Below are 288,358 nucleotides of genomic sequence, written 5' to 3'. Positions count from 1 at the left end.
AGTCACAAACTGGGGTCTGATATTACTCCCTCCTTTGTGAGGTTTTGAATAATTAAATGAAATAGTGTGTGCAAAGCACATAAAATAGAACTGGTACTCCATTACTCATTAAACATTAGCATTGTTATTATATCCTCAAGAAGGTAAGCCTTTGGGAAGTAGGGACTCTGTGGGTTTCACTTATAACTGTGTCCTCAGTGGAACCTCACACATGGTTTGCGCCCATTCACCTTTTGGAGTAAAGAACAACACACCCTCTCAGGGTTGTTATGGGGTGTTATGTTGTCTGAACCTGTAAAACTCCTGACACTGAGTAGCCACTCCATAAAAATTGATTACAACCTCTCTTCCCTGATCTCACAGGGCAATCCATGGGTCCCTACTTTCTAAGAGTTCTCTCTCCTTTGGGAAAACCATACATCTTTCTCCTTAGGTACATGACTGGGTAGCATTTTCACTGTTATACACTGAGCAGGGTCCTCTTTAGACTGAGAGAAACTAGTTATTTGGTTTTCATTGGCTGCAGGGATTATCTGTTCCAGTACTCATAAGTGAAGCACTTCTCCGCTGGGGCTTCTACCAGAGCTGCCCTGGGAACAGCACTGCCCATGTGGGGCTCTGGAGAGCATGGGAAAGGAAGGGGTACCATGCTGATTTCATCACCAAGTTGTCAATCATGCATGAATACTAGACAGGCGCTTCAGAATTGCTGCTTCATCAGAGATCCAAATATGACTTCTCCTTGGCTTTGTGGACATAAATGTTACATTCTCCACCACAGAGGAGGCCAAAAAACAAAACAAAAGTCCTTTCATCCAATAATTCCCTTCCATAAATGCAAACAAACCAAAGCAAAAACCACTTCCTGTCTCTCTTCAGCCTGGGATGCTATAACGAAACATCATAGGGTGGGTGGCTTATACAACAAACATTTATCACTCACAGTTCTGGAGAATGGTAAGTCTAAGCTCGAGGTGCTGGCAGATTTGGTGCCTGGTGGGAACCACTTCCTGGTTTGTTGGCAATGTCTTCTTTCCGTGTTCTTTACAAAATGAGAAAGAGCAAGAAAGGTCTCATCTCTCCTTCTTAGAAGGACACGAATCCTACCGTGGGGACTCTACCCTCATGACCTCATCTAAACCGAATTACCCTCTAAAGGCCCCAACTCCAAATACCATTGCATTGGGGAATAGGGCTTCAACATATGAATTTGGGGGAAACACAAACATTGAGTCTATAACTGTCATCCCCTTTCTGAATCTTCAACAGAAATTATCTTATGGCCTCAAGAGCATTAGAATATTAAAATCTTAATATGGAAGAAACTCAACTGTCGGAGGATTCAGGAGATGTTGAGGGTGCTGGAATAAGGTCAGGATGACTTTGGACTGGGGTCAGGAGTCTCTGAACCCTGCCATTGACGAGCTATCTCTCCTGTGAGGTCTCTACGGGCAATCAACCCAGTGCTGTAACCCTCATACAGTACTGGTAGATGCCAACCTACCAGTTGTCTTGTGGGACTTGTCTTGTGGAAACAAGAATTAGAAAGGATTAGACCATAGCATTAGAGAAATGACGAGAGCTTCTCTCAGGAAGAGTCATCCAAGAACTCTCTCCATCCAGCTTCATGGAGAGAAGAAACAGAAGGGCTCTTCCCACTGCATCTAGCCTTGAACACCCACCAACAGTAGCTGGTAAATGTCCCTACCCTTCCTTGAGCACCACTTATCCTTGGTCATGGAGAGGAATGAAATGCTATGGCCTAACCCTGGGGAGGACTGAGAAAGAGGCCACGGTTTAGAAACCTCCCAGGCATGCCTAAGCCTGGATGATAAAGGACAAAGAGTTTAGAGCCAGAGAGACCTTGATGCATTCTGGGTCTTCCACTCCCTAACTGTGTGCCCTTGTAAAAATCACTTCACTTCTTTAAGCCTGAGGTTCTGCATCTACAAAATAGATAACTCCTATCACATAGAATTGTTATGAAAAGTAAATGAGATAACATTTGTAAAGCTCTCTGGCAGACTGTCTGGAGCAGGGTTGAGAGCTAAAGACATGGTAGCTATTGTTATCGTTATATAAAATGCAGGGGTCACTTCTGCAGCATCCCTGACAAATTAATATCTAATTTCTGTTTGAATATCTCTGGAGACAAGGTGCTCGTTGCCTCACAAGAAAACCTATTCTATTACAGGGTAGCTGCAGAAAATTGTTTTTGGTTATTTGAGACAGGTATCTTGTGCTCCCGCCTCTTTCCCTCAAGTAATATGAAAGAAGTACACTGTCTTCCATATGACAGTCTTTTACATACTTGAATGCAGCTGCCATGCTCCCCTAAGTTTTCTCCAGCATCAATAGCCCTTAGTATTCTTAGTCATTTTATGTGAATTAGTTTCTCTGCTTTTCACCATCCTGAATGCTGCCCATCATCCCAAAGAGATAATACAAAACTCTCTAATCATTGGTTTTCATTTTGTTGTCACATAAAGGTGTCTCTCTAAGACATCCACACTGATATTCCATCACAAATACTGACTAATCATGGGAAGAAAGTCATGCTGTCCACAGCAAAGTGAGTTATTAATAAAACTGCCTAGACCTGTTAATTTGCCCATCCAACTAACGTTCAGTGATCATCTTGTATAGTGTCAGGCACCTGGTTAGATATTTGAGACACACAGATGAACAAGAAAGACACTGGCTTGGCCCCCAGAGATCCCACAGTTCAGCATGAGAGACCAAGGGCCAGTACACAGGCAATTATACTGACTCCGAGATTGAACGTGCTGAGAAGGCAGACCATGAGCCCTGTGAGGGCAGGGACCTATCTCTCACTCATTCTGCATTCTTAATACTCCATACAATGCTATTCTCATACTGCAATGGACTGAATGTTTATGTCCCCCAAATTCACACATTGAAAGCTAATCCCCAACGTGATGGCATTTGGAGATAGGGGCTCTACGGAAAATGATTAGGTCATGAGACAGGGACCTCATGCATAGGATTAGTATCCTCATAAAAGGGACCTCAGAGAGCTCCTTTGCCCTTTCCCCCATATGAGGACACAATAAGAACTGTCTATGAACCAGGAAGCAGGTTCTCACCAGGCACCAAATTTGCAAGCACCTTTATCTTGGACTTCCCAGTCTCCAGAAATGTGTGAAATAAATGTTTGTTGCTTAAGCCGTTCAGTTTATTGTGTTTTGTTATAGCAGCTGAAACAAAGACACATATCATGCATTTCCCCCCTAGCTGCCAGAGTCATATTTTTAAAAATATAAATCATATCATGTCATTTCCCTGCTTAAAAATCCCCAGGGGCTTAGATTTCCATGGCATATTATCAAGCGAAAAAGGCAAGGTGCAGAATGATATCTAGAGTAACATGTCATGTATGCAACAGCAAACAAAGCAATGTATTTTCTACGGTGATAGATAGACAGATAGATAGAGATAGATCAGATACATAATTTTGAAAAAGAAAAATCTCCAGTGGCTTTCTAATGCACTTGGAAAAATCAAGCATCTTACACTCACCTATGAGGCCCCAAATATCTTCCTCCACCGACTCAGCCTTTTCTATACCTCTCTCTCCCTCACTAAGCTTCAACTACAAGAACTGGCATTTTCCTCCAACATGCAACATTCATTCCTGATATAGGGCCTTTACAGGAACTATTCCCCTGTATGGAATTCTCTTCTCCCTGATCTTCATAGGATTTACTCTTCTTATTCAGAGTCAGATCTCAGCACACAGGTTACCTCCTCTAGGAAGACTTCCCTACCATCCAAAGTAAAATAGTTGCCATGTTATAATTATTTACCTTATTTTAAATTCTCTGTTTGGCACTTTTCTACATCTCAAATATCTCCTGAATGTAGGATCCTCGTCTGCCTTGTTTGCCAAGGATCAGAACATTGCTTGGCGCATAACTGGTGTTCAAGAAATAAGTGCTAAATGATTTAATAAACTGTTGTTGGCCCAATACCTAGCAGAGAGCCTGGTGCCTGGGAGGGGCTCTTTAGACACTCTCTGAGAGAGTGAGTGAGTTGGGATGGAAGAGAGAGCAGCAAAAGTTCACCCAGTCACTGGAAGGTGGAAACAAGACTTCCCTCAGAGCATGGTTTTGTTGTGTGTTCATCTGCCACCATTCAACTGTCACTCATTTCATTCTCACACATGTGGGAGTAAATTTATTATGGACCTTATTAAGGTCTTCTAACCTGCTCTGGTGTCATGGCCATGCCGATGGGAGCCAGATAATCAAAGGAGTAACCTCAAGGTTACATCAGCTATAGGTCAGGGCTCCCTCCTAGCCCAGAGATACCACTGGTTGCCTAGCTACTGCCTCATGTGGGCTGGCGCACTCTGCTGAGACCTCACCCCACCTGTCTGCATAGTCTGCCTCCAGCTATCCCACTGCCCACAGCTAGGACAACCCCCACCACACGCCCAGTCACCAGCACTTCCTCCACCACTAGGATACCCTAAAACTCAAAACTTTGGGGAAAGAGACACCTTTTTTCTCTTTTTTTCCCCTCTAAAAGTAATAGTTAATTATTACTAAGACAATGTTCCTGTTTGAATAATAAATTATCATGAAAGAATCAACCTTTCATCAATTCATAGAGGAACTCTTTGGACAAACATGAAAGACAAAAATTTAACTATTTAAAAATGGAAATATCTATTCTCTATCATTGAACAATGAAGGCCTGATGTTTTGGAATACTGAAAACGTTGAGTGCATTTTTAAAAGGTGATAATTTTCTATGTCACTTCTGAATATTCATTGAATGTCAGAAATATGCAACACACGATAAAAAAAAAAGATGTTTTAATTGCACGTATATTCCAGTACAACCTGCTTCTCTTTACTAACAAGAACCTGTTAACTTATTGATCATTACACTTTCAGCATGTGTTTCCATATGGCTTAGCAGCAACCTCCCATGACCACGGTGAACAGCAGGGAGGGTTTCATTCTGCTAAATCAACCTATCAACCGTCAAGTCTGCAAATGACCCTCCACGCCCATCCTTACAGCTCATTTTGGTCCACTGTCCTCCCTACCCCACATCCCAACCACCCTGCTCTTCATTTGCTATCTCCAGTGCACCCTGCTTTCTCTCCTCTCCAAGACTTTGGCTTTGCGGCCACCTTCTGACTAGAACACTCGTCCCTTCCTTCCTTGCCTTGCTAAACTCTACACACCCTTCAGGTTTCAGCTTAGATAAACTCCTCCAGGGAGGCCACATGCTCACCCCTCTGCTGTTACTCCCATAGTACCATTCCCCTCTTGTGTCAAATCTCTTTACATACTAACTGAATGTTTTGTCCTCATGTTTAGTCTATAAGCCCTGGGAGGACAGGGACAGTGCAGGTTTATATGTCACTGTCTTCTTGGCACATAATAGATGTTCAATAAATAACTGTCCAATGAATTAGGATATTAAGAACTGAGTGAATGAATGAATGAATGAGTGAATGAATGAATGAATGAGTGAATGACCTGGAGCATTAGGATACAGATTAGAACTTTCTGCGGCCCATTTACAGCAGGAACTGGTACTTTCATTGTATTTCATCTCGAGTCAAGCTTAATTTTTACTAATGTAAATAACTACTTTCCCATGACAAACGGAAGCAATAGAATTTATCACCTTTGGAAACAGTCCAGTGGAATTAGTCAGAGTATGAACCTGTCCATGTGTGGCAGACCGAAAGCTAGGACAGTCATTTTCATAAGTTATGATGAGATCCTAGAAGATTCCTCTCACATTTGAGAAGTTTGATGGGAGAGGATAAAAAGTGCTGGTGGAACCGGTGATTGGTAATTTGATGGCACAGTCAAGGAAAGATGCTCATTGATAAGGAAGTCCTGATCATGCTTATAAAGTAGCCTTTCTCACTCCTCTTTGACCACAGATGCCTTTTTGGGCAGGCTGAAGAGTGACGTGGTTGAGAACATGAGCTTAGGTCTGGGCTCAATCCTGGATTTTCCATTTCTAGTCATATGACTGGTTCCCGTGGTCAGAGCTCAGTTCCATTTCCTCATCAGTGAATGGGACTAGAGCCTTCCTAGTATGCCTGCCTGTATATTACTGAGGCCAGAAAAGCCAAAACCTGCACCTGCATGTCCACGGTTTCCTTCTAGCAAGGATTTCTAATGTAATTTAGGTTCTACCAATCTGACGCATTTGGTTACATGGTCAGTTCTGTGTTGTTTTCCGGGAGGCATTCCTGAAGGACTAGCTTAGAGCCTGCTTCTCTAACCCTCTCAATGATTCTTTAAGCGTCTAATTCCCTGTTTTAAATCTGTTCCTACTTAGAATAGTGAGGGTGGTTTATGTAACCTGCAAGTAAAGCTTAACTGATACCCCAACCACGCAAATTTCTGTGAAAACTACATTAGATAATGTGAGTAACATTCATGTTACGGGGCTTAGCAAATAATAAGCATTTAGCTAAAGATACCAATGTGTTTCCACTGGACATTGCCTGGATAGTTTTTTTCTCCAGAACACTTGAGCTTTTAGCTATGGTGAGAAAGAGACTTGTCTTTTTTTCTGACCCAACAGGGTCAAAAAGATTGATGCAGAGATGGTGTCCTTTTGAGGAAAGAAGAAGGTAGACAAGGGTACTTGTTTTAAATGGTTTTGATCTGTGCTCAGACACTGAGCATGAGAATTTTCAAATTATAATAGCGTTGTGTGCGAGGTAATTGTTGCAATAAGAATGGCAACTCCATTGATGGGGGCATAACTCATGACCAGTTGTTAAGACTCCAGATGGAGAAGATTTTCCACTATGTTCCCTAGTATCATGCAAGAACATGGCCTTGTCAAACAACAGACAGTGAGCAAACATTTTAAGCATGGCAGGTCTGGCCATCAAGGATAGGGCCAAATAGGAAGCTGGGTGGCCTCAGCCTGGATGGCTGCCTGTCAGGGCCCCTCCTGTTGTTCTGATTCTGGGCACCTGCTTCCTCAACTCTTCCAAAGCAATTGGGGGGCTCTGCCTGTGGACTCCTTGGCGTGTACCTTGGCTCACAGATGGTATCCCTCTGCCTTCATCTAATTCCAACTTTTTTGACTTAGCCTGACGTGGCCTGACTCTGAATGCATGGCCTATATCCCCTCAGGTCTACCCAGTAATGGCATACAAGCAAGGCTCAGGAGACCCAAGCCCCTGTGCTCCCTGGCCGAGGCACATCTGTGACTGAGGTAGGCAGAAACAAATGGTGTCCTCATTGCCATTTCGCCTGCAGCACTGATGGCAGCTGCAGACGGATGGGCCTGGTAGGGAAAGCTACTTCCCGATTGAGGTTGAATTTTTCCCCAGGTGGCATGGGACTTAATTCTGTGAGGTCCTGTCTTATTTTCTATGCTTCCAAACTTAACTATGTCAGGTCAGTTTTTTAAAAGTGACCTCAAATTTCCAGTCAGAACAAAGTCATTATGGCAGCTGTTTAAATATACCTACTGTTTAAATATTACTGTTTAAATATACCTAAATCTTTTCATAAAACGAAACAAAACAGATAGGTAGACTAGAACAGCAAGATTTAAAAATAAAAAGGATAGCATCTTGAACAAAATGAGATGACAAGGCGTTCCCTGAAACCCCGGAGCATAAAGTGGTTAATGCCAGACCACAACCCACGACAGAACCCCCTTAGGACATGTGTGGAACCAGCACTCATGGAGGCGGTGGACAGGACAGAAAAGAGAGTTCTGATGGTCTCAAGAGACTTGAAACACTGGAATTGCATCAAATGCTCATTCCCAACGAGAAATGAGCTCCTTCTCAGTGGAATCCTGGGCAAGCCAACCTGGAAACAACCAATTGGTAAAAATCGGGGAGATACCCACAGCTGTAGTGTGTAGGTGAGAGCAAACAAGATACACTGACACCTGTGAGAAAATCTCAAGGTCCCGGGCAGCCTAATCCCCCAAGGGCCTCAGGAGTAGCCGGAAGCTTTCCTTCTGGGAAGATACAGACTCAGAGAAAAATTGTTATGCGTACAGAAAAAAAAAAAAAAGAGCAGTGTAGAAACAACGGTGAAAAACCGAGAGAAGAATTCAACTCCTACGCGGAAAAGGGGGTCCAGAGGAAGTAGGACCATTGAGCTGAAAAGCTGCATTTTTTAAAATATAATTTATTGTCAAGTTTGCTAACATGCAGTGTATACGGTGTGCTCTTGGCTTCAGGAGTAGATTCCTGTGATTCATTGCTTCCATACAACAGCCAGCGCTCATCCCATCAAGTGCCCTCCTCTATGCCCATCATCCATTACCCTCCTCCCCAACCCCCATCAACCCTGTTTGTTCTCTGTATTTAAGAGTCTCTTATGGTTTGCCTCCCTCTCGGTTTGAAACTATTTTTCCCCTTCCCTTCCCTCATGGTCTTCTGTTACGTTTCTCAAGTTCCACATATGAGTAAAAACATATGATATCTGTCTTTCTCTGACTGACTTATTTCACTTAGCATAATACTCTCCAGTTCCATCCACGTTGTTGCAAATGGCAGGATTTCATTATTTCTCGTTGCCAAGTAGTATTCCATTGTGTATATAAACCACATCTTCTTTATAATACTTCAAGGCAACAACATGGGGTGGGGGGAGCCTTAGAACCACTTCCCCAGGAAACTACCATGACCTTTCTCCAGAGGAATCTCCTTCTCAAAGGATAAGGGGCAAAAAGGGGGGGGGGGGCATCTCAAATAAACAAGATAACATGAAAAAGCCCCATATAAGGATGGTGTATGAAAAAAAAAGAGAGAAAGTAATCATTGATGAATACATACCAGAAAACCATGACCATGAGGCTGATGAAAACCACAGTGTAATATTACAAAAGGGTTACGGTAAAGGTAAGAATGGTATGGAAACTATGAAAATTTAGCATAGCTTACAAGTAGAAAATACCAGAAATGAGACAGCATGAAAGCCAGCAGGATATGTCAGAGTTTAGGAAAAAAATTATGAAAAAAAAAGGGAAAAAAACTCACTTCAGAATGAAGTCTGAAACTAAAGGAAACATAAGAGACTTGGTAAAAGAGAGAGTGGACAGTAAGAAAAATGGAAGGCAGAAAGAAGAGAATGCAGAAATCAAAGAAAAATAAGAAGGTACAAAAGAAAACAATAGATATAGAAAATGGATAAGAAAAATTCAATATGTATGATTAGAATCATCCAAGACAAATCCAGACACAGAACTATCCCTATAAACTATAAAACAAGATAGTTTTCCTGAAATAAGAGAAGACTTAGGCTGACATATTGAAAGCGCACACCATGTATTTATTTCAGAAAATTGACCCAGAGAGCCATACCAAGACATAGTCTCGTGAAACTACGGAAATTTAAAGGTAAGGGAAACATCTTTTGGGCACCTGATAAAACCAGATTAAGTCACTTGTTTATTTTTTAAAGATTTTATTTTTAAGTAATCTCTACACCCAAGGTGGGGCTCGAACTCCCAACCCTGAGATGAAGAGTCATCTGTTCTACAAACTGACTCAGACTAAGTCATGTGTAAGTAGAATGTCATATAACTTATCTGAACAAGGATACTTTTAAGTGGTACCATTGGCAGTGCTGGGTGAATAGATGTAAACCTAGACTGTCTCTAGCCAACTTAGGTGTGAGTTCACCCAATCAGATGGAAAATAAACAACAGACACCTAATTTTTAAGGGAAATAAAGCCTAGAAAACAATGACAGCCCATTAGAGGGAGGATCTCTAGCACCCATGTAGCAGTCTTTCAATATCATTTCCTACTAAGAAAACAGGATTTTCTGGGAGAAACAGATGATTCCAGATGCAGGGCAGGAAATGCATAAGATGAACCTGAGGTATTTTGCCCTACCAGGAAGGAAGAAAGCTACCAAAGGACACAGGAGCCTACCCTGCAGTCCCTACATGATACTGGTAGATAAAATGCAGATTTTTGACAACATAAGGTGCCTCTGTCTGAAATGCTTATAATGCAACCAAGAGTTCTCTCTTAGAAACAGTGATTCTTCAAAACAAAGGCACATAAATTTCTAACAAAAACAATTAACACTTTCTCTACCTTTTCTTTTCCAAAAGGTACAGAGAAAATGCACCTTGTGCCTCTGTGTCTCCCAGCTCTTTCGTGCTATTACAGAATAGATAATCCATTCTACTACTACACAAAAGTGTTAGGAACACCATTGGGATAGGAAATTTACTACAGAGAGTAAAAGTGAATCCTCAAAGATGTGACAAGTTTCTGTGATCAAATGGGAGTAAAACCCTTTGATGCATTCTTTTATTTTTTAACTTCTGACCCTACTTCCTTCTTCCATGCCACAAAAATACACAGAGAACCAAAGTGTGGCAGAAAACCAAATAATTGTATTAGCAAAAGTAATGTATATTTTTCTCAGTTTTCCTGTTTTATTATCAACAATTTGATAATTTTATATTTTGAAGTTCACTAGTAAACTTTTACTGTTTCATGTTGATATAAAACACAATGTCAATCAGTGTTTTATATTTGCAATATTATAGCTTATAATACATTAATGGCCCTCAAAAACCATTTTCTGTTTAGTAGATCAATCATCGCAAAAATCACAAAGACATCTGTAGGGATTGAATGGGTAGCCTTCGAAAACATATGTCCACATTCTAATCCTTGGAAATTTTGAATGCGATATTAATTGGAAAAAGAGAGTTTGCCGAAGTAATTAATTTAAAAAACTCATGATGGCCCAGGTGGGCCCTAAATCCAATGACAAGTATCCATATGACAATAGAAACACAGAGACACATACAGAAGGGAAGGCATTGTCAAGACAGAATTGAAGATTAGCGTGATGCATTTACAAGCCCAAGGACGCCAACAGCCACTGGACACTGGAGAAGACAAGGAAGGGAATCTTCCCAAGAGCCTCTAGAGATAATGTGGTAGTGTCTACATATGTTGACTTCTGTACTTCAGAACTATAAGAAAATTAATTTCTGTTGTTTTAAGCCATACACACACACACATACACACACACAGTGCCCATTTGCCCAAAATGGGACAAGAAACACAAAGAATGATGTTTGCAATAGGGTGACATGCTATATGTGTGTGTTTATTTTAAATTTATGGATTTGTCTATATATTTTATATATATATAATAGAAATATTTATTTTAAAATTTCAAAATAATGCTTTTTTAAAAAGCTCATGATTGTAACTGGAGATCAGTAGGGCACTAAGTTAAAATTGGTAGAGAGAAGAATGAAGTGTTTATCTTGCATTTCCAACACAGACTATATTTCAGGGTTACCAAATAGCTAATAAGGTCAAGAAAGTTGTTACGGAAGAATGCTAGCTAATAAATGCAGAAAGAATTATGGAATTAAAATGTCACTATTATCCAGAGTCATGAAATAATGGTTCTAGGAAATAATCATCAATGGATGTTGTAAAGCAGAAGGCATACATTTAATGGGAAATTTACTAATGGAGACACAGAGCTGATGGTGAATGAACCCACCAATCGCCTTGGCATCACTAAAAGTGAGAGTCAGAAACATCATTCTCCTCATGATATGATGGAACAGGAAGCATATAGTCCCAACTTTGATTCATTATTTCTTAAAAGTTTGAACTTGAATCTAATCAAGCCTCAAGTTCTAACAGTTTAAAGGAAACAGAGAGAAACACATTGAAGTTTACTACAGGAAAGTAAGTAGTCAAATCTTTTGTCTACAGGACAAAAGAACTCGTCTCCCCCCAAAATCAGTAGCATTTATCCAAAAGGAGAGAGAAGAGATTATAGAATAGACATAGCTACTAAATGCTGCTTAATGTGTGGATCTTTTTAGGATCTTCATTTGAACAAACCATCTTTGAATATGACTGTGTCTAGATAATTTCCATTTGCTTTTCCAGAACCACTCTATACCCTACTTGACTTCCTTTGCCCCAGGTTACTAGTCTTTATGAACTAAAATCGATCAGCTAACTTCGACCTGTGGGCCAAATCTAGCCAGTGACCTGTCTATGTAAAGCCTGTAAGCTAAAAATATAAATGTGGGGGTGCCTTGGGTGGCTCAGTTGGTTCTGTGGCCAATTCCTGATTTTGGCTCAGGTCATGATCTGATGGTTGGTGAGATCAAGCCCAGGTTAGGCTCTGCACTGACAGTGTGGAGCCTGCTTGGGATTCTCTCCTTCTCCCTCTCTCTCTGCCCCTGTCATTCTCTATCCCTGTCTCTCTCAAAAGAAATAAACAATTTTATAAATAAACAAATAAATGTCTTACAATTTTCTTTGTCAATTTTACCTCGGTTAAGCTGGGAAAGGGGTGGTTATACAGGGGGAAAAAAACAGAAAAAAAAAAAAGAATATGGGAGAGAAAGAGTGCATGTGACACACACAGCTGAAGATTTTAACTGTCTGGCCCTCTGCAGAACAAAGACTTGCCAACCCCTGTACTAATGACTTGGAATCCCTTGTCCTCTGAATTCAGATTGAGTGTGGCCAGTGGGAGACACCAAGAAGAGCTGTAAGGGTGAAAGGAAAGAGATTAAATGATTTATTCTTGTATCTCTTTCCCTCAGGCCGGCTTCTCTCCAGCTTCCAGGAACCCGCCACCCCTGGCTTCTTTGGCCCTTCGGGGGATACAGCATTTCAGGACTGCTAGCCTTCAGGCCCCGCAGCATCCCTTGCTGATTTTCTTTAACCCTGGCCACAGCTTTGTAAATAGTCCTTTTATTTAAATCTCTTCAATTATCTCTTTTGGATAAGCCGTCTGCTTCCCACCAGGACCCTGACTACCAGGACCACAGACTATGTGCTTAGATCACAACTTTGTTTGGCATGATAACGGCATGGTGGCTATGTTGGAAAATGTCTCCAGATAGAGATACGTACTGAACTATTCATGGGTGGCATGACACAATGGCTGTAGTGTGCCCTTAAATACTCCTGAAAAAGAAGTGAAGAGATAAATTAAACCGAAGACATTTATGTATACAGAGGATCACATACCATTGGGTGTATATGGGGATCCAGTATACTATTTCCTCTAGTTTTATGTATATATTTTAAAACTCGTAATATAAAGGACAATTGTACCTTAATCCTACATTTGCTATTGAATTAACTAAAGGAAAGAATAATCACATTGAATGATTGTTGTTTTTAAAGAGCCAACAAAGATTACAATAGGTCTTATGGTTAAGAACAAGAACTTTGGTAATAAAGACCTGGGTTTAAATCTCACTTTGGACACTGATTGAGTAAGTGTAAAAGCTCTCTACATGCTTCTCCGTCTCATTTTCTCATCCATAAAACACAGATAATATCATCGGACTATTGTTAAAACAACCAAATAAGAAAATGCATGCAATATGGGTGATACGTAGGAGATGCTTAGTAAATTATAGTTGATGCCGCTATTAATATTGATTATAATAGCTCATATTCAGAGGATAGAATGGAATTGAATTTGGGATCAGAAAGAGAAAAACAGTAAAGATGGAAGTTACCAAGAATAGTTTAATAGATATCTGTGTCCTCTGATATAGATGGGATTTTTTGTGAGATTTCTTTTCACTAGAGACCCTAAATTCTTTTACAGGCTAATTGAACTGTATCATTTGAGGTAAGTGCAGTCAAAGCTATTTAAATAGCATGTAGCAATTAGGAAACTAGCTTAATAGAGAAAATCTCAAAGGGAACCGATTTTTTCCCCCTATTTGATAGAATGAATGTTTTAACACCTTAATAGGGACGCGGCATTGGTTCAAACCTTTTAATTGGGATGGTTTTCATTGTAATTGCATGGAAAGTTAAAATCCCATTATAATGAGAACATGAAGAAGCACAGATGTTTTGTAATTTCACTTTATGCCTGTCCCTCTGAATGGCTTAAAAGAAAGATCTAGTGATGTGTTATGGCACACATTTGTTTTAATATTTGGCTAGAGGTTCCTGATAAATTATTAACTGATCAACACGATGTCGTGTGAAAGGGCCATAAAACAAAATTATGTCTCCACTGAGATAAGGGAGAGGCAAAGATGTGCTTATTAGCGGTGTCTACACATGAACGAAGAATGACAAATTGAAACAATTCTGCTGGTAACCTCAAGTCCAAAAATCACTCTAACCTGATATATTCACTTGATTGAGGAAGAATTGCTTGAGGCTTTAAAATTTCTAAATGATTGCTCTTATTTCCCCCCTCACATTAGTGCAGCCGTGTCTGCAAGCACAGATGGTCTGCCCTTTGTTTTACCTCAAGTGATCTGGCTCTTGAAGCTTCCCATTTAACTGGGACCAAACAGGCTCCCTCGGGAGTCTTGGCTCTCTATCCAGAGGCCTTCTCTTAAGTGGCACCACTGGGTTGTCCCCAGTACCCCACTGCTCTCCACCTTTCTAGACACAAGTCACCAATCCCATTTTCCATGACACACTCAGGTTGTTAAAGACTAATACATTTAAATTTGTAACTTTTCGGGGTGCCTGGGTGGCTCAGTCGGTTGAGCGTCCGACTTCAGCTCAGGTCATGATCTCGCGGTCTGTGAGTTTGAGCCCTGTGTCGGGCTCTGTGCTGACAGCTCGGAGCCTCGAGCCTGCTTCCAGTTCTGTGTCTCCCTTTCTCTCTACCCCTCTCCCACTCATGCTCTGTCTCTTTCTCTCAAAAATAAATAAACGTTAAAAAAAAATTTTTTTTAATAAATAAATAAATTTGTAACTTTTCCAGGGAGGTCAGAATCTCAACAGGAGCCCAGATCTTACGTGTTAAAAGTATGGAGCTCTAATAGGTACAGTGTGGGGCTCAGCTTCTGTTGGGGACGGTGGTGAGAGAAAGTGGATCATCACAGGGGAGTTCAGGCTTGGGGACACTTGGTGCAGTCATCAGAAGGCAGCCTCAAGCCAGCCCACATCTACCCACGACACAGAGCCTCTAACGGAACCAGGCCTCTCCACTCGGTCACTGAAGTGGAACTTGAACACCACACAAAACAAACAAAACCTGGATTCACTCTAAAGACAGAAATTCTGCATGTGACTTTCTCATTTAACATCTAGAGGACATTTATCTCTGTGGTACCAAAATGTTTTAGTGCACGGTGCTATCTGATTTTCTGACAGACAGCCATTTGTTCGCTTGGCCTCTGTGATTTTTATAAGAGAGGGAGGAAGCTAAGGAGATATTAAGTATAGCTATAAATGTCACGTGACACAAGAAGCTTGCTGTTCACATGTTTCAGTCTCCTTAGAAGAGAGATGTGTGATAAGCTATTCCTTCAGGACATTTCCCTTGGCAGTTCAACAGCTTCTCTCAGGAGCTAACCTTGGTAATATCCTAGTGGAGAAAAAAGGCTTACTGGTTCCCGTGTCCCAGGTTATATGTTTATATTCAACAGAGATCTTTCGGAAATAATGTTTTAACCCAAAGTGGTGATCTTCAGAACACTGTTCCCAGGTACGTCGATAAGTATGCCTGGAAAAAGGACCCATGGGTCAAAGAGTTTAGTGAATTCTGAAATCAGTGCCTCCTTCGTAGCGATTCAAAATGCATGTCAGCAGTTAAGGCTCTGAGAAGTCCTGCAGTAAAGAAAACTATTTGACTCCATATAACCCAACTTTCACCAATTTTTTGTTTGCATGTTTATTTTGCAAACAATGTTTTTGCAACATTGTTCCAGAGAACACATGTTTATAAAATCCTGGTTAACTCAGTGGCCCCATTCCATGGGCCATAAATCTTGGTGATAAAGCACGGGGTATGGGCTCCCCAGTGGGAGAGTAGGGAGTAAAAATGAGGACCTACCATGAATCCATATGTTTACAAAGCATTATCTCTAAACCTGATAAATGATGGGCTCATAGATACATGGGTGAGTATTTTTCCTGATATTAAGGTGTTATTATAATTTATTACATATGAATCCATGTAAAAGCACCACTGAGATTTTGGTAGTTTGTTTTGCATCTTTTTTCAATCATCAGAAACTGAAAATATAGCTATTAATAATGTGGAATATCTGTAATATTTTTTGATGTTAAAAAGGGTTCTTTGTACTACAGAAAAAAGAAAAGGTCGGGAACCATTGCCTTCACCCGAAGGAATGACTCTAATGGTTGGAAATTCAGGCAAAATGCCAACAGATGGGGAGATTCTGAGGACACCAGTGCTGGTTTCTCCAAAATCATAACACACAGCGTCACCTGGTCGACCCAGGAGCAGCCTGGGTGTGTAGAATCCAGCGCTGTGGACAGAGCCCTTCCTTCACATCTCCTTGAGGCCAGGGTTCTGTGGGGTGCTCAGCACAGCATGCACAGTGAAACTGATGTTTCTGGATCCCAGCTGTATAAATTGCTGCAATGGCCAGATGTGACCGTCCTGACCCCGTTTGTGTGCAGCATGCGCATGCAACCTCCATGACCCCCAGGGACCTGGCTGGCTCTGGGAGTCTATGACAGCAGAATTCTGCAAGTTGTGCATCAGAAAGTAAGACAGACTCCCATGTAAGAGGATAATCGTATTCACAGATGCCGCTCTCCAAAGAGAGGGCAAACGCAGGTCTATCCAATGAGAGCAAGCTCTACAAGGCCCTTAATCATGAGGATGATCACTCGGTCAGCCCAAGAGTATGGCCAGCAGGGTACAACCTCATTACTCTGCAACCACTGCAACCCCGATGCTGAGGTGACCATGGTGATTACCATAGCAGGTAGTTATGCTAATAGCGTATTAGGTGGCTTTGGATCTCTTGTTTCCGCTAGGCCAGCTGATAGACAACATTTAATTTTGCTCCTGGTGTAGGAAAATCATCACGGCTCTGCGGTTCAGGCTTTCACAAACCCTCTGGAGGAACTGAACTTTAAGAGAATGCCCACATTTAAATCATAGCCCCTCACTCTGAGGTCGAAAATGCAAGCTGACCAGGAACACAACCGGACGCAGCCAGATTCTGCTTTTGCTCTTCGGAGCTGGTGTCCGCGCCCTGCGGAGGTGGGTGAGTCAGCGCTGTTGGCAAGGGCAGTGCGCGAACTCCATCTGGGGAAGGGAGGCCTGTCACAGGCAATCAGGAACTCTTGGACTCTAGTTTTTCCTAACGACTCAGTAGTTGTTGACCTGGAAAGAATCCAATGCAGAGGACAACTTTTTTATTTAACTCCTCATTTTATCCTTAGCTGCAAGCTTTTGACCTTTTCATCTGTGACTCTGGATCCAAAATCTTTGATACCTTACTTTGCCAGGTTACTTCTCCCCTCGATGGTTTCAAATTGCTCTTGTCATATGGGGTCTACAGTTTCTGGTGATTTTTCTATGAGGCATCTTCCAAACCGTGGTTCTAAAGTTTTCATTTTTGAATCTTGTTTCAGGGTCTCTTGGAAAAAACCCGACATTATAGCTTTAAATGGATAACAGTGAAAAGACTAAGGAGACAGAAATTCAGCAAACTTCCATGGATTTTAGCCTCAGATTTCTTTCAAGAGGAACATGATTTCTTCCTGGTTCTGCCTAGTTCCCATTTTATCCATTTGCAGATAAAAAAAATAATTAACATTTATAGCTAAAGGTCTCAGCATAGAGCCAACTAACAATAATAAGATTGTCAACATAATAGAAAGCACCAGACCAGAACGATATGCACTGGAGGTACAGAACAGAAAGGAATGAATTAGTCAATGATTGAAAATTCCTGGCTATAGCAATACAATGCCAGGGATTTGCAAGAAAACTGAACATCCCAATTAGAACTTAAGGGGTTTTCAAATATTTGGATTGATTGTAAGCAAGATGTTTTGTTTGCGTTTTTTTATTTTTTTATTTTTTGGTTTTGTTTTGTTTTTAGTTTTATGTGCTAGGGATTAAGGAGACAACAGTCTTTCATGAAAAAGTTTTCATTTACAATCTTGGGATTTACTAATTCTTTACTCGTTGGACCATTTACCCAGCAGTGACATCATTTTAGATTTTGATCATGTGTGCAGGATAGTAAGCACTTTCTGAAGGACCGATTCATTTGGCTTTGTCATTATGTGGGGTCTCATGAACATGTCTGCTCGGGCACAGAGTTCTGCTGGGCTGACTAAAGGTTTTCAGATGAAAACATGATGTTTGACTCTCTGGGGATCTGGACAAACCAGTTCAGCTTCGATGAATCCAGGCCTTATTTTGTTATTTGTTTAAAAAATGTGGGAAAATTATCCCTTTCAGGAAGCCGGATTAACGTATTGCCAAGAGGGAGAGACCCTGAGTGAATGAATAAGGAATGGCTGGAGAAGATAATAGTCTTATGTGTGTCCTGTTTAATTATTTACCTAATTAATTAATTATTTAAATTTTTTTAAAGGAGGCTCCATGCCCAACATGGGGTCTAATACAGAGCTTGAACTCACAACTCTGAGATCAAGACCTGAGCTGAGACCAAGAGTCAGCTGCTTAGCTGACTGAGCCACCCAGGCGCCCCATATGTATTTTTTAAAAGGCACTTCAGAGGCATCTGGACACTGAGCGAAGACCACAGGGGTGCCGTACCCTTGGGCGTTCAACGTTGATTGGGAAGCAGGCTGACAGAGTGCAATGTCGCTCACCCTGTGCTCCACGGACCATGTTCCTCTGAGTGTTAATAGATGTGTGAAGGAAAAAGTGTACCATGCTCAAGGAAGCCTGGAAACTGCTGGGTTGCACAGAACTAAGCAGGCTTCTTTATTGCAAAACTTATCAGAGCCTTACGTGTACTTGTGCATCGTGAATTTCCAAAGAGAAGAATACAATATCAAATTGCCAAAGGGAAATTCCTTAATGACAGGACAATCTTTTAGAGACATGCCTCTTAATATCTCCTCATGAGATGTTTCTAGAAACCCATTTTAGCAAGTTTTCATGTGGTGCAAACTCTTAGCTTTATAGCAACAGATCAGAGTGCAAATCCCAGCTCTGTCTCCTACTAGCTGTGTGATCTTAGGCAGACTGCCTCCTAGTATGAGTCTCAGGCCTGTCGGTGTAAAATGTAGATTTTGATCAGTACAGTACAGAATTTTCATAAGAACAGCAAAAAATGGAAATTGACATTATAAACAGTAAAATACAAAATAAATCTTAATTCATATTATCATTATTTCAGGTGATGCATTATGAACATTATCATCACATATTTACATGGACAAATTTTTCATCTAGAAGTATTAGTTTTGTTTTAATTAAGAACATTGCCAATAAAGCTGATATTTAACTGAAGAGGTGCGTTCTTACATTTGACAATGTTCTGCAAAGCAGCTCGTTTCTGAGTACCCCCAAACAGTTAGCAAAGTAGCCCCAAAGGAGTACCTTACTTTTTATTGAAAAAATAGCTGGGAAAAATCGGCCCAATTCTACCCACAAAAACATTGCAACCAAGTCCCTGAGTGTTTGGAAGGGACACAGCTAGTTTAGGATTTATGTCTGCTCTTTAAAGTCTGAAATAAGCTGAATTGTGTAAACATTTTGGCACAGTATGCAGGGAGTTAAATACATTACTCTTGGCATTATTAACAGGTGGTATGGGAATAAGTTGCTATGGAGAGTTCATGCTGCAGTGTCAGCAGAAGAAAATGTATTTTATAGGCTTATAGGGACAGAGGAAGGGGGCAACAGAGGTTCCGTAAGGTCTGATGCATGAAGATGACTGCAAAATACTTTCCAGCTGTCACAACTGCACATGGGGTTGGATGATTTCTTGTCGTGTTATGAATGTAAACGCTATTCAATTAACTGTTTCAAAAGCAAAAAGGTTGTTTCTAAAAGAGAGCAATTTCTAGGCACCTGAAAAGCCTGCAAACTGCTGTTATTTTCCAAGTTGCTCAGTCTCTTGAGAGAGATCACCTCCCTTGCAACAAAGGCTTCCTAGTGCTCTGAGGATATAAAAATAGACATACAGGGAATATAGTCTCTTTAATAAGCAGGGCGGCTGTCAACTTCTACAAAGCTCAGCTTGGGTCAGGATTCGGTAAACTCACAAAGAACCTCCATTTCCACCAGCCGCCCCACTGCCCAACAATAATGCAAGAAAGACAAGAAGGAAAGAGCTTAAACCACAGGAGGACAAACTTAGGTTGGGATTCGGAAAGAGTGTTGATCATAGCATGGAAGACAAGGAAAATGATGGAATCTCCTTTTCTGAAGCATATAAGGCAAAAGGGCCCAATCTAGGGTGATTGAACGGTCTCTGCAAGATCTCTTTGTACTTTTTGAGAATGAGCAAAAGGAAACCATTTGTTGCCAGACGGGGAGAACCAAATATTCTCTACTGTGGTCTAGGTGCGAATAGAACCCAACACTGTGCCTGACAAGAGGAAAAACAGTGCTGGGAAGGAAAATACATCCGTACAGCCCTGGTCATCCTGAGCACAGAGAGCAGTAGGCCTGTACAGAGAGCAGCACTGGACACAGGTTCAGAATTGTTCTATGTGCCTTGTTCAAGGCCAAAACACCTGGGGTTTCCTCTGGCTAACTCTGTAGGGATTTTTGCCAAGCAGGTGATGAGTTCTCATAGTCCATATTATTTCATTATCCCCGTGTGAGGGATGAAAGGTAATCTTTTTATTAAGCTAACCCTGTGACTACAGCTCTCTCACTCAGGAAGCCACATGGCCCCTCTCCAAATATCTATCTTCCAGTGCTGCAGAATTCCCAAAAGCCTCGGAGTTATTGGCCATCTTCGCTTTTATGACATGACACAGTCACTGGCAATGGGCTAAGGACATTTTAGTCTAGGGGTTGAGAATGTTGGCTTTGAGGGGCACCTGGGTGGCTCAGTTAGTTAGGTGTCAGACTTCGGCTCAGGTCGTGATCTCATGGTTCATGAGTTGGAGCCCCGTGCTGGGCTCTGTGCTGACAGCTTGGAGCCTAGAGCCTGCTTTAGATTCTGTGTCTCCCTCTTTCTCGGCCCCTCCCCCGCTCATTCTCTGTGTGTCTGTCTTTCTCTCTCTCTCTCAATAAATAAACACTGAAATTTTTTTTAAAAAGAATGCTGGCTTTGGAATCTACGAAAAGCCTGAGTTTAGGCTCAAATCCCTGCTCTGCCACTTAAGTGCCCATGTCGTGCTGGGCAAGGTACTTAATGTCTCTTCACCTTTGCTTCCTCATCTGCAGTATGGTGACAACCACAGCCTCTCCTTCCAGGGTTGTTGTTTTTTTGTTTTGTTTTGTTTTGTTTTCAGGATTACATGAGATAAACTATGTAAAGTTCAGTGACTGATACTTAGCAAGTACTCAATACATTGGAAGCCAGAAGTTCCTTGCTCTCTGCAAAGAAAGGATTGCTTTGGATGCTTGCCATGGTTTTGTGAAGACACCAGGCCCCATCCCACGGTGGAAGTTACCCAACGTCTCTCTTTATTAGAGAGAGGAGACGTGAAGAAGCACTGACACGTATGCCCAGCTCCCTGGACCTGCATTCCTATAACTCTCCTCTCACCTGCCTCTGGGATTAGGATCCAAGGCCCAGGCCAAGCACTCTGATCTCGTTAGCATGTGTGACAGCTGAGCTGGGTGAGGACTCGTGCTTTCATCCGGTAATTTAAATAACTATATTTGAGTTTCTCACAGTATGTTTGGGATAGCACAGGACCTGCCAACATACATCTGTGTTTTTCAGATGAGAATTATTCAGTTGGCAGAAAATCCACCCAAGCCATTTTAACCAGGAAATATGATTACAGCGTTGAAAACTGTCATTTAATTTGTTTTAGTATTCAATCTGTCCTTCTGCATCCAGAAATTCTACACCCAAGCAGTGATCAAATGAGGTCAATTTATATTTATTGCAGTGGCAGTGGATGTATAATATACCTACTGTGGTTCCACTGGGCATGGAGATTGCCCAGGAAAAGCCTGAACATGAAGGCTTTAACCACAAACACAAATTCGAGGCCTCCCCAGGTTCCAGCTTCTCACCACACGGAAGGATGTTCCCTAACCTCTGGCTCATTTCAGTTCAGACCTTCTTGATCACTTGTTTTGTGTGAGCATTGCATAAGGGCCAGGGTCCATGACAATAGGCTGATAGGTTTGGTTTAGGGAGAAACTACTCTTCTGGAACCACATGCCCGATGGGGAAGTAGGAAACCAAAACTGGCTGAGTGCCTACTGGCAACAGGCACTTCATACGCATCATGTGGCTGAGTCTTCCCAATAACCCTGTGAGGATGTGCATGTTGTTATACTTCTGGAAAAGAGAAAACCTGCTAAGAGGAGTTCAACAGTTTCTCCAAAGTCGCAGAGTGAAAGTGGAAGAACAGCCATTCGCACCCATACCTTCCAGAATCGAAAGTCTAACCGCTGTCCACCTCAAGACGAAAGAATCACCATCATCCTAGTCTCCAAGGTGAGACTGTACCCTCGCTTTAAACCTCTCAACTCGCTTGCTACACCAACATGGCTTCAGCTGCCAGCCACAGAAAATCCTGACTCCAGTGAGCTTCCGCAGTAAGGAACTGTGTTATCACACATGACAAGAAACGAAAAGATTCATCTTCAAGGCTCCATCGTCACATCTCCAACTTCTCTTGGCTCTGCCACCCTCTAGGCTTTGCCTGATACCAAGATGGCGGTGCACAGATTCAGACATCACATCCAGACATGTCAACATTCACAGGCAGAAAGTGGGACATGTGTAATGGTGCATTCCTCTTACAAGTAAATGAGACATTTTCCCAAGCCCCGGGACAGCTTACCTCACATCACCCTGGTTAGAACTGGATGCATGCCCACCTCTAAACCAATCCCTGGCAAATAATTATAGGCTAAGCAGGATCTACTCACTGGTGCCTGGGATGGATGGAGTCAGCTTCCTTCCCCATGTTGAGAATGCCAGGATTATGTGAAGGAGAGGTACATTCCAAACTGGGAATTCACTGGGAAGAAATAAAACAGAAAGTAAATGCTGGGTTTGCTTCACTCATTCCATATCTCCAAGTTCTGCCTCTTCTGTTTCTTAATATTTCACATGTTTTTTTTTTTTTCTTATTCCCTCTGCTCCAATTGAAGCCCTTTTAATCTTTTCTCTAGGGTATTCTGAAAGCACCCTAGCTAGGCTCTCCACCTCCAATTCCCCCTTGGGTCCATGGCACATCAAGCTTCCCAAGGTGTACTATGATCAATTGTCCCTTTTCTCCAGGACCCACAATGACTCTCAAGAAGGCATTGAAGACCTTCTAAGATTCAGATTGAATTTCTCTTTCCAGCTTTATCTCACACGAATTCTCACTCACGAATCAAAAGCATGTACAACTCAATTACTTTGAACAGGTAAGAAGATAACTGTTTCAAAGGGACAAGGTGAGGGTGAAGGGAGCTCAGGGGTACATTACCTTTCATGTTAATTATAAGCCATGTGTTAGGAAACTGGCCCAGCATGGAGAGATGAGGGTAAGCCCCATCCAGTACTATTCTAATGATATGCCTCTTTGTGACATCTTCAGAAACAATTTCCACCATAAAATTACAAGATGATCCTGACATCCTTTCAGACCGCTGTGGGTCCAGATCCACCCAGATCCATGCTGCCACCCATCAGAGACACCTATTGTTTTACCGATGCAAGTTCACCAGTGACTCTCCTGAGGGGCAAGACTTGGAGAGAGACATTTCAGCGGTCTTGGCCTTTGTTCTTGAATTATTCCCAATATTGGCATAAAAAATGATCTATTACAGAGGTAAATTAGGATACCGTGATTGGCTGAAATTCTCTTCAAATCCATTCATCTGCTGTCATAGGAATGTGTGTCCTCCATGTCTCTCTCCCCTACACACACACACACACACACACACACACACACACACACACAAGCTGGGACAGTTGTGACGTGAAATTATGGAATAATACATTGAATATAGACACCAACCTGGCAAAAAGAATCTTCAGAAATTTTACTCATCTCATGATTCCCACCAATAATTCAGAGGACACACGATGCAGTATCTCTAGCCCGGGTATTTAAGAATTATTCTCCTATTCACTTTCCATAGCCCATCTTGGTTTAGCCCCACCATTGCCCTACTTCAGAATCTCTAAAGTAACCCACTTCCAATGGAAAGCAGCTGAGGGATGTCAGGGGACATAAAATGATTGAGTTTCTACATGTAACTATTACCACAGATTAGAATAGTTCATCTTGGGGCAGGGGGGAGGAGAGGGCTGTTTTCAGAGGCCTCTTTTGATTGTGGCAATAATAAGTCATCCCCTACTAGGGTCAAGGCACTCCAGTTTCTTAAAATGAGGGGACATCATTCAGAATCACAGACCCCTCCCTGAGGTCCAGAATCATTAGATAAAACCTACATCACAAATATGAGAGGTAAAGAGCTGCAGGACTATTACAATAAATGTTCTGAGGAAAAAGGGCACACAGGTTTGCCAGTCCCAATGATTTCTTTCTTCTTCAAGGAGTTCCTCACATCCAGACAAAGCTAAGAGTTAACGACTGAATGAATTTTCAAAATGATTGACACCTAGGACATCTACCAACCCCCATGTGCTCCGCCTATCCACACCCCCATCACACCCAAATACCTATAGTAGCAGGTCTGTTATAGGTCTGTTATAGGTACTGAGAAAGAGGTACTGAGAAAAAGGTACTGAGGGTGAAACTACATGAAGCTTGAAAGAATCTGCTTCTTAGTACCAGGGATTTAAATTCAAACATAAACCTGAAAAGTTCATATCATCTGCCCACTGCTTCAGCTAATTCTTTAGCGTTTGCCTGATAGAATGCTATGGCTCTTGAGAGGTCTGGCTTTCAAACTAACCAGTGCTGCCTGCTTCTGGCTGGTCCATTTTTACGTTCTGGTCTAAACTGAATCTAGAGTTAAACAAAAAACAAATACCTGTAAACTAGGAGCTTCTGTCTAAATCTTCAGAAGATTTGGAGTTGAAATTGAGTCACCCATGGAATGGGACCCTCCACTGTTGGTTGCATGTGAGCTGAGGTGTGACAGAAACAGTATAGTGCAGACATTAAGGTCGAGGTTTGGGGGAGCCACCCAGGCCTGGGTTGATTCGTGGCTTTGGCACTTAGTAGTTATGTGGCCTTGGGCGAGTCATTTATTCTTAGTCCCTCCATCCATAAATTGGTCTATGCTAGTATCCCACATAGACAAATGAGATCATGCCTGCAGGGCACTGTTCCAAACAGAGTGAGGTCTCCATAAACAAAGCTGCTCTCAATCACTATATTGTAATTATCAATCAGTTATCCCAATTATCATACAGTTTAATTATCATATAGTTGTAAAAAATTCACTCGACTTAACATCAGGCCAAATACACTTTAGCCATAGTCTCCTCTGTCTCTCATGTTTTCCCTTGAATAAAATAGGTTTTCTGTGCATAGTTCTTCTTACACAAGTATTTTGCTGCATTTTAAATTTTAATAATTATAACATTAAATAATACCAAAAGTGAAGCCTAAGAAGAATGGGGGGAAATAAAGAAGAGGGAAGACTATCAAGAATTTATTTAAAAATCCATTTGAGGGGCGCCTGGGTGGCTCAGTCGGTTAGGCGGCCAATTTCGGCTCAGGTCATGATCTCACGGTCTATGAGTTCTAGCTCCGCATCGGGCTCTGTGCTGACAGCTCAGAGCCTGGAGCCTGCTTCATATTCTGTGTCTCCCTCTCTCTGACCCTCCCCTGTTCATGCTCTGTCTCTCCCTGTCTCAAAAATAAATAAACGTTAAAAAAAATTTTTTTTTAAATAAAAAAAAATCCATTTGAAACAAGGACACTTTTAGTGAGTTAACAAAAATCCCCCTCAAAGAAAGTAAAAGCCCAGATGGTTTGACCAGTTAGTTATACCGTAATGGTATGACCTCAGTACCTAACTTGACAATGATGTATAGGAAGAAGGAAAATTACAGACCAGTCTGTCTCATGAATACAAGTATAAAAATCCTAAACAAAATATTAACAAGCAGAATGCAGAAAAACATATAAAGGATGACACATCAAGATGAAAGTGGTTTCTCCCAGGAATGCAAGGTTGATTTCATAATAAAAAATATAATTTCAGTAATTTTCAGTTAATGTAATTCACTTCATTAACAAATGAAAGAAGAGCAAAAAATAAAATTATCCCAACAGATACAGCAAAAGCAGTTCCAACATTAACACCCAATCATGACTTTTTTTAACTCTTAAAAAATGAAGCATTATTGGGGTGCCTGGGTGGCTCAGTTGGTTGAGAGTCTGACTTCGGCTCAGGTCATAATTTCATAGTTTGTGGGTTTGAGCCCCGTGTTGGGCTCTGTGCTGACAGCTCAGAGCCTGGAGCCTGCTTCTGATTCTGTGTCTCCCTCTCTCTCTGCCCCTTCTCCTCTCTCTCTCTCTTTCTCTCTCTCTCTCAAAAATAAATAAACATTAAATTTAAAAAAAAACACTAAGCATTATCAACAACAACAAAACCAAGCTCATGAATACAGAGAACAGGTTGGTGGCTGCCAGAGGCAGGGGATGGGGGGCAGGTGAAATAGATGAAGGAGATAAAAAGCTACAAATTTCCAGTTATAAAATAAATAAGTCATGGGGATATAAAAAAGAACAACAGAAAAAAATCAAAGCTAGGCATAGTAGGAAATCTGTTAAAAGAGTTTCTACCAAAAACAACAACAACAACAACAAAAAAAAACTTCAAGAAGCATCATACATACTTAATGATGAAAAGTAAAAAGCTTTGTCTTTGAGATTGGAAGAAGACAATGATGGCTGCTACTATTAGTATTAGAAATTAGTATCTATTAGTATTAGAAATTCTAGCCAGAGCAGTTAGGCAAGAAAACAAAATAATAGGTATGGAAATAAAAAGAAACAAAGTGTTATTACTCACAAATTATTTGATCCAGTTCATGGAAATACTAAATAAACTACAGACAACTTATTAAAATTAATAAGAGAATTTAGCAAAGTTGCTGAATAAAAATCAGCATACTGAAATTAACTGTATTTCATATGCCAGGAACAAACAGAAAATTAAATGTTGTAACCATTTACAATGTTGTCAAACATATGAAGTATCTAGGAATACCTATAACAAGACAGTTATAGAGAAAATTACAAAAGTTGACAGAGAGATGGTTTGGTGTTCACAACTATGTTTGGTTTTCTTCCATCCTATATACTTCCCTGCTCCTGGTGTTATCAACATGACTTGCTTTGAGTGAAGGAAGATGAGTGGAAGCTTTAAGCACCAGTGTGCTATTGAGCTATCTTTCCTTCCTACCACCCCTGAAACCAGCAATGGTCCAGATGCTGATGCTTCATCGGCTCAGGCTGCCGAGTGAGGATGACACAGAGGGGATCCCCAGCTGACCTACAACGGACAGGTGGCAGAGGCAAGAAATAAACCTCGCGCTAAGTCACTGAGGTTTTGAGGTGGGCAGTAACCACAACATAACCTGGCCTATCCTGTCCATTACAGACATTACAGACTCCTCAAAAAAATAAAAAGATGATCAAATTCAAGGATTAGATCACAAAACTTAACTCAATAATCAAAAACACATCAATTCTTGTAAAGCAATTTAAATAGAACTTGATAATCTGATTCTAATAATTAAAAAGGTCAAGAAAGGTAAATCACTCAAAGACGAACAAAGGTGAGGAAACTGTCTTTCATGATGTATTATAAAGTTACAGTGATTAACACAGTGTTGAATTGGCACAGGAAAAGAAAAAGACTGATGGGACACAGCCAAGAGCCCAGAATCAGACCCACACATTAATGTACACTTAACCTATGGTGGAAATCAAAGTAATGAGGACAGGATAGACTTTTCAACTTTTCCAAGAGAGATACTGAGGCAACTGTTTATCCACAGAAGAAAAAATGAAATTTGGCACTCAAAAGAAGTGAAACTCACATTGTCAATAAATTCTTGAAAAGACGCTCAGTTTTGTTAATAACCAGATGAATATATGTTTGAACAAAAATAAGACATCATTACGCATGCAGCAGATAGAGAAAAAAAAACAAGCCACAATATCAAGTGTTGCTGAGGCTATAGAACAATGGAGTGGAAACTCTCATCTGGTATGGGTGGGAGAGTAAACTGGTATAACTCTTCGAATTTCTGTTTGGTATCACCTGGTAAAGTTGAATGTGTGTATATGTTATGATCCACTACTTGCACTCTTCACTAAATACACTAGAGAAAATGCTGTCTGTGTGCATTCAAAAACGTGTACAAGAATATTTAAAGCACCATTGTGAACAATGGGAACAGCCCAAATGTTAAGCATAAATAGACTGGATGGGATAGTTATACAATAGGAATACCATACAGCAGTGAAAATTAGTAAAATACTCTTAGTTCACAATCTGGCCCCTGTTCAAAGAGGGCAAGGAGAGACCAAAGAAAGAAGTGAACCACTCCAGTTCAGCAGGCAGAAGGTTTAACAGGCAAAGGAATTCACATATGAGACTTGTCTTGAGCAGCTGTGAGACAAGTAGATCTCCACACCTTCCCACCAGAATTTTAAAAGTTGATGTAGAGGCCTTACTGAGATTCAGACAGGTATACCATACAGATGGTTCCAATGACACCTTACTCTCAAGAATGCATCCTTGAAATGGGTATGCTGGGGGAATGGTGGGACATGTTCCCTTAATAACCTAACCAATTATATCAATAAAATGGATAAATCTTAGGAATAAAAAAATCCTAGAAGAGTTCACACAATGCAGAATTATTCCATTTATATAAACTAATGAACATGCAAAATTATTTAGAGATACAAACATTTTTGGTAAATCAGTAAAGAAAAAAAATATGGTAAACATTAAAAGTCAAAAAGGTGGTACATCTGGGGAAGAGACAAGGGTATACAACTGGTAAGGGGTACTTTGGGGATGCCTAGGTGGCTCAGTTGGTTAAGCATCCAACTCTTGATTTGGCTCAGGTCATAATCTCATGGTTTGTGGGTTCGAGCCCCACACTGGGCTCTGCACTGAGTGCACGGAACCTGCTTGAGATTCTCTCTCTCTCTCTCTATCTCTCTGCCCCTCACCCTGCTCCTTCTGTCTCTCAAAATAAATAAATTAACTTAAAAAGAAAGGGGAACATGGCACCATGGGTGGTGGGCTTCCAATGCACTGGAGATGTTATTATTTTTTTTAATCAGGGGGGCAGGCACATGTGTATTAACTTTAAGCCACACATTTTCCTTTAATATACTCTTTTATGTGTGTATTTCATGGTTTTCAAAAAATCATTTTGAAATGATTATAGATTCAGAGGAAGTTGCAAAGAGAGTATAGAGAGGTCCCTGCATTTCACAACTTTGAAAAATGCCTCTCCCTCTGCCCCCTAAAATAAAAACTCAACATTAAAAAAAGATAGAGAGGAAATGAGATTTGTAGAATGTGAATTTTGAGGAGCAACAGGCATGGGGAAAAGCTGGTAAACTACAGAGTGATTTTTTTTTTACTTGTCCTGTTTTTCACCTTGGAGATGAAAGTGTCAGGGAGCTATGGCCAACATTATCCAGGTAAAAAGAAATGAAACAGGACTAAAGAGATTGTAATAGAATGTGACATGTAAGTAGTTGAGAAGTGATATGATTCTAATGTGACCTAAGTCAATTTAAAAGTTCAGCAGTGCTGATCGTTAGGGGCACAGGTACCCCCAATGTTTATAGCAGGACTTTCAACAATAGCCAAATTATGGACAGAGCCCAAATGTCCATCAACAGATGAATGGATATAGAAGATGTGGTTTCTATATACAATGGAATACTACTTGGTGATGCGAAAGAATGAAAGCCTGCCATTTGCAACAACGTGGATGGAAAGGGAGGGTATTATGCTAAGTGAAATAGTCAGAGAAAGACAGATATCGTATGTTTTCACTCATGTGGAACTTGAGAAACTTAGCAGAAGCCTATGGGGGAAGGGAAGGGGAAAAACAGTGTCAAACAGAGAGGGAGGCAAATCATAAGAGACTCTTAAATACAGAGAGCAAACTGCAGGTTGATGGGGGAGGAGGAAAATGGGTGATGGGCATTGAGGAGGGCACCTGTTGGGATGAGCACTGGGTGTTGTATGTGAGTGATGACTCATGGGAATCTACCACCAAAACCAACAGCACACTGTATATACACTGTATGTTAGTTAACTTGACAATAAATTATATATAAAAAAAATAACAAATAAAAATAAATAAACAAAAAAATAAAAGTTCTCACTTTTAGAAAGGCAGCAGAACTTTTTTTTTTTTTTTGAAGCTATCCTGGAACTATTTCTTCTGAAAGCAAAAGATGACATTAAGTTAGAAAGAAATACTCAGAGTACCCCCAACATATCCTTATGTGGTCTTGGAAACATCAAGTCCATTTGGATTTTAGTTATAGAAAACTAGGTTGGTCTTGAGATAAAGCTCCCTATTCCTCTGTCAGTTCGCTAGCAGTTGAAGACATTACTAAAATTAGCTTGCTCTTAGGCAGAAACATGTACTTGACTCAAGAGCAGCAAGCACTCGAACACTTACGGTGCAGCCTGGGAGGAAATATCATTGGTATCCTCCACAAGAGACGGTCTAACGACCTGTAGTGAAACCCTGGCGTGGCCACTTATTAGCTGTGTGACTTTGGTTAACTTCTCTTGAGCCTCTGTTTTGTCATAGGCGCAATGTGAATAAGAAGACCCACCTCAAAAAAGTCATTGTGCCTATTCTGACATTTAGAGAGCCTAGTACCTAGCGTTCAAAGTGTTATCTGCCACTGTAACTCTTGCTGAGAGCTTACTTTGTACACCCATGAGCCTGCCTATTAAGATGTATGTTCTCACTAGCAGGTCATGATCAATGGAATCTTTGTCCTTAGTGTCTCATCTCTGGGCCTTCCAAAGACTTGAACATTCTTTGTGTGTGTGAGGGGGAGGTGTAAGTCTGAATCATTTTATGTTTGCTAATCCATTAGCATGCATTGCCTTATAGCAATAACTAGGGCTCTGTGGGAATGAGTCTCAAGGCAGTCACATTTCACTGGAGAGAAGAGAGAGAGTCAAGAACAAGTCAAAGCTCAGGATATCAGGGGTGCCTGGGTGGCTCAGACAGTTAAGTGTCTGACTTTGGTTCAGCGTGATTTCACGATTTGTGAGTTCGAGCCCCACGTGGGGCTCTGTGCTGACAGCTCAGAGCCTGAAGCCTGCTTCAGATTCTGTGTCTCCCTCTCTCTCTGACCCACCCCCGCTTGCACTCTGTCTCTCTCTCAAAAATGAATAAATGTTTAAAAAAAATTTTTTTTTAATTGAGACAACAAATGCTGGTGAGGATGTGCACTGTTGGTAGGAATATAAATTGGTATAGGCACTATGGAAAACAGTACAGTGGTTCCTCAAAAAATTAAAAATAGGGGCACCTGGGTAGCTCAGTCACTTGAGTGTCCGACTTCGGCTCAGGTCATGATCTCATGACTCATGAGTTTGAGACCCACGTGGGGCCCTGTGTTGAACAGCTCAGAGCCTAGAATCTGCTTCGGATTCTGTGTCTCCCTCTCTCTCTGCCCCCCCCCCCCCCGTTCATGCTGTGTGTGTGTCTCTCTCTCTCAAAAATAAACTAAAAAAATTTTTTTTAATTAAAAATATAAATACCATAGGATCCAGCAATTTCACTTATGCATATATATTTGAATGGAATAATCACTACCCCAAAGAGATGTCTGCATCTCCATGATCGTGGCAGCATTATTTTCAATAGTCAAAGCATGGAAACCACTTAAGTGCCCACCAACAGATGAATGGGTAAATAAAATGGGAGATACATATACATCTCAGCCATAAAAAAAGGAAGGAAATATTGCCATTTGCAACAACATGGATGGACCCTGAAAGCATTATGCTAATTGAAATAAGACGGGGAAAGAAAAATACCGTGCAATCTCACTTATACACGAAATCTATATGAAACAAAACAAAATAAAATGAAGTCATAAATACAGAGCAGATAGGTGGTTTCCAGAGGTGGGGTTGGTGGGTGGGCAGAATGGGTGAAGGTGGTCAAAGGGTAGACATTTCCAGTTATAAGAGAAAGAAGTTCTAGGATGTAATGTACAACATGGGGACTACAGTCATCATACTGTATCGCATATGTGAAGGTTGCTAAGAGAGTACATCTTAAAAGTTCTCTTCGTAAATTTAAAAACAACTTGTAAGTATGTTAACTGGATGCACTAGGACGATCATTTTGCAATATACACATATATCAAATCATTACATATGTACGTTTTATGTCACATTGACACATTACCGTGTTATGTCAATCATATCTCAGTGAAACTTGGCTGGGGGTGGGGGGAGGATGTGTCCAACCCTTGAGGGTCAGCGCCTAACCCGAAGGTGCAGAACAGGCTGTCCTCTTGCCAACAGGGCATCTCTCTACTGCCTACCTCCAGATCCTGGGGTTGCCAGCCTTTGCCCTGGGTTGAGCAGTTCTTCCCTGCTTTTGCTAACTACTTTCTCAGACCTGCTTAAGCAGGAAGAGGTCAGGCTTGAGTGAGGACTTGCAACTGGGTCACCAAAGTGCTGGAGGGTAGAGATTACAGCGGGCAGAGAGGAATTCAAAAGCTCCTGTATTCTATGAACGTGCTATTTTGGGACTCTTCTTACTTTCTGGACAAGCCTCCTGGGTGACTTGGTGATGGAGTCTCAGGGTCTAATGTGCCCTGAAGAAAGATGCCTACACCTTTTGCTAGCCAAAGTCAAAAGCACCTGGTCACTAAGAGCCCCAGACAGTAATACTTAGCCTTCCCGGTCCTGCAGTGTCCTCTGCATGTCTCACTTTCTGGGGTAGAGTTGGGGATGAGACAGTATTTGAGCACATTTCAGACTCCAGACCCTGGCAGTACTCACCATGACTGCCATTTACCCTCTTGACCTTGGCTGTGCCCACCAGACTTCTTCCAGCCCACTTTCTTCTGTCTTCCCAGCTGACATTCCCCCCTCTCCACCCTGAGCTGGTCTGTCCAGTCCCACGGACAGAAAAAGCCTAACGTTTGACTCTGCTAGCCCAAAGGAAATCCCTTGGCCACAAGATGCTACCCTCTATGATTTCACATCAAATGCATAGGTGTGCCATTATTGTTACTAATAAAAATATCTATCATTTCGAGAAATGTTCGTGTGTGTCAGAAGCTGTTCTAGCAAAGTAAGGGCTTTATTTTCACAGATCTTATATTTTGGGAAGAGATACAGATAATTTAAGCTTAATCCATTTTCTGGTAAAGGCAAGATAATTACATGAAAGGCAATTTGACAATATCTATTCAGATTTAAAATTCTTATTCTCCTCGGCCCAGAAATTCTGTTATTCTTTCTCCTCTAGACTGTTTTTTGGCACATGCACAGATAGATATATGTGTACATGGATGTTCAGTGCAGTGTTGTTGGTAAAAGCAAAAAAGAATAAATAGCTCAGTATCCATCAGTAAGGGAATGGTTTAAACAAATTATGATATAGCTAAATAATATGATTAAGATGTCAAAAAAATTACATAGGTCCACATGTACAGATAAACTAGACAGTAAAAAAAAAGGCAGAAACAATATTACAGCATAATTACATTTGGGTTAAATAAAACACTGTGTGTCTGTGTGTGAATGTTTTTATGTGTGTCTGGAAATACAGATACAAAACTGTTAATGCTGGTTATTGCTGGGCAGTAAAGAGGGCTTGAATGTTTCAGTTCTTGTACTTCTGTATTATTTTCGTATTTACAGGCATAGGAACATTTGTAGTTTTCAAAGAAGCACTAAAAATAAATGCAACTTCAACAAAGTGTGACAAAAAATAAAATAAAATAAAATAAAATAATAGATTTAAATAAGTAACTACAAGATAATTACAGATGATGATAAATGCTGTGGGAAAAAAATTTTACAGGTGCTATGTGATATATAAAGGCCAATATGTGGGCTTTTTCTTATAGAGTGACCGTGGTGGGTGTTCAAGGAGACATGAAGAATGAAATGGAACTATCCAGGGAAGAACCACACGGGCAGTATCCCAGACACAGGAACAACTAATGCAGAGGCTTTCGAGCCAGAGCAAGTTTGTGTGTTCCTGGAAGAGAAGGGAAGACTCTGGAGGGCTGGAGGGGAGTCAAAAATGAAGCAAAGCCCAGAAAGGGATGGGTCAGCTCATGCTGGGCTTTGTAGTATTTCACCCTAGAACTCATGAAAAGAAAGTCTGATCTGATTTACGTTTCAGGAAAGTGCACTTTGGCTGCTGAGTGAAGAACAGATTACAAGAAGTAAAAGTCAGGAGGCTATTCAGAAACCACACAGGGGATTACAGTGGTTTAGATTAGAAAGGGCGGTGGCAGTGGTGGTGGGTAAAGTGTAATGATCCTTGCAGTTTATAGCAAAGAAAACCGAGGCTCAGCAGATGTCAGGGGACTGACAAGACTGCACAGCCAGCGAGTTGCACACAGAGCCGGGATGCAAACTTCTATCTGTCCGACACCCAAGGATGTGTTCCTTCCTCTGCATTGCTTTTGAGTGTGTGCTTTCTCATCTGTAAAATAATGGTTTGTATTAGATTATCTCTAAGATGTCTTCTGATTCTAACATACTAAAACTTTCCAGCGAATTCCTCAAAATGTCAATCAAAAGCAAACTCCCCCTGCTTAGAAATGTGTGGCGGTGTTGGATGTGATCTCATATGAGCCTCCTCAGTTCAGTTTCTATGTTGCACGGTGAGGAAACATCCACGTCATACACAACACCCACGTGGTCTTCAGTTTTTAGGAACCGTCAAGATAAGGGTGAGAAAGAGACCACATCTAGTCACTGCATCAGCAGGGGAGTCTCAGGTCATCTGCAGAAGGCAGTCCAGACAGTGAGAAACAGTAGGTGGGGAGGGACAGCCAAAGGGGAACAAGATCGTCAGATAATCACTGGGAATAAATAACAAGACATAGATAAAATGAACAGTCAAACCCATCACCAGTAAAATCCTTTAAAAATTGTTTCTTCGTGGGGCACCTGGGTGGTTTAGTCGGTTAGGTGTCTGACTTCGACTCAGTTCATGATCTAACGGTTCGTGGGTTCGAGCCCCGCATCGGGCTCTGTGCTGACAGCTCAGAGCCTGGAGCCTGCTTTGGATTCTGTGTCTCCCTCTCTCTCTGTCCCTCTCCCACTTGTGCCCTGTCTCTCTCTGTCTCTCAAAAACAAATAAATGTAAAATAAAATAAAATAAAATAAAATAAATAAATAAATAAATAAATGCTAAAAAAAATTTTTTAAGGCAAGGATTTCAGTAGTGTGACAATACGTTCCAGATAGTCTAGGAGAGGCACCGTGTCAAATATTTTGGTGGTAGAGCAGAGAGAGAAGGAATGACATTCAGAAGCAACTTCAGATACTGATGGCTGGCTCAGGTTCTGGAGCCAGACTGAGCCCCCTGAAATCCTGGCTCTACCATTTACTGGCTGTCAGAGCTCAGAAAAATTCTGGAATCCACCGAGTCTCTGGGTCCTCATCCATAAAACGGGTTCAAGAATCTCATGCCATAGAGGAGCTATGAAAGCTAAAAGAATTAGTATATATAATTTACATAAATATAAATACGTGCCCGGTTTTGCAGTTTCAGAAAGCACGTCACTCAAGCATCGGGACTCACTTTTAGCTTTCCTTTTCCTTTGAGAATTTCCCGCTACATGTGAGGCATTCTGGGGGAAATGAGTAAAACATGCTGCACAAATAAGAAAAAAATCATTTCAAATCAATCAGTGTTTGAAGGCAGAAAAGAGTTTCTAGGTAAATAAGTCTACTCATGTAAGCAAATATACTTATTTGAATTAAAATAAAATTTTTAATTTGCTCTAGCATCAGACTGGTTAAACTCAATCTCACACGCTCTTTGAAAGAGTTTAAGTTTTCATTTCTTTTTTTTTTTTTTAATGTTCCTGTAGCTCTGGTAAGTTAGGCGAAAAGGACCACTAATTAAAGCACAAGAAGAGTGATTAAAAATGTAAGACGAGAAGAAACGCGCCCTATGGCATCTCCTCCTGCTAAAATTCTTGTATGCAGCTCTTTGACGCTCACTTTCTCCTTTGTTGTGGCAAAAGCGCTACAGGTTAAGGGCCACCAGCGGAATGCCCTTGTCCCAAGTCAAGACCAGAGTTTGGCCAAGCCGTTTGGTTACCCGAAATCCTTTTCTTTCATCAGAGGTTAAACGTGGATGAGTCCTTATCGAGGTTTATCAAAGCAACTTCTTGGGAGTGTTCTTGCTTCCAGGCACCTCCAGAGGGCTCCAGATCCTTCTACGGTGAGGTTGGGCCTTGGCATGCAGTCCACATGCTCCTGGAGTCTAGAGGGTGGTCTTTTCTTATAATTGAAGCTCCCCTTCAGTAAAAAGAAAACTTGGGGTTGAGGAACACTAGGGCTCCTGAGATAAGGTCCTATGTCAGCTGTCAAAATGCATAACCAAATGACACAGAATAATCACCCCTTCAATGATCCGATGGGAGTTCTTTCCAATCATACCATTCCAGTGAAGTGACATCCCCTGAGGTTCACTATGCAGGATCATATATAGTTCAAAGAAGGTTAAAAAAAAAAAATTGGCAGTGGGATCCTGCCAATGCCATCAAATCAAACGTCGGGAAGTGCAATCCACCCTGGTTCATTCCCATGCTTCAAGACGGAAATGGTTAGTTTAAGGGAAAGTCCTTCTTAGAGAGGAAAAGAACTTTCAGAAACTCAGAATGAAAGGGCAAGTCAGGACTCTTACTGTTTTTATGACACTCAATTGCTTCTTCACGGTCTTCCCATTTTTGCTCCGTAAACTCTGTTTCTTATTCTTAATGGTCTTTGGAGACCCTTTCCTTCTTTCTACTGGTGAGGAAAGGACACCCTGAAAAATCAGGTTGCTTGCTCTTCCTCTTCCAGAATGGCCAGAGGGAACATGTAAACAACCAGATCTCTGCTGATGTTCACTCTTCCATCCAGGTCCCTGTGGATGTTAAGGAGCTAGGGCTTTGGCTCCCATATTCAGCACCTCTCAAAAGCAAAGTATGACATAACACCTAACAGTCTGGGCTCTGGAGGGGACACACACAGATTTGACCCCACCACTTGGGAGCTTTGTGACTTTGTGGGTAACAACTGAGCTCTGTTAAGCTCCAGTGTCCTCATCTACAAAAGGAGGACATGACAGCATTTACTTTGTAGAGCAAGTAAGATAACGCATTTAAGAGAACCAGACTTAGTGACGTTAGCTAGTTTTCTTAGGCTCTGTGTCCTGACAATAACAAGCAGAGCAAACTGCACTCCTTCAGGTTTGCTCTGCTCCAGCCACAACAGCCCTCTCTTCTGTCCTCCAACAAGGTGGCCATTCTTGCTCTGACACCCTTCGAAAGGAGGAAGAGGCATCAGAGTGTGGTGTACATGAGTGTGCACAGACTTGTGTTGCACAGACGCCCTGGTTACCTGGAAATGACCAAGTGGTGATTTTTTTTCTTTTTCTTTTTTCTTTATTTTTTGGTGTGACTGGTGACTCTTGCAGGAATCGGGAAACCATAGAGCTGGCCCTTGATCTGTCACTAACTTCTGCCGGAACGTTCTCCTCCTGCCCATGGCTGGATCCTTCTCAACATTCCACCTCGAGTGCAATGTCATCCCCACAGACAGGCTTTCCCTGACCTTCCCAGCCTAATCATTCTCTATACTATTTTCCTGTCCTTAGAGCAGTTGCCCACTATCTGGAATTATCTTCTTTTTTTTTTTTTTTTTATTTTTTTTTCAACGTTTATTATTTATTTTTGGGACAGAGAGAGACAGAGCATGAATGGGGGAGGGGCAGAGAGAGAGGGAGACACAGAATCGGAAACAGGCTCCAGGCTCTGAGCCATCAGCCCAGAGCCTGACGCGGGGCTCGAACTCACGGACTGCGAGACCGTGACCTGGCTGAAGTCGGCCGCTTAACCGACTGCGCCACCCAGGCGCCCCTGGAATTATCTTCTTTATCTCCATGCTTGTTTGTTGTCTGTCTCTCCACATGATAATGTAAACTCTATGAGGACAGTGCTCTTGTCTATCTTGTACATGCTATATCCTCAATGTCTGGCACAGAGTACACACCCAATAAATCCTTGTTGACTAAACAAATGAATCAATAATTCTTGTGTATTCCATGGAATTCCATGGATTCTTCAAGGCCATGGCCATGGCAGGTCTGAGGGGTCCTCCACATGATATTGGAGGACATTGGCATTGACAACCTAACTTTCCTGTCCCCAAGCCTCCCATTCCAAGGTCTTAGAGGGTCTTTTCCTGTCCTGTTTCAGTGCATGTCCAAAGAGTCAACAAGCCAAGTATGTGTTCTGTTCCCATGTCACAAGATCTGCTATTTATGATGTGGAAATGGACTTCGAAATTATGCATGAGGGATGTCCCTGCACTTCAGATGATCTCTCAGGGAACCATGTAAAGATGCTGAGTGGTTCTGGGGTGCCCGGGTGGCTCAGCTGGTGGAGCAGCCGACTTCGGCTCAGGATCATGATCTCGCAGCTCGCAAGTTGGAGCCCTGCGTCGGGCTCTGTGCTGACAGCTCAGAGCCAGGAGCCTGCTTCGGATTCTGTCTCCCTCTCTCTCTGCCCCTCCCCCACTCATTCTCTCTCCCTCTCTCTCTCTCTCTCTCTCTCTCTCTCTCCCTCTCACTCTCAAAACTGAATAAACATTAAAAATTTTTTAAAGAAAAAGATGCTGATGGTTCTGAGTGAGGAGAAAAATGTCCTTTGGCTAGCAGTGCAATGCATGTTGCAACTCCCAACCTCCAGCCTCATGAAGAGGGCAGACAGAGAAGGACTAAGAAGATAAATGCCCATGTGAGTTGGCCATGGGCTTCTTGCACAGGCCTTTGGAAAGTGTATAAATGGAAATTAATTGAGAAAAACCTAAGAAATGCTGAGGGAATGGTCCCAAATTTGATGGCAAAGTTAACAAGAGGCTTCAGTGTGGGGTTTACTTTGCATTGTTGCTGCACAGTGAGAATCTCCTCGTGAATGGCAAGTTTCGCAGGATTTCGGCATCTGTTGATATCAGGCATGTTAATTGTTTTTCTTTCATAACGCTTACTTCATTGCACTGCAGCAAAAGAAATCAGCTGCTCGATTTGGGATGGAAAAGTTGTGTCCACCACACATTTGTACCTGCAATAATTCAAAGAGTAAATGCTCTATCTGGAAAGAAGAGAGCATCTGGAAGGGGCGGGGGGGAACTAAGACTAGGTTCTGATGAAGGGCTACAAGAAACCATGGCACTTCAGAGTGAGTCTCTGTCCTGTCCCAAAGTCACATTGTTTCTTCAGTACATTTCCCCCTGCCCCCACCCCGAGCACCTATTATAAACCAGGTCTTGTTCTAGATATTTGGAAACACCAGGATGTAGGAGGAAGAAGCAGATACAGCCATCCTGGAGCTGACAGCCTGATCGGGGAGACAGACAAGTCAACAAGTGCAGTGTCATGTGACTACTGTCACTAAGGGATATGGAAATACAGCAAGGAGAGCGGCGAACCCAATTTATCAGGGACAATTCACAGAAGAGGTGTTGGAGAAATGATAATCTGTCATCTGGGGAAGGCAGCAAACTTGTGAACCTGTTTTTCTTGCCAAACAAATCAGGCAACATGAGAACGTTAAATTATTTAAGGGGATGTGTGCCAACAACCCTCCTCTCCATCTTTACACACATCCTCCCCCCTTCCCCGGGCTCCAAACGCCCCGCCCATCCACTAACCCCTCCTCCCTTCTGCTCTCAACTGAGATGTCACTTTCTTGGAGGAAGCCCTCCCTGACACCCACATGACAAGGGGCTCTGCCTCCTCGCGTGTGTTTCCATGACACCCATTTGTATCTCCATCAGACTAACATCTACATGCTCACTATGTGCCAGGCCATGTTCTGAGTGTTTCATGTGCATTAACTCATCCATTGTCTTCACCAGCTTATATGAAGTATTATTACTATCCCCACTTCACAGACGAGGCAACTGAGGTCCAAAGAGGTTGAGAAATTTACCTTTTAAAAGTGATAGAGTCCCAGATGCAAGACCAGGAATGTAGCTTCGGGGTCTGCTTTTTGATTTCCTGCGCTGTACCTCCTCTTAGGGTAAGCAAATCTCCCTCTAATATCCTGTTCTGTGTTTCCCCTGCTCCAGACTACAAGCTTCTCAAATGCCTTACAGTTATATTCCCAGAGTGTAGCCCGGGGCCTGGTGCATAGTAGGCATTCAATGATGCTTACTGCATTTTTTTTTTTTTAAAGAATACCACACTGCCTACACTGTTCACAAAGGAGCCACTGCCTCTGCCAATACTGTAATGGGTGCTATGCGAGCCAAGTGACGGGTCCTCTAATAATCACTCTATTAATCAGGTCCTTAGGTTTTGTAAGACTAGGGACCTAACTCAACTGAAGGGCATCCAGACCTCTGGAATATGAAATCCAAAGAAATATCTGGGATCTTTTCGCCGCAGGTTCCTCCGTGTGAAATCCTGCCTAGGATAACTCAGCTCCAGAAGGTTTCTTTTTCATTAACTCTCTTTTGCTTAAGGCAGTTCTACAGCTCAAAGTGTTACCCGCCCACCTCCACCCAGGAACGGGGGTTTTGTTTTTGTCTTTTGTTTGTGCTTGTGGGTCTGATATGACACTTGCTTTCTTTCAGTAACTGCGGTCTGCACAGCAGCTTCCAGCAGTTAGGGTGCGACGCCCCATGGCGCCCCCGCTGAGGCCTTCTCTCTACCACATGTCATGCATCATTTTGCTTAGCTGCCTTCTCTTTGCTGCTTGATCTATTCATGCCTGGCCTCACCGGCAGTTCAGATGATATATCCCCATCTGGATCTAGGCATGCTCAGTGTCTCTGGGGAACCTTTCAGGAATAGGCTGCATAGATGAGATGTCTCCTGATTTTTTATTTTTCTGATATGTCAGAGGTGATCACATTTCAAAGGTACGCAGAAAGTCAGGGTCAGAACATGTGGCAAAGGTAACAACAGCAATAGTAAAAGAACCTTTTGGTGTCACACAAAGCATTTTTTTTGTCTGGGGGTCTGAGAGAGATGTTGCACTTGAAAAAAGAAATCAGCCAAGATTCGTTGGCCATGACTTAGAATTCAAAGATGATCTACGTAAAAAGGCAAAATGGGAAGAGCTTTTAAAAGTACTATTGTAAAATAACAATAAGCAGGCACCTATGATCTAGCCTGGAAAGTAAATGATGTCACTTAGTAGGTAGTTCTCATTAACTGTATGTCCCTAATTGAATGATACCATATGGATTATTAATTCTCAAAAAATTAAATGAATTCTATTATCTTAGTCCCCAAACCAGGCATCATTTATTGCTTAAAGTTTAGAAGTCAATTAACTAATGTTGCTTAATCAATCTTTAATACAGCAGATACTCCAGCGAATTAAAAGAAAAAAAAAAAAAGAAGCATCATTTTTCACTGTGTGAGGCTTGAACGCAGACAGGACAGGACACTGCCCAGATCTGGTCCTGTTTGCTCTGACTTTGCTCATACACAGCTAGCCCCCAATAAAAATGAGTCCTGGATGCCCTATTCTCAACTCGCTTCAAGCTTCTATCCTCTCCAGGCCCTCATGTAGCCCCTGAACCCTTGCCCTGCTCTCCGCTTTCAGACTGAATGCCGCGAATGGCTCTCCTGACTGTAAATCCTCCACTCTTCTCTTCAGCAGACTTTCACATGAGCTTCCACTTGGATCTACTCCTGGCTGACCAGTGTCCTTAAAACCAATCGTGGTCTCAGGGATGCCCCCTGATCCAGTCCCCTACAAGGGAGAATCAGACTCACTGCCTCCGCACCCCCCCTCCCCGACTCCAGATACACCTTCGAAGTTGCCATTTTTCCAATGTGCTTAACAGTAAGAACACAACAACATTGGTGTCTTGGTTATGAATTCAGAAGACCAGGAATTTTCAAGAGAAGGTAAAGAAGAAAGAAGAAAGGCTTCTGTTCACGGATGGGTCAATACTGAGAAGTCTTAATAGAAGAGGTTTGGACAGATGCAGATTTGTTACAGAGCATTGCTATTCAATCACAGGAATATTTGAGGCTCTCTAAAGGTAAATTATTGCAGGGGGAAATGGATTAAATCCCATCAGGCATTATCTTTGGCTTGTGAGAGGGAGACTGAGGAGGTGTAAATGACAGACAGTTTCTTAGCTCTCCCCTGGAAGTAAGAAATATGCCCAGAAACTGCAGTGGTTCCAAACCACAAAACACCTTCCTAGAGACATTCAGTGGAATGTGCTTGGGACTTTTTTTTTTTTCCACGCGAATGATAAACTGCCAAGCCGCTGGTTCCAGCTCTTACTAGGCACTATGTTAGCACTTCCTGTCCATGAACAGAGCGGCCCTGAGTGTTCAGGGGCATTCTTCTCCAGACGCTTAAAGGACGGTTTCGCCTTCATTTTGGTCCCTCAGCTCAGGTGTTCCTCAAAGGTTTCAGCTCTCCTTGCAGGGCCATTTAGTTCCCAAGCCTGTTTATTTTACGACGAAACACGTCCAAGTAAGTAGCTTGTGAAGCCACCTTTCCCAAATGACAGGACGGCCACTTCCCTCCCCCAGTAGCATGGTCTGGCCTCCTCTCTGTGCCCCACGTCCCCTGCACTGTTTTGATAGGCTTCTTCCCTAAGACACTTGGGGTGACTTCTCTTTCCTGTTTGCCCAAGGGATTGAAGGAAGCAGTCTTTACGCTCTTGAGTTTCAGGAGTCCTTGAGGAGGTCACAAAATGGCGCTCTTCATGGTCCAAATTGTTCCAACAAACCTCCCCTCCCTGAGGACAATGGCTTTTCGTGGATTTTCCTCTGGGGTTTTTGTAAACATGATTTACTCTGTGTATTATCATATACTTGGTGGCTAAGAACGACAGAAATGCATTGCCTCACAGTTGCGAAGGCCAGAAGTGTAAAAGCAAAGAGCTGGTGGTGTTGCACACCTCTGGGGCTCTGGAGAGAATCTGTCCTAGGCTTTTCTAGCTTTTAGTGGCTGTTGACACCCTTTAGTCTCCATCTTTAGCCTATGTGCCTTCTCTGTATGTGTCTATTCTCCTCCCCTGTCTCTTAAAGGGACACTCATCAGTGGACTCAGGTCCCACCCAGGTAATGTACGAGGATCTTACCTCAAGATCCTTAATATAATTCTATCTGCAAATATTCTTTTTCCAAATAAGGTAACAGGCACAGTGTCTGGGTATTAGGACACGGACACAGCTCTTGGGGGGCCACCGTTCAACTCACTACATCCCACATTCTGATGACAAATCTCCACACACAACTGACACTCCCCCTCACGTGTTCACCATAGACATCACATGGCCATTTTGAACCCAAGGCAGACCTGGTACCAAATTGCCATAGTTGGCTCTGCACACTCACGGAGAAAGGTGTGTGTGGTCTTTGCAGATAAAATCAGCTAGAGATGCTGGTGGCTCTAAAACTGGGACAGGTTAGCTAAGAGGTCTCTATGGGCAGCAACAGAGTCTCCCTAATGGATCCAGCTGGTTTCAAAGTTTGGGTGAAGGCTAAGACTTCTCCACAGCCACGTTTAGTTTTACCCCAGGCCAAGTCAACATACAGAGGCCTCTTCCTTTCTGTCACTTCCTCCACTATCGAAGTTCAAAACAGATCTCTGCGATACTTTCTTTCTTGGAAATCATGAGAACAAATAGATTAACAATCAGTACGGCTACAAAACATGTGAACAAAATAGATTTGGAACAGCAAACTCCCTATTCGGGCCTCTACTGACTATGTGTAACACATGCTGGCGTTCGATTACTCTGAATCCTTACTAAGTGGATGCCCTGCTTCCTACGCGTCTGGAGAGCTGACCCTGAGAAATACATGGAAAATGATCTTTTCCATCCATTCGTCCAACAGATCAATATGAAATGGCTCACTTATTAAGCACTTACTACATCATGGAGGATTAAAAGATGAGTCATAATAGCACCGAATCCTGTACAGAGACGTACAAAGTGCTTTCCTGCATACAGTCTCATGGGATCCTCAAAACAAACATGCAAGATTACTTGTGTAGTTGCCTTTTTGGAAATTATGAAATGGGAGCAAAGAAAGGGGAAGGGAATGACCAGTATTCTACAGGGAGTAAAAGGCAGGGCTGGACCGCAACGCAAAACACCTGCTCCCTGGCCCTTCCCGTGCTGTGCAAACAGTGCCTTCAAGATGAGTATCAGGTAAAGGAGTCCATCAGTCAGGGTCCCAGGAGGAAACACAACTCACTCTAGATGGTGCATATGAAAAGATTTTGATGAAAAGACCACATACAGAGGTGTGAGTGTGTTACAGGAATTAACAAGGGCTTTTGAGGCATCCACACGGCAGCAACAAATGGTAAGCCACTTGTACTAATTCTACAGCTGAATGAACAAAGGGAGGAAGGAGTGTAACCGGAGCCTGATGACAGGTGAGGAGTAAAAGGGCCACTTGGCAGAAGCTGCAATGTTGGAGGGAGGCAGCTAGTGGCACAGATGCAGTGCTAATGCAGGGAGAGAGAAGGAAGGTCACTCCTCCCCAACCTTGATCTTCCTAATGGTACCTCTCACGAACTGAAGTCAAGTGGAAGCTGGCCAACAAGGGAACCAGCTGACAAAGTGTTTGAGGATCAGTATCCCAGAGCATGAAACAAGGTAGAGAAAGGCACAGAGTGCATCTGGGTGAAGGCTGGGGTGGTGCAAACAGACAACCGGCCCCGAAAGATAAAACATGTACATAAATAACAGAATCCAGATGGAGGAGAGAATTTCCAATGGACAGGTGAGTAGGTAGGTTAGTGTGAGCCTGGGAATCAGGGAAGCCTTCATCAAGAAGTGCTGTGGGCGGGTCTTGAAGAAAAGGTAGAAATCTAGAGATACAGAGATAGGAAAAGTGGTATTTTCAGGGAGAATGAACAGTACAACAAAGGCACGCACACATGATATGTATGGGGTTGGGAGCGCCTGTGTGGCGAATAAAAATCATTCTTCTGCTTGGAATATGACTAAAGGAAGGGGGAATGAGGCTGGAAGGTAGGTTGAGCCCTGGAAGCACGGAGCCTAAAATGCTCTGTGAAGGAATTTGACTTTTATTCCGGGGGCAATGGAGTCCCAGTGGCCGTTCTGTCAGGGGGAATATTTAGAGAGGTTAATCCTCTAAAGCAGAGAGCATAGACCATATAGAGGAAGGAGAGTGTTGTTTTATGGAAGAAGCGTGGCTGAAAGGCTGGCTTCGTCTTTTGCTTGAACTGAAATAAGTCACCCCAGGAAGATCTTTACGAGATCCTTTGTCCCATTTGCCTTTGTTCCTAGTCTTTAAAAATCAAGTTCAGGCTCAGTTAAATATTCAGTTGACTGGTCAGTTAGTTGAGTCTACTTGTGCCAAAATTTAAGAGGCATCATTGAGAAAACAGTAAATTCCATGAGAAACCTAGACAGGAATAGATTTCCTAATACCACAGCCCAAACACCCAAGAGCGGTCCGGCTCCACTGCTATGGTGTGGTGGGAAGGTGCAGGGGTCACCTTCTCTTTTCTTGGAGTAAGGTACTTTTATTTGTCTGCTGTTTTCTCTTTTTAGCTACTGTTTAACTACTGGTCTAATATTTTTTTGGTAGCCACTTATCTCCTTAAGGAATCAAGAGAATCAACCCTCTATTCCAAGATTGTTTGTTTTGTCTTGTCCTAATAGAAGTTTGGAATGTGTAACATTAAAAAAAATATTTTAATGTTTATTTAGTTTTGAGAGAGAGAGAGAGAGAGACAGAGCACGGGTGGGGGAGGAGCAGAGAGAGGGGGAGACACAGAATCCGAAGCAGACTCCAGGCTCTGAGCTGTGAGCACAGATCCCGATGCGGGGCTCGAACCCACAAACCATGAGACCATGACCTGAGCTGAAGTTGGATGTTTAACCAACAGAGCCACCCAGGTGCCCCAAGGAATGTGTGACTTTTATACAGCCATGTTGTCTACATTCCAGGAAGCAGGGCTCTTCCAGATACTTTTACAAAAGTCCAAACCTCTTTCAATCTGGTTCCAGTTGCTGCAGAATTCCAAACGGAAGGAAATGGTAAAGAGAGTAGACAGGCTGCAATGTGCCAAGTCCTAGGATGTTGCCAGACAGACACTCATGAGTGAAGAATTATTGCAGAGCCACAGAACCCCACAGAAACGTCTATGCTCACAGTTGATCGACTTCAGAAAAACTCGTTGGTTTTCTGATCCCCAGACTTTTGGAAGGAAGCATACCATATAAGACACTGACTGAATTGTTTTTCCCTTATCTCATTTTGGGCATTATGCAGATAAGAACACTGAGTCTGCAGATGATCCTGATTTAAGCACCCACTAGCTGTGTAATCTAAGACCAGCCACTTAATCTTTTTGAGCCTCAGATTCCTCATTTGTAAGATGAGCAGGATGATGTTCATGCCACAGTATTAAGACCAAATGGTAAAGTCTGTTGTCCTGCTTTTTAAAACACTGTAGCAACTTGTACAAGTGGTAGCTTGTTATGATTGCTATAATTTCTTGGGAATATATCTGTTTTAATTCATCTGGTTAGAAAGGGTGACAATGGGGCTTAGGAATCTACTGGCTATCTCTCTGTACCTTGGACATTGGTCTTTAGAGAAGTGGAAAAGGATGCTATGTAATTCATTCTTCAAAAATTGTCTGATTCCCTGGTGACGTGCTGTGGGACACACAGTGATGAGTAAACACAGTCCCTCTGCTTTGGGGGCTTACAGTACAGTGGATAAATGGATGGATAGATGGATAGATAGATAGACAGACAGATAGATAGATGTGGAGATCGACAGAGATAGATTGTCGATGTGGGTATGGAAGCAAATGTAGGTGGAGCTGTAGATATAGATGTAGATGTAGATACCGAATGCCCTGTCCCACATTAATTTTGCTGATGAGTGGCCTTTGCAAATAAAGCTTTGGTCTCCACTGCTTTGATGACAATGGACATGGCTATGAGATTGGAAAATGAGGGTTTCAGCCAGAAAAACAGGTCTATCGACAGTCATGCTTGACTAAGTACTTGCTAGGTAATTTCCTTCATAGACATTTGGCATAAGAGTTCTTCAAACTTTACTGAAAGCAGATAAAAGGTAGTTCCCTCACTACGCATATAGGAATCTGTCCCACTTTTGTCCTGGTTAGTGAGCGCAGTATCATAGAATCTTGGATGTAAAAAGGAAAATCATTTAAAAGACTAGAGAACAAAATCTAACATTTTTACCTTATGAGTTTTTCCTAGGGTACTTGAAAAAAATAACAACGATGTGGCCTCCCGTCTGCTCTGCTTTCCCTTGCCTTTGAAGAGAACAGTCACCACAGTCATGGCAGGGATTTTGCGCTCAATAGCTCAATAGTTCAGAGGCCCCCAGACGGACTCCAAACTGTAACAAAAGGTGTGGAGTCTCTCATTTGTACGGACCGGATTCGTCACAAATTTACCAAGAATTCCAGATCAAGTATTTCAGCCTTCACCTGCAGATCATGAAAACTATGGTGGGGATCCACAGCGCCCTCATAAACTATGTATTGTTACCAGAATAAAGAGTACAAAGAGACATCCATATTGGGGAAAAGACATAATAAAGATGCTTGGATTAGAAAAAGCACATACTCCTCAAGTTCACAAGGATATCCCTTCAGGGAGTGCAAGACTGAAAGTGGTTAAACATTTGGTAAGAATCAATTCCCTGAAGGTGCCACAAAGACTTCCAACAGAGGCGGACATGTCTGACATGTGCGTCCAGAGCACTGGGGGATTAGTGGTGTGGTGGCATCTAATAAATCCTGTGGATCAGGAAGCAGTTAAGTCCTAATGCCAGAGCAGTTTCATATGTAGAAATGTAAATCATTTTTTTCTTTAAAAAATTTTTTTGTAATGTTTATTTATTTTTGATAGAGAGAACACAATCAGGGGACGAGAAGAGGGAGAGGGAGACATAGAACCTGAAGCAGGATCCAGGCTCTGAGCTGTCAGCACAGAGCTCAACACGGGGCTCAAACTCACGGACTGTGAGATCATGACCTGAGCCGAAGTTGGACGCCCAACCGACTGAGCCACCCACGCGCCCCTAAAAATGTAAATCATTTTTATTTAAAGATAGAAAGTGTTCGCATTAAAATATATTTTAAATACTAATCACTTGCTAAAACAACAACAACAACAACAAGATTAATTCTTATTTTTTTAGTTAGTGGTGTCATTTGGCACTATGTATCTGAAGGCACCCTTTGGAAACACAGACCTGGCTTTACAGACCCTAAAAAATGATCCATTTCTTTAACAGACTGTATTCACATTAAAAGAAATAAACTTCAACAGAATAAAGACTGGTTGAGGCACCAAGGATAAAATAATCTGCATTTGTTAAAACATCTTAAGGTATTTTTATGGCAAAAAAAAAAAAAAAATGGAGAGAGAGAGAGAGAGAAAGAAAGAAAAAGTCAGGAAAGATAAGATTTAGATTTCTGCCCTTCAGCAAGACCCAGCACTTTGATTAACTCCACCTGGAGAAGAGAAGGCTTATGAGGATCCTGAGTTATCCCCAGCGAGACACTGTGTACAAGATGTGATTTTTGGGATCTGTAGACAAAGTTTCTGTGAATTGGCTCCCACGTGTGCTAACTAGCTTGCCAAATGGTGAAGAAAAAAATCCGCAACATTTACCTTTGATTTGGGGATCTTTGGGATGTTTTCTCTGAACGAAATAATATCCCATCTGGGCATTCTGGATACTACAGAATAAAATCAACCATTTAAAAAAGTAAGTGGGGAGAGATATCATGAAGAAAAATATGCGATAAAGTTGGGAGTAGGGTGAGTGAAAAAGGAAAGTGTGCACATGTGTGGACACAAAAAACAGCCACCTGTAAGCACATAGGTGTGTGTCTCCCCTTCCCACCCCAGCCCCACAGACAGATCAGGGATTGCCCTCTTCGAGAAGAGCACTGAAATAATTACACAAAATGTCATCACTGAGGGGAAGTTTAGAGATCATCTGGTCAAAGGTTTCTAAGCTCTGTTGTTGTTTTTTTTAAAGTGATGGACACTTTTCTTCGAATGAAATCTTACATGGAAGCCCCACGTGTACATGAAATTGATCAAAGTAGAACTTCTCTAGTTGAAGCAGGGACTCAGAGCCCCACTCAGATTATCCTCACCTCTGCAGAAAGCAGGACACCATGACATAGTTTGAAAACCACACATCTCCTCATTTTATTCATGTGAGAGCATGACAGTTAGAGCCCAGAGGGGTGATGGGATGTGCCCAAGACCATACAGCAAGTTTGCAGCAAAAATAAGACCACTGCCCCACCTTCCCAGTTCCTCGTTGTGATTTCTTCCCACTGCATCAGTCTGTGTCAGTCTGATCATTATGATGAGGTTTATTTAAACTTTCTGGTGGAAATATTTCATATGTTCCACATAAATTTTAACCAAGTATTGAGTACCTGAGCCATATATTTTTTTAACTGTATCTTTCCTTTGAAGGCTCACTCAAGGCTCTCTCCTCAAGCTCTTTTTGGATATACAAAATTACCAGGTGCCATTTTTAACAAACTTGCTGACAGGCATGCCTCCTAAATTGTGACAACAAAGGAGTGAGAACCGATGTTTTGAGGTGGGGCATATCCCATTCTTTCCCCCCCAGTAAAAGGCACCAAAAAACCCAGGTATAATCTCTGAACCCAGTCTTACCGCCATCAAACCAGAAGGAAGGAGAGCAGTAACATGAACCACCCCAACTTTCATTCTTTTCCAGGACCGTCTTCCAGTTGAGTTGTGAACTAGCACTAAAATCACTGACAGGCAGGTGAGCAGCTGGAGATATTGGTATTAAAGAGCCTAACTAATTGGCAAACTAGCCAACCAGACCCAGGATTGTCAAGAATTTAAAATTGCTTTGAAGAACTATTTCTTGGTCATCTGCTCTGCACTGTTATTTTCTCCAAGAAAAGATGAGAGAGGGCAGGGGTGATATGATTATCAGGTAACACGTGACACCCCCCACCGTTTTCACCATCCGAGTTACAGGAGAGAAGCACCCACTCAGTGCAATGAGGGAGGGTCCCAATGTGAGAGAAGCATGAGGTCGCAATGCGCAATTCCAGACAATGACTTTGTCAGGATATCCATTTTGTCTTTTGGCGTGACCTGAATTTTGGGACCAGGATAAAGCACGACAAGAGGCATGTAACAACGAGGGTTCTCCAGAGAAACGAAACCAATAGGAGATATTTATTTACAGTCAACCCTTGGATTGCGAGTAACTTGTTCTGCGAGTGTTCTGAAAGACGAGCAAACATTTCTAACAAATTTTAACTTGATAAATAAGTTATGTCATGCAACACGAGTAGTATGTGACACCAAATGTGACACGATCACAACTGAGCCAATGGTTCTTGAAATTCGTTTTGATATACAGCGCTTTGGATTACAAGCATGTTTCTGGAACAAATTATGCTCGCAGACCAAGGTTTTACTTACTTATTTATTTTAAGGAATTGGTTCACATGATTATAGAGGCTGAGAATTCCTAAGATCTTCAGTCCGAAGGCCTGAGAACAGGGAGGGCTGATACTATAAGTCCCGGGTTGAGTCTGAGTCCACAGTCAGTAGATGACTGGTGTCCCACCTTGAAGATGTTCAAGCGGAGAAAGTGAATTCTCTCTCACGCAGCCTTTTTGTCCTATTGGTGCCTTCAGTGGACCTCAACCCACATAGAGGACAACAATCTGTTACTCAGACCACTGATTCAAATGTTAATCTCATCCAGAAACAGTCTTGCAGATACACTCCAGAAAAATGTTTAACCAGGCATCTAGGTGCCCCCTGACCAAGTCAAGTTGACACACACAGTTAACCATCACAAGGCCTGAGGAAGCAGGAAGGTTCTCAGCAGGTGTGCCCCTGAAAGCATGTCACTACAGACACAAACTGGAGTCTATCTCAGTAGGTGTCCAGAGCCCATTCCGGAGCCCAACATGACTGAGGATGAGGCCACTCCGACAAGCCCTAGACTTGACTTTAACATTCCTCTTGAATGAAGCCATTGTCCATATGGGAAGAAATATAGAAAGGATTTAAAAAAAAGTGTTCTGGAGCATTTTTAGGTTCTTCGGTTAATAAATGTGGGGAGATGTGGAGAGGCAAACTTGGAAACAAGTCTCACAATGATTTGGCAGGACAAACAGCAGGCTGTTGACAGCTTCTTGACTTGGCTTCAATGGCATAATAAGGGGACACCAGTTTCAGACATTCATCTGCAAATAAGGTCCCAGGGCATGGAGAAGACTGAAAGGCTGACTTTTCTTTAGAACAAGTTGATTATTTGATGTTAATGGATATTCTAACCATTTCTCATTAGAAGCTGCTTCCGAATAAAAGAGCCTAAAGGAGTCTATCCCCTTGCAAGATCTGGCAAGCGATGTAAGGCAGGGGTCCTTCAATGATCATTTCTTTAAAGGATTTTTGCTGTCCTGGTTTGTCTGAATTGGCCTCTTAGGCACAAGATTTGGCAAAGATCCATAATTCACTCATTTTCCTAACTTGCTTCAAGCAATCATAATTTTCCATTGACCTAGAATTCCTCCAGCTCGGGACAGACCTCAGCCCAACAGAGAACCAGCAGAGAGCCTGAATGCCCACTGAACTGAAAGATTGTTGATGCTTGCACAACACGGATTTGAACTGGGCAGGCCGGCTTACACACGGGTTTTTATTTTTATTTTTTGATAAATGCAGTACAGTAATGTGAATGTATTTTTTCTTCCTTACGATTTTCTTTTTTTTTTTTTAATGTTTATTTATTTTTGAGACAGAGAGAGACAGAGCATGAACGGGGGAGGGGCAGAGAGAGAGGGAGACACAGAATTGGAAACAGGCTCCAGGCTCTGAGCCATCAGCCCAGAGCCTGACGCAGGGCTCGAACTCATGGACCGCAAGATTGTGACCTGGCTGAAGTCGGACGCTTAACCGACTGCGCCACCGAGGCGCCCCTCCTTACGATTTTCTTGATAACATCTTTTCTCTAGCTGACCTTACTGTAAGAAAACAGTATGTATACATATAACATAACGATATATGTGTTAATCAACCGATTATGTTGTCGGTAAGGCTTCTGGTCCACAGTAGGCTATTAGTTAAGTTTTGGGGGGAATTAAAAGTTATGTGCAGACTTTTGACTGCACGGGGTGGGGGATGACATGTCTAAGCCCCGCGTTGTTCAGGGGGCCACTGTACTATCCCTTTAATGCTGCATGACCAGGTATATTTACACAAGGATTCCCTCTACTTAGTAAACATCAGGTTTTTGACATAACTCATCCCTAAGCCACTTGTCAAGAACCTGCGGCAGGCAAATTTATCTCATAACCAGCTTAAATTGACAATATAAAACAGAAACCATCAAGTCTGTGAAAAAGCCAGACTTAACGGGGGAAAGACAGACAGGTCTTTGGTTCTAAACCTGGATATAAGTGAAAAATCAGAATATTAATCGTCTGAAAGGACTACCCTGCCTCCCTCCCCCATTTTCCTGACCCCTCCAGGATACTCAGGAAATGGCATGTTTCTGCTGGGTTGGGTGATTGAGGGGAACAAATCTGAATTATAAAGTGTTACAGGCTCTTGGAAGAAGGAAGGTGCTGTCAGAATAAAAGATGCTGTACTTCACTCTCTCTGTGGCATTTGTATATAAGTCCACAGTTTGTGACCTGTTTTATAGTTGGCTGACTGCTCTCTCCTCCCTGCTCTTATTAAACAAAAGACTTGCAGGTTCTGGAAAGTACTGGCTACGATGCAGCCACGCCCCGTCATCCCAGCCGTGCTGTGATGTGCCGAAAAGAGCCCCAGGTTGGAGGCAGAGAGCAGCTCTGGCCACTGTGGGGTGCCTGCAACGGGCTCTGGACAAGGGTGGCCCAGGGTAGCAAGGGAGGCTGCTGGGGGAGGAATGTGTGGCAGTTACGTCACAGAGGCTTCATCAACTTCTCTTCCCCCCCCCGCCTCCCCCCCCCCCCCCCGCTGAGACTCGGACCCTCCACTTTCTGTCACCTACGTCTCTCTTCCATCTACGACCAACTTGTCTCTATTTTATCACTTCAGATTCATTCAATACACATTTATTAGGCACCTGCCACTGCTCTTCAGCGCGCCTCAGTCTACCCTTCATCCTCACTGCCCTCACTGCTCTGGACAAGGGCACCTGTCTGTTGTTCCCAGCGCTCTCTCTGTGGCATCTGAGAGCACTGATCTTGGCACGTTTCATAAAATTTGCTCACCCTTTGCCTTCCTTAATAACCCTCTCCCTTGGTGTTGCTCCTTCCTCCGATGCCTCCCTCTGGGCCTCCTTCTCGTGCCTTGTCCTTTTTCAGCATTTAGTGTGGATACGTCCCAGAGCGACATTCCGAAGCCTCTTCTACTTCTACACACTGCCCTGGCTCGCCCCATGACTTCCCAGGGTGTCCCCCATCATCTACAATGCAGAAAACCTGGGGGGCCACATCGCTAGCCCAAACGTCTCTTCTGAACTGCAGACATGTTTCGTCAGCTGCTTGCACAACACAACCATCTGTCCCAGTGAGCAAGGCTGCGTGACAAGTCACCCCCAAACCGAGCGGCATAAAACAACCATGGACTGGGTCAGGAGCTCAGGGCACAGGAAAGGCACTTGTTTCTGCTGTATGACGTGTGGAGCTTCACCTGGGAGAAGTGAAAGGCTGGAGTGATTTAACAGCTGAACAACGGAATAACCTGGAAGCACCTCCACTCATATGTCTAGTGGTTGGTGTCTGTGATGATGTCACGTGTCTGTTGGCTGCAATCTCACCTGGGACTCTCAGTCACAACACCTACACATGGCTTCTCCATGGGCCCAGGCTTCCTTACGGCATGGCAACCTCACGGTCCCTGGACTTCCTACCAGGCAGCTCAGGGCTCCAAGGGTGGGTGTCCTAGCTAACAATGAAGAAGCTGCACCACCTTTTGTGACCTAGTCACAGAAAGCACTTAATGTACTCCCGTCACTTGATACCAGTACAAGGCGTCACAAGCCGCCATATTCGGGGGGGAGGGGATGAGACCCCATCTGGTGATGGGGGCTGTGGAAAAGCTGTAGAAGAGCGTGCAGGGCAGAAGATGTGACATCACTCCTGCGTCCCCAGCCTCATAACGGTGCTCCATCCGTACAGATGCATCACAGTGCCACATACACTCTCTTTCCTCCATGCTTTTACACGTATGTAAAAAGCTTTTCTCTCTCTCTGCCCTTTGTCCTTCAAAGGACATCTCATCTCAGATGCCACTCCCTTCAGATCCAAGTTTGTCCTTATAAGAGACGCAGGGTCCACCTCATCCTGCTTTCCTCCCTCCTCCCATTGGTCTCCCTTACTCACTCGACAACTGGATGTGGAGGGACATCCCATGCCTGAGCTCTGAGTCACCTCACCTGAGCTCAAAGTCTGGTTGTGCCACTTGCTGATCCTGTGAACCTGAGCGATTTGCTTAACTTCATAAAACTTTCGTTCCCGCCTCTATAAAGTGAGAAAACGATTCTACCGCCTTTTGGGGCTGAGGGATAAATGGGATGGGGTAAAGATATCAGCCCATAATTGCTAGCTATTAACACGATCCTCAGAACAGTTGTATGGGTCAAAGATTCATTTGAAGAACCGGTGTTTACAGTGCAAACATTGCCCCTCTAGTGCTGAGAAGCTAGATTGCTCAAAAAAGTAAACTTCTTAAGCTATATTTAATGCACAGGCACCTACTAACTCTATTTTCTTTTTTTTTTTAATTTTTTTTTAATGTTTATTTCTGAGACAGAGAGAGACAGAGTGTGACTGGGGAAGGGCAGAGAGAGAGGAAGACACAGAATCCGAAGCAGGCTCCAGGCTCTGAGCCGTCAGCCCAGAGCCTGATGCGGGGCTTGATCTCACGGACCGTTAGATCATGAACTGAGTCCAAGTCAGACACCTAACCAACTGAGCCACCCAGGCGCCCCCTATTGTCTCTATTTCTATACTTTCTTGTTTTAATGGTTACACTTAATGTGCATTTGGTATTTAGACAGCCATTCTTAAGTATGAGCATTTGTATAGTATGTCCTATATTTGGCACAGCTAATTATTTCTCACCAAACATGCTTTTACTTCCTACTGACGTTAGAGAGAATCTTCTGCTTTTAAAAAGACACTTGCCCTAGTTCTTTCTCCTAGGAAGGGTACCTCTCTTTCTGCTTGCACCATGACCCCAGGAGGGCAGCCAGTTCAGCATAATTACTACCCACATGTGACCTTTCTTTCTCTCTTTGGTTCCACTAACCACTGTGTTTGGTGCTCACCATGCATGGTTTCGATCTGCTCTGGGCATTGAACATAGGGCTCCCTAAGATTGTCGCTGTCGTTGGGCAGAAAGCAGGCCCTGTTAACATATGTGCAGTGAAAAGGCACGTTCTTCTGGTGATTTTGAGGTGGTATTTTTGGTTTTGTGGTGATTTTTGTTTTTTTCTGTTTTTGTTTTGCTTCTTTTCATTGCACTTTTCTAGCATGCCAGGCAGTTACTGTTTGCGCAACTTGTGTGGACGGACTGTTTGTTTTAGGCATGACCATGCCAGGGAAGAGAAGACTTCAGTGTTGTTCAAACGCCACGCATAAAATGACCCAAGTTTGAGCAGAATACAGGGAATACACAGGAGCAATGGAGAAAGCAATATAGGGACACAGATATCAGTTAAGCACAGGGACAGAGCCACTGGCAGAATGGAATGAGTCACTTGCCTTAGAGGCGATGAGCTTTCTATATTGGCTTATTGAAGTACTGGTTCGTCAGCAAATTGTAAGGAAAATTTAAAAATCAGTGAAAGTTGGATTAAGATACCTTATTCTTCCAAGATTTCATAACAAAATGCCACGAAGATTCACCACAATTGCTGGACAGCAGCTCTAGGCTGCATTGCCCAGGCCCTGGAGGAGAATAGATCTAGAAGAGCTGTATCTGCAGATGAAGAATTTAGTGTCCTCCAGTTACTGTGATGGTGAATACTGTGTGATCAGCACCCCCCCCCACACACACACACACAAAGGGAGTCCAGAAAAGTGACATATTCGACAGCTGCTTGAATCTTCACCAGTACATGGAGACTGTCCACTAGAATTCTCTGAACCTATTCTTTCAAATTCAGAATGATGTTTGTCTCCATCTCCAAAAGTGTGCATTTGGTCCCCCGTCATATCCTCTCAGTATTCAAACTAGAGATGTGGTGATGGGTTAACAGAAGAGGCAAGGCAGGGCAATAAGAATGAATACAGAGGAAATTAGAAAAACTGACCGAACAAGTACAGATACATCACGACCTCGTGTCTTTAAAATCCTTAAGACATTCTTGCTGGGAACAGTGTTGGGTGATCTCGGCCTGGAACTGGTGTGCCTCTCGTTACAGAGTCGTCTGTGGTACAAGAAGTTGGCTTCAGAGCTTAAAGCCACAGCCCACCGCTGTGCCCAGAGATTGGCATAAGAATTTAAACAGTGTTTAAAGGGGGAATATGGTCCCAGGATTTCAAAGCCAAAGAGGAAATAGCAAAATATTTAATTCAATCATTCTACTTTGTAATTTTCAGTTTAAATGTCACTTTCTCAAATAAACTTCTTCTAGGTTTCTGGACTGGATTAAGTTTCTAGTTGTATGCTCTATGACACAATGTACTTTATAGTACTTACTTTATAGTACTTAATACGATTAGAATTAAAAAGTAGATGATGTAATAAATGGTGCAGTGTCTTTCCCCAACAATCTTTATGTTCCCAGAGGGAAGCAATTGTCTCTCTTCGCTATGTATTCCCATATTTCACTGGAGTACCTGACATTTAAGTAGGTTTTGGATAATATTGGTTTAATAAGTTAGATGAAAGTTAAGCTCAGATAAATTAGCAGTGAAAAATTAAGTGAATGTTACAGCCCAACGCACACCTCATTTCCAGCTCCTAGCTGTAGTTTGCGTACAGAGAGATAAAAGGAAGGAGAATCAACTGGGGCGCCTGGGTGGCTCGGTTGAGCGTCCAGCTTTGGCTCAGGTCATGATCTCACAGTTCATGCGCCAGGCTCTGTGCTGACAGCTTAGAGCCTGGAGCTTCCTTTGGATTCTGTCTCTCCTTCTCTCTCTGCCCCTTCCCTGCTCACACTCTGCATCTCTGTCTCTCAAAAATGAATAAACATTAATTTTTTTTAAAAAAGGGGGTGCCTGGGTGGCTCAGTCGGCAAAGCATCCAACTTCGGCTCAGGTAATGATCTCACGCTTTCTGGGTTCCAGTCCCACATCGGGCTTTGTGCTGACAGCTTGGAGCCTGGAGCCTACTTTGGATTCTGTGTCTCCCTCTCTGTCTCTCCCAAGCTCATGCTCTGTCTGTCTCTCAATAATAAATAAATGTTAAAAAATTTTTTTAATTAAAAAAAAAAGGAAAGTGAATCAAGGAAGGTTTTCTGCTACCTTGGATTTCCCAAGAATCTAAGAAATACCAAAGTATGTACATTTCATCTCATCTCGGATAGTTGCCATAGTTTCTACCTCACTCATTCAATAAATATTTCTCCAGTGCCTACTAGAGTCAGACAATGAGTTAAATGCTGGAGATACAAACTAAGAAAATGTTTCATTTCACTCTGTTTCCCTGTATCCAGTCTGCAGGAGCAGTTTGTAATTTACAAAATCTCTTCACAAGTTAAAGCTTTCAAGCTTCCATGTCTAGAAGTTCATAGAAAAAATGTTCAGGAAGCATGTAACAAATGGATCCTCTGACATGATCCCAATAGCCAAAGTAATAATCGTTAGCAGGATTCAGGCCAGATATCCTCTATCATAGGTTGGGTTACCCCAGAAGCAGAGTCTGAGATGAGAACATGAGGGCCAGGGATGTAGGAAATGGGACAGAAATGGCGTATTATCAAGCAAGATTCTTCTGTGGGCAACTGGGGCTCAATCCTGCTGGGGAATTCTGGAAAACCAGATACAACACATCTGAGTTCTCCCACGTGAAGGACAAGAAAATTTGAATATTCATCTTGAAATTCCCATCCAGTCATTGGCAGAGGGCTGCTTAATGGCAAATGTCTCCCTGGCCTGCCTTCAGTCACGGGAAGTCCATGAAGCTCTTGGAATGCACAGGGTGGTGCGGGCGAAGGGCCTCCGGACAAGGTGCTGACGGTGTCGACTGTATTTTCACCTCTAGTCAAGGGAAGTCTCAACATATGAAAATTGAGTTTTGGTCTTCCCTCTTCACTGTCTCTGTTTCCATTCTTCTCTCATCACCCCTGCAGTCCTGGAAAGCTGGCTGGAAATTCATGCCTGGTATGAGAAGAAAGACAAGCCTCTGTCTGGGCCAGGGCCTGTGCTCAACGAATGACAACGACTGGGCAAGGGAAGGTGTGAGAACAACATGGGTACGATCCATTATCTTCATACCCACTCTGTACGGCAGCACATGGATGGAGAACGCCTTTAAAATGTAGATTCCGGGGCGCCCGGGTGGCTCAGTCGGTTAAGTGTCCGACTTCGGCTCAGGTCATGATCTCACAATCCGTGAGTTCGAGCCCCGCGTCGGGCTCTGTGTGGACAGCTCGGCGCCTGGAGCCCATTTCAGATTCTGTGTCTCCCTCTCTCTGCCCCTCCCCTGTTCATGCTCTGTCTTTCTCTGTCTCAAAAATAAATAAACGTTAAAAAAAATTTTTTTTTAATGTAGATTCCAATCACACCACTCTAGGAATAAATCCTTCCCTTATTCCACAAGGCCCTCCAGGACTTGGCTCCAGCCAACCTCTCTGACTTCATCTCCTGTCACTTTGTCCTCACTCACTCTGCACCAGCCTCACTGGCCTTCTTTCTCCTGCTCGAGCATGCCAAACTTGTTCCTGCCATAGACTTATGCACTTGTGGTTCCTCTGTCTAGAACGCTGCCTCCCGCTTGTCACAAGGCCACAGGGGCTTCATTTACATCGTGGCTCAAGTGTCACTTCTCCAAATAAGATGCCCTTAACTGCCTCCACATCATTACTTATTCATCAACCCCACTGCATGTTTTCTGTAGGACTTAACACTTCCCGAGTTTTCCTTATAGTTTATTTCTCACACAACACATATGCCCAAACTAGACTGTAAGCTCCATGAGAGCAGGGACTTTGATGTCTTGTTCCCTAAACCTTCACTGCCTAGATTAGCATGTGTTCACCCATGAATATTTGATGAATATGATTATGGCCTAGGTCACTGCCCCTGCTGGAGCACACAGGGAGGGGAAAAGCAATGTGAGTCTAAGAACAGCCCTACAGAAATCCCTCTGTCTGGCTTTTATCAGCTTCAATATTCTCCTTTGAAATCAGTTTGCTATATATTGCTATTTCCTTTGACACAGGATAATTGTGTTATTCAGTAACAAGGATGGCTGCTTTCAGCACTCTCATTCAACACAGCACTGGAAGTTCGAGACAGAGCCGTTAGGCAATAAATAAATATATGGTGTCCCACGTGGAAGAAACAAAATGATCTCTGTTTGCAAATGACATTATTTCATCTGTAGAAAACCTAAAAGATTCCACAGAAATGCTATTATAACTAATAAACCAAGCAAAGTTGCAAGACACAAAATCAACACACACAAAAAAGTTGTATTTCTATACACTAACAATGAACAATCCAAAAAGAAAACAATTCCATTTATAATAGCACACATACACACAAATATCTAGAAATCAATTTAACCCAGGAGGCAAAAGACTGATACACTGAAAACTACAAAAATTGCTGTAAGAAATTAAAGACAGAGACGCGGAAAGACAATCCATTTTTATGGACTGGAAGACTATTGTGAAGATGTCAATATTACCCAAAGCAGTCTACATATTTAATGCAATCTCTATCAAAATCCCAACAGCATTTTTGCAGAAATAGAAAAAATCCATCCTAGAATTTAGGTTGAATCTCAAGGGACTCTGAAGAGACAGGAACGATCTTGAAAAAAGAAGAGCAAAGTTGGAGGCCTCACATTCCCTGATTTCAAAACTTACTATGAAAGTACAGCAATTAAAACAGTACGGTACTGGCCTAAGATGTATATATAGACCAACAGGATAGAACAGACAGCCTAGAGATAAATACTTGTATATATGGTCAAATGACTTCCCTTTTTTTTTTTTAATGTTTATTTTTGAGGGAGAGAGAGACAGAGCATGAGTGGGAGTGGGACAGAGAGAGAGGGAGATACAGAATCCGAAGCAGGAGTGCAGGCTCTGAGCCAGCAGCACAGAGCCTGATGCGGGGCTTGAACCCACAAACTGTGAAAACATGACTTGAGCTGAAGTCGGACGCTTAACCAACTGAGCGACCCAGGTGCCCCGGGCAAATGACTTTACGCGAGGGTCCCACGACCATTCAAAGGAGAGAGGGCAGTCTCAACAAATGGTTTTAGAAAAACTGGGAGATCCACATGCAAAAGAGTAAATGTAGATCCTTACCTTCTACCCTATACAACAATTAACTCAAAATTATTGAAAGACATAAACCTAAGAGCTAAAACTATAAAGCTCCTAGAAGGAAACCAAAGAAAATCTTCATGACATTGGATTTGACAATGATTTCTTAGATGGGACACCAAAAGCACAGGCAACGAAAGAAAAAAAATAGATAAAATGGATCACACGAAAAATGAAAACTTCTGCGCATCAAAGGACACAATCAGCAGAGTGAAAGGGCAACCCACAGAATGGGAGAAATATTTGCAAATCATATGTCTGAGAAAGGATTAATATCCAGAGTACATAAAAAACTCCTACGAGTCAACATCAACAAAAATAAATAATGAGATTTTAAAACAAGCAGAAGACTGTAGTTGATGTTTCTCTAGGTGTGATATACAGATGGCCAGTAAGCATATGAGGAGATGGTCAACACCACTAGTCATTAATGAAATACAATAGGAATTACAGTGAGATACCACATGTTCATTCGGATGACTACTTGCAAAAAAAAACAAAAACAAAAACAAAAAACAAAAAAACAGAAAATACTTGTTGGTGAGCATGTGGAGAAATTGAAACCCTGGCACCGAGGGTGGGAATATAAGTGGTACAGTCACTATGGAAAACAGCCTATCAGTTCCTCAAAAATATAAAATAGAGAGTTAATTATGACCCAGCAATTCCTCTCCTTGAGTATACACCCAAAGGAATTGAAAGCAGGGTCTTGAAGAGATAGTCATACATCCATATTCATAGAAGCCATAATTCACAATAGTCAAGAGGTAGAGGTAACCCAAGTGTCCATCAACAGAGGAATGGAGAAACAAGATGTGGTATACACAGACAATGGAATCTTACTCAGTTTTAGGAAGGGAATTCCGTCACATGCTATACCATATAAGAACCGTAAAGACATTAAGCTGAGTCAAATAAGCTAGTCACAAAAAGACAAATACTGTATGATTCCACTTACATGATGTACCTGGAGTAGTCAAAGTCACGGAGACAGAAGTGGAAAGGTGATTGCCAGGGGGTGGGGGGTAGGGAGAAATGGGGAGTTGCTATTTAATGGGTATGGAGTTTCAGGTTTGCAATATGAAAACATTCTGGATATTGGCTGCATAATAACGTGAATATAATTGGCACTATTGAATTGTATACTTGAAATGGTTAATTTCATGTTACGTGTATTTTACTACAATTAGAATTTTTGAATTGAAAAAAAAATACTAGCTTCTCAATTCATGCAGGAGAAAGAAAGTCTACAACGCAAATAATTTAGAAATTCTATTAATTCAAGCTTATAGAAGATATGAAGTCATTCTTTAAAATGTCATGGCCTCGGGGCACCTGGGTGGCTCAGTCAGTTGAGCACCTGATTCTTTTTTTTTTTTTTTTAACGTTTATTTATTTTTGAGACAGAGAGAGACAGAGCATGAACAGGGAGGGGCAGAGAGAGAGGGAGACACAGAATCCAAAACAGGCTCCAGGCTCTGAGCTGTCAGCACAGAGCCCGACGCGGGGCTCGAACTCAAGGACCGTGAAATCATGACCTTAGCCGAAGTCAGACACCCAACGGACCAAGCCACCCAGGCACTCCGAGCACCTGATTCTTGATTTCGGCTCTGGTTGTGACCCCCGGGTCCTGGTGTCTCCCCGCGTTGGGCTCTACACTGAGCATACAGGCTGCCTTGGAATCTCTCTCTCTCTCTCTCTCTCTCTCCCTCCCTCTGCCCCTCTCCCACACTCATACTCTCTCACTCTCTCTCTCTAAAATAAAAAAGGAAAAACAAATAGAAAAAAAAATAAAATGTCATTGCCTCCTTCAGCTGAAAAGCACTACTAGGGAGAAACTTAGCATATTTTCCACTTACACTTTGAGCTCCCCAGCTCTGTCGCAGCTCCAAAACTTTTGGACTTTTCTTCAAGCAAACCTCTAAATCTGTGATGATTTTCAGAAAGGGGAATACACAGAGACTTACGAGACAGAGGTGTCCATAGTTTTCTGCCGGAGGCAGTGTTAAACTGAAGAACCGCATGTGACAGGAGACAAATAAGGGAACAAGTCCAAGCTCAAAAAACACACTGTGTTCCAACATACATTTAGTGGAACATATGTGGTGGCTAGAACACTGTTCTGAGAGTCAGAGGACTTGAGTTTTAGTCCCAACTCTGCCACCAAAGAGCTTCCTAAGCTTAGACAAGCATCTCATTGTGTTCTTTCTAAAATAAGCAAGAGGGAGAGATCATTTAGGACCCTGCCCACTCCTCCTCAACACACAGGAAAACAAGTTAAGAATCTGTTTAAAGCAGAAATTAATCACCTTGCTTGTGTATTCTCAAACTTGTAAAAAGGTAGCAAAGACAATTCAGTGTCCTGAAGTCTTCAAAGAATCGCTAGAGAAATCTGGCAAAATCCCACCTGCTCTGTATCACCTTCGCTGCTATTACAAACTCACTTCAGGGGGTGCCTGGGTGGTTCAGTTGGTTAAGCGTCCGACTTGGGCTCAGGTCATGATCTTGCCATTTGTGGGTTCAAGCCCCACGTCAGGCTCTGTGCTGAGAGCTCAGAGCCTGGAGCCTGCTTCAGATTCTGTGTCTCCCTCTCTCTGCCCCTCCCCTGCTTGGGCCCTCTTGCTCTCTCTCTCTCTCCCCTTCTCTCTCTCTCTCCCTCAGAGAATAAATAAACATTTATAAACATTTTTAAAATGAACAACATTTTTAAAAATAAAAAAAAAAAAACAATTTCACTTCAAGCTGTGTGGCGGTAAACCGGAACCTGGTGTCACAAAATGCAATTACTTACCCTCCCCATAGCATCTCCCTACTGGGCGCAATTGGGTCTGCACACTGGGACATGGAGGCTTCTTCAACTATGGAGTGAACCACTGGTGGGGTCATGTTCTCAGGGAAACTAACTTTCCCTTCGGCAGGTCTACCCCACGGAAACCGTGCCCAGCATCAGCGGACGTGAACGCTGCGACAGGACTGTACTCAGGCCCAACCTCGGTGCACCCGTCCGATCTGAGATGGTCCAAATAAAGCTCAGCGTCTCCCTTCCCACCCCCTCCTCCTCCCACCACATCCTCCTACCCTCCTACAACACGCCATGGAAAGGACTGAAGAAGACAATGTGTATTTCTTTTTCTTCCTGACAAAAATAAACATTCATATCATGTTTTAAAGTCTTCAGAGTTTTCATATGCTTGTCTCATTTAATCCCCACACGGATGAGATAAGTGGTATTTTTACCCCTTTGCATAGACAGAGAAATTCAGACTTGGAGGATTGTGTAGCTTGTCGTATATGACAGAGCCCGCAAATGGGGCATCCTGACGAGCAGTCACTGATGGCGCTAAGATGTGTCAAGTTCTCTTGCTGCTGGGTCCAAACAACAGTGTTTACTGAATGCCTAGCAGGTTTTATAGTAGATGGTCACAAACTGCTTTTAATATAAGCAAGAACAGAGTTTGAATACCAGCTCCGTCCCTTGCTAATCTTATAACATGGGTTGCATTACTCTTTTCTTTATTCATTCAGCAATAGTTACTAGGTGCCCTCTGTGCCAAGTGCTGTCCTAGGCTCTGGGAACACAGCAGCAGACAAAATGGGCAGGGGCATCATTCTTGGGGGCTTTACAGTGAGAGGGGAGAAAGCAAACTAGATGTACTACCAAAATAGTTGCAGGGAGATAAATGCCATGAAGAAAATGATACAGAGGAAGATGACAGAGAGCAATTCAGGGGAAGAAAATGCTAATTTAAACAGAATAGTCAGGGAAGGCCTCTTTCAAGATATGGGATTTGACCTGCAATCTGATTAACAAAAACAATCTAGGCATTTGAGGAATCCGGGGCCAAGGGTAAAGAAAGTCCAGAGGCTCTAAGGCAAGATTAATTTGGGGTTTCACACAAAAAGAAGGCCCTTGAGACTAGAGCATAGAGAAAGAAGCATAGAGAAAGGCCCAGATATAAGTTGGGCCATATTATAGAGAGCATAGAGGCCAAAGTAAGGAGGCTGGATTATTCTAATCACAACAGGAAGCCACTAAATTTTTTAAGCATAAGAGTAACATTATCTGATTTATATTAACCGCTCATAATACAACTTTCCTAAGCCTGAATTTCCTCATCTGCAAAATTCTTTTTTTTAGGTTTGTTTGTTTGTTTGTTTGTTTGTTTACTTATATAAAATGTAAAAGTTTTTTTAATGTTTATTTTTGAGAGAGTGAGAGACAAAGTGCAAGTGGAGGAGAGGCAGAGAGAGAGACAGACAGACAAAGAATCTGAAGCAGGCTCCAGGCTCCCAGCTATCAGCATAGAGCACAACGCAAGGCTCGAACCCAAGAGCTGCGGCCTCATGACCTGAGCTGAAGTCAGACACTTAACCAACTGAGCCATCCAGGTGCCTCTAAGTTTATTTACTTTTGAGAGAGAGACAGAGACAGAGAGAGAGCGTTCATGAGCAGGGGAGGGGCGGAGAGAGAGGGGGGACAGAGGACCAGAAGTTGGCTCTGCGCTGACAGCAGTGAACCCAAAGTGGGGCTCAAATTCACAAACCATGAGATCATGACCTGAAAAGAAGTTGGACGCTTAACCAACTGAGCCACCAGGCGCACCCATCTGCAAAATTTTTATAATAATAGTAGCTACTTGATTGTTTTGTTGAGAAAACTCAATTTGGCCAATGACAGTTCAGTATCTAATAGCTCCTTTTCTTCTTCTTCTTCTCCTCCTCCTCCTCCTCTTCCCCCTCCCCCTTCTCTCCCCCTCCCCTTCTCCTTTCCCTCTCCCTCCTCCCTCTCCTCCTCCTCCTCTCCCTCTTCCCCCTCCACCTCCTCCTCTCCCTCCTCCCCCTCCTCCTCCTTCTTCTTCTGGTTATGGTTATGGTTATGGTTATGGTTATGGTTATGGTTATGGTTTAGGGATGGGTGACATTTGAACTCCTAACAAGGAGCATAATAATCAGAATACACCATGTAATACTCATAGCATACACTAAAGGTATAAATTGCATATAGACACACAGGTTTCTAGACGACTTCAGGCTGCAAATTCTGGAGGCATTTGCTGCTTTGTGACTCGGCCTTATTCCCTGGGAGAGGAAGTGGGGAACATAAACTGTTTCAGCAGAGGGTATCCTGTTCTCTTCCCTCCAGCCTTTTCTTCTCTCAGGTGGGTCTCCAGAAGCCTCTCTGGCTTAGTTCTCCATTCCCCATTCATGGTTGTGGCAAAAACTGTTTGCTATCCACCAGCTATTTCCTCTCTTCCTGGCATCACAAATGGGTGGGTTGCCTTTCCCAGCCACCGTTGGCCACTTAGCAGTAAGCCCGGACACTGAATGTGACCAGAGGTGATTTGTATCACTTCCCAGTCAGCCTAGCCTGTAAAATCCTCTTATGTAATATCCCCTATGCTCTTTCCCCTTACCCTGGCCAGATATGTATGCCCGGGACAATGATGGAAAGTATGTATTAAAGGGGGTGGAACCTCCATCAACCTTGGCCCCTAAGTCATTTGCAGAGCACAGTCCTCGGACCCACCTGGAACCATCTGGGCTTCGCTACATGCTGTAGCAGACTGAAGAACAAGTCTGAGGTAACACAGTCCTGCATTCCATTTCTACCATCTTGTTATATTAAAAATTGCCAGTGTTTGTGGCCTAGTTTCTGAAAATACATGGTTCTTGACAGAAAGCTTTCCATGGGCACTCATAAGACCCTGAAGGGTCTTCTCTGGTTTGATGGCATATTTTTCACTTTCCAGCCACATCTATCCATCAGCTTCTCTCTTAGATAGCAGCATAAAAGTTGCTATAGATTTATATCTAGTTCAGTGATGAGTATCCAGAAAGGGGACATAGAACCTCTATTTAGGGACCTTCAGCCACAAATTTAACTCCTCCATGGAATTATTTTAGGTTCAGCCTACTCTGTTCTCAGTGCACTGTGCTTCCCTCAGCAGGGCTGTATTTTTGGTGTGTCTGTCTCCTCCCCACGGCTCCCGAGGGTACATTCAACGTCTAGTGCAGCTTTGTGTCCTCAATACCTACCCTGCGACTGGTCCCGAGGAGGTGCTTAGGGATTGCATTAATGGTGGGGGGAGGGTGTTGTGGTTTTTCTAAACTTACTGATTCGACACAGACATTAGACTCTATTGCACTAGCAGGTATCATTAACCAACATCTAACAAGTAACTACAAGCAGTGTCTTAAACTCACTTCGGGAATGTTCCCAAGGCAACAGTTCTCAGTCACCAGGGCACCCACCGAAGCTTCAGAGCAGTGCTATGATATCTACATCCTGTCCACAGTGCTTTCCTCTGAATCACGAGTGGTACGTGGAGGCAAGGACAGTGGCAGCTTATGATAAACACTCGTGCACTTCCTGGCCTGCCTTCAGAGCTAACAAGGGAGGTGTGTGGTTCCCATCTTCCCCTGGGTACAGAGCTAGGCTCCCGACATGTTACAAGATCAATTAAAATCCAGAACTGGCCTTGTTCACATTTTTAAAGACTTTTTGGCTCTCCAGCAGTCTTGTTAGATTTGGGCAAAGGGAGAAGAAATCACCATGATTCTGTTCACTGCGATTTTGTTGTTGTTTCAAATTTGAAAATGTCAGAAGGAAGTGGTAGGGACCTTGAGAAAAAGTGATCCAGTGGATAAGGGCAAAGGCTTGGGAGTTTGAGAGATCCAGATTGGAATTCAGATGCAACTCTTGCTAGCTTTTGAACCTCAGTACCTTGTTTAAACTGTCCGAGCCTCAGTTTTTCATCTGCAATTGGAAAGTGAAAATAGTACCCACTTCAAAGGATTGCTGATAAGAAAGTGAGATCATGTATATACTTAGCACCGTGCCTATCATGGAGTAAGTAATCTATACACATATTAACTATTAACAGAGAACTATAACATAGAACTATTAACATATTAACTATAACATATTAACTATATTGGGTTTTTTTGTAATTATCTTGTCCCTTACTTTTATAATTGAGTAAACTGAGTCCTGGAGAGATTAAATAATTTAAGCAACTAATTAGGAGCAGAGCAACTGCAATAAAACAGATTATTCTGAGCCTCACTCTGGGGGTCTGCCTATTACAGCACTGGATTTATTCTCGTGCCCCAGGATCTCAATGAAATGCTCCCCTGATTTGGAATACAATTTCCATTTGCTTGCAAGACTTTCAAACCAATTGTCAGGAGAGAGAGTCTTCCTGCCTTCAAGGAGGTCATAACGTAAGCACAATCTGAAACCTTTCCAGGTAGATGGAAATAGAAGATACTCAGATCACATACTGAGTTGGAAAAACAGATGTTCTAACATTGTTTCCAAGATAATGTCCTTAGGAAGAGGCTGCAGATAATTTGGAATCTTTCTAATAAATCTTGAAGATGAAGAAAGTAGACACTCAAGGCAAGTGAAAAAAAATCAAGGGATGCTAAGATCAGAGCTCGGCTCCACCCTCTGGGAGGAGTGTGGAGGAAAGCCCGAGGAGGGATAATACCCCTTACAGGTGAGAAAACCAAGAGGTGGGGTATTCACACACCACAGAAGTCTCAGAATGAATTCACACCCAATGTGTCCTTATATGAATAGGACCCAGTTCCTCACCCAGTTCCTCACCATGCTTCAACCTGTTCCTTCTGTCCTTGACTCTGTAGGTGGTCTTTCCAGTCTCCTGTCCCCCAAGCTAGAAATCTTGGCTTCACCCTCCACTCTTCCTTCTCCTTCGCACCAAGCCATCGACAAATTCTGTCTTCCAACCAAACAAACGCAATCCAGATTTGGAAACTGGCCCCACCTCTTATCTCCACTGCCACTGCCCTATCAGAACATGGGCTTTACCTGTTGGAGATACTCCAGCAGCCTCCTGTCTCACTCTCCTCTCTTCTAGAAGACATCAGAGTATAGCAACTGATACAGAAAGTCAGCCATCCTTCAGTCTGGTCATGCATTTGCTTCAGTACTTCTGTTTCAAATGGAAAAAAAAAAAGAGACATAAATAGGGCAATTAGCACCATAGAGTGTGAGATCTGTCAGCCACTAAATCAGTGAGAAAGTTTTGTTTTGTTTTTGAGTAATAAACATCTATATCTGATTATGGAAGAGAAGCTGAGGTTTATTTTTTAATCTGCAGGAATAACTAAACATTTTGAGATTAAGAATTCTCTAGCTCCTTCTACACTTTATCTCCTAGTACAATAATGAAGACATTTTAGGGTTTTCATGTGGAATGAGAATGAATTAACTGGATAATAAGCCTGAAAGAAAGATGAAACATCTCTCTTTCAAGTGTTTACTTAGCGCCTCCTACATACTGAACTCTCTCACAGTCAGGTACTATAACTGTGGCAAAAGAATTTTAAGACCTGGTCCCTGCTCTGAAGGACAACATAATCTCGTCCTGTGATAAAATGAAAACACATGATACCACTAGAGAATAACACAAGTTACCATTTGGTAGTATTAAGTGCAAAAAAATAAATAGATAGATAAAGTCCCAGAACAGGACATGAAACGAATCCGCGAACAACTTGTTCTAGCCTCATAATGCTGCATGTTTCCAGAACATTAAAATTTGGTTCAGTCTATTTTTAAATGCTTTGTCAAGTTTCAAGGTCGTTTCAGGTGAGCACTGTTACCCGTTATTTCAAAATGTTGCACATCATCATCCCCCAAATATGTAGAATTTCCTAGAATTTAGCTCGTATTGTTTTCAAACCATCTGTTCTAGTGCAGTCAGATATTGGAAGAAATATACATCTTCAGAGTCATGACTATTGGCTATAAGGCCACCAGAGGTGCTTTAGTAAACTGAATTTTTTTTCAAAATCAATTTTCTTTTCCTTTTCTTATTAGTAAAGTAACCCATTTTGTGTAGATGTTTCTGCTACCCGTTGTTTGTTTTTCCTGCCAATCTCTCATAATTTCCATACATTTGCCTTTTCACACCAATGAAAACTCTCCTCCATGCACTGATGATAGTAAGAACATTTAATGGCTTCCCTTTGAGAGGCTTCTAAGTACGAACCCCAGGCTAAGTGCTTTGTATGCCATATCCGTGCCTAATCCTTACAACACTCTGCAGGATAGGTGTTAACTAGCATAATTTTACTGATGAAGAAACTGAGGCTTAAAGAGGAAAGAGGCTTCAAGTAGAGGAAACTAGGACTGAACCAGAGCCTGTCTTTAACTGCTTCCTATCACCTCCATCTATTTACTCTCTGTAGCAAATGGTATAGATGCCAAAAGGACCGAATGACAAGGATGTGAGAGCAGGGTGACCAGCATCCCTAGGCACTGTCATCCTCCAGCCCGAGGGCCATGAGCCTCTCCTCACGGAGGACAGCAACTCTGTCCTTGGGTCCTGTTTGACTGGGTCCCAGGTAGAAGATCCATCCAGGGTCTGTCTTCGGATCCACGATGATGACGAGCCACAGAGCACAGCATGTGCTGTGATTACTTCTTGCTTTTAAAATGGCATCATTCATTTCAGAAAGGCTGGATTATACAATATGTTGGAAATTCATAACATTTCCTTCTGGAGTTGACACTGACCATTGGCTCAGATTTCTATAATCAGGTTCTGGCATGGGGCCATGTTTTTAGAAGAAAAACAAATTCCTGTGAAAGCATTCAAAGTGGGATGATCACAGCAACCCTATGGCAATCACAGAACAGAAGGATGGAGCTTCTAAAATAGGTTGAAATGTATAAAATACACTGAAACTTCTAAAAGAGCCTGAAAGGCTTTGGAAGAAAAGTTCTGCATAAAATAAAAAATAAACATACGGCCAAAAGACTGTAATATGTATATACATAACTATTTATGTTAACACATGAATGAAATACAGGGTACTGAGAATATATTTAATAGAAGCAAAAAACATGTACATAGACATCACCTTGGGCCCCTCGCACTTTCTTGGGAGATCCTGAGCGACGTAACAGGAGCCCAAATCCACAGCCTGGAGAGGCTCCAATGCCTCCTCTACATTTTCTATGACTTCTGGGGCGTCCTTCATCAGGCCTTTCTCTACCCCTCCCTTTGTACTGCCTATATCCTGTCCACCCAGACTACAAAGTCCAGCCCCTGCAACATGTTCCCTGGACCTCCCACCCATACAAATCCACCTGTACCCAAGCATTGAAGATTTAATGACTTTATTGATGATGTAGGGATTATGAGGTTGAATTAATTTCAGCATCTCATGACCTCCAACATCACCCCTTCCTCCTCTCTTCTTCCTCCTTCCTCTCCTACTGGATTAATAAGGGGATTCTTTTCTCTCACATGTAAAGAAATTCAACTTCTATCTCTCTATCTCAGTTCTCTCCTTCTCAAATAAATGCTGTGTGCTTCCTAAGAGGAACTAGAAAATACAATTGTCTCCATCTCTGTATGTACGTCCACTTACATTCACAATGCACGGAACCCATTCCTCTTCACAACAACTCTCTTACATATTTATGGGTCAGGACTCTGGTCTGCAAGGGGCAGAAACCAAGCTCACACTGGCAGAAGCATACAAAGGAATCTAAGGGCTCATGAAATTAAAAAGTCTAAGGGTGCTAACCACGGATGAAACTTGAAACAGGGACTCAACTGAGCCATCGGGGTCTCCCTACATCACACAGGTCTGCTTTCTTTCTAAGGCAGGTCCTCAACAGGTGGTGGTCCTGGAGATTCCGGTCTTAAGAAAAGTTCTACCCTACTGCTAGATCATTATGAAGCCAATCACATAATGTTTATTCTTGCTTGGTGCCTAGTACACTGCCTGGAACATAATGAGAACCCAATAAATGTTAGTTGAATTCAATTATTTGTTTAAAATTTATTCAGGGCCTATGTGTGTCCACCTTGAGAATGCAGCAGCACACCAGAGTCTCTGCTGTCATCTGGCTTTACGATTCTGCTGAAGGAGACAGGTAATAAACAAATCAGATAATTTCACACAGCAAAAAAGGGCTATGAATAAATTAAACAAGGCAATATGATAGATGGTGACGAAGGTGTGACGAAGGGCTCCCTTAGACAGGGTTAGGGAAGGATTGCTTTGAAGAGGAAATATTTGACCCTACATCTGGATGGTGAGGAGCCAACTGTGTGGAAATAGAAAAGAATGTTCCAAGCAAAGACAGAAGCAGAGCAAAAGCCTTATGGCGGGAAGGAGTTTAGCAGGTCTGATCTATGAGACAGATGATCAGTGACACTGGCACATTCCATGTAAAGACAGTGCTATTACATGAGGTCATGGAGGTAGGCAGTTCACAAATCAGTGGGGCCTGTAGTTCAAAAGGGGTCATTTGGATTTTATTCTGGTGCAGTGAGGAGCTACTAGAAGATTCTATGCGAGAATGCTGTGATCTGACTTACTTTTTTATGGTAACATACATATAACACAAAATGTACCATTTGCCATCTTAATTTTTAAGTGTACAATTGTTGTGCAACCAATCTGCAGAACTTTTCCATATCACAAAACTGAAACTATACCCACTAAAAAAACAAAAAACTCCTCCTGCCTCCCTCCCTCAGCCCCTGTGAACCACCACTGCACTTTCTGGCTCTATGAATGGGACTACTTTTGATACCTAATCTCATATAAATAGAATATTACAATATTTATCCTTTTGTGACTTATTTCACTTAGCACAATGTCTTCAAGGCTCATCCTTGTTGTACCATGAGTCTGAATCAGAATCTCCCTCATCCTAATGAACGTAAGCTGGGGTCTCATTGTGGTTTTCCTTTGCTTTTCCCTAATGGTTAATGAGATCGAGCAGCTTTTCATGTGTTTGTTGGCCTTTTGCATATCATCCCTGAAGATGTATCTTTTCAAATCCTTTGCCCATTTTTCAATTCGGTTGTTTGGTTTTCAGTTGTTGACTTGTAGGAGCTCTTCATATATATTCTGGATATTAACTCCTTATCAGATATATCATTTGCAAATATTTTCTCTCATTCTTGTAATTGCCTTTTACTCAGTTATGCCCTTTGATGCACAGGTTTTTAGTTTTAATATAGTCCAACTTATCTGTTTTTTTTTCTTTTGTTGTCTATGCTTTTGTCATACATATCCAAGAAATCACTGCCAAATCCAACGTCATGAGCTTAAACACTATTTTTTCTTCTAGGAATGTTATAGCTTTAGCCTTACATTTGGTTCAACTTGCATTTTTAAAAGATCACTTTGACCCCCAGTGGGAAATGGACTGTAGAAAGGGAAGAATGGAGGCGGGAGTGATCAGTTAGGACACTCTTACCGTAGCAAGAGATGATGGCGACCTGGACCAGAATGGAAGAGTGATGGCTTAATCCAACTGTACAAACACTTATCGAGAGTCTTCTGCAAGGTAATAGCAACTGTTGAGGGTAGCAGAGGCTGCTGGCTGCTTGCACAATATCCTCGGTCCTTCTCTTTACTATGAGACCCTCAATCCTGCTTATGATCTCAAAATGGGTAGATTGAAATATCTGCCCTCTCAGATTCCCTTACAGTCACGGGAGGCCATGAGAAAAGTTCTGGCCTGTGACATCTAAATAGAAGTCTCGTACAGATTTCTGGGCGAGTTTTGGCTTTCCCGATACAGGCATTACCCTTTCCTTTTTCTTTCCTTCTTCCTGAATAGAACATGAGGCTGGAGGCGGAGTGGCCATCTTGTTACCATGACTTAACAAGCATAAAAAAGGAAGCCATATGCTAAGGAAGGCAGAGACGAAAGTTCACAGGATTCTGGGACACTGGAACTATCCTAGTCTCTACACCAGCCCTGCACTGCTTCCCCAGGGACTTCCTAATTCACAAGGAAAACAAACCCCGACTTGGTTAAGCCATGAGAGTTGGAGCTCTAAGAGCCAAACACAAGTCTAACTCCCACACAGACTCAGTGCTAAGCACCTACACACCATATTTTTGGGGATCGTCAAAACAACTATATGAAGTAGGTACTAGTTGTTCCCATTTTATAGATGATAACACTGACACTTATACACAAAACTCTGTTCCATACATGAGACACTGGGTGAACAATAAGAAAACACAGAAAAATCTAATTCATGAGCAACGGCATTAGAAGATCCAGACATCTCATGAATTATATACAAGTAGAAAAAAAAATCATAATTCAAAAGGAAAATGGACAACAATGATTGTCTTACTTGTCCGGCCAACTCCTACTCATCTTTAAGACCCAATGGAAATGCCCACTCCTCAGTGAGATCTTCTCAGAATCCCCCAGGTCTAAGTGTCAATGCCGTAGTCCTCCCTCCCCACAGAGCTCCCCCTGTAGTAATATTTGTTGTGTGTTCTTGTAATTGATGTGCTCACACGTCTGTCTCAAGCACCAGCCTGTGAGCTCTTGAAAGGGAGGAACCAGGTCCCAGCCATTCAGATCTTTCTGAATGTGGCACAAAATGTGGCACAATGGGTGGAGTGCATGGTTTTGAACTTAACGGAACTAATGAACTCTTCATTAACAACATCTAAAGGTGATGCTTTCTGATTTTCAGACTGAGATCTCGGCAAACAATGAGGTGCTGTGAAGCAGCTTTGATAACGGGCAACAAATTACAAATGTAGGAAATTAATTATTAGGAGGAATCATGAGAGAGATAAATTGCAGTAAATGGAAAATTGCAACAATGCAAATCAGGGGCTTCCCTGAACTTATGTGGAATGACAACGTCTGCAGAAGTTACAGCAAAGGGAGCAGCGTCTGTCTCAGTTTGCTTTGGTTGTTAAATACCCGAGAACGTTTTTTTTAGCAGTTGCTAAAACTAAGACCAGAGTCATGAATGCCTTTTTGCTGTTCCTTTTCTTTTTCTTCTTTTCTTTTCTTTTCTTTTCTTTTTCTTTTCTTCTTTTCTTTTCTTTCTTTTTTCTTTTCTTTTCTCCTTTTCTTTCTTTCTTTCTTTCTTTCTTTCTTTCTTTCTTTCTTTCTTTTTCTTTCTTTCTTTCTTTCTCTTTCTTCCTTCCTTCCTCCCTCCTTCCATTTCTTTTTCTTGGTTGCTTGCTTGCTTGTTTGCTTGCTTTCTGGGCAAGGTTTACAAAAAGAAATATCTGAAAAACTTTATGACAGGCATTAAAGTTTAGATAAGGGCTCACACTAATCTTGTAGGAACATATTTGTACTGTTTACTGGTAGATTATCAAAGCACAAACAACAAGATCCTAATAAAGCAATAACATCCCAGACATAAGGCAAGTGGGGTCCTGTCTTCAGCTCCATACCTTAGAGGCTACGTTCAGGCCTCTGCTATCGGCTCCTCCGCGCGAGGCAAAAAGTCCACAGAGCCTGTGTCCCTACTTCCAGGTTCTTGGAACTCTAGAATTTCCTAAACCAATGGCCTCAATCCCACTTCTGGGGCCAGTTGCAGCCTTTCTTGGGTCAGTTCTCCTGAGGGCAGACTGGGCTAGGCCCAAAGGACTGCCACCAAGTGGCTACTAGTGGCGTGTGGGAGGTGAACAAGGCTTAAACATGCAGGAGGGATGTCCCCTTGCGTGCCCCCAAGGTCGCTCAACTAGTGCCTGAGGCAGGAAGAGGGGCCACAGACCTGTGCTATCTCTCTAAACAGTACAGAAAACCCCAAGCTGAGTAACTATGGTTAACTCAAACCTGGCCTCCCAAGTGCTGAGGGGGTACTTTTGTCCAAGTAGGAAGATAGAATGTCTTTTATCTAACAGTTTGTTATCCTGACTGTAACTTAAAACATTAAGAGGTGTGCAGTGACGAGTGCCTAGACCCCTATTTTATGCTCTCGCCCCAGGTACTAATGTGAGCTATCAGTGAAGACAGAGACAGCAAATAAAATTGAGAGGGGAAATCACACACAAAAGACTAACAGTTTTAAAGCCTTTTGCTATAAATTCACAATCAATGTGAGCTCTGGGATGGGAAGGACTTCAGAGCCTGCCTAAGAGCCCATGACGCAAAATAGATGCTCATTAAACATTTGTGGAGTGAATTAACAAGGAACAAACGTGTTCACTGCATGTTCTGTTTGACAACCAACACTAGAGGTAAAGTCACTGTGACCAGCACCACCTTCCCCTTACCATTCCCCCTGCCCAGGGTGCTAGGCTCCACTGCACCTCCCCATGCCGTTAATGGCATTTCCATTCTCTTAACGTCCAAGCCTGACACTTCGGCAGTATCCCTGAGCCCTCCCTTCATTCTACCTCACCCTTAGCCAATCAGCAGCCTCCACCACTCATTACCAGTCCCTGCTCATCCCCAAAATTAATGTAGCCATCTCCACTTAGCTCCCTCCCTTAGAGGGAAACCCATTATATGTGACAACAACGTACTATTTGGGCTTTCCCACAGCACCCAGCACAGGGCCTCACACCCAAGTGGCACCGAGGAAAGTGTGTTGACTATTCACAGAATGAATCTGGGATGCCGCGGAACCTTTTCAAAACAGTTTTGTGTTCCTGAGGTCCACACCAATACTCTGTGAAGAGTGTGGGCTCTGGAGATGGGCTGCCTGGGTTCGTATCCCTGCTCTGCTGCTCCCTGCCTGTGCCATCTTGCACAAATCCAACTCAGCCTCCTCTGGAAAATGGAAACGATAATACCTACCCCATAGGGTCAGGCTGGGAATTGAGTGAGTTCATACGTGTAATGGGAAAAGCCCTCAGAACTGTGCCGGCCAGGCACAGAGTAAGCATTAGATACAGGGTAACTCATATTTTTTATTTTCTTTTAACTTCTCAACAACCTTACTTGGTAGGTACTGTCGCCCCATTTTATAGCTAGGGAAACCAGTTCCTGGTGGACTCCAGTGAAGTGTCGGGCGTCACAGAGCTGGTGTGGTGTGGCAGGATCAAAATATGAACCAAAGTCAACCCACCCTAGCCCTACGGCGACCGACGCCCCCACCTACACTGTTGCAGCCCACAAGGCGGTCACTAACGCCCAGTGACTCAGGGTGACAGTAACAATGGTACAGACACCACGCAGGTGCAAACGCATCAGCCCAACTGTCCTGTGGTTTGACGCTCTGGGAATAAGGACGCACGGCTGGGGTAATTCCTCAAATCACACAGCCCTTTTGAGTCAGGCCTGGGAATAAATGTGCACTGAATATTTGCTTCCATGATCCTTCAGGTCTGCCCTATCACTTCCAATGGTACCAGGAACACAATGCCTGGAGTGCCGGATTCTGTTGCACAACACGCCCCTCAGGCTATATAAAGAGCCACACGGCAGCTGTAGGAAAAGAAATTGGAGGTTTTGCAACGTGTACCATGACAGTTTAGCACTTAATGGTTTTAGCAGCATGAGGCTGGCTAAGAATCCAGCAGGCACTCAATAAATACCTGGGAGCTTGCCTGCTTGATAGAACATTCCCACCCTGGACAACTAGCCACATCATTGCTTGTGAAAACCACCTCTGTTCCACCCCTCCGTCACCTCCCCACCCATGACAAATTAAGCCTTTAATCAAAGAGCCAAAGAAAGTGGAAGAAGCTGTTTTTTGTCCATATATGAGGTTTTAAGCTCTGCAAATCTCAAGGCTCTGACATACTGGGTTTGTGTTAAAAAAAACTCTTTTGAAAAACATATGCACTGCATACCCCGTAACAGGGAATCGGACCAGGATACCACAGTAATGATTCCTGATGCCAGGAAAAAGCAAAACTGAGTAGACCACAAAAGAAAGGACTCTAGAATGTATTCAGGTCATTCATTGGCTTGATGGGGCGTTCTTTCTTAGATTCTTTTTAAATCTTAATTTCATGTCAGGTGCTTCAAGGTTATTTTACTGTAATCTTACAATTTCTTATTTTCAAAAATTTTCATTAACCATTGAATCCTCTCCATTTTGGATACTTTGGTAAGTCAAATTTAGCAATTTCTTTAAGGTCAAATCTTCAGGAATAGGCTGTCACTGAAGTAATAGTAACCAAAAGCTAAATTAATCCAAATTGAAATCGTAGTATTAAACAAGAAATTTGGTTCAGTTTTTCTAAAGAGAAAGGAAATAACTAGAAAAGCTTTATCCTCCTGAGTACTATGCTTAGGTGAATTATGCAAATGACAACGAAACAGGCCAACATAAGAGAATTGTTTTTCAAAACAGAGAATTTCAAGCTATACATCATAGTTCAATGACAGGTCATGAAATCAATTTAGTAGGTCACAGATAGCATTCTTTTCAAAAAGGAAATAGAATAGATTAGTGTAAAAATAATACAGCATTGCAGCTGGTAAGTACAGGTTTGCAAAAGCTTTCTTTCAACTATTTATATGGGTGTGTGTGTGTGTGTGTGTGTGTGTGTGTGTGTGTGTGTGTTGGTAAATGGTTTGCAATATAAAATGTATCTTTTTACTGGGGGTTGCTATAAAAGGGGTTGAAGACTCCTCGAGCATATCTTGGAGTCAACACATCTGCCCAGTCCTCTTTACCGTGTACATCTATAGCTCAGTACACTCAACAAATGTTTCTTGAATGTCTTGTGTAAGAATTAACAGCCCTGCTCATGACCCCGCACCATTCACCATCCTCCAGTAAATTTCAACATGGATCAAAATGGAAAGGGTATCAGAGTTAATTCCCAAGTAAACAAAAAAATTAAATTAACTAGAAAACACCATTGTTCAAACACACTGGTTGTTATTTATAATCACCCTTTGGAAACTTGAAACTGAAAACTACTTCCTTAGCTTTTTTTTTTTTTTCCCCATCCTGTGCACACACTGATAAGTTATTGCAGGGCAAGGAGTGTTTGGGGAGGATATGAGTTAGCATAGCATTTTTCATTCAAGGGGGAAAAATGTTTGTTTTGAGAAGAAATGTCATGTAAAAAAATTATTCAGTTTCAAAACTTTTAAGCAGTGTATGGTTTCTGAAGCTTGATGGTGTCTCTTTTGGCATAATTTCCCAGTCTATTTAAATACTATGAACTTTAATCATTACTTAAAAATTTGCTTTCAAGAAAAATTCCATCTCAATTACGTCAATTCACGGTCATGAACTTTTTAGAAAGAATTTCTTTGGTCTGTAGCTTAGAACAATACCCAAACTCATTGATCCTAGAAGATTCTGCATTTGTGGGGGCTTTGCTCAAAAAGTTAGTAGTATAACTCGGATGGTTGTTAAACTTTTAAGTATCACTTCAATGTTTAAAATTTTATATCATTTTGGGTACCTTAAGTACTTTAGAGAAATATCTCACACAGGATAAGCTCTGAATAAACGTTGATTAAATAAATGCACAGCAATCAAGTAATTGCATAAAAAAATTGCTAAAACATACAGAGCCTCTGCTGTGTGCCAGGAACTGGGTTAAGCACTCTACATGTGTTATCCCATTTAATCCTCACAAAGTGTGGAAGTAGATATAACGGAGCATTATGCCCATTATAGAGACGAAATACACTTTCTCAAGGTCTCACAGCTGGTAAGTGGCAGAATGGGATCTGGGATTTGAGATGGAAAATGAAATTCAACTGTAGGCTCAAATTTCAACAATCTTAAGAGAAATCCTTTGAAATGCTTTGCCCTTACGAGCCTTTCCACCCCACCCCCAAGACCAGAACTCTTTGCTACTCCTTTTTGGAGTCTCTGAGAAACTGGATATATATATACACCTCATATATATATGAGAGAGAAAATCTTGTTCATAATAAAGGTAAAATGATGAGGGGGTTGTGCAACTATGAGAGCACAGGAGGCCTCTGAGGCTAAGCCACTGATCTGCTCAAGGCAATTTCCCTCCCTCATACTCACACACCTGACACTTAGGTGTTCGGGATCTGTCAGTCAAGTTTCTCTTCTGCTGGGAACCTGCAGACCTGCCCCTGCCAAGGGAGGCAGAGCTGGGCTGTTCTCGGCAAAGCACTGGCTGCCAGTCGAATCAATGGTAGGTGAAGTGGACGAGAAACCCACTAGGTGCATTAATTCAAAGAGCCTCACCCAACAAAGGTAGTAACGGTGAGCCAAGCTAGCCGAGCTAAGTTCCTCCGGGATTTGACCTGGAAAGAATGAGAAGGGAATGGAGAAGAATGTGCAAAGAAACTAAGACAAGAGGGAAACTATATAATAGGCCACAAGAGAGAAACAAGGAGATGAAAAAGACTCTAGAACTGGTTTTCTGTTCTGGCTCAAATCCATGCATAGTCATATATTTAATTTTTTTAAAAATTATAAATGACTCTTTTTTCCTTAAGGTACTCACTAAGTTTCTTCTCCTAACCAACCCATTTAAACTCTCACTGTGGATATGAAACACAGAATTAAAACCATAGATACTACTCCATGAGCATCTATTAACAATGATCTCATATTAACTGTGTCACCCAGATTTTGTCAAAGGTTGAGAAAGGTCTGTGCTTTTTCCAGTGCGTTCCTGGTATATGTAAAAATGTCAAAACACCTTTAGGCAAGTCATAGAAAAGTTAAAGCTTCCCAGTGGGCCTTTTATTCTTCGGTCCTGTCAGTGGATCTCTCTGTGACCAAATAAACCTCATCCAAAGATCAGAACAAAACTCAGGCCTTGAGGCTCTACATGAACATGAAGCCAAATAGTCCTTTTTTCTCCTGCCACTCTGCTAAACCTTGGAACTGTTTCAGGAAGGAGAGGGCAGAGCCCAAACAGAAGGGAAGGGGACACAGGACGGACGTGCAGGGCACAGGGATGTTTGGTCCCAGTTCATCTCCGCAGCCTCTGAGCAAGAGTGATGAGAGCCCATGAGAAAGACAAGGTTAGGGAGGAAGAAAGAACACATAATAAACATCGGGGGAGCGGCAAGAAGAGGGCAAAATTAAACTGCTCACTTCACATTTTTGCCTAGGGTCTAGTTCTGATCACACAAACACTTTTGCCTTGGGTTTCAGTCTCGTGACACTAAACCTCAAAACACAAATCTCATAACATCAACGTCATGCTTTATAGTTTACCAAGACTTTCACTCACCATGCTTAATTCTTATAACCATCAAAGTGGGACAATGTTGTTAATAACTCTGTTATTTTACAGATAAAACAGAGGCCAATGCTATAAATTTTGGACAACACAGGGAGAAGCCAATTCCAAATCCAGGAATCTTTTCCAATATGCCACTCTGGACACAGGTGGATGAAAAGCTTCCCCCAGGCATCACCTCTGTCTTTGCCCGTCCATTGAGACCGAGATAGAAGGAAAATGAAAATACTAATTTTCTAGAATATAGAACCTTGATTCAATATAAATGGATGTTTCTGCTACAGTTATTTTATATCCAGGATGCTGTAAGGATTTACCTTCAGATGACTCCATCCCTTCTTAGTGCCCAACTATATATAGCCCTTGTTATTTTGACACAAGAATGAATATTTCATTTACGCAAGCTGATTGAAAAGGGTAACACCCTATATGGGCTGCCCTACTTAAAAAGAGATTCTTTATGCTTTCTTGAGGTTAAAAATAGCTTGATTTTGCAGCAAAAGCCTAATACCACACATCCAACATAGAAAGTGTATCTGATTATGTCCCAGAACTGGTCTTTCTCACTCTCTCTAGTCTGTTATTTTCTTTCAGGCTCCCTACCAAACCTCACAAATCCTTGATACAAAACAAATAATTTTATGTTTTATTCATTTTTGGTTGAATCTCTGTAAAAATGTGTGGAATTTTTACCAAACGGAATGACTGCTAGCATATATTCATGAATGCGTGGTTCATAAAATGTTTGTGTAAGCACCACATAACTAATAACACCCAGAAATTACTATTATTCCCTTTGTATAAATGTTGCTACTCAGAATCAGAAAAGTTTAGTAACTTTCCCAAAAGTTTCACAGTGGTTAGCGGCAGATCTAGAATCAGAACCCAGAATAGTGTGCTCAGTCTCTTTTCAACATTCTGCACTGATTTCTGTATCAATAGGAAATCCAGACAGGACAATTCACTTAACAAACAAGCAATAAAACCCTATTCATCCATTCACTCATTTATTCATTCATTCAACAAATATTTTCTGAGCCCTTCCTATATGCACTTTTTTAGGTACTGAGGCTATGGCATTGAAAAAATAGAATCTTACATTCCAGTCAAGGATCCAGGTAATAATTAAGACACATGTGTGTGTGTGCATGTGCATGCGTGTGCACGCGCACAATACAAGCTAATGATAAATATTAAGGAGAAAAATTAAGCATGCATGAAAGGGGAAACAACTTCTTATTCACGTACATCAGGAAAATATAAGACTGCTCATTGATGCTTTGATTTTGTAGTTTTAATATAAAACCACTGCAAACAACCCAAATGTTCATTTTCATGAAAATGGATAAATGATGTGTGGCATATTCATAGAATATAACATTATGCAATAGCAAAACTGTAAGCTACAACATGAATAGTATAATTAATATATAACATTGTAATGTATATGTAATTTATATACTAATTAAAATTTAAAATATATCACTAATTATATGTTATAAATATATGTATTATTTATATACTATTTCTAATAAATTATATTAATATAGTAATAATTTTGTTAATACAATTATATGTAAACATAACATAAATTATATAAATCTCTAAGTTATAGAACTAGTACATAGTAATATACAAATTATATGTATTTAATCTAATAATATTAATATTATAATGTTAATACACTAACATTATAATTTTAATAATCAAAATATAACGTTAAGTGGGAAAAACCAGGCAGTCTCAAGAGCCTATATATAGTATGGTGTCATTTTTATAAACTCAAAAACAAGCAAAACTGTTGACCAATATACAGTTTAGGGATATATACATATATGGTAAAACTATTTTAAAAAATTAAGAACACAAACTCTAAAGGGAAAGCAGAGTTAAATCAGAGAAAAGCATGAAGGGTTTTTTCAAGGACATCAAGAATGTTCTAGTACCTAGAATGGTTGGTGGGTTTGTAGATGCTCATTTAATTATTATGCTTCAAAATTTAAACATATGTTACATATGTATTATTGTATATTATCATAATTTATCAAAATTCATGAATTTCATAAATTCATAAATGTATCAGAATTTATATAATAATTAATTTACAAAACGAGTACAGGAAGAATTGTGAAAACTGTCATCCTTGATAGCTCCAGATTGTTTATATCAGAAAATAACATTTTACATTTGAGTAGCAGAGGTCCAAGGATTGTACAGTATACTGAAGTTTTCAAAGGTCTTTCTCGTAAATTGTCTTTTTAAAATATTTCACGGTATTTATTATTATCCCTACCTTACAAGTGAGTAAACCAAGGGAGAGCTCAAGTGATTTATTCAATTTCACCTAGCTAGTCAATGGCAGAGACGTCTTAATTGTATAAAATTAATCCTCTTATAATCATTAAGAAGCATGGGGCTTTCTTACTGAACAACAGACCAAATGAATCCTAGAATGTTAGAGCTGGAAGAAGCCTGAAATCAGACTTTTAATCTCCCCATTTCACAGACGGAGAAACTAAAACCCACATACAATAAGGATTTGCCCAGCATCACACAGCTAGTTTAAATGAAAGAAAGGATAATTGACTCACAACTTCTGACTCCAAGTCAAGTTGTTTTTCAATTTGCCAGATTACCTTTCAAGTAGATAGACATCATTATTTTGTAGCCAGTGGCTAAAAGGGAACCCAAAACTTGAATTGTAAGGCATCTATGTGTATCCATTGTTCTGATGAATGTTAGAAAACTGTAATATACAATAAAAAAAAAAGCTGTAGTATGGAGCCTTGTTTATAACAAAATTAACCAATATATTAAATAATGGGAGCATTTTAATTAATGGACATCAGTTTGATCTTTGAAAGAAATGCCTATAATGTAAGATAAAGAAGGGCCAAACAACTGCTTTCTGAAGAAAGGAAAGGTCTGAGCCTTAGTTTAATACTCTGTAAGGTGATGATGATAATAAGTGCCTTAGAGAATTATGGGAAATGCACGGGAAAGGTCTTGGTAAACTGCAATATACAATACAAATACCCTTAGAGCTTTCGTGCAAAATCCTGTGATTCAGTCATTTGGTCATTCAGTCAGCCACTCAGTAAACATATACTGAGCACCTATTCAGTGAATGGATGACACTGTTCTACATCCATGCCCTGGAGCATCCAGAGACACAAAAGATCTAGTCTGTGCCCTTCAGGAACAGTTTTCTTTCTTTTTTTTTTTTTTAAGGTACATAAATAATTACAATGTGAACCTTCATGTGATAACTCCAATAGGATTAGTACTGGTGGGGTGGAGGGGAGGGAAATGATGTAGGACTCCAAGTTTGAGAGAGACCGGTTCTGACTAGAATGTAAGGAAGGGCTTCCTAAAGGGGCCAGATTCTTTTTTTTTTTTTTTTTAATTTTTTTTTCAACGTTTTTATTTATTTTTGGGACAGAGAGAGACAGAGCATGAACGGGGGAGGGGCAGAGAGAGAGGGTGACACAGACTCGGAAACAGGCTCCAGGCTCCAAGCCATCAGCCCAGAGCCTGACGCGGGGCTCGAACTCACGGACCGTGAGATCGTGACCTGGCTGAAGTCGGACGCTTAACCGACTGCGCCACCCAGGCGCCCCAAGGGGCCAGATTCTAATGAAGGTACAGAATTTCCAAAGGACAAAGATGGCATTCCATAAGGTTGGACGGGGGAAGCATGAGTGAGGACGGAGAAGCAGAAAAGCACACCTTTCGACATTATACCTGGGTCTTTGGCATTTGACTCCTATTTTGGCACCTGTTTCCATTCACCAGTGTTCTCTGTAAGTCCACTCACCTCAAACAGACCATGAGTTCTTTGAGCACCAGGATCTCACAGAGATCTCACGGGGCCCAAGGCAGTACACAGCCCGTGATGGGTCCACAATGGGGGTTCAGTAAATGAGCTGCTGGTATATTTTTAAGGAAGGCTTACGTACACTTTCCATATGAGAGGGTAAGAAATAGAAAAATACCGTCACAGAAAACTGCTTTAAAACCAGTATGTTTCCCACTAACTTTCCTATTTTTTCCATAAGCTCTATGTTTTCTGACTTGGAAAACAAATCAGACAAAGAAAAAAAAAAGCTGGGAAATAAGGTTTTTCTTGGGGTTTTAAGGATTCTTTCTTTTTCAGAGCAAACCTTTTAACCTGAATTCATAGACATTCAGGGCAACAAGCCTAATACCAATATGATAGATGTTGAATTCTATGGCAACATCTTTCTCTTGGCTTTGATTCTTCTTTTCATAATTACATTATAGTATTATTAGAGGGATCCTTGATCTGTTCCCTGTCCCTCAAGCAAGATAGTTGAGAGTGAATCCTAATATCAAATCCAAAACACTTGGTTTGAATTAGAAGCTGTAGTAAGATTCATCCTCAATGTAAAGTCATCTGTAGGAAAAATATTCCAAGACACTGTAATGTGTAAATTACTAGCATATGCATTCTCAGTGAATCTTTTTTTCTCACTCTTTTGGTCCTGTGAGACAGCAGGAAAAAATATATTGCCAATAGAAATATTTGCAAAACTTTATTTCTATTCACTTCGACATAGAAGAGTACAAGTTTTTGAGATGATCCCCCAGCAAAAAGAGGCTATGTTTATCAATACGTTAACAATTACTCTATGGTTTGACTTTGCACAAAATAAGATGAAAACCCATACACTGGAAAGTTGGTATTGATATTTTTGTAAAGAAATAAATGCCAAGCAATCATACAGTATTGCTCTAGGGAAGTTTTCTGGCCTAAAGGTTTAAAAAAATATTTTTATTTATATAAAAGTATGAAGTAAGATCAATTTTGTTTCCTTTTCATTAAATAGCAGTAGATAGTTTGTCTGCATTGCATGTGAGAGACACTGGTCTTCTTGCTTTTGGCAACATATGAAATTGTCTTGAAGACAGCAAAGGATAGGAAAAGAGACATCTCTTCATATTGGCATCATATTTTGGATTCTAGGAAGAGTTGCTCTTGAAAACTGCTCCACTTTGATTTTTGACTTTTTAAAAAGCACTCATGAGTGCCAGAACAGAGTGGAGAACTGAACAATGTATCCAGTGATTTGAACTCTAAATGGCTTGCTTGGATAATTCAAGGGCAAAACACCTCCTAATCTCACTCCTCCATTCATTCACCCAACAAATGCTCTTCCCTGACACTCCGTGGTACCAGGCCCGTGTTCGGCCCTGGACAGACAGTGGGGAACAAGATGGGCAGAGCCCCACCCTCTGCCTATTAAATGACCTTCTCAGGACTCTCACTCTTCCCAGTTATAAGAAAATCATCTTCTGTCCAAGAATAGAGAGAATGCAAGCAAGAAAGCCTCCAGAAATAATGTTAATAATAATAATTCTGTAAGGACTGCTTGTGCTTTACATTATAAAATCACTTCTGTCATTACGTTAGTCAAAAGATGTGCCTGAAAGCTCACTGCTTCTAAGTTGAGAGGCTTCAAGGTCAGTAAAGTTGATTGTTAAATGTACCGTACTATGAACACTGGCCATTAGTGTGAGCCCAAGTTTTCAAGGACAGTCTTCTAGAATTATTTTCCCGTAAACAGAATCCTTCTTATTGGGAGAGCTGTTTGCAGGGCAAGGAGTGGGAAGCTGAACAGAGCATCTAACCCACTTTTTCCTATTGATAATATATATAATTTAAGGAAGACTGTTATGGATAACAAGATCGAAGGAACCCATTAACACGGGGTTTCTTTTTATCACTAAGCCTTAGTTTATGATAAACTGTAGTTATCTCTGTTCAGTTCAATTCTGATCTTCCCTACTTCACTTCTAAGAGCAAACACTGGCCTTAACTTTCCCTTATGAAGTCAATAGATCCCATTTTGCACCCCCTCCCCAGAGACTAGAATCAGAGGGATGCTGGTCCCATTCCTCAGGCTGGCTCTGACCGCCCAAACAAAAGCCACTTAATAGTGTCTGCTGATCCCAGAAAGGCCCTAATCATGCTGTCCTCCATCCTGATAACTAGCCTGTGTCTTTCTGGTTCCACCAGAAGAAATACAAAAATAAAATTTCCACATGCCTCGAAGGCCTCACTTAGAAAACGGGATCAATGATGATTCCTAACCACATCATGCAAGGCCCTCCCAAACGCAGGGAGAACTGATGAGCTTAGAAAACTCATGATGCTTAGAAGAAATGATTTTCTAACATGAGGCTTCCACCTCTCCAATAACTTTTCTTGCAGGGATATTTGATGTCTAATGGCCGAGATGTACTAAACATATATGACTACATTTTAAATGATACTATCAATGGTGGGTTTTCCTAGTATGGCATTAGCACTAATAAGATAGCAAATGTGATTATTATGAAGTATTACACAGATTTAGGAGTGGGAGAAGAAAAACATTTGGTTAACGCACGTATCATATTGATGTCGGGGATATAGTACCTGTGGACACCTGTCCTAAAGTCACACGTTGCTGTAGAGCAGCGGTGATCCAAACAGAACAGGATGACTTCAGTTCAAGCCTGACAAATGTATGTAAAAGCAAGATGTATAGACCCTCGCTGTTGGCTTCTTTGTTTTAAATAACAGTAGTAGTAGTAATAACTCTATCACATTAATTACATTCCATTAACTATATTATATTAGCTAATGTTTGTGAGCAGAAAATATGGACCTCACTCCTTAGGCATGAGATCATGTAATCAGCACAGCAGCCCTACTGAGGTAAGTACTGTCATTATCTTCATTTTACATATAAGGAAACTGAGGCACAGACACATTAATTTGCCCAAAGTTATGCTGCTAGTAAGTAATAAACTCAGGACTCAAACCCAGGCAGTCTACTTTCATTACACAACAGGACTAATGCCTGGATAACTAGAACAAAAAGTTCTGGCACTTGGCATTTGCTATAATGGAAAAAGGCAGGGTGAAACCTAAAGAAAAGAAGGCTTACAGTCCCTGGGAGCAGGAAAGGAAGTAAATACAGCATCTTTCAAACATTCCTTTACAGGAGATTCTTCATAGGAGAAACTCAAAACAGTTCTATGATTAAATAGGTTTATGAAATACTGGATTAAGCCAAGTGAGACAGAGTTTCTTGCTGGAGTGTGTCTGAGAGTCTTAATACACAGATATGCACCCCAAATCTCTGAAATGGCGAGGTGGAAAGGAGGTCTTTAATGGAGAACACTTTTCTTTTTATGGGGCATGTCTGAAGAGATAAACTGAGGTCTTCCAACATGGGGTTGAGAGAAACCAATCTAATGGACAAACTGGAGAAGCAGAGTCTGGGCAAGGAGAGCAGAGTCTGGGGGAGGGGAAGGGCACCCAATGCCAAGAAGGTAGCTTCTCTGGGGGTCTGAGCAAGCTCGGTCAGTCATTTGTGGATAGACTAAGTCACCTCATAATAGGTATTAGTGAAACATATTACATAGCAAAACATACTTAAAAAATTTTTTAACAATTTTTTTAATGATTATTTAGTTTTGAGAGATAGAGAGAGACAGAGTGTGAGTGGGGGAGGGGCAAAGAGAGAGGGAGACACAGAATCCAAACCAGGCTCCAGGCTCTGAGCTGTCACAGCACAGAGCCCAACACAGGGCTTGAACCCACAAACCATGAGATCATGACCTGAGCTGGAGTTGGATGCTTAACCAACTGAGCCACCTAGATGCCCCTACTTTAAAAAATTTTTAACGTTTATTTATTTTTATGGGGGGGTAGGGGCAGAGAGAAAAAGAGAGAGAAAATCCCAAGTAGGCTCCACACTGTCAGCACAGAGCCCAACATGGGGCTTGATATCACAAACCGTGAGATCAGGACCTGAGCCAAAATCAAGAGTCAGATGCTCAACTGACTGAGCTACCCAGGCACCCCAAATATACTTTTATGACTGAAAGTTCTGCAGGAATCCAGGAGGTCAAAGAATCACGCTTTTGGCAGTTTCTTCTCCAAGGAGGAGGAAGTGAGGCTATTTGCCCCCTTGACCATGAGCATGGCTGGAAGCCACCAACTGACAGCCTGAGAGGCAGCAGGCCTGGCACATCCCATGCTGAAGGGGACAGAGCAGCCACGGAGAGGACTGCAGAGTCTGGGCCACTATCCAGTTGGCTTGCCATTTTGGAGGATCCATGGGACCAAACTCAGAGGAGGAGAGGTGGCCATGGAGGATACAAGTGGCAGCTTTGATGACCAATTCTGACGGATACGACAGGCACAAACTGGAATGTCAAAGGACTCTATAAGTGAATATATACACAATTCTCTTAAGGGCTTCCTGAATTAGGTGAGAGGAAATTGAGTGTAGCTGAAGACTCCTCAGTTCCCCAGGTGGAAGCTGAGCCAGAAAAAGAGTAACAATGGCAGCTACCATTGCTTGAGCCCTTACCTGGGTGCTAGGCACTATGTTAATGATTTTGTACTGTGCAATCCCAAAACCATCCTATGACGTAGACATTCTTCTCATTTTACAGTTAGAAACCAAGGATAGTTCCATTTACTTGTACAATGCAAACAACTAGGAGATCAGAAACGAATAGCAGTCAAGGTTAGTTGTAAAATGTAGCTCCTATAAGCCCTACACCTCTTATGTAAGCCCTCCCATGATACTTCATCCAGCTCAAGCCAAACTCTTTTTCCTGGCTCAAGGACAAAGTAGCTCTGTCTCTACTACTCCAAAACTTAGTGGCTTAAAACTGAGGAGATAAAATTATAACTCATAATTTTGTGTGTTAGGATTTCAGGCAAGGCTTTGCTGGATGGTTCTTTTGTTTCATGATGCATTTATGGGAGTCACTCGGTGTATTCAGCTGAGAGCTAAGCTGGTCCAAGATCACTTGTCTGGTACCTTAGCAAAGACAATTGCTGGACTCAGCTGGGTCTCATCCTTTTTATGTATTCTCAGGGCCTTTCCCTGTGGTCTCTTCAGTGGGTGATCAGCCTCCTTACCTGTCAGTTTAGGACCACAGAGGACCAAGGAAGAAGTGCTAGTCATCTTAAAGCCTAGGCTCAGAACTTGCACAGCATCACTTCTGTCACACTCTGGTGGTCAAAACAGTCAGAGGCCAGCCCAGATCCAAGAGGAAGAGAAACAGACCCACCTCTCTACAGGAGGCATCTCAAAGAATGGGCGGCCATGTTGGTTTATCTGCCAAACTGTCCAACCTCCCCTGGTCCTACTGTTCCCTCATTCACAGTGCTCTAGCCACACGGGCTTTCTTTCTGTTCTTTAAATAGGACAAGGTTATTCCTCTGTCAGAACTTTACGTGTGCCTATGCCAGAAGTGATCTTAACTCCTGGACCTTTCTTGACATTCAGGTTTCACCTTAATTTCACTTCTGTAGAAGCCCCCCTCCTCACCATCATGTGGAGACTTTCTCTGGTCACCCAATCTACCTCCCTAATTTATTTTCATGACATTATTGCCATCACTCTGAGATCATCTCTATTTTTGTTTCTGTTTTTCACTATTTCCTCCAATTAGAACAGAAAACCAGGGGAATGGGGCCCTTGTCTATCCTGTTGGCTCCCATATTCTCAGCACTTACAACTGTGCCTGGCACAGAATAAATCCTTAGTAAATATTTGTCAAGTGAAAGTATGAAGTAGTGAGTTGGGATTCAAAACTAGATCTGACTGACTTCAGAACTAAAACCAAACTGTCCTTGTATGTATTCCAGGCAGATACGGGCAGCCTAGGCTCTAGGGCAAAGATACTGCATAAAGAAGACAGCTTGTGCAGCAAGGAAGCTGCAGCCAGACCAAACTACATTGACAATTCGAAGAGAACAGTCCATTCCCGCAAAGCCCCCAAACATTTCTTTGACTTCATTTCAGCCATTCTTGTGTTGACTCTTGGAGATGAAAGATCTCCAAGGTGTGGAGCTGCCTCAAGGCCACGTGTAGCTCAGGCCTGGTCTCTGGCTGGACCCCTCCAATGCTCAGCTTTGCTGGGGCCACACTGCTGAGTGTTGCCCTGGCCAATCTGGAATTGGGCCACAGCCATGTTTGTGCTGAGGCTTTAGGGAAACACGATTTATAAACGCGTGTTTCCTCTGAGTCACGGCACAGACTTGTCCCTTCAGTACAAACATTCCATTTGGTTTTATAACTGGGGAAAGAGGGGGTGGGGGCCAAGGCTAACTGGACCGGGTTTGAAAGGAAAGGGGAAGTGAGAAAATTTAAATAGAGTTTTCTATATTAGTGAGAGTCACAAAGGAACCCTTATCTGGGGTTCAGAGGCAGGCACAAAGTTTCATCTTTATTTATTTATTTGCCTCAGAAAAAAAAAAAAAGTTCACAGAGTAACTTTTTCCCTTCAAGCTTCCATAAAAATACTGGAAATGTGGCAAAAGTTTTCTGAAAACAATTTAAGAACAATTAGCACACATATAACCATTTTTTGAAGTTATATTAAATGCCCTTTACTAAATAAAAAGGAGTTTTGTTTCTCATTTCCTGGCATTGTTGACTATATTATTCTTTAACTAACCACCTATTAACTTTTAGCATTACTCTAAGTTTTCTGCAAATTATGCATTCCAGATCAAAAGAATTAATTCTTTCTTTTCTGCTATTTATATAGATCATTCTACCCCATAACTTAATGCCAGGTTTCTTATCTGTAGAATTTGGCTGATGATAACAATATTTCCTCGTAAGTAACTCATACAGTTACTATGAGACTCAAATATAATTAAATAATGAATATAAAAATATGATTCCTAATTCATTCAATAACCACCTGACTTCGTGTAAATTATCATCATAACTATTGAGCTCAGACAGTTAGGAGTTCCATTAGGTGTGGAATCCAAAGCCTGGCATGGAGAATTACGAGATAAGCGTCACAATTCCTCATCTCGGGACGTCTGGGTGGCTCAGTCAGTTAAGCACCCAACTTCGGCTCAGGTCATGATCTCACCGTTCGTGGGTTCGACCCCTCCATTGGGCTCTTTGCTGACAGCTCAGAGCCTGGAGCCTGCTTCAGATTCTGTGTTTGCCTCCCTCTCTGTCCCTCCCCTGCTCACGCTCTGTCTCTCTTTCTCTCAAAAATAAACAAACATAAAAAAAAAGGTTAGAGAGGGAGGAAGCCAAAACAGAAGAGACTCTTAAAAACTGAGAACAAACTGAGGATTGATGGGGGGTGGGAGGGAGAGGAGGGTGATAGGTATTGAGGAGGGCACCTGTTGGGATGAGCCCAGGGTGTTGTATGGAAACCAATTTGACAATAAATTTCATATTTAAAAAAAATTTTTAAAGGAAACAATCTCTCATCCCAAGAGGACTGTATTTCAGGACAAAACTAGATATGACCCCTACTGAGCCGTGGGTCCTTCATCAGTGATTTAGAGTGCTGTACGTGAAAATACTGAATACTGTGCCTGACAGAGAATGCAAGTACCTCAAATAAATTCCATAGCAGAATCTGTCAGTATCCTGCCTGGCCTACTCCCCACAACCTCTAACAAGAATCTGCTCCCAATTACAATGTGGAGGTGTTCCCCTCACCCCCAAGCAATTCTCAGACTCCAGCTGGGTGACAGTTCAGCTCAAATCTGACACTATCTACCTGGAGACAGTGTCAGATCCCACAGGTGAGGATTCAGTACCGCAAGACTGTCCCCACCACCCAACCCCCTGCACTTCGGATGCTGGTCGTAAGTCCAGGTTGTCAACTGTGCCTTTGATTCACCGACTATAGATAGATCAAAGGTTCCAACAATCCCTTCCTTGGGTTCAACTAATTTGCTAGAGCCACTCACAGCACAGAGAGACATTTTACTTACTAGATCACTGGTTCATTATGAAAGGATATAACTCAAGAACAGTCCTCCAAACCCTGTCCTTTTGGGTTTTTATGGAGACTTCATTCCATAGTCATGATTAAAACATTGGCCATTGGTGATTGAATCAACCTCCAGCCTCACCTCCTCCCCAGAAAGGGTTAGAGGATGGGACTAAAAATTCTCCCCAATCATGTGGTTGGATCCACTAGTGACCAGTCCCCATCCTCTGGTTACTTAGGTAGGATCCAAAAGTCACCTAATTAACATAACAAAAGACACCTTAATCACTCTCAGTACTTACGAAATTCCAATCCATTTAAGAGTTCTGTGCCAGAAACAGGGAAGAAGACCAAATACATATTTCTTATTATAAATTACAATATTGCCACCCATGATGGACTTTTCCAGAAGGCTGCACTGGTAGCCACACACCTTACCCTCTCACCCACACAGAAACAGGCTGGAAGTACACCCCCACCCAACTCCTCACAGTCTTCAAGCAATGAGCGATAGGGATGAGTGCATAAAATCCCCAGTTCCCTCAACTCTCAAGTGGGATAATTCTGAGGCATGTGTTTTATACTTTTCCTAGAGTTTTCCCGTGAGAATAAGCTTCAGTCACCCGCTTTGGTAGCTGGCTTAATAACACATCCGTTCTTCACTGCCTTCTCTTTCCTGTATCACTTCCTTTTTTCCCCTGCTGGTGTCTCATGGGATCTTCTCCCTCATACAGCATTTGCACTTGAACCCTTGTCTTAGGGATTACTTCCACAGAAAAATCCACACTGAGAGTTTTCCTGTATACTATACAAGTTAGGGTTCAATGCCCAGATGAGCCAGCTAGCTTTGCACAAAATAAAAACTCCATTTTATTACCACAGGTAGCTATCTTATTAATCTTGGTTATTGTTATTACCTTGTGAATATCTAAAAATATAGTAAGCAAATTTATATTCAAGTTCTTCAATATACATGGCATCACTTAATCTTCACCAACAGCTCCAAGAGATAGAGAAAACTGACACTGGAGGAGAGGTCAACTGACTTGCCAAAAGTTATAGGGTCAGTGAGTAAGGGAACTGGACCTCAGGCCAAAGTCTTGTAACACCAGGTCCTTTTCTCCTTACCCCCAGACTTCTGGGTGAGACAATGTATGGAGCTGAGACCAGACTTCCTGGAGAGGTGACTCTAAGTACATATTCTCCTGTTAAGGTCAGGAGTACCATCTTTATTTATAAATGTGAACTTTCCAAGCTATACTTTTTATATGAGAGAATGGTCATCACTTAATACCTCTGGAAAGGGCTTTAAACGGCAGTATGTTCTGAGGAAAGACAATAAGTGAACACGGCCTAAGTAGTCTGATCTTAACTGTTCCATGACACTCTCGACTATGAAGATCTAAAGTACCTTGATAGGTGACCTCTAAGGACCTTAAGTCAGAGGCATTGAAAGGTTTGGAAGTATGGATGAGCTTGGCGGCAACAGGGTACCAGGAAGCAGAGCGTGGATCCTGATGGCTCTAGCGTTCTTTCTCTGCTCAGGAAAGCTTAGTTTCTCTTCTGCAGAGTGAAACTCATATCATCAATCTCTATTACCAGTATTTCTTGTTATAGGAAAAGATTGGAGAGTGCATGTTCTTTATTCTTAGCACTACTGAGGATGTGCTTCATTGCAGTCATAATTGTGAGCTCAGATGAAAGGCATACAAGGAACCAAGTCACACAGGTCAAGGAGAAAGGTGGGAAATGGAAACCAGGACTGAGGCCTGAGTTTGCTGTCTCAACGCCAGTGTTCAAAAATGCAGGATACTATAGAACCAAAGCAGTGGATGGGCCCAGTGGCAGGGGAATCCAGCTAGAGGTCCTATTACATTCAATTGGGTAGAAGCAAACCAGCTCTGTCAATTCAGAATCCCATTCAGAAGTTGGGTGATGTGGAGAACTGAGGCCAGCCTGGCCATGGATTATGCACTAGGCTTCAGGAAGGAGATTCTGTCCCAGTGGGAAAATGGACTATTGAGCAGGAAACCAAAGCACAAGGGAGACTCCTGATGTGACCCACGTAGTACGCCTTCAGGGAAGATTATGGCTAAATGGGCAAGTGCCCAGAGCTCCCTCCAGGCAGGTCATTCACGTGTCAATGTAGCACAATAAATTCTAGAATACAAAACCTGGTTGAGATGGGATATAGGAGAGTGGGGTAGGAAGTCTCCTAATGCACCCTTTACCTTGGCCTGGACTGTCTCAGGAACCTCCACAGAGATGGGCTTCTTCATTGGTTACAGTGACTAAGGAAGGGGAAGGAAAGGGCTCTGGGACAACAGAGGGATGTGTGCTCTGGTCCCTGCCCTCAAGGAGCTAATAATCCTGTTAGGGAGCCAAGCCATGCACCCATTAAAGAGTCATGAACAGCATGGAAAAGCTTTATAATTGAAGGACAAAACAGAAAACCAGAAGCCAGTGATGGATTGATTATTTAGGGCAGCAGTAAACTAAAGGTAGTTTTATGGAGAAACTAGCCCTTGAGGTTGAGTAGCCTTGAAAGCAATAGCTACAAAGGAAATGATTGCTACCCTAAATTTCCTGATTTGCAAGGCTTATGGACATGAAGACCTTTGGAAGAGTAACCGATTTGGCTCACTAACGCTTCCTATAAATATGAAGAACCACAGTTGTTCCCACCCACAGTTTCCTAAGGATTTTGAAATAGGCACATATGGTAATGCAGAGTGTCATTTAACATTGACTCTGTGTCTCTACCATCTTTTCTTCGGAGACCTAAGGAGAACTGCCACAGGATATGGGCTCTGAAGCTTTCTAGACTTGGCCTCCAACCACTATTTTTGGGTGTTTTGTTGATTGCCCAGGAAAAACTCACAGAACACATGATTGCCCAGGAAAAACTCACAGAACACACTCTGGAACAGCTCTTAGAGGAGGGAGGGGGCAAGAATGCTGTTGCCCTCACTGGTGAGAAGACATGGTACTTGCAATATGCCAAGAGTGTCTTTCTGGGTTACTGTGGAGACCCAGATCACACACATCAGAGTTCCCCTAACCTTTATCATACAAATACAATGCATTGTCATCTGAGCCATTCCAAGACCTCCGAGGCAGCATAAGGAAACGGAAACCCTAGGGGAAAGTGGAAATGACAGAGGTTCTAAAGTTGAAGAGACCAGGAATCAAATTTCTGCTCAGCTGGGTGCCCTTAGGCCAATATTATAATATCTCTACAAAATGAGAAAATTATTTACATCTCAAGTTAGTTAAGTAAAATTAACTGAGATAACTCAAGTAGACCTTATTAAGCAGCTCTTATGTTCCAGATTTGTAATTAGATACCGAGGACATAAAGATGAATCCATTCATTCATTCACTCACTCATTCATTCTGAAAATGCATACTGAGTACCTACTGTTAGCCTCATGAATAAAATAGAACAGTTTATGTTCTGTTGAAGGATATAGGTGAAAAAACACACGACCCAACACATATGTCCAATGTGTTTATAGCACAATTAATCCATGCTATAAAGAAAAACAGAGCTAAGGGGGCAGAGACTGAGTGGGGAGGTGTAGGCCTTCTCTAAATAGAGTGGCCAGGGAAGATCTCTCTGAGGAGAGGACATGTAAGCAGAAACTGGAATAAGCAGAAATAAATGAGCAAGCCGAGTAGCTATCTCATGGAAGAGCATCCCAGCACAGAAGAGAGGAGATGTGTGCCTTATTGTGGGAGCATGCTTGCCATGTTCAAGCAAAAGCTTGGCTGCCCCTGCAGCTGAAGGGAAGTGGGCAAGGGTGAGTGTGGCAGGGTCTTAGAAACACCAGAATAAGTTCTGAGAGTTGTGAGAAGCCACCAGAGGGTCTTGACCAGGAGAATGACAAGATAGGGATTTATATCGCCAAGGGATCACTATGGAGTTGCATGGAGAATAGACTTGAAGGGAGCAGATGAGAACAGAGGCAGGTGAAGCTAGGACAGGTTAGGAGAGAGGACAAGGACTAGGACTAGGGAGCAGTGACAGATGTGTTGAGAAGTGACAAGACCTGAGGTAGATTTTGAAGATAAAACTAATAGAATTTTCTGATGTATTGGATACAGGTGTGAGAGGACTACAGTCAGAGCAAGTGGATGAACATTAGCATGACTCACTGTGATTGGTAAGGGGAAGGAAATCAACAGTTCTGTTTTGTACAGGTTAGGCTGAAGACACCAAACAGAGCTATCCAGTAGGCATCTGGGTATGTGCACATGGACTTGTGGGGAGAGATGAGAGCTGCTGATATAAATGTGGGAGCCTTCAGGATAGGGATGGCATGTAAAGCCAAGAGAGGCTTGAGGCCATGAGATCACCCACGAGTTAGCACACATAAAGAAAAGAAATACATAGAACAAGCCCAATAGAACACCACTGTTTAGAATTTGGGACATGAGAAGGAATCGATGGAAGTAAGTAAGTCTCACCCTCAAGGAGCTCACTACTACGTACAGTAACTAGCACCAGATCTGGGATGTATCAGATGATCAATAATCATTGCTTTTCCTTTCTTCACCCTTGATAGAGTCACTGGACTTTAAGGAGAGGCAGGTGACCACGCGAATTAAAATAGCGATAATATCTATTTCTCACCAGGCACATCTGTGCAGTGGGGGAGGAAGCCTCGGTGCCCTGTTAATAAGCATACTCCTTGTCTCCAGTAGTTGAAAGCTGTTGCAAGATTCTGCATGACCATCTCACTGGAACATCTGTTCACTGAAGGGCAGGAGAACAAGATAAGGTAAAGGTGGGAAGTGGACTGAATATCAAAATTATGTTGATCCATTCATTGAAAGTATTACATTTTGATGCATGCTTCTTCTTAATTAGCTACAAAGGTATGTAGAAAACCCGGGACATGTTCTATATCCTTCTTGTGTTTGTTTCCTAGGGACATTGGTACTGGGAAACAAAAAGTCAAAAGAGAGGATGAAACAGAGCACTAGACTAGTTTTGAAGCCACAAAGATTAGATTTGGTAAGCTTCTTCGAGTCTCTAAAGCTCACTTTCCTTCTCTATAAAATTGGGGTAATAATAATAACACCTTATTTACAAAGCATTTGTGAGGTTTAATTGAGATAGTGTATATAAAATTACATCATGACTTGCAAAATGTCATATATATTTATTGATAATTGCTTAAGCTATCATGTTTTTAAGGCGTGATGCAGTAGTCTTAAAATATGTCCAAAAATTCTTTAACACTCTTCTTCCAAAAGGTGGAATCCAATCCTCCACCCCTTGAATGCAGGCCAGACTTAGTGAATCACTACTAATTAAGTCAAATACAATGGAAGTCATGCTAGACAAATTCTGAGTCTACACTATAAAATGGAAGGCTTTTACCTGTTGCTCTCTCTTGGATTTCATGATCTAGGAGAAGCTTGCCACCATGTTATGAGGATACTCGAGCAGACTCTGGAAAGAACAGAGGCCTTACACCAACAGCCAGTACTAACTTCAACATCGAAGTGCATAGTCCAGCCCCATTCAACGCTCAGATGACTGCAAACCCAGCCAACACCCCAACTACAACGTGGGAGACTATGAGCCAGACACAATCGGTCAGGCCACCTCTGAGATCCTGACTGACGGGATGGTGAGAACAAATAAACGTGTTTTGAGTCACTAGGTTTTGAGGTAATGTGTTACACAGCAAAAGATAACTACTTTACACGGTCACATTAGCTCAAATCCAGTTAAAGAATGGAAGGTGAAACTTTTCACCAATGGTGGCTCAGGTGAAGAAGAGAGAGAGAATGCTGGCAAGGGCTGAAGCAACCTGGGCTCTGCTCCCAGAACGGTCATGGGGGAGCTGCACTGTAGGCTAACTTCACACACTTTGTCTCTGCTGTCTCCATCTCTACAGTAAAGAGCCCTATCTGGGAAGCTTGTGGCTCCTGGATTTCTCATTCTCTGAGGGCTAATTTGACTCCTGGGGTTAAGATGAGTGTTTTCCAGATCTGAACATCATGTGTACACTTGAATACTTTCTGCCCTGGACACTTCACTAGGACTCATTTGTCATGGGGCCAACTAGCCTCATAACCTCTCGATGTATCAGCCAAAGCCTACCCCCTCCAACTAGCTTACAGATAATTGAAATTCCACAATTAAGAATTGATTCCTGGGGCGCCTGGGTGTCTCAGCTGGTTAAGTGTCCGACTTCAGCTCAGGTCATGAGCTTGCAGTTTGTGAGCTCAGGCCCTGCATCGGGCTCTGTGCTGACAGCTCAGAGCCTGGAGCCTGCTTCGGAGTCTGGATCTCCCTCTCTCTCTGCCCTCCTCCACTCACACTCTGTCTCTGTCTCTCTCAGAAATAAACATTAAAGAATTGATTCCTTGCTTTGCCTAATATTAAAATGTACATTCCAGCAAAATCCCCTGTATCAATTTCCTTCTGCTACCATAAGGAATTACCACAAACATAGAGGCTTAAAACCACACAACTCTACTATCTTACAGTACTTGAGGTCTCAAGTGCAAAATTACTCTCTGTATATTAAAATCAAGATGTCAGCCAATCTGAATTCCTTCTGGAGACTCTAGGGGAGAATCCATCTCCTTGTCTTTTGCAGCTTCTAGAAGATTCCTGCTTTCCTTGGCTCCTGGCTCCACATTACCCCAACTTTTACTTCTGTCATCATATCTCCTTCTCTGACCCTCACTCTCCTCCCCCCCCTTATAAGGATTCTTGTAATTATATTGGATGCACTGATAATCCAGTGTGGGGATAATCTCCCCATCTCAAGATCCTTAACATCACATCTGTCAAGGCTCTTTTTCCACGTAAGATAACATATTCATAGGTTCTGGGGATTACGATGTAAACGTCTTTGGGGGAGGGCATTATTCAGCCTACTGTACTTACAAACTCTAACTTTGAAGTTATTTATCTGTCAATCTCAATCATGCAAGCTTTAGCAGAGAACTGGAAATCAGTCAAAAAATAAGGCACCAAAATATATTCATAAAGTCCATACAATTTAATCATAAGAGAGCTCCCTCAGGCTTTCACTCAATTAAGTTCAATGAATAAACATAAAGCATTTACTATATATAATATTACTAGATGCTCTAAGGAATACCAAGAAGCCTAAAAATTAGTTCCTGCCTTTTACAAGACTCACTCTCTAAGAAATAAAAGACAAGGGCATAAATAAATGAAGTACAAAGCAAAATGTGGTCTAGCTAACCCAACTGTACAACATTTAGTAGAAAGGAGAATTTAAGGTAGATTACTATCAGGTGAAGATTTTAAGGAAAATGTCAGGGGAAATGAGAGGAAGGAAACAAAGACAGCTGTAGGTATTCAAGCCCAGGTAACTAAGTAAAAATGAAGGCGTTGCCATCAATACAATCATGGAAATTAGAATGGCCATGGGGGGGTGGGCAGGGGCAGGCGGGCTGTCTCAGGAATGTCATGGGTGCAGTTTGAGACTTATCCTAGAATACCTAGGTCAGGATACCAGCAGATAGTTGGAAAGGAGAATGCATTCAGAGTCAAAAAGTGAAGCTCAGGTTGGAGATATAAATGAAAGTCAGTTCTACGGAGAAGCAGGTGAAATCACAAAAAGTACAATTTAAGAGGGTCGAAGAAAGAACTTCTAAAAGACAGGAAGATAGAGAGGAACAAGCAAAGGAAAGAAGAATAGTAAAAGAGGGACATCGACACAGTGAATATCACAAAAGCTAAGGAGGAGTTTCAAAAGAGAAGAGGAGGTCAGAGCTATGGTCAATTTTAAGTTACCAGTGTGAATGTAGAGTTGGAAGAGAAGCTCACCATTATAGAATATTTCCACTCAGAGGCAATAGATAAATAACCTCAATAGCATATGTAATAGTAAACTACTATTATATAGCATATATAATAGTAAACTACTATTATATAGCATATATAATAGTAAACTACTATTATATAGCATATATAATAGTAAACTACTATAGCATATATAATAGTAAACTACTATTATATAGTATATATAATAGTAAACTACTGTAGGAGCACCTGGGTGACTCACTTGGTTAAACGTCCGACTCTTGACTTCGGCTCCAGTCATGATCTCGTGGCCCATGAGATCAAGCCCTCTGGGCTCTGTGCTGACAGTGCATAGTCTGCTTAAGATTCTCTCTCCCTCCCTCTCTGCCCCTACCCCCACTTGTGTGGGCGCGCACGCTATCTCAAAATAAATAAATAACCATTAAAAAATAGTAAAATACTGTAAAATAATGAAAAAGTTTCAGTTTTGACAATTTCTTTTGTTGTAATATAATGCATTTAGTTGTAAATTTATATACTTTAACTTTTAGTAACTGTTGTGTTTAACAAGTTCACATAATTCCTGAAAATGTAATGATTGGTAACCACAAGCCAGAAAGAGCCTGCTGCAGCAGCATATCGGTGATCAAACTTAAAAATTCCCACATCCATGCAATCATTCGTTCACATTGATTTCATCTCTGCACTTTGCTAGGCACTGAGCTAGTTACTGAGGAGACAATGATAAATAAGACATAGGCTTTCCACCCGAGGATCTCAGGTTAATGGGATGTACATACTTGCAAACAAACACCACAAACAAGCAGAAAAGGGTATATAGGTCTGACATGAGCACACAAGAGGGAGTAACCAGTCCAGCTCCATGAAAAATAAAAAGCCATACTCTTTTAGCATAAGTATAAAGACCTCTGTGAGCCGGTCTCTCCTTACCTCATCTCCCATAATGCTCTCCTTTGCATCCAGCTGAGAGTGAAACATGATGATTAGAGACACTGGCTGTCTCGTCAGGTGGATGTGGGTTCAAATACACATTCCACCGCTTATCAGTATTCAGTGACTAAGTAATCTTTCTCTGCAAAAAGGGGGCTAATAATACCTACATCACAGGTTGTTGTGAAGACTGATGGAGATGATGTCTATGAAACATTTAGCGAGTACTCGATACCTAGCTTGCGATAAATTGTAGCAGGTGTTCTTATTTTATTCGTCCCCCACTAAGTTCAAATGAAAATGAAGTGCTTGCAGTTTTCTGAGCACAACATGCTTCTCGGGGACCTGTGCCTTTGCCTGGTGAATTGCTTCTCGCTCTTCAAAATTTAATGCAAACATCTGGTCTCCTCTGTCAAGAGTTAGTCATTCTCTCTGTCACCAGAAACCAAGAAAATACCTCACTGTGGCACCAATCACAGAATCACTTTGAACTGAGGATCCCTTGAGGCTAGGGACCATGTGTTATTCCTCTTGGTCTTGCCAGCACCCGACACAAAGTAGACACAAGATAAATGCTCGATTAGTGAGCGTATTTAATAGGAAAAGGCAAAAATTGAAATGAAGAAGGAAAGATTTCAGATTATAGAGACTTCATGTTTTTTAAATGCTCTTGCCATTTGATCAGCAATTCTAACTCTAGGAATTAATTAGGAAATAATCCTAATAAGAGAAAATGTATACGTATAAAAGGGTTTTTTTTGCACCATTACTTACAATTTCACAAACCATAATAAAGGAAAGAAATTGAATATATAATAATAGAATTACGATGAACATTGAAAATATTTGTGATTATAACCACTTGACAAAATATTGCTAAATCATTAAATATGATGGCTGTAAAAGGTATACAATGACAAGAGAACATGCTAATGATATACACATATGTGAAAAAAGAAGAATGCAGGATTAAAAGTGTTACCTAAATGCACACAAGCACGCATGGGTGTGTACATACACGCATAGAGAAAGGACTGGAAGGGGGAAAAAAACTGGCAAACAGAGCTCGTTTTCGAGAACAGGATCATAGGTGGTTAGTGATTTCTTTCCTTTATTGGGAAAGAGACCATTTCAAAATTTATCTTTCACATGTCTATAAATAATATATTACTTTTACAAAGTTTTAAAATTTTGATGTGCCGTTCAACGTGTTTTCCGAAATTTCTCTGGGAACGTTCAGCAGCCTAAGGGCAGGATCAGAGGAACCTCATCACTGGACTTGCCCAGAAGTGAAGAGAGGTGGGGATCCTAATGAGAGTGTCATAGGCTTGGCTCACAATGAGATCCAGTCTGCATAAGGAAGTATATAAAAACCAGAATAGGGTCGTGGTCTCAAAAAATGTGGTGAGAGAGGAGAATTTCAAAGCTCTCAGTCTTGCAAATAAAATCACTCTGAAAGCCAAGCTGACAAAAATGGATAGATTGTTTGCTCTTACTTGAAGACACTTTTCTAATAGGCTAATCATCTGGCGTCCCAGCCCACAAGAGGTTAGAAGCAGTTACTTGAAGGGGGACGAGTAAGCCAGGTTGGATGGCTCCAACTGCTAGATACAGCTTCTCCAGCAATGAGAAATAGGAGGTGTCTCTGCAGAGGTGGGAGACACAAAGACCCAGAAAGCATTGCAAACAAATGAGGACCTTAACAAGAGGCAACTGATGCTGACCCATGAATGGGCATGAAATACATCATCATATCACAGTGTGGTATAAATTATACTATAGTAACTTGTACTTGAAACAATGATCCCCACACTATGAACATGAGCCCAATGTCTTCCTTTAAAAACTGTCAAAATCAATGAGGAAATGTATGTGAAAGCACTGTGTAATGTGTAAAATGCGGCACAATTGGTCAATTATTATTTCTAATATCCTCAGCATATGAAGACGGGGATACACACAATGCATTTTTAAATGCTTCTATCCAAGCCAATGAATTCTTTTAATTGGCACTTAACACATATAATTTTCATTTATCTGGAAATTTTATTTATGTATATATTTTATTGATGACTCATTTTCTAATACTGCTGAATAATAAGGACATTATTGTCCTACTGGGATGATGTTTCATAACTTAGAATGAATGAGTTATTCAGATTCTTTCCAGAGAAAATTTTGAGAGAGAGAGAGAGAACACAATAGTTCAGGGTGTCTGGGGGAAGGGAAGCCGCAGATGTGGAACGAAGGAGAAAGAGGCAGTAGGGTTGTCTAAAATAAACTTTCCTTATTCTCCACTTTTGCTAAGTGTTGGCTAGTGACTCGCTGCCAGGCTGCATGCCAAATTCCAAAGGACAAGTAAATAAACAGTTAATGTGAGTTATTCTGCAAATTTGCACATGCCCACCCACACAAGCACTAAATTAAACTTTCTCCAGCTGAAGCCAGTACACCAATTGCAAGCGAATAAGAATTGTTACCTATTCTTTCCTCCTTAGGTATCCTTTAGGGGACTCTGGCTATGGGGAACATTTTGGTTATCAAGCAAGCACATAGTTAATTTGAACCCTTTTTCGTAAGTCAGATCCCTCCCTGAATAGGCAACTTTACTTGTTGTCCTCGAGGAGAAGCTACAGACAGTGGTGTGGTCAGATTTATGCTTGTAGAAAAAACAAACCCAAATTCCCTGAAATGTCTTCACGTTGACCAGCTCAAACTGGATTTTATTGCTGTTTGATTTCCAGAGGGCCATGTGCCTGGCCGCCCGGGGGAATAGACAGTGCTCAGAATGAATATTGAAATACCGAGTCATTATTTGCTCTGGGGGACTGCCAGCGCTGCCTGCTGCCTGGGTTTTAGGGGAGCCGAATAAAGGGTTCCTATTTTAAAGACCCAGAGTAAAAGAATTCTCTGTAATCCTTTCCAGAAAGAACAAAATGAAGCCACTGCAAACAGTATGAATCAGAATAATATGTATGATGAGAAAGAGCATTTTTTTTATTGTGACCAAAAAGCCAATGGTAGGTCCTGGGACGGGAACCATTCTAACTGGTGCTGCTACCCAGCACTTGTGTGCAGACGCAAGTGGTGAAAAATTAATGTCAAGGACAGATTTGAAAGGGGGCAGGGAATACGTTAGTGGTCCTACCAATGACTTTCAACTTCCTGTGTGAGCGGGTTGAGCAGAGGGGCGAAGGGGGAAGCTGATTGCGGATGCGTAAAGTATATGCCTCTCTTAAGGCTCACAGGATGTTAGCTGGTGCCTCTGAGTGCCTCATTTATCACAGGCAGAGGCAGTTAGGCAACGGGTCAGGGGAATGGGCTGAGGCTTCCCCAGGCACTTTCCTGAAGACTGGCAGCTCCAAAGGTCATCCCGCCAACATGGGAAGTAATTTCACAGGCGGCTGGTGATTCTGCCTTGGGTAGTGGTAGACAAAGTCGAGACCAATCATGATACTTGGGATCCCCCACTATATAGGGATGAAGGAGAGTGATTCTGTTGAATTCTGATTAGTTTGGGGGAGGAATGCAAAGAACACCTTTTCCCTTTAGAGGGAATGTGCTCATTGGAGGTAAATGGCCCTTACCTGAGGCAGGTCCCAAGCTCCTATTAGGAGTAAATATCCTGCTTTCCTTTCAGGGAGTGGTAGCATTTTTAATTATAAAAGCACCCCATAAAGCATTAAAAAGTAATAATAAGGATGCCTCACCCAAACGCCTGCCCTTGTATGCTACAGCACACAGGGATGTGGGCCCCCGTTTGGATGGGACCAGACTGGAATGCTGGATCAGAGTTCCACATTCACCCTGGATAAAAGATGGGACCCTTGATTTGAGTGTAAGCCAACTCTGGAGTTTCCTGTAACCATGGCAACCAGATCAGAAGCACATATTAATGATAAGCAAAAACAACTGGCAGCTTGCCTCGGCATCATTTAGAAGCATTAGCTTCCCAAGGTGAGTGTTGCAAATAAAGAGTCTGCAGAACGATGGTTCTGGAACAGTCACAGTTCAGCAGTATGCCTTTGTTCCTGAGAAAAATCACTTCCCAGGCTGCCGCTGTGCTGGGGGTTTCCCCAGGGGTTGCGGATACAGAAGCGCTGTGTAAGAGCAGGAAGTGGAGACCACTCCTGGGCTGATTTCTGGGATTCTCTTCCTCTTTCTCATCAGGTATGTTCCAATTATGGATACATATTTCCCTCACATAGCCTTTGGTAATCCACCTGTACTAGTCCACTGAGATGTTACACTGCTCACCATAACATGAGGGTAGGCCCTGACCCATCTACGGACAGGGTATTGGCTCCCCATGGAATATGTGGGGGCCCAGGAGTCCTACAGGGGAGTTTCAGGTCCCTAATCACATTACGATAATCAGCGAAACATGTTGAAGAGAATACAAGCATTAGCTTCTGGAGACCTGAGTTCTTTTTTTAAATTTTTTTTTTCAACGTTTATTTATTTTTGGGACAGAGAGACAGAGCATGAACGGGGGAGGGGCAGAGAGAGAGGGAGACACAGAATCAGAAACAGGCTCCAGGCTCTGAACCATCAGCCCAGAGCCCGACGCGGGGCTCGAACTCAGGACCGCGAGATAGTGACCTGGCTGAAGTCGGACGCTTAACCGACTGCGCCACCCAGGCGCCCCTGGAGACCTGAGTTCTAATCTAAGTTTGCTGTCTTATTTCCTGCATAACTTTGGGCAACTGGCCTCAGGTTCAGTTACTTATTCCATCTCTCAAATGAAGATAATCAGTTTCCACATTAAGGATTTCACAGGATTAAATGAGATATTGTATTCCAGGGCATTTGTCTTCGCCATAAAAAATGACCACTTTCTTCTGTGCGCTCATAGCTCGTTTTATTTAATATGTCTCCTATTAGACACCCCGCAGTCTAGCCCTGATAGTTTTATGTAAGTCTATCTCATTAAATGGTGAGCTCCTTGAAGGCAGGAATACCTTTGATTAATTTCTTTGAGTCTCTAACCCTGAACCTAGTTCATTTGTACAGATTAGCACATTCATGTAATTCATATTATAAGGAGCTCAATAAATATATGTTGAACTAAATTTAACTGCCCTATTTGCCCCTCAACTACCACCTCCCACTCAGATTATCTGGATTGAGAACAGCTGGGCAGTTTGGGCAAGTGGGAATCTGAACCGGATTCCAATCAAGAGTTTGGATGGAGTTGAAGCAGCAAACCATAGGATTGGAGGAGTTGTATCTGCCATGACCTTCTGTACAGGCTGAGGGTGTATAGGCAAATTAAAACATTTGAGCCAGGTTTCTCCTGTCACTACTCCTCTTCTTACCTAGATGACTGCAGAGATGACCCTTTCACTAATCCCATTTGCCCAAATTTGTTTCTCTACTTCTAGACTCAGGGTGCTATCTCTTTAAGAAAAACTGTAGGAGGAGAAAGATTGGAAATGACTTTGGAGGTAATAAGTGCATTTGTATCTTCCCCTTAATACTTACTTTAATGTTATGAACTTTTAATGAAGATATCTGGCCTTTATTCCTCACAGGTGAGTAGCTTGAGCAGCAAGGCTAAGGGGGTAGCTCATTAGAGAATGTATTGGAAAGACTATTTGCAAACTTCAAAAGACTACACCAAGTTAAACTGTTGTGATAAGAATAAAAATGAAGCATGGCTTCAGTTGCCTCTGCTCGATCTCTTTTAATTTAAAATATTTCTGAACTTGGATTCACATCCTGCAGACAGCTCCTAAGTCCAGCTGTCAGGAACATCACAGCTGAGTCAGGGTGTTCTGTGGGACATGCTCCCGTCCCCAGGATCTCCTCTCCCTGCACTGGGCCACCCATTAGTTGGACCTTTGCCTGTGTCATGCCAGTTATGCTCTCGAGCGTAGGACAAATAGAAACCAAGTTTCTTTGGGTGTTTCTGGGGGCTAGACATTCTTGACTTTGCAATCATACGGTACTTCATTATCTTCTACGAGCATTGCTTTTTGTAGCCAGCGTTGCTCTAGGAAGTACCAAATGCCCTGGCTGAAAGCGAGTCCTGGAGTCTTCCAGTACTAGCAGGGAAAATGATGCTTTAGTAGTAGCTGGCATTCCAAACTTACAAGACAAGAAATTCAATCTTTCACAAACAGGGATCACAATAATAACAAACACTTCCACAGTACTAGATATGTGTCAGGCACCATCCTAAATTATTTCTGGTTACACATACTTAGTTAATTCATACTAAAGCACTATGAAGTTGGTATTTTTATTAAACCCATTTTTATATATGATGAGGTTGGGGCACAGAGAAATCAATGCCCTGCCCAAGGTCGTACAGCTATGCAATAGTGGTGCTAGCATTTGAATCCAAATAGTACGGTTTCGTCCTCTTAATTGCTAGGCTCTTCATTCACAGAAACACAGAAATGGGACATGGGAAAGCAAAAGACTCAAGTTCCAAAATCTCATGATGACAGTAATTTCAACCATTTCCCCCTCATTACGACTCTTTCCAGATGCAGTTTTGTCACTGAAGTGTTTTCTCCTACCATCTTTATGGTGATGATGAGCAAGCAAATGGACAAAAGGAAAAAAAGAATCCTTCCTCTCCACTTTTCCTCTTTCCTTCCTTCCCATATTTATATAGTGAATTCTATGATTTACTAGGAACTAACTTCAGAGTGGAATATGAACACAAATAATGTCAGAGTGGAATATGAACACAAAAAATAGATCACAAGCTACAGGTGGCAACAGACACATAAGTGGTAGGTCAAAGTATTAGGGTCGAAATATAAAGAGCATTGCTTTTTGCAGGAGCACTGTGGGGTTCCAGAAAGGCAGAAAAAGAAAGAAAGGAAACAAGGATTTGGGAAAAGTCCAGAAGTAGGCACTAACCCCAATAACGGAAAGTTCTTTTAATTCAGTAGTTGCTTCTACAGAATCTACTATAAATGTAGCATTCTTTTTGCGGGCAAAAGAATATTAAAGATCATATGACCAGGCCCTTACCTCAAGATGTATACAGTCTTACTGAGGGGGTAAGTTATACCCACAAAATTATTAGAAGTCCATTATAAAGTGCCAAATGCACCATGTAGACAAATGCACTAGAAGGTGAAAGAAAGGGGCTATAAATATAGTCAGGGAGTCACAAAGAATTTCACGGAGATGCGACCTCACTATAAGTGTTTTGTGTACTAACCTTATCATGGCTTCAACTTATTTATCTACCCTTATTTTCTCTTAGTTGGAATTTCTGCTTTTTTTTTTTTCATTTTGTTACATTTATTTTTATAAGCCCATTTAAATCTTTTTGATCAAAGGGTAAGCAAAATGAGGGAAGAAAAGAGGAGGGAAAAAGGAAGAAGGGAAGGACGAGAATCCCCATTAACCCTTGGACCGTATGCTCTAAGCTGTGCAGTCCAATCGCATATTATTATGTAGACACTACAGTAAAGCAGAAAGGTTAAGAACCGAACCTTAAGAGCTAAACTTCAGGGACTCAACTCTCGGTTCTGCCACTCACAGGCATGTGACCTTGGACAAGTTTCTTGTGTCTTGAAAAAGCCCTGAAAAGAGAAGTTTGAAACTATTTTCTATGTTGAGATTTTGAAAGTTTTTGTGTATTTTGCTTCTCTGGGCTCCCTATTTCATAAACCACTTTTGAGGCCTCATCTATGAAGTGAAAATAATAATACTTCCTTCAATAGGTACATTGGGAGGATAAAATGAGGTAATTACATTAAAATGTTTAGGGCAGTCTCTACACATAATTATTATTCATTAGTCATTCAACAGTTATTTCCTCAACATTCAGTATATTCCAAGAACCGAGCTAAATCCTGGGAATATGTAAATAAACAATTTACAATCCCTAAATTTAAATATTTCACAATCTAGCAGAAGAAACACTAAACAAATAATTAGCAGTATGTACAACCATATTTTCATGGTATACTTTTCTAGTGTAGCATACAACTGTATTAACTTTTTACAAGCCATACAATCACTGGCTAAAATTGAGCTTGTGGTCAACTAAACCTACTGGATTTTGTCATAGGAATCATTGCTTATTCAAGACTTCTCCTTCCTATACTATGCAATCAAATTTTTATGTGTTTTTTTTCTTCTGCATAATATTTCATCTGCTTTAAGTATATTATTCCAACTCTTTTGGATGGGTTTAAAGCTAAGTATCATTGCATGCCCTCACTCTCCCTCCCATTTTTGTCTTTGGTAGATTCAATGAGCATACCTTCCATATCTTCACTAGATTTATTGAAGAGGACAAAGTCATGTACAGAGCCCCATGGCACCATGAAAGATATCCTTCCATGTTAATACCTAGTTATTAATCACCCTTTTGAAATGCAACCAATTATAAGTTTTACCTCACTGTGGGATCATTCAGTCCATGTTTTCCAGTTTTGCTCACCAGAATATGTTACTGAGGTGCCATATTGGGTAACAAACTATGGTGTTTTGTTAACTTTATTTAACGTTTGTTTATTATTTTTGAGAGAGAGAGAGAGAAACAGAGCAGGGAAGGGACACAGAGAGAGGGAGACACAGAATTCAAAGCAGGCTCCAGGCTCTGAGCTGTCAGCACAGAGCCCTATGCGGGGCTCACAAACCACAAGACCATGACCTGAGCTAAAGTTGGCCATTCAACCAAATGAGCCGCCCAGGTGCCCCTAGAGTGTTTTGTTAAAGTCAAGAGACATTTACTCCCTGTATAGTACTCCCTGCTCTACTAGTTCAATAACACTATCAGAGAAGGAAAATAAATCCTTTTTCATGGTTCATTCTGACTCCTGACAATCACCTCTTTTCTAGTATTAAAATGCCTAGTAGGGGGTGCCTGGGTGGCTCAGTCAGTTAAGCATCCAACTCTTGATTTTGGCTTAGGTCATGATCTCCCAGTCATGAGATGGAGCCCCGTGTCGGGCTCCAGGCTCAGTGTTCAGCCTGCTTAAGATTCTCTTCCTCTCACTCTGCCCCTCCCCAGCTCATTCTCTCTCTCTCTCTGTCTCTCAAAAAATAAAAAATGAAATGAAATGAAATGAAATGAAATGAAATGAAATGAAATAAAATGCCTAATGATTATCCCATCTCTCCAAATCCCCATTTAACCCACCCTTCTCACCTCCTAAATTTTGAGCTCTCCTAGGTCAGAACCATATAACTTTTTGTCCATAGTGCCTAGCATAATTCCTGACATATAACAGACGATCAATAAATAGCTGTTGAATAAATGAATGAAACCATCTGTCCTACTTGGTTTTGGTTCAAGTTTTATCCAGGATATTTCTTTGCTAAATTGCAACAACTATTCCCTGCCAAGTATGTGATCACACTTTGGAATTTATTAAGTTATGGGTTATTAATAATAATAATAATAATAATAATTCCAGGCATTAACTTAAGAATGACGGTGTAATGTTAATGGATAACAAAAAAATATATAGAGCATGATTTCTGTTTTACTTTTGCCTTTTCAGGGAAAATTATCTCCATTTGAAAAGGATAGAATAAAATGGGTGAGGTAGATACAGAGATTGTAGGAAATAATGTGCCTACTCCCAGTGAGTTCAAGTTCCCTAGTGGATTAAAACCAGGGAAGTCAGAAATTTTGCAGGCAAAATCACTGCCCATACTAGTGAACTCTAAAGTAGAGAAGGAGTTTTAGCAGCTATAAGAAGTAAAGGTAAATAGCACTCTAATTTTCTAAAGGGGAAATAAAGTGGATTAGTGTTTTATTTATTTACTTATAGGCATTTAATTTAATTTTATTTATTCTTTGTCTAGATTTGGTTATTACTGTTATAAAGGTTATGTAATATTTTTAAAACTTTTTTTAATGTTCATTTATTTTTGAGAGACAGAGAGAGAGAGACAGAGCACAAGTGGGGGAGGGCCAGAGAGAGAGGGAGACACAGAATCTGAAGCAGGCTCCAGGCTCTGAGCTGTCAGCACACAGCCTGATGCAGGGCTTGAACTCCTGAACCATGAGATCATGAACTGAGCCAACATCAGACACTTAACCTACTGAGCCACCCAGGTGCCCTGGTTATGTAATATTTTTTTACAGGTTATTTAATATTATAAAATGAGTTGGAAATTTTTTTCCTATTGTTTATTTTTCCCATTGTTTTGAAGACTTTGTGTAAGACTAAAATAATCTGTTCCTTAGAGTTTGATGGAACTCTCATAAAATCATTACAAAATGTTTTTATCCTAGGAAGGCTGTTGATTACTGATGGAATTTTTTTTAAGTTTATTTATTTATTTTGAGAGAGAGAGAGAGAGAGAGAGAGAGCGCAAACATGAATGGGGAAGGGGCAGAGAGTAAAGGAGAGAAAATCCCAAGTATGCCCCACACTGTCAGGGTGGAGCTCTACCCAGGGCTCAAACCCACAAACCTGTGCGATCATGACCTGAGAAGAAACCAAGAATCAGACGCTTAACCAACTGAGCTACCCAGGAGTCCCCTGATGGATTTTTTTTAAATTATAGGACTATTTAGGTTTTCTATTTCTCCTTAAGGAGTATATCCATTTTGTATGTTTAAACTTTATGGGCAAAATGTAAATATATTATTCTCTACCTAAGTCTGTTGTATTGTATTATGAGCACTTTTCATTCCTAAGAGTTTGTATTACCTTTTTCATGATCACTTTCACCAAAGTTGTGCCTATTAATTTTTGGCTATATTGATCTAAATGATGGTATATTTATTTTCTGTTTTTAAGTTTCTGCTTTTGTTATCTCATTGCTTTTATTTTATTTAGATTAATTCTGTTGTTCCTTTTCTAACTTAAATTTTATCCTTAGCTCATTAAATTTCACTTTCTTCTTTTTTTGATAAAAGCATTTAAAACTATAAAATTCTCTATACCCACTTTTTTACCTATATCCCCCACATTTTGAATCATATTATTTTCATTACTATTTAGTTCTAAGTATTTTCTAAGTTTTTTGGGGGAAAGGTTAGCTTATACTTTAATTATACTGTAGACACATAATATAATTGGTGAACATGATCCCTTGATAGTTGAGGTTTGTGTTTGGTTTTTGGTGCCTTTTTTTTTTTTTTTTTTGCCTGGAACGTACTCAATATTTGTAAATTCTTGTGTGCTTAAGAAAAACATAGTTGATCTTAATTATTTGTAGATTTCATATTTGTGAATTCACCTACTCACTAAAATTTTATTTGGAATGCCAAATTCAATACTTACGGTGCTTTTGCATTCATTTATGGATACTCACATAGCAGTGAAAAATGGGAATTTCCCAATGTGCATGTTCTCAATTGAGATCGAACAAGGTGACACCCTGCCTTTTTGTTTCAGCTCGCATACTCTCAAGAAGTGTCCTTTTCACAATCTATTTAGTGTCACATTTTTGTATTTTTGTGCGTTTTGAGGGTGATCCTTCTCTCTAACATGGCCTCTGACCATAGTGCCAAAGTACTGTGTGGAGTCTCTAAGTACAAGAAAGCTGTCATGTGCCTTATGGAGAAAACACATGCATGAGACAAGCTTCACTCAGGTATGAGTTAGAGTGCTTTTGGCATTGAGCTTAGTGTTAATGAGTCAACAGTTTACATTAAATAAGGTGTCTTTAAAAAGAATACACATAAAATAAGGTTATGTATTGTTGATCATTGTAAGCCTCTGATCACGATAAAAATGTCAGATCAGAGGCTTACAGGAACTTATCCTTGTATTTCTCTCTGGACCAATGACTCCAGTATTCACTAATTAAGTGTTGTTGAGGGTAGGTGGGTAGGGGCAAAATAGATACAGGGTTTTCATAGGTAAAAACTTCCAGTTATAACATAAATAAGTCATAGAGATGAAAAGTACAGCATAGGGAATATAATCAATAACATTTTATGGTGACAGATGGTGACAACACTTTCGTGGTGATCAGTGAGTAATGTATAAAATTGTCAAATCAATATGTTGCATACTGAAACCTAATATAATATTGTATGTCAATTTTATTTCGATCTATATTTTTTAAATGGAAAAAAAGAGCTGTTGGGACATTATAGACCATAACTACCACCGGTAACAAGAATCAACCATATATACTCACTAATTATTGGGTAAATATTTCTAAATATACCTATTAAATTTTTTAAAGGAATATGTAGCCATAGTGTCAAAAATATGGCAAATCTGGACAATAGCAGGCTATTTTACAAGGTCTCTTATAACTTGAGGAATAAGATTAAGGAAGCCCATAAGGAACCATTTAAATAATCATATTCAGAGAGGACTTATTAAGGGGCCAGCATCTTACTTACAGGGAGATTTCCAGTAGCTGGCTCGAGGGCAAAGGCCCTGACTGTCCCTTCAACACATTTAGCGTGGTAGAGGATATGTTCTTGGCAACCTCTTGAATCCTACCAGTTTTATATATTTTTTCATCTTCTTGACCTACCAAGTTAAATTCTACCACCATTCACTTTCTCCATGACGCCCTTCTTCATTCAAGACTGGTGACAGAGTAGGGGTGCCTGCATGGCTCAGTCATCGAGCTCTTGATTTTGAATCAGGTCATGATCTCATGGTTTGTGGGATCAAGCCCCAAGTCGAGCTCAAGGATCACCCTGCCTGGGATTCTCTTTCTGCCCCTTGCCTGCTCTCTCTCTCTCTGTCAAAATAATTAAATAAACATTAAAAAAAGACTGGACACAGAGTAAAATGCAGTTTCACTGTTCTTTTGTTATTTCTAGGGACTAGTACACAAATCCTCTTGTTTTAAGAGTTTTGAGTATTATTGCTATAAGGAAATACAAGATAAATTTGAGAAAGTTAACATGCTTTTCCAAAGAGCTAATAGTTACAGTCCCTAGTCTGTATTTAATTCATTTTGACTTAAAGATCATGATTCTGAACATCAAGCATAGGCCAGGCACTGTGCAAAGTGCCTCCAGGGACATGAAGAGAATAAAATTATTACACTGCCTTCAAGCAAGCTGTGGCTTCTTCTTTCACTGGAGCTGGTGATACCAGCCTGGGAGGCCAGCAGTCCTGGGGGCATTCCCCCAAGCCAATTTAGGAGTGTTGGCCTTTGTGAGTGCTTCAAGCTTCTGTGATTCTCATTACAAAGGATCTCAGCACAGTGAGAGAGCCGGCCCTGGGGCATTTCTTCAGCCCTATTTACCAACATATCCATGACCCAATACACCACACCACCACCACCATTACCACCAACAATAACAGTTTGTAGGTGATTTGAATCTAGAAGAAAACACAACTATATAAAATGAGAGTTAGGATCCAATCCCCAAATCCAAATGAAACAAAGTAATGTAGCCAGATGTCGACAGGGCAAGGGTAAAAATGGACAGTTTTGGTTATTTGATTGTGTCACCTTTGTACTAGTTTATCTTGTTTATTCTTAGAAATAATTGAAAACTATACTGGAGGCTGAAGAAGGAAGGAATGGGGAGTTACTATTTAATGGGTATAGAGTCTCAGTTTTGCAAGTTGAAAGAGTTCTGGAGATGGATGGGGATGATGTTTGCTCAGCAATATAAATAAATGCACTTAATACCATTAAACTGTACACTTAAAAACGGTTAAGTTGGTAAATTTTATGGTATATGTATTTTACCATAAAAAAAATTTAAAGGAAGAAAACTATACCAGATGTTGAGGACAAGGCAAATACATAATTTTCAAATTTCATTTCCACTGCATAGGATTCTGTCCTCCACTTCCTAATCCTCTCTATGTACACTCTCTAGGTGGTCCCGTCTAGTCCCAAATGCTTTAAGATGAAGACTTTGACATTTCTAGCCCGAGTTCAGGAATTCTTAAACTTTGGTGCCTTGAACCTCTTTGATGAAGCCTAGGAACGCCTTCACAGGATAACATTTTTAAATGTATAAAATAAAAATACAGAGTATTACAAAAAAATAACTTTTACTGAAACCCAGTTAGCAGATATAAAAAATACCTATGATATTTTAATAAAAGGTACTGTTTTTTTAACTGAGTAATATGATATAGCAGAGGGCCTAGTAACCACCATCTTTTCGGTGCCATAGTGAGTGTAAACAATATTCAAGATATGATTAACAGTAATAAGATATGAAAATATCTCATTTTTACTGATGAATATGTCACAAGTATTGTTAATATTACTATGGTTTATTGCCTACAATCATAACTGGGGAAATACTAAATTTCAATTAAAAATATTCAATAAGACATAAGATAAATCATGACATAGTGCAATTTGCCCCAGGGAAACAAGACTGGTTTACTGTTGAAAGAAGCAGTAAGTATAATTTACCACATAAAAGATAAAGGAGGAAATTATGTGATCATCTCAAAAGATGAAAAAAAGAAAAACCAAGCATTTGACAAAATTTAATACCTATTCATGACTTTAAAACCTTTTTCAAACTAGAAATAGAAAGAAATTTTCTCAATGTGATAAGGGGCATCTATGAAACAATCTACAAATAACATCAGAAAAAATGATGAAATTTCAAACCCTTTCTTCCCATGTTCAGGGTGAAATAAAGGATGTTTGGTTTCACCACTTTTCATTCAACCTTCTTTTAGAGATCCTAGCCAGTGAAATAGGCAATAAAATAAATAAAAGGCATAAATGTTAAAAATGAAGGCATATAACTTAATTCGTAGGTGACTGAGCATACAGACAATCCAAAGAAATCCTAAAACTAGCCACCAAAACTGATGACTAAATTCGGCAATGTCACAGTATGCAAGGTCAAAACACAAAAACCAATTGCATTTCTATATAGTAGCAGCCATTAATTTAAAAGAGATTTAAAAAAAATTATACCACTTACAATCGCACAAGAAATGAAATGCTTAGAAATAAATTTAACAAAATATTATAAGACTTGAAGAATAAAAACTGTAACATAAAAACCACATGTTGTAGAAGGAAGCTGGGAGGACGGCAGAGTAGGAGACGAGACGCTAAGCTCACCTCCTCCCTTGGCTACAACTAGATAACACTCACATCAGCATAAATACAACCCAGAAACCAACCCAAAGACTGGCAGAACAAACTCTACAACTAAAGGTAGAAAAGAGGCCACATCCAAGAGGGTCCGAAGGGCAAAGACACAGCAGGGGAGCTAAAAGGGCCCCAGCTGTCTGTGGCCAGGAGACAGCCTGGGGGCACGGAGAGGAGAGATAAACAGACAATTACTCAGGGTGCCCAAACCTGTGCACCGGAACATACATCACCAAAACACTTGGCTTTGAATGCAAAAGGGGGCAAATGTCACCATTTCTTATGACCAGTGAGTCCTAAAGCTTGGAATTTAAAAAATCAGAGGGCTGCTCTGGGAGAGCCCAGGGGGCATTTGGAAGCTGAGCCCCCAGGCTTAAAGAGACAGCATGACAAACAGCCCATGGAGACCCAGCAAAAAAGTAGAAGTTTGAAAAGTGCCTGGGGTGTACAGCAGACACAGGTATTTACTCATCTCAGAGCATGTTCCCAGAGGCGGGTATCCCAGGGACACCCTCCAGAAACACAGGAGCTAGCAGGTGCCACTTCCTCGCCACCCGCCTCAGCATAAACAGCCAGCCACCTGCGGAACCAGCACAGTGCAGACACTACCTAATTTGCTTACACCACACTCCATCCCGCTTCAGCAGATCTGCCCTTTGCAATCACCCTTGCCTCAGTCCCAGAGCAGCACATCCCCTCCCCCCAGAAGACCCGCCTAGACATGGCCAAAACTGTGTCCCCTCCGGCCTGCATTTTGTGGGGCATTGGTCGGTCCGGGCGCAGCAGAGGCTGCTGAGGCACCCCTTGTTAAAAGCGCACACCTGGCCCGTGTAGCCCCAGGCCTGGCTGCAGTAGCAGGTCTCATGTCACAAGCAGACCAGCACGCCCTTTGGTAAAGCTGCACACACCACCCTGGCCAGGGACCAAATGCTGCCCACAACAGGCAAGAAGAGCCACTGCAGACTACTAGACTGAAGAGAAAAGCGGCCAGGACACACTAGCAGGGCACGTGCAACACACATAGCAGACACCCCCTGAAGTGCCAGGTCCCGCAGGGGACACAAAACAAAGGGCACTACAAGACCTCTTCTTCATAGGGCCATTACCTTCAAGAGCGGGAGACAGAGCTGACTTTCCTACCTACCTACAGAGATACAGACGGTTAGACAAATTGAGGAGACAGGGGAATACGTCCAAAATGAAAGAACAGGACAAAACCACAGCAAGAGATCTAAACAAAACAGATGTAAGTAATATGACTGATAGAGAATTTAAAGTAATGATCACAAAAATACTGAACTTGAGAAAAGAGTGGAAAACATCAGTGAGACCCTTAACAAAGAGATAAAAAAGAACCAATAAGAGATGAAGAACACAATAAATGAAATTAATAATACACTCGATTAGGGGCGCCTGGGTAGCTCAGTTGGTTAAGCGACCAACTTCAGCTCAGGTCATGATCCCATGGTTTGTGAGTTTGAGCCCTGCATTGGGCTCTGCACTGATAGCTCAGAGCCTGGAGCCCGTTTTGGATTGTGTTTCCCTCTCTCTCTGCCCCTCCCCCCACTCATGCTCTGTCTCTTTCCTTCAAAAATAAATAAACATTAACAAAAATTAAAAACAAAAATAAATATACACTCGATAGAAAAAAGAGCAGGCTACAGGAAGCAGAGGAACAAATTAATCACTTAGAAGACAGAGTAATAGAAAGTAATCAAGCTGAACAAAAGAGAGAAAAAAGAATTATGCAAAATGAGAATAATTTAGGGAACTCAGTGATCCCATCGAGTGTAGTAACATTCGCATTACAGAAGAAGAGCGAGAAACGGGGGCAGAAGAAATTCTTTGAAGAAATAATAGCTGCAGACTTTCCTAATCTGGGGAAGGGAACAGATATCCACATCTAGGAGGCACAGATATCCACATCTAGGAGGCACAGAGATCCTCCAACAAAATCAACCCAAAGAGGTCCACACCAAGACACATAGTAATTAAAATGGCAAAAAGTAGTGATACAGAAAAAACATTAAAAGCAGAAAGAGAAGAAAACAATTACATACAAGGGGAAACCCCTAAGGCTATCAGCAGATTTTTCATCAGAAATTTTGCATGCCAGATGGGAGTGGAAATGATATATTTAAAGTGCTGAAACAGAAAAATCTGCAGCCCAGAATACTCTTCTAACAAGGCTATCATTCAGAATAGAAGTAGAGATAAAGTGTTTCTTAAACAAATAAAAACTAAAGGAGTTCATATGACTAAACTAAATCTACAAGAAATGTTAGAATTCCTTTGGTGGAAAGGAAAGATGATAAATAAGAGTATAAAAAGTAGTAAACACAGAAGCAGTAAAAATAAGTATATGTGTAAATAAGTCAAGGGATTCACAAAATAAAAAGATAAAATGTAACACCATACACTTAAAATGTGGGGAGGAGAGGAGTAAAGAATGAGTTCAAACTTAAGTGACATCAACTTCATATAGACTGCTATATACAGAAGGTGTTATATACAAACCAAACGGTAACCACAAATCAAAAACCAGTAATAGACATGCAAAGAATAAAGAGAAAGGAATCCAAGTATATCACTAAAGAAAGCCAGCAAACCATGAAAGAGAGAAAGAGAAAAAAGTATAAGAGAAAAACTACAAAAACAACCATAAAACAAGTAACAAAATGGCAATAAATGCGTATCTTTCAATAGTGACTATGAATGTCGCTGGACTATATGTTCCAATTAAAAGACATGGGGTGACAGAATGGATTAAAAAAAAACCAAAACCCATCTATATGCTGCCTGCAAGAGATGCATCTCAGACCAAAAGACACCTGCAGATCAAAAGTGGGGGGGTGGAGAAACTTGGTCATGTAAATTGATGTCAAAAGAGAGCCAGGATACCAGTACTTATACCAGACAAAGTAAACTTTAAAACAAATACTGTAACAAGAGACAATGAATGACACTTATAATAGTAAAGGGGACAATCCAAAAAGAAGATGTAACAACTGTAAATATTTATGCACCCAACACAGAACACCAAAATACAAAAAATAGATAAAAACAAACATAAAGGAACAAATCACTAATAATATAATAATAATAGGGGACCTTAACATCCCACTTACATCAACAGGTAGATCATCTAGGCAAAAAATTGACAAGGAAAAAGTGGCCATGAATGATACACTGGACCAGACAGATTTAACAGATGTAGTCAGAACATCCCACCCTAAAGAATGTGGAATACACATTCTTTTCAAGAGCACATGGAAAATTCTCCAGAACAGATCACATAGTAGGCCACAAAATAAGTGTCAACAAAGTGAAAAAGATCAAAGTTATGCCATGCATCTTTTCTGTACATGATGCCATGAAACTAGACATTAACCACAAGAAAAAAATCTGGAAAGAGCATAAATACATGGAGGTTAAATAACATGCTACTAAACAATGAATAGGTCAACCAAGAAATCAAAAAAGGAATAAAAAATTACATGGAAACAAATGAAAATGAAAACACAGCAGTCCAAAATCTTTGGGATGCAGCAAAAGTGATTCTAAGAGGGAAGTTTAGAGTAATACAGTCCTACCTCAAGAAGGAACAAAAATCTCAAATAAAGAGTCTAACATTACATCTAATGGAGGTAGAAAAAACAGCAACGAACAAAACCCAAACCTAGCAAAAGGAAGGAAATAATAAAGAGTAGAGCAGAAATAAATGATACAGAAACAAACAAACAAAAAACAATAGAACAGGTCAATGAAACCATGAGCTGGTTCTTTGAAAAGATCAGCAGAATTGATAAACTTCTATCCAGACTCATAAAAAAAAAAAGACAGGACTCAAGTAAACAAAATTACTAACAAGAGAGTACTAATAGTAGCCAACACCACAGAAATATAAATAATTGTAAGAGGATATTGTGAAAAACTATAAGCCAACAAATGAGACAACCTAGAAGAAATGGATGAATTCCTAGAAACATATGACCTACCAAAACTGAAGCAGAAAGAAATAGAAAATTTGAACAGAATGATAACCAGCAAAGAAGTGAATCGGTTAAAAAAAAAAAAAACCCTCAACAAACAAAAGTCCAGGACTAGATGGCTTCACAGGTGAATTCTACCAAACATTCAAAGAAGAGCTAGTACCTATTCTTCTCCAACTATTTAAAAAAATAGAAAAGGAAGAAAAACTTCCAAATTCATTCTATGAGTGCAGTACAACCCTGATACCAAAACCAGGTAAAGACACCACTACAAAAGAGAACTACAGGTCAATACTCCTGACGATCATAGATGCAAAAATCCTCAACAAAATCCTAGCAAAACAAATCCAATAATACATTTAAATAATCATCCACCACGCTTAAGTGGGATTTATTCCTACAAGTGTGGTTCAATATTTGTATATCAATCAACGTGATACATCATATCAATAAGAGAAAAGATAAGAACAATATGATCATTTCAATAAAAGCCAAAAAAACATTTGACAAAGTACAACATTCATTCACAATGAAAATCCTCAACAAAGTAGGCTTATAGGGAACATACCTCAACATAATAAAGGCCATATATGAAAAACCCATAACTAACATAATCCTTAGAGGGGGAAAAACTGAGGGCTTTTCCCCCAATGTCAGAAAGAAGACACAGATGTCCACTCTCACCACTTTTACTCCATATAGTACTGGAAGTCCTAGCCATAACAATCAGACAACAAAAAGAAATAAAAAGCATCTAACTTGGTAAGGAAGAAGTAAAACTTTCACTATTGCAGATGGCATGATACTCTGTATAGAAAACCTAAAAGACTCCACCAAAAAACTGCTAGAACCAATATATGAATTCAGTAAGTCGCAGGATACAAAATCAATGTAGAGAAATCTGTTTCATTTGTATACACCAATAATGAAGCAGCAGAAAGAGAAATTAAGAAAACATTTACAATTATACCAAAAATAAGAAGATACCTAGGAATAAACCTAACCAAAGAGATGAAAGACCTATACTCTGAAAACTAATAAAACACTGATGAATGATACTGAAGACAACACAAAGAAATGGAAAGACATTCCATGTTCATGGATTGGAAGAACAAATATTGTTGTAATGTCTGTACTACCCAAAGCAATCTACACATTGCATGCAATCCTTGTCAAAATACCAACAGCATTTTTCACAAAACTAGAACAAACAATCCTAAAAGTTGTATGGAACCACAAAAGACACTGAGTAGCCAAAGCAATCTTGAAAAAGAAGAACAAAACTGGAGTTATCACAATTTCATATTTCAAGATCTATTACAAAGCTGTAGTAATCAAAACAGTATGGTACTGGCACAAAAATAGACACATAGATCAGGAGAACAAAATAGAAAATCCAGAAATAAAACCACAATTATATGGTCAATTAATCCTTCCACAAGGGAGAAAAGAATATGCAATGGGAAAAACAAAGTCTCCTCAAGAAATGGTGCTTAGAAAACTGGACAGCAAGTTATAAAAGAATAAAACTGGACCACTTTCTTATACCATGAATGGAAATAAACTCAAAATGGATGAAGAAATTAAGGAACCAAATGTGAGACATGAAAACATAAAAACCCTAGAAGAGATCACAGGCAAATAATTTCTCTGACACCAGCTGTAGCAACATTTTTCGTATGTTTCCTGAAGCAAGGGAAACAAAAGCAAAAATATTGGGACTACATCAAAATAAAAAGCTTCTGCACAGAAAAGGAAGCAATCAAAAAAACTAAAAGGCAACCTATGGAATGGAAGAAGATATTTGCAAATGATATACTAATAAAGGGTTAGTATCCAAAGTATATAAAGAAATTGTGCAATTCAACACCAAAAAAAAAACCCAAATAATCCAATTAAAAAATGGTCAGAAGACATGAGCAGCCATTTCTCCAAAGATGACATCCAAATGACCAACAGACACACGAAAAGACGTTCAAAATCACTCATCATCAGAAAATGCAAATCAAAACTACAGTGAGGTATCACCTCACACCTGTCAGAATGACTAAAAAACACAAGAAACAACAAGTGCTTCCCAGGATGTGGAGAAAAAGGAACACTTTAGCACTGTTGGTGGGAATGCAAACTGGTATAGCCACTCTGGAAAACAGTATGGAGGTTACTCAAAAGTTAAAAACAGAACTACCTAGTAATCACACTACTATTTACCCAAAAAGTATAAAAACTCTAATCTAAAGAGATACATGCACCCTGATGTTTATAGCAGCATTATCAACAATAGCCAAATTATGGAAAGAGCCCCAATGCCCGTTGACTAATGAATAGGATAAAGAAGATGCAGTATATATATTATATAAGTAATATTATTCGGCCTAAAAAAGAATGAAATATTGCCATTTGCAACAACATGGATGAAGCCAGAGAGCATAATGCTAAGTGAAATAAATCAGAGAAATACAAATACCATATGATTTCACTTATATGTGGAATTTAAGAAACAAAACAAAGGTTAGAAAAAATAAAAGAAGGGAGAGAGAGTAATTAACCAAGAAACACTCTTTTTAAAAAAAAAATTTTTTTAACATTTATTTATTTTTGAGACAGAGAGAGACAGAGCATGAGCAGGGGAGGGTCAGAGAGAGAGGGAGACACAGAATCCGAAACAGGCTCCAGGCTCTGAGCTGTCAGCCCAAAGCCCGATGCGGGCTTGAACTCACAGACCTCGAGATCATGACCTGAGCTGAAGTCGGAAGCCCAACCGACTGAGCCACCCAGGCGCCCCAAGAAACAGACTCTTGACCATAGAGAACAAACTGATGGTTACCAGAGGGGAGGGGAGGGGGGATGGGTGAAATAGGTGAAGGGGATTTAAGAGCACACTTATCATGATGTACACTGAGTAATGTATAGAATTGTTGAAACACTATATTGTGCACCTGAAAATAATATAACACTGTTTGTTAACTATACTGAAATTGAAAAAAATAAATAAATAAACAACTACATGTTCTGGGAAAAAATTAAATAAGACCAAAATAAAGGTAAAGAAACACCATGTTCATGGATTGCAAGAATTGAGATTATTAAAAGATTAATTACAGTCTCCTTAAGTGATCTATAGGTCCAATGCAACTGGAATTAAAATCCAGGCAGGGTTTGTTTATTTGTTAGAAAATGAAAATCTAGGGGTGCCTGGTTGCCTCAGTCAGTTGAGCATCCGACTTTGGCTCAGGTCACGATCTGACGGTTTGTGGATTCAAGCCCTGCGTCGGGCTCTGTGCTGACAGCTCAGAGCCTGGAGCCTGTTTTGGATTCTGTGTCTCCCTCTCTCTCTGTCCCTCCCCTGCTCACACTCTTGTCTCTCTCTCTCTCAAAACAAATAAACATAAAAAAAAGAAAATGAAAATCTAATTCTTAAATTTTGTGGAAATTCAATGGACTTAGTATAGTCAAAGAAATCTGGAAAATAATCAACATTGAAAGGTTTATCTATAAGATTTCAAGACTTACTATAAAGACATGGTAGTCAATACAGTGTTCTACTGGCATAAAGATAGAGAAATAGATCAATGTAACAAATTAAAGAATCCAGAAATAGGCCCACATATATATAATAATTGCTTTTTAGCAAAAATATTAGTGCAGTTTAAATGGGGAAAATCTTCCATACGATCAGATAACCATATATTAAAAAACAAATACGGGGGAACCTGGGTAGCTCAGTCAGTTGAACGACTAACTTCAGCTCAGATCATGATCTCACGGTTCATGAGTTCAAGCCCCCCATGTGGCTCACTGCTGTCAGTGCAGAGCCCACTTCGGATCCTCTGTCCCCCCTCTCTACCCCTCCCCAACTTGTGTTCTCTCAAAAATAAACATTAAAAAAAATACAACCCCAATTCCTCTACCTTACACTACATACAGAATTAATTGGAGCTAGATCATACACCTAAATCTAAAAGCTAAAACTACAAAGCTTCCAGAAGAAAACATAGGAGATTATTTTTTCAACTTGATGCAAACAGATTTCTCTTTTTTTAATTAATTTATTTATTCTTGAGAAAGGGAGAGAGAGCAGAGGAGGGGCAGAGAGAGAGAGAGAATCTCAAACAGGCTGCATGCTGTCAGCATAGAGCCCAACTCTGGGCTCGAACTCATGAACCATGAGATCATGACCTGAGCCAAAAGCAAGAATCAGATGCTCAACCAACTGAGCCACCCAGGCACCCTGATATAAACAGATTTCTTAAACAGATTTCTTAGTTAATGCAAAAGCACTAACTATAACAAAACTTAAAAAAAAAAACTTCGTGAAAATACAAAACTTTTGCTCTAAAGAAACATCATTAGATTATTTTAAAATGAGCATATACTTCAGCTGATATATATTATAACATTATATATATATGTGTGTGTGTGTGTGTGTGTGTGTGTGTGTGTGTGTGTGTGTATAAGACTTTTATCCAGAGCATGTAAAAACTGGTACAAATCAATAACAAAAGATAACCCAAATTTAAAACATACAAAAAATTTGACTAGATGCCATGTCACAAAAGAAGGTTTATAAGTGATCTTTAATTTCATGTGTCCACTTGACTGGGCCATGGGATGCCCAAATATTTGGTTGAACATTATTCTAGACATTTCTGTGAAGGTGGTTTTGGATGAGAATAACATCGAAACGTATAGTCTATGTAAAGGAAGTTGCCCTCCCTGATGTAGGTACACCTCCTTCAATCCATACAGATATCTCATATGGAGGAGATAGAGATTTGCATTCACTTTTGGCAACTGATAAACAGGTGGTACAACTGAGAGAAAGAAGGGGAACAGTATGATGGGGAAGAGGAAGAGTCCCACTTAAATGTGTTGTATTTGAGCTTTTGCCTCAAGGAAATATAGTTACAATAATATATTTAATGGAAAACATCTAAATTGAGTGGGCAGAGTCAGCCCTTCAGTGATCCTCGTTCATAGATTTTTCTTACACAAGTCCTATTAAGTCACAAAGAATGAGTTTCACCAGACTACAAATGGAAGGATAATAGAATGTCAGAGTTCCTTCTCTTCATCGTTCCCACTCCAGATTTGAGGCCTGTTAGCAGGAATGCTCTGAGAGATGATCAATCATTATAACATTTTCTGTTCTTTCCAGAAGTCAAGTGGGCTGGTACTATTTGTACAATCTACCAGGTAGAGAGACTTAGAAAATGAGCAAGAAAATCTTTACCATACTAGACCATTGCTTCAAAGGATTCTTAAAAAAAAGTATTTCTCTGGGGGCTCCTGCGTGGCTCAGTCAGTTAAGCGTCCAACTCTTGATTTCAGCTCAGATCACGGTCAGTCAGGAGATCAAGCCCCATGTCGGGCTCTGTGCTAAAGCATGGAGTCTGTTTGGGATTCTCTCTCTCTCTCTCTCTCTCTCTCTCTCTCTCTCTCAAAAAAAATTTTTTTTCTGAAGTCAAAGTAGAATATCTTTATTTGGCAGAGAAAAAAAAATAGACTTTTCAATAGTATACAGCTATCAGAGGCATCCAAACCAGATCAGTCTATGTGAAAATGACTCCATAAGACAATTCAATCAAGTCAGTGTATTCTGGTATGAATTACTTTCCTCATTCCACCCACAGTTTGGGAATTAAATTTCAAAAAAGTTAATTTAATTTAAAAAAAATAAATAAAATTTTAAAAAATTTAATTATGCTGAGCCCCTCTCTCATATGTTCTTTTAGGACATTAAGCTATTTATCTGCAATAGATTTCCTTCCTTAGGAAAGGTGCACAGTAGTTACAAAAGTTATTCTAATCAATTTGCACAACAGACTGTATAGGTGGTATAAGAACTTGGGTGAGTTTCTTCTCCACCATAAGGTATTTCTATCGAATGCAGTGAAAGGCCTTATGTTTTTCTACCTCCCAGTCCTAGGTAAGTCCTTCACATACTTCTTAGAGATTTGGTAAATCTAAATTTTTTGCATACAATTTATCGTTTTTTCTTTTCCTTTCCTTCCCTTCTCTTCTTTCCTTTCTTCCTCCTTCCCTCCTCTTTTCTCTCTCTCTCTCTCTCTCTCTCGCTCTCTCTCTCGCTCTCTCTCTCGCTCTCTCTCTCTCCCTCCCTCCCTCCCTCCTTCAACCCCCCTCTCTCTCCCTGTCTTTCCCAAACACAGATCTGGATGTTTGAAGGTCAGCAAGTTGACTATGACAGTTAATGCAATGTGATTGTGTGGGCCGGGGAGACACTTGTCTCCAATTCTGCGTCTGTGCCTGCGTAAATAAGACACAACACAAATGTGTAAAAGCATCAGCCAATAAAATGCTTAAATTCAGAATTCCCCCAATTTCTCTAGTTGTATTTCATTAGCATTTGGGAAGAGTATTAATATTTTGTTAAGCTAAGCCCTGCTGCTATTCTTGCCAAGATAACATAAAAATGCAGTATCAGCTGTAATTTTATCTTGTCCCCCCTTGATATCCCCCTACAGAGCAACAGTACGCCTTGAGCAACACAGTCTGTGATATACTGGAGAGATCTTTACTTGGTGTTTTCCTTCTAGAAAGCATCATATTCTCACCTTGTCCTTGGATCCAGTGTAGTTGGTGCCTCATGTTTCCTCTTAACCAAAAGACTTAGAAAGATGTATCACACGCTCCTCAGAGAACCAATATGTATTTCTCTCTCTTCCCTGCCACACACAGTGTGCAAACAAAAGACTGATCGCCTGACCTGATGGGGCTAGCCCTTAAGCAATGCCACATGCTTAAAGCACATTTCTGCAAACTTTAATTGCCTAAAAACCCCATTAAACATTTATGTGCACTTTATTCCCTTCCATTCCTTGCTGATTACTAAAGCATTTCTGTGTGTCAACATAAGCATATTCTTTTCTCTTCACTCTCCTCTTCCTGCTCCGTTCTGAGTTATGGCATCATTCAGTAATTTAAGATCGAAATATTTTATCACGGAAACTATGAAAACAGCTTTCAGTGCCTTAATGATCAGCTCACACAGAAAAGAAAACTCTTCTCAAATTGAATTTACAGGGCACTGAATTCCTATTGTTTCACTCTTATTTGCATAGTCTCTGGTTTATAAGGCCTTTTTTGCATGGCTTGGGAAAGATGAATGGAAAGACCATTTCTCCCCTCCCTTCTTCTCTGTCCTCTCAGGAAAGGTCAGTGCCTGTCACAAGGTTTAGAGAGTCAGGAAATTCCAGAATTAACCCAAGGCTCCCACCTTAGAGCAAAGGTTCAGGGAATCTCATGTCTGAACTAAACTGAAGAGAACAATAGATACCACTTCCGTGGTGCTTTACATGGTTCGACATGCTTTTACCTACATCTCATACATGCCAAGCCAGAAAACCCTTGAGTAAGTGTTAAATGTATCTAAATTGAAGTTCAGAGTTCGCTCATATTTACACAGTTGGGAAGTGGAGCCAGGAAACAAACTTAGATCCCTGGCTCCAGATGGAATTTCTCCGCTTAATTCCATACTTTGTGTTAATGGTTCTTAAAGGAAGTACCAGAAGCAAATTCATACATTTAGGTAAGGTTTTTTAATTGACATATAATTGACATATAAAATTAGTGTCAAGTGTACAACATAAGGATTCTATATGTGTGTGTATTGCAAAACGGTCACCACAATAAGTGTAGTTAATATCCATCACCACACAATTATAATTTTTTTTCTTGTGATGAGCATTGTCAGGACCTATGGCAGTCTTAGCAACTTTCAAATATACATTATAGTATTATTAACTGTAATCACCATGCATTACGGCCCCAGGATTTAATATTTTACAACTGGAAATTTGTACTTTTTGGCCATCTTCACCCATCTTAGATGTTTCTTTACTTTCTATTTTTAAGAATAAATTAGTTTCCACTTTAAATACAATGCTAGGTAGTCGAGTTATGGGATGTTCACATTGTGCATGAAAATGTACAATGTTCCAGGTGCCAGGAGGAGCACCTGGGTGGTTCAGTGGGTTGAGCATACGACTTCGGCTCAGGTCATGATCTCGTGGTTCATGGGTTCAAACCCTGAGTGGGGTTCTCTGCTGTCTGCACAGAGCCTGGAGCCTGCTTCGGATCCTCTGTCCCCTTCACTCTCTGTCCCTCCCCCACTTGCTCGCTCTCTCTCTCTCTCTCTTAAAAAATAAGTAAACATTTTTTAAAAATGCCAGAAACATAAAGTGAGAACAAAAGATAATGTAAATATGCTTGGGAGATTAAAATATTTTTATGGAGCAGCTACTTGCTCTTCCCTGGATAAATATTGCAGGTCTTCTTGATTCTCTTGGAATAAAACAGCTTTTAGGATTCATACTTTAAATAATCCACTATAAAAGGTTCCTTCAAATAGCCATTCCATAAAATGATTTGTTAACCCAACCTAGGAATAAAAGGAACGAAGAGAACAGATTCAGGATTAAGTGCTATTTAAGTGTTCCTTACCCAGAGACAGATACATTTGCAAAGCTATAATCCTAGACCAGTGGCCTCCCTGAATCAACCAGTCAACATTTACTATTCTAGGAAATTAGTTCAATTGTAACATTACCCTAAATATGGTACAGTTAACATACACACAAAAGACCCCTCTAATATTACCAAACCCAGTGAACACATTCTTAAACTAATTATAAATTACTTTTTGCCTCATTTGTGGTTTGTGATTATCTACATTTTGGATCTGTTACTTGATAATCTAAAACGTACTATTTTGCTTGAAGAACTTTTTTAAAAGGGTGTCTTGTGTTTGTAAATTTTCAGAGGAGCATCTATGGATTTTTTTTCATCCACGATTCCATGATTCTTACAGGGCATACCATTCCAAGAAACCTAAAGCTCAGTTCAAAGCATGATAGAAGCTTCTGTCCACAGCCTACTACCTCAGAATGTGAGTTCATAACACAGTAGAATAAAATCAGGGCATAAATTACTAACTGACAGTGTGGTCTATTACACAAAAATAAAACCTATATTAATTGAGTTGCTCGTCCCTGAAGTGTTACATACTTCTGTACACATATCAAATACTTCTTTTCACATAACCCATGCCAAAGCAATTGCTCCTTGAAGGTTTTCTGTTTTCTAATTCATGAACACCAGTACTTGGCGATTGCTTCATAGAATCATATTGTAAAACATCTCCACATGTGACCATCTCACAGTAACTCCATAACTGGTAACTTTCATTCTAAAGCAATATATATATATCCTTAGAAAAAAAAAAAAGAAGAAAAAAAAACAAAGAAAAGAAAGGACAAGTAAGGAACTATCTGAACAGGCAGAGAAACTAGAGCTTATAGACTTGTTTTTGTTTTCCTCAGGAAAACTTTGTTTCCAGGCGAAGGAATTCAGTAGAACAATAGTATTTAGTTATATTGTGAGAATCTCACCACTCTCTGCCCTGCTCTAATTTCTTTGTCTTCTGAAGCACATCTGGAACATAAGCTCTGTAGCCACAAAGTTCAGTTCTGATCTTGAATTAAAAATCGCCTGGGGCGCCAGGGTGGCGCAGTCGGTTAAGCGTCCGACTTCAGCCAGGTCACGATCTCGCGGTCCATGAGTTCGAGCCCCGCGTCGGGCTCTGGGCTGATGGCTCAGAGCCTGGAGCCTGTTTCCGATTCTGTGTCTCCCTCTGTCTCTGCCCCTCACCCGTTCATGCTCTGTCTCTCTCTGTCCCAAAAATAAATAAACGTTGAAAAAAAAAATTTCAAAAAAATCGCCAAGGGCATGTTTACTAGATCATAAAATCGAGTTAAGTGAGTCATAGGAATCAGGACTTCTCTATACAGCATGTTTTCCAAGAAAAGGTGAAGAGGAGATGGGAGTGGGTAGACTCAGATGAAATTAATAATTAAGTCCACACACAAACACACACATGAACATACACACAAAATTCTAAAGGTTGGCACACTGGAAAGCCCATGACTGGTGGAATTATATAGGCCTGAATTGAAGCCCTATCAGGTGTTTGGGGAAATTATTTCACCTTTTAATACTTAAGTTTTGTCTTGTTTTGTCTTTAATCTGAGCAGGGGGGAAAATCATCCAGAGAATTATGATGAGAATTAAATGAGAGAATTACTATAAAGGCATATGAAGTCAGAATGCCTGGATTCTGGGCTCACAGAATCGTGGCAAGTGATTTTATGTCGCAGAACTTCAGACTCCTCATTTTTAAAAACAGGAATAATTATAGTACTTCTGTCATAGGTTCATTGTTAAGACTAAATGAGATAGGGATGCCTGAGTGGCTCAGTCGGTTAAGCGTCTGACTACAGCTCAGGTCATGATCTCGTGGTTTGTGAATCTGAGCCCCCTGTTGGGCTCTGTGCTGAAAGCTTAGAGCTTGGAGCCTGCTTCCGATTCTGTGTCTCCCTCTCTCTCTGCTCCTCCTCTGCTCATGCTCCGTCTCTGTCTCTCAAAAATGAATAAACGTTAAAAAAAATTTTTTTTAAATAAAAAAGACTAAATGAGATAATGTGCAAAGGACTTGGTCCAGTGCCATTTTGGCTGGGTAAAACTCTTGAGTCACTTTTCCTCTTACAACTTTGCAGTTATTAGTGTGTTTTCTTCTAGCTATGGAGAAGCCTAAAGCCAGTCTCAACTCTTTTCCCTTGTAGGTAATTTGTTTTTGTTTCTTTTAAGGTTTTATTTTTTTTAGAGCAATTTTAAGTTTACAGTAAAATTGCGAGGAAGGTACAGAGATTTTCCACATACTCTCCGCCCCCCATATATATAGCCTTCCCCATGATCAACGTCATTCACTAGAATAGTACATTTTTACTAAAGATGAACCCATATTGACATGTTATAATCACACAAAGTCCAAAGTTTACCTAAGGGTTCACTCTTGATGTTGTACATTCAGTGGGTTTGGACAAATGAATAATGACATATACCCATCTTTATAATATCAGGCAGGGTGTTTTCACTGCCCTAAAAATCCTCTTTGCTCTGTCTAGTCATCTTCCCTCACCCAACCCCTCTGCCAATCACGAATCTTTTTATTGTTTCTGTACTTTTGTATTTTTCAGAGTGTCATAGAGTTGGATCATACAGTATGCAGCCTTCTCAGACTGGCTCCTTCCACTTAGTACTCTGCACTTAAGTTCTTCCACGTCTTGGTCCTCCATGTATCATAGTTTATTTGTCCAGTCAAGATGCAGGGCATCTTCGTTGCTTTCAAGGTTTGGCAATTAATGAATAAAGTTGCTGTAAATGTCAGCACGCATGTTTTTATGTGGACATATGGTATCAGCTCCTTTAAGTAAATATTAAGGAGCACAATTACTGGATCCTATGGTAAATATATTTAATTTTGTAAGAAAGCACCAAACTGTCTTCCAAAATGGCTGTACCATTTTGCATTCCCATTCGGCAATGCTTGAGAGTTCTTGTGGTTCTACATCCTCATCAGCATTTGGTTTTGTCACTGATTTGAATTTTGACCATTCTAATAGGTATGTGTTGGCGTCTCATTGTTTTCATTTGCATTTTCCTGATGACATATGGTGCGAAGCATCTTTTCTTATGCTTATTTTCTATCTGTATATCTTCTTTGGTGAGGGGTCTTTAAGGTTGTTGGCCCATATTTTAACCAGTGTGTTTTCTTATTGTTGAGTTTTAAGAGTTCTTTGTACATTTTGGATAACTATCTTTTATCAGATGTGTCTTTTGCAAATATTTTCTCCAATCTGTGTATTCTCTTCTAATTCTCTTGATAATGTTTTTTGCAGAGCAAAAGTTTTAAATTTATTAATTTTTTATTTTATGGGTAATTTCTTTGGTGTTGCATCTAAAAATGCATCACCATAACCAAAGTCACCCAGGTTTTCTCCTATGTCAATGTTCTAGGAGTTTCATAGTTTTGCATTCCACATTTAGGTCTATAATCCATCTTGAGTTAATTTTTGTGATGGGTTTAAGGTCTGTGTCTAGATTCATTTTTTTGGTAGAAGGAGGGAAGAGGGCATACAGATGTCCAGTTGTTCCAGCACCATTTGTTGAAGAAATTATCTTTACTCCATTGTATTGCCTTTGCACTTTGATCAAAGATCAGCTGACTGCATTTATTGAGGGTCTATTTCTGGGCTCTGTATTCTGTTACATTAATCTATATGACTGCTTTTCACCAATATCACACTCTTGATTACTGTATCTTTACAGTAAGTCTTGAAATCAGGTAGCATCAGTCCTCCAAATTTATTCTTCACTTTTGATATTGTGTTGGGTATTTTGGGTCTTTTGCCTCTCCATATAAATTTTAGAATCAGTTTATCAATATTCATAAAATAATTTATTAGGATTTGATTGGGATTGCATTGAATCCATAGGTCAAGTTGGGGATAATAGATACCATGTCAACATTAAGTCTTCCTATCAATTAACATAGAATATCTTTTCATTTATTTAGTTCCTCTTTAATATCATTTGTCAAAATTTTACAGTTTTCATCATATGGATCTTTTGTACATTTTGATATATCTAAGTATTTTATTTTTTTGGATGGTAATGGAAATGTTATTGCGTTTTTAGTTTCAGATTCTGCTTCTTCATTGTTGGCACATAGGAAAGCAACTGACTTTTGTATACTAACTTTGTATACTGCATCCTTGCTATAATCACTTATTGGGTCCAGGAGTTATTTGATTTTTTTCAATGTTCTACATAGATGACTGTGTCATTTAGGAGAAAAAAAATGAGGAAAAGGAAAAAATGAAAAAGAAAAAAAAATAAAAAAGACTTTTATGTTTTCCTTCTAATTTGTATACCATTTCTTTTTTCTTTTTTTTAAGTAGGCTTCACCCCCAACGTGGGACTTGAACTCACAATCCTGAGATCAAAACTGGCACTAAGATCAAGAGTTGGATGCTTAACAACCTGAGCCACCCATGTGCACCTACCTTTTATTTTCTTTTCTTGCCTTATTGCATTAGCAAAGACTTCCAGTATGATGTTGAAAAGAAGTGATGCAAAGGAACATCCTTGTCTTGTACCTGATCTTAGTGGGAAAGCTTGGAGTTTCTCACCATTAAGTATTATATTAGTTGCATATGTGTGTACCCATATACATATACATATGTATATATAGCTAAATATACTGGCCACTATTATTGTTTTTAACAAACTGTTATCTGTTAGAGCAGTTGAGAATAAGAAAAAAAATTTTATCTTCACTTGTTCGTTTTGATGCTTTTTTTTTTTAATTTTTTTTTCAACGTTTATTTATTTTTGGGACAGAGAGAGACAGAGCATGAACGGGGGAGGGGCAGAGAGAGAGGGAGACACAGAATTGGAAACAGGCTCCAGGCTCTGAGCCATCAGCCCAGAGCCCGACGCGGGGCTCGAACTCACGGACCGTGAGATGGTGACCTGGCTGAAGTCGGACGCCTAACCGACTGCGCCACCCAGGCGCCCCCCTTTTTTTATGTAGATCTGAGTTGCTAATGTATATTATATTCCTTCTAAGGAATTTCTTTTAATGTTTCTTGCAAGGCAGATCTATTAGCAAGCAATTCTGTCAATTTTTATCTACATTTTACCTACATTTTATCTACATTTCACTTTTTAATAATAATTTTAATAATAATAATTTTAATAATAATTTTAATATTTAATTTAATTATTAATAATTATTAAATTTAATAATTTGTTAATAATTATTAAATTTAATAATTTAATATTTTTAAATAATTTTTCAGGGTGCAGAATTCTAGGTTGATGTTTTTATTTCTCTGAACACTTCATTTTATTTTATTTTGTTTTATGTTATTCTATTCTATTCTATTCTATTCTATTTCTATTCTATTTTGAGAGAGAGAGCAAGCAAGTGTGCAAGCAGGGGAGAGGGAGAGAAATTTAAGCAGGCTTTGTGTCCAGTGCAGAGCCTAACATGGGGCTCAATCCCACGACCATGATGAGATCATGACCTGAGCTGAAATCAAGAGTCAGGTGCTCAACCAACTGAGCCACCCAGGTGCCCCTCTCTCAACACTTTAAATATTTCACTCCATTGTCTTCTTGTTAGCATGGTTTCTGAGAAGTCACATGTAATTACCTTTGCTCCTCTTTAGGTAAGGTTTTTTTTACCTCTAGATTTTTTCACTATTTTTTACTTCATCTTTGATTTTCTGTTATGTGAAAATTATACACTTAGGTGTAGTTTGTTTGTTATTTATCCTATGTAGTGTTCTGGACTTCCTGGATCTGTGGTCTCATGTCTGACATTAATTTGGAGAAACTTTCCATCATTATTGTTTCAAACCATTTATTCTGTCCCTTTTTCTCTTTCTTCTCCTTATCACTGGGTATTCTCATGAGTATTGTCATTATGTGTAAGCCTTTGTTCTCTTTGCTTTTTGGTCTTTTCAGGTATTCTGTTGATATAACCTCTAGCTCAGTCATTCCTCAGCCATGTCCAATCCACCAATGAGCCCATCAAAAACATTCTTCATTTCTGTTACTGTTTTTTTTCATCTCTAGCATTTCTTTTTTTTTCCATCACAATTTCCATCTTTCTGCTTACACTGTCCACCTGTTCTTGCATGCTGTCCACTTCATCCAGTATATCCCTTATTATATTAATCATAGTTGTTCTAAATTCCAAGTCTGATAAATCTAATGGCTGTTATCTGATGCTTACCCTGTTTCTTCAAATTGTGGTGGGTTTTTTTTTTTGACTTTTGTTATGCTTTATAACTTTATCTTGATAGCTAGACATGAGACACTAGGTTAAAGGAACTTCAATAAATAGGCCTTTAATAATGTGCTGGTGAGGTGTGGGAGAAGGGACAGGGGTTGATAGTTCTATGATTAGGTCTGTGTTTTCATGAACCTATGCTCCTGGACTGTGAACTTTACAAGGATTTCTCAGCTTTTTTTCTCCCCTGTTGGGTGGGACAGGATGGCTAATGAGGGCTGGGATTGGATATTTCCTTTCTCCAGGTCACTTAAGCTCTGATAATACCCCAGGTTAAACTCTGGTGAACTAGTTTTCCCTGAAAAGCAGGCCTTAATTAGAAAAACAGAATGCTCTGGTGTATTTCAAAATGGTTCTTTTCCCCCTGTCTCAGTTGGAAGACCTAGGGATTTTCCTCCACTACTTAGTACCTTAGAAATCTTACAATGTTGGGGTACACCCCCTACACCATGTCTGGGTCCCCCTGGACAACTTTCAGGTTGTCCACACTGAGCCTCCAGCAACTCATCAGTTACAGTTCAGGTTCTCCCATGCTGGGGCTGCAACAGCTTCTGTTTCTGAGTCTCCACGTCAATAAGCCCAGGTTCCCTGTATTTGCTTGTCTCTCCAACCTTAGGTGCAGCACTTTGCCCTGTGTCTTCCCGTCCTATGGATCCAAGAAGAGTGGTTAATTTTTTAGTCTGTTCAGCTTTTTACTTTTTAAGCTCTGTTGGCGACTTCCAGCCTCCTTATAAGTGGAATTAGAAATTAGATAACTTGGTTTTCATGCCTGAATAAGTGAAGTAATCTTCCTTTACGCTTTCATTCATTCAACATATATTTTCTGGACACCTGTAACTTGCCCAACGTTTTCTAGGCACTAACAATATAGCCATGAACAAAACAAACTCATGGCTTCACAGAACTTACATTTTGGCAGAACCTTGAAGTTTAATAGTTTACTAAGGGTGTATCCTTGTGCTAATTATTCTGTTTTTAATTTACCAAGAACATAGGATGTTCTTTTGATCTTAAAATTAAGTTTTTGCATCTAGTTTGCTTATTTGTTTTGTAATGACTTTGATTTGATTCTCGTTTTAAGCTTACAACCTCTCTTCATCTGTCATTTCAGCTTTGAGTTCCTATTCATTCAATACTGGTCCTCATTATGTTCTACAGAATGCAGCATTTATAAATTGTTTTCTATTCCTTTAGTTCATATTTCATTTAGGTTAGACTCTATCTTTTGCATGCAATGCATGGCTTCCATGCTGTGCTATAGTATTTTTCCATCACTGCCATGTCATTTTATGACATGTTTATGTTTCATCTTGCTCATTCCCTGTTATCTCTTCTGAGATTTTATTATATATTCTATACTAAGACTCTCTGCTTCTCTCTGCTTGCTTGTAGCTGGGGTGGAGGGTGGTACACCATTCAATAAAGGAAGACCTTCAAGCTTTAGATCATTTCTTGACTTGTAGCTCCAAAGTCCCCCTTTCCATAAGAAAGAGGCAGCTTCATTGTTCCTTTTATTATCACCATTTTCTTTTTAGCAGCAGTTCTGCTAATCATTGATCAGGAGAAAAGGAGAAAAGTTTGCCCTCCAGGATTTGAGTGACATAAGGAACATAAACCATCGCTACTCTTCTTTACTACTCTCTGGAAACTTTTTCACACTCCCCACTCCCCAACTTCCAACAACATGTTTTGGAATGTTTTACTTAGGTCAGTATTGTTTAACCTAATGCAGTATTGTTTAATGCAGGTAGGGAGCTTTAAAAAAATTCTACATTTAGGATGCACCCCAGACCAACTAAATTAGAATTTCCGTAGAAGATGCCCCAATATTATGTTGAAAGGTTCCCAAGGTGAAACGTTTTTTTTCAATGCTTGAGACTAAGCTTGAGAACTGCAGGCTTAGGTTCTGTTCCTTTCCTTCTCTGGTGGCAGTAGGTGACTTTTAAAAACTCTTTTTGTTCATTTTGTGGATATGCATTTCAGGAGAAATTTGATGGTAAGATTTTCTGGTATGGTAAAATTTTAACCTGCCATCTTCCTGATCACTGCTTAACAGAAAATTGAGAAGTTCTCAGCAACTGTTTGCTAATTGCTTATGTGTCTTTCTCATATGTATGATGCAGTCCTCTGAAATCCACTTATTCTTTCCTTCATTCAACACACACCTATTTATCAGAGGAAAAACATCAACTTCCCATTTCATTCATGTGTGATAGAACAATCCTTATTTTGAATAAAAATAATAGTATAAGTGTTATAGTTATACCTAGTATTTGGAAAATCATAAAGTCACTTATTCAAAATTTGTGGGATCAAACGTCATGACTCTTCTCTTCAACACCTTAAGTGTGTGTGTGTGTCTGCCCACACAAGTGTGTGCTGGGAAAGGAGAAGTGACAGGGCCTTGAGAGATGCATATATTAAACATGTGAGTAGGAAAAGAGGATCCAGTGAAGGTGACTTTGAGAATTCAGAAAAATAGAGCAACTGGAAAATAAGCTTTAGAAGAGTAGAAAGCATGTCTAAATTGTTCATTTTGTGTCTTCAGTGCCCACCATAACTAGGTAGTTGATATATATTGGTAAAATGGATGAATGAATGAATGAATGAATGCAAGAGTAGTGTCATGGCTGCCAAGAGAAGAGTGGCAGGACATATGCTACAAAGTGTCATCTTGGAACTGATAATAGAAGCTATTGTGTTTGTTCACTGGGAAATGATGAAAGGGATCTCATAGATGCAAGAAGGGAAGGCAATGAAAAAGCAGAGGTAGTTTATATGGATTCCTTTCTCCAAAATCCGGTAATGAGGAAAAAAAGAAAGGCGAGGGGAGGGTAGTAAGTGATACTTCAAGAAGAAAGCATGATAGAAGAAAGTTTTATTTTAAAATTGTAAGGATATGGGGCGCCTGGGTGGCGCAGTCGGTTAAGCGTCCGACTTCAGCCAGGTCACGATCTCAGGGTCCGTGAGTTCGAGCCCCGCGTCAGGCTCTGGGCTGATGGCTCAGAGCCTAGAGCCTGTTTCCAATTCTGTGTCTCCCTCTCTCTCTGCCCCTCCCCTGTTCATGCTATGTCTCTCTCTGTCCCAAAAATAAATAAACGTTGAAAAAAAAAAAATTTAAAATTGTAAGGATGTGAGTGCACTGTACATCTAGAGAAAGAAACCATGGAGAGCACGTGACTAAAGGGTAACAGGCCCCATTCTCCCATCTACACTGCATTACAATTCATTGCACACCCAGCAATGTTCTTACAGGGCTGTATTAACATGTTTAGCACAGAGAGGCAGAAAAAGATTAAGCACATTTTTTTTTCTTAACTACAGAATTCATCAAAGATTTACTATACCACATTTTATACGTACATTATCACATTAGTGGTATTTCCCATAGAACCCTTGACTATAGAACCCCTCCTTTTAATCCTAAGGGACTAGTGTTGCATACAACATGCTTTGGAAAATATGCTTTAAAGTAAAAATTTTTTTAGAATTTCTATATCTAACTTTTTTAGTTGACATAAACGCTATTAAAAAATAAAGCTTTTTTTGGTTTTGTTGTATTATTTTTTAATTCAAGTAGAATTACCAGAGTGTTATATAGTAGCTTCAGGTGTACAATATAATGATTCAATAATTCTCTATATTACTCAGTGCTCATTATGATAAGTATGCTCTTAATCTCTACCACCTATTTCATCCACCTCCCCTCTGGCAACCGCCAGTTTGTTTTCTATATTTGAGAGTCTGGGAGATTCTCTTTATTACTATGTTCGTTTGTTCTGTTTCTTACATTCCATGTATGAGTGAAATCATACGGTATTTGTTTTTCTCTGACTGGCTTACTTTGCTTAGTGTAATACCCTCTAGGTCCATCCATGTTGCTGCAAATGGCAAGATATCATTCTTTTTGTGGCTGAGTAGTATTCCACGCTGTACAGACACTACATCTTCTTTATCCATTCATCTATCAATGGACACTTGGGTTGCTTCCATAATTTGGCTACTATAAATAATGTTGCAATCAACATATTTTTGTTTTATTACCATATCATCTTCTGTTATTTCCTATGGCAAGTATGCAATAATTGATTTTCATATGTAATTTAAATAAGATTTAAGGGGAAGGATTTAAGTTTCATACTTCTGAGAGTTAGAACTGGACTGGAACACTGTTGCACCATTTATTAGCTGAGTAATCTTGCACAACTTACTGAACCTACTCGTGTACTGTATCAGCACAGACAATAATCACCTCGCAGCAGATACAGCCGTGAAACAGGAGCATAGTTAGGAGAGCTAGTTTCCACAAACATCCAGGGAAGATTATAACATAAACATGTAGACAGAGCTAAAAACGTGTCAATTGAAATGCCTAGGAAAAACAAAGAAAAAAAGGAAAAGGAACCTAAAGGGCTTTGTGGGGGGAGAGATAGCACAGATTGTGCTTACCCTTGAAGAATGGGCAAGAGCATAAGGCATGTGGTAGAAAATAAATGATAATCAGTTAATTAACGTGATCTGACTCACAGAGCAACCTAAAACTCTGATGGAAAACAGACATTTCTCCTTTTTGCTGTTTCTTATTAAAATATCAAGTTGTTTTGTAATATAACATACACTTTAAAAATAATTAAGCTAAGCCTCTGACCAGCAAGCAAGCTTACCATGAACTGAGTGGAAGGGTTTAGAGTCATATCTGGTTTTATCTCCCATGAAATGAATGGAACACAATTTATGATACTCCTCAGTCACAAGGAACAAAAATAAGACCATCAAGGGCAGGAGTTAAGAGCATGAGTTTTGGTGTCCTGGGTTTAATTCTGGCTCTTGGACTCAGTAGCCATATGATCTTTGACAAGTAGCTTAATCTCTCTGAGCTCTTCATTTGTATAGTAGGCATAAAAATACAAAACATTAGGCTAGTCTCAAAGATTATGACAGTGTGTAAAGTGTTTAGCTTAGTGTTTGATGACCAAATACATATCTCCGTATCCTTCAAAGTTAACTCCCAATGAATGATAGCTACTATTATTATAATATGATGACATCATAACCATATAGCCTTTAAACTCAGTCAGATCTGGGTTCAATTCCTGGCTCCATCACTTTTTGGCTATGTCACCTCAGAAAGTTGCTAGTTTCTTGAGCCTGATTTTCACATTTAAAATGAGTATAAGAACACCAACGTCTTTGGTGACAGTAGAGGTTAAATGAGATAACGCAAGTAATGTACATCTAACACATGGCAGGCATTCAACAAATGCCAGTCATTTTTACCACTTTCCTCAGAGAACAATGTCCAAATTTTACCATAGAATCCAAGGTCCTTTGTAGTCTGGCCAAGCTCTTTTGCCAGCCTCAGCTCTTAACATCCTCCTTCTATACTCCCCTTCCTCTTTTCTTCCTTCTCTGCTTTCCCTAACTTCTCCCACTTCATAAAACTTCTACTCTTAAATCCGGGATTCTGTTCTTTAAGGAAATAACCCCCTTTGAGATTCCAGGCAAGGGATGAGAAAGGAAGCCCCTGTATCTGACCCCGATAATTAACTAAGCCAAAACCTCTCTTATATCAAGGCTCATAGTCACCTTGGGGACAGCTTGATCTCTTGCAACAATAAGACACTGTCAACTTTTTCTCTTCCTGAAAAATTGTATCACTTTAAAACACACACACATACACACTCACTTGGTGCTTCTCATTCTTCTCTGGTCTCTTTACCTCTCTTGCCAGTTTTTCATCTTCCACTACCTTACTGTTAGTAGTTACCCAGCACTAGAGACAGTGGTGACTATGACAACCATAGAGTTGTCATGAGCATTAAATGTAATAATGCAGCTGCAACTCAGTTTTAGCTGACTGTTGCTTGGAGAAATTTCACCCAGATTTCTATGTGAAATATCTTGATTTTTAAGGTTGGCAACAAATTTGAAAAAAAAAATGAAAGGTTTATATGTTGAAAAACACACCTGAATTCACTCTGTGGCCCCTCAGCTTGCAACCTTTGCTCTAGAAAATTCAGATAGCACTGCCCATGATTCTTGTGTGCATCTTGGGGCTTACAAGGATCACACTTGAGGACTCAACTTGACTATATTCCAAGCGCATGGCACAGTGTCTGGCACATAGCAGGCACACAATAAATACACATTTGATGAATGAGTTGCACAGACATCCCCTTTCATAGTTAAATTTATTCACTGTTACTCATTCTAATGGTTGGCTAAACATTTTGGTTTCATTCTTAGACTAGTTCCTGTTAAAGGTCTGCTATTGGTGTTTCCCAGCTGCTTCACTTTGCTATTCTTAGTACTTTGCTTTACAGTTTGTTTCAAAATATTCTGGATGCATCCTGCTTGTGTCAGACATGGTCATCACACTCCTTAAAATGCCTTGTCATCACTTTTATTTTCTGGCATCATCCTTTTCTGCAACATAACATTCCCAGTGCAGGCAAAATTCTTTCACGGTCTAAGGAATGATATAGGACTAGTCCACGGTTATTTCTCCCCCATCAGAGCATCTTCCTTAAACTGTATAGCTTAATGAAAATGGTTGTTTTTACTACTTCACTCATTCATTCAAAGCAAAGTTGTTGAAAAAAAATCATTAAGAGTGTAACTCTGCTTGGCACAAAGAAGAAAAGACAAAGCACAACCTTTAATTCCAAGAAGCATAAGCATGATAATAGTGTAGTGTAATGTGTGCTAGGAAGAGAAGGAGCCACACGGGAAAGGCAGTATAAGTAAGGGGTTAAGAGCACTTGTTCTGGGAGCGCCTGGTGGCTCAGTCAGTTGAACATCTGACTCTTGATTTCGAATCAGGTCATGATCTCACAGTCATGAGATAGAGCCCCACGACAGGCTCTTAACTGATGGTGCAGAGCCTGCTTGGGGTCTCTCTCTCTGTCCCTCTCCCTACCCCTGTGTGCTCTCTCTCTCTCTCTCAAAATAAATTAAAAATAAACTGTAATTAGGGGCGCCTGGGTGGCGCAGTCGGTTAAGCGTCCGACTTCGGCCAGGTCACGATCTCACAGTCCGTGAGTTCGAGCCCCGCGTCGGGCTCTGGGCTGATGGCTCAGAGCCTGGAGCCTGTTTCCGATTCTGTGTCTCCCTCTCTCTCTGCCCCTCCCCCGTTCATGCTCTGTCTCTCTCTGTCCCAAAAATAAATAAACGTTGAAAAAAAAAATTAAAAAAAATAAAAATAAAAAATAAACTGTAATTAAAAAAAAGAGAGAGAGACAGAGAACTGGTTCTGGAACACAGCTCCCCGTTTCCAAGTTTGGTCTCACTACTTACCATCTGTTTGAACAAGTTATTTAACATCTTTGTGGCTTGGTTTTCCCAACTGTAAAATGGGGTGTAAGGGAATCTACCTTGTAGGATTACTATTAAGATTTAAGTGAATTAGTAGGTGTAAAATGTTTAGATTAGTATCTGGTATAAAGTAAGCACTCAATAAATGTCATGCTACTACCACTTAGAAGAAGGTACACTTAACCCTGTGTGTGTGGTCGCTGTGTAGAAGTAGCTAGGTAGGGGCGCTGGTGGCTTAGTCGGTTGAGCGTGCGACTCTTGGTTTCAACTCAGGTCATGACCTCACAGTTTGGTTTGTGAGATCGAGCCTGGTATCCAGCTCCACACTGACATTGCGGAGCCTGGTTGGGATTCTCTGTCTCCCTCTCTCTGCCCCTCCCCCCCCTCAAATAATTAAATAGATATTTTTAAAAATTAGCTAGGTAAAGAGAAGTAAATTCAGAAAGATCTTCCGGAGGTAATTATTGCCATAACGATTTCTTTCCTCAACAAATTCTTATCAGGTATTTACTATACACCAGGAACTAGAGGAATACATGTAAAACAACAGAGGTTGGAACATATAGATGGAAAACTTCCTAGACAGTGGGAACAGCAGGTTCAAAGGCATGAAGATGTGAGAGGTCCAGGCGCTCTTGGAAGTGCAAATAGTTGAGTGTGAGGGAGAACAGGGTGAGTGAGGGTTGAGGTAGGGCAGGAGAGAAGACAAAGAAGTGGGAGTGAGGCCTCAGATTGTAGGCAGCTTTGTATATCACACTGTGGCATTTGAAATTTATTACATAGACTTAGGAGCCAAGGAAGGTTTTAAGCTGGGGAGTGACTGTGATCAGATTTGTGTTCTCACAACATTATTCTGGTGATATTAATCGGAGCAAACACAATTTTCTTTACAAAGCGAGACCTCCCTCAAAACTCCTGAGTGGAATGGTTTTTTCATGCAAATCAAAATTCATGGAATTTGAAATAAAAGCACTTACAAATTCGGAACTGAAAGTGAGTTTTCCACAGGTGCAGTATAAATAATACTTTGATTGGAGCATGAGATATTATCTCTGCATAAAATAACCAACTCGGGCCTGGCCCTTCTGGATCTATCTCATATCCTTTCTGTGTCTCACTCACTCATTCATTCAACTAACAAACATTTGTTGTGCTGGACAGGGCTCTAGGCTCTTGAGATACAACAATAAACAACAAGATTTCTGACCCATGGAAGACAAACATAAATCACATTAACCATAATAAATGAAATATTAAATGAAATGCATATTTCGTAAATATTTTATTTGCATAAATATAACTATTTCCTATTTAAGGAAATCTTAGAAGGGGATAAGTATTATTGAAATTTAAAAAATGAAGCAGAGTAAGGAAAATGGGGATTGTCCATTCATGATAGGAAACACAACAGCATGATTTCAACAAGGAATGAAAGGACTGCAAAGCCCTGTGTGATATAAAATTCATGACAAAGTCTATGGTGGGTGAAGTCGGCACTACACATGGGTCTAAGCGGGGAGCCACCCCTGAAAAACTGTGTGCACACATATATCCATATATATATTAGAATGATTTATGTACATATGTATTATATAAATCAAGACTTATAAAGCCTGTATAAGTCTGCTTTGAACAATGTGATGTGGACAAGGCTTAAAATGGGCTGGAACATTTTTTCCCTGTTACTTCCATAATAAACAATTCCAGAGTTTGGGGTTGTGTGTGTGTGTGTGTGTGTGTGTGTGTCTGTCTGTCTGTCTGTCTGTCTGTGTGTGTGTGTTTTGGATAGCATCTCCTGCTTGGAACAGAGCTGGCCAGAGCCCCATTCTTCTACAACCTGTCCTGATAACAGCCCAACCCCACAGGAACCTCGATCTTTTTTTTTTTTAACCACAAAAACAAATAAACCCCCTTCAACCACATAGTATCATGCAGTGGTGTCCTTCATTACTAATCCGCCCTTTCTGTAGTCCTGACTCCAAGGGAAGAATGCCACCTACCGAATCATCCGCACCAGTCAGTTGGACCTGCAAAGTGCAGCAACACTCAACTCGACCCGGGTCGGCTCCAAATCCCCTCCCTCTGATTATTCTTTGGCCTTAAAAAAATTTGCCACTATTTGGGCTGTCAGGAAGTTATGCTCTCGGCGCAGATATCTGATAAACACTTCCACATATTGTAGCCTTCTCAATGGCTAAGCCAAATTTCAGAGTGCTCTCTCTTGCCTGCATGTTCCTTAACTGCGCTTTCACGTTCGGAATGCCAGTGTCTCTGCAGCCGCAGACAGCGGAAACCGCTGTTGCAAATTGTGCAGGGTCTGCTGACCTGCGGCTGCAGAAGCCAACGAGGGCTACCCGAACAGGCTAACGTTCGGGATTGCTCCAGAGGTTAAGCGACACTGGGGGCTGCTCAGTGTGTGCGAACGCGGCACCCTGCGACGCGCAGCTCCATCCCGAGGCTTTGCGGGTGGAGTAGGGGTGGGGGTGGGGTGCGGGTGGGGGCGACCCCTCTGCAGTCCGCCGAAAGCGAGGCGGGAGTCACCGCAACTCCTCCGTTCGGGCTGAGGTCGCCGCGACTGCGCCGCCGCACGCGCCGCCGCGTCGCGGTCCCCCGCGGGCGCAGCGCTGACAGGAATGGGGGTCGGGTGCGCGTGGGCCGGGCGGCGGGAGAGGCGCGTGTCCGTGCCCTAGAGGTCCCCGTTCGTGCCACGGGCCGGTGAGCTCCTGCGGGCTGGCAAGGTCAGTCGGTCGCCTGTACCCCTAGCAGAGCCGTGTCTGCAGAGAAAGACACCCGGCCCCGCGCGCCGCAGTCCGAGGCAGCCGCTGGGCGCGCCGCGGCCCGGGGACGGCGGCCGGGGGCGGGTCCCCGCGCGGGGCGCCCGGCGCGGAGGGGGCGGGCCCGAGGCGGGGCGGGCCGCGGCGCGGACTGGCGGTCGCCGCCGCAATCGCCTGCAGCCCGCGGTGGTGAGCGCAGCGGCGGTGCATGGCCCCGACGGGAGGCGCGCCGCCCGCACCCGGAGCCCGGCTCCCAGCCTGAGCGCCGCAGCCGCCTCGGGCCCGCGCGTCCTCGCTCTGGCCGCCGTCCCGAGGACATGACCGCGTAGCCTCCTCCTGGGCTGGGCTCTGCGGGAAAGTCTTCTTCATGGAAGCGATGTCCCCCCAGCAGGAGACTCTAGGGGGGCAGCCGGGGCGCTCCTCTTCTCTGACAGGAGTGTCTCGGATCGCGGGAGGCCCCGGCACCAAGAAGGTGAGGACGTTGAGCGGCGCCCCCCGCCCGCCGCCCGCCGCCGCCGCCGCCGCCGCCGCCGCCGCCGCCCCACTCCCCGCGCGCGCCCTCCGCGCCGCCACCGCCGCGCGCGAGCCGACCGCCTCGGGGATTTAACGCTCGAGGCTCGCGGCCCGCTGCGTGTGTCCCGGGACGTTCCCGCCTTCCCCGCCCTCACGGCGCCGCCGTCTCCCAAGTCACCCCGAGACCCCCGGGCCCTCAGCGTCTAGAGTCGTAATCGCTCCCGGAGCGGCCCCGCAGCCTCCCTCCCCGCGTCCGTCCGCCGCGGGGTTGGCGGCCCGGCTGCTCTTTCAGTCGGGGCGCGCGGGCCGGCTTTGGGGCACCGCCTGTCCCCCGTCCACCGCCTCCCCACCCCCCCCCCCGAAACGCCCCGGCCGCTCACCGCCAGCAGACGGGTCAGCTTCGAGTCGTCAGGGCCCGCGCTGAGGAAGGTAGGAGGGCGGGCTGCGGCGCTCAGCCCCTCACCTGGACGCTGAGGCGCGGCCGCTGCGCGGGTTTTTGTGGGTGTTTTTGGAGGGGGGGGTCGGTTCCTGCGCCCCGCGCGGAGCTTCCGCCACGACTCCGGGTCCGCATACCCAGACCCGCAGGTATGGTTGGGATGCTAACGGTCTGCAAAGCGGGGACACGGTGGTTTGGGTCGGCCTGGAACCGGACTGGGTGGGGCCGGAGGGCTGCGGGGAGGGTCGCGGGGGCCGGGCACAGGGGCCTTCGTCCTGCAGGTTCCCCGGGCCGCGGCGGGGCCGGAGTGGGGCCCGGGCGTGGGCGTGGAGCGGCGCGGGGGTGCCCCGCCAGAGCCGGGAGGGGACGCGGGCGACAACTTGTAGCGCTCCGCTCCCGTGCACCCGGCCGCTGTGCTGCGTGCCGGTACCGACCCGGCCGGGCGTCTTGGAAAGGTCCCCGGAGCAAGTGCACGTGGCCTCGAGCCCCCGGCCTCTGCTGCAAGGCTCTCCGGGGACTGGATTTGGGGGTGTCTGGCAGCAGCCCTCGCCCTCCTCTCCAACCCCCTCCCAGGACCTCCTGGTATTTGGCCTTTTATTGCCCTGGGTCTCGGTGGTGCCCTCCCAGCTTCTGTGGAAACACATGAGGATTAGAGGAGATCGCCTAACTCTTCCCAGAGAAATGCCTGGAGGCACTGCATTTATATTAGAGCCTGGAGGGGCTGCTCAGGCCTTCCTTTGGTGCGGATCTCACAGCCTTTCCGGAGTCTGCCCAGCAGGGTCCTGGGTTGGCTGAAGGTCAGTTGAGGAGAGCTGAGGTGGTGCTCCGGAGTATCGAAGGGAATGGGAGCTGCCAAGGACGTTGACCGTGTCGCGGAGCCACCTAGGAGTGCCCATGAACTTGGTGATTTATGTATGGGCTGTAGGGCTGGCCAGCCTTTGATGTATTGAGGCTATGGTTTGTCCTTGTCGCTCTTCCCCTTGCGAGATGAGACACAGGGATAGCGTGTGTGTGTGTGTGTGTGTGTGTGTGTGTGTGTGAGAGAGAGAGAGAGAGAGAGAGAGAGAGAGAGAGAGAGAGAGAATTTACCAGGCTAGCGCCACATTCAGGAAGGTAAATGAATGTTCAAACTAATTGACACAGATTTTAAAGCTTTTTTTTTTTTATTCTTGCAAACTTAAGGAATTGGGAAAATTCGAAGATTTATATTCCTGGACAGTTGTCTTCCTTTTTTTACTAAGGGAAATTAAGCATACTGGCAAAGGACTTTGGAGCAGCTTGATCATTTATCAAGTAGTACTTGTGGAAGAAATGAAAGGTTGCCTCCAGTCTTAAGCCATTGTCCTTAAGATGCTGTCCTTCATTATACATCATAATGGGTTGTCACATTACCAGCAGTTTTTTTTTTTTCTTTTTCTTTATTAACTTAAAGGAAATAGATTTTGCTAACCTGGTCATTCTACAGCTTTTTATTCCCTTTGGGGCAGAAATGAGGTTGAAGAACTGTTTTATTTTGCATTTAATATTTTTTTTCCAGAAAAGTGCATCTATGCATATTTTAAAGAGTAACAGGCATGCCTTGATTTCAGACCTCCATGTTAGCAATGGAAAGGAATAATAATAATAAACATTTCCAAAATGTAGCTCATAGAATCATTGCCATTTATACTGTTGTGGACTCCAGTCTTCATGTAACCCAAATATCCAACAGATTGATCTTTTTTTGTTTCATCTTGCCTTTTTGGTGTTTGGTAGTTTTAGTGAGTCACAAGACTTCTAAAAAAGTCTAGTCTGCGGTTGTGGTGTTAATTTCCAAGGCTTGGATCAATGTTGTTTAAATTGACAGTTACAATCAACATTATAAAACATTAACTAGAAAAAGAAATGGTAGCAAGTTAGTAATGATAAGTACAGTTTTGTAGTACTTCTTTTTCTCTATTTCATACATGTATATGTATTTTGGGTAGTAATGTAAAATGTGTTTTTTTCTAATTGGCCAAAATTTTTAAAGACAAGTTTATTGGCCAAATCACTGTGGGGAATCAGTTCACCTGGCTTTTCTTTCTAGTTCTAGTGCTCTCTTAATGATCTTGAGGAACTCACTTGTTTCGTTGTCCTCATTTGTAAAATGGGAATCAAAAGGGTAATGGTGCAGAAACTGCTTTGAAAAGCATATAGATGGAAATTGTATCCATTATTCTATGAAAATAAGGTGATCTTGAATAAGAGAACAAACAAAACAATAGCATCTTGCAAGCTAGTCATCCTGAGAGACTTTTAATCCAGTGTACTGCCATTGCCTAAAATATGGCTCACATTCCCAGAAATTAACTGTCAAGAAGGCAGTTTCATACAATGTGGTGAAATTTGGAGTGTGTTGACCTAGATTCAAGTCTCTACTGTCTTGGTACTATCTTTCTGACCTAGGAAAATTACTTAAACTTAACCATCAGTTTCTTATTTATAAAATGAAAATAACAATAGTTAGTACCTATCTTCTCAAGATTGTTGGGAATATTAAATGTCAAATTGAGTGAATATTGTCATATAATAAGCATTCAGTATTAGCCCTAATTGAAGTTTCTCCCAAATTTGTAGTATACTGTGTGACACTTGTTTAAGCCAAAATCTCGGATTCATTTTTGACTCCTGTCATTTCTTTACAGCAACCGTCAGAAAGGCCAGTCAACTATTACTTCAAAGTGTTATCTTTAATTTCTCCACCCCACATCTACTGCTGCCGCTGTCGTCCAAGCCAAACCACCACCATCTCTCCCTTCTACCTTTGCAGAAACTCCCTAACCTTATCTAACATCTTTCTTGTTCTTCCCTGGCCCCATTTCCACTTAGCAGCGCCAGGACTTTAAAAACATAAATTGTATTGCTCACTTGTTTAAAGTTCGTAGTGGCTTTCCATCATATTTAGAATGAAATTCAGACTCCTTTTCTTAGCTTTCTCTATTTCTCCCACCTTATCTACCTTTTCTATCTTGTGTATTCTCCAGCCACGTGGATCTTCTTTTTGACATATCAGACCTTCATATTCATTCCTCTTCATTACCTCTGCTTCTGCCACAGGTCTTTGCAATATTGACTTCCTCATGTTGTTCACGTGTTAGGTCCTAGAAGCCTGTTCTGACTGCCTAAGTGGAAGTTCCCTCTCAGTCATTCTGTGTACCTTCTGTTGTTGTTCTGCTTTTTTTTGTTTGTTTTTTTAGTGTTTATTTTTGAGAGGGGGAGGGGCAGAGAGAGAGAGGGAGACAGAATCTGAGCAGGCCCTGGGCTCTGCACGGAGCCTGACGTGAAGTGTGAACTCATGGACCACGAAATCATGACCCAAGCTTAAGTCAGAAGCTTAACTGACTGAGCCACCCAGGCACCCCTCTACCTTCTGTTTTATTGTCATCTTAGCATTCATCCTTACCTATTTGCTTACTTACTTCTTGTTATGTTACCTGATCCCTTCACCAGATTGTGAAAACCATGAGAATAAGGCTCTTGTGTCGTTCAAGGCTGTCTCTCCATTGCTTAGGACAGTGCTACATATCAGGTACTCAATAAACATTAGTTGGTTTATGTACGACAATGAACAGGACAGATATGGCCCCTGTGTTCAGAGTTTTTTATGTAGACCAGAGTCAGCAAACCTTTTCTTAAGCGGCCAGATAGTAAATAATACAGGTTTGTAGACCGTAAGATATCTGTTACAGCCATCCACGTTGCTGTTATAGCAGATAAAGCTGTCATAGACAGTATGTAGTTGAGTGGGCATAACTGTGTTCCAGTAAAGCTCTACTTAGAAAAACAAGTGGTTGGGTCCCTGGTGTATAGTTTGCTGACCCCTGGCTTAGATCATTGCTGTTGATTTTTTCATTGACCCCTGGCTTAGATCATTGCTGTTCAATTTTCTGTGCTGATGAAACTGCTCTTGATCTACGATGTCCAGTTTGATAGCCACCAGCTACATGTGACTGTTGAGCACTTGAAATGTGGCTAGTACAACTGAACTACTAAAAAAATTTTAATGGCTTCATTGAGCTATAATTGACATACAATAAACTGTACTCATTTAAAGCATATAAATCCATAACCTTTGACATATGTGTATACTTGTGAAACCACCACCGCAGTCAAGATAATGAACATATTTATCATCCCCTAACATCTGTGCCCCTTTCTAATTCCTTAGTTTCCTCCCCATTTCTAGCAACCATTGGTCTGTTTTCTGTCAATACAGATTAATTTTCATTTTCAGTAATTGTATATAAATGAAATCATACTATGTATTTTTTTTTGGTGTGGCTTCTTTAATTCAATATAATTATTTGAAGATTCATCCATGTTTTTGCACATGTAAATAGTTCACTTCATTGCTGAGTAGTATTCCATCATGTGGAGAAACCAGTTTGTTTATCCCTTTACCTATTTAATAGATATTTGGTTGTTTCCACATTTTGACTATTACAAATAAAGTTGCTATGAACATTCATGTACAAGTCTTTGTATGGACCTACGCTTTCATTTCCTTTGGGTAAACACTTAGAGGTTGAATGGCTGCATCATATTTTAGGTGTATGTTTAACTTTTTAAGAAACTGTCAGATTGTTTTCCAAAGTGGTTTTACATTCCCACCAACAGTGTATAAGAGTCTAATTTCTCCACATGTTTACCTACACTTAATTATCTTTTTGATTATAGTCATCTTAGAGGGTATAATGTAGTATTTCACTATGGTTCTGGTTTTCATTTCCCTAATGACCCATGTTGAGCATCATTTTATGTGCTTGCTTGTCATCCATGTGTTCTTGTTAGTGAAGTGTCTATTCAAATATTTTGCCTAATTTTAGTTGGATTTTCAGTTTTCATGTTATTGAGTTTTGAGAGTTATTTGTGTATTCTGGACTCACGTTCTTTATCAGATATGTGATTTATAAATGCTTTTTTCCTGTCCTGTGGCTGGTCATTTTATTCTTTTAACAGTGTCTTTCAAGGAACTGAGTTCTCAATTTTGATGAAATCCAAATTTGTCATTTTCTTTAATTTTACTTAATTATGATTTATTTGAATTTAAATTCAAGTTGCCAGATGAGTCTAGTGGATAATATACTGGAAAGCACAGGTTGAGAAGAAGAGACAAAAACAACAATAATAACAAACTAATAAATGGTGATAACTGTTATTTAAAACAACAAATGTGATGCCAATTTAGACAAACATGGATGTGCAGCTAGGCCACTCTAGAATTAAGGTTTCAGGGAAAGCCTCTTTTAAGTGAGGCTTTACTCTTTTGTGAGTGGAAACGAGATGCTGTAAAAAGATTTCAAAAAGTGGGAGCAATTATTTAAAGATCCTGAAGCAGGAAAGAGTCTGATGCATTTTAGGAGCCAGTCTGTAGATGCTGTATAAGAAGCTACTCTCTTTATTTTAATAGCTACATTTATTATTTTAACCTGAAGTAGAATTTCTTACCTGGTTTATCCACCTTTATTCACTAGTCAGATAATTTGATTACTTCTAGAAAGCAAGGATTTTCTGTCACTTAGGCTCTTCAGAAGATACACAATAGATTTGTATACTAATTTCTAAAAATATGGTTCTAAAAGATAATAGAAACATATATATGTGTATATATATAATGCTTCTGGATAATGAATTCTCGATAAAACTGTATAAATCTTCTGGGTAATGTATCTTTGAAGATATCTACATTTGGGATAGAGCAGTTTTTATGAAATGAAATGGAAGCACATATTAGAATAATTTTGGTTAGGGATCACTTGTGTCATACTCAAGCACCCTCTTGGGTTTCATGTGTTAATTGAAAACTTCTTAAATAAGATGGGTGTTGGGATACAGAAGACAGACTTACAGGCCCAGAAAGTCAGTCAAAGCAATAGGATTTTAAAATAGCTCCAACATTTTAAAATGTGGCAGCTGTTGTTGTACACTTCATTCTGTCTTTTCTTTCTGCATTCTCTGGGTCCAGATCTGTTTATAGCAGCTCATGGTAGAACACCCACGAGAGCCAACTTTGGCCATGTGTGTGTGTCTTATGCTGGGGTTTGAATGAAACATCTTGGTGAGTAAGCTTTAGTTTTACTCTGTAATACTGAGGAAATATCGTATTTGTGGTTAAACCAGGATCCTACTGAATCCTTTTCCGGTGTTATTCACAAAGTGAATTTCATAAAATCAGGTACATGAAGTGGTTTTGGCTGAGAGGAGTCTGGAAGTATCAAGTTCTGAATTAGATTAATGAAAAATGGCCTCTGTTATCACTGGTGTGAACTCTGAACTTGTGAATGTACTTTGTTTCTTTGTCTGTAAAATGGTGGTGATAATCCATGTCTTGTATATCTCAAGGTTGTTTCTTATGGGTCAAAAGAAGAAAGTATGTTCTGCACTTTTGAGAAAACTGAAGAAGCCAATTAGTATCTTTTAGCAGGTGGAAGGAGGGGTAAAGCAATAAAAAGAGTTTTATTTCATTGAATTTAATACAAGAATATTTACATGCAAATGAGTGAATGCTGTCTTATTGGGCTCAGGCTGCCATAACAAAATGCCATAAATTGGGTAGTTTAAACATCAGACATTGATTTCTTACAGTTCTGGAGGCTCCGAATTCCCATGAACTCAGTGTCGGCCAATTCAGTTCCTGGTGAGAGTTTACTTTTGGCTTGTGATTGGCCATCTTCTTTCTGTGTCTTCATGGGAAGGGTTGGGGGAATCAGGGAAAGGAAGAGAGAGGAGGATGGAACTAGTTACTTCTGGTCTCTTCTTATAAGGGCACTAATTTCATCACAGGGGCCTCACTTTCATGACCTCCTTTAAACCTAATCACCTCCCAAAAACCCCACCTCCTAATACCATCACAATGGGAATTAGGGCTTCAACATCTGAATTTGAGGGGGACACGGACATTCAGTCCATAACACTGTCTTTCAAAGGGGTCACCCTTGAAGGTCATAAATGTCAAATAAGATGGAAACTTGAGCAGAAAGATAAGAATTTAATGTTTATAATGTATGGGATAGTAAAAATTTTAAAACCTCTTTATGTGAATGCCTAACTATATATAATACACATCAATGATATGAGGTAAGAATTATTAACCTATTTCTGCAGAAGAAGGAGCTGAGCTCTGCCAAGGCTACATGTAGTAAGCAGCAAAGCTGAAATTGGAACCAGGTCTTCCAACTCTATTTCTCTTCCTAACTAGATTATAGGTGCTGTTGTTGTTATTTATAACATTAGATATAGGAGAGAGTAGATCTGCATTCTATGTAACCAGCTGAGAAAAGCACATTTGAGAGGTTTTTATCCTGAGAGGTAATTTCATTCTTTGGGGAGCAGAGTCTGTCTCCAGTTTTTCCATCTACCATTGAATGTTATGTTCACTGCTGCCCTTAGGTAAACGTTAGGTAAATGCATTAGTCAGGGTTCTCCACAGAAACAGACCAATAAAAGTCCCATGATCTGCCATCTGTAAGCAAAAGACCCAGAAAAGTGTAGTTTAATTCACCACTGTCTTTTCCTGAGTCAAGAGGAGGTGAGATGTCCCAGCTTAACAGTGAGGCAGTAAAAAAGGGGCACATTTCTCCTTCCTCCACTCTTTGTTCCATGAAGGCCCTCCAGAGATTGAATGGTGCCCACTCACTGTGGGGAAGGCAGTGTGCTTTATTGAATCCAATGAGATAAATGGTGATCTCATCCAGAAATAGTTCACAGACATACCTAGAAATGTTTAATCTGGGAATCTGTGGACAATCAAGTTGACTGATAAAGTAAATCATCACAATAAATATGAACCAATAGTGACAATCAGTGCTACAGTCATTGGTCTGATTACGTTGGAAATGTGTAATTTTTATGCCTTGGTAGCTGTCATTTTCAGAAGTTTTATTTAAGGCACTTGTACTTCCGGAGTTCCTCAGCCAGGCCTATTTGCCACGGTGATCTATCAGTCTTGCTTGCTGTTGGAAAGCTTGGCATATTCCCCAAACTTCTAGAACTGCAGTTCCAAGTTATGTGTAGGTGCAATGAATTCTGTGCCTCAGATGATTCCACTATGGACAGTAACATGTTTGGGAAACCCAGTTGAAACTCTCTCAATTCAGAAAACATTTTATATCCTGAATCTTTTTTTAAATGTTTATTTAACTTTGAGAGAGAGGGAGCACATGTTAGTAGGGAAGGGGCATAGTAAGAGGAGAGAGAGAGCATGTGTATGAGTAAGGGAGAGAGAGAATCCCAACCAGGCTCCACGCTATCAGCACAGATTCCGATGCCAGGCACCATCCCACAGACTGTGGGATCATGATCAAATCCAATGAGTCAAAATCAAGAGTGAGACTCTGAACCTACTGACCCACCCAGGAGCCCCTTATGTCCTGAATCTTGAGTATAGGAAGACATTACATATGCTTCCTGGTTATTCCATTTCATACGCTTCCTAAAACTATGCTTCTATAGTTATTTTTATTTAAAATATGAGCACAATATTGCAATTTAACATGGCAAAAGAAAAATTATTTTTTTTCTGAATCTAACATTCATATGTTAGGACAGAATAAATTATGTTTTTATGGAATAAAACTTAGGACAATCTTATTTTTACACATTGATATAAAAAGTAATTACCAATTTAGGGGCGCCTGGGTGGCTCCGTCGGTTGAGCGGCCGACTTCGGCTCAGGTCATGATCTCGTGGTCCGTGAGTTCAAGCCCCGCTTCGGGCTCTGTGCTGACAGCTCAGAGCCTGGAGCCTGTTTCGGATTCTGTGTCTCCCTCTCTCTCTGACCCTCCCCCGTTCATGCTCTGTCTCTCTCTGTCTCAAAAATAAATAAATGTTAAAAAAAATTATAAAAAAAAAAGAAAAAGAAAAAGAAAAAAAGTAATTACCAATTTAAAGTAAAATAGCCAATCTGGAGAGTTGCAACTTAATGGACTTGAGTATTCACAAGTCACAGATACCTAAATAGTGCAGTTGTTGCTTTCACTAGTGAAGTGAAGATTGTTGTGAAGCAGTTTCTCACTGTCTGTTTTGTCCCGGGTCTGGTTTGGTGGAATGTGTGTGGACAGAAGGTGGAACATGTTCCGTGGACCAGGAGAGGTGAGACGGCTGATGGCGCCTGCAGAAAATGGGACTTGAGTAACCGAGGTGTCTGAATTCCTTCATAGTTCTTATCTTGCCTCCAGGACTTGGTGGCTGTGCTTCGCAAAGTAAAGATATCTTCTGCCTTAAAGGACCACGTAACAACATAACAAAAATATGTGATTATACAGCTTGCCTTCCTGGGAGTTATCCGTAGCTGAAAATGTACTAGATTTCAATTTAAATTGCCACTAACGTGTTATAAACTACAGTGTCACAAAAATAAGTGGGTATATAGCATCAGGGTTATGTATGTGCATGTATACACGCACTCGTGTACATAGTGCTTTGAAGAAATGTATGTACATCACATTACTGTGATCTGTTGGAGTTTCATGACTCATACCTCTCATGTCTCCAGAGCATTTAGCAAAAACCTCTGCTACAGGGTGAATGTTTGTGCCCTTTCTCCAAATTCATGTTGAAGGCTAACCCCCAGGATTAGATGCCAGGGCCTTTGGGAGATAATTAGGTTAGATGAGGTCACGAGGGCAGAACCCTCATGATGGGATTAGTGCCCTACTAAGAGACCAGAGAGCTTGCTCTCTCTGTGTGTTTCTCTGTCTCCCCATATGAGGTGACAGCTAGAAGTCAGCCTTCTACAAATGAGAGAGAGAGGGTCTTCACCAAGAACTGAATCTGCTGGTACCTTGACCTTGGACTTCCCAGCCTCCAAAACTATGAGAAATCGGTGTCTGTTGTTCAGACCACCAGGTCTATGTTGTTTTGTTATAGTATCCTGAACATCCTGCCTGTAAGATAAACTTTTGTTGAGAGGAACGTCTGCTCTCCCGTTCTTCCTGTTGGTATCTCAAGTGTTCTAGATCACAGGGACTCTGCAGATGCCGGTGTGTGCAGAAAGCCTGCGGGGTGAATGCTCAGTTTGGTAGTAGCAACTGCAGTGGTTTTTCTGAAGCAACCTTGGATGGGGGTGGGGTTCAGCCTTTGTTTACTTATGAAGACTTGGCTACAGTGTGGGAGGCTGGAAAGGGAGCAGAGGAAGCTGCCCCCTGTCAGCCACCAATAATGGGGCTTGCAGGCAACACGGCCCAGTTTATTTTATAATTTTGTTTCAGTCTGATTTTCCTTATCTAGGACAAGTTTAGATTAGAAACATCCGACCAGCAGCAGAAATAGGCCTGTCAGCGCTGTATGTCAGCGCTGTGCTGGGCAGCCTTGACCTAATTTTGACGGACAGCTGTCACATGGCACAACTGAAAGGTAACACCTATTTCTGGATGTTTGGTCACTTGTGTAGGGACTCTGAAAATGGAACATATGTGTGCCCACATCAGCTCACATTTCAGAGATCTGGAAAACCCAGCTGCTCTGTGGCCTTTTTGCCTTCCTTGTTTACCTGGGTCCTAATTTACACCTAGGAGAGTGTCTGTATTTTCTCTTCCACCCCTGCATTCGTCGTCTTGAACCTCAGCTTTGGCAATAGTCATTACCTGGTTATTCTCTGTCTGAATCTAGATAGACCTGGGCCTGTTTTCTATTCTCATTTTATACATTCTTGGTTTTTTTGTTTTGTTTTGGACTTGATTACTATACTCTTCCCTTGTTCATGAGAAAAGTCAGAGGAGGCTGTAATGGTAGAGCCAACCATTAGAGCTGTGTGAGATGCACTCAGCCCCTTAGCCTTTGGGCAGGTAGATGGGTACCAGGGCAGCCGCAGAACCTCTTTGTTTACCATAGTGTGCCATGGATGTGTAAATAATATCACATTGTATGGGCCATGATGTGTATGATGTATGGAAAAGATGCAGTGAAGCCCTGCCTTGTAAGGGGTTATGAGGGAGAGGGCATTGGTGTTTGACCCTGTCTACTCCAGGATGCTCCTGAAAGGGAATGCGTCGGACCAGAGGTTGAAACTGGTGACTTTGCCACAAAAGAATGTCCAGCCAACTTCAGGGCCCTCACTGATACTCCAGAAGCCCTATGGGTCCGGTGGAGGCAGAGGAACAAAGAATAATGTGTAAGGGGAGTCCTACCATCCTCATATTTATGTATGTAGAGTACGTATGCACTCTAAAGCACTCCTCTATATGTTACACTGTCACATCTCAGTGCTTTCCAATCAGGTCTCGCACATATAATCTTATTCTGTTCTTTGTGGTAGGTGGGACAGTTATGTCATCTTACAGAGAGGACTCAGAGGTTAAGTGCTAGAAACAGGGTGCAGAATTTAGGTCCAGTGCCTCCTAACTCAGAGCCCATTCTTCTACATTACATAGATTCTCATGTTTATTGTTTCATTTCAAAGTGGTTGTCTCCTAGAAAGAAGAAATGTAGCCAAAAGTAAAAACATTACTTAATCTCTGAAAAGAGCTTCTATTCTTGTACAACAGTCTACCGTGATGACATTTGTTTTAATCAAATGCTCACATTGATTCTGGATAGGATGATTATGAGTAAATAGAAGGTCATTCACATCACAGACCAACCTGCCAGTAGTGAGAAGCTTCAGCTCACCCAGCGGTCAAAACATGGTGGTAATACTAGGACCTAGAAGCAAGGCAGAAGGTTAAAATTAATGTTCTTGTTTCCTTGCAGAGCCAGTGTCTTTGAGGTATGTCTCCACAAATTAAAAGCTGTGTGTTGGGAAGACCAGAAAGAAACTGTTTATTGCTTGCAAAATTGTACAGACCGTTCACAAAAGGATTAGCTTTGTCAAATTCGAATAAGCTAATTTGTAAACTTGATTTTTTTTTTCTAGCCTTGAAACTTAAATTCTTTAAAAGCTTTCCTCAAAGCCCTTGTTTTGATGCTATGGTCATTTTAAATGTTTGAAAGCGACTTCACATTTGACTTAAATTCAGTGGAAATGCTTGGATTTTTTTCGTTATAAAAGTGACTGTCACAGAAGAAAGTATGAAAACTTGCCGTTTATCTGACTTAAATCTTTCATCCTGCTCCTTTCTTTTGAAAGGCATTCTTTTCCTATAATCTCTGTGAGAACTAAGGATGACCAGATTCGGAGTGATTTAGAGGTCCAAAACTCATACGGTATCTCTTGGTTGATATGAAGTTAAACTTCAAGTGAGGGACTACATGCAGGTTTTTATGTAAACAGTGTTTTCTGAGTTGTTGAAAATAAAAGAACAGAACTTTTTTTCTTCAGTTACCTGTTTACAATTTCATTTTCCTGCATAGACATGCTTGTGTTACCACTTTGAACTCTCACACAGGCAGTGTTAAGTCGCTGACTTCAGATACTGCTACTGAAATTTTACTGCATGAAAATAGTGAGTAAGGCTAGGGCGCCATGGAGGGGAGGGGAGAGGAGGGGGAGGGAGGGCCGGTGGCAAACCCCAGTAGACAGGTGGGCATACTCCTCAGATCTCTGAGGAATTCAAATGGAGAGCCGCTCAAACAGTTGGTACAAAAACATGTTGAACAAAATGCAAACAATTTTCATTTTCTTATATGCTACTACAGATGATTCTTATACAAATAAAGAAAATTATGGCTCTTGGTTGTGAACCAGTTTGCTGGGATGGAACCCAGTGTTTTAGTAGTTTGGTATTTAGCTCTTTTTTTTTCTTTTTCATAATTTTATTGAGCTATAATTCACATACCATACAGTTCACTCATTTAAAGTATATGATTCAGTGGCTTTTAGTCTATTGCAAGAATTGTGTATCCATTGTTACAGTCAGTTTCAGGACATTTTCATTACCCCAAAAAGGAACACCACACCCCTTCATCATCACATCCCAGTCACCTTATATCCCCAAACTCTGGGCAACCACTAATCTACTTTAAGTATGTAGATTTGTTTATTCTGGATTTTTCATATAAATGGGGTCATATGATATGTGGTCCTTTGGGACCTGACTTTTTTTTTTTTTTTTCAACGTTTATTTATTTTTGGGACAGAGAGAGACAGAGCATGAACGGGGGAGGGGCAGAGAGAGAGGGAGACACAGAATCGGAAACAGGCTCCAGGCTCTGAGCCATCAGCTCAGAGCCTGACGCCGGGCTCGAACTCCCGGACTGCGAGATCGTGACCTGGCTGAAGTCGGACGCTTAACCGACTACGCCACCCAGGCGCCCCTGGGACCTGACTTTTAATTAGCATAATGTTTTTAAGATTCATTCATGTTGTTACACATGTCAGTACATCTTTTATTGCCAAGTAATATTCCATTATATGGATATACCACATCGTGTTTATTCATTCATCAGTTGATGGACACTGGGGTTATTTCCACTTTTTAACCATTATAAATGATGCTGCTGTGAAGATTCATGTGCACGTTTTGTGTGGATTTGTTTTCATTTTCTTGAGTATGTACCTGGAGGAATAGCAGGATCATATGGTAACTCTGTGTTTAACCATTTGCAGAACCTCTGAACTATTTTCCAAAGTGACGGCACCATTTTACATTCCCGCCAGCTTTTTATTAGAGTTCAATTTATCCACATCTTCAGTAGCACTTCTTATGTCTTTTTTATTACAGCCGTCCTAATGAGTATAAAATGATAGTTCATAGTTTTGATTTGCATTTTCCTGATGGCTTATGATGTTGAGCATCTATCTTCTCATATACTTATATGCCATTTGTGTATCTTCTTTGGAGAACTGCCCATTCATATTGTTTGCCCATTTTAAAATTGGAGTATTTATCTTTATTGAATTGTGGCAATTCAGTAACAATTCTTTATAATCCTTTGTCAAATTTTCTTCCATTCTGTGGGTTTTCTTTTCACTTCCTTAACAGTGTCCTTTGAAGAACAGAAGTTTTTAATCTTAACAGTGTCCAAGTTATCTGTTCTTTTTCTTTTGTTGTTTGTGCTTTCGGTGTCATATCTAAGAAACCACTGCCCAATCCATAGTCACAAATATTTCTGCCCATGTGTCTTTCTAAAATTTTTTTACACTTTCAGCTCTTTTAGATCTTTGATCCATTTTGAGTTAATTTTTATATATGGTATGAGGTAAGATCCAACTTAATTCTTTTGCATGTGCATAGCCAGGTGTCTTTGTACCTTTTGTTGGCAGGTAATTAACTTTAATCAGCAGATGTTTACCATGTAGCTCAAAGAGGTATGTCAACAACACTGTGTCAAAAGATGTAGTTTGTGTTGTGTAAGGATGGCTCATAACTATACAGCTCACAGCAGATGCTTACATTTGTTTAATGATAGCATTCCAGCAGAGCCCCTTAAAGGTTTATTTGTTTTTCTGCGAGTGTGTATTTAGGGATAGCGATATAGGTATGGAGAATAGTAGGTTTTAAAATTCATATAAAGCTTTCATTTATTGAGTGCATACTTTGTGCCAGGCTTTGTAATAGGCTTGGGGAATGCAGAGATAGACCTACCACAGAGCAGAATTTCAGTAAATAATTGTTGAAGGACAGGAAAAGGTTGGGAAGAGGTTATAATCCCTACCCTCTAGAAAGTGGCAGAAAGATAAATAGTATAACACGAGATGCCATAACTGAGGTGCAATATGTGAAGCAAGATAGGAACACAGAGAATTGAACACATAGTGAATCCAACTGAGATGGAAAGCAACTTGTAGATTAGCTGCTAATGTTGTGCATTATTGAAATACCAAAAAAATGAATTGCAGGCATTTGGTTCTTATTTTCAATTATGATCTCTATTTCACTTTTGGCAGAATGGATTTTTCCCTTTTTTACTAAATATAACTGCAGAGGAGACAGCTTAGGAAACCAAAGATCTAATTACTTTCTTGTGTTCATGTTATATTTCCCTAATTGCTGTTAGTAAAAAGAGCCATTTTTAAAATTTAATTGCATTTCTTCCCTTTTACAATTTCTCACAAGGTCCTCTTTATCTTTCCCAATTACAGGTGGAGGGGTAAATAAATGCTACTTCATGTTTGTTTGTTTTTTAGCTCAAACTCTTGTTTAGTTTTTTGGGCTCTTGAATACTAGGTAAATGGTACACTATCAATAAAATCATTCCCAGGGGCGCCTGGGTGGCGCAGTCGGTTAAGCGTCCGACTTCAGCCAGGTCACGATCTCGCGGTCCGTGAGTTCGAGCCCCGCGTCAGGCTCTGGGCTGATGGCTCAGAGCCTGGAGCCTGTTTCCGATTCTGTGTCTCCCTCTCTCTCTGCCCCTCCCCCGTTCATGCTCTGTCTCTCTCTGTCCCAAAAATAAATAAACGTTGAAAAAAAAAATTTTTTTTTTAAAAATAAAATCATTCCCAAAAGATTAATGCAGTTTATTTTTTAACCTAATATGTATTTTATATTTTAAAAAGATTACCTTTTTATTTTTATTTGTTTATTTTTAAATGTTTATTTATTTTTGAGACAGAGAAAGAGCATGAATGGAAGAGGGTCAGAGAGAGGGAGACAGAATCTGAAGCAGGCTCCAGGCTCCGAGCTGTCAGCACAAAGCCTGATGCGGGGCCCGAACTCACAGGCTGTGAGATCATGACCTGAGCCAAAGTCGGATGCTTAACCGACTGAGCCACCCAGGCGCCCCAAAAGATTACCTTTTTACAATACTCACTTTCAGAATGACATCCAGTATTTATGAGGTCATCTAGATAGGAACATCAAACACGTGGGCATTCTGAAAAATCATGCTGTAAATTGTGATTTTTAAGCTAACGACAAAAAGCACTGTCTTAAACCTACCCTGTTTTCTGTGAGGCAAAGAATCATAGTTTTTCCTGTCATTGAACAACTGAAATTTGTTGATGTTGGGCAAGTATAGCCTCAACCTGTCCTGACAAGTTTGCACTGTAATCTATTTGTAAAGGAATCAGTAGTCTCATTCTATTTCCATGCATTGTCTTTCACGCAGTTGTTATAAACAAAAAGAAAATCCAAGTCTTTATTGCCTGAGAACAGAGTCTCTGATAGATAAGTGAATTTGTTTTGAAGTCACCATTGGCCCTTTGTTTTGCTACACTTTTGAGCCAAAGAAAGAGATCTGTGTATGTTTAACTAATTGATACCCAAATCTATCTATTAAGCTCATATTGGCCATTCTTAAGATTTTTAATTACTTACAAGAGGAATGAATCCTGTGAATCTTAAATTGGCAAATGTGATGTTTATTTCCATGCATATCTAAGGTAAATCTTTGGTGGACACTTAACATGAGAATATCAGAAATAGAAGGGACCTAAGAACCTATGTAGTCCAGATTTTCTGATTTTCTGGATTGGGAAATGAAATGCCCAGAGGAGTGACTGAATTGCCTTGGATGTTGCATTTCTCAATAGCAGTAGAGTAAGTCTCACTACAAACAATTGGATCTCAAAAATAATATTTTTCCCGTGGTTTGATCACACTCTGTGCATGTGAATCCACTAGATGAGGTGGACACACTCTGCATTGGACTCCTCATACATCTGACAATTTTATGACTAAGAAAACACAGTATAATTAGTGTGTGTATGAATGGTCCTCTACATTAAGTCTCCATGAAAAACTCCTATTTTAAAAGCACAGAAGAAAATTTGTCACCCTTCTTTGACTATTCGTTCTCATGTTTAGCAGCCATCACTCTCAGGAAGATTTCCTTATGTCAGAAGGTTTTAAATTTGAGGTCCGTGAATCCCCAAGGAATCCATTTTATGTGGGTTGCTGAACCCCTTGAAAAATTGTGTGCAGAACTTAATTCACAGCTTTTGTAAATTCCTCAAAGAACCACTATCCAAGACCAACCTGGATTTCTTTTTGTTTTATCTTCCTTGGATGATGCTTTCTATCCTCTGTATTATGACTGCATTAATTTGGAGATTATTACTGTTTACAAATGAAGAATTTCAGGTCATTTTAGCCTTTCTCACAGATTCTTCTTCCCCCCACATTTTAAATCATATTTATGGCTATCTTTTGAATCCTTTCCAAATTCTTTGTAAACCTGAAAGGCAAGGAGCTCAGAATGAGAAATCGTTTATTAATGAAGATTTTGTTAGGAGCTTGGATCTGGGGACAGTGGTGTCAGAGGGTTAGGGGCCTCAGAAGTAAGTCTGCTGAGATAAATACAGGAATGTGGTTCCCACTAAGGTAGACTAGGCAGACCCTAAGGTCAAAACGGAGGATAAGGAGCCCAGGTAAAACTTAAAGGATTGGGCACATTTCAAAGTTCGAAGCATGGTAAATAGATACTGAATAAAGGGAGTCAGGAAGATTGGGAGTATGAATCTAGCCCAGACCTAAAGGTGAAACAGAATCCTGTGGAAAATCTGCATGTGAACAGATTGCTACCTTTCTTAGTAAAATCAACCAGTCTTTTACTATTGAGACTCTTCACATCAGGACAGGCCACTGGACCTTGTGGCACAAATACTTGTCTCCCAGATTTTCCTTCTTCCTGCCACCTCTGCGGTCACACTGGCCTCGGCATGGTGGATTCAGGAGAGTTAGGTTCCCAAGAGATGTGAGTAATGGAAACAGTGGGATGGGGCTTACAGCTTAAGATAGAAAGTAGGTTATCAGAATCACAGACTTTTCTGGGAACCTAATGAAAATCGTGGGCTTTCTCTCCAGAAGGAAGGCACTATATACATACTGTGTAAAAAAGAAAATTAAACAGTTTAACCCTCCCTGAAACCCATTCATGGTTAGTAACTTCTGATTGAGAAGAATGGTATTCTATATTTCTTACCCATTTGTTTCCTGTCCTTTACCTTTATTCATGGTTTATTATTTCAGTTGCTATCTGAGCCATATTAAGGAGGATTCGGCATAGAGTTTCCACATGTGAACCAAAAGATTAATGGGGGGGGGGGATCGACAACACTGAGGCATGACACTGGTGACAACAGTAACTGGGGAGAGATCCTGGGACATGGTGAATTTGGGGGATAAGAATTGTATCCCCTTCTCACTGGGTTATTCTTCCTGTGTTCCTAGGCTAGGATCTAGGTTTTATTTTACTAGCTAAGAAGTAGTTCCTTTATGAATAATGTAATGAGGTACTGCCACTGAGCCAGTTACGTTTTCTATGGTTCCTGTTGGAGCATACCCAGTTCCCAGGATGGCTGGCCTGGGTCCTCCAGCAGTCGGTGAGCCCTCTGGCCAGGACGGGGTGGGGAACAGAAGAGTGTCCACAGCCTGTGCCTTGCTTATGGTTCGTTATGACTCTGTTGGTGATTTTACTCATCCGTATCTGGCAGCATGCCCTCTGACTCTATCTAGACTTGTTAAATATAAAAGACTGAATTTAGAGAGTACTTATCTGAATAATCCAAGTTGAATAAATCCCCATTTACCATGAATTTTAGGTCCTTGAAACAGAGTACTTGAATTATCCAGTTAATCCTATGTTTATATACCACTTAGAAAAGAAAAAAGTGTTCTTTTGGTTTTTTTTTAAGTTCCAGCAAAAAAAAAATCTGTGTGGAAGAAGGGAGTCCCAGATGTGTAAATATTTAAATTTAAAGGTCTATGAGATGTGTAAGAATCTAGTCTCTTTGCTTTAATTTTTTTTTTCCTCCCTTTACTTGACCTTTTCAAATCCTGATTCCCCTTGAAGCCCAGTTTGGGGCCTACCCTGCCTATGAAATAGAGATAGTGGAGCCTACCTACTCAGATGACATTTAGGGGTATAAATGAGATAATCCAGTCCTGCCTTTAGCACAGGGCCAGGTACATAATAAGTAATATTATCTGTTAGCTGCAATTGATGATAATGGTTATGATCAAATACTCTGATCAACATTTAACCTCCTTATTCTCTATTCATAAAAAATATTTACTGCCTGTTCCAGTTCTTGACACGTACTATTCTAGTTTAGATGTGATTATCTCTGTAATGAGACTGCAAACTCTTGGAGAGGCAAGGATCGGCAATACAAAATTTGCTGAATTGGTTTAAAAGTTGGCATTTACTTGCTTTAGAAGTCACGTGGTCTTCATTTCGATTTTTTTTTTTCTCAACAGAAAATGAAAACACTAGCAGAAAGGAGGAGGAGTGCGCCATCTCTTATCCTGGATAAAGCCCTACAAAAAAGGCCCAGTACCAAGTAAGTAAATAGCTTTGTAGTACACATTTGGCAAGTGCTACGTTTTTCTTTTTTTTTTTAATGTATGGGGTTTTTGTTTTTTATCAGCACCAGAATTCTCTGTTTAATAATAGAAAATATGACTTCTGTTCTGATATTATTTAAGAAGGGCTGTATTTTATGTGAATCATAAAGCCTTTTAGAGCTGGTCTGTGATCAGATGCAAGAATCTCACAGCACATAGTACACAAATGTGCAGGCCTCCGCGTATTGGTAAAGTTTATTTATAGAAACAAGTAGCGATCAGAATACTAAAAGATGAGTTATTTTAATCACCATATATCTTTGGTAACACACGAACTTTAGCTTATTTTTTATAATAAGGTGATGCTTGTGCATGGGCATAAGGTAAATTTTTACCAATTTTAGATATGAAGAAAGATAACCCAAGTTGAGATTATAAAAAACGGAATGCTGATTTCTTGTATGCATTATTAAATTAATTGGTGAATTAATCAACAGAATTTGAAGTGGAAAAACAGGCTAATTAGCTGTTGAAAGGGCCATTTCACCTACTGAGGCTAAATACCGTTTCAATAGACATTTTAAGAAAGTCTTTAATAAGGTGTAGAAATTGAATGAATATTGCATCATTAACTTATTCGTTAATCTTTAAATGGCATTTTAACCAGGAGTTTTTATGTTCAAAGGAATCCTGTGATGATTTCCTCTAATCTGTGAATCCTTTTATATAAAGTGAAGTCCTTATCCCCTTTACTTAAACTGAGGGTATATCTGGTATTTCTGTGAATGATGTGCTAATTTGACATAAAATCTGTATGGAGGCATGAATTTTTTTCAGTGCCAAAAAGAAATTATATAACCAAATCCCAATTAGTGAAAATTTCAAAATACTTCAGTCTCTCTCTTAGGACTCATCATGTTCTCAGACTCAGGCAACTCCTCAGCCTGCCACCAGAAGACACATGCTTTAGTCGTTGGGTTGATCAGGAAATGAAAATAACTTTTAATAGATGCCTAATCAAAACTTAAGTAGGAAGATGTTCTTCTTCCAAATAAATAATATATTTCAGTGCCATTTGTAAATGACTTTTGGATTATTTTCATTAACGTATCTCTGCATTAGTATGGAAAAAAGGGAATGGTAATATTTTCAGTTTGACCCTGATTACCTAGAAAACTTAGGAGAAAGTATTTTTTAGGGGAAGTAGAGAGAAGAGACAGAATTATTAATACAACTGTGTATATGGATATACTCTATGTGTAAAAATAGCTTTATTATTTACTTTTAAAAATACAGATAAAAAAAAGTTTTAGGTATAATTTCTTACTGGAAGCTTCTGGGATAGATGTATCCCAGGCTTTTCAATTACAAGTAGCCCTTATATCAGAGAATCTTTAGCCCAAGATCAGGGGTCAATAGTGGCCCACTTATCCCCTAGGCCAGTGTGAGAACCTATAATATTTATGCATGTAGATATTTGAAGTTCATGTATACCAGTGATTCTCAGTGGGGTGGCACTAACTTCTAGGGGGCATTTTGGAATTTTGTGGAGCATTTGAGTTTGTCTCAGTGATTTAGTGGACCATGGCCAGAGATGGGAGACATCCTGTAATGCACAGGGCATCCTACATATAAAAGAATTGTGTGGTTCCTACATAGCCTTGAATATCACATGTATGGCATTTTTGTGAAGGGGACTAGAAAACTTTATATGATTGTCCATGCCTGTAACCTAACTCTACTTTATATACAAAATATTTTTACATATTTTTATCTGTTTCAATAAACACTAAATTTTCCAGAAATGCCACGATCTTGCATATCAAAGATAGTTGTACTTTATATTGTTTGGAACCATTTCAGAAAATCACGTGATTTTACTTCATTTTCCTATATTTGTTGTATGTCATAGTTTCTTATCATCCAGCTTCTCTTAAATTTAAATATATTAAATGTAAGTAGTGTAAGCATATGACTACTTCATTGTATTTTAGTATAGTCATGCCAGGACATACGCATATTGAAATACATAATTTATTATTAATTACTTTTATTTCATTTTCTTTTATGTTGCTGTTAGGGTATTTTGATGATATTTTTTGAAATTCTGTTAAACATCTGTGAATTTCTTTTCAGGATAGAAAAGGAGGAACTAAAATGAATATATATGTGTAGACTTTAATATAACAAAGGGGAATTGGGTCTAATAGGATTGAGAACTGACAGAGATGAAGTGCCAGGCTAGAGAAAATGGTAACACTTACCCACTTTATGGGACTGTTTTTAGTTAGAGAACCAATATGATAGTACACAGCCATGCCGTTCCCCATTCCTGTCTTCCCATCACCTCTGCAATAACTGGTGCTTACATTAGAGCCAGTTCCCAAATTTATGCCTGAGATAGCGAAATTGATGGGTTTGTGTTAAGATAGCCACAGGAAAAAAGTTTATTGGAGTTGAAGCTGTACGTGTTTTAGTCTTCAGTTTGTCTCCTATGAGTTTCTCTAGGACAGTAAAGGGAGTGCACAGAGCCTGGGAGGAGGGCCTTCTCCCATCTTATAGAAATAGTGCTTCTCCTCTGTGCGGTGTTGGGCAGTTAATGTGTATGAAAAGAAAGCTGTTGGGTGTTGAATGTGTACAGAGTATTTGTAGGTAATGAAATCTCCAGATTGGAAAGAATCATAAAGGTCATCTGGTCTGGTGGTTTCCAGAGCTTTCTAAGTTAATGTTCTGCAGAGGTACCCAAGCAGCCTGCGTAATTGTCAGAAACTCTTCATGGCTGATTCTGATACACTCTTGAAGGAAAACCACTATGGCAAGCTACAAAAAAAAATCCTTTCCCCCCCCCCAAAAGAATGCTTTTAAAAAATGAATATTGAAACTGAATTTTAAGAAAGTACAGAATTGCAATACGTACTTCTTATAAAACAATGTGGACATTATAAAACAACAAAGTCCCTACAGGCTCCTCAGGAGTAACCACTATTAATCACTTGTTTGTCCCTCTAAACCCTTGTCTATGCAAATGTGATTAGAATGTTTATTTGCTTCCTTACTGTTTAAATTCCCACTTTAACATAATTATATAAGTTCTTTTCATTTTCTTTAGGGTTTTTTTGTGGTTAGAGACCAAATCCTGTTATATCAACCATTTGAGAAAGCCTTTGAATTTTGTCCACCTATATATAATGTATGTTCTTGAAAATTTACATGAATCAGACTATTAATGAACTTGCTATTTTAAAGAAATCCTATAGTGAATTGTTTTATAAAGTGAATCATTTCTTTTTCCAAACTTGTTAAAAATAACTCATTTTCATAATTCAAGAATTTTGCTTTTCTATCAGACCCAGAAAACATGAAAAACTTCTAAAGTCCAAGCTGATAGCACACCTGTTTCAAGTAGAACTTTGTACAACAGAATTCTAGTACCTAAAAAGAATCTTTACTATTTCTTTACATGTAATATCATGGGAATTAACTTGTTAAAGAATAGAGTACTTTAGCATTTCATATTTCTTGGATGAAATACAATCATCATAACATTGCATATTTCTTGAATTTACCCTTACTTGATTTTGGCTTCGTGATAGAACCTTGATGTTTCTTCTTGTGACTTCCTGATAAGGTGTTGCTTAGTAATTGATGATGATAAAGTTTTTATCCAAAGGTTAGCAAACATCTACAGGGGATTTAAAAGAATCCCTTCACTTAACAGCTGTTGCACCTCAATTTTTATTGAATTTAATTAACAAGAGCTAGGTTTAAAAGAGAGGGAAGACTTAGGTTAGTTGGTGAGTTAACTGTATTTATGTGTTAAACAATTTTATATCCAGAGCTCGTGGATCAGCACATACAGTACAGAAGGAGAGGTGGTTTATAGATTGTAACTTTTCTTTTTTATATGTGGATACCATTCAGATCAGCTGGAGGTGATTTCTCTAAGTATTTATTTTATTATGTGGCATAGCAGATGACAGACCTCTTTCACACTGAGGTTAGTGGTTTGCCAGCATGGCTGCATTTACCTGTTCTTATTCTCAAACATCACATTGTTCAGTTCTGTGTTTAAGGACAACCTCACCTCATGCAGTAGACGTCCTTGGTAGGACACTAGGCACCTAATTTGAGGGCTTAGTTTCATTAAATGTAAAATGACCGTGTCGAACTTATTATCCAATAAAACCCTTCTAATTCTATAGCTACATAATTATGATTTGTGAAATTCAGTAGATCAACAGATCTCCTTATGCATGCTCTGAACTCTGATCATTCTGAACTATAGACAGTTTTCCTAAACTCACTCTACTCTACCGCTGGCTCAGGTGTCACCTCCTTCTGGCACTCCTCTAACCCATCATAAATAACGTTCATGCTTCCGGAGCTCCTTGTGTTTCTTGTAATCCTAAGCACTCATGCCACTGCATTGGCATCACCATTTATGTCATGTTCCCTTTAATGTCCGTGCCTTTGATTGATAAAATAATGCTTTGTACATACCTGGTGTTCATTTATTATTGTTGGATGATTGGTGAAAGAACAAGTGATTCCCATTTCCAAACCAAAATAGGAATTTAGTAAGTAAGCATAGCAGTTTCTGACTTTGCTGCCCTCCTTTCAGTATCCAATACCTAAGAGACCTTCCTTGTTTATTGGCATTATTTGTGAAATTCTGGCTAAGGAGAAAGGTAGGTTCCTTTTGACAAAATGATTCTGAATTATTGTTAGGAGGTTATATCGTGCAGCAGAATACCTCAAGAACTCATGTATGTGGTCTGGAAATACCACATGAATAGCTTGTGGTATTTCTTCATCCTTTACTTGGGTACACTCAAGTCCTCCAGACTTTCCCTCCAGAAATTCACTTGTTTGGATAGGTACCCAACCCACCTTGTAGAAGTTACACAAAAATATACCCACCCACTCTTGTTTTAAGTTACAATCTGTTAGCACTTTTAAGTTGATATTCACCTATCTCCTCACCTCCAAATTAATTTATGTGTGGTTCGCAGGACTTTGTGCTCTGTACTTTATATGTTACCTTTAAGCGTCAGCTCAGTGCTGCTGAGAGGAGAGGCCACGCCAGGCAAGCACGGTGAGTGGTGAGGCAGGAAGTGCTTGGGCTTTGGCTCTCCACCCTGACTTTCTGTGTGACCTTGGAATAATCACCTAATCTCTGAGACTCCATGTTTTCCTCTGTAAAATCTGAATCTCATGCTTGGAATATGGAATGTGAAAATTCTCAGAAGATTGACTTAGTTATTATTAGTTGCCTCTTTCCTTCCCTCAGACACTTTTCATTTTTCAAGCTTTAAACCTCCTGACTCATCCAGAAAACTCAAGTTTGTTAATGAAAAGCATCAACTTTATCTTCAAAGCATTGTATAACCAGGAGCAAATCATTGAGCCTGGCTTATTGTATAGTGGAAATTGAGTCAAAGACTTGCCCTAAGTCACACAGTTTATTATAGCTTTAGAGACGGGACTGGAACCCCAGTCCCCCTGGTCTTCATGGTATATTCTTTGCATTACGTAAACAAAAGTGTCTTAAAGCATGGATTCTGGAGCCAAATTGGCAGTTTTAAATCCCGATACTGGTCCTGACTAGCTGTGTGATCTTGGTAAGTTTATAAATCAGAGACAATAACAAAATCTATCTCATAAGGTTGTAAGGAAAACTAAATAGGTCTTTGCATGTAAATTTCTTTGTTTTTAATTTTTTAATATTTATTTTATTTTTGAGAGAGACAGACAGAGAGACAGAATCTGAAACAGGCTCCAGACTCTGAGCTGTCAGCACAGAGTCCGACGTGGGTTTCAAACCCACAAACCGTGAGATCGTGACCTGGGCCAAAGCTGGATACTTAACTGACAGAGCCACCCAGGCGCCCCACATGTAAATTTCTTAATGTAATTGCTAACACATAGTCAGTGCTATATGTATGAAGGCTATTATTATTGTTACTAGTAGTAGTAGCAATAGTAACAACAGAAATAGAAGTACATAATCCTCACAGAAAGACTCTTTGAGGAGCATAACAGATTAGAAATAAAAAGGATGAAAGATGCCATATAAAAGCCAGCTAGACTCTAATAGTAAATTCATTTTAGCAAGACAGTTATATTTCTAGGTCTGGCCTGAAGCATGGTTAGCTCAGAACATTTTGGATTTATTCTTGTTAGACCCTGACAACTCTTGATATCTCTGTAGGCAGAAGTTTGAAGTACACCTGGAATGATTCTGGAAAATAAGGCCCTGAAACATGGAAGATTTACCTGGTTTGCTCAGTTCCTCAAGGCAGAGTCTCCAAGAGATCCATATGTGCCAAAGCTATGAGTCAAGGGAAGGCACGGGTAGAATTGGCTAGTTTGGAATAAGGATGCTAGGGTGACAGAGCCATATCAGAGGGCATTGGAGAACTAGGAAAGCAGCTGTTTGCTAACTGGCTTCTGCTTCCTTTTGGTCAATTCACTCCTGTCGTGCATAACTACACACGCATGCACACACACACACACACACACACACACACATGCCAACGTTGCCTTACTTAGGCTATCCCCATTGTGTTCTACAAATTTCTCATCATCCCATTTCCTTGTTTCTCTGTTATGTTAGCATTATAATTTTAACACTAGTCTAAAGTAGATGGTAACTTATCATACCTTCACATGCAAGGAGTATATTTATATTCTGGAGTAGTTTTCTGAGGACTGTGATCAAATCTACTCTCACAATATGAAAACCACCTCTACCTGTGATGGTTTAATGCGAACTTTCCAGATACAGTAACTGGAATGAATTGAATGACCTTATGAAGGCCATTCTCATACTGCACACCCTAAGATAGTTGTGGTAGCACTTTGATATAATTTGATGGAAAGGTCAGTTTGAAAGAGAAGTTACTAGATTTTCTTTTGGAATTCTGCAAACCTTCTACACCTAGGTACAATTTCTTGGTACAAGACTTTGAAATAAAAATTTGAATTTTAGAGGAATTTTGAAAAAATTTTTAATACTTTTACAAAATTATACTAAGCTATATAGACATGTTATCTTAGAAAAAAAGCCTGTGCCAAATACTATCCATTGTGCTGCCTGGCATTATATGCCAGTTGGCTCTACATAAGGCCTGTTATTACAGTTTTGGACAATACATCCTTGAGTTTTAATTGAGAGACCCATAGATAATTCAAGGTATATGATCAGAAGAACAAAGTAGAAATTTAATACATGAAGATTGCCAGTGGCCTGCAAGATCTCTGTTTCCTTGTGAGGAATATTTTCCAAAATTGTAAAATTCAACTGTAAAGGAAAGAGACAGCTATTGCTTTATAAAGTGGCAAAGTTGACAAATTTTTACAAAAATTGAATTCATTGCTTTGTTAAGCAAAAGGCTTCCCAGACCTACAGATCACTTTTTTTTTTCAAGCTACTTTTCATGTTCCTTAAAAATGATCAAATACATCTGGTCCTGGTATATTGTGCTGTTTTCCTATGGCATGATTCCTGGAGAAAATCATTGGAAGATCATATTAAGTCTGTCCACATTCTAGTGGGCTTTGACAGGGTCAATCAATTTATTTTTGCAATTGCAAAACAGTGCATCCATTTAGTTTCTTCATTCCAACTATAGCCTAATTTGCTAATTGCAGTTATGATTCAATTTTATCTTTCATGTTGACACCAGGAAAGCACTGTCTCATTAGTGAATGTTTATTCGCCTTTCCTCACCCCTTCCACAGGGTGAGCCGGCTGTCCTGAGACATCCTTATTGTACTGGGCTGGGTCATCCCTTTCCCCTGTATAGCTGGAAAGCTAGGATTTCACAGAGGAGCCTCAGAATGTCACTCTCCTTCAGAACCCTGAGAAAAGATTTTATGGGGGAGGCAGAAGAATGTCACTATTATTGAGAAGCTTCATGGTATCATGGTTACGAAAGTGTGGACCCGCGGCCATCCTTGAATCCTTAGAATCTGGCCCTGCTTCTTACCAGGAGAGAGAACTTTGACAAGTTCCTTAACTTCTTAAGGCCTCACTTTGCTCATCTATAAAATGAGGATAACCTCACAGGAGATTCAGAGAGTTAATACTGTAATGTATCTGGCACACTGTAAGTATTATGGAAGTTTCTTGCTAAATAAAACTGTTAAAATACATAAATCCTTGTGCCGCCCTGTCATGTGATGTGTAATTGTCTTAGTAGTCCACATTTAGGCCTTGTTTTCTCCACCTGACTGCTTTTTGAGTGAAGGGACCATGTTTGCTGCTCTTCGCATGTACACGTTCAGTGCTGGGTACGGAACGGATACTCTAAATATTAGCTGAGCTGAATGAGTGATTCCTTCCTTCCCCCAGCTAAGTAGGGCAACTCTCAGTTGGAGTGGAAAGAAGGGTAAGAGTCCACTACTGCCTGATCAAGGAATGCAGCCAGCGTCAAAAGACCACACAAAGAAATACCAATTCTGGAGTGACGAGCTGTTTAATGCATGTTGATTTAATGCTCGCTTGTGTAACATACCATCTGTACTAAGACTCACTGCCACTGGTTCTTTGATGTACAGCTCCTGGTGTACTAAGACACAGAGAATGGAGTCTAGTCCCTGCTCTATCACTGTATATGACCCTGGTAGAGTCACCTTGCCTTTCTGCAACCTGGACTCTTTGTTCATCTGTCAGTGGTAGGAAGGAGGAGAGAGTGAGGTTGACTAAGTCAGATCATTTATGTACTTCCTCCGTCAGTCCCTGACTCCACAGTTTTGTTTCTTTACGCTAATCCTAACTCCATCACATGGAAAAGGGAAAATGGTATGAATGCTCCTTGCAAACCTTTTTATCACAACTCTTCCATCTCCAAGGGTGTGTCTGTCATACTGCTAAGGAATATGTATCCCGTCTGTCCCCTTTCATTGTACAAGTCAAACGTTTGCTTATGTGGGATCTTTGGTCTGTTTATTGTCATAATGTTATTTTGCTCGCCAGCCTCCATAATGGCCCCAGTGATTCCCACCTCATGGTATTCCCATTCTTGTCTAATCCCTTCCCACATTATATCAGAATCAATCTGTGTATTCAGTAGAATATTGCAAAAATGATGGCGTATCACTTTTAAGATTATAAAGGGCCAAGCTTCTATCTTGATTGCACTCATGCTCTCTCTGTCTCTATTATCACCTGCTTGGGGTTGGGTCAGAGGGAACCACGTCCTGACAGGTCCCATGGAGCAGCATATAGGGGAAGAACTGAAGCCTCTAACCACCACCACATGAGTGAGCTTAGAATCGGATTTTCTGACCCCAGTCAAGTTTTCAGGGATTGCAGGCCTAGCTTAACTGCAGCCTCATAAGAGTTCTGAGCCAGACCCAGCCAGCGAAGCTACTCCCTGTTTCCTGACCAATAGAAACTGTGCAAGATCATAAATGTTTGTTGTTTTAAGATGCTGTGTTTCTGAGTAGTTTGTTATGCAGCGATAGATAACCAGTAGTCATCTTCAGTTTATGAAACTAACTTTCTAGAATGTTTCTCCCATGTACCTTTTATGTATTCTTATAGCTAGAAGTGAAAAGATGGAAATAAATCTGTTCCATTTGTAAATGAAAACGCTCATTTTCCAGATCATGTAATTTGTTGGAAAGGGGGCCAGATGACATCATTTTTTTCTTTAAACAGCTTTATTGAGACACAGTTTATACCATGTAATTCACCCACTTAAAATATACAATTCAGTGGTTTTTAATATATTCACAGAATTGTGCAGCTATTACCTTGATCTTAAAGCATTTTCATCCTGCCTGCAAGAAACCCTATAACCATTAGCTAGCGGTCCTTTCTCATCACCCATGTCCCATCTTCCCCTGTCTCCAGGTCTAAGCAGCAACTTCCCTCTTTCTGTTCTTATAGCTTGCCTCATCTGGCCATTTCATATAAAAGCAGTTGTGCACTGTGTGCTCTTTTGTGGCTGGTTTCTTTCAGTTAGCATCAGGCTCATTCACAGTGTAACTGTGTTGGTACTTCATTACTTTTGATAGTGAAATAGTATTCCATTAGAAGCATAGCTGGACGACATTTTGTTTACTTGCTCATCAATTGATGAACATCTGGGTATTTTGTACCTTTTAGCTTTTATGAATAATGCTGCCATGAAAATTCCTGTACAAGTTTTTGTGCGGACATGCATTTCATTTCTCTCGGATTATACCTAGGATGAGATTGTTGGGTCGTGTGGGAACTCTGTGTTTAACTTTTTAAGGAGCCGTCAAACAGTTTTCCAAGACAGCTGCACTGTCCCACAGTCCCACTGGCAAGATGTACGGGTTTGAATTTCTCCCGGTCCTTAACATGCCTTGTTACTTTCCGTCTTTTTGATGATAGCTGTCTCTGGAGTGTGAGAAGGTACCTCTTCAGGGTTTTCATTTACATTTCCCTTATGATGTAGAGCATCTTTTCATGTGTTTATTTGCCATTTGTGCCTTGTTGAGGAAACATAGTATTTAAAACTTAGAGCATTTTTAAAATTTTTTTAAATTTTGAGACAGAGAGAGACAGAGCATGAGCAGGGGAGGGGCAGAGAGAGAGGGAGACACAGAATCCGAAGCAGGCTCCAGGCTCTGAGCTGTCAGCACAGAGCCCGATGAGGGACTCGAACTCACGGACTGTGAGATCATGACCTGAGCTGAAGTCGGACGCTTAACCGACTGAGCTACCCAGGCACCCCAAAACTTGGAGCATTTTTAATTGGGTTATTTATCTTTTCATTAGTGAGTTGTAAGGGTTCTTTATATATTGTCAAACAATATTCTTAACGTTATGTGTGTATATATAAGCAAAGCACAGGCTGTAGCACTGATTTCTGGCTTCTGAGGCCCGCAAAGTACCTGAGCCTGAAACATCTGGATAATTCCATTGTCCACTTCATTTTGTATTTACATACTTTGGGTTTGCTTCCTTGCTTTCTTTCTTTCTTTCTTCCTCTTCATTGAAACTAACCCTTCTGTTTTGGGGAAGAAAATTTCTACAAGTTGAATCCCAAGCATGGTGCTTTAGCAGATTTCTATGATGTATATACTCTACAAATTAACTTAGTTTGAGAGATTTAATAATCAACTTTTTTCATAATTATGGTTTTCTGGAATACCTATTTTCTTATTTATTCTTTAAAAATACAGTTGTTAGAAAGTTAATATATGTGCATTTTAGAAAATGCACAGGTGACATAATGTTTTAATGAGAACATAATGTTTAATGAGAATATAAATTAGAGCTCACAGTTTGTAGAAAGGAGTGACAGGAGATGAGGCTAGCAAAACAGATAAGACCAGATTGGAAATGGCCTTTATCAGGCTGAGGACTTTGGATTTCTAAGTAGGAAAGCATAATCTAAGAAAATGCATTAATGATATGATTTAATTCTTGATTTTGAAAAACAGAATTGATCGGAAGAGAGATGGTCAGGGTAGGTAGACTATTAAGGAGACAGTTGAAAATTATTCAGGCAAATGAAAATGAAGAGCTTATATGGTGAAGGGGAAGAATTGAGAGTAATAACCAGATTTGGATGTAAAGGAAGTGGGAGGAGTTAAGAATGAAGTTTTGAAATTTGGAAGACTAGATAGATTTGGTGACATTAACAGATTGGCTAATTGAGCAAGTTTTCAACATCATGAATTTTGAGGTGTAGGACAAAGTATTAGTGTTAGCAATACTAATAAAAGCTATAATGTAAATTGAATGCTTAGGATTTACCAGGTTCTTATTTAAGTATTTTATGTATACATTTTTAAGTGACTTTTTTGTTTTACAGTAAAGATGTTTAATCTTAGAATTCAATCTTAGAAATCTTAGAAACTTAAAAAGAAATCTTAGAAACTTAATAATTTAGCTTAAGTCTCAGCTGTTAAGTAGTGGAGTTGAAATTTAAATCTACTTGTCTCTAATGTTACAATTTGTGACCGTACCCGCCATACTATACTAAGTCAGTAAAGTCATTTCAATTTTCAGAATTTCCTATCTCATAAGATAAAGAAAATTTCTAGAAGATAGGTTTATGCAACTTCATTGTTACTGTTATAATCTCATTGTGACCATTAGATTCTGTCTATTATGGACAGATCAGAGATCATCACTATTTTTTTTTAACTTTTTAAACGTTTATTTATTTTTGAGAGAGAGAGAGAGAGAGAGAGAGAGAGAATGAGTGGGGGAAAGGCAGAGAGAAAGGGGGACACAGAATCCAAAGCAGGCTCCAGGCTCTGAGCTGTCAGCACAGAGCCCCACACAGGGCTTGAATTTCTGAACTGTGAGATCATGACCTGAGCCGAAGTTGGATGCTTAACCCACTGAGTCACCCAGGTGCACCCCAGAGATCATCACTTTAAATGAAAATGATAGAATGGCTCTCAAATGATTCTGCTACTTTATCTCCAACTCAAAAGAGGCTAATCCTGGGGCACCTGGGTGCCTCAGTTGGTTAAGCGTCTGACTTCAGCGCAGGTCATGATCTCATGGCTCATGAGTTCAAGCCCCGTGTCAGGCTCTATGCTGACAGCACAGAACCTGGAGCCTGGTTCGGATTCTGTGTCTCTCTCTTTCTGCCCTTTCCCCACTCATGCTGTGTCTGTCTCTCTCTCTCTCTCCTTCAAAAATAAATAAACATTAAAAAAATTTTAAAACAAAAAAAAAGTCTAATCCTATAAATTACATTGTTTAATGTAATTATTTGTTTAACTTTGGGTATTTTCTAGTATAAAGCAGGAAGTTGAAATATTATATACTGCATTTTATATAACTTTGTTTTGTTTTTATTTTTTTTTTCATTTTTTTTTTCAACGTTTATTTAATTTTTTGGGGACAGAGAGAGACAGAGCATGAATGGGGGAGGGGCAGAGAGAGAGGGAGACACAGAGTTGGAAACAGGCTCCAGGCTCTGAGCCATCAGCCCAGAGCCTGACGCGGGGCTCGAACTCACGGACCGCGAGATCGTGACCTGGCTGAAGTCGGACGCTTAACCGACTGCACCACCCAGGCGCCCCATTGTTTTGTTTTTATTTTTGACTATAATTTTTAATGTTAATAGCTAAATTTATGGCCTATACCAGAGAATATGGTTGTATGGTATATGATTTCTAAATTTTCTTTATGACTTAATACATAGGTTTTTGAAGCACTACATGTATGTTGAAAAATATGTAGCCACGTAAATCATCAATCCCTTCCTAGTATTTTGTCCTCTTGTTCTGTCACTCCCTAAAAGAGCTGTGTAGTGTTTCCCACTTCAGCTGTGGACATGTACATTTCTTCATGTTACTGTATTCGTTTCTTGCTTTATGTGTTTTGAAATTATATTGTGAGGTCCATAAAGCTCAGGATAGTTCTATCTTTCATCAAGTGGAAATACCTTTCTTTTGTCCTATTTATTTCTTTTGTACCTGTCTCCTTTGGCTCAGCAGAATGTTTTTGAGATTCATCTATGTTACATATATCAAAAGTTTGTTCCTTTTTATTGCCAAGCAATATTTCATCATATGGATATACCACAGTTAGCTTCCTTAGTTCGTGTTGGTAGACATTTGAGTTGTTTGCAGTTTAGAGCTATTATGAAGAAAACTGCTGTGAACATTTGAATACGGATCTTAATGTTTTCACTCTGTTGGGTAAATACCAAAGAGTTAAATTACTGGATCCTATAATTAAGTGTTTAAGTTTAAAATAAACTTCCAGACTATTTTCTAAAGTGTTTATAGTATTTTACATACCCACCAGCAATGCATGAGAGTTCCAGTTGTTCCACATCCTTGCCGAAACTTGCTCATTGACTGTTCAAAATGGTTATCCTTACCATTTTGGTAAGTGGGTATGTAGTGGTATCTCACCATTGTTTCCATTTGCATTTTCCTGGAGACTAAGGTACTGTGCATCATTTCATGTAATCATTGCCTGTTTTTCTTTGTGCAGTGACCTGATTAAATCTTGTGCACATTTCTTTATTTGTAAACCTAGGGAATTATAAAAGTTCTTTGTATGTTCTAGGTAGATAGGTCCATTGTCAGATACATATAGTAAAAATATTTCCTCTAAATCTGTCTTTTCATTTTTCTTAACAGTGCTTTTTGAAGAGCAAAAGTTTTAAGTTATGATGAAGTTTAATTTAACATATTTTCTCTTTTACAGCTTATATGTGTCTTATCTAAGAAATATTTGAATACTTGAATGTCTCAAAGATAGTATGCTGTGTTTTCTTCTCTACTAGGCCCATGATCAAGTTGATTAATTTTTATATATGGCATAAAGGAAGGGTATAGGTTTATTACTTTTACTTACGGATATCCAGTTGTAGCAGTACCAATGATTGAAAAGAGTTTCTTTTGCCAATTGGGAAAAAAGGACATATGTCTTCATTCTGGAACGTTTTTTCAAAAATCAACTGGCCATACTTGTGTAGATCTACTTCTAAATTATGTTCTTTTCCATCAGTCTATAGGTCTGTCCTTACCAATACTATAAAATTTTCATTACTGAACTTTGTAATAAGTCTTTTATGGTTTTTGTTGATATTATAACTTTCTGTTGCATGTTCCATTTGATCATTGCTAATATATAGAAAGACAGTTGATTTTTTGTTTATTGACTTTTAATCTTTTGATCTTATTAAATTCACTTATTCTGTTAGCTTTTTAAAAATTTCTATTAGTTTTAATACAGATTTCTCAGGATATTCTGTATACACATTCATTTCCTTTGTGGATAAAGAGAGTTTTACTTCTTCCATTCTGATCTGTTAAGTTTTTATTTTATTTTCTTACCTTCATGTACTGGCTAGAATCTCTGGTACATTGCCTAATAGAAGTGGTATGAGCAGACTTGACCTTTTTTCTTCCTCATTTTAGGCAGGAAAATACTTAGCCTTTCACCATGGCATGTGATATTAGCTAGCTGCAGAGTCTTTTTGTACATGTCTTTTATTAAATTGAGGAAGTACCCTTTTATTCTAATAGCTTTTTAGTGTTTTATCATGCACGGGAATTGAATTTTGTCACATACTTCTGCTGCAACTTTGAAATGATCACATGATGGGACACCGTGGTGGCTCAGTCAGTTAAGCATCTGACTCTTGATTTCGGCTCAGGTCATGATCTCATGGTTCCTGAGCTAGAACCGCGTCAGGCTCTGTGCTGACAGCATGGAGCCTGCTTGGGATTTTCTCTCTCCATCTCCCTCCGCCCCTTCCCACCTTGCATGAGTGGTCACTCTCTCTCAAAAACAAATGTTCATATGTTGTTGTTCTCCTCTTTTAGTCTTAATATAGTGAATGACATTGATTTTTTTAAATAAACTTTTATTTTAGGGGCGCCTGGGTGGCGCAGTCGGTTAAGCGTCCGACTTCAGCCAGGTCACGATCTCGCGGTCCTTGAGTTCGAGCCCCGCGTCAGGCTCTGGGCTGATGGCTCAGAGCTTGGAGCCTGTTTCCGATTCTGTGTCTCCCTCTCTCTCTGCCCCTCCCCCGTTCATGCTCTGTCTCTCTCTGTCCCCAAAATAAATAAACGTTGAAAAAAAAAAATATTAAAAAATAAATAAATAAATAAATAAATAAATAAATAAATAAATAAATAAACTTTTATTTTATAATAGATCTGAGATTTACAGAAAAGTTGCAAGAATATTACAGAGTTTATGGGTACCCTCAAACAGTGTTCCTTGTTAACATCTTAAAATACTACAGGATATTTGTCACAACTAATGAACCAATATTAATACATTATTATTAACTAAAGGTCATACTTATTAGATTTTTACTTACCTTTTTCTATCCCAGGATCTCATTCCAAATACAATACTGGATTTAGTCATTACATCTTCCTTAAGCACCTCTGGACTATGACAGTTGCTCAGACTTCTGTTTTTGATGACCTTGACAGTTTTTTTTTAAGTTTATTTATTTATTTTGAGAGAGAGAGAAAGTGAGCAGGGATGAGGCAGAGAGAGAGGGAGAGAGAGAATCCCAAGCAGACTCCATGCTGTCAGTGCAGAGCCCAACGTAGAGCTTGATCCCATGACCATGAGATCATGACCTGACCCAAAATCAAGAGTCAGCTGCTTAACTGACTGAGGCACCCAGGTGCCCCAGATGACCTTGACAGTTTTGAGGCATTTAGTAGAAAGTGCTTCAATTTGGGTTTGTCTGATGTTTTCTTATAGTAAGAAAGGGTTATGTGTGGTTAGAAAGGGTTTATAGAGTATTTGCAGTCCATATACATTAGAAACAGGGTCTGCAGTTTTCCTGTGCCATTTTTGTCTGGTTTGGGCATGAGGGTAATGGTGGCTTCATAAAATGAGTTGGGAAGTGCTACTTGTTCCTTCAAGAAGGGCGTGAAAGGGAATGCCATTGTATCTTCCTAAAACGCTTGGTAAAATTCACTAGTAAAGTTGTCTAGAGTTTGAGGTATTTGGGGGAGGAAAGCTTTCAATTATGATTTTCATTTCTTTACCAAAGATAGAACTATCTGGGTGTTCTGTTCCTTTTGAGTTAGTTTTGTTAATTTGTTTATTAAAAAAGTCAAGGAAAGTATGCATTTCATCCCATTTGTAAGTTTATTCACCGCAGTTATTCATAACCTTTTTTATGCTTTTAATGTCTGTAAGAACTGTAGTGATATTACTTCTTTAATTTTTGATATTAGTAATTACTGAATTCTTTTTTTTTCTAGATCAGTCTAACTAGGGGCATGACAATTTTACTTATTTTTTCAAAGAACCAGCTTTTGGTTTTGTTGCTTTTCCCTACTGTGTGTTCACTTTTTATTTCATTGATTTTTTTGTTTTTAAAGATTCATTAGAGTTTAATTATGTACAGTTCAGTATTCATATTTAAAGTGTGCAGTTTGATGAGTTTTTTGCATATTATGTCCGTGAAACCACCACTACAATCAAGATAATGAACATTTTCATAACTTCCAAAAGCTTCCTCACGTGCCTTTGTACTTCATACTTTCCTGCTACCCTGCTGACTTCTCCTCAGGCAATCAGGGAACTTCCTGATGTCACTATAGGTTAGCTTACATTTCTGCAGATTTTGTATAAATATACCATGTTACTTTTTATTGCCGAGCAGTATCGTAGCAGTATCGTGTGTGGGTATGCCACAAGTTGTGTATCCCTTTTATCTACTCGTAGGGTGTTTTCCAATTTTGTGATTAAAAATAAAGTTGCTTTGTACATTTATGTACAGTATTTGTGTGTACTTTTATTTCATATGTTTTTGTTTTTTGCTAAGTACCAAGATGTAGAATGGCTGGTTGTATGGTAGATGTAGTAAGAAACTGCCCAAGTGTTTTCCAGAAGGGTTATACCATTTTAGGTTCCCAGTAGCAGTATATGAAAGTTACAGGTGTCCCACATCTTCACCAACACTTAGTATGGTCATTTTTTAAAATTTTAGTCATTCTGGAATATATTTTACCCTTTGTGGTTTCAGTTTGTGTTTTCCTGATTACTAATGAACTTGAGCATCTTCTCACAAGTTTATTTGTTACCCATATATATCATCTTTGGTAAAGTGTCAGGTCATATCACTTCATTGGTGGGGGGGTCTTACTGTTGAATTTTAAGTATTCTTTATAAAATCCAGATCTGTGCTGCCCAGTATGGTAGCCAGGAGCCACTGGCAGTGTAAATTTAAATCAAACTGAATACTATAAATTCAGTTCCTGAGTCACAGCAGCTACATTTCAACTGCTCGCTTAGTCACATATGAATAGTGGCTACCTGTTAGTGCAGATACAAGGTATTTCCATAATCTCTGAAAATTCAGTTGTCAGTACCATTCTAAATGTAAGTCCCTTGTTGAGCCCTAGGTTTTGTGAATATTGTTTTCTAGTATGTAGCTTGCCTTTTCATTTCAATAACAATGTCTTTCGAAGAGCCAAGTTTCAAATTAGGATGAAATCTGTCATTTTTTTTTTCTTTTACACTTTTGTGCACTCTGTGTACTACTGAGTTTTTTTTTCCTAGACCCAAGGTCCACATCTCTTCCTATGTGTTATGTTAGAATTTTTATAGTTTCAGATTTTTCATTTAGGGGCGACAATCTATTTTGAGTTAATTTTTGTATATCATATGAGATCAGCATCAATACTTTTATTTCATATGGCTCTCCAGTTGTTCCAGCATCAGTTTTGAAAAGATTTTTCTTTCCCCGCTTAATTATCTTTGCACCATTGTCAGATAATCATTTGGCTATGTAAATTTGTGTCCACTTCTGGACACTGTTCATGCTAGTATCACTCTGTCCTGATAACTGTGGCTTTAAAATGTTTTTAAATCAGATTGTGAGAGTTCTTCAACTTTGTTCTTATTTTTCAAAATTGCTTTGGTATTAGGTCCTATAAGCTTCCATAGAAATTTTTTAATCAATATGACAATTTCTGTAAGAATGTTGCTGGGATTTTTTTTTTATTTAAACCCAAGTTAGTTAACATATAGTGAAATAATTTCAGGAGTAGAATTTAGTGATCCATTGTTTACATACAACACCCAGTGCTCATCCCAACAAGTGCCCTCCTTAATGCCCATCTCCCATTTAGCCCATCCCCCCACCCAATATCCCTCCAGCAACCCTCAGTTTGTTCTTTGTATTTAAAAGTCTCTTATGGTTTGCCTCCCTCTTTCTTTTTATCTTATTTTTCCTTCCCTTCCCCTATGTTCATCTGTTTTGTTTCTTAAGTTCCACATATGAATGAGATTATATTTATCTTTCTCTGATTTATTTCGCTTAGCATAATACACTCTAGTTCCAAACCACATTGTTGCAAATGGCAAGATTTCATTCTTTTTGATTGTCAAGTAATATTCCATTGTATATATAAACCACATCTTCTTTATCATTTCATCAGTCGATGGACATTTGGCTCTTTCTATGCTTTGGCTATTGTCAATAGTGCTGCTATAAACAAACATTAGGGTGCATGGGCCGCTTTGAATCACCACTCCTGTATCCTTTGGATAAATACCTAGTAGTGTAATTGCTAGTTCATAGGGTAGTTCTAGCTTCAGTTTTTTGAGGAACCTCCATACTGTTTTCCAGAGTGGCTGCACCAGTTTGCATTCCCACCAGCAGTGCAAAAACATTCCCCTTTCTCCGCATCCTTGCCAACATCTGTTGTTTCCTGAGTTTTTGATTTTAGCCATTCTGACAGGTGTGAGGTGGTATCTCATTGTGATTTTGATTTGTATTTCCCTGATGATTAGTGATATTGAGCATCTTTTCATATGTCTGTTAGCCATCTGGATGTCTTCTTGGAAAACTGTTCAGGTCTTTTGCCCACTTCTTCCCTGGGTTGTTTGGCTTTTGGGTGTTCAGTTTGATAAATTCTCTATAGATTTTGGATGCTAATCCTTTATCTGATATGTCACTTGCAAGTACCTTCTCCCATTCCATTGATTGCCTTTTAGTTTTACTGATTGTTTCCTTCACTGTGCAGAAGGCTTTTATCTTGATGAGGTCTCAGTAGTTCATTTTTGCTTTTCTTTCCCTTGCCTCTAGAGACATGTCAAGTAAGAAATGGATATGGCCGAGGTCAAAGAGATTGTGACCTGTTTTCTCCTTTAGGATTTTGATGGCTTCTTGTCTTGCATTTAGCTCTTTCATCCATTTTGAGTTTATTTTTTGTGTATAGTGTAAGAAAGTAGTCTGGGTTCATTTTTCTGCATGATGCTGTCCAGTTTTCGCAACACCATTTACTGAAGAGACTGTGTCTTTTTTCTAATGGATATTATTTCCTTCTTTCTCAAAGATCAGTTGACCATATCGTTGTGAGTCCATTTCTGGGTTTTCTATTGTGTTCCATTTGTGCCAGTGTCTGTTTTTGTGCCATACCATACTGTCTTGATGATTACAGCTTAGTTCAAAGTTCGAATTGTGATGCCTCTGGCTTTGGTTTTCTTTTCAACATTACTTCGGCCATTCGGGGTCTTTTCTGGTTCCATACAAATTTTAGAAATGTTTCTTTTAGCTCTGTGAAGAATGCTGGTGTTATTTTTATAGGGATTGCGTTAAAGTATGTAGATTGCTTTGGGTAGTGTTGACATTTTAACAGTATTTGTTCTTCCAATCCATGAGCATGTAGTGTTTTACCATTTCTTTGTGTCTTCTTCGATTTCTTTCATAAACTTTGTATTAGTTTTTAGTGTGTAAATCTTTTACCTCTTTGGTTAGGTTTGTTACTAGGTGTTTTATGGGTTTTGGTGTGATTGTAAATGAGATCGATGCCTTGATTTCTCTTTCTGCTGCTTCTTTACTAGTGTGTAGAAATGCAACCAATTTCTGTATGTTGATTTTATATCCTGTGACTTAGCAGGTTTTTGGTGGAGTCTCTTGGGTTTTCCATGTAGAGTATCATGTCATTTGTGAAGAGTGAAAGTTTGACTTCCTCCTTGGTGATTTCGATGCCTTTTATTTCTTTGTGTTGGCTGATTGCTGAGGCTAGGACTTCCAACACTGTGTTGAATAACAGCAGTGAGAGTGGACATCCCTGTTGTGTTCCTGACCTTAGGGGGAAAACTTTCATTTTTTTCCCATTAAGGATAATATTAGCTGTGGGTCTTTCATATATGGCCTTTATGATCTTGAGGTATGTATCTTCTATCCCTACTTTCTTGAGAGTTTTTATCAAGAAAGGATGTTGTATTTTGTCAAATGCTTTTTCTGCATTAATTGAGAGGATCATGCGGTTCTTGTCCTTTCTTTTATTAATGTGATGTATCACATTGATTGATTTGCAGATGTTGAATCAGCCCTGCAGCCCAGGAATGAACCCCATTTGATCGTGGTGAATAATTCTTTTAATGTGTTGTTGGATCTAGTTTGCTGGTCTCTTGTTGAGAACTTTTGCATCTATGTTCATTAGGAAAATTGGTCCGTGGTTCTTTTTAGTGAGATCTTTGTCTGGTTTTGGAATCAAGGTAATGCTGGCCTTGTAGAATAAGTTCAGAAGTTTCCTTCCATTTCTATTTTTTGGGACAGCTTCAAAAGAATAGGTGTTAACTCTTTAAATGTTTGATAGAATTCCCCTGGAAAGCCATGTGGCCCTGGACTCTTGTTTATTGGGAGATTTTTTTTATTACTGATTCAATTTCTTTACTGGTTATGGGTCTGTTCAAATTTTCTATTTCTTACTTTTTCAGTTTTAGTAGTTTATATATTTCCAGGAATTTGTCCATTTCATCCAGGTTGCCCAATTTGTTGACATGTAATTGCTCATAATATTCTCTTGTTATTATTTGTATTTCTGTGGTATTGTGTGTGAGCTCTCCTCTTTCATTTGTGATTTTATTTATTTGGGTCCTTTCTTTTATCTTTTTGATCAATCTGGCTAGGGGTTTATCAATTTTGTTAATTCTTTCATTGATCTGTTCTTTTTTAAATTTTGATACCATTGATTTCTGCTCTAATCTTTATTATTTCCCTTCTTCTGCTGCTTTTGGGCCTTATTTGCTGTTCTTTTTGCAGCTCCTTTAGCTGTAAGGTTAGGTTATGTATTTGAGACTTTTATTCCTTCTTTAGGAAGGCCTGGATTGCTATATACTTCCCTCTTAAGATTGCCTTTGCTGCATCCCAGTGGTTTTGGACTGTCATGTTTTCATTTTCATTGGCTCTATGTACTTTTTAATTTCCTCTTTGATTTCTTGGTTAACCCATTCATTCTTTAGTAGGAGTTCTTTAATCTCCAAGTATTCGTGGTCTTTTCAAATTTTTTCTTGTGGTTGATTTCAAGTTTCATAGTGTTGTGGCCTGAAAATATGCATGGTATGATAGCGATCTTTTTGTACCTGTTGAGGGCTGATTTGTGACCCAGTATGTGATCTATTCTGGAGAATGTTCCTTGTGCACTCAAAAAGAATGTGTACTCTGCTGCTTTAGGATGAAATGTTCTGAATGTATCTGTTAAGTCCATCCAGTCCAGTGTGTTCTTCAAAGCCATTGTTTGCTTGTTGATTTTCTACTTAGATGATCTGTCCGTTGCTGTAAGTGGGGTGTTGAAGTCCCCTACTGTTATGGTATTATCATCAATGAGTTTCTTTATGTTTGGGGACATAAATATTTACAACTGTTATATCTTCCTGGTAGATAGACCCCTTAATTATGATATAATGCCCTTCTTCATCTCTTGTTACGGTCTTGGTTTTAAAATCTAGTTTGTCTGATAGAAATATGGCTATTCTGGCTATCTTTTGATGGCCATTAGCATGATAGATGGTTCTCCATCTCCTTACTTTCAATCTGCAGGTCCTTAGGTCTAAAATGAGTCTCTTGTAGGCAGCGTTGCTGGAATTTTAATGCTGATTTCATTTCATTGATATCAGTAGAGGTAAAATTGGTATTTTAGCAATATTGAGTATTACCATCCATAAACATAATATTTCTTCATTTATTTCAGTCTGTTTTTATTTCTCTCAACAATATTTTATTGTTTTCAGTGTATTGTATATATTCTGTCAAATTTATCCCTGGGTATTGTAAATTGTTTGGTGCTGTTATAAGTGGTACAGTTTAAAATTTTTAATTTCCCAATTATTCATTGCTAATATATAGAAAAATCACATAGTAATTGTATTTGGCAACCTTATTAAATTTTCTTATTGGTTCCAATAGCACTCTTTTGGTAGATTCACTAGGACTTTCTACATAAATAATCATACCATCTTTCACCCAAAGCCCCTTATATTAATGAGGTTCCTCTGCTTTGGCCATTGGAAACATGAACTCTTTCTACCTCTGTATTAGTTCTACCTGCTTTTTCCTGGTGATCATTTCCCTGGCCCCAGGTCACTTCCTCACACATATGCTTTGGTCAGTTCTCATATGAAAACTTGAGCGGAACCCTTAGATCTCTGAGCTCTGTCCCTAGACAGCTCTTTCTTCATTGGTTCCTCCACTTTGTGAATTCTAGCCACTGTGGCCTACTTGAATTATTAACTCTTTCTCTTCAAGCGGGGGTCAGTTTGCCTTCCTCTTCCCTGCACTGTGGATTAGATCTCTATTCAGAGGTCTGGGATAACCTTCGAATTCACCTCATTTGTTTCTCTCTTCTTAGGGCTCACTGTTCTGTGCTCCTGTTGTCCACTTCTGAAACGGTTGTCGGTTTGTTTCTTTCCTCCATTCTTTTTCTTGCTTGCTTGCTTGCTTGCTTGCTTTTTTTTTTTTAAGTGGTTTCAGTTTTTCTAGCATGGTTGAGAACAGAAATCTCTTATTTTAATGACTTTTGCCCTTAACTTTATTATTTCCTTCCTTTCATTTATTTTGGAATTTATTTGTTCTTCTTTCCCTAACTTCTTAAAATGGAAGCTTGGATTAGTGATTTTTAACCTTTTCATCCTTTAAAAATGAAAAATTTTTTCTAAGCAATGTTCTAGCTGCATTTCACAAATTTGGATATGTTGTATTTACATTCTCTTTTAGTTCAAAAATATTTTTCAATTTCCCTGTGATTTCTTCTTATACACATGGTTATTACATTGTGATATTTAATTTCCATGTATTTTTGGGCTTTACCAGTGTTTTTCTGTCTTGGATTGCAATTTTAATTCTGTGGTAATTGGAAAACATTCTTTGTATGATTTCTGCAAATTACCAATGAAGATTTTGAATCTATAGATCAATCAAGGCAGGATTGATGTTTTAAGAATATGTATTTCTCCATTTATGTAGGTCTTCTTTAGTATTTCTTAGCAATGTTTTATATTTTTTAGTTTACTGATGTTTTACATATTTTGTCATATTTGCCCCTAAGTATTTCATATTTTATAAAGTGTTTTTTATTTTTTTCAAGTGTTTGTTGCCTGTATGTAGAAATACAATTGATTGTCATACATTGCGCATTGTTTATCCTGCAACCTTGCTAAACTCACTTATTAGTTTTCATAGATTTTTTTTGTTCGTTCTGTTGAGCTTTCTACAAAGATGATCATGTTGTCTGTGAACAAGGATAGTTCTGCTTCCTTCCAATCTAGATGCCCTTTATTTCCCTTTTTTGCCTGATTTCTCTGGCCAAAGCCTGAGTACAGTGTTGAAAAGAAGTAATGATGGTGGACATCTTTGTCTTATTCCTGACATTAGGAGGAAAAAAGCAATTCCCTTCTATTCCTAAATTGCTGACTTGTTATAAGAATATTAAGTTTTGTCGGGGCGCCTGGGTGGCGCAGTCGGTTAAGCGTCCGACTTCAGCCAGGTCACGATCTCGCGGTCCGGGAGTTCGAGCCCAACGTCAGGCTCTGGGCTGATGGCTCGGAGCCTGGAGCCAGTTTCCGATTCTGTGTCTCCCTCTCTCTCTGCCCCTCCCCCGTTCATGCTCTGTCTCTCTCTGTCCCAAAAATAAATAAACGTTGAAAAAAAAATTTAAAAAAAAAAAAGAATATTAAGTTTTGTCAAACGTTTTTTTATCATCTAGTGAGACAACCATATGACTTTTTTATTTTTAATTTGTTAATATGTGAGTTATGTTGCTTGGTTTTCGAATGTTAAAGCAACTCTGCGTTCTTGAGATCAACCCCACTTGGTCATGATATAACATCCTTTTCAGATATTATTGAATTCAGTTTGCCGAAGAGTATTTTTTAAATGTTGGCATCTGTGTTCATGAGGGATATTCGTCTTTAGTTTTCTTTTCTTACACTATCTAGGTGTGTGTGTGGTATCAGGGTAATGCTAACCTCTGTGACTGAGTTGGGATCTTTCTTGTCTTTACTTTTCTGGAAGAGTTTGGGTAGGATTAGTATTCTTTCTTAAATGTTTGGGAATTTACCTGTGAAGCTGCATAGGCATAACATTTTGTTTTGTGGGAAGGCTTCAACTACATATTCAATGTCTTTAATAGGACTATTTAGGTTATTTATTTCTTTTTGAGTAAACTGTGGTAGATTATGTAATTTAAAGATTTTTTTCCATTTCATCATGCATTGTCTAATTTATAGCCATATAATTCTCCATAACCCTTCCTTATTAATTCTGTCAACATCTGTAGAATCTGTAGTGATATTTCCTCTCAAATTTCTGATACTAATAATTCTAATATTAGTATATTATATAATAGTAATATTAGTGGCTTTTTTTTATTCTTGATCAGCCTACCAAAGGTTTAATAATTTTTATCAGTATTCTCAAAGAACCAGTTTTTGGTTTCATTAATTTTCCCAATTTTCTGTTTTCTATTTCAATGATTTCCACTTTGATCTTGATTATTACTTTCTTCTTGTTTTGGGTTCAACTTGCTATTATTTTTGTTAAATTTCTTAAGGTGGAAGTTGGGGTAGTTGACTTAAGATCTTTGTCCTCTTCTAACATAGGCAATGAACACCATAAATTCCTCCTTAAGTGCTACTTCAGTGGCATCCCACAAATTCTGATATTCAGTGTTTTCCTTCTCAGTTGAAAACACTTCTTAATTTTCCTTTTGACTTATTTCCTCTTTGATAAATGGTTGTTTAAAAAGGTGTGGTTTTCAGTTTTGACAAGATGTTCCTGGTATATCTTGTGTATTTCCTGCTTCAGACACGGAATCAGGTATTTCTTCAAGACTATAATCTGGGCACTTGGCTCATACATTGCTACTAGGTTGGTCATCATTTTTCATTTTTAGGTCTTTTTCAATGGATATCATAAGAAGACTGTATCTTCTTTAGAGACGAAATATGTAGTAACTGAATATAAGTCAGTTTCCAACTCAGATTCAGGTGTTTTACTTAACATAGTTGCTGTTAATATTCATGTTTCCTTTCCTTCATGCTGATAATACCACTCCCAGTGACTCCAGGGAATGTAGGAAGTAGAATATCGAATAATCACATTATCTTGTAATATATAAATATACAACAGTTTCAGAATTACTTCAGTAATTTCAGATTACTGAAAATAGTGTGACTCCTTATCTTTGTGGCATATCCCAGCAGTGATAGTTAGTTATATTATCGTTTTTTAAAATAACTTGGAATAATTTTTCTGTAGGTGATTATTTTGGCTAATTTGTTTTAATTTTATTTTTTATGATTTCATAAAGTTTTATTATAAATTAAAACTATAATTTTACAAAATGTTTATTGTTTTATATATTACAATTTTACAATTTTATAGTTTTGTATAAAAACTTTTTATACATTTATACAATTTTATAATTACATAGATATTTACATGGCACAAGTTGAATCTGTTAAGACAAGATATAGTCAAACAAGTTTAGTTTATTTTTCTTTAGTTTCTTTCAACTTTGTTTTTTTTCCCCTTTCCCATTAGTAATTTTGAAAAAACTCCAATATAAGCAAATGTGAATATATATGTTATTTATCCTCTTTCTGAAACAATAATATACTATATGCTTTCTACCCCACTTCTTTTACATAACAATATATCTGTGTGATCACTTTGTACTTGTATATAGATATATTTTTCTTCCTTTTTTACAGCTTCCTCGTAAACCACTGCTTATATGTACCATAAGCCAGTCCTTTAACTTATGAATGATTGATTACTTTGTTTCCATTCTTTTTCTGTAAATGAACCTGCAGTGAAAATCTGATACTTATCAGAACTAGGATTGCCATGCATAATTTTGCTGGATATTGCCACATTTTCCCTTTGTAAAAGTTGTACTGTTTCTGTTCTCCCCAGTGAGGTAGATGAGTTCCTGTTCTCGCCACAGCCTCGCTAACAGTGTATGGTTGATGTGAGGGATCAGGGTAGTTTGGGTTTTTTTTTAATGTTTTAAATTTTATTTAAATCCAAGTTAGTTAACATGTGGTGTAATAATGATTTCAAGAGTAGAATTTAGTGATTCATCACTTGTAAATAACACCCATTGCTCATCCTAATACGTGCCTTCCTTAATGCCCATCACCCGTCTAGCCCATCCTCCCCACCTCCCCCCAGCAACCCTCAGTTTGTTCTCTGCATTTAAGAGTCTCTTATGGTTTGCCTCCTGCTGTTTTTATCGCATTTTTCCTTCCTTTCCCCTATGTTGAGCTGTTGTATTTCTTAAATTCCACATATGAATGAAATCGGGTGATATTTGTCTTTCTCTGACTGACTTAATTTCGCTTAGCACATCACACTCTAGTTCCATCCACATTGTTGAAAATGGCAAGATTTCATTCTTTTTGATTACCAAGTAACATTCCATTATATATGTATACCACATCTTCTTTATCCATTCCTCAGTCAATAGACATTTGGGCTCTTTCCATACTTTGGCTATTGTCAGTAGCACTTCTGTAGACATTGGGGTACATGTGCTGGGATCAGGGTAGTTTTCATTTAATTTTCTGTTGGTGTGAAGTAAAACTTATATATTAAATTGTATGTTACAATAAGTAAATGTAAAGTAAATTTTAAAATATTTACTCTGCCATGGAAGCATAATTAGAAGTGTATGACATAAAAACAAAACTCATCAATGCAGTATAGAAATATAAAATGTTCTTTACATAAAAAATGCTGAATTATTTTGACTATAAAGGGGCTATGTCAGTTTTTTAAGTATAATTTGGATGTGTTGATGATGAGAGTGTCAGTGAATTGTTCTTTAACTGAGAGCTTACACCCAGGTAATATTTTCATATTGGTATTACAGTAAGTAAAATTTCACCCAGATAATATTTTCATATCAATATTACAGTAAGAAAATTTTTTTAACTTGCAGATTAACTCGTTGGTTTTAAAGAACCTTTTTCAGTTAACTTCTGGATGTGAATTCCTTGTCCTGCTGTTTTTCCCCCGCTCTGATTTCCCCCCCTGTGTTTTGGATAAACACATAAGTTCTTCATTTATTATATAAAAATGAGCTTATGGTTATGTTTGTGCACCTGGATACTGAAATGGACTAATTCCTCTTGGACTTCGTAATTGTCTGCTTTTTTTATGAGAAAGGAAGTAAGATGAAAACAGGAAAAGAGGACAAAGTAATCAGTACCAACTTCTAATTTTTTAGCCTCCAGCAAACATTGGACAGATAGGACAACTTTTAAGTGGAACGACTGGTTCAACAATAGTCCTCTGATATGCTTGTTTTGGAATTGTGCAAACATTTGAACCGAATATCAGCAGTCTGTTGTGTAGAAATCTGGCCTCCGTTCCCATAGGGCTAAATTTTTTTTTTAATCTAAAGACGATTATCTATAATGGGGGCAGGGGGGACATTCCAATGCTCTTTAACATTTTAAAATAGGAAAAATTGTAACAATAGAGGTTTATAGAATAGTACAATGAACTCTTACATACCCACTACCTGTATTTTATCTATAATTGTTAACATTTGCCTTGTTTGTTTCATCCGTATTTATCTAGGTACCTGTATAACTATACTTTTTATGAAGCATTTGAAATTAAATTGCAGACATAGTGCTTTCAGCAAGACAGCACAAAACTCTTAACAATAGAGCATTCTTCCATACAACGTCGAAATCATTATCACACCTGAGAAAATTAAAATTTCCTTAATATCATCTAATACATGTGTATATTCAAGTCGTCCTAACAGTCACTACATTTTTTAACAGCTACTGTTTTTTAAACCAGGATTTAAATCAGAGTTCACAATTTGGTTGTTATGTGTCTTTACCTTCTTGTAGTATAGAAAAGTACCTGCAACTGTCTTTTTTTTAATTCCTATTAACTTTATAAGGAACTAGTCCTAACTTCTGGTTTTGTCTATGGGACAGCTGACTTATTATCTATTTCTGTGTAACAAGTTATTCCAAACCTAGAAGCTTCAAACAACAAACATTATTTCACACAGGTTTTGAGCATGAGAAGTCTAGAAGCAGTTTAGCTGAGTGTGTCTGGCTCAGAATCTCTGATGAGGCTATAATCAAGACGTCAGCTGGCCCTGCAGTCATCTTATGGCTTGACTGATGCTTTAGGATCCACCACCGGGAACCCACATGACTATTGCCAGGAGGCCTCGGTTTTTGCCATGTGGATCTTTCCATAGGGTTGCAAACAACTTGGCCTCTAACTCCATCCACAGTAGGTAATCCAAGAGAAAGTCACACACACACACACACACACACACACACACACACACACGAGATGAAACCTACGTTATTTTTTATAACATAGTCTTAGAAGTGACATATGTCACTTCTGCCATATTATCTTGGTCATAAGAACCAACATTAATACAGTGTGGAAGGGGATAAGAGGGTATAAATACCAATAGGCAGCTATCATGGCATGCCAACCTAGAGCCTGGCCACTATAGCCCATGTTCCAAATTTGTCTCGTTTCTTTGTGTTATCATTTTATTTATTCCTTTATTACACCCATATTTCTTATAAACTGGAAGTTGTGTCTAACTGCTTGATGGTACCCAAGTCATCATTTTGTGCAAGATTCTGTATTTCATACTGCATCACTTCAGGAAGTACATAATGTCATGTTGTCATATGTGGCCAAGGCGATCTGATATCCTTTGTAAAGGTGCAGTTAGAAAGTAATCTGCAAGTTGATAGTTTGGACAGTTTACCAGATGTCTTGTTCTTTGGGCAAGAATTTGAATTTCATGTGATCTTTAATAGCAGTAGCTAACTTTTTTTGTGCATTTGTTACCTGCTTAGTGCTTTTAAATACATTTCTTCATTTTAACTTCCACAGTGCTCTGAGATAGGTCCTCTTAATTATCCCCATTCATAGAAAATTTTAAGCTCCTAGAATTTAAATGGTAAGGCACACAACTAATAAATGACAAAGCCGGTATTTAAACTCAGGTTTATCTGACTCCAGAACCCATGTTCTTGACCGCACTGCTTATAGAAAGAAAGGGAGAATTTACAGAGACCGTTACACAAGGTGTTGAAAGGAAGTCTCTTGAAGATACAGGTGGGAACCCTGAAGTACGAGGGGTAAGCTCTGAAGGTTGTTATCTATGCCTCAGATACATGACATTACAGGCAGTATCCCTAGCTTCAAAGCAGAATCATACCTAAACTATTCTAGGCAGATGAGAAGCTGTGCTGTGTTAAGGATTTCTAGAGGCTATTGTACTACTAAAGAACTCGTTTCTTGGCAAAAATCATTTTCTATTCTGGAAATAGAATTGTGTTGTAAAGTTACATATTTCTGATGTATAGTTGTAGCTACAACTATAACTTCAAGTTAAGATTAAGGCAAACGTGTAAATGATTCCAGGCAGAGTTTTTATTGGTGGGAGTGAGGGAAGGAGAAAAGAGGAAAGAAATGTGCCTCAGTGGAAAAGGAAAGAGAACCGTTGACTCTTTCACGATTAGACCTTGAAAGCAGTGCTGACAAGTAGTATTTTAGTGATGAGGAAAGTGTTCTATGTGTGGCTAGGAGGTACCGCATTGAACCGAGCAACTTGAAAGGGTAGTTACAAAGTCACATAGAATTCACTGTTCCTTTATTGTGTCTCTTCATTTCAGATACAAATATCCCTCTTTTCATACTGGGAAGGAAATATGGAATCTTGGGAAACATGGAGTTTCAGAATTGGAAAGACTTTTCTAAAATAATCCTATAGCTCTTTCCACCACCAGTTCTTTTTATGAATAAGGAGGCTCAAAGTCAGAAGGACTGACTTACGCAGTCAAGGGAGTAAGGGCTGGGGCTGGGGTTGGGGCTGGCGCTAGGACCCAAGCCTTCACTGTCCCCGCTCTAGCTTCGTTGTTCTCTCCTATCTGACCTCACAAATAAGAAAGTGGATGTAAAAGGGACTAATGTAATCAAGCACAGGGCAGTCAGAAAGAAAAAAAATCAGAAGTCCCTGTTTGTTTTAAAAGAGGTACTCAGAAATGTGAGTAAAGTCTCTTAGTTCTGAGAGGAATGACCTCTGGGCAAAGATGGGGATAATTGGCCTTAGTGATTTTGTTCCTAAGACTATCCACTACACTTTGGTGTGTTAAGTAGGATGGAGCAAATGTTAATGGGCTTGGGTAAATTGGTTCTGTGCCCCCAGATCTAATAAAAATAATATGAGAAAAAAGGCTGACCTACCAACACTCCACCAACCCCAAAGTTAAGCCTCAGGTTTCAGCCTCTTTTAAAAACCAATGGAAGAACAATTGATCTCTCTTTCTTCTCTGCCCTTGCCTTGCCCTGTGTTATTTATTCACTGTATCCCATTGGTACAGTTGTCTCGATGAGCCAGTGACAGTGGACTCTTACAACACACGCCTCAGGTAAGCAGACGATACTCCTTCTGTGAAGACAAAAACTTCTGAAGGCAGTGGTCCTCCAAGTGTGGTCCTGGCACCCGGAGCATCAGCATCACCTAGGAATGTTCTAGAAATACCAATTCGAGGGCCCATTCCATCATGAATCAGAAGTTCCAGGACCGGGGCTCAGCATCGTGTGTTTTAGCCAGTCCTACGTATGATTCAGATACAGGCTAAACTTTGAAAAGCACTGTCCTAGGCCTTTCTCTAGGTGAAGTCCTACTCTATGATGCAGTTAAACTGTAGCCAGGGAGCATAGCCCAGGGAGTGAAATTCACGGAATATAGGTTAATTCTTAGCAACACTAAGGAAGCAATTTCCAGACCTCTTCGGGATTCCTAAATGTCTGCAGAGAGCTGCCGCAGGCTCTGGTCGCCCAAGACAAAAGCAGACAAACAAACAACAACAGCTTGAGTCTTGGATGTTGTAGACATGGGCTAATCCTTAGTTCTGAGTACAGGAATGGAGGGAGTCATTGCTGAGCAGTATATCTGTGTTTCACTGTAGTTGCGCTATGTGAACCTGAGTTTTAACTCTGGCCTGTAAATAAGAATGGTTTTTGAGTGCGTGCTTTTTTTAAATCTGTTTTCCCTCCTACGTCGACAGTGAAACAGATGAAATTAGTAGTTCTTCCCGCTTGCCAGGCATAAATTGTTACTTGTGGTTTCCAGTAGGAGGGACTCTGAGCTACTTTTAAATATGTATTCTGGCTTTTGTGCCAAAAAGGAGATAGGAACTGTAATGTCTTAAGGAAGAAGAGGATTTTATACTCAGGCCACATGGAGACGATTGTTTTCCTAAAGCAGGTGACCCTCTAGGCTTCTTAAGATTTCTAGAAAAGTCCTAAATGACCAGCCATTATGTATGGAGCACAGATGCGTTCCAGATGTGCTTAGCTAGACTGTAGGTGGATTATCTCATTTCATCCTCACAACAAACCTGAGAGGTAAGCATGAATACTTTCATTTCACAGACTGGGAAATGCAGTTTAAAGGGCTTTACCACCTGTCCAAAGTCACACAGTCTTGAAATAGCAGACCAGGTTTCAAACTCAGGTGTGTCTGAGTCCACAGCTTCTGTTCCTCTCCTCAGACTCCCCGCACTCCCTCCCCACACCACCAGTCCTAAACCCTGCTATGGTGTATTTCCCTTTCTTTTCCTTGAATATCCTTCTCTCCTGCTTCCTCACTAAACAACTACTTCAAGACTCAGTTCAATTTATACCTTGTTATAGTTTTCCTGGCCAGATTTTCCTCTTTCCTCTCCAGCCTCCCCCAGTTCCTCACACTAAGTTCCCATCATGATTTTCCATGTAAGCTAGTTTGTATCTTTCTCATTGTAACACATTGTAACATGATCTTTTTTTAGGTGTCTGTGTCTCTCAATGGCCAGTGACTACCTCAGAGCCAGATTTAGTTTCTTATTCTCTTTCCTCAAAGCTCCAGCCTACATTTATATTTCCCTTCTGTGATAGTCTCAGAATCTGACGAAGTTAGAAGTGGAAGAGACTTAACAAAAAAGAAAAGATGTAACTCACATCTTCAAGGACTGGGGTTGAAAAAGTACCAAATGTCTGATAACTGCTGCTTTCCTTAGTAAAATCAATACTCAGGCAACCATCATTCCCATCACAACCATGAGTAAAGGCCACAAAATCTTCAATTTATAACTTTTCTTGAACAAGTTGGTGAGCTGAGTTTGTAAGACAACCAAGTGAATTTAATTCCAGAGTGTTGAGCATTCTGAGCAGAGATGGGATACACAAGCTGTTTCACTTTCAGAACACAGAGGGGGTTCCCATTCTCTTGCTGGTTATTTTTGGTGGGCTCCTTCGGTTTTCTCACAAGAAAGATTAGAGGTAGATCAGGAGATAGAAAGGAGCCCACATGAGTGTCACAGGTATGCCAGAGTTGGTTGGTTGTCTCCAGGAGACAGGCATGAAACACCCCCTTGTTCATCAGAATCTTCTATTGCATTAAGCAAAGGCCTTAAAGCCACAAGGGGAGGGTCAGCAACCCTCTCACTCCCAGGGCCCAAGTGAAGATCCGCTGCTTCCTAAGGAGGGGAAGAAGCAGACCCCATCTGCTTCTTGGAAAGGAACTTCTTACTCACTTACACACCTCACAGGTACCCGCTGCTTCTGGACCTTCTGCCTGTATGGGAAGGACAGAAACACCTGTTGGTCCCAGGATTCTGCACCAATAAAAACCAGAGGTCTGCTACCACTGGGGAGAACCTGGGAACTCTTTCTGCCTAAGAGCTGTCACTAATTCAAGGCAGAATTTGGCTCTCGTGGAGATTGAGGAGGGGCAGAAATTTAAAACCCCGCTGTAGAGGCCTGGGTGCGTAGACTCTGCCTAATGCTAAGTAACAAGCACTAGGATTCTATTGCTAGGGCAAGAGGAGGACTCGGCAGGAGACCCCCTTGTAGTGTAGGCATTCACGGACTGCTGAAAGCTGAAAGTAGAGCAGGGACCGTGAGATAAACTCCAGGCCTCGCACCAAGCACAAGGCAGCGGTAGTCCACCACCAGACGGATCTGCAGCCGATGGCACACTGAGGTTGAAGACGGCAACAACAAGATGCAAACCCAGCCCAACAGCTGATGAAGTTGACACAGGGTCTCATGCTAACGTCCTCGCAGAAGAAGAGGCACGCCTGTTTCCATGAGTGCATGCTGTTTACCTCAGTCTACCTTCTTCTTCTATCTCAATGTCCGGTGTTCAGGAAAAATGTCCCAACACATCACGTAGTAAGAAAAAAACCCACTGACACAAGATAAAGAAGTCAGGAGGAGTTTGGGAAGATGGAGGGATAGGACAACCCGGAGCTCACCCCATCGCACGTTTCTGACTAGATGTCATCCACCTCCAAGTCATAAACCGGAGAGTTATCTGAAGACTGGCAGAATAAACTCTGCAACTAAGTGTGGAGAAGAAGCTGCCTCTGAAAGGGTAGGAAGATCAGAAAGATGAGGGGAGGCTGGCCACAGGAGGGAGGGAGCCGTGCGCCTGGACAGCAGAGAGAAATGGGCCCTCGTAGCAGGGAGCTCACACAGGGAGAACTAATTCCCGTGACGTTGGGCTCTGAAAACGAGAGGGGCTGAATCCCTTGAGTATAACCAGTGGGACTTGGAGCCTGGACCTTGAAGTCAGCTGACTCAGCACTGGGTGAGCCCGGTGACGGCTGGGTTACTGCCCTTAAAGAGACAACAGCCTGCATGGAGAGGCAACGTAAAAATGGCAGTTTATACAATACCAGAGGCAAATGGGAGGCAGATATGTTCATACTGATTTTAGAGTGTGTTTGGGGACTTCTGTGAAAACAAGGGAGCCAGCGCGTGCCATTTTCCTCCCCCACCCCCCCCAGCATAAACACAAAGCCATCTGCAGGAGGCACAACTACACAGGCCCTTGCTACCTGACCTTCTAGCGAGTGCGCCACACCCATGAGTTCTCCTGAGGATCTGCCCACTCCAAGCCTGCTAACCTCTGCCCTGGATTCAGGGCAAATTTTGTTAAAATCATGTGCCTGTCGTGCCCAGCCTCGCAACCCCCGGGTGCCCTGGCACCTAGCCCCAACCCACCGCAGCACTTCAGGGGATCAGGCTTAAGACTAGTGGCCCAATGCAAATTTTTCTGACATGGCTGCCCACCTCCCAAGTTCCCCAGCAAGCATGCTGCCCCAACAGGGCTGGCCTGCCTGGGGCCCACTGACACCACAGAGAGCAAACACAGCCCACAACAGGCAGAAAGTCAGTGCAGATGACTGCACTGAAAGGAAAAGTGACTCAGACAAAACAGCAGGGCATAAGCGACACACATAGGATACTCTCCTGAAGTGCCAGTTTCTGATGAAAAGGGGCACTTCCCTGCAGGGTACTCCAGGACCTCTTCTTCATAAAGTCACTACTTCTAAGAGAAGACATAGCTGACCTTCCTAACACACAGAAACAGACACAGAAAGGCAGACAAAATGAGGAGAGAAATTGAACCCAAATAAAAGAACAGGACAAGGCCATGGCCTGAGATCTAAGCAAAACAGATATAATTAACATTCCTGACAGAGAATTCAAAGCAATGATCATAATAATACTCACTGGACTTGAGAAAAGAACAGAAGACATGAGTGAGACCCTTTATACACAGATAAGAAACAACATGGCAGAAATAAAGGACTCAATAAATGTAATGAGAGGGGCGCCTGGGTGGCTCAGTCGGTTGAGCATCCGACTTCAGCTCAAGTCGTGATCTCGCGGTCCGTGAGTTCGAGCCCCACGTTAGGCTCTGTGCTGACAGCTCAGAACCTGGAGCCTGCTTCTGATTCTGTGTCTCCCTCTCTCTCTGACCCTCCCCCCATTCATGCTCTGTCTCTCTCTATCTCAAAAATAAATAAACGTTAAAAAAAAATTTTTTTAAATGTAATGAGAAACATGCTTGATGGAATGAACAGCAGCCTGGAAGAAGCAGAGGAACAAATTAATGACATAAAAGAGTAATGCAGAGTAACCAAGCTGAACAAAAGAGAGAAAAAGAATTATGCAAAACAAGAATAGACTTATGGAACTCAGTGACTCCATGAAACATGGTAATGTTCGTTTTATAGGAGTCCCAGAAGAAGAAGAGGGGGCAGAAAATTTATTTGAAGAATTAATAGGTGAAAACTTCCCTAATCTAAGGAAGGAAGCAGATAATCCAGATCTAGGAGGCACAGAGAGCTCCCATCAGAAACAACAAAAGCAGATCCACCCTAAGACATATTGTGGTTAAACTGGCAAAATACAACGATAAAAAATTTTAAAGGCCAAAAGAAAAAAATACAGTAACATACAAGGGAAAACCCATAAGGCTAGTAGGGCATTCTTTAGCAGAAATTTTCCAAGCAATAAGCATGATGTATTCAAAATGCTGAATGGGAAAAACCTGCAGCCAAGAATACTCTATCCATCAAGACTATCATTCAGAAGAGAAGGAAAGATAGTTTCCCAGATAAACAAAAACTAAAGGAGTTCATGACCACTAAGCCAGCCCTGCAAGAAACATTGAAGGGTACTCTTTGAGTGAAAAGGAGAGACCAAAAGTGACAGTATAAAGGTAGGAAACAAAAAAGCAGTAACAATGAATATTTCTCTAAAACATATCAGTCAAGGAATTGACAAGATAAAACAATATGAAATACGACAACATATACATAAAATGTGGGGAGGAGAGGAGTAAATAATGGGTTCAAACTTAAACAACCATCAACTTAATACAGACTGCTCTACACAGAAGATGTTATATACAAACCAAATGGTATGTACAAACCAAAAACCACTAATGTTGCAAAGAACAAAGAGAAATAACCCCAAATATATCACTGAAGAAAATCAGCAAATCATAAAAGAAAGATAAAAAAGGATCAGAAAATTTTCAGAAACAACCATAAGATATAATGAAATGACAATAAATACGTATCTGTCAATAATCTCTTTGAATGTAAATGGACTAAATGCTCCAATCAGAAGGCACAGGACATCAGAATGATTGGGGAAAAAAAATAAGACCCATCTGTATACTCCCTAGGGAAGACTCATTTTAGACTTAAAGACACCTACAGATTGAGAGTGAGGGGATGAAGAAACATCTGCCATGCAAATGGATGTCAAAAGAAAGCTAGAGTAGCAATACTTGCATTGGACCAAATGGACTTTAAAACAAAGTCTGTAACAAGATACAAAGAAGGACATTATATAACAATAAAGGGGACAATCCAACAAGAAGATATAACAGTTGTAAATATTTATGCACCCAACATAGGAGAACCCAAATGCATACGGCAGTCAAACATAAAGGAACTGATTGATAATAATATAGTAATAGTAAAGGACTTTAACACCCCACTTAATATCAGTGGACAGATAATCTAAACAAAATCAACAAGGAAATAATGGCTTTGAATGACACACCCTACCAGGATATAACAGACATACTCAGAACATTCCATCCTGAAACAGCAGAATACACATTCTTTTCACGTGTACATGGAACATACTCCAGAATAGGTCACATATTAGGCCACAAAACAAGCTTTAGCAAAATTCAAGAAAATAAAAGTCATACCATGCATCTTTTCTGACCACAGCAGTATGAAACTAGAACTCAACCACAAGAGAAAGTCTGGAAAGACCATCTATACATGGATATTAAATAACATGCTACTAAACAGTCAAGAGGTCAGCCGTAAAATAAAAGAAGAAATTAAAAAGTACCTGGAAACAAATGAAAATGAATGGCTAAAACCTTGGGGATGAAGCAAAAGCAGTTCTAAAGGGGAAGTTTATAGCAGTACAGACCTACCTCAAGAAGTAAGAAAAATCCCAAATAAAACCCTAACCTCACACTTAAAGGAGCTAGAAAAAGAACAATAAACAAAACCTAACATGAGCAGAAGGAAGAAAATGATAAAGATTGGAGGAGAAATAAATTATAACAGAAACTAAAAAACAAAAACAGTAGAACATATCAATGAAACCGAGAGCTGGTTCTTTGAAAAGTCAATAAAATTGACAAACCTCTAGCCACACTTCTCAAGAAAAAAAAAAGAGAAACTGAAATAAAATCACAAATGAAAGGGGAAAAATAACAACCAACACCACAGAAATATGAAAAATTATGACAGAATATGATGAAAAACCATATGCCAAAAAATTGTACAACCTAGAAGCAGTGGTTAATTCCTAGGAGTATAAACTACCAAAACTGAAACCGGAAGACACAGAAAATTTGAACAGACTGGGGCATCTTTGAGCATCTGACTTTGGCTCAGGTCATGATCTCACAGTTCAGGCCCTGCATTGGGCTCTCTAATGTCAGTGCAAGAGCCCACTTCAGATCCTCTGTCTGCCTCTCTTTCTGCCCCTCCCCTGCTTGTGCGCTTTTGCTCTCAAAAATAAATAAAACATTAATAAAAAAGAAAAGAAAATTTTGACAGATAACCAGCAAAAGAAGTTGAATCAGTAATCAAAAAACTACCAACAAACAAAAAGCTCAGGACCAGATGACTTCACAGGTGAATTCTACCAAACAGTACCTGTTCTTCTCAAACTATCCAAAAAATAGAAAAGGAAGAAAAACTTTCACATTCATTCTATGAGGCCAGTATTACCCTGATACCAAAACCAGATAAAGACTCCACTAAAAAAGCCAACTACAGGCCAGTATCTCTGATGAACTCAGATACAGAAATTCTTAGTAAAATACTAACAAACTGAATCCTACAATACATTAAAACAGTCGTCCTCCACAATCAAGTGGGATTTATTTCTGAGTTGCAGGGGTGGTTCACTATTTGCAAGTCAGTGAGTGTAATACATCACATCAGTAAGAGAAAGGATAAGAACAATATGATCATTTCAATAGATGCCAAAAAAAAAGCCTTTGACAAAGCACAACATACATTCGTGATAAAACTCCAACAAAGTAGACTTAAAGGGAACATGCCTCAACATAATAAAGGCCATATATGAAAAACCCATAGCTAACATAATCCTTAATGGGGAAAAACTAAGAGCTTTTCCCCCGAGGTAAGGAAGAAGACAAGGATGTCCACTCTCACCATTTTTATTCAGCATTGTACTAGAAGTACAGCAATCAAACAACAAAAAAATAAAAATAAAAAGCATCCAGATTGGTAAGGAAGAAGTAAAACTTTAACCATTTGCAAATGACATGATACTCTATATAGAAAACCTGAAAGACTCCACCAAAAAACTTCTAGAACGTATAAACAAATTCAGTAAAGTCACAGGATACAAAATCAATGTACAGAAATCTGTTCCTTTTGTATGCACCAGTATTTAAGCAGCAGAAAGAGAAATTTAGAAAAACCTTAACGGTTGCACCAAAAACAATAGAAATTGATACCTAGAAATAAACCTAACCAAAGAGGTGAAAGACTTGTACTCTGAAAACTAAAAACCACAGACCAAAGAAACTGAAGTAACACAGAAGTGGAAAGACAGTGCAGGCTCATAAATTGGAAGAACAAATATTGCTAAAATGTCTATACTACCCAAAGCAACATATGCATTTAATGCAATCCTTATCAAAATACCGACAGCATTTTTCACAGAACTAGAACAAACAATCCTAAAATTTGTTTGGAACCACAAAAGACCTCGAATAACCAGAATGATCTTGAAAAAGAAAAGCACAACTAGAGGCCTCAGAAATCTGGACTTCAAGTTATGTTACAAAGCTGTAGTCATCAAAACAGCATGGTATTGGCACATAAATAGACACGTACATCAGTAGAACAGCATAGAAAACCCAGAAATAAACCCACAGTTATATGGTCAGTTAATCTTCAACAAAGCAAGAAAGAATATCCAGTGAGAAAAAGACAGTCTCTTTAACAAATAATACTGGGGAAACTGAACAGCCATATACAAAAGAATGAAACTGGACCACTTTCTTACACCATACACAAAAATAAATTCAAAATTGGTTAAATATCTAAATGTGGAACCTGAAACCAAAAAATCCTAGAAGAGATCACAGGCAGTAACTTCTGTGACAACAGCTGTAGAACTTTTTTCAAGATATGTCTCCAGAGGCAAAGGAAACAAAAGCAAACATAAACTATTGGGATTACATCAAAATAGAAAGTTCCACACAGTGTAAGAACAATCAACAAAACTAAAAGTCAGCCTGCTTAATGAGAGAATATATGTGTAAATGACATATCCAATAAAAGGTTAGTATCCAGAATATATAAAGAACTTAAACGACTCAAACTCAAAAAACAAATGATACAATTAAAAAAATGAGCAGAAGACATGATAAGATGTTTCTCAAAGGTGGCCAACAGATCCGTAAAAAGATATTCATCATACCTTTACCATCAGGAAAATGCAAATCAAAACTACAATGAGATCACTTTACACCTGTCAGAATGGCTAAAATCAACAACACAAGAAACAACAGTTGTTGAGGAGGATGTAGAGAAAAAGGAACCCTCATGTACTGTTGGTGGGAATGCAAAGGGGTTGCAGCCACAGTGGAAAACAGTATGGAGGTTACACAAAATTTGAAATAGAACTACCCTATGATCCAGCATTTGCACTACTGGGTATTTACCCAAAGAATACAAAAACACTAATTCAAAGGGATACATGCACCCCTATGTTTATAGCAGCATTATTTATAGTAGCCAAGATACAGAAGCAGCCCAAGTGTGCGTCTACGGATGAATAAAGATGTGGTATGTACATACAATGGAATATTATTCAGCCATAAGGAAGAATGATATCTTTCCATTTGCACCAACATGAATGGAGCTAGAGGGAATAATGCTAAGCGAAATAAGTGAGTCAGAGAAAGACAAATACCACATGATTTCACTCATATGTGGAATTTAAGAAACAACAGAGGAAAAGGAAAAAAGAGAAAGACAAATCAAGAAACAGACTTTTAACTGTAGAGAACAAACTGGTGGTTCCCAGAAGAGAGGAGGGTGAGGGGATGGGTAAAACAGGTTATGAGGATTAAGGAGTGTACTTGTCATGATGGGCACTGGGTGATATATGGAATTATTGAATCACCATATTGTGTACCTAAAACTAATATAATGCCACATGTTAACTAAAATTGAAATTAAAACTTTGAATGCTACTTTTATACGTAAAAAAAGCACCAACCAGACTGAAATGAGCTAGATGTTGGCACTCTCCGTCAGGGTCATGAAAACAACTATGATTAATACATAAAGGATCTAGGGGCACCTGGGTGTCTCATTTGGTGGAACAGGAGACTCTTGATCTTGGGTCATGAATTCAAGCTCCACATGAGGCATAGAGACTACTTTAAAAAATATGTAAAGGATCTTGTAGAAAAGATGAACAGCATTCATGAGCAGATGGGAAATTTTAGCAGAGAGAAAGAAACAGAAAAAGAGTCAAATGTAAATCTTAGAGATTAACATGTGATGCCAAAGGTGAAGAATTCTTTCAATATGTTTATGTGCAGACTTGATGCAGCTAAGGAAAGAATCAGTAAACATGAAGATTGATAAGTAGAAATTTTCCCAAGTGAAACACAAAGGAGAAAAATGTGAAGCATCCAGGAGCTGTGGAACAATATCCAGTGGTCTAACGTACATGTAATTATGTCCAAGAAGAGAGAGAAATGAGGTAGAAAAAATAATTGAAGATTATGGCCAAGAATTTTACAAAATTAGTGAAGGTGCTCAGAAACTCTCAAGCTAAATAAATAAAACCCAGGGTGTCTTACACTGGTAGTGGAGGGAGAATATCCAAGTGGGGAAGGGCGGGGGGGGGGGGGGTTGGGGAAGGGACAGCTGGAACTCTCAATTCAGTCTTAGCCCTTGTTTTGCAAACACCATGGAGCATCTGTCCCCAGTTATCCCTGATATCACCACACTGACAATTTAAGACTGGCCCAAGAGGAAATCCAGGGATCTTTCCTTAGAGCCAGCCCCACAGCCAAGGAAGTCTAAATGGGGTTACCTAAGCAAGACACAGGGCTGCATTTCTCACATGTGTCAATGCAAATGGGAAGCATTTCTCCTGTCAGAGGTTCAGTAGGGGAGAAGAAAGGTTTTTCATCAGTTTACACTGTATGTATAGCATCGTAAAAGCTCTGTGAAATAGGGATGTAAAGAAACATCTTCAATCTGGTGTTTCCCTCAGGCTTCTTTTTCCTGATGTTATGTCATCATGGGAAATAAACTCGAGAAGAGACAGGCATTTTGTTGGTGTCATCTCTTAGAACATTGCCTAGCAATTGTTAATTCATTCCACAAATAATTAAGTGACAGCTTTGTATCAGACACTTTCTAGGCATTTCTAGGCATTTGCCTGATATAGCTGTAAGGTCCCTGCTTTCACGGAGTTTACATTCTAGTGGGTGGGGATGTGGATAGCAAAATACAACAAATGAGAGTATTAGAAAGTAGTACCCAGGGGGCACCTGGCTGGCCCAGTCAGTAGAGCATGTGACTCTTGATCTTAGGGTTGTGAGTTGGAGCCCCACATTGGGCGTGGAGATGACTTAAAAAATAAATAATAAAAAAGGAAAAAAGAAAAAAATAAACTAGTACCTTGTATGAGAAGACAAAATGGGGCAGTTAGAGAGGGAGTAACTAGGGTGAGTACTCACAGCGGTCTTCCCTGAGCTGGTCACCTGTTAACATCCCATGGGAGATAACTCAGAGAAACGCTGGGCTCTAAAAGAAATAAAGACAACATCATCCCATTAGAAAATATCATTTGTAAGTAAGGACTTGTTCTTTCCTCCCTTTCTTCTGGTCATCTCAGTGCCAACCCCAAGGAGCTCTTTTATAAGACAGCAGATCAAAGAAAAAGTGAGAAGGCAGAGCTGAGCACTCTGGCCCACTTCAGAGACCTGCCTCCTTCCCACATCACTAACCCTGACAATATATGCCACCTTCAGAAAAGCCCCACAACTGTCTATAGCAGTCATAACAAGATGAGCATTCATCATCATAATTCATTTAGCAGATATTCTATTGAGTCTTTCCTGGGGTCAGGCACTGCTGGGAACATAGCAGTGAACAAGACAGACAGAAACCCTTGCCCTCAAGGAGGACAGGGACCCTGATTTTGTTCTGAGTATTTGGGGCATATGAAGCTCTGGTTCTAGAAGAGAAGAAGTCTTGCCCTCTCTCCTCCACCCCTACCATCACCACCCGTCTTCTTCTTTTTCCATAGAGTCAATCTACTTAGCTTCCTGGTTATAAAAAGGAGAATAGAATTTAGGCAGCTCTAGAAATGTAGTTAATTCGACTCTGTTTTTGTGGAATACTAACACTTTATGTAAATATCCAGAGTTGAGTTTCCGTGGAGAAGCTTTTTCTGAGGAACCAGGAGAATGACACTTCCATTAGAATTTAATCGCGTTTTACTTCAAAATTTATTCTCCAGTTTTCTCCAAACCCTCTGGAATTTTTTTCCAATGTAATTTTATTGGGCATGATGGAAACGGTAGAGCGCTTCCCACTAACCTCTGCTTCCAGTAAGGCCTCTCTGACAGGGCGTATTGCTTAAGCACTTGTGCCCATCGATCTGAGAAGGCACCTTCCAGCAGCGCACTAAAATGTTCACAGTCTGCAAATAAATCGGGCCACATGTGTGTTTGCTCAGCTCAACCAACAGAGACGCAGTGCATGCGTTTTGCTTTGTGAAGGCAATGATGTCACTTTAGCTATGCAAAAAATGACTTAAAATGTGGTGTGGTTTTAGTTGAGCTGTCGAGTGTTATTTTGTCTAGCTTTTACTATGTGGGTTTCACACTTTAACACACACCAGCAGGCATTTTTAAGGGTTCCATTGATTATTAACATTTTTAAAGACTTCGAGTGGAATAGAAATGAAGACATGTGTTATTCAGCATTCATTTATGAACATTGTGAGCCCTCTCTTGATAACTTGAACATGAGAACAAAAAAGTTTTGAGAAGGACAAGAGGATTTTTAATATGATTTTAATAAGATGGTTCCCCATGACTGGGATCCGTTTAGAGAGTACTTTAATGTTTCTTGGGTGGCTTTAGCTTACTCTGGGTTTCAGTTCAGCAAACACTTGTTGAGTGTATGCCAGGCTTTGTATTTTGTAAAGAGCAAAATTGAAAGGTTTGCCCTTGCATCAGGGGTTAGAATTTCAGAACCATGCTGAGCATCACAGTGCATGCTTTTGCACATGTGCACCGCAGCCCAAGTCTTGGAGTGGCTGAGTTTGAGTTAGAGTCTGTGAACTTGGGCAAGAGAGACAGTTGGCTTAGGTTATTTCTAATAGCTTTTAGCTTTTTCTCACTGTTTGGAATGCTTTGATCACTGGGAAAAAAGCCCCACCACTCTGAACTAAATTGTGTGAAGTCAAATATTCATCTTTCTGGAATTCTTTCCCCCTCCTCTTTTATTTTAATTTAGGAGCACTGATGGAAGAGAATTCCAGAAATAGAGTAGCGTGTGACTGCAATCATAAAGTAAGGTAGAGAACAGAAGCAAACAATCAAATGGGTCTGCCTCCCCTCAAGAGAGTCACTTTCGTTCTTTACCCAGTGCTCCCCTGGGCCCCTGGGCTACTGGAACCGTGATAACCATCAGCCAGAAGCCACCCCTACCCTACTCCAGCTGAAAAGCATTACTAACAACGCAGATTCAGAGCAAAGTGGTTTTGGGGTTTGGTCTTGATTTCTGAATGATCCAGATAAATTGAGTGATTTCTCAACTTGTTTTGTAGGGGGAGAAGAAATTAAGAAACTAAGGATGTTCTATTTAACTATTCATCCTGGAAACATCTGATGCTTCTGTATGAGGCACAGTTCTAGAAGTGGGATTAAAAATAAGACACGGATCCTACCTTGATGCAGGATATAAAGTGCTCACTAGGAGCTTGCCATCCAGCTGGGGAGGCATGGCATATAGATAGGAAACAAGTAGAGGGCACAAAAGATAATATATAATTAAGTGCCATGTAGCACATTTGTAGTACGTTCTGTCAGCAAATAATTATAATACCTGTTATGAGTCAGATGCTGCTAACATACCAGGATACTGACATTTTTACAAAAGGTTTCATATCGTTTCTGTGTTTAGAGAAGAGGATTATCACGTAAATTACATAAACAAATATTTCCTGTTCTCGGTGTCCTTTTTGCCAAATGTTTGCTAATACCTTTCTTATTGTGACTTATTTCAGCCAGAAAAACAGGAAGTAGGTAAAGATCATTTATTATGAGAAGAACTATGTGAAAAGTACCACCAAAACTGCTGCTTTTGTCCCAAGTTTAATGCCTAATTGAAAGCCTACTTGCTTTGGGCACTGAGAAACCATTTTCCCAGGCCTGACTCTACAAAGAGTAGCTTTGTGACCTTTAGCAGATCACCTGATCTTTTTATGCTGAAGTTTTTCTCAGTTGTCAAAAACATAACTCTCCGAAGGCCTCCAGTCAAATGCTGACTCCTCTGTGAAACTTTTCCCAGTCTCATGTCTTTCTCCTCGCGCATCCCTCTTCTTCCTTCTCTGCTACCTCATTGTCTTGAAGGACACTTCCTGACTCCCAAACTCCCTTAATACTGGAGGTTATACCTCTTTTCTGTGGCCTTTTGTTGCATCTTTTTTATATCTGATTACACTGTTTTCAGCGCATTTAGATGTCAATCAAAATACCCCTGGGCAATTTAGAGGATTTTTTGTGTTTGTCTTAGTTCTTATTCTGGTGACAGATGTTAAAATTGCACCAGATGAAAGGATTTATTTAAAATACCAGGCCTTTCAATATGTAACAATATGTTACATCATATTTCATTCAGATACTTGTACCAATGGTGAGAGTCCCAGGTGAAAAGGATAAGTAGTTAGAAAATAGACAGTTTCTTATGCAGTAGTAAACTCAATACCTGTGTCTCTTTACTGTTTTAAAATATATATATATAGCATAACATTTGTTGACAGTAAATATTGTGTTGTACATAAAGCTTATTTTATGGTTTGGGTTTACTTTTGTTTGTAATTGGAAGGTATGTTAGAATTTGAATGCTTTAAAAGGTTAGTAACATCAACATGAGATTTCCCAGCATCTGCTTGCATGAAACACTTGAGATATATTAAGTCAGCCCTAACTCCCACAAACCACAGCATCTTTTTAATATGTTATTGTTTTTATTGTGCAGTAAGTAAGGTTTTAGTACAGTAAAATAAACATTCAAGTCACCTGGAAAGCTCAGTTACTTGAATTTTGGGTACTTTTATCAAAAGGAGACCAATGAGAATATTTTATTGCAGGCCAACAGCAGAGATGTACTTATTTAAGAATCATTTCACGTTATGGCATGGGACTTCTGAGCCTTTTTTTTTTTTTTTTTTTTTTTGGAATTATAATTACTGGTGTCCTTACCAATTGTTAAATCCTGTTTTCAAGGATTCAGTCATCTGTATGACTGAGTTTGGTGGACAGAGTTTGGTTCAGTCCCAGCAGTTGAATGAAACAGCATCCCAGGCTTTTTGGTAGTTATTCAGGTACCTTTTGTGTACAGAGTAGTTTTAAAACATACTCTTGTTTGTAAACTGAAATGCCTGTCAAAGAAAGTTCTGACATCTTTTCCTTATAACATACGAACTGATCCTTGACTTAAGTACCAATTTTATGAAAAGCTGCTAGTGTTTGATAGAATTTACTGCCACTGAGCACAAGAAAGCATGCTTTGCATTCTCAGAGGGAAAGTACTTTCTTAGTGCTGTGAGGGAGAAATTTCTGGAACATATGAAAATATCTGTTCTAATTATGAGATAGCTTATATGTTCGTTCAGTTTAGCTGTGTTATCTATTATAGTGAGAGCCTACTGTTGGAGCTTTGTGATAGTCCTCCCAACTAATGACCAAGACCGTTTTATAAGTATTTCCTTGGGTTTAGATACTTCTTTTGTGTGTTTTCAGTTTTATTTGATATCTTTTTAACTGTTTTCTTTCAAAAGTTGAATGTGCTTTTGGACAGGTTAGACAGTGACTGCAGAATCATCAATTACCAAACATCTGATGTTAACCAGACTGGAATCATTTCTTCATAAAATTATTCTTGACAGGGTCGCTGGAGGTAGCAGATAACTTAAGTCACTGCCTTTAGCTTACTGCATTGAGAACTTTATAATTCACAGGTATAATATGGTATTTCTTAATTTTCTAACTAGAAATTATCTGATGATATTTTTTAACTTTAGCATATCCAGAAATTGTAGATAGAACTGCCTTTATTCAGGTATGATTCTTTTGTTCTTTTCAGTGTACGATTGTATAATTATTGCCTGAATCAAACTAGTCAAGCCACTGGAGTGCCCAGTCAGCATATTGGTAACCTGGCTCATTGTTGAATCAGTAAACAAACTAACATATAAAGCATATCACATTGTAATCACTAGGCATATAAATCTCCTTGAGTAGCTTATAAATATGGTCAGCATTCTTATCTGATTCAAGATGGCCCAAACCAATTTTAGTTGGCAATTAAGATACACACTATTTTTAAGTCAATAGGCCACACAAGTGACTAAATTGGTTTCTCCAGTCCTTAGTTGGAATCTCTCTGTTCCTACTGATTATTTCATAATCAAGTAGATTTGTTCTCAAAGACTTGCCGTTTTCACTGGAGTGTTTGTAGTTCTAAAACTCAGGTTTTTCTCCACTCGGGCCTACATCATTGTGTATCATTTGTATGTAAACTGTTTTTTTTTTTTTAACTCTCAGAGTTGAAATGTGTGATCTTGTTCTCTCCTTCCTTGTAATGTCTTGTCAAGGACAAGACTTGTCAAGACTTTCCTAAGTGAATTCCTAATAGATGTTAAGCATCTTCTGTCAAGGCTCTAAAGAAGTTATGTAGTTCAGTCCCGTTTTTGGAAGGAATGTCTCTTTGCGTATGATCGTGTGCTGTTAGTATAACTGTTCATTAGTGTCCTTCTCAGTCCTTCACTCTCTCCTTCCATATTGCTGTTCTGTCTTTGCTTATGTAATGTTTATGTTTTCATTACTCTGTGTCTTTTTTAAGTTTTATTTCTTTATTTTGAGAGCGAGAGAGAGAGAATGCAAGTGGGGGAGGGATAGGGAGAGAGGCACAGAGAGAGAATCCCAGTCAGGCTCTGTGCTGTCAGTGCAGAGCCCGATGTGGACTTGAACTCACAAACAGTGAGATCATGACCTGAGCTGAAACCGAGAGTCAGATGCTGAACTGACTGAGCCATCAAGGCACCCCTCCTTGCTCTTTAAATATTAACACTGATGATGTAAGACTGCTGTTACACCACTTGTGCTGCATGTTCCAGTCAGCATTTTGGTAATTTAAAAGTTCTCCGTTGTGTATTTCTTGTTTTTAAGGCCTTGCTCACGCTATTTATCCAACCATTCGTTCATGTACTTACTCTACAAACCCTTGTCCTAGCTTAGTTCATTTTGATCCTGCCATTAACGTTATCACTAGGCTCCGTTCTATAATTCCAAGTCAGGATTCAAACTGTATAACATGAGCTACATGATGCGTCTCTAATGTTAATGTGAAGTGGACATGATCGCACATACTGCATACAGCCACATCATGTTAGAATCTGTATGCAGTTTTCTTTGGTAATTTGGATGTGATTTTTTTCCTAGATGATGACTATTGAAGTGTAATGGTGCTTTCCCATGTTTTATCCTATCAGTAAGACAGATTATTGCTTCAGACTAGGTTTCCTAAAGATGCGCTTTCAATGTTGACACATCTGAGATAGTCATGAGCGCCTGATGGTCGTATTTTTATTGCTGATTAAGATAAAATTTTGATGTCGATAGTGGTTTTGTGGCTTCATTTCAATAGTCATCTCTTTTTGTTCTGAAGTGTTTCTGGACTAATTTATTCTGTTAAGACTCACCAGGGTTACTTTCACACAGGCAATAATAGAGAGTTCCAACCTGAGATTCCATCAACCAGGCAGGGTTAACAGATGTCAGAACTTGAAAGCTAGGTTAATGAGTTGGGCTTCCTCTTTTGACAGTGCCCATGCCGTGTGTGATCATTGGCAGGTACGTTGGACAGACTGATTTGATGGAAGTTAGAAGCTGGTGGTATAGACTGAAGAAGGGAGAGCAAGGAAGTTAAGAGTTTGGTTAGGAGTTTGTTACAAACTGTAGGAGAGGGTGTGAGTATCTAGACTCAGAAGATTTTATTTTTAGTTTGAATATCCTTAGAAGGTAAGATGTGGTTCTATGTGGAGACCAAAGAGGGAAGAGTCAAAAGTATGGGCCCTTATGCATTGCTGATGGGAATGTATAATCATACAGCCACTGTGGAAAAGAGTTTGGCAGTTGCTCGATAATTTAAACATGGAATTGCTGTATGATCCAGAAGCTCCCTTCCTGGGTTTATACTCAAAAAAAGAAAAAACCTAAAAAAACAGATGTTCAAGTATAATATGTACATGAATTTTTAGAGCACCGCTATTCACAGTAGACATAAGGTGGAAACAGCCCTAATGAACATCAACTAATAACTAATGAATGGATAAATAAGTGTGATCCGTCCATACGATGGAATGTTATTCGTCAATATGAAGGAATGAAGTACCGATAGATGCTACAATGTGGATGAACCTGAAAAACATTATGCCAAGTGAAAGAGGCCAGTCACAAAAGGCCATGTGTCATATGATAGGAAATGTCTGGAACAGGCAAGTCCATGGAGACAGGAAGATGTTAGTCGCTGCCAGGGACTCACTAGAGTGGGGAACGGGCAGCGACTGCTTAATAGGCACAGGTGTTCCTTTGGGGATGATGAGGATAGTGAGAACTGGACAGTGGTGATGGCTGCACAACACTGTGAATATAGTAAATGCCACTGAATTATACCTTATTACAGTGGTTTAAATGATAACTTTTATTTTATGTGTGTTTTCCCGTAATTAAAAAAAAACTAAAAATTAAGCTATAAACATGTAAAGGAAAGTAACACTGGGACACAAATCACACAGATTTAAATTCTTTTAGGTCCCTGAGAGGTGCAGTAAACAGAGGGAGAAAAAGTGGAAAGAGAGGGAATGTGGTGAACTGGATATTCAGAACTAAATGTTTTTGAGGCCTCTGGGTGGGCCAAATAAAATACGATTGTGGGCTGTGGTTTTCAACCTCTGCTGCAAACGGAACTGAGCAAAAAATGATGGGTGATGTCAAGAACCTAGCTGACGGTTTAACTAGACTGAGAGTTTGACCAGAGGAGAGGATTGCTTATCCCATTTCTTCGCATTTAGCAGCAGGCCTAGCCGACACATACAGAGGCTTAGCAGACATTTGTTGGATGAAAAATAAAACTGAATAAATAAATAGAGTCTGGGTGCTAAGTTAGTATTTTTTTTCTTAGCTCTATCTCTGTCTCACCCCCATAACTAATTAATCACTTTGCAGATTTCAACAATGTGTATTTTTAATATCTCTCTAATATGTTTTTTTCCTGTATCTTCTGTCCTTTCCTCACTGCCAAATCTAGTCCATGACCTTTCTTGCCTTAGATCACTGCAGTGAATTCCTGAAAGTCTCCCTTCCTCTAAGCTTGCCCTCGTCTCTTTTCTTCAGGAAATTACAAGACACGATGTCTTGCTTGACACTTCTTAGTGCTTTCACATAAAGTCAAATGTGATAGAAACATCCAGTATGTGGCCCCTTCCTCATCCACTGCTGCTCCTCTTCAGGCCTGTGTCACCCATCTTCCTGAACTTCCCCCGGTCACTCGCAGCGTCCGGCACGTGTGCTGTGCTCTTTCTGCATAGCCTGCCCATCAGCCTTCATCCGTTCGTCCATCCTTTAAGACTGGTTCCTCCAAGAAACTTCTCTAAGCAGTCCAGTCTCACACAGGGGCTCTTATGGTTGCTCCTCTCGGTGCCCCCATACTATGAAGTTCTCTAGTGGCACTTACCAGTCTAGTTTATCATTGTTTACTTGTCTGATGTATCTGTAGCACTAACTCCCTGACTCTAAGGACCATGCCTATCTCCAGCACCTGGTCCATGGCAGGCACCCACCAAAGGCGACCCTTATCACTGTAATAATTAATTTGTCATGTGGTGATCATAGACGCAATACCTGTTGAATGAGAATATTTAAGAGGTACAAGGCAGGATATAAGTCCTAGATATCAGATAAGAGATACCAATGAAGAATTCAACTGAATAAAATTTTCATGGAAGAGATGGCATTTGGAATGAGTGGTGACCATGTGCTAGGCTTTGAGGTTATCAAGATCCTATCTAGTACTTGTCATCATAATCACTAATTAATTACCGGTTATAAACATAGAAATTTTCAAGAAGTATTCTGAATTTTAGTTTATTTTCTTCTGTGATTAAGGATGAAGCATGACCTCCTCTAAAACTGTACCTAAAAGTAAACTCACTTTTACAATGAGCCCTAGTAATAAGTATTAAGAGGTATTACGGTGACCCAAGTTTCATGAAAGCTATTATCTAATTTTAGTAAAAAAAATATCACTAAGGTTAAAAAATTCCTTTTTGCCTTTTAGAAATGGATTCACAAACCTATTTGAAAATGGAATGTTAATACATACGTAAGAAGCCGGCAGCAGGTTAATTCTTAGACTTAGCTTGTATTTGTTAGATCATTTTAGAGTTCTGTTAATTATAACTTGTAAATCCTAATCAGGCTATATTAAGAGGCTAAATAGAAGGTTACAGTCTTGCCCTCCTCCCCATTTCCATACTCTAAAAGACTAAAATAAACACATCTACATTGCACTCAGAATAAAAATAAACACTTCAGACTCACATAATTGAGAAATACATTTTTAAGTAGGAAACACTGATTAAGATTGTAGTTTTAAAAACACAAAGGTTATTTGTGCTTTTGTTTCCTTCTGGGACAGATTTTTTTCATTTTAAATTATGTGAGTACTGAGATGTTTATCTTTACCCTAGACTACTGCATAAATGTTGGTTGTATTTTTTTTCTTTTTAACCAACGCTTAGCTTGCTAAAGTCATGAGGTATCTTGTGCCATACTTATATGTGGATCTTCAAAATGACAGACTGCAGACGTGTACGTGGATAAATCCACACTGAAAAAGAAAAATATTTTAACTTCACTGTGGATTCTCCACACCACTGTCAAATCTACTTACTTGAAAGTATTATTGTAAGGTGGAAAATGAATTATTACATGTGAAAATCCTTCGGAGTTGCTTTAAAATGCAAAACATTTTTTTAGTTCCCTAATTAAATTTTGGTCTACACTAATCCCAAACAAACAGACAATTCTAATTCCCTAAGTGTTTCAGATTAGCCTTTATTTATAAGTATTTAAATGTTTTAGAACTAGGGCACCTGGGTATCTCAGTCGGGTAAGTGTCTGACTTAGACTCAGATCATGACCTCATGGTTCGTTGGTTCCGGCCACATTTGGGCTCTCTGCTGACAGCACAGAGCCTGCTTTGGATCCTCTGTCTCTCTCTCTCTCTCAAAAACAAATGGACATTTAAAAAAATAAATAAGTAAAACTAAATGTTTTAGAACTATTGTTTAAATCGGGGGTCATCAAACTATGACCCAGATAAGCAGATCACAGCGACACCTGTTGGTGTAGGTATTGTCTGTGGCTGATTCTGAGACACAATGGCAGAGTTGAGCCCACAAAGCCTAAACTATTTACTGTTGGAACCTTTGAGTAGTAGTTTGAACATCCCTATTTTCAGCCATACTGCTACCTAATGGTTTATAATTATAATTGAAAAGCAGTCAGTTATTAAACCTAAAACTAAAATGCCACAGGTGAGTTTTCTCCTGGAGAAGAGCTTCTGTCGGGCACTAACAGAACTACAGCTACGTAGAATGCGGTGTTAACCACCCCTTCATCTGTCCAGGGCTTGCTAGCCTTGTCCTTGCTCAATTCTCATAACAGCAAGTGAAGTTTCATTCTTTTTTTGTTGTAAACTTGAAAATCACTACATAATAGAGGATGATAAAAGATGCCATTATGTCTCCTCCCACTCCCCATCCCAAAAGAATTAGAAAGGATTTTTTTCTATGATGGTGAATATGGGCCTTTTCTCACTGCCTAATTTCAGTCTGTAATATTAAACATAGAAGCTTCCTTTTCCTTTTCTTTCAAAGGTCTTTGGTTTACTTGATTTGTTCCTCACACGTGTCTTTAAATTACACATGGTATGTGCTTAAATAGTAATCAGTGAGCATAATGGAATTCACTTCTTTGGAGAGGTAACGGTGGCCCGAAAATGGCAGGAAAAGATGGAATAGCTCTCAGAAGCTCACCTTACCTGAAATGTAGATATAGATGCTACTAATACTTACTTACTTTGAACACAGAGTTGTAGAATTTTCTAATGTTAGAACCAGAATGTGTTACAGGGTCTTGGAGCGCATTGGTTCTCAAACTTCGGTGTGCATTAGAATCATCTGAAGAACTTGCTAAAATACAGAATGCTGAGCCAACCCCCTCCCCCAAGCTTCTGTTTGAGTAAGTCTGAGGTGGTCCTGAGAGTTTGCATTTTTAAGAGGCCGATGCTGCTTGCCGACCTCACACTTTGAGGACAGCTGTAGCAGAGGAAGGGACGGCTGACCACTTGGACATTCTCTCAGAGCGTACTCGGGTTTTTAGTGTACCCAGGAGAGCTCAGGTGCCGTGAGCCACGCTGTCCCAACCCAAGAGATGTGGATAACCCAGAATCCCCACCTATGCTGGCCACCACATGGACCAGATACTCAGGATGACAGGACATGGCCTCTTCCACCTGATACTTTGATGGGAGACCCTGACAAATTCTTGTTCTCTGAGCTCCTTTTTAAAATTAGACTAATAAGGAAGTGTTTTTCAGTTCTCATTGCTATTTTTGTTATTACTGTTTTTTGGTTTTTATTTTATTTGAGTTCCAACTTGTTTCCCTGAGGCGACTCTCAAGTATGCTCATCCCTGTATTTATAAACTGTAGGTTAGGGTTGCTTGCTAACCATATCCATTATCTATTTCCTTCTCATCAGTAATCTTAATTCCACCTTTTGAGTACAGGTTTTTATACTTAGTCCCATATGCAAATTATAAAAACAGTTTAAGGGTCTTTCACTCCAACTGACTTTATTTTACAGATGAGGAAACTGAGGCAACCACATAACTCCCCATGTTACACTACTTAGCAGAAAAGCTTGGATTAGCCCACTTCTTCCCCCACCCCCATTAAGTCCTAAACTGCTGAGCTCAGTTACCATGGGTGGATGAGGGATGAGTCAACGTGAATGAAAGACTACATGGAATTTTTTTAAGTACATGTTTTGAAACCATGCTTACTTGTAAATCCCTTTCACTTAGCAGCTGTGTTTTTTAACTGCCCTGAACATCAGCTTCCAAATCTGTAAAATGAGGGATAATAACACCTGCCTTCAGGGCTGATTGTTTCTCAACTCTTCCTGCCTTTCCTCTTAAAGTCGCCTTCTAGGGTTTAGCTGCTAACAAATAACCAGAACCAGCCTTTAAGTCTTTACTTTTCATTCCTTAACTCCTCATGCCCCAGGCCACTTGAGTTCCGCAGAACCTTACTGTTCGTTCTCCTGGAACAGTTTTCTTGAAAGTCCTAATGAGCAACTGATTTTTTTTCCCAGACATCTTTTCAAGCTTCAGCCCATTATCCTTTCGACCAGTGTCAGCACCCCGGACCTCCTCTGCTTTTCATTCTTCTTCCTCTGCTACTTTTCACCAGCCTCCATCTCCTTCACAGATTCTCCTTTCCTCACCACCTCAAATCACCTCTTTTCTCAGGGAACTGTTTCTGCCTTTTTTTCTTTTCTTTCATATACTGTGCTCCTTCCCTAGGCAGTTCTAGCACTCCCATAGTATTATTTATGCACATGTCTTTGTATGATCACCAGTTCTACATCTCATTCTGACCCCTCTTCTGAGTGCTAGCTGTCTGCCGCATTTCCCCATGCCATCTGGTCCACTGATAATTTCAAACAAAGTTTATTTGAAACTGAGCTCAGTTCTTCTTCCCCAGCCTCGATAGACTTTCTCTCTTGTGTTCTTCATGTTTATACTTGCTAAAATGTATATGGAAAGACAAAGGACTCAGATTATCCAAAGCAATCTCAAAACAGAAAAAGTTGGTAGAGTTATACTACCTAATTTCATGATTTACTATAAAGATAAAATAGTAAGACGTTGTGTTTCTGGCATAAAAATTAACAAATAGATCAGTGGAACAGAACAGAGAGCCCAGAAATAGACCCATGCTTTATACTCATGTAATTTTTAACAGAGGTGCCAAAGCAATCCATAGAAGAAGAGTCTTTTGTGCACATAGTGCTGAATAATAAGGTATCCATATAGAAAAGCAAAATGAACCTTAGCCCCTGCCTTCTACTGTGAAGAAGTTATTTTGACATAGATCATATATTTAGAAGTAAAAACTAAAATTATACAGATTTTAGTGGAAAAAATTAGAGAGTATCTTTTATAACCACTTGGGAGTAGGTGAGGATTTCTTAGAAAGGTCACAAAGAATAAATACCATTCAAAAATGATAAATTAGACTTAATCAAAATTTTAAAACTACATCAAAAACGCAATTAAGAAAACGTACAGGCAACAGGCAAGGAAAAAAAAAATATTTGCAAAACATACCTGACAAAGGACTTTTATCCAGGATATGTAAAAAAAAATTCCTATAACTCATCCATAAAAAGATACCTAACCCAATTTTTCTAAATAGGCAAAATATTTGAAGATAATTCACAAATGAAGATGCACAAATGACCAAAAAGAACATGAGTCAACATCATTAGTCATCATAGAAGTGCAAATTAAAATCTTAATGAGATGCTACTATGTATCCACTGGAATGGCCAAAATTTGAAAGAGTGACAACACCACATGTTGGCAAGGCTGTGGAGCAACCGGCCTCTCCGGAAATATTCTTGGCAATAAAAATTGGGGTGACCACTTTGGAAAACTGGCACTTTTTTCTAAAATTAAACATCCACCGGGGCACCTGGTGGCCCAGTCAGTTAAGCATCCGACTTTGGCTCAGGTCATGATCTCACAGTTTGTGAGTTTGAGCCCCACATTGGGCTCTGTGCTGCCAGCTCAGAGCTCGGGGCCTGCTTCGGATTCTGTGTCTCCCTCTCTCTCTGCCCCTCCCCTGCTCGTGCTGTCTCACGCTCGCTCTCTCGCTCTCTCTCAAAAATAAATAAAAACATTAATAAAATTTGTTTAATTAAACATCTACCTACTCTGTGACCCAACAATTCCATTCTGAGGTATTTATTCAAAAGAAATTAAAACATAGGTCACAAAAAGACCAGGACAATGTTTAATTTATATAATAGCTGAAAACTGGAAAGAGTCCAGGTCTGTCAATAGGAGAATGGGTAAACAAACTTTGATATATTTATGTCATGGAATACTATTCAACCATATTAAAGCAATAGATTACTGGTTAATGTAAAAAAAGTATGCTAACTAAAAAATATCTTACACAAAGAAGTACATCTGGTAGCTCCATGTGAAATTGCAGAACAGGCAAAACTCATCTTCATTGGGGAAAAAAAAATGTCATAATAGTGGTTGCCTTGAGGGTGATGGGGTGGGGATAGACTGTTGTAAGGAATTTGTGAGACTTTGGGGCTAAACAAGGAAAAAGATCTCATTGGGCAGGGTTGCATCAGAAAGGAAGCCCCTCATAACATGCGACTGTCTTGAGGTTTGGGGCCTAAAGACCACCAACAAGAAGGAGAGGAGGGCAAAGGAGCTCCTGAGGTGGTGGAGACCATAGAGTGTCTCTGGGGATTCCTTGTCCAGGGATGCAGGTCCCTGGTGCAGCAGGGAATCTCTGGGTCAGAGAACTCTGAAGGGAAGTCTTAGAGTCTTAGAATCATTAGACTCTATCTTACCAAGGCTAGCCAATATTGGGTGTAGTTATGTGGCATATGCAAAGCAGGCAAGCTACAAGTGGCTAAGAATCTGCTTGTTTGGGCTATTTTTAAAATCATCAAGTGTATAAAAATTTCAGTTTGGTGCCAGTAGACTTTTGAGCTGATGGGTCTCAGCCTGCAGTGAAGAAATAAACAACCCAAAAGCCAATACATAGAAGCCATCTTCAGTTAATATATAAAACATCTGAGAAGGCACAAGAGGAAATATTTTGGTGTGATGATAACGTTCTCATCTTGGTAAGGTTTAGACTATACAGGTGAATACATTCGTCAGAACTCAGTGAATATACACCTAAGGTTTGTGCATTTCATTGTGCATTCATGTTTTTTAAATTGTTAGTAAATGTTGAACCCTAGTCAGTGACCTCCATGCCAGAGTACTTACGGAGAGACATACTGCTGTGTTCAGTTAACACTGAAAGGCCAAAAATGGAACGGATTATTAAACAGATAGAAGGATGGGTAGTTCGATGGATGCATGATAAAGCAGGTGCAGTAAATTTTCATGGTAGAATCTAGGTTGGGGGTATATTATACAACTTACACTTTGCTTTATGTTTGAAAAATTTTCATAATGAAATGTAAAAGACCACTGTGTTAGAGAGAGACTGAGGGACGAGTTAGGAAACTATGTCATGGCATTAAAAAGATACAGAGAGCTTTATTTATTTATTTATTTTTTGACAACCAGAGGCTATAATTTTATAGAACTCCATCCTATATTTGATCATTTGACTAAAGATCTGTGGTGTTTGATCTGTGACAGGGAAAGCCCTTCTGCCAGCGTGGACACGTGTACATTTCTCTCATCGTTCGTGTGCTCCAGTAGGACCTTGCTAATTGATGGCCGGGTAGAACTCAAAAGAGGCCTGCAGAGACAGGAGCGGCATCTTTTCCTGTTCAATGATCTGTTTGTTGTGGCCAAAATCAAGTAAGTACACCGTGAGCTCTCTCCCAGTTACCCTTATACAATTGCATTCCCACTAACAGGGTAGCCTTTCCGTCCAGTGCTCACTGTAAAGAATGTCTGGCTTCTGTTACCAGAGCTAATATTTGAAGTAACTTTTATGGGTTTTTTTTTGTTTTATTTTTGCAAAGAAAAAGTTTCGGTTGTTTATTCATTCAACAAGTGTTCATTTTAGGCCCCACTCAGTGCCATGTTCTGAACACATACAGGGAATACGGTGAAGAATGGGACAGGTATGGTCCCTGCGTTTTTGGCGCTTTTGTTCTAATACGTGGAGGAGTTGCAGATTGTGGTTAGTGCTGTGAAGAAAATAGGGTGCTGGGTGAGGTAAAATACAGGATATATGTTGGTAGGTACAGTCGGGGGAAAAACCATCTAGGGCTGAAAAGCAACCAGCCATTCAGGTGGTAGAAGGAGGAGCATTCTGGGAGAGGCAAGAGCAGGGGGTGGGAAGAGCTTGGCCCCTTGTCGGAGCTAAAGAAAAGCTGAGCATCATGGGCAGGAGACTGTGAACTGAGATTGGAGAAATCGATGAGGACCAGGTTATCGGGACCCTCTTGGGCTGTATTAATGATCTATTCCCATGTAACAAGTCACCCAAAACCTGTTTATACCTGCACACATCTCGGACTCAGGAAGACTCACGTCATCCTTAGCACTCTCCTACTGAGGAGGGGCTTGGCTGGTGGTTCTGGCTCAAAGTCCCCTTGAGGTCGCAGTCAAGCTGTTGACCAGGCTAGAATCATCTGACATCCTGATGGCAGCTGGCGAATCCACTTCCCCACTCGCTCGTGTGGGCGCTGGCAGGCCTCAGTTCCTCCCTGGCTGTTGGCCAGACTCTGCAGGTTCTGGCCACGTGGGTGTCTCCACAGGGCTGCTCGTAACAGGGTATCGCTTCCTTCAAAGGAGGGCGGGACACAGTGTAAGCACGTGAGAGAACACCCAAACTAGAAGCCACGGTCTTTCATAACCCGATCCTGGAAGTGGTGTGCTGTCATTTCGGACGTGCTGTTGGCCACACAGACCCACGGGAGTGCAGCATGGAAGATACCCGTGCGACGGTGTGGATGCCAGGAAGCCAGGATCACTGGCGGCCTCTCGGAGGCCAGCTGCAACAGAGGCTGTGATAAGGAGTTTGGGTTTATTCTAAGGGATTTCAGTTAGAGGAGTTCATATTTTTAAGCTATTGTTTCTGAAAAGGCACCTGGGTGGCTCAGTCCGTTAAGCATCCGACTCTCGGTTTAGCTCAGGTCATGATTTGTGAGTTGGAGCCCCGTGTTGGGCTCCACACTGGCAGTGTGGAGCCTGCTTGGGATGTATTCTCTCTCTCTCTCTGTCTCTCCCCCTCTCTCCCTCCCTCATTGTCTCCCTCTCTAAAAATAAATAAACTTAATTTAAAAAAAAAAAAAAAGATCTTGTTTCTGGCTGTGATAGGTAACGGGTTAGAGGGTAAGCCTGAGAAGAGAAGCAAGCAGACTGGACAGGAGGTTATAATAGTCCTGATGAAACGTAGTGAGGGTTTATGTGGGGAAGTGGCACTTAAATGAAGGATACACACATACTTGGAATGTATGTCACAGGTAGCCAGAAGAATTGACTTTCTGCTCAATACTCAGTGCCCCTGCGACCTGGTGGTTGCTCCTTGCTCCATCCTCCATTCTCATTGTTTACCGAACCTAATAAAAGATCAGAGTGTTTCAGTAAATCCAGTAACATTAACAAGATTTTAGTCACCAGAGAACAGTAAATACTTTTTTCTACTATTGTCACTCGCACACCTAAGTTACGCCATGTCGTAAAGAAGACGTGGACAAGGCTCAATACTAATTTTGCAAAGCAGTGTATTTACTCTGAGTGGTGCTAACAACAATAGAGACCTCACATTTATTTGGATCTTATTGTATAATAGGGATTTTTCTAGAGACTTTAACCTGTATAACTGTTCTGTCAGGCAGATGCTATTTTTTTCTTTTTAAAGAAGAAATTGATACTCAGAGAAGTTAAGTGACTTCAGCAAGATCACGGTTAGTAATTAGTTGAGCCCACATTTGAACCTAGGTCTGTGCTTTTTTTTTTTTTTTTTTTAAGTAGGCTCCACATCCAGCATGGAACCTAATGCACGGCTCACACCCACAAACCTGAGATCTAGACCCGAGTTTCGAGTCAGACACTTAACCGACTGAGCCACCCAGATGCCCCCAGAGTGCTTTTAACCAGTATGTGTTCTGCTGTCTGGCTAGAATGCTTAGTGAACCATTGATATTTTCTTTTGAAAGTTAGAGGCAAGGATAAAGATAAGAAAACTGTTTCGGAATGTGCTTCAGAATGTATTTTTTTATTATTACGGGAAGAACACTTAACAGGAAATCCTCTTAACAAATGTTTAAGTGTACAAGACCGTATTGTGAACTAATAGGCACAGTGTTGTATAGCAGATCTCTAGAATGTATTCATCTTGCATAATTGAAACTTTATACTTATTAATTAGCAAAACTCTTCATTTTCTCTCTCCCCTTAGCCCTTGGCAACCAACATTCCACTCTGATTCTATGGGTTTGACTATTTTATATACCTCATGTAAGTGGCATCACACAGTATTTGTACTTCTGTGACTGGTTTATTTCATTAGCACAATGTCTGCTAGGTTAATGCGCATTGTTGCATATTGCAGGATTTCCTTCTTTTTAAAGTCTGCTGAATAATATTCCATTGTATGTATATACCACATTTTGTTTATCCATTCATTTACCAGTGGACATTTAGGCTCTTTCCACACCTTGGCTATTGTAAATAGTGCAGCACTGAACATGAGTGTTAATATTTCTTCAACATCTTGATTTCACTTCTTTGATAAATACCTAGAAGTGGGATTTCTGGATCTGCTTTTATTTTTTTTGAGGAACCTCCATACTGTTTTCCATAGTGGCCGCACTATTTTACATTCCCACCAACAATGCACAAGGGTTGGAGTGTCTCCATGTCCTTACCGACACTCGTCTTTTTGTCGTTTTCGTTTGTTTTGGTTTTTTGGTTTCTTTTTTTTTAAATAAAAGCCCTCCTGACCAGCAGTAGCTCAGGTCTTAACAAAATTAGTAACGTTGAAATCTTACCACATATTTTTTATGATGACAGAAGAATGAAACTCAAAATCAGCAAAGGTTAAAACATATTTTGAATACAAGTAATGCCTACAGATGTCGTTTTGGAAGTGGATTTGTTGTTATAGATAGCAATATAGCAATGTAGAGAAAGGAAAGTCTGTCCATGGAAGCCTCTGTATTAGGTCCATTCGAAGCTATGTGCTGTCGAATGAGGAACAAATCATTATTTTTTTAATGTACATTAGTTGCCGTTTCGTTACATAAAATGTATTGGATGGGTTCTGTATGCTAGATACTCTAACAGGGTCACAAAGATCTTATTACCTTTTCCTAACAATCCTGCAAGATAAGAGTTGTTTTAGGTCATGAATACTGAGACTCAGGGGGGTTTGTCCCAAAGTCATGTAACAGGAGTTGTGGTGGACTGGGATTTTAATCTAGGCCTTATTTCCAGTGGGTGGCCCTTTGTACTGTTCCCCATTTTACTCAATATGTGCATGGTTTTGTGCTCAGCCTGCAGAGAGATAAGCAAACAACAAAAACCTATTACAGTAATCCATTTCCTATACTTTAGGATCTTAGAGACTATTTACTTATAGCATGTATTCAATTCTTGTGAAGGAAAGTATTTTCCTTCACCTTTTTTGGATGTTTTTTCCTCAACAATTATGATAATATTTAGAGTAGAAGACTTGTTTTCTTACCTGTCACTTACTGTTCTGGTTATTGCTAATGTAGACATTATGTGGTTTTATGTAACCTATATAGTGTTTTGCTGAAAAAAATTTTATATAGTTTCTTTACCACTAGAAAATTGCTGTTTTAAATTTTTTTTTTCAACATTTATTTATTTTTGGGACAGAGAGAGAGAGAGAGCATGAACGGGGGAGGGGCAGAGAGAGAGGGAGACACAGAATCAGAAACAGGCTCCAGGCTCCGAGCCATCAGCCCAGAGCCCGACGCGGGGCCCGAACTCACGGACCGCGAGATCGTGACCTGGCTGAAGTCGGACGCTTAACCGACTGCGCCACCCAGGCGCCCCGAAAATTGCTGTTTTAAATATACTGCCAAATCTGTGCCCATCATCTACTTGTATAGCTGACTTTTTATTTTGATTGTCCTTTTCTCGCATAAGATATACACCATGTTTTTTCACCTACTGCTTTTGGGATACCTGTTTGTGTCTACCTAAATGTTTTTATTAAGTGACAAAATCTAGTAACAGTTGATTTAATTCTGTTTTTATTTAAGAGAGTCAATTCATGAAAGATTATTTTAAGTACTTTCTACATTTATTGAGGATATTAAAAAGTGTGAGTGATCGAAGTTAATTTGGGGTGAGGGGCATGAGCCCAAGACCCTTGCCATAGAGAGGACATAAGGATTTGAGAAGATAATCATGATTTGTGAATACTGCCACCTTGCAGAAATTCTGACCACAATTTATCATTATATGGTCATTCTCGTAGATAACATTTGATATATTCACAGATCCTTCTTAATAAAAACTTAATACTTTTTCCTGAAATAAATGGCAACCAAGAAGAACCAGCCCCTGTAATACCAGATCTCTGCCACTTTTTACCCTGTGACAGAAGATGGGGTTATACCCTCAATCAATTCATTTGTTGAAATGATAGGAGTTACTTAGTGCTTAGTAAACAAATTCACTACCTCAAGTTCAATACTACTTCAGCTCATCTTCAGGCTCCATTTGGGAACTGCTTTCGGCCCTTAGGTTGATGCTGTAGAAATAAGTTCAGGTGGGGTAACTAGTTGACCAGCTGTTCCGTATTTATTTATATTTATTTAGTGAAACTAAGTGATTTTAGTGAATGCAATAATACAAATTGTTTTTCATTTTTGTACTTTTACTGGCTAAGGTATTTTATTCACTTTATGCTGAATGTTGACAATGTTTACCTAAAATTACCTTGACTTTGTGGTCGTTCTTTTCCATACTCAATTAGAACAAGTATTAAAACTGAATGGGACCTTAGGGACTACTTTCATATTCCTTCCAAAGCTAAATAAAAAGCTATTTTTCTGATAGAATTATGGCTTTCCATCTTTTAAGACAGTGCTTAAAAACTTTAAAGTATTTAGAAGGAAGTTAATGTTCCATTAATAACTATAGAGCAGCCATTTGGAATGTACTAAAAGGAAGTGACTAGGTACTTTGTACCTTCCTAAGCCATAGCTTTTCTCATATTAATTTCCTATATAAATAGGGAAATAATGATGTGTTCTATTTAGGTCACAAAGATGATGAGAAAAAAAAGTTCTGATCATGTATTCATTATCAGTAGAATTATCATCAGATTCTTGTGGAATATACCATGTTCTCTACCCCAAAGCGTATTTAGTAAAACATCTCCATCTTAGACTGGAGGGGCATCTCCCTAGAATCCTGTGTATTTCAGCAGTTTACTGGCATTCCTTCTAGTACAAAGACTGGAGCACAGAAAAACAAGGACATACATCTCTCATCTTATTAAATTTGTAGTAAGGGACTACACTGTGGAAATAAAGAATTGCTTTTTGGGTTGTTACTTTGTAAATTTTATTAGAATAGTCTGATACTATTGGAAATTGAGAGTGAAAATTTTGAAGAAACACACTATGACCCCAGAACTATCCATCTTAATATAAAAATTTTATTTAATACAGGTTTTAAATATTTTGAAACTACTCCATTTATCTTTGCAGACATGAGTGGGTATGAGATTCCTCTCCACCTCTGTAGTGACAGTCCCATCAGAAAACCATGGAGGTACAGAGAGATAAAAAACAGGCTGAAGATAGAAAAGCTGAAGGGAACTTCATGGTAAAATACTTGCATCCAGATGCTTTATTTATAAGACTGACAACATCCAGGGCTTTTTATAAATACATAGTTAAGAGCATTAAATTAGCTAGAAAGTCAACACTGCTCAAGTTCAGATTCAAGCTGTGTGACTTTTGGCAAGTTACTTAGCTAAATCTCTCCATAACTCCTTTTCCTTATCTGTAAACTGTTTGAGGATTAAACTAATAATATGTGTAAAGTGTTTACCACAATGACTGGATGGCAAATGGGAAATTCTCAGTAAATAATAGCTAGTAGAATGGAAGTGATTGTTTACACTTTTAGGCAACTTCTTATTTTTTGTATCAGAAGGTAGGTAATCTTGGCACTTTATTGATTTAGGGGAAAAAATCATCGCAATGACTTTTCTTCAGGGCCGTAAATGTGAACAGCTCCCACCTGGTATCTGAAGTATCTGATATAGAGAGAGACCTGCATTAGAAAACACAAACTGTGTGACAAGAGATACGGAAACATACCTTTCTTTGAAAAACATGTGTACTTTCATGTTTTTAGATTACCTAAATAGTCGCTCTCAAAAAATAATATTTTTTAAAAAGGAAATAAAATTTTATCTTCGGTGTCTGTTTGATTTTTAAAAATCCAAAGTTTTGGGGACTGCCTGGGTGGCTCGGTTGCTTAAGCGTCCGACTTCGGCTCAGGTCATGATCTCACGGTTCATGAGTTCAAGCCCTGCGTCGGGCTCTGTGCTGACAGCTCAGAGCCTGGAGCCTGCTTTGGATTCTGCATCTTCCTCCCTGTCTCTGCCCCACCCCCGCTTGCACTCTGTCTCTCAAAAATAAATAATCCAAAGATTTGTAGCAACGGGATGAAAAAAATATTGAAATGAAATATAGAAAAACGCTATTATGCCACAAGGTGCTTTTCTGTTACACTTACAGTGAGTGTGCCCCACAGGAAGTATAAATGAAGCTTTGAATCTAGGTTATCCTTCGTGCGTAGTTCCTGCAAGATCCTTTTTCATTTCATAAATCCGACTGAAGAGTTTTGGCTTTAAATATTCCATGGAGGAGTTTTAGGAATACTGCCATATGAAGTGTCTTTGATTTCATGTCAGTTTTTTTCTGTTTCCACAAATGGCTCTGAGTGATAGGAAGTGTCCAAGTTTCCCTAAGCATTCTCTTTATCTTTCCCAGTGCCTTCTAACTAAGTCTCAGGTCCATTATGAGCATGAAATCTGTGAATTTAGGTCAAGAGATAATGGTGGTTTCAATATTAGGTTCTAAGGAAGATTAGGTAGGAATTGTCAAAAAGCGATTTCATTGCTAACTTAAAGTAGATTACCTTCTGGGTCCTTGGAGATAAATATTAATTGTGTTAACTCCACTTAAGTGTAGTACTTCCTGCCTTTTTTTTTTTCCAGTTTAGTTAAGGGTCTGTTTTTAGCTAGAGTTTTTCAATTTTAGCCAGAATACAAGGGGAAATGATATGAACAAACTTTTAAGAAAGGAAATTTAGGGGCACCTGAGTGGTTCAGTTGGTTGAGTATCCAACTCTTGACTTCAGCTCCGTCCTTGATCCCAGGGTCATGGAATCGAGCCCCATGTTGGGCTCTGCGCTGTGCATGGGGCTTGCTTGTGATTCTCTCTCTGTCTCCCCTGCTGCCTCTCTCCCCTGGTCATTCTCTTGCTCTCTAAAAGAAAAAAAACTTTTTTAATTTTTTAATGTTTATTCTTTTTTGAGAGACAGAGAGCTTGAGTGAGAGAGGGTTAGATAGAGAGAGGGAGACAGAATCTAAAGCAGGTTCTAGGCTCTGAGCGGTCAGCACAGAGCCCAATACTGGGCTTGAACTCCAGAACCACGATATCATGACCTGAGCTGAAGTCAGACACCTAACTGACTGAGCCACCCAGGCATCCCAGAAAAAACATTTTTTTAAAGAAATTTAACTAACCTTTGCTTGTAAAGACTAGAAAAACTTGTAACCATTCAGTTGGAAATATGCTGAAAATTCCTCTAATTCCAGATTATAATTTTTATGTGCATCTCTCTCTCTTAAGGTGAAAATTTTATAAGTATTTTAATAAGTAATGTGTATTTTAACCTTTTGTTCATCCACTCAAATCTTTTTGGAAGTAAGGAAGTTATAAATAATAAGTGCATTAATTTTTTAGTACAGCAGTAAATTTAAAATTAGATTTTTGATCCAAATGTAATGCTCAACTTAGAAAAAAAATATAGATAGCTTATGGCCGTTTGCTGCCCATAAATGCAGGCATAAGGACTAATACAACACATGTTTCCAGAGCCTTTGGGGTCACAGGTAATCAGCCATCTTACAGTCTCCTGCTGTAAGCACTGAAGTCACAAACAGTGAATAAGACACTCTTTGCCTATGATTAGTGGAAACTGTCCTCTTGTCACAAGTACAGGAGCTCTCATAAAATTTAGGAAACAAAACAACAAGAAGTCCTGTGTGGTTTTTATCTTTCTAGATATAACAACAACTTTAAGATAAAAAATAAAATTAAATTAAGTGACATGTGGACAGCAAGCTGTGTGGACGAAGTGGGAGAAGGCAACACCAATGCCCTGAAATCGTTTGTCTTGGGCTGGCCCACGGTGAACTTCGTGGCCACTTTCAGGTAAGAACCATAGCGTCTGCTGTATTTACATGTTAAATGCAGTCAACTAGGTAATTTCTAGGATGAAAAATAAAAAGTTAATCCAATTTTGTTCTATTGATTTTTCAAAGGGAAATATTTTATTCTGATTTATTCTGAAGTCATCTTTTGACATGCCTCCAGTAAAGACACTCGTATGCCTTGTATTTCTCCCCAAGAGCTTCTTATTAAAATATGTGGAGAGTAATGGTAAATAGTGAGAACACTGGAGTCCTCTATCTTGGTTTGACCAGTGATTTTTAGAGGGGCTCTGCTGAAAGACCTCGGGCTGTGGGAGAGGAATAGAGGCTCACGCAGAGACCGCACTCTCCAACCTCCCCTTTGCTCATGTTCAGGTATTGTTTTACATAGTGAGCTTTTGACTTGATCTTTTCAACCCACTGAAACAGACTTTTACTGAAAAATTGCATAGAATCGTCCATTTAAGCTTGAATAACTTTTATACTCCCAGATTTTCTAACTAAATAGTTTTTAATGATAGAAATAAAATTAACGTTGTGAAATAATGGGGGTACCTGAACTGTACAATCAGGTTCTGATTTGGCATAGAGATGTGACAATCAAAAATGAATTCATGACCCAAGAAGTAAAAGTTAGTTTCCTAAGACTCACCCTGTGACTGGGATGGGGATGGAGAATGTATAAATAGAGAATCTTTGTACTCTCAACCCGAATGTGCCACGTTGGCACTTCTCAGTTCCAGGTGAGCATACCAAACCTCACACCTGTGATTTTGAACAGCTGCACCCTCATGTCCGGTATTTGTTTTACACTTAAAGTATTGGGCTCATCACATGCACACGTTTTTCTCTTGGTCTCTTCTCTCCCCTCTACCACCAGACACGTCAGGTATCATCCTAAAGCCAAATAACTCAAAATTTCCAAGCTGTTAATCTTCTAATAAAAAACAGGCATGTAGGGGCGCCTGGGTGGCGCAGTCGGTTAAGCGTCCGACTTCAGCCAGGTCACGATCTCGCAGTCCGTGAGTTCGAGCCCCGCGTCAGGCTCTGGGCTGATGGCTCAGAGCCTGGAGCCTGTTTCCGATTCTGTGTCTCCCTCTCTCTCTGCCCCTCCCCCATTCATGCTCTGTCTCTCTCTGTCCCAAAAATAAAATAAATGTTGAAAAAAAAAATTAAAAAAAAATAACAGGCATGTCATTAAGTTCTATTATGCATTATTGGCCTACCACAAGATTTTAAGAACTTACTTGGAAGAAACATGTGTCTATATCATTGTCTGCATATCTTCTTTTCCATGACAGATTTCTCTAGATAGTATCATTTTCCGTTGCCTAATCTCCTTGGAGTTACAGGTGAAAGGAAGGGATTTCTAGAGAGGGACAAGACTACATGAGGTCTTTAATTAAGAGGTTTTTATGAAACTTGTTATAAGAAGAAGTACAGATGTATAAACAAGTTTTACATACGTTGTATTCTTCAAAAAGTATAGTACCTTACCCAGAAAGATTAAGGTTAACATGACTAATGATGTCATGTGCCCCTTGATAGAATGTGATGAGAAGAGCAGGTCACCGTTGTATTATCCTCGTCAAAACCCATAGTCCCAGTCCAAGCATGAGATGAACATCAAACAAGCCCAGATTGAAGGATATTCTGTAGGTTAAGCTGACCAGCACTCCTCCAGATTATCACAGCAAAAAACAAAAACAAACCAAAAAAAACAAAACAGGAAAAACTGTCATAGACCAGTCACTAAGGAGATGTGATAACTAAATGCAATGTGTTATCCTGGTTTGGGTCCCAGAACAGAAAAAGGACATTAATGGAAAAACTGGTAAAATCTGAATAGTCAAGAACTTAGTTAATAGTAATATACCAGTAATAGTTTCTTAGTTTGACAAGTGTGCATCAACTTTAGGAAACTGAAACTGGTGAGAGGTATACAAGGACCCTCTGTACTATCGCAGCAACTTTTCTGAAAGTCTAAACTTATTTCAAGTTTAAAATAGTATTTAAAATTAAAAAAAGTTGTGTTGACGAGTTCTGTCCCTGATACAGCAGACAGAGTGAGGTCTTAATAGACTGACCACCATACAGATAACAACTTTAAACTCTGAATAAAATACAGACAACAACCACCTAAAGGGTCTGGCAAGTGAACAAAAGTTGGCAGATTTTGGAGAGGAATTGAAACTTGGAAGGAGGCACCAGCATTGGGTGAGTTTCCTATGTTTAACGCATTGGCCTAAGGGCAGGCTACAGTCATGTCATGGTGCAGGGCAACTAAACTGACAGAAACCCCCAGTCTTTCTGGCTGAACAACCAGAATAAGAGCCTGAGTCAGCCACAGCCACAAGATCGTGAGGGAAGGAGTCTCAAAAAGGATGGTATCAGAGAAGGGAAGGCTCACATTTTGCGGACAGACTCTACCCAAGTCTCTGACTGATTGCTGAACCAACATGCGTGGAAGAGACTCAAAACAGCTTGAATCTGAGGATCAAAGAATGGAACCAAGGTTCTGTTCACCACAAGTAAGATAGAATTTGCAGCTTCAGTCTAATCATGTTAGTTACCTGTTAATAACAAAAACACCAATACTCTTTTGCAAATATAACAGCACTCAGAGTCTCTAAAACAAAATATTCATAATGTCTAGAATACAGTATAAAATTTCTTGACATACAAAGAATCAGAAAAGGGAAAAGATAACCAATAGAGGCCAATCCTGAGATGATCCATATGTTGGAATTGCCCAAAAAGAACTTTAAAGCAACTTTTATATTGTGCTCTCTAAGGAAAAAAGCCAAGTGAAATGAACGAAAATATTTCTCAACAGTGAAAGAGAAAATATAAAAAAGAGCCAAATGAAAATTTTAGAACTGAAAAACCGCAATATCTTATAGTTACAGAATAGAAATGAAAGGGGAAAGAGTCAGTGAATTTGAGGATACATTGATACAAATTGTCCAATGTGCAGAACAGAGAAAACAAACACATTTTTTAATGAAAAATGCACCAGAAACTTGTTAGAAAATACCAGAAGATATAATACACATGTAATTGCAACTCAGGAAAAGGAGAGAAGGGAAATGGGACCAAACAAATAGTTGAAGAAATAATGGTTTGGAAACATTCCAAATTTTGTGAAAGATACAAATGTACAGAATCATTGAACCCCAAACAGGAATATGAAGGGAATTTCACTTAGTTATGTTATATAGACAAACTGCTATAAACCAAAGATGAGAGGAAATCTTAACAGCAGCCAGAGAAAAACAGCACATTACATTTAGGGGAGCAGTGATTTGCACCACTGTGGTTTTTTCATCAGAAACTTGGGCAATTTCAGAAGACAGTGGAATGGAAATGGAAAACTCTCAAACTAGAATACTATGTTCAGCAAAAATATCCTTCAGAAATGAAGGTAAAATAGATTTTTTTTAACTCTAAAAATTTATTCCAGCAGAACTTTGTTCCAAAAAAAAAAAAAAATGCTGACAGAAGTTTTTCAGCCCGAAGTGAAATGATATTGGAGGGAAGCTTGGATCTTTAGGAAGGGTTGAAGAATGCCAGAAATGGTATATATCAAATAAATATTAAGAAAAATCTAGGTCATGATCAGTTTAAAATACCATCAGGCTAGCAGCTCAAGAAGCATTCTCTCCTAGCCAGTCACTATAACGTCTGTAAAGAAACAAAAAGGTAAAGACTGATAGTTTTGAAATCTAGGACTGACAACTGCCAGAATCAGTGAGGAATTCCCAGTTGTGTCAAGTTAGGGGAAGAGCCAACACTGAACTTTTCATGCTTTACCTTAGGAAACAGAGTACATCATCACATCTCAAAAAAGACCAGAAGGAATTTCATATCTCTTGTACCCTGATCCTCAAACCTAGGATCTATATCTACCAGAAAAACAGGTACCGTGCCTTGATATTACAGATAACTACACAGTAATGAGAACATTATTCAAAAGACACAGGAAGTACTTAAATCTGACATGGAGCTATCTGTCAGAAGAATCAGAGGAAGAATATTTTAACTTAAGCACCTAGTATGGATCTCAATCTATAAACTCAGGTAGTCAAGAAAAGCCTGTTTATTTATAGATCAAATTAAAACTCACCCTGAGCCTCCACTTGCCAGACTGTTAGGAAATCAAATTTTCTTCTTTACTGGAACCCTGTTTTCTTAGAGTAGAACCAGAATGCAGGAGGTTTCTGTGATGTCTTCCAAACAGATGTCTTCCAAAGATGACCTTTGGTCTGTTGTGGTCACTGCTGACATTATCTTTTTCTGTGCCCAGAGTTGTCCTTTACATTCAGAGATGCTCTGACTCCTTGCCGCGTGTGGGATGCAGCTGTTTTCACGGATATAAAAACTTAGGAACAGGCCTCCCCAGTTACTGCCAGCAGTCATTTCCTGTGGGGTCTTTCTCTTTCTTGAGGCACCTCAACCAAATAACATCTGGGTCCCTGTGCACTCCCAAGGATAACAGAGTCTGTCCCCTCCCAAACTTGAGAGAATCTGTCCAGGCTGCCCTGCCATTTCTCCTTCTCTAAGATATAATTCTTTCCTCCTCTTCTTACTCTTATCACATGAGCTTAGGTGTTTGTGAAACTCTGAGATAACTTTGTTCTTATTTCTGTAGAAGTGCCAGAGATTAAAAATCACTGAAGAAAGAGAAGGTCTGGATTCTTGAACAGGCTAGGTGAAGGGGAAGACACAGGAATACTATATAAATCAATCTCAGTGAGTTAACTTGCACACTTCATAAACTGTTCATTTTTGAAGTAATTCATGCTGTATATTCAGACAATGGAACGCAATACAGCAGTGAGGATGAATGTTCTAAGAACAGTAATATACCTAAGTCTCATAAACATAATGTGGAAGGAAAGAAGCCAGACACAAAATGGTACATATTGTTTGGTTACATTTATAATAGAGAAAACAAAACTATCCAGTTCTGTTAGAAGTTAGGCGCACACAGAGTCTTCCCGAGGTTTCGTAATCTGAATTTCAACCACACAGGTGTGTTCACTTTGTAAAAAATTTTCAAGCTGTACACTTAAGCATTACATAGTTTTTTCTGTGCCTTTCACGTCAATAAAAAATTAAAAGTTAACAAAAAATACCAAGTGTTTTAAAGGGGCAATTTTCTTTAACTGCTTTGAAAAAAGTTCACAGGTCTAAGGAAAACTCACCTGTTTTTCAACACAGTTTTTTGTAAATAAGTCTAAGATTTGGCACAAATGAACGTAGAAAATGTTCTGTTTAAGAAAGGTGAATACATCAAAAGGTTGTAAAGAATTGTGGGAGATGGAAATTGTATGGTCAGTGGTAAAAGATGTCATACACTTTCTGATAACTGATCTTAGGAGGTTGCGGGTGGAGAAAATTGCTAAGCAACAGAGTTAGAAACAAATTACAAATATTTGTTAAGTGTATTTTTCTGGAACAGAAGAACTAGGGTTTCCAAGTTTGTTAAGAAGATTAGAAATATGACTTTACAAGATAGTGAGTAACAAGACCATATAGAAATAAACATTGAATTATTTCTTAGCTTAAGAATTAAGCTAAGCAATAACTTCAGAAAAATTATTAATAATGATTTAGTTGTAAACTAATTGATCTTAGAAGATTATAGTAATTAAGGATACGTTTTATGAGAACCAGTTTGCTAAATTATGCTGTTTACATGTATAAATACTTCTTTTCCTGACAGGAAACTGGTTTCTGGCCCAAGATGTGTCCATCAATATGCCAAATTTCTCTTTAATTGAGCATACTTTATGTTTGTGTAACAATTAAAGCTGCAAAAACACTCTGAGACAACTAGCCCCATTTTACAGATGTGGAAACAAGCTTAGAGATGAGAAGTGATTTGCTCATGATCAGATAGCTTGTGTATGTTTTTGACCAGCCAGGTGTTTGGATTCCAGATCAAACTAGACTTATACTTGCAAAAAAGCCATAAAGTGGAAAGTGGCCCTGTCTTGGATCTACTCAAGAGGTTTTAGTAAAACTGAACTCGACCGTACAGTTTTTCCTGGTGGGGATTTTCCGGCTGAGGACTCTCCAGAACGCAGCTCTGTCAGAGTTGTGGGAGTATATGGCTGCCCCAGCGACAGGCCACTGATAGTTCGTCTGGAACGACAGTCTCAGATATGTTAGCATAAATGTGTTGTGTGTTTAATTTTTCTCTCCTATTTTCTTTGATTGCAGTTCTCCAGAACAAAAGGACAAATGGCTCTCTCTCCTTCAGAGGTATTGTTTCCATGTGCATATTTTTAATCTTTAACTTGTAGTTAAAAGAATTAAATTCTTCTCCACAGAGATATACCCCAAGCTATTCCCCTTTTTCTTAGTAGAAATTATTCATTTGTCCTCAAAATAAACTATTGTGTGAACTGTACACCAGCTACTACTTACTGTAAATAATCTCTTCATTACATGTATTCCTTACTTCCTAGGAGGGAGAACTGAGGTCTGGTTAGATCATTCTAGACAGAAATTAGTCCATAATCTCTCGCATCTCCCGAGCCTACCATTTGGAGCTAACAGTTTCCTCAAAGCGTGTATTAAGTTTCCAAATATGGAGGGTTTTCTGAGCACCTCAGAACTCAATTAGGATCTCTACCTTTGAGCATACAGACGAAAAATGGTCAACTTGAGGTTCATCTCTTATTTCTATAACCCTTCCCTCCCTTCTCCCCTCTCTGCCTTCCTAAGGGAAGATATACACTCAACAAGAGAGCTAAATGAGAATTAAAAGGCCACTGTCTTAGTTTGGTGCAGTAAGGTATTATATATGTTACTGTACTTGTCAGTAAGATTCCGGGCCTCTCCAGAGAAGGTAGGAAAACTTGGAAGATAAAACACCCAGAGGTGCCTAAACCTGACTGTGCTCCTCAAACCTCAAGTGAAATAGATCCCCTATTCGTTTTGTGCCTGTACCTAATGTCCTGAGAATTTTTTTTAATGATCTTTCAACCCATAATGCAATCAGATTCTGCCGAATCTTTCCATCTGTCTTTTAAAAAATAGCATATTGGGGCGCCTGGGTGGCGCAGTCGGTTAAGCGTCCGACTTCAGCCAGGTCACGATCTCGCGGTCCGTGAGTTCGAGCCCCGCGTCAGGCTCTGGGCTGATGGCTCAGAGCCTGGAGCCTGTTTCCGATTCTGTGTCTCCCTCTCTCTCTGCCCCTCCCCCATTCATGCTCTGTCTCTCTCTGTCCCAAATAAATAAATAAACGTTGAAAAAAAAATTAAAAAAAAAATAGCATATAAGTATACTGAAAATATTAGCAAAATAGATTGATTTTAAGATAAGCCATTAGCGAAATCCATCTGACTCAGTGTTGTTTTGGGTTGTCGTTGCTTTTGATTAGATACATCAATCTAGAGAAAGAGAAGGACTACCCGAAGACCATTCCCCTCAAAATCTTCGCCAAGGACGTTGGGAATTGTGCCTACGTAAGTGTTTCTAAGCCAGAAAATTAAATTCCAACTCCCTTCATAAAGCAGAGCACTGTGGATAAAACCAGAGACAGGCAAACAGATAGACAGGCTATGTTTGTGCTATGGCAGGTAGGCATTTAGAAGTACTGTTGTGGGGAAAATGCATTTTTCTGGGTATATGTATGTCTTTGTATATGTGAAAAGTAAACCCTAGAGAAAGAGAAGCAAGAGAAATTCCTATTCACAACAGTGTTTAACATTTACACTTGGAAAGAATATTGGTTGTCAGATGTCTCTTTCCTCCCTCTGGCATTAATGTTTCTCTGGATCCTTTCAGTAGCAGCTGCAGCAGCTTGTAGTAAAGCCATTTCCACAAGGATGTATTTCCTATTAGTATTAAGCAATTTTTTCTAACCTGTCACTTCTTAAGTAGAAGGTGGTTTGAGTTTTTCATTCTCTGAGTTTTTAGGGATTGAATCCATTGGCTTAATAAATGTATGAGCTGGGAGAGATGACATTTTTAAGGGATCAGCATGTTCCTACCCCACAGTTTTTATCATATTGGTCAAATAAAAATTAAGTCTACTTATCCCTCGTTATTATGTAGAATTTGATGGCTAAAAATAGAGAATAAATGCCAAGATGTTATCAACAACGAATAAAATGGACACTTGTGGATATTTTTATGACATTGTGCATTGCCATACTTCACAACAACTCTACATCACACTGGAAAAGGATGTAGTACAAAAGAGTTATGCTTTGGCCAAAGGCCAATGTTATGCAAATGTTCTGACTTGAGTGCCAGATGTCACTGCTTGAGGGAAATACTCAAATTTTTACGGTGTGAAACACAGAGATCTACTATAGCAAAGTAGCAAAAAACAAACAAAAACCCACCTTCTGCCAGTCTTGATTTAATTGTTGTGGCAATTGGTTACATTTAGGATTTTCATGGAAAATCCCCTGCAATTTTTTTTTTTAACATTTTCAGTATATGGAAAGCATGTATTTGACAAAGGACCAGAGTCCCACTCTTTTTTGGAAGAGAAGACAGGAGATGTCAGGTTGGGTGCTCTGTGTTTATCAACGGTACCCTGGTTAACTCAACAATGATATGACACACTATCCTTTGCTCTCTGAAGTTGCTTCATGGCAAGAGTCTCCTCTCAGGGAGGCCCGGCTTCCAGAAAAAGTGATTGCCACCAAAATAGGCATGCATGTATGGAAAACATTCTTTATCCTTGGCCTTTAGTTATACACAACCGGTCAGTGAATTCTGCTAACGTGGGGGGGGGAGGGGGAATCCACATTTTCATTTTTGTCTGGTTTTTTTATTTGTTTATTAGCCAGAGAGGACTATCTGCCGAAATTCATTTGTTTTGTCTGCCACAAAGGCATGCAAGGGAAAACACACATCTTACAATTACTGGGTTTTTTTTTTATAATTACTGTTTTGAACATATGTCTAATATTAAGAAAAATCATTATCTTAGAAACCAGGTACATTGGGAGATAGTATTACAGGATAGATTGTTCACTTTACAAAAGACTTCATGAGAGAATTTCTTTAAAATTTAATTTAAGGATGGGTTTTTGGACTGAACATTTTTTTTTCTTTTTTTTTTTTTCAACGTTTATTTATTTTTGGGAGAGAGACAGAGCATGAACGGGGGAGGGGCAGAGAGAGAGGGAGACACAGCATCGGAAACAGGCTCCAGGCTCTGAGCCATCAGCCCAGAGCCCGACGCGGGGCTCAAACTCCCGGACCGCGAGATCGTGACCTGGCTGAAGTCGGACGCTTAACCGACTGCGCCACCCAGGCGCCCCTGGACTGAACATTTTTAAAGGCAGATGCCGTTCATGAAATTATATCTCAGGTTAAAGTCCAGTTTGTAAAACATCTGTGCCACTCCAGTAGAAGACAGACACTGGGATTGGTGCTCAAAGCCCTGCCTGTTGGGTTCTCAGACACTTTTGCATAATCCTTGGAGTTACAAGGAGCACAATTTGAAATCAATTGGCAAACAACTTTAAGAGGCAGTTTGTCATGTTGAGTAATTGGCTCATAGAGAAAGAAAAATACTGTAATGGAAGGATAAGTGGTGAGTTGTCAGTGAATTTCACTTTAGCATTATTTTTATATCATTTTTATTTTTATGGGATTTTGTTTCCATTTATACTACTTATTTGTACCGTTTAAGCCCTATGGGGGCACAGCCCTCATTGCTGATTCATCTGATAATTATAACACATAAATCCTATGTGCATAGTAAATATTTCTTTTTTGACAGCATAGCGTTGTCCTATATTTAAGTGTCTTGGAATTCTATGAACTCTATATAGATATCTCAAAATCTTGTTAATCCCTTTTCTGTTTGCTGCAAACTTTCTTTCTATTTTTAAGTAGTAACTTCTAAATGTAATTTAGCACAGAGCTATTCCGGATATCCTCTTCAGTAGCAGAGCTGATAACAGAATTGAGCTTTGTGAAATTTTCAGTTCTAGACCCACTGGTTTTAAGGCCTCTGCAGATTTCAACATTGGAAATCCCAGTAGCCACAGTGTTTGACATATAGAAGGTGCTTCAAAGAATAGTGGTTTTAAAAATTCTAAACTTGAAATGTCTTTGTGTAGCCAGTTTTTATTCTGATTTTACCTCCACTTTTTGCCATGTGGAGAAAATGACAGCAGGACCCACACCGTGTCAAACCCGCACTGCGGAGCCCGCGCTCAGGACACAGTGCGAAGTGGCGCAGCGCTCTCCCTTCTTTGTGACGGGTTGTGTGAGGGACTCGATGCGTCGACCAACCTGTCTAGGTCCTTTTTTGTGGCTGGGAGGGTAGTCCATCTACTCTCTCTCATATGTAGTTAATCTTTTTCTTTCTTGTTTAAGGCCTTCTTTTTGGTGAGCCCCGTATTCCTTATATTAAGAGAAATAGGTGTTTTATCAAAAGCCATAATATATAATGGAATGAAAGTAAATGAATATCAAGGGTTCGTTTTCTACTTAAGTCATGTGCTTTACACCGTCAACACTTGAAATCGAGAGATGCCTTTGGGTAATCATTTCACAGTACTTATTTGTTCACCTGATTTAATACCCTTTATTTATAACTATATTTCTCATTTCTTTTTTTTTTCTGCAGTCTAAAACTATAACAGTAAGGAATTCAGATACAGCAAATGAAGTTATCAACATGTCACTACCAATGCTAGGGATAACTGTAAGTTACTCTCCTACATACTCTTAGTGAAAAACAAACTTTTTATTCTTTAGGTTCATATAAATATTATCCCTTTCATCATAAGACAGCTGATTACTGGCAATACCTAATTCATGTTTTGTCCCCCCCAAAATGGAGGAAATAAGGACAGGAAAGCCTTACTATTAGATGCTCCTCTTATACTGCCGTTGTAAAACTTACCTGAGCTGGAAAGCATAGTAAGATTAGACTCTGCTGTTAGAATGATAATAATATGTGTTTTTATTGTATATGCTGTATACATATTCAGTTGGGGAGTTTTCTTGGTATAAGATTCTAATGAGTAAGTTCTAACCTCTTTCACATGTACGTGTCTCTCTACCACTGTTCTTCTCTTCTCTCCTTTCCTGGTTCTTCTCCTCTACCTAATTCTATTATCCCAAGATTCCATCAGTCTTAGGATGGTGAATTCTGAAGGATTTGCTCTGTAGTAGAATTTATACATGAAGAACACATAGCTAGAATCAATGTTCACTGACTGCAGATCCAGAAGATGAGTTGGCTGGTACCTCTAATGAATTGGTAAATTGAAAAACAAGCTTTGAGAGGGGCGTTAAGGAGGACACTTGTTGGGATGAGCACTGCACGTTGTAGTAAGGGGATGAAGCACTGACTTCTACTCCTGAAATCATTATTGCACTTTATGCTAACTTGGATGTAAATTTAAATAAATAAATAAATAAATAAATAAATAAATAAATAAATAAATAAATAACTTTTAAAAACAACAACAAGCTTTGAATCAGATCCTGGATTTAAAGAGCTTTAGTGTGCATCCCGCATCTCCCCTCCATTTTACTTTTAGCTTCTGCTTTTTTCTGTTTTGCGGGCCAAAGGTGAGTTTTTGAAATTTATTTAATGGAGAAGATTGGCGTGTTTGAGGATGAGGTAGGGAGAACACTGGAAAATCCTCGTCCTCTCCGCCCTGCCAGTGTATAGACCGTATACCGTGGGCCTTGTGTTAACGGGAGTGACTTTCAGAGGGACGGACACTAGAGGAAGCACTTGAACAACACCACTTCTTGAGTAAGACTGTCTACGAACATGAAAGCGCGGTGTTACTGTGCTGCAGCATGCCAAACGTCTTAGATGTGTCACAGTCTTCTAAGCTGCATTTCAATTCACTTGGACACAGTGCTATCCTACGCCCCTAGGCACTCAGAGAAATCACAATTTAGGGTAAGAGATCTCATTTATTTTAGTCACATTTAATAATATACTTAAGATATGATTAGATTTTACGTGCACTGGGTAAAGCTGGCGCCTCTGCATTGATTTTTAAGCTCATGTGTTTATATCTTGGAATAGTTTAAGGGAAGGGAAAGGAGATTGATTAGTGACAGGATTCATTTTACTTATGCTTTTCCTTTGAGAAAAGTAATCCATGTCCTGAGACCAAAAATATTCCTATTCATTATAATTTGGAATGGAGGCTATTTGGTTATGCTCCTCTAATGGGTTATTGCATATTTTCAGATACTACAAAAAAAAAATAAAGGATTTTTATCAGTTTGCCTGCCGTCCCTATTTGCAATAAAAATTTTTAAGTTGAGAATGGGGAAGGAAGTGACAAATAGGGTAGAGGAGGGGGCCAGAAGTAATTCTCCACATCCAGGACCCTCTATTATAAAGTCAGAACGTTGATTTTTAATCCAAGGATAAAGGCAAGAATATTGAATATTGCCAGTCTCTTCTAGCTTCATTTAGAACATTTGTCCTTTATCCTGTCCTAGAGGATGCAGCAAAGTCTATTGAATTTGGTATTATTTCTTTCAAGTGAGATTTTTAGTATTGCTGGACTATCATTCTGCCCGTGAACAATTTCTTTGTGTTCTATGACTGGGCCTATTCTCTAGAATTCTTGTCCTTTCTGTATCCAGGACTGGACTTGCCCAAAATAAAACCAGTGTAGACTGTGCCAGCCACCTATCTCCTCAAAGCCTCTTGGTCATTCTCCTTCTGCTCAGAAACTGCTGAGCTAATACAGTCAGCCCTTGAGATTTCACTTTTTCATCACAGACACAGCATTGTTGTGGCTTTCTGGATAACGAGGATGTCTTTGCAGGGGCATGTTGGAGATTAAGTCCAGTATTTTCTGAGAAGTCCAGAGGCATGGCAGAAGTCAGGACTCTAATGAAGAGATCAGCCTTTTAGAAAACTAGGACATTGCTTTCTGCTTTGTAAAGGGGCTTATAATTTTACGTTCTGTGGGCTACCCATAACCATAAGGGCTTTCTTCCATTGCAGTCTATGGATCGCTGGTCATCACTAGGAAGAGAGGACAGGACTGCTGAGTCCTCTGCCAGGGATGAGACAGGAATATGGATTGTAGGAATTAGCATTGCCATCTTCAAAAACTGTATTCACCCCCATGAACTTGAACAGCATTTTTATTGTCCCCATTTTTTCTCCAAACATAAAAATCCACCCCCAAAATATGTCCTTATTCAGTTACCAAACGTGATGGAATTATTGTTAATATTTTTATCTCCAAGGGCTCTGAGAGAGATTACCAGCTTTGGGTCAATTCTGGCAAAGAAGAGGCACCATACCCACTTATTGGTAAGTTTCTTCAAATATCTAAGATAGGATTGTGTTTTAATTATAATTCTAAGTGTCTATGAGAACTGGTCATGGAGTCCTGAATTTAAGTGCCATCAAATATTATATCTCATATAATATTTATTCATTCATTCAGTAAATACCTATCAACCATTTCCTAAGGGCTAGGCAAATAGTGTCTCTTCACTCAAGCAGTTAATGGTGTAGGTGAGAAGAGAAATGTAAATTTCTCTTTATTTTTTTTTTTTTACTTTACAAACACCTATTTTGCAAACCTTTTTAAAATTTTTTCCATGAGAAAACAACATGTATTGGTATTCCTTTTCCCTATATATATTTTTCATCTTCAGTTCTTGAATTTTCTGTTCCCTTTCCTCCCTACTACATTGCCTCTGTGGAAGACCATCTGTAATCCAGTCATGCCTCTTAGTTGATCAGTGAGTATTCAACACCTGCCCTAGGCATCCTAAAGAAAAGGAGATTAATCCATTTAGAGTCCTAAAAATATTCACTGACTTGTAAGCGAGCTACTACTTCAGTACTTTGCTATTTCTCTAGACAGATTTTCCAGCATTTGTTCTGAGGAATTATTGGAAGTGGATAGGTTACATCTCACCTTGTTTAAATCATTTAGCTAAAAAAAAAAAAATACTTCTTTTTTGTTTGTTTGTTTTGGGTGTTTTGTTTCTGTTTGTGTTTGTTTGCTTTGAGGAGGAGAGCAAGGGAAGGACAGAGAGAGAGGAAGAGAGAGAATCTTACAACCCAGAGGTCATGACTTGAGCCAGAATCAAGAGTCAGATGCTTAACCACTGAGCCACGCAGGCACCCCCGCTAAAAATACTTCTTGATCAGTAAGGTCACCCAGTGTGGTTTAACAGAAATAGAGCAAATAAAATAAGGGACAGTATCTGTAACAGATCTTGAGATGATAACAGTAATAATTATAAGGATGATAATGATTTCTGCCAATAAAAAAAAAAAAAGTGCTTACTAGCTGCCAGAAAGTGTGCAGAGCATATTATATGCATTATCTCATGTAATCCTTTCATTTACCTGGGTGATCACTGCTTTCTAATTCAGGATGTTTCAAGTGATCTGAATAATCTAAAACCAACATATTCTCAGACTTAAAGTAAAGCAACCTGTCATGCACATAGCTGAGGATAAAATCCACTGCATTTGTTTTCTTTTTTAATGGTGTCATTTTTGTAAAAATCAGCAATGAGGTTGTGATTAAAAATCAAATAAATAATTGTTTTAATAAAATCTATTGATTAAAACTATTCGGATGGTAGCTTTCAGGCTTAAAACAGCTTCAAGCTTGATTGCTAACTCGCACTAAATAAATAAATAAATAACCAACCAACCAACCAACCAACCAACCATGGGACACGATTTAGCAACGATTCTCCATTGTATATTTCAGTGTGCCTTGGAAACTTCGGTTGTAGTGTAGCTGCTGGCTACTCGTTTTTTGGCCTTAATCCGTGGAAGCAGCTGTAGAGCTTGATATCATTGGAACATTGGTATTACATGCCTCTGCTGGATGGACAGGGAAGAGGTCACAGGGTGACATCCAGTGATAAATTAGAAATAGAAGAGAACTTATAAAAAAAGGCAGATCTACAGCACAGTGGAACTTGAAGGTTTCAGTGAAGGAAATGCAACCACCAAGAAGACTAAAGAGCAATCAGATGTCCAGGATTTAGTTTTTGTTTGCCATTTCCTCTTTGAATCCTGTTTCTGTGTTTCTAATACCCCGCAGTCTTCCTTCTGATTATTGCCTGTGAACACTACCCTCAGAGGGCAGCAGTGGGAGGAAAGCATAAATCACACAAACCAGTCTTAATGCTCTGAAGTAACTCTGATTATATAAGTAATAAGAAGTGATGAAATGTCTTTTTCAGACAGACATCTTGTGTTGAATAATAGTGATGCTTGAAATAGATAGTCCTTTGCTCTTACTATTTGAATAATATTAACCCTTAAAGTTTACTTATTTGATCCTTATCGCTGTGTGATTTTTTAATCCATGGATTTAAGGGTGAGAGATGTCAAGGATTTGCTGAGGATTTACAGATACAGTTCGTGTTGAAGGAAAACTAGAATACCTTTAAATATTCTCAGAAGCTAACATAGGAAAAGTCAACTTCATGCAACTCACAAGCTAATCTGTGCATTCCAAAGAAGATATTCTTTTAAGATTCTTTTCCCTTTGCTTTTTTTTCTCACCTCTCCCCCCCGCCCCCCGCCCCCAACCACCTGCTTAAAACTACTTTGATAGGGCCACCTGCATTATGCTGTGGTCTCCAAGCATAAGAGTGTGCATAGTGATCATTCAGTCAACAAAAGGATTCTTTATTCCCGAAGTCCCAGGAGCAAACTGCAGTGTGTTGTAGTATGTGGCACACATGTCCCCGGTGCCCGTCAGCCTGAAGTCTACATTGAGATTTTTCTCTGTGTAGGGCATGAATATCCCTATGGAATTAAAATGAGCCATCTTCGGGACACTGTGCTCCTGACACAGGGATCGAAGGACAGCAGCACGCCGTCCGGCCTCCAGGAGTCCTTCCTCATGGAGCAGCTGCCCCGAGAGCTGCAGTGCCAGTTCATCCTGAAGCCCAGCCGCCTGGCCGCAGCCCAGCAGCTGAGCGGTGAGTTGCTTCTCCTCCTTCGCGGAGCCTGTTTTGAGCAAAAGTTTTTATTCTTGAAAAAAAGTCAGTACAAAGGCAGAGATCCAAACTTCCAGCCAGATGAGGTTTTTTTTTTCTTTTGAATTTGCTAAGTGTTTTGAAGGGAAAGATGGAGTTTTAGAAGATAATTTTATAAATCAGCAGTAGGCGTGTACTCAGCAGTTAGCAGAACAGGCTGTTCCTTCTGTCTTCACTGTGCTTTTCCCCTTTAACCTTCTGCTCGCTGCAGCGCCAGAGGCACCGGGCAGTGGCTCAGGTCCTCACTGCCTTCTTTGTACTGTAACACATCGCCCTGTGTGGTGCCCCTAACTGGTCACATGATAAGAGGGAGTCCGTCAGTGACGGGGCTCAGGAGACTGTGGATCTTGCTGTAGATAAGTATGTGAAGACTAAGGTGATCTGCATGGGAATCTCTCCCTAGTCTGCTAATCTAATCTGCATTCCCTGTCAACGTAGCCATCTCTTTCACTCACCCCATAATACTTTAGAATGATAAAAGTGATCTTGAACACATGAGGCCCGTTACTTACCCGAAACCATGTTTGAGCTTTAAGCCCTCAGTCTGAAAGCTAGGTTGTATGGGAAATAGAAGAAAATGCATCATACAGAAAGTGTGAGTGGGTGAGCAGAAAGTTGGTGCCGAATTTCCGTAGACACCTTTGTCCCTTTGAACCAGCTGGGGGATCGGGTGAACACGGTGACTCTTCTGTGTGCATTCCCCCACACAGGCATGTGCCCCCTGTCCCTCTCTGGTGGTGACCAACCTCAGACTTTATACTCCACTGAAGCCCTCCATCAGGGGGCTGCGCCATCTTGCCAGCACAGCTGTAAAAGCCTAACCTTGCGTGTGCGCCGGCCACCTTCCCTCCTAGGATGGTAAATTGAGCTTTGGGTACTCCAAGGCTGTTTCCTCACATCTTTGGGCCATTTTGAAGGGGTATCATAGAGACGTCATAGTTTTCCATCCACTAAAATGTGAGCTCCGTGAAGGCAGGTATTGTGGTCTGTTTTGTTATTCTCAGCACCTGGAACAGTACTTGACATACCTACAAGTAAGTGCTCAATAAATATTTGTTGGTCTTTAAAGATGTAAAAGGAATGTCGCCTCTATAAGCTGAGAAGAATATTTCGCTCTTCTACCTTAATACTCAGGTTTTTCAAAATTATTTCTCTGTGTCCCTTGTCACTTTCATTTTAATTAGTTTGACCAATAATCAGGAGTCAAAAATCCTAAGGGTTTTACCCAATTTTGCCAACGACTTGCTTAATTAAATTGTAGGCACTCTGTGCTTATTAATCCTCTGTTTCTCCTAATTGGAAGTAAGGATAATTGTGGTTACAGCTATAAGAGGATCAGAGATGGAGTAACTATAGACCAATGGTGCCAACAAAGCTGGGCATCAGAATCACCTGTGCAACTAAAAAGTTACGGTTGTACCAGTTCTGTATTTTTTAACACGTAAGATTTAGAGCTACAGCTGCTTTGGAAACCACCAATTTAAATCAGGGTTCAGCAGATTTTTTCCGTAAAGGGCCAGATAGTAAACTTTGCAGGTCAACAAACAAAATTGAGGAAATTATGTAGCTGCTTATGTGACAAGAGAGAAAACAAATTGCCACCCATTATTATTGACGATAATTAATATATAGGAATAATTGAGTACAATTTCATGTAATACAGGTCTAGTAATGAGAAGAATTGAATTCTTTTGGAGGAATAACCTTTTGCATAATTGGAGCACCAAGGTCATCATAATTGAATGCAAAATGTTCTGATCTGTAATGAGATTTTATATATTTTATCGTCTTTGAAAATATCTTTTCACATAGGTAGTTCCAAGTACTACTTTCATTCTACTAGCATATAATTTTAGTTGCATATATTCCCCTCTTCGAAGGCATTTGTAGAATTCTGATATTTGTCTTTGAGCATGTCACTGTAGATGAATCACTTCCAATTGAAGATGGGGCAGAAGCTTCTCAATGGCACAGTTAAAGGATCTTGGGAATCTGGAAATTTCCTTTGCACTTGCATTGAGGTTGGTAAAATAGCACTGCAACTGTAGTTGGAGCTCAGAAAATATATCTGTTACCAATGTGTGTGAGAATGGAGATCTTGCTTCTTTAACTTCTGATAGCACAAGAAGGGGAGAAACAGCTTGACGTTACTCGTGATGAAGTGTCAGTTGTTTTCAAAATGAAACTTTCAGAAGTTTTATGTCTAAACACGTTTTTGCCTTGTAATTCATTAAGAAACATCATCCAATTTGCAGCAAAAACTAATTTCCAAAGCCAATCACTACTAGAAAAAATCTTCTCTTTCATAAAAATTTCAATCTCAGCCGTGAGCTCAAATCTCACTATAAAACTTTACCCCTGGTGAGCCGTTGAGCTGCTATGTGATAGCACAGGTCAGGCCAGTCAGCTTCTGTTTCTGACAGAAATTCACAGAAATGGCAATGGGTAAGTCCAGGAGAGCGAATGAAGTTTACTGTTGACTCTGCTGGTCCGGTAATCCATGATGGATGCAAATACTTCCCGTGCGGTACTGCTGATGAATTATACACTGAATACCACTGGATACTAAACACTTTACATTTTCACAAGCTTTGCAAATTTGTCAAATTACATCTTTTTTCTGGAATCTGAAGATTCCACTTGAGGTTGTACTGAATTATTATTAACTTTTCAAATTCTATGACAGCATTCTTACCTGTAGTTGTTCCTTGCAGACTGTTCAAGGCTGACACCTCAGTCACTTCAAACGAGGCACTGACTTCTCAAATAAACAAATGAACAGTATTGGTAACATCTGCCAACTAATCAAGAACCAAGGAAAGTCGCTGAAAATAATTTGCCTTGTTTTTTAGTTTCCTATTAATGTTACTCCGAATGTTCTCAACTATTCAAGCAGCTGTTCTCACCAAAAAGGCTAATATCCTCAAGTGTAGTTTCTGTGTACACATCTCTTTGTCAGCTGCAAGCATACAAAATTTAAGTAGCTGACCCCTGGTAAATGGCCTTACCTGCATCAATGAGCTGCTCAGAAACGGACATTTTTTGGAGCCTCATTTTTTTTTATTTTTGTGAAGAAATTCTGCAATGCTGAGATTATTTCATTTAAATATTCCACATTTTTCCACTCATCACTTTCTTCAGAGTTGGGAATATTGTGCTGAGTTCCTAGTGTGATTATGTCAACGTATAGTATATTCTTTTACCACAGCTGTTATATCCTTGCATGATTTATTGCAATAACGCAGTCATCCATACTGCTCTGTGCCTTAAAAGCTCAACACTAGACATGACAGGTAATAAAAAATTGAAATTTTACAGTGTCATGATACCCAAGGCACTCAAAATATTATCCACATGTAAATGTGTCATTGCAGTTCGTTGTGTTGAGCAGCAGTGCAAAGCATCAGTGAGAGCCCCACTGATGGCCTTTGTCACAACTACTAGGCTGCCATTGAGCATGACGTCAAAGCAGCCATGGACAGTACATAAACAAATGAATGTAGCTGTGTTCCAGCAAGAATTTCATATAATTTTTAGGTGAATGTTGTTGTTCTTTTGATTTTTTTCAACTTTCAAAAATGTAAAGACCTTGAAGGCTGTCCAAAAAGAGATGTAAGGCCAGATTTGGCCCATGGAGCATAGTTTGCTCCCTCAAATGTGGAATTTTGTCAAGTGCATTTTCCGCATCTACTGAAATGATGATATGACTTTAACTCTTCCTTTTGGTGATGTGGTGTACCACATTGATTGATTTGCCAATGTTGAACCATCCTTGCATCCCTGGAATAAGTCAATAATGGTGTATGATCCTTCTAATGTATTGTTGACTTTGGTTTGCTAATGATATTCTTGAGAACTTTTGCATCATGTTCGTTAAGGATATTGGCCTGCAATTTTATTTTCTTGTGTCTTTGTCTGATTTTGATATCAGAGTAGTGCTGGCCTTACAAAATGAGTTTGACAGTGTCCTTCCTCTTCTATTTTGTGAAAGAGTTTGAGAGGGATTTGTAGTAATTCCTCTTTTCATACTTGGTAGAATTCACTAGTTAAGCAATTTGGTCCTGGACTTTTGTTTGTGGGGAGGATTTTAATTACTGATATTATCACCTTACCAGTAACTGTTTAGATTTTATTTTTTTTCTTAATGGATTTTATTTTTATTTTTATTTGAGAGAGGGAGAGAGAGCATGTGAGAGTGTGGAAGGGGTAGAAGGGGAGACAGAATCCCAAGCAGGCTCCATGCCCGGTGCAGAGCCCAATACAGGGCCCTATCCAACAACTGTGAAATCATGACCTGAGCCAAAATCAAGAGTCGGATGCTCAACTGACTGAGCCACCCAGGCTCCCCTGGTCTGTTTAGATTTTCTGTTTCTTCCATTATTCAGGCTTGTAAGGTTGTATGTTTCCAGGATTTTATCCATTTCTCCTAGGTTTTCCAATTTGTTGGTATGTAATCGTTCACAGTAGTCTCTCATGATCATTTGTATTTTTGTAATATCAGCTGTAAGCCTCCTATTTCATTTCCAATTTTATTTATTTGAGCCTTCTCTTTTTCTTGGTGAGCTAGCTTAAGATTTGTCAATTTTCTTTATCTTTTCAAAGAAGCAGCTCCTGGTTTCAGTGATTTTTCTCTTGTCATTTTAGTCTTTGTTTCATTTATTGCTGCTCTGATCTTTGTTATTTCCTTCCTTCTGATAACTTTGGGCTTTGGTTGTTCTCCTTTTTCTAGTTCCTTGAGGTGTAAGGTTAGGTGGTTTATTTTAGATTTTCCTGTTTCTTGGCATAGGCATTTATTTCTACTCATTTCCCTCTTAGAACTGCTTTTGCTGCATCCCATAAGTTTTGGTATGTGGTATTTTTTTTTTGACCCATGTTTTTCAGTAATTTTCAGTTTATTTAATCTTCATGCATTTGAATTTTCCAGTTTTCTTTTTGTAACTGATTTCTAGTTTCATACAGTTGTGGTCAGAAAATATGCTTGAATATGACTTCAGCTTCTTAAATTTGTTAAGAACACTTTTGTGGCCTAATATATGATCTCTCCTGGAGAGTTTTTCCATTTTCACTTGAGAAGAATGTGTATTCTGTTCTGTTTGGATGGAGTGCTCTGTATGTATGTATGTGAAGTCCATCTGGTCTACCATGTTGTTTAAGGCTAGTATTTCTTTATTGATTTTTGGTCTGGATGGTCTATCCATTGATGTAAGTGGGGTATCCCACTTTACAATGTTATTTCCTCTGTGGATTGATCTCTTTATCATTATATAATGACTTTCTTTGTTTCTTATTATAGACTTTGTTTTTAAAGTCTGTTTTGTCCGATGTGACATAAGTATAGCTTCTCCAGCTTTCTTTTGGTTTACATTTGCAGGGAATGTCTTTTTCTATCACTTCATTTTCAGTCTGTGTATGTCCTTAAGTCTGAAGCAAGTCTCTTGTAAGTAGCATATAGATGACTCTTACGTTTGTTTTTTTAATCCATTCAGCCACTCTGTGTCTTTTAATTGGAGCTTTTAGTACATTTACATTTAAAGTCGTTATTCATAGGTATGTGCTTATGGCCATTTTGTTATTTGTTTTCTGGCTGTTTTGTAGTTCCTCTGTTCCTTTCTTCTTTTCAGCCTCTCTTCCTTTTGGTTTGATGGTGTTCTTTAGTGATTCCTTAGTTCCTTTCTCATTGTCTTTTGTGTATCTACTGTAGATTTTTGCTTGGTGGTTACCATGAGACTTACATACAACAGATTTATAACATTCTAGTTTATGTTTTTGATGTCACATTTTACATCTTTTTATCTTGTGTAACCCTTAACTAATTATTATAGTTTGCTATTTTTACTACTCTTGTCTTTTAACCTTCATGTTAGCTTTATAAGTGATCAATCCACTATCTTATATGTTTATTTACCTTTACCATTGGGAGTTATATTTTTATATGTGTTATATTTTTATATGTTTTCAGCTTGAAAATGTCCCTTTAACTTTCTTGTAAGGCTGATTTAGTAGTGATGAACTCCTTTAGCTCTTACTTTTCTGGAAGACTATCTCTTCTTTAATTCTGAATGATAAGTTTCCTGTGTAGTATATTCTTCCTTGGAAATTTTTTTCTTTCAGCACTTTGAATATATCATGCTACTCCCTCTAGCCTGCAGAGTTTCTGCTGAAAAATCTAATAGTCTTATGGGGGTTCTCTTGTACATAACAAGTGATTTTTCTCCTGATGCTTTTAAGATTCCCTCCTGGTCTTTAAATTTTGGCATTTTAATTATTATGTGTTTTTGTGTGGGTCTCTTTGGATTCATCATATTTGGAACTCTCTAGGATTCCAGGGTGTGGATGTCTTTTTCTTTTCACAGCTTAGGGAAGTTTTTAGCCATTATTTCTTCAAATAAGTTTTCTGCCCCTTTCTCTATTTCCTCTCCTTTTAGGAATCCTAAAATGCAAATATTAGTTTGCTTGATATTGTCCCACAAGTCCCTTTACCATCTTTAGTCTTTTTTTTTTTTTCATTCCTTTTTCTTTTTGCTGCTTAGATCAGGTGAGCACCTCTGCCTGGTCTTCAGGTTCACTGATCCTTTCTTCTACTTCCTCTGGTCTGTTGTTGAACTCTTCTATTGTCTTTTGTTTTGTTTTGTTTTAAGTTTATTTAGAGAGAGAGCAGGGGAGGGGCACAGAGGGAGAGAGAGAATCCCAAGCAGGCTTCACACCAGCAGTATGGAGCCTGACACAGGGCTTGAACTCATCAACCATTAGATCATGACCTGAGCCAAAACCAAGAATTGGACGCTTAACTGACTGAGCCACCTAGGCTCCACTACTGTGTTTTTTTTAGTTCAGTTATGATACTCTTCAGCTCTGTGACTTCTGCTTAGAACTTTCCTGTATTTTCTGTCCCTTTGTTGAAGTTCTGTGTGTATCCATTCTTCTTCTGAGTTCAGTGAGAATCTAAATGGTCATTACTTTGAATTCTTTATCATTACTTACCTTCACTTCATTAATTTTTTTGAGGTTTTTTTCTTCTGTTTGTAATATCTTCCTGTGTTTCTTCATTTTGCTTAACTCTCTGTACAAGTTTCTATAGATTAAATTCTATACAACTACTTCTCCCAGTCTTTAAGTGTCGGCCTTGTGTAGGAGATGAACCTTAACATTCACCCCTGCCCTGGCTCTTGGTTTTCTCTAAAACCTTTGTGATTGTCCAAGCAGCCTGTCTTATTGTCAATAACTCCCAGTAGTTGAGGGTGTGCCAAGACCAGTCAGTGTTCCAAAGGGGGAGGATCTCACTCAGCACCTATATTTAAGCTGATTGGAAGCCAGACCTCCAGGCAGCAGCTTTTAAAGAATGCAAATATATGCTGTCCTTTGGGACCACAAGCATACAACCTGCTGGTCCCTAAAGCCAGGCCATCTGAACGTGTCCCCTGGGCAACAGTAGCAAAAGTCAGGGTTCCAGATAAAAGTATAAGCTTCTTTCTGGGAGATACCGGTGATCTATAAAGAGGCAGAGGGGAAGTGCAAAAATGTATCCAGCATCCTGTGTTCCATGAGAATACCTTCATGGCCTCTAGATGTGTGCCAAATCTGAAGCTTGTCCCTAAAGCTGAATCTTCAGGACTTGCAAGTAGGCCTTGTTCACAGAAATGATGGGGGTGTGTTTCAGTCTGCTGTCTTCAGTGCTCTGGGTGTAATAGTCTGCCAGGAACCATCTGTGATTCTTACAGTTTCATGAGACATAGGAATGCAAGTCACCGTGGCCTCCAGTACCAGGCAGTCATTGGGCATCCCCTGGGTGAAAGCCACAAAAACCTGTCAAAACTGGTCACCAGACATGTGTATCTCCAGAGAGGAAGAGCATGAAAATGGCATCCACTGGCTGGAGCAAGGCAGATGGGGAGTGTAAAAACAGCACCTGCCCAAAAAAGCAGAAAAAAAGGAAGGGAGGGAGGGAGGGAGGGAGGGAGGAAGGAAGGAAGGAAGGAAGGAAGGAAGGAAGGAAGGAAGGAAGGAAGGAAGAAAAGGGAAAGAAAAAGAAAAAGGAAGGGGGAAAAAATGGCACCTGCCAGCTTTAGTTAGGCAGAGGGAGAGCGTGGAAGATGATGCCCACCCACTGGAACATAAGGATCCTAAAGATGGCACCTGCTGTAAAGGGAACTGTGTGTGTGTGTGTGTGTGTGTGTGTGTGTGTGTGTGTGTTAAATATATATACATGGTACCTGTTAGCTTTAGCAAGGCAGAGGAAGAGCAGGAAGCCTCCATCCCTATAGAGTGTCCCGGTGGGTCCCTAACCCTCAGACCAGTGCTCTAAAATTAGGAAATGAGTCTCTTACAGATAAAGTATGGGTGCTTTACAAAGAGCCGCTTCTGCACTGGGCAGTGGGGCCAGTGAATCTGCATGTGGGCATTTCAAAAGCCATTCCTCAGTTGGGCACCGCCCTGTGGGTATTGTGAGTGTAAGCCTTAGTGGTCTTCAAAACCACACATTTTGGGGACTCATCTCTCAGGTGCCAGTCTTGAAAGCTGGGATGCCTCATGTGTGGGGTATGAACGCTGCACTCCTCAGGGAGAAGCTCCAGATTTTGAATTTCCTCCCAACTGTGGATCACCATGTCAGTGGTGGAGTTTATGACAAGGTTGTACCTCAGCCTTTACTACCCACTTTGATGTGGTTTCCCTCTTTTTCCCAGTATGAAGGCATTGTCCCAGCCGTTTTTAGGTTTCTTTAGAGGAAGTTGTTCCATATCTAGCTGTAGACTAGTGTCCCTGTGGGAGGAGGTGAGTTTAGGACCTTCCTATGTTTCCATCTTGCTAGATTTCTAACTGAGGGCTCTTTTAAATTATTTTTCTATAACAATTTATAAGCACAGACTTTTAAGAACTGTAATTTTTAACATTCAGATCCCTAATTTAAGCATGAAGAAACAATAGCTTGGACATTGCTGGGATTGTTCAGTAAAGCTCAATCTGTTCAAATTTAGTTTGCTCTACAATTACATCTCCCTTATATTTTTTATAGCAATCGCATGTTTTTTCATCAGCCTTTGACGTTTAGAAAGTAAGAGCTATGCATTGAAATCTCTGCAAGAAAATAAACTTTAATGAAAATGTTTTTCTCTCGGTCCCAGAGTGAACATGAACTCTGAAATTGAATGTTGTACATAACAAAAGGCATGGCCGCAGCTGAAAGTATTTATAATGAAGTACAGGACTCCATTTCTGCTTTATCCTCTGTCAACACTCATAGGATAGCTGGGTATATAACTTCATGGTGAAGCATTTTTCCTAAATGTTGGAAAGCTAAAAAGTTAAATAAATCTGAGAGTTTTAGAAGTAACAAAAACAGGTTAAATGCAAGGAAAGTACACTGAGTACAACTACTCAACATATATGAACATACATATTAAACAAACATTTGCAGATTGACATTGGTAAACACAGGACCCTCCCCCCCCCCCCCCCCGCCCCTTCCTGGGTTTAAGGATGGGTTTGGTTTCCTTTTCTGTTTCTTTAAAATGTTGAAGGTTGGGAATGTCAAGGCAGGAAGTGCTCTGGTTAAGCAGAGTCTGGTATTCCTTTCTGTCTGCACATTCCCAAAGGGTGTTTCACTAAATGGATAATGGAAAGAGGAGGGGGTCCTCTTTGTGGGGAGGAGGTGGAGGACTTTGCAGTTTTAATCAAAACTGCTGTGGCCCATACCCTTGCAAAGCAGTACTTTAACAACCATTTAATCCTCTTGACAAGGCTTTGAGTTGTAGGTCATAAGGTTAAGTAACTTGCCCAAATAAATATCTGAACCAGGAGTCTCCCTGGGCTCCTGATTCCAGAGCCACAGACCTTCACACCTGGATATCTGTACACTGATGAGGCACTTACTGTATTCTAAGGAAGCCAACGGTGGATGATGGTCTGAGGCCATTTGGTAAGATGTCACTTGTATGATTGTCTTCCCACAGTTGGCTTTTGTGGTATTTTGTTTTAAGTTTGTTTTTCTGAGGACATAATAGCCGAACAATATAAAACTCTTCTAGAAAACACATATTTGAAATTAGTATTTGACACTTACGACCTTTTCCACCCTGAAAAGACAGTCCCCTTTAAATGTCCCATTCTTAGGCAATGTTGAGCAGCTGGCCATCCTCTGTGGTAGCTTGCTCGGCTATGGTGTCCTGCGGCACAGTCGGGTGACTGATCGCCACGCACTCTTCCTGGAGAAAATAGCGTCCGATGTTGTGTGGGCACCACCTGAGGGTTCTCCCGCCTCAGACCTCTGTTCTCTGAGTCTTAATCACAAGCCGTTTTGAATCTGCCTCACACGTGTGTGTCTGGTGGGCCAGCCAGAGATTAGGACAGAACCTAGACACGATATTTGGGGCTCCCACTCTTCATTTTTCTCCTTTCTGGGATTCCCCAAACACACACACTCTCCAGCTGCTGTGGTTCCCCCCATCTCCATTCTGTAGCTCTTCCAGCCAGCGAGAGTGCAGGTTGCCGCAGATTTCAGTGACCCTACCGCCCTGGAGCCTGTCCTCAGGCTAAAAGCTGTGAACATGGGAAAGCTGTCTTGTGCCATCCCATCTCTTGTAAGCGTCACACTTTTACTTACCCACTGTCTTCTGGTCACTGTTTCCTGCCTTTAGGTAGGCTATCGTATTTTAAAATTTCATCTAGAGTTTATCATTGTTACCAATGTGTAATGTGCTGGGGTTGGGGAACCGCAGTGGAGGGGTCCAAAGGAACCTTAGAGAGCTGTCTTTTTATGTATCGGATCGTGTGCAAATCCATCAACTTTCAGGTTAAAATTAGATACAGATGACATCAAAAATGTTTTAGCGCTATGACCTCACAGTCATGATTCACTGTCGACCTTTCTTCTGCCTGTTTTGTTCACGCTGTCCCTTTCCGGCTAAATCTCTCAATTCAGTTACTGCTAGAGAATGATTTATTGAGTACTTACAGGGTGCGAGCCATGATGCCAGGTGCTCTTGTTGAAATTTTGTTCATTCAAAATCCAAATCAAATGCAAATGCCTCCAGGATCACTCCCTCCCCCTCAATGGGTAGATGTGCTTTACCATTCTTCTGAATGCCTTTGGTGCTTTGTCCTTCCCTTAGGAGATTTTATTTATTAATATACTTGCTCCCCCCCACCACCAGACTTGTTCCCCCATTAGATCATCAACTTCACCTTGGCAAGGGCAAGCCTCACGCAAGTTTACACCCATCTGTGCTGCCTTAAATATGCTTTTTAAAGTCAGGAACTAAAAAGATACCTTAGAAAAAGTCTTTGCAGTTGGAAAGAAGTGGGGGGAATGTAGAGCATTAGCTTCCTGTCTTTGTTTTTAGCTGTAGAGAGGGGCATCAAGTAATAAAGCATCATTTATGTGTAAAGAACATCTGAATAAAGACAACTCTTGTTTTTTTCCTTCTTCTCCATCCTCCTCCTCTTCTTCCTTCTTCCCCTTCTCATTTTCCCCCTTCTCCTTTTCCTTCCTCTTCTCTTCTGTTTCTCACCATTTAATTGTGGTTTGGTTTAATCTTCAGCTTCTTTGTGTGCATGGTCTCATTTTAAAACGGGATAATATATGAAACAATTTTTGCTTTAAGTTGTTATATTTCAATAAGGGAGGTTTTTCTTTGTCTTTGAAGGTCTAGTGTCAAAGCTCAAGTAAATAGACCAGTGATGTTCCAAAGTTGGGATGGAGAATAACCCAAATGTTTGATTTTTCCTTAATTTATAAAATGTTACAGTGAAATTTCTTTGATTGAATTATCAGTAACAAAGAACACCTGTAAGCATTTTTTTTCCTCTTTGAACCATAGTAATGAACATACTGTGAGTTGGAAACTATAAAAGTAAGGTTAAGTGAATAAAAGAGTTTTTCTCATAATCTCACTTCTTCCTTAGATTCAGGACAGAAGACATTTAAAAGGAGAAGGTCTCTCATAAACTGGGCCTTTTGGCGGGGGTCTAGCATTCATCTGGATAACTTGCCCGTGTCACCAACATCCCCTCTGCCGGGGCAGCTCTTTGGAGTTTCTCTGCCAAATATCTGTGAGAACGACAATCTGCCCAAACCTGTCTTGGTGAGTTTTGGCCTGTGACACTAATGGGAAACGAGAGCTCTGGGAGGGAACTCTGTTCTTAAATAGAAAAATTATAGACACCCATGGCTTTGGCTGAGAATATTATTACTTCATAGAATAAAGTCTGATTGAGCTGTTGCGGAATCATAAGGAAAACATAATAGGGAGAGAGCGTGTCGGCTGCTGGTTCCAGGAAAAAGCCACACAAGTCTGCTCACCTAAACACAGTTTGCTCTGTAGGCAGAGTCCACGCTAGAGTCCCGTTAACCCTCACATTTCTCTCACGGTCTTTCTTGAACTCTGCGTGGTTCTGGAAGTTTGCTTTAGTCACCCTAGAAACAGAAACTACCCATTTTTGTACTTGTTAAAAATCTGGCGTGTGTCATATTTGTGCTTCAGGTGTTTACACATATACATCCTCTGGCATTTAGTTGCCTTCCATAAATAGAATGGGTCAGATGAAACCGCTGAGTCTGTCCTGTCTCCTTGCGCTGTGAAATGATCACTGCAGGGACGCTGTGTTGAGCGTCCACTATCAAGATGCATAGCACTTACCCTGTATTGTGCACTGGTAACATGCCATACATTTCTCTAGCCGCTTTATGGGCTTACACCTCACAGCAGAGTTAGCAGTTAGTATCACTACCCTGGCCCCCGCTTTACAAACTAAACAAAATAAAAGCTTCAAGTTTACCAGAGGTCACACAGGTTTCTGGTCCCATGGATTGCCTGTCCCCAACACCCACCCTCCTTCCTACACTGCAAGCAGAGGAAATTTCTTTGCTAGAAAGCAAGCAAAATGAAGCATTGATCATGATGCAGTGGAGCGGGGAAAGCTTCCTGGAAAAGGTGATTTTTTTTCTTTTTAGCTGAATTTTAAAAGATTGACGTAAATACAGGAAGTAGAATAAGGACGAAAGACAAGTGAGTGGAGAATGAGTCTGGCAAGGATATTTCCATATTCAGGGAAAGAGTCCGAATTAGAGAATAAAGGGCAAAGGGTAGTGAGGTAAGGAGAGAGAGACAAGTTTACAAGGGACCATGAAGCAGTCAGAGAAATTTGATTTTCAAGCGGCTGGTTGTTGTTGGTTCATTGAAGAAAAGACAATGTCAGTGAAGTAAAATATTTTAGATGCTGAATATAGCAAGGAAAAAACAGGGGGAAAAGATTTAGAGATACCAAAACACAAACAGTTGAGTCCTTCTAGCAGCTCCTCCTTCACCACTCTTCCCCTGCGCCATCCTCACCGCTGGCAGCCAGAGAGGGCAGGTACGTGTTCCCATGCTTGTATGTGTGAAGTGCCATTTTGGTTTTTTCCTTTGCTTCCTTATAGGATATGCTTTTCTTTCTTAATCAAAAAGGACCCCTCACAAAAGGTATCTTCCGACAGTCGGCCAATGTGAAATCCTGCAGAGAGTTAAAAGAGAAACTGAATTCTGGAGTTGAAGTACACCTAGACTGTGAATCTATTTTTGTGATAGCATCTGTCTTAAAGGTAGGAAAGGTTCTCCCTTCATCTACCCCTGCCATAGCTCTGGAGAAACATGACTGGTTCCTCCCATGACAACATTTTTCACAGCTGCAAAGAACCGTAATAGATTTAGAATCTAAGAAGTGTTAAAAACACTTCACAAAGCCAACGCTGGCCCTCAAAAGCCACTGCCAGCGATTTGGTGTGTCAGATGTGCTTGTATGTCTTCTCACCCCACCCCGCTCCCCCCATCACTGTGCTGCCCCATACCAAAAATAATAAAATTAAAAATCACCAAAATACGTGTGGCATATTTACCAAAATAAACATCCTGATTATGACTTCTTCACAGTCTCATTACCTTCCTAATAAAGGCAAATTTTCAAAAAGAAACCTGTATTAACCTTTGAAGCAGAGTTTATCATAATAAGCATTTGTCGAACAACTAAAACAAAAAATTTCTCCGAGACCGCTGAAAATCCCATTCACTTTTACAATCACCAAGCCTTCCCCTGTCCCCTAGTGCCTTTTTAAAGTGAAAGTGGAATAGGAAAGACTCCGACATCTGGGTTTTTTATAAAACCCTTACTGCATTTGGCATTTGTTATGGTTCTTAGCCTTCACCCCATGGTTATTTAACTCACATCCATAGCTGAGTTAGAGCTCTTCTAGAATGTTTTCCTCCCTACATTCTTGAAAACGCCTCACATTTTTTGAACACCTAGAGTCAGAACCAGCTTGGAGCAGAGGCTTCGGCCGCAGCGGCAGCCTCTGCAGCCCCGCCTCAGGCTCCCGTCTCCCAGCCCGGCTGGAACTCAGCAGGGCCCCGGCCAGAGGCCAGGCGGGGAGGAAGACCCTTCCATGTCCCTCCTCCTGGTCAGCTGCTTACTTCATGACTTTAGGAACAGTCACGTGTTTCCCGGCACATGAGCCGTGTCTGCTCTCAGCCCCTGCCGTAGGCTTTTGCAAAAAAGCATCACTCACAAAACCTGGAGAGCTGGAGCTAGGGTCATCTCATGTGCTTTGCACAGTTTGTCACTCCTCTTCACTCCTGAAATACAACACACGTATGTGTGGTGCGCTTAGCCAGGCATGTGTGCGGGGTAGATAGGCACAAGGAATTTTCTTTTTCTTATCATGTAATTGGCTTTCTTCCATCTCTTAAGAGGTTAAAGCCTACGTTTTAGAAAATTTTCCTAACCATGCTGTTCTTCCTTCACAGCACCACACTTAAAATTTTGTGCTAAATTTTTGAGGCTTTTATCAAGAAATATGATTCTAGAGGAGTCAAATTGTATCTCCAATTGCAGAAATAACACTTGTACAAAAATAAGCAAAAGACAAATGATTGAAACATCTGGTTAAATGGGTTCCAAGTAATTGAAGTTTTATAATCACATAACTGTGTTTTACTCTCATTTCTTCCAAGTGGTTGCAGGAAAGGAGATACTTTTTGCCAAAAGTTTTTCAACTTTTGGTTTGTTTTGTTTCTTGTGTTTAAGACTATTTGGAAGTGGTACTTAAGTTTTCCTTTATTTTTTACTTAGGCTGGTTTTGCTTAAATACAAGCTTAACTCTTTAAACTGTAATTGGAAGAAAATTGCTTGAGACACTGTAACTTTGATCCTTCGAACCTTTGAGGAAGAGTTCCCTTTTAATCCTAGAGAAATCTCATCTCAAATTAATTTGGGAGTTCTGCTGATGACCTGGGCTCTGCTCTTGGAGGGAAGGAGACTCATTGGAGATCTGTGAGCTGGCGATTGTAATTCAGAACCAGCTCTCACATCCTTTCCCGGCTGTGATGGTGGTCGTATTTCGTAACTTGTTATGCCAGCTGTGCAGAGTTCATTGAGATGTTACGAGTTATTATCTTTCAAGTGTAGGTTTAAGATTTAATGATGTTTTTTCTTCAAGACAGATCATAAGTATGTTTTCCACTGAGATTTAAAAAGAGAGCTATTGTCACTGCCCCACTTTGAAATAACAAAATTTGCCTCTTCTAAATCTGACTTTTAAAGTAGGTGCAGCAACTAAAATTAGTTTGGAATTATGAAAATTCAGTAGCTTTACCCAAAAGGAGATAACTGTCCTGTGATGACACATCTGAATTACACGTATGCAGGTGCACTTCTACGGAAGATGTACTAGAACAGAGAAAGACTTTGAAGCAATCTCTTCCTACTTGTTAGCCACTTTTTAAAAAATGTATAATAGGTAACATCACTACAAAGGGGTGTTTTAAATTATCTTAGAATCTCAAGTACAGTTAGTTGGCCTTCCTTTGTTCCTTTTCAATATTTGACCATGTGAAAACTAGCAACAGTTCAGTAATGACCTCTACTTTGTCTGGGACTGTGTGGCATTGCGGTGCACCAAGAAGAAGTTGAGGGTGTATCCATGCCCTGGAGGAGCTCATCCTGGGGAAGATGCACACCTAATCCCCTAAGTGTAACAATTAGATACCACAGCCTCCCTATCAGTGATAACAAACATGGCACGTGAGTAACACGTGTGCCTTCTGTAGGCACTTGGGTGAAGCTACTGACTTGGTTTTGCAGGCAGAGTTAAAATTGAAGTGTTGCTGACTTTGACCTTCTCTGTGTTGTTAGCGGGTGCTTGCAGGAGGCTCGTCAACCATGGGTGCAGTGCTGAGACATGAAATTGAGTTTTCTCTGCCTGAGGTTTATTGAGGTAGAGATCAGACTTTGCAAGCTTGGCCCTGTTAATACCATGCCAAAAGCAACAGAGAGAGTTGGCCGGGAACAGAAATGAATATAGGACCAGGACCAAATTTAATTTATTTTTAAGCTTTTTATAAACAAAAGTCAAACAACAAATACCTTTGGTCATATCCTACTCGCATTATAGTCTGGTTCCACCACACCCAGCCCTGCCAGCAGTCTCAGCAGATGGGAGTCTCAAAGGCCAGAAAGGATGATGTACTAGGGACGTGCTTAGTGTCCCTAGGCATGTGGGTGCGGCCCCATGCTCCCAGAGCCTGGCCAGGCCTGGTCTGGTGTGCTGTCTCCCCTCCTCCCCAAATGTGGGAAGGGAGTGCCAGGGGAAACTCTTAAGTACCTCTGGATGGAGCTGGGCTTTGTTTTCTTCACCTCTCTATCCCTAGCACCTCGAACAGCACCTGGCACACAGGAGCACATGTGTGTAGAGCGATAGGATGACGGACTATGGCGTTTTGAACCTCACAAATGTGTCAGTGCATTTCTTGGAACTGGAGATTTGAGAGGGAAAAAAAGGACTTGGGATGGTTTGCCAGACCCCTGTCACATGCTAACATGTATGCAAAGGAGATTTCAGCCCAAACAGGTTGTCCTTATCTTTCCCACTACGGTCCAGACTCCAATTTGCCTCTGCTTTTTGTTAGAAAAAATCAAAGCATGTGTTTCTTATGTGTGCACGACAGTAGAGTGGGCACAGAGCTCTGTATATTCCAAAGAAGGGAGGACTTAAGTTTTCAACAAAACGCTTGCTTTCTGATTTCCCCAGTACATATTTAGCATGAGAATAATGATTTAAAATATTTATTTTTCCTCCTGTGTAAGGATTTTCTGCGAAATATTCCAGGAAGTATTTTTTCATCAGATCTCTATGATCATTGGGTCTGTGTAATGGATCAAGGAAATGATGAAGAGAAAATAAATACAATTCAAAGGTAATTCTTCTAATTTGGTCATGTCTCAAAAATACTTAAAAAATAACTTCTATTTTATAAGCTTGTCTATTCAAGTAATGATGACTAGCAAAGTCAGATCCATGAGGGCCAGTTTAAAAACAGATTTATGCTAACTGCTATCATTGTTATTATTGTTCTCCCCTAATCTTAGTCACATGGAATGCTTGACCATTGTACACCTCCTGTGTATCTGAATCTGATAGAGCTGAAACCCATTAAACCAATAATACTGTAGACTCAGTCTACGATCTGTGATCTTAATTTTGGTAAATATTTAACTAACCAGACAACTCCTCGTATATCTCATTCAGCAACTGATTTCACACAGAGAAAATTCCCTCCCCTCAAGGAACTCACTGTCTAGTAGAGTGGGTAGGTAAACCAAGAATCACAGTGTAGCATAATGGGTGCTATAAGAGAAATGTGAAAGAGGTATTGTGGGAGCACTGGAGAGAGACAGTTAATTGTTGAAAGTGTCACAGAAAAAGGGAGTTGCACAGCCTTAGTCTTATCACAAAGAATGCATTGTCTTTTCTCCTGCGAAGAGAGGTTGCTGGCAGAACTCACAGCTGGTATTCCGATCGCTTCCTGCCCTTATAAGGGAATAGGAAAGAAGTGTCCAAAATGCAGTACTCCAGTTCTGTGAAAACCCAGGAATCCCAAAATCATTTATTTGCATTTGCTTGTTTGGTACAGTTTTTTTTTTCCTTGAGCGGCTTTCAAATATGAATTATTACCTATCCACTGCTATTGATAGACATCTATCAGTAGAACATAGTACAACTTCTGATATGCTAGAAATCAAAGCCACATCACACATGCTATCTCTATGCTTCCATTATGGTTTGGTGAAAGCCATTCAGAGATCTTGAACATCAGCTTCTCTACTTCCTTGCCCATTGTCTAAAATGTTATATTCTACAAACTGTTAAAGGATGATTAAAAAAACGGTAAAATTAAGACTCCTACAAATATACGGGCGCTTGGGTGGTTCTGTTGGTTGGGCATCTGACTTCAGCTCAGGTCATGATCTCATGGTCCGTTCCGTGAGTTCGAGCCCCGCATCAAGCTCTGTGCTGACAGCTCACAGCCTGGAGCCTGCTTCAGATGCTGTGTCTCCCTCTGTCTCTGCCCCGCCCCCCCCTCCACTTGCACTCTGTCTCTCTCTCTCTCTCTGAAAAAATAAACACAAAATAAATTTTTTTTCAAGAAAGACTCCTACAAATATAAAATGAACACATGTGAAAATTTTTATTTAACTCTTTAATTAATGAGAGAGCCAGTAAGATGTTACCATCAGTTCAAAGGAGATTTCAGACTACCACACCTATGTAGTTGAATCAGAAATGCTGAAATGAATTTACATATGAATGCAAAACTGGCTTTTTCTACTGTAGTGTGAAGGGGAAGCAAATAAATCATTTGTCTCGCCACCAGACGGAATTGTCAAGTCCGTAGACAAATGTTAGGTATACTGCTGTCAGTAATCTACAATTTACAGAATTATAAAATAGCTCAAAGGCATAGGGCCTCTGGGGAATCAGATAACCCAGAAGCTTATGCTAGACAATACCTTACTCTCCATTGAATACACTCAGCAATCTTTTGGTTTATTTCAATATCTTTGATGATTTGTCTATACAAAACCATACTCAGTGTCAGTCCATCACACTTGAAGAAATACCTCTGGGCTCTTTATGCAGCAGGAGTCAGATTGCCTTACTTTCTCTCCCAGGTTGCAGACTTCTGTTGGGAAAAAAACAACCATGAGTATCAACATATACATCTCTTTACCGGATAATAGTAAAAATAATTTTCAGTGAGTGATAATCTTAAGATCCCTGATCAATTACAAAATAGAAACAGTAGGAAATGTACTTGTATAAGCTTGACTTATATATGTGAAAGTGATACCAATGAGATAAAGATATTTGGGATGAAATCTGGCCTTGGAAGCTGGTGGAACAGAGCGTCAGCTCTCAGATGGATCTCAAAGTCTTAGTAGTGAAGGTTTGGGCTCTCACCAAGGGACTGCATTCCTGTGTTGCTACTTGGAAATAAAGAACCACTAAAATTTAAGTGTTTAATTTCATCAAAAAGCTCTTGGGAGGTGGGGGGTTGGTTGAGAATATCCTGAAACATTACAGCATCTGCCTGAGTTAAAACACATTGTACTAATTTCAGGTACATATTTCAGGCAGCATTTTTTTTACAAGCTGTTTTTCTGCATTCTTTGACATCTTCGCTGGGTTGTGAACACAGTGTACGGAATAAATAAATGAATCCCCAGTGCGTATTCGCATTCTCTGTGTACAGGTAGCCCTTACTTTGCATGTGCGATGTTAACTGAAACCCCACGTATCTGAACCGGGTTCTTGCTTTGCGTGGTTCCCTGTGAAAACCCAGGGTTGCCTATCGACGCAAGCTTCTTATGGAATGTCTTTATTAAAGAGTGCATTTTTCTGTCTTTAGGCTATTAGACCAGCTCCCGAGAGCCAATGTTGTTCTCCTAAGGTATCTTTTTGGGATATTACACAACATTGAGCAGTGTTCCTCGTCCAATCAGATGACTGCATTCAATTTAGCGGTGTGTATAGCTCCGAGCATTCTGTGGCCTCCTACTTCCTGCAGCCCAGAACTAGAAAATGAATTTACAAAAAAGGTAATGAGGTTTCTCATTTTTATGCCCTGGGGGATTGAGTCCCCATCTCGAACCTAAAATTCAGGGTATTAATTCTGAAACACATTTTCTTAAATAACTTAAATACACCCCCTTAGAAATTTGAGTGCATTGAGTGTTTTATACCTATGTTTTATACCTACCTACCTATCCTGGTAGATTATAGAAAGGTGATCTCTTAAGCAAAAAAGTGATAGCAGTTGGGTTACTTCTCTTTTCCCTTTAAGGAGGCAAAAACGCCATGACCGACTTCACCCTTAGAGTCATAAGAAAGCAATTGATATATTTTAATATAGAAAAAAGGACTTTGGACTTAGATAAGCCAAGATTCATTCCTCAGCCCCACCACTTGCCAGATGTACAATCTTGGGTGAAATTAATTACATTGATCCAGTTTCCTCATCTAAAAAATGGAGGTAGTGATACTACCTAGTTCAGGTATCTGAAATCATACTCCTCTAGTGCCTGGTAGTTAACATGGGGCTTAGGGATATTGATTCCCGTTGCTCCCAACATTCTGCCTGCTCCTTTGCCTTGTCTCTTGGGGCAAGGAAGCTAAGGAAAGGTTCCAGTACATCCCAGTGGAGGTGCAAAGCTCTCCAGTAAAATCTTACCTCTTCCCCAAGCTCTTCCAGGGAGCCTAAGGGAGGGAAATGCCTAGGTAGAGACTAGTGAGGCAGAATGCAAGGGTTCTCTAGCTGTCTCTCTACTTTACAAGAAACCCACAGAGGATGCATAATTCCCACACTTCTGACAACTGCCTTTTACATAGGAAATACATTTCATAAGTCTTTATCTAATAATGATACTTTTTGAATTTTAATGAAGTTTATTGCTTCACCCCAAATGCCCTATGAAGAATGCTTTAAGTTACCCTAATTTTAAAGACCGAGCATTAGTGTAAATATGTTAGCACTGAGCTAAGGCAACAGGTGACTTCAGTCCACCAATTAAAAATAATTTCTATGTCCAAACTAGTCTTGTAAGTATCATTGCCTTTTAGAGGGAACTGTTCTGTATACTTTTAAAGGAGACATGAATTTTTCTCAGGATTCTTTTTCATTTTTGGCAAAATCAGGATTTATATGTGAAATGTGACTAGTTGATGTGCTATATATGAAAAGCTGCACTTTGTTTTTGTCCTTTTTCATGCAGGTTTCTCTGCTTATCCAATTTCTGATTGAAAATTGCTGTAGGATATTCGGAGAAGAAATCACTTCCCTCTTAGGAGAGGTTTCAGTGAGGTGTGATGCTCAAGAGAATGCGTCAGGTACTGTGAGTGCTTGGAACATTGTTTGCCAGGGCCGTGGCTGTCTTGGGGGCCACAGCTCAGGGAAGGAGGCCCCTGCTCCTCCCTGGACCACCTGAGTGTTACCACTGGTGGGGTTAAGCAATGTGTAAGATGAGGTCCAAAACTTTCAGAAGCATCATCTGGTATGTTTCTGCCCTTTTAAAAAATCTTTACAAAGGTCCCTAATGTCTGCAGTAGCACTGCTGTGGCTGAAACTGGCATGAGAAGCCCAGCAGGGAGAGGCAGGCCTGCTCTTCTTCCCCCTCCATCCTCCGAGCGGCCCAGAGACACTCCAGCCAAGCAGCAGTTGAGAAACAACCAGCACTGTGGGGCCTGGGGTGATTTTGAAACCATTCAACCTTCCAGAATTACTAGTTAGGTTATCTTTGACCAGTTATTCTAGGCCACTGAACATGAATATTTTCAACTATAAATATAGGTAACCATAATATGTAACCTCTATGGTTGTTGTGAAGGTTAGATAAAGTAGTGAATGGTAAAGAGTTTTGCTTAGTAAGGTTTCTCTGAGACTAAATCGTGTGCACTCACCAGCAAGCAGCTCCTGAACCTGGATACACCCGGCATGAATTCCTTTGTCTTTTTTACCATTTCTTGGTATTACAACATGTCCTCATTGCTTTGAGGAAATCTTAATTAAGAAAGCCTATTTCTTCAGGAACTGAGTTAAATTTAGTATAATGCAACATTTTTTTTTTTTAATTCTGGGAAGACAGTGAAAGTTCCTTTCTTTCTTGAGAGTACGAATATGAACAATCTATATGAAAGGAGAATTAAATTAACATAGATTTTTTTTTCTTTTTTTAGCACAGCATGCAATTTCGGTAAGTAAAAATGTTAATTATAGTTTGATTTTTTTGACAGATATCTCTTGCTTCCAACTGAACGACTCCTCCTATGACAGCTTGGAAAATGAGCTAAATGAGGATGTCGATGCTCCTTGTAGTGACTTGGTGAAGAAACTTGGTCAGGGTAGCAGAAGCATGGACTCTGTGTTAACCCTCAGTGACTATGACCTCGACCAGCCTGAGGTGGAAGGCCTCTTAACCCTGAGCGACTTCGACTTAGACCGTTCTAAAGATGAAGACATTCAAATGGAACGGCCTCTTGAACCCAAGCCGGTGGACCTCACGGGAGTGTATGCAAAGGTCCCACTGCGGGATCAGGCCCGGGCCCCGTCGGGCCTGAGCACTCCTGGCTACCTGTCCACAGCTGCCGCAGGGGTTCCAAAAAGCCTGAGGCGACACCGACGCTCCTCAGAGCCCAGCATCGATTATCTAGATTCTAAGCTTTCGTATCTCAGGGAATTTTATCAGAAAAAGCTACGCAAGTCCAGCTGTGATGCAATTCTCTCTCGAAAAGATGAGGATTATCTGAAGCAGAATCAACCCCTCCAGGAAGAGGGTAAGACATGTTTTAAACAGAGTTTAGTCGCAGGCACTGATACCAAGAAAAACACCACTAATAAAAATGTTAAGAAGAAAAGCTTGTCTGCTAATGAAGGAAATCATGTGAAACTCTTTTCTAAATCCAAGCCAGTGGCCATTTCTGTGGCATCTTACAGTCACATGTTGTCTCAGGACCATCCCGGGAGCCAGCCCTTCGGCACAGACACATCTGGATACTCCCCGACACACACAGCGGATGCCCTCAAGAGCTCGCGGAGGCACCGGCGCTGCTCGGAGCCCAGCATGGATGACCAGCACTGCAAACTGACCTATCTCAGGGGAATTTATTCAAAGAAACAGCATAAAACCAGCTGCGGAGCCGGTCTCCTGCACGGAGAGGAAGCTTATCTGGAGCGGCACAAGTCTTTGCAAATGGAGGGGCAAAAGCTCATTAACCAGAGTTTGGTGATGGGGATTGAGGTGGGCAAGAGCAGTAGCACAAACAGGAACACCGAGAAGGGCTTACCCCCAAGACTAAATGTTTGCCCGCGGACCAGCTACTCCAGCTTGTCCTCCCCAGGCACTTCCCCCTCTGGCTCGTCAGTGAGCTCCCAAGACAGCGCTTTTTCTCAGATTTCGGAACACTCTGTGTTTACCCCCACTGAAACTTCCTCTCCAATAGATTGCACTTTTCAAGCTCCAAGAAAACAGGAAGAGCTTGCTTCTGATTTTAGCAATTCCAGCCTCATTTCTGCAACTCCTGGTCCCTCATCAGGGCAGGCCAGCAGCCGCCTGGCGTATACAAAAAAGGATGTTGTAGAGTGGCACTCACAAATACATTCTGTAACTCTTCACCCAAGCACATGGTTGAGAAATGGTGTGGCCAGTTTGAAAAACTGGTCCCTCAAAAAGAAGGCAAGGGCGTCCAGACCAGAGGAAAAGAAAGTAAGTTCTCTAAAAGGACCCATGGAGCCACCTCCCTATGCTTCTGGTATTTCAGAAGCCAGCCCACTGCAAGAGACACAGGAAGACATGCCCCAAAGGGCAACGGAAGGACTTGGAGCTGTGCAGACAGCCCAGTGGTATAGCTCGTACCCCAGCCAGGACTCAGAGAAGCACTGTAGCTCTCCATTCAGCCTGGTGGAGGATGGACTCAAGCTTTGTGTGAAGTCACACAAGGAAGGAGAGAGCAGTGAGCAGCGCTCTCCTGGTACTCTGCCGTGTAAGAGATCCTCACCCAGCTCTTTGACTGTGGACGATGCACCCAGCCCAGACTCGGGGCCTACAGTGGTTTGTGATATTGGGGACCAGCATTTAACCAAAGACGTTTAACCATAGTAAGAACGTGATATGTACAAGAGCAGAAACTGGGCTAATAATGACATAAAGACAAGAGTACTATGACCCCTTTGTATAAAATACGTGGGATGGGTAGCATAAGGATAATCATTGCTAACACTTAGGACAACAAAAGAATTCTCTTTACTGAGACTATTTGGCAAAAAGTTTAGACTAACAAATTTCAGCTCCTGTTTGGGAGGCTTTTCCTTATTAGAGCATGGGATTGGTCCTATCATGTGTTTTTAGAGATAACTAGCAGGGGGCCAGAGAAAACATCTTCTGTAGGGAGAATATGGCCTACATGTTGAGTGAGATTCATATCCTGAGGCCAGGATATCATAAGTGAAGAATAAGGACTGTGGAAACGGGGAGGGTGCAGAGAAACGTCCGTGTTCCGTGGAATATGTTTAATAACTAAGCAAGAAAAGGCCACTAATCAAAGTATTAAAAAAAAGAAAGTATGTCCAGTAATGAAGGAAATCATGTGAAACGTTTCCCTCAATCCAAGCCACTAGCCATTTCTGTGACATTCTCTAGTCACGTGCCATCACAGGGAGATTCCAGGAGTCAGCCCATTGATGCGGCTAGAATGGAATAAACTAGAATATCCAAGAGCCATGAGTATGATAGTTTATTTGTTGGTTGTGTTGGTTGGTTGGTTTTTCTGTTGGTGTTCCACTGTTCTTCCAAGGCTCCGGGACACGGGGCTGTGAGGAGGAAGAAGGAAATGGTTGCTTGTTTCAGGGTCCTTTTTAAAGATGCCAGTGCTAGGAACATTCTCCAGAAATGCAACTTTTCCTATTAGGAGACGACCTCCTGACCTCATCCGCTATCCTAGTGAGGCAAAGAGGGCCACACGAAGCTGCTGCCAGCATGCACTCAATGGAGGCTCCTCTTTGCTGTGCTGGGTAGTGTTTTTCCACAGCCCTGCCTCTTCGATTAGCAGCCAGAAACAATTACTGATAAATCATCCCCTTTCTGACGGCCACTGGCAGTTGAGAGAGCGGTTTTAAAGTTGGCAGTTTACAGAGAGTCACAGAATGGAATCCCCACCAAAGTAGCAGCCAGGCCTTCCTCTCAGACAGTCATTGGCTTTGGATTTTCTTAACTCCACAAGTTTTATATACTTTTGTCCCAGAGTATTCGTGGTTTACATCCCATTGGTTTATCTCACATCCATCAATGCTTCTCCCCTCTCTGACCTTAAAGGTCATACCTGTACATCTCCTGGATTATCTCCACGGATTCTTAGGCCTCCCAGCCAGTATGAAAGGATAGAATCAGGAATGGATGTGCATCTCCCTTCATTTTAGCTACTTACAAGAAGTTGCTTAGAACCCATTTACTCTCTTTAATTCACCATCAGGTGGACCTTTCTCCCACAAACTAGCTTATCCCCAATTATTTTTCTTAGCCACTAGGAAACTTTCATGTCAAATGTTCTTTCCCTGTTGTCCTAAAGGTTTCCTTTCTCAGTTATAGAAAAAAAATAATAATGTTTTCTGTAAAGTAGAAGTCCTTTCAGTATTAGCTGTAAGTGCTGCCTACCTCTGTGGGACATGGCCCCTGTTGGCCCTAAGCATTGTAATTAACTTTCAGAACTCTGTTTCCAAAGAGCTCCTTCATGACACTGGCCATCTCAGTCACAGATGTGAAGTAGATTGTACCTGATAAACAGCCACTCCTGTATTTAGACTCCTGAGTGTCCATATGCATCTTTTGTGGTACACTATCTAAAGGCAATAGGGATTCATTTCCCTTACCCTTAGGGCTTACTACTGTTGGAACTGCAAGATGTGAATGACATTCTTACAGCTTGGGGTGTCTTTCTGGAAGAAATTGTTTCTCCACTTACAAAATAATAGTTCTGTCCTTTTTTCTTTCATATGGGTGGGTAGAAAATTATCCACCCAATTTGAAGCATAGAAGAAAATAGATGCTGAGGTTTTCAATAACTATTCCTATTCGCTGTGTTCCCTTAGATACTCCTGTAATATTTCATGTGAATAGTTTGTTAATATTGCTGTAAAGTATTATATTGTATGATTTGAAGACAGACTACATGTCATTTTATTATACTCTGTCAATCTATAATATATTAGACTGATGCTTTATCTAAAATGCTTTGAGTTTGTATAATATATCTTGACAAATTTTACTACCATATGTAATGTAATAAATGTGTATTTTTGTACTTGCAGAAACTGCTGCTAACTTTTAAAGTTGTTTGGTTTTCAAGGCACTGATAATGGATATGTATGAAGTCCATGCTGTCTATTAAATAATAAAAAATATACATGCTGTAGAGTTAACAGTCCCTCCAGAGCAATATTGCCCTTTGTAGAATTGTTAATGAACCCAATTTCTGCTTAAGCTTGGAAATTTTATAAAATGTACTTAATATTGAATTGGAACTTTGAACTTTTAGTCATAGACTATGGTCAGTCTTTCTAGAAAAAGAGGGTGTTTTTTTTTTCTTTTATGTTTTCCTAATCTTATCATTTACCAAAAAGTCCTGCTTTAGACACATCATCTTCATTTTCTTAGAGATTGTGTTTTCATTTTGCTCCTGGAATCAGATATGGTCTATGTTCTCATATCAAAAGAACCATTAATTCAATTCGATCGATTGTAGATCTTCTTACCCAAATTTGAACCATTCTGCCCCGAGTACCCAGTTGACCCCAGACACATCCAGACAATCCAAGATATCTGGATTCAGGTACCCCAAGACATCAGAACTTATAAAGTCATGTAAACTTACTAAATGTTACCGGTCTCTCATGACTGCTGTATGTTTCCCTTCTCAGGATTCATTGGGGTTCACTTTTTGCAAGTTCAGCCACCATTTCAAAGAGATTCAAAAATATAAACTACCTTAGTCCAGAAAAAGTGATTTGCCCTAATGGAACCCTGAAGACTACCTACCAACTCCACAGTTGGAAATGGCACTGATTACATCTGGGTGGTGTACAGAGACAATGATGTTAATTTCTCTCTAAATTTTACAGAAATACAGATAATTTTTCTTTTAAAAAAGAGTTCAGTCGACTTAAAACACTGGATTCAAGGAATTATCTCACGTTGTGTTTTTCTACTTTTCATGGCATGACATTGAATTTGAAAGGATCTAATGTATCCTTGAACTACTGGCATATTCTGTCTGTTGAAAAGAAACTCTTAAGAATATTATGTATCTTAATCATAATTATGGTAGTAAGTGTTTTACTGATATTTTCCTACCTTGTCATGTTTTAATGGCTTGAGAGGAAGTCTTTGTAAACTGCATAGATCAATACAAAGAAAAAATGGAATAATAAAGTTAGGTAAGATGTTAACTTTCTTTAATATCTATTCTGGTTATCAGGATATCTCATAAGCTAAGTTTCCTGCTGAAAGGAAGAGTTCTCTTGAGTTCTGTGCTGTCTACCCCAAGTATGAGTCCTACTCATTTTCTGAGCCACCTGTGAGTATAAATCCTTCATCTTTATTGTTTGTGGGGTTTTTAAAATACAGTGAGCTCCTTGAGTTTCCAGTCTGCATCATGTCAGATGTATGGTAGAATTGGCAGAAGGTGTGCAATTTGGAAAATTGTGTTGTGAAGTCTCAAAGAGACATGTACAGAGGGAGGTATTAGACGCATATTGTCCCTAACTTCATAGAGTGTGTGTTCACTAGAGCGTACATATGTATGTGGATAATTCAGGGTCTTTTTCCAGCCTATTTAATTTGTGAGGGCAAAGTAAATACATTTTCTGGAGTTTGGTTTTATTTCACATGGCAGTATTAAGGTGCAGACACGAAGGAAGGGATTTAAATATTATTTACGTATAGGCTTGATTCTAAATCACAGTAACTTGGAATCAAATTCAGAACTTCTGGCAGCTTCTTGATCTGCTTTGAAGAGTGAATACATTGGCCAGAAACCTGAACTTATGAAATAGACCCATTTCTGAGCAAGTAACATGGATGGTATAAAGAAATACTCTGCCAGGTCACAGGGGCTGTGATTGCTACCGCCTAAAATTTTCAGGATGAAAAGAAACATTTTATATCTCTGTTCAAGAATGAGATGACTGAAAAATAAAAGAAGATAAAAACAGAGAGGGAGGCAAACCATAAGAGACTCTTAAACACAGAGAACACACTGAGGGTTGCCGGAGGGGTGTTGGCTGGGGTGGATGGGATAAGTGGGTGATGGGCATTAAAGAGGGCACTTGTTGGGATGAGCGGGTGTTATATGTAAGTGATGAATCACTAAATTCTCCTGAAACCAACATTCCACTATATGTTAACTAACTTGAATTTAAATTTTAAAAAAATGAGATGTCTGAGAAGCAGAATCATCAAAATACGTGAATACAGAGAAGCTAACTTATTGAAGGTACAGTAAATGGAGAGAGGAGGAGGAAAGCTGTGGATGAGCTCATTAATTAAAGCAAGAAACTGAAGTCACAGGGAGTTCAGAGAAAATTGGAAAAGGGGGAAGAGTAAGGCTTGTGGGGAGTGGAGGGTGTCATAAATGATTTAATGCTATTCGGGTAGTTTAATTGTTATTACCAGGTACTCGTCTAGTCCCTAGAGATACAAGGTGAAAAAAAAATTGTTTCAATCCTCAGGAACTTTAAACAACTAAGGAAGAAATTAGGCTGTGTAGAAGAAAGCTAATAGTAATATTCACTGGGCACTTACCGTTGCCTGCATGCAACTGATTATCAATACATCCTATGTATTGTTTCATTTAATGCTCACAGTAGTCCTGTATGGTGGGTACATTCAGCTAGAGCATCAATCTGACTGTGGGCTCGTTTTTCTCACCTTTTCACCTTAAAATTGGGATGGTAATAAAGCTTCTTCCACACTAGGGGCATCTGGGTGGCTCGGTCTGTTGGGCGTCCAATTCTTGATTTCGGCTCAGGTCATGATCTCATAGTTTGTGAGAGAGAGGCCCACATCAGGCTCTGTACTTACAGCACGAAGCCTGCTTGGGATTCATTCTCTGCCCCTCCCCACCCCTTCTCTGCCCCTTCCCAGCTCGCTAGCTCTCCTTTTCTCAAAATAGATAAGTAAACTTTAAAAAAGAAAAACTTCTTCTGTAATAAAGCAGACAAAAGTTATAGGCATGAGGACCAATCCAAACTCTATTTAAAGTTAAGGAAACAGCTAGATATATCTAATACAAAAAAATAATAACCCAGTATTGGGACTAATTCAGAAAACTATGACAAATGTAAAAATTATTGAGCTGAAAATTTGTTCCAGAGAAAATGGTGTCGACTTGTGTCTCCCTACTTCTCCCCACTAAATACAACTACCAACCCTGGAAATAATACAAAAGACTACCAAAGGAGAACTCTAAATGGTGGTAAGGAGAAGGTGAATTGGTTCAGAAACCTAGGGCTAGAGAAACAGCACAGTAATTGAGCATCTTACATCCCCTTACCCCATAGAAAAAGGTGACCAAAGCCTACCTTTCTCAGCCTGGCAACAGAAGACAGCCCAGATGTGTGCATTTCCCCCGTGATCAATCCAGAGTCCTTCTGACACCTTCAGGTAAGCCAGACACCACCTGCAAGTGGAATAGATGAATGCCCTGCTAACAAGTGGCCGTGGCGAGAGTTATCCTTTCCTACTAGGCCTGAAATCCCTCTTCCCCACTGGGAGATACCAGAATGGCCAGGCAACAACAGAAAGAGGAACCCAGTCAGAACAGGCAGCTCGGCCTGGGAAACATCTCTCTCTCTCTCTCTCTCTCTCTCTCTCTCTCTCTCTCTCTGCCCCTTCCCAGCTCACTAGCTCTCCTTTTCTCAAAATAGATAAGTAAACTTTAAAAAAGAAAAACTGATGCCCAGCAGGCATAAGACTCCCCTCCCCCAGCCAAGACACCAAGACAGCCAGAAGGCATGGTCAGGAGGCCTCTACCATGAAAAGCACCAAGCCAGGGGAATCTAAGGCCTGTGGGACTAAGAGGCTTCTCTGGCTGAGAACAGATCACAGTGACCCCAGAGAGTCTAAAAATTAAGTGGCCCATGGACCCACAACTCCTGAATATAGGCCAGGACCTGTGAGTAATAACATCCAAAACATCCAACATTTGTATCTTTGGAGTTCCAAAAAGAACTCCAAAACGCTGAAACAGTCATTCAGGGAAATGGTGACTGACAACAGCCCAAATTTGGTGAAAGACCAATCTACACATTCCAGAAGCTGAATAAGACCCAAACTACATAAAGCAAAACTGTATGTCTTAATTAAATGTTTAGAAACTAAAGACAAAAAAAGGTCTTGAAAGCAGACAGAAATGACATCTTACCTATAAGGGAACACTAATTTTCAGATTAATCATTTGAAACCACAAAGACCAAAAGAAAGTGGCACATGAATTTTCAAGTGTTGAAAGAAAAGAACTGTCAACCCAGAATTTCATATGCAGTGAAACTGTCTTTCATGAATTAAGGGTAAATAAGGACATTCTCAGATGAAAGGAAACCTAAGAATTTATCACTAACCGGTATACCCATTAAAGATTGGCTAAAGCAAGTTCTTTAAACAAAAAGTAATAAAAGGAGGAAATTGGGAGCAGTAGGAAGGAAAAAAAGACAACAGACAGCAGAAGTGAGAGTACTTGATAGACTAGTCTCATGAGTTTTATAAATCATATTTAGTGCTTGAAACAAAAATTGTAGCATCATTTGATACTCAGGATAGGGGCACCTGGGTGGCTCAGTTGGTTAAGCATCTCACTCTTAATTTCAGCTCAGGTCAGATCCCATGTTGGGCTCTGCTGCAGAACCTGCTTTGGGATTCTCTCTCCCTGTCTCTTTGCCCCTCCCCCACTTGCGTGCACATGCACTCTCTCAAAATAAGTAAACTTTATTAACAAAAAAAAAAAAAGATACTCAAGACAATGATATTTAAAAGTGGGAAAAATAAAGAGAGCTAAATGGAAATGGAGTTCTCATATTTCCCTCGAAGTGGTAGAATGTTGATACTAGTGAAATAAGATATGATATATATGTATATTTTAATACTTAGAGCAACTATAGAAACTAGATATTTGGAGAGTCTATCTCTCTAAAACACTAAGTAAATCATGGTGGAATCCTAAAAAAAAAATGGTTAACCCACAGTAAGGTAAATAAAAAGAGAGGAACAAGAAACAGAGTAAAAAGAAAAAAAGAAAAGAAAACAAAATGGCATACTTTAGGTCTACATATCAAGAATTGCCTTAATCACAAATGATCTACATAGACTAATCAAAAGACAAAGATTGACAGAGTGGATTTAAAACAAAACAAAAAACTACCTAACTATATCCTATCTACAGGAAATTTACTTCAAATTTATGTAGGTTGAAAGTAAAAGGATAAAAAAGATATACCATGCAAACATTGGTCAAAAGAAAGCAAGGGTGGCTGTATTAAAATTGGATAAGGTGGACTTGAGAGCAAAGAAAATTGCCAGCAACAGGGACATTCTATAACAATAAAGGGCTCAGTCCGCCAAGAAGACATCACAGGCCTAAAATGTGTATGCACAAACAACAAAGCTTCAAAATATGTAAAACAAAAACTGACCAAACTGAAAACAGAAATAAACAAAACCACAATTACAGTTGAAGACTTTAATGCTCCTCTCTCACTAGTTGATAAAGCAACTAGACAGAACACCACCAATGATATAAAACTCATGAATGCCATAAACTGAAAGCTTAATATTGGCAATTATAGGACATTTCACCCAAAGATGGCAAGATACACATTCTCTTCAATTGCCCATGGAACATAAATCAGAACAGACCAACGCCTGAACCATAAAACATTAACATTTTAAAAGAATTAAAATTATGTTGCATATGTTTTCTGAGCACAATGCAGTCAAACTAGAAATCGATAACAAAGATAACAGGAAAATCTTCAAACACTTGGAAGCCAAAAAACACACTTCTAAATAATCTATTGGTCAAAGGACATTTTAACGGAAATTTTTCTAAATCATACAACTAAATGAAAATACCTGTCAAAATACGTGGGATACTGCTAACAGTGTTGAGGAAAATGTATAACATTGAATGCTTACATCATAAAAGGAAAGATCTTTAATCAATAAGCTAACTTTTTCAAGAAACTAGAAAAAGAAGAGCAAGCGGAAGAAAGGAAGTGAGAAGGATTAGAATAGAAACCTATAAAATTGAATAATAGGAAAACAATAGAGAAAATGAAAACAACAAGTTTATTTAAAAAATAAAGTATAGGGGCACCTGGGTGGCTCAGTCGGTTAAGCATCCGACTTCAGCTCAGGTCATGATCTCACAGGTGGTGAGTTCAAGCCCCACGTAGGGCTCTGTGCTGATAGCTCGGAGCCTGGAACCTACTTCGGATTCTGCCTCTCTCTCTGCCCCTCCCCTGCTTGCACTCTGTCTCTCTCAAAAGTAAATAAACATTAAAAATAAATAAATAAAGTATATAAACCTCTACTGAGACTGATGGCAAAAAAATTGGAAAAAAAAAACATAAACCACCACTATCAGAACAAAAACAGGTTATCATCATAGATCCTACAGTATTAAGAGAATAATAAAAGAATACTCTGAATAATTTTTACATTCATAAATTTGACAATTTAAAAGAGATGGGGAAATTCCTCAAAAAACACAAATTACCAAGCTTCAACCAAGATAAAAAAAAAAAACCTGACCATTCCTATAACCATTAAATAAGTTGAATTCACAATTTAAAAACACCTGAAAATTATAATAAATACATACACAAGCTAATAAAGAAAAATCTCTAGGCCTAAATGGTTTCACTGGAGAAGTCTAACAAACATTTAAAGAAAAATTAACACCAATTTACATACAACGTATGTAAATTGTAACACCAATTTACATACAATTCTATTTTCCAGAAAATAGAAGGGAGCACTTTCAATTCATTTATGAGGCCAGTATTACCCTGATTAAGGAAACCAAACGAAGCCAGTACAAAAACAAAATTGCCAATTAATGTCTCTCATGAACTTAAATGCCAAAAAACAAAAATATTAACAAACCAAAAACAGTGAATAAAAAGAATTACGCAATATGACCATGTAGAATTATTTTCCAAGTATGCGGGATTGTGTAACATTTGAAAATCGGTCAGTGTTACCTATGAAAAGCTAAAGATGGAGAATCACAATATATCAATTAACACAAAAACATTTGACAAAATTTGACTCCCATTTGTGATTTCTGAAATTCAACAAATTAGAAGGAAATTATCTCAACATCTGCAAAAAGTCTACAGCTATCATCATGCTTCATGATGGAAGAGTACTTACTTATTCCTAAGATTGGGAACAAAGCAAGGATGTCTGTTCTTACTACTCTTATACTACCAGAAGGTATAGCCACTGGGATAGAGAAAGAAAAAATTTTAAAAGATACCCTGGGGCACCTGGGTGACTCTGTTGGTTAAACATCCTGACTCTTGATTTCGGTTCAGATCATTGACTCACAGTTTGTGAGATTGAGCCTTGCATTGGTATCTGCTGTGACAATGTAAAGCCTGCATGGGATTCTTTCTCTCCCTCTCTCTCCTCCTCACACTCTCTCTCTTCTCCCCCACCAAATAAATCAGTAAACCTTAAAAAAAATAAATAAAGATACCCAGATTGAAAAAGAAGAAATAAAACTATTTGCAGATGATGTGATTGTCCACATAGAAAATTCCAAGGAATCTACGGGGAAAAAAAAATCTACAAGTAATAACTGAATTTAGCAGGGTCACAAGATACAAGGTCAACACAGAGAAATCCTTTACACTTGTATATGCTTTAAATATACAGAAACTAAAGTTAAAAATAATACCATTTATAATCACTCAATAAACTTAAATACTTTAATAAAAATTTAATGAAACATGCATTAGGTATGTATTCTGAAAATTACAAAATGTTGACAAAATTCTGATGAAAGAAATAAGACCTAAGTAAATGGAGAGAGATGCATGGACTGGAAGAGTCAACATAGTAAAATGTCATCTCTTCGCAAATTGATACATAGGCTTAATGCAATCCCAACCAAAATCCCAGAAAGGACTGTTGTAGACAGACAAACTTATTCTTTACAAAATACGTGTAAAGGCACGGGCCATAGAATAGCTAAAACAATTTTGACAATCATGAAGTGAGAGGGATCTCTCTATCCAATATTAAGACTTCCTGTAGAACTACAGCAATCAAGACAGTATGGTATTGGAAAGACAGACAAATAGGTCAGTGGAATAGAGTGACCTACACAAATATGGTCAACTGGAATAGAGATCAGGTAGCCTTTTCTACAAACAGTGCTGGTGCATCTGGACATCTAAAGGCAAAAAATACAACAACCTAAATTTCACATGTTGTACAAAAAATTCAAAATGGATCGTGGAGTTAAATGTCAATTTTAAACCATAAAACCTTTAGTAAAAATAACAGGTGAAGATCTTTAGGATCTAGATGTAGGCATAAACTTCTTAGATTTGACATTAAAAGCATGATCTATAAAAGGAAAACATTGGACCTCATAAAAATAAAACAAACTGGACCTCTGCAGAATTAAAAACTTTTGCTCTGAAAGAACATGTGAAGAGGATGTGAAGCTCTACCCTGGGAGAAAATGTTTGCAAGGCACATATATGACAAAGTAGTAGGATATAGAATATGTAAACTCTCAAAACTCAATAGTAAAAAAAAACAAAAACAAAAACAACTTTTTTTTGAAGTCTGGTCTGGCCTATAAGGAGTTTGAAAGTTTTCCTCACAACAAGCAAAAAGGCTGAACAAAGAAAATCAACAAGTCTCCTCAGATCCATCAGAGAATGGACATTGAAGGTAAAACTGCTGCCCCCAAATTGAGAGAGACAGGCAAGCAGATACAGAGAGGGACAGCACCCCAGAACAGAGGCCCAGAAGTAGAAACTTTTGCTGGAACCAGTATTGAGTAAGAAAAATTGTAATTGACATATTGTTGGAGGCTCAGCCTAAGAAAAGGTTGAGAGTTAAAAGTTCCAGGGTGCCCATTCTTAGGAGACCACCACACTTCTGTGAGTTTTACTGACAGGAGCCTTACCAAGTTCTCATGGTAAAGATCAGAAAAAAGATCTTTTGCACTGATGGAGTCAAGGTGGAAGAGTACACACGCCCTTGCCCTTGGCAACCTGGATGATTGTGGTGGGGCCTTTACAGTGGGTACCACAGGCGCCCATTGGATGATACCATTCAAGCAGTCAAAAGGTTTTTGCAATTCTGCAGTGGGAATAAACCACAGACTACAAGGCAGTTTGACAGCTTTTGGAACCAGGGCTCCACAGTTGGGAGGTAGCTTTGCAGTTTCAGAGGTTTATTTTCCATGATTGACGGCAGCATGGTTCAAGTCAGGGGGAAAGAGATCCCTGGAACTCCATCACAAGGGGTGCCTTAACGGAGCCATGCTGGCAGCAAGAAATGGACCAGTGGCATGGTTGGGTCAGCCACAATGGGTGGCATTCTCCTGGCATTAATTGAAGGAGCTGCCTTGTTGACAAGGTCTGCCTCTGCACAATTTCCCAATGGTCCTCAGTTTGCTGAAGACCCCTCTCAGTTGCCTTCAGCCCCATTACCATTGTCACCTTTTGGAAATTATCAACCGTATCAATACACTTTCTTTCCCAGGATTTCTGTAACAGAATGAGCGGTAGTTCAAGAAGGAATTTGAGAAGATAAGTTACAGTCTGTTTTTAAACCATAGGTGAGATAGCTATGGCCAAATAGGCTATGAAAAGACACTTAGCTCTTTTTTTTTTCTATTTAAAGGAACATGGGGAGGGGCAGATGTTAAAAGATAACACATTTATTTATTCTCACTTGAATTGCATTTGTGATTAAAATAGCTAATATCTTTAAAAGAAAATATAATAAATACTTAGAAGATGAAGGACCAAAGGGCAAACAGCAATGAAACCTGACCATCATTTCCTTGGGCCCATCTCCGCCTGGTTTTGTGTGTTCTGTCAGTCAAACAATAAGAATGTACTGGAATTTGCTCTTTCAAAAGGAAGGAAGGAGAGAAGGGAAGCATGGAAGGGAAGGAGAGGGAGGGAGGGAGGAAGGAAGGAAGGAATCAAGGAAGGAATTTCATGCTTCCAGCAAGGAGAAAAGCAGCCATTTTGAAATATGCCTAGAGTATTCTGTTCTTTTTCACAAGGCCCGCCCTGAAGGAAAACTATTTTATGAGCACTAACCAACAAATGGAAATGGTTACATTCAACTCTAGCCCACTTAGCGTTCTGTGGTGGGGGTGGGGAGGATACGCAACTCCTGTCCCTTCCAGCCTTGGGGTCTCACCTGAGGAAGAGCAGGGAGGGAAAGAGGCAAAAACCTAGTCACTGGAAATGTTTTATTCTGTCTTTCAAGAAGCTGGGGGTCAGGAACATAGAATCACTCAGCCTCAGTATCCTAATTTGTTAATGAAAGTTATCTGCTCTACTTAAATGACAGAAAACAATTACTAACTCATTCAACAAACACATATTAATCACTGTGTGCCAGGTGCTATCCCAGGTGGGTACAGCAGTGAGCAAGCCGTGCACAAGGGGAAAGCTCCGGCCCTTGTGGAGTTCACATTCTAGTGTGGAAGGCAGACAAGACAAATAAGGAAATATTTCGTGTATTACATGAGGGTAAGTGCTAAGGAGAAAACAAGCAGGGAAGAGAGATGGAAGCAGCAGGTGAAATTTTACATCAGAGAAGGCTCCCAGATGGCAAGTTTAGGTAACAAGTTGGAGGGAGTGTGGGAGGCAGGCAGAGAGCTTTGTGGATATCGAGCGCTGGAGCATGACTGGCAGTGTGGTGAGTGAGACAGTCAAAAGTTCAAAGCATCGTATACGTGTACAGGTGAGGGAGAAATATTCCGATGTCTTCTTTGGTATTTTGTGGTCTGATTTTTCCTTCTGTTTTCTCTAGCTTTTGTCCAAAGATTATTACCTAAAATCAGAGCCATTTGAAGTCATCTAAGAAATCAGGCCAGCCTCACATGATCCCCAGAGAGGCCACATCTGGCAGAGTTTTCCACGGTCAGGAAGGGGCAAGCATGTCTCAGTGCTCTTTCTCTGGTCCACATTCATCCCTGCATTTGTCTACCTGGGAAGGTGACATTTGAGGTCCACTGAGAACCCACAACTGGGTTAAGCCAAGTCCAGGGTGTGACCCAGAGGCTAGTTTCCCTAAGGCATTTCTCAAATGCCAAACCCTGTCTTAGCTGAGGATGTGTTTTTTGGGGGGCTCTGGTTTCTAATTCTCTCGGTTGCAAACCCAGCACGGTGTCTTTGAGCTTTTTACCCCCCACAGCACTTTCCATTCAGGGCAACAACTAATGCCACATACACACCTGGCTTGTGGCAGTGCACAGAACAGCGCTCGGTCCTTCGAGAGCAGGGCGTACGGAAACAGCACCCAGGTTGGTGATGTTTGACTCAGTCTGGGTCCGAGGAGTTCTCTTACACAGGGCTCTACCTTCCCTCTACACGGTGCCAATGCAGGCTGTGGACTCCGCATGTCGGAGCGGCTGATTTCAGTCAAAACAGCCCTTGGTGCCATGTGGCACCAATGTAAACAACTGGTTGGTTTGGTGTCATGTAGACAGAACGACTCTTTGATGGATTGGGTTTTCGCTTTTCACTCGGCTCAAGTTGGCATGAGTCTAGGGCGGTGCCTGCCAAGTATGTGGGCAGGTGGGGGCCCTGCACGGGTTGCTGTGTGTGGTGCTGGCAACAGACCCGTGTTCCCACCGCCTTTTCGCTGTCTGCAGTGCTCGGTTTCGAGGGTGGGGGCAACAGAAGAGAGCTCAGTTCGGGAAGCCGATAACTAGGGTGGGGGCTGAGTAGGTCAGTCACCTGAAAAAGTCGCAGATGTTTCCCAAGTTTACCGTCTTGTCCAGAGTGGAATTTGCCAGGACTTTGACATTCTCCCCAGCCGGTGCCTGTGTGTGACTGACCAGGCTGCAGCAAAGGCTTTCTTGGAATCTGAGGCTAAGAAAGATGAAAGGCCAATGCCGCCTGTCTGTCTGCAATGGGCATATTGCACAATAATAACTCTCTCTGATCTTTCTTTTGCATGTTCTTGGTTTCTCCACTTCTTTCTTTCAGCTTTGTAATACGACACCCAGCTGCTTCTTATCTTTGCTGCCTCCCCCCACCTCTCGACTCTCCTCTCTCAGATCCACACAGAGAGCACAGACCACTCCTGATTTGAAGCCTTAAAGACCCTGTCACTTCCCTTAATACCCTCTGTTTTCTGGACTCACTGTTTAATGATGCTATAGCCAGGTGAGGACCGTAAACCAAGCCCCTCAACCCCTGCCTTTACCCTGCCTTCATTTCCTCCGTCTTTCAATTACAAGATGTCTTAGACAGACTCCTCATAGACCCCGGAGGCCCCGTCTCGAGGTAGGGACAAGGACCTAGATTTGAATCTTTGATTTGGAGTTTTTTGGCTCCTCTGTAAACTTAGGAGGTGTGGAAAACCAGACTATTGACTTTCTTAGGTGGCTTTTATACTTTTTAAGCTTCTTCTGGAGGATAACAAAGAGCCTTGTACTGTCAGGCTAAGCCCAAAAGACATGGTATTTTCCGTTTGTGGGCCAGCTTCTGGGGTTACCGCAGTCCAGTCGCCCCCCAGGTTTGGCCACTGGGTAGCTGCATGATGAGCTGTGACGTGAAAGACCTGTCTTGACCCTTCTGGGTCTGAGGAGTCAAAGCCACCAGCTCAGCAGGGGCATAACGAGAGTAGGTGTTTTCCAAGTATCCCAAACTCGGAAAACAGATCATTCCCATCACTAGTGGACAATTTACTTCATAAAGAGAGTCCCTGCCTGCTTCCTTTGCAACTTCCAAGAAGGTGGACTGTACTTTGAAGCAAGAAAAGAATTGCCCTCCCTATACCTTCTCTCAAAGACTTTGAATGCAATGGACAGGGGCCCCCAGCTGCTTGGGCCTCTCAGAGGTAGGAGTGGAGATTCCCACATAATTTTCAACATTAAGAAAAGCCAGTTATGAAATCACACGGGCTAATGGCAATATCAGCAGCATCCTTTACTTTTAGTTGTAACACATGAGTTTAAGGTCTGCCTCCTGACAAACTACTTAAGATAATTTAAGTGAGGGATTATTTTGCTAGAAAAGTATGTTTAAAACTGGGATGTGCAGGGAACCATAATGAAAGGAGCCATTAGAGGGGGAAAGGCAAGATGCATTTGGCGGCTTGCTCAGGAGTTTGTTGTGTGGGAACCTCTTCCAGATGTCCCTTTCTTTACAGAGTTCAGCGCCCGACACACAGTCCCAGGGGACTGACACACTTCACGGATTTTTTTCTGGGAACACAGATAACAGGAGATGGATTTAGGTTTCACAATCCTTCCTTTCTGCTCATCCCCCAACAAAGGCGTAAAGATGCTTAATAATGAGGGTTGAGGGTGGAGGAAGAGGGATAAGATAATACAAGCAGGATAATGGACAGGAATAAGGCTGATGATAATAATGGCGGTAGTTACCCTCTGCTTGTGTTCTGTCTCTGTCTTTCAAAAATGAATAAACATAGGGGCGCCTGGGTGGCGCAGTCGGTTAAGCATCCGACTTCAGCCAGGTCACGATCTCGCGGTCCGTGAGTTCGAGCCCCGCGTCAGGCTCTGGGCTGATGGCTCAGAGCCTGGAGCCTGTTTCCGATTCTGTGTCTCCCTCTCTCTCTGCCCCTCCCCTGTTCATGCTCTGTCTCTCTCTGTCCCAAAAATAAATAAACGTTGAAAAAAAATGAATAAACATAAAAAAAATTTTTTTTAAAGGGAGGGGGGTCACCTGGGTGGCTCAGTCAGTTGAGCGTCCGACTTCAGCTCAGGTCATGATCTCTGGGTCTTGAGTTCCAGCCCCGCGTCGGGCTCTGTGCTGACAGCTCAGTGCCTGGAGCCTGCTTCAGATTCTGTGTCCCCCCGACCCTTCTCTCCGCCCCACCCCTGCTTGTGCTCTTGTCTCTCTGTCTTCCAAAAATGAATAAACATTTTTAAAAAAATTTTTTTAAATACTGGTGGTAGTTACTATAAGACTCATGATTGCTTGTCTGTGGATTTCAGAGTTTATTTAAATCCCATCATCCAGAGCCCATTATGATGTCAGCTAAGCAAGTGTGACTACCTCCATTTTGCAGATGAATAAATTGGTTACTCAGTAAATTGGTTTGACTCTAGACCTCCCAATTACTCAGTTAACCTTATGTCTTTCCAGAGTACCAAGCTACAGGGCTATGGTACAGTTTAAAGATGCTACCAGTCCTGCCCCACTCCTAATTATTCCAGAGCCTTTTGGGGTTCCTAGACCTATGTTTTATGGTGGAAAACAACCTCTCACAGGAAAATTAGACTACCCATAACTAATGATAAAAGAAAAAATTTATAGCATCAGAATTGAACTTTTCTCCTCATAAAAAGACATCTTTAAGAAAATAAATGGATAGTCCACAGATGAGTGGGAAAAATATACATAGCCAATATCTGACAAATCTGGGACAAATCAAGAGTAAAAAGACAATGTAATTTATAAAATGGGCAAAAAATCTGAAAGATACTTCACCAAAGGAGGTACACAAATGGCCAATAAGCATGTGAAAAAATGCTCAGCATCATCGGTCATAAAATGCAAATGAAAACCCCCAAGGTAGCACTACATACCCACTAGAATGGCTAAAATTTCTTAAAGGGACATCACTAAAGGATGTGGAGCAACTGGAACTCTCATACATTGCTGAGGGCATTCATAAAATGGTCCAACCACTTTGGAAACCTACCAGTGTGTTATAAACACACATTCACTCTAGCTACTTACCTAATAATAAGACTGACAAATATTTGTCCATACAAAGAGTTATACCCAAATATTCATTGCAGATTTTATAGCCAAAACCACTAAACAACCTAAGTGTTCAGTGAGAGGAGAATGGATAAATAAGCTTTGGCATATTCGTCAAATGGAATGCTACTCATCACTAAAGAGGAATAAATGACAGACTCCTACAGCAACATGATAGAATCTCAAACACATTGTGTTGGGTTAAAGAAGACAGACACAAAAGAGCACATCCTGTATGAGGCCACTTATGTGGAGACCAAGAACAGAAAAAATATATATAAACTTACAGTGATAGAAGTCAGAAAGTGGATACTCTTTCCTGCTTTGTCAAAGATTAGTTGGCCATACTTTTGTGGGTCCA

At 40.2% G+C, this 288,358-nt stretch overlaps 1 protein-coding gene, 1 long non-coding RNA gene and 2 pseudogenes across 3 annotated transcripts; 3 read left to right on the top strand and 1 right to left on the bottom strand.

Annotated features, from left to right (window-relative positions):
* Positions 1-16,540: 16,540 nt before the first annotated feature.
* Positions 16,541-47,898, top strand: LOC122483524 (annotated as a pseudogene).
* Positions 47,899-144,989: 97,091 nt separating this feature from the next.
* ARHGAP20 (Rho GTPase activating protein 20) lies at positions 144,990-273,414 on the top strand. Of its 2 annotated transcripts, XM_043579280.1 has the most exons (16): positions 145,030-145,330; positions 164,845-164,927; positions 222,388-222,552; positions 230,994-231,143; positions 234,961-235,062; positions 237,371-237,412; positions 238,536-238,620; positions 241,755-241,832; positions 244,367-244,433; positions 246,899-247,087; positions 259,043-259,221; positions 260,556-260,717; positions 264,254-264,363; positions 266,857-267,046; positions 268,220-268,334; positions 269,238-273,414. In XM_043579280.1, the coding sequence occupies exons 1-16, from the start codon at positions 145,226-145,228 to the stop codon at positions 271,091-271,093; spliced, it is 3,678 nt and encodes a 1,225-aa protein (XP_043435215.1). In that variant the 5' UTR covers positions 145,030-145,225; the 3' UTR covers positions 271,094-273,414. The 2 variants fall into 2 exon arrangements, with proteins under 2 accessions (XP_043435216.1, XP_043435215.1); XM_043579281.1 differs by lacking the exon at positions 234,961-235,062 and having other exon boundaries at positions 144,990-145,330.
* On the bottom strand, positions 271,719-274,408 carry LOC122482934. The gene is made up of 2 exons (XR_006297251.1): positions 274,346-274,408; positions 271,719-271,809 (listed from the first exon to the last, which is right to left on the bottom strand). It is a non-coding gene; the product is annotated as an uncharacterized LOC122482934 (long non-coding RNA).
* A 7,798-nt stretch (positions 274,409-282,206) lies between these two features.
* Positions 282,207-286,698, top strand: LOC122483510 (annotated as a pseudogene).
* The last annotated feature ends 1,660 nt before the right edge of the window (positions 286,699-288,358 follow it).

Source organism: Prionailurus bengalensis, chromosome D1 (assembly GCF_016509475.1).
Source record: "Prionailurus bengalensis isolate Pbe53 chromosome D1, Fcat_Pben_1.1_paternal_pri, whole genome shotgun sequence".
NCBI lineage: Eukaryota > Metazoa > Chordata > Mammalia > Carnivora > Felidae > Prionailurus > Prionailurus bengalensis.
This window is presented reverse-complemented; position numbering and strand designations above follow the sequence as displayed.

Excerpts from the sequence above, each read along its gene's own strand:
- ARHGAP20 (XM_043579280.1), top strand. The coding sequence starts at position 145,226 with ATGGAAGCGATGTCCCCCCAGCAGGAGACTCTAGGGGGGCAGCCGGGG. Across the intron at positions 231,144-234,960 it reads AACTTCGTGGCCACTTTCAG|GAAACAGAGTACATCATCAC; the intron begins GTAAGAACCATA and ends GCTTTACCTTAG. Across the intron at positions 259,222-260,555 it reads ATCTGCCCAAACCTGTCTTG|GATATGCTTTTCTTTCTTAA; the intron begins GTGAGTTTTGGC and ends GCTTCCTTATAG.